General features: G+C 35.5%; 2 pseudogenes; one reads left to right on the plus strand and one right to left on the minus strand.

Annotated features, from left to right (window-relative positions):
• Nucleotides 1-107,949: 107,949 nt before the first annotated feature.
• LOC130684584 (60S ribosomal protein L17-like) lies at nt 107,950-108,447 on the minus strand (annotated as a pseudogene).
• A 90,215-nt stretch (nt 108,448-198,662) lies between these two features.
• On the plus strand, nt 198,663-202,586 carry LOC118933547 (60S ribosomal protein L32-like; annotated as a pseudogene).
• Nucleotides 202,587-288,358: the final 85,772 nt, after the last annotated feature.

A 288,358-nucleotide genomic window follows, 5' to 3' on the forward strand; every position in this document is an offset into this window, starting at 1 on the left:
AAACATCTTAATTCAAATCATTTATTTGGAATAAGAACGTAAATCTTTTTTAGCACTTAAGAAAGTCTGATAACTATCAGCTTTCTAGAAATTCTTATTAGATGGAAAGAAATAAGTTGTGAATTACTGTAAAACAAATTTATTTTGGCAGCTCTATTAAATTAAACAGGGTTTTTTTATACTCATATCATTGGTTTGAATTTCATCTCATGGAGAAATAATATTTAACATATATTTATGAGTTGAACTAAGGAGAAAATTAAACTTTGTTGTTTTTTTCCCCTAACTTTAATACTTTGAATATTTTCCCTTATTGAAATTTTTTCTACATCCTGTTTTTTGCCTGTATCTATCTAGATTTAGAGATAACTTTACAATTCAGAGTGTGTTGTTTATCCTAAGGAAAGTGTCTATCAAATATTTTCCTAGAAAAATACTGATATGAAACTAACTTCGACATACAGGGGCAAAAGGCTGATTTATAGATGCTTATCTAAAGATTGAATCAGACTCTAATTTCTGTGATTTCTCTCTTGTATCTTTACCCTTCTATCTCCAGAAGCTAAAAAAGCAATTTGTGCCTACTCATTAAATTTTTATTAAATTAGCAAAAGAATAAGGTTGTTAACATAATTGTTATGGATCTTTTCATTCATTCAAGGAATAGCTATTGGGCATTGTGTTAGACACTGTGGCCATTCTTAAATCTGCTCTGCTAGAAGTTTCATAGACAATCTCAGATTGGATTTTTAGAAGTTTCTTAATTCTAGGAAGTCAAAACAAGACGTCAAAACAGATTTCATTTGCAGTCTCTATAAATTTGGATAAATTTCCCTGTTCTCAAAGTTCCCAAAAGATCATGAGCTTTCTAGGCCTGTGTAGGTGTGACCTCCTTCACTCATCTCTAAGGCTAAGAACTCCGTATGCCGTTATCTGACCACTTCTCAGTAGAGGGCTTTGTAATCATTGTCTCGGTAAAGACAGCTGTAGGACCTTAAACTTGTCTAGTTATATATGATTCAATGAGTATCATTTTCAAATATGACATTGCAGGCAGAGCCTTGATTGCATAACCACAGTTCCCAATATGTGCTGTTAATAAGGAAGACAAACTCTTACTGAACCTATGCAATAATGATATTGCCATGAAAATAAGAATACACATAGCATTTCTGAATTCTGGAGGGATCAGGCAAGGAGATAAAGGTAAGTGTTTCATTTCTGTTTATAAAAGCAGTATACTAAATTATTAGGAGTTCTAGATATAGATGAATAGAGCTAGAGATAGAAGAAACAGAGAAAAGATAATGGAGTTTCTTACTTCAAGAAAATAGAATACTAAAACATTAACAATATTGTAAAAAAAAACCCACAGTCATCCCCCATCAGTTCATTTAATCCTATGTAATTAATTATTGTTCCACTTGATCATGCATTAGCAGTCTTATGAAACGATCTGCTTTTCAAAGTGGTTTAAGCAATGCCACCAGAAATCTGTATCCAAGAGTACTTCACATAGTTCTTTCTCATGGGTCTCTGAGACAGTCCTTTGTTAAAGTCAAAGCTTGTAGATGAATTCAAGTGCTTTCAGGGAAGCATCAGAATAAGACAAAAAACCATATATGGATGACAAAAGATTTGAAATGGCTATGGTTAACTTATTAATGATAATTTTCAAAGGGCAAAGATGATGGAGTTCATTACAAAAATAATGTAATTAATAAGAAATGTGGTTTCTGTGGCAGACCAAACAAAATAAAATTAACCCAGAAATTTTTAGATAAAATATCTATAAACATAGTGATTAACTTTGTTTTCAAAGAAGAGTGAAAAATACATCTAATTTATACAAATTGATAACACAATCCTTACAAAGAAAAAAATTTTCAGGCATAACCTATACTAAGTACAAGACACAATATACCATGAATACATCATGCATCTAGTTAGAATGTACTAAGAATATATCAAAGTGATCAAGTAAAGAGATGTAGTAACTCTGGAGTAGGTCCTGAATATATATAGATAGTAATATGACTCCATCAGGAATTGATATGAATCTCTGCTTGAAAACCACTAGGGTAGAAGATGCTAGATACAAATTAAAGAGGTGAAGTTGCATCAAAGCTACCATTTAAAAAGTATCTGAAATTATGGCCAATAACATTGTACTGTTGCTGTCTGTCTACTGTCAGGCAAAGCAACACCAGTACTCTAATAAATAGAAACCTATCAGGCAACTAGGGCATTGACAAATCTCTTGGGATTCTTCATAGAGCATCTAATTTATGAAATATGTATAACACTTTATCTGTATAAATTTAATCTAGAGAAGGCTAAGCATTCTTTTCTGATTTGGCAGTACTTCCTATGTAACTCATCAATAGTAATATATCAAGTTGACCTAATTATCTAGCATCTTTCTTTTTAGAACATAAAAGAAGAAATCCTTTGTGATTTTCCAGGGGCTCTCTAGGAAATCTAAAAGGCAATTTTAGGTTTAAAAGATATAATTTAGGACTCAGTTTAGGAAGGACAGACCCAAATATACATAGTCTTAAATACATAAGACATATTTAATGCTGAAGATACAGCTGTTTTTATTAAACCAACAATATTAAACTAATCTATTTGGCAAGGATTTACCTAAATTACATGAATTGGAATTCTTAAAGAATTTGAATTAGTTAATATACAACTTTTTAACGATATTTACATTTTTGGAAGTTAATTTTCTTACTTCTTGAAAACTTTATCAATATTTAATTTATATAAGCATCTATCTTAAGCCAATCAAAATAGAGCTCCTTTAAGAGTTTTTATAATTTAATGTGTAAATCCATTCAGAGATAGAAACATATTCCACACTCATTAACATATATACAGGCACAGGTAGAGTTTATAGCTTTAATTATAAAATTTTAGTCCTGGGTCAAGAATAGACATAGAACTATAAAATTTATTGTTCCTTATCAAAGAGAATGTATGGATTCTCTTTTCAGTATGTAACTCTTTCCAGTATGTATGGATTCTAAATTGATTAGAGATCAAGACATCTAAACAAACAGAAAAGATTATCAAACTGGATTGTCTGTTATAGTTCAGCCAATAGAGACAAGATCTCTATGTACCATTAATCCAGTTACAGAGATCACCAAATGATGAGATCATGAAACTCAAAGAAGCCACTCCAAGAAATCAAGTCAGTATTCAAGGGGACTCAAAATCCTTCTGTGCTATGAAGGGACAAGAGTATAGAACACAGGACAAGAGTTATTCTCACTGTTGGATCCCTGGATCACAAGGCAGGAATGGATCACATGACCTAGGAGTAAATGAGGATTAAAGTTGGGGTCCAGTCCAACCTGAATCATAATTTCAGAATATCAAAGACAAAATGCACTGTGCAATGAAGGCAATGATTTTATTCAGGTCATTGTACTGGTGAAAGCACCACAGAACCAAAGATACGAATATATCACTAGGGTGTCTTTGCCTTGGACTTCTGAAGGGAGGGACAAACAAGTTGCAGATGTGCTGATTTATGGTTGGGGTTGTTCTGGAAGTCGGGGAAGTCTCAGTTAATCATCTAAGCACTTAATGTTTTTGTCCACGGTTAGCTAGTGTATTAGTTTAATGCTGTTATTGTAAGATAAATTGATAAATTCCAGCCGAAATAAGCAGGAGAAGAGAGGCAACAAAGGGCCAGGTAGTTTATTTGAATGTGATCCTGGGCGAAGTTCACCAGCCTGTACAAACACAGGCTAGGGAAGTCGCACTCAGCAGGGCAGGCAGCGAGTTTTTAAAGAAGGTAGGGGGAGGCAGAGCTTAGATTTATAGCGGTGTAAGGATTGGCTAGCCTAAGGCACATTTTTCAGGTTGGGAGGGGGCAGCAGCTGGGGACTTCGGCACGTCATCAGTGTGACGTGCTCACCCCTCCCCCTAGTGCCTTCAACCTTACAGTTATAACAGATTACCACAAATAGTGGCTTAAAATACTACAAATTTATTATCTGTAAAACTGTAGGAGATAATCCATTTGTTTCGCTTTTTCAGCTGCTAGTGTCCATCTACATTCCATAGAGGCCTTGCTCCTGCATATTCAAAGCAAGCAACATCAAGCCAGTCTATCACATTCTCTCTCAAGTTCTCCTTTTCTACCTCTCTCTTACACATTTAGAAACACTTGTGATTATATTGAGCCCACTCTGATAATACAGAATAATCTCACTATTTTAAGGTGACCTGATTAACAAACTTAATTGCATTTGCAACCTGAATTCCCTTTGCATGTAACCTAACATAGTCGGGTTCTAGTGAATGTGGATATCTTTAGGGGATCATTATTTTCTAGTTTCATAGGACAAACAGTTCTAATGTCAGCAAATCAATCAAAGCAGGGATACCAGAAGGTCTGTATTTGACCCTGTCACCAGGCACTAGGGGAAAGGGCTATGTTTGGTCCAGTCACAGGTAAACAAGGCAGTCATCCACAAAAAATAGAGTCCTGAGAAAGAGAGAACAGTGAGTTAACTAAATTGTATGGTGAAGCATGGTTTTCTGCAGTAAACCGTTTTTTGAAACACAAAACAGTGTTTTGATTTTTTGTTTTTAAATTGCTACTGTTTTCTGGGCATTCAGGACTCAGGTGAAGTCCAATATTGTCACTGTCATATAATAGAAAAGAGTCAAGTGCAAAAAGAAAAGTGAAGAGGCAGAGTAATACAGAGATGCTGGGGCTAAGGCTTTAATACCTAGACAAGCTGGAGTTTTGATAGTTTGATTTCCAGCTCTTCTTCTTAACAAAAACTCTGTGATCTTGGACAAGGGACTTAAATATTATAAGCCCTAATCTCCTTATCTTTGAAAATGAATGTGATACAGTATCTACTTCTTTGTGTTTTTGAGAGGATTAATGAGATTATATATGTAAAGTGCTTATTAAAGTTCTGGGAAGATAGTTAAATGCTCAATTAATGTTATCTGTTGATAATTGATTAATGAATCACCCCAGTGAAATCTCAATAGGGTAAGAAAAGATATAATGAATATTAAGTTGAATGATCTTCCAGTTCTTGTAAGTATCAAGTTTTCATGAGTTCTGGATATATGATGGAGAAATAAATTTTTGCCTTTTTCTTTCCTTCCTTTACAGTAAAGTGCTACACAGTAAAGCTCAATCACTGAGATAAACTCAGTTTGTTTTTGATACTTGAAATCTTCTGCATACATTCGAAATACTCGCAAAATTGCCAAGACTGCTAATATTAAGAACTGGTAAGGTAGAGGACTAATTATCTGATATCAGTCACAAGATAGGGCCTACAACATTGTTGAACTACATCAACTGCACAGGGGATCTGATACTGAGTTTCCCATGAGGGTCCCATGTGGGAGGTCTTAATATCTCCTGCCAAGGGTTGGAGGTAGGACTAATAATATATAATTTTTCAAAAAAACAGATAACATAACTCTTAAGTAAATATGAAATAAACATGTATCAAAGATCTAATCAACCTGTTAAAAAATGAGGAAACCATCAAAGTAAAACTTGTTGAGAATTTGTCTTACAGAGATTTATATTCTCTACTAGACAACATTCATTTTACATTGCTGTAAACAGGAATCATTTGCACTGCTGTCAATTTTCTGTAACTTCTGTCTGTACAGTTATGAAATAGCCCAGTCAATAACAACTCTTATCAACGATTCCCAACCACTTTGTTCTAAAGGTAATCCTAAACATGCTTATTTGAAAATTTTGACAGTTTAGAATCTTAAGGAAGTCATTATTTTAGCTCATGGCATATCTTGAGTTTTGGTGTGTGTGTGTGTGTGTGTGTGTGTGTAACTATTTCTTTGACATGTATTTAAGTATCAAAATGCACTGTTTTCATGTCTTGAAAAATACTTGGGACACAAGGTTTTCACCAGGATGCTAAGTCCATATTAGCAGTTATTGAAACTGATTTAGTTTCTCTTGTCCTTCCCTGTGACATTACCTATTTAGTCAAATGCTGCAGCTTCCTACTTCATTGTTTCAGTTGACTGAACAAAAGAAAAACAGATTTTTTTAAAACCTGGAATAATTTCAAAAGAGTTGACAGTAAGGAGTGAGTCAATAAAAGTGGGTCCACCACAGCTCTACCAAATTGAAATGCTTTAACAGATAGTGCTGCTTTTAATTTTAAAAATTGAAAAACAAATGATAAATAAATTGAAAACTACTGAGTTGTCTGTGAATATGCCAACACATCTAAATATAAATATGAAAGGGAAGGCTTACTTTCAAAAGTCAGAAGGATTATGTGGTGCTTTGTCTTTTTAAAAGGAAAGCACCGTTGGGTCTAGGGACTGCAAAGCAGAGATAAGAAACTCCGTAAAACTCAGAAAAGGACTCTCCTGGGTGGATAGTGGTAAAATCTATATTTATTGTATGTTCAGGTGCACATAATGGATCAAATAGTTTCTCTTTTTATTCTTTTTTTTTTTTTTAGATAATGATTTTTTATTGAAGGGTAGTTGACACACAGTATTACAATAGTTTCAGGTGTACAACACAGTGATTCAACATTTATATACATAATTCTAGGTACCAGCTATCACCATACCAAGTTGTTACAATATTTTGACTATATTCCTTATGCTATACATTACATCTCAGTTATTTATTTTACAATTGGAAGTGTGTATATATATATATATTTTTTGTTTGTTTTGTTTTGTTTTCTGAGGGCATCTCTCATATTTATTGATCAAATGGTTGTTAACAACAATAAAATTCTATATAGGGGGGTCAATGCTCAATGCACAATCATTAATCCACCCCAAGCCTAATTTTCATCAGTCTCCAATCTTCTGAGGCATAACAAACAAGTTCTTACATGGAGAACAAATTCTTACATAGTGAATAAGTTACATAATGAACAGTACAAGGGCTGTCATCAGAGAAACTTTCGGTTTTGCTCATGCATTATGAACTATAAACAGTCAGTTCAAATATGAATACTCATTTGATTTTTATACTTGATTTATATGTGGATACCACATTTCTCTCTTTATTATTATTATTTTTAATAAAATGCTGAAGTGGTAGGTAGATACAAGATAAAGGTAGAAAACATAGTTTAGTGTTGGAAGAGAGCAAATGTAGACGATCAGTTGTGTGCCTGTAGACAATGTGTTAATCCAAGCTAGACAAGGGCCATAAAACATCCACGTATGCAGAAGATTTCTCTCAGAACAGGGGGGCAGAGATTCTAAGCCTCACCTGTTGATCCCCCTTTTTCTCACCTGATGGCCCCCCTGCGACTGTGCCTGTCTTATGTTGTTCCTCCCTTGAGGAATCTTACCCGTCTCTGGCTAACCAGTCATCTTCCAGGGTCATACAGGGAAATGTTAAGTTGGTAAGTGAGAGATAAGCCTTATTGTTTGAAAAGGTTAGCTGCTTACTTTTTTGCATATTTCTGCCCTGTGGCTTCTATGCCCACCATTTGTCTTGAGGTGTCTTTACCACTTGGAAGAATTATGATACTTGGTAAATTCGATATGAGGCATGAATTCTATTTAATGGTTGTAGTTAGGTAGGAAGAAGAAAAGCTATAGAAGTAGCAGGCAGAAGAAAACATGGGAAGATTGATTATTTCTTTGACATACCTTCTTGTAGAGTAACTTCAGCATGTATAGGTTTTAAACTACCAATTAAATTGCGCACACACATTAACATAATAGGAGTACAGTTACGTAACCAAAGCATACCTGTAATTACCAGCCATCTCCAGTGAAACCAAGAAAACCAGTTAGGCACCTTAGGCATCTGTGAAAACTTATCTATGATATGGTGGATATTGTCCAACTGAACTTGAACAGTCTGAGAGAAATCAGACAAATTAAAACAGTCCATTCCTGCGGACTGTTCACATCCCATATGTTCTTTTAACAGTAAATAGTCTGTAGTTGTAAGATTTTGGAGAGCTACAATTTGCAGTTCTCCTAATTCTTGGTTGAGTTCCAACAGTATAGATCCAGTCAAATTTGTTGGTTTACTGTATGCACAGGCCAGCTTAGATATCTCCTTCTTCATTCCCATGGCAAGTCCAGGAGCTGGTGGTATGAGTGCATCTACACCTGTAGCAGTGCGTGGATCTTTGTTGGGGTTTTTGATGATCATCTTCTGGCATGAGTCTTCCAGAGATTGCTGATGTTGGAAGTTATTTTTCATATCATATCTTAGTTCATTTTTGGGGTAGCCAAATTAGGCTTCGATCCTCTGTATAAACACAAACAGACCCTTTGCCTACACTTTTAAATGTCCTTTATATCATTGTGTAGAACTCATTGGAGGTTACCACACAGGAACTGCCCTTTTTTAAATCATTAATCTACACTTACATGATGAATATATTGTTTACTAGGCTCTCCCCTATACCAGATACCCCCTATATACCCCTTTACAGTCACTGTCCATCAGCGTAGCAAAATGTTGTAGAATCACTGCTTATCTTCTGTGTGCTGTACAGCCCTCCCCTTTCTCCCACCCCCCATGCATGCTAATCTTAATACCTCCGTTTTTCTCCCCCCCTTATCCCTCCCTACCCACCCACCCTCCCCAGTCCCTTTCCCTTTGGTACCTGTTAGTCCATTCTTGAGTTCTGTGATTCTGCTGCTGTTTTGTTCCTTCAGTTTTTCCTTTGTTCTTATACTCCACAGATGAGTGAAATCATTTGGTATTTCTCTTTCTCCGCTTGGCTTGTTTCACTGAGCATAATACCCTCCAGCTCCATCCATGTTGCTGCAAATGGTAGGATTTGCCCTTTTCTTATGGCTGAGTAGTATTCCATTGTGTATATGTACCACATCTTCTTTATCCATTCATCTGTCGATGGACATTTAGGTTGCTTCCAATTCTTGGCTATTATAAATAGTGCTGCAATAAACATAGGGGTGCATTGGTCTTTCTCATGCTTGATTGCTGCATTCTTAGGGTAAATTCCTAGGAGTGGAATTCCTGGGTCAAATGGTAAGTCTGTTTTGAGCATATTGATGTACCTCCATACTGCTTTCCACAATGGTTGAACTAACTTGCATTCCCACCAGCAGTGTAGGAGGGTTCCCCTTTCTCCACAGCCTCGCCAACATTTGTTGTTGTTTGTCTTTTGGATGGCAGCCATCCTTACTGGTGTGAGGTGATACCTCATTGTAGTTTTAAATGCATTTCTCTGATAATTAGCGATGTGGAGCATCTTTTCATGTGTCTGTTCGCCATCTGTATTTCTTTTTTGGAAAACCGTCTGTTCAGTTCCACTGCCCATTTTTTAATTGGGTTATTTTTTGTTTGTTTGTTGAGGCGTCTGAGCTTTTTATATACTCTGGACGTCAAGCCTTTATCAGATGTGTCATTTTCAAATATATTCTCCCATACTGTAGGGTTCCTTTTTTTCTATTGATGGTGTCTTTTGCTGTACAGAAGCTTTTCAGCTTAATACAGTCCCACTTATTCATTTTTGCTGTTGTTTTCCTTGCCCGGGGAGATATGTTCAAGAAGAGGTCACTCATGTTTATGTCTAAGAGGTTTTTGCCTATGTTTTCTTCTAAGAGTTTAATGGTTTCATGACTTACATTCAGGTCTTTGATCCATTTTGAGTTTACTTTTGTATATGGGGTTAGACAATGGTCCAGTTTCATTCTCCTACATGTAGCTGTCCAGTTTTGCCAGCACCATCTGTTGAAGAGACTCTCATTTCGCCATTGTATGTCCATGGCTCCTTTATCAAATATTAATTGACCATATATGTCTGGGTTAATGTCTGGATTCTCTAGTCTGTTCCATTGGTCTGTGGCTCTGCTCTTGTGCCAGTACCAAATTGTCTTGATTACTATGGCTTTATAATAGAACTTGAAATTGGGGAGTGGATCCCCCCTACTTTATTCTTCTTTCTCAGGATTGCTTTGCCTGTTCGACGTCTTTGGTGGTTCCATATGAGTTTTTGAATTATTTGTTCCAGTTCATTGAAGAATGTTGCTGGTAGTTTCATAGGGATTGCATCAAATCTGTATATTGCTTTGGGCAGGATGGCCTTTTTGACTAAATTAATTCTTCCTAGCCACGAGCATGGGATGCATTTCCATCTGTTAGTGTCCCCTTTAATTTCTCTTAAGAGTGACTTGTAGTTTTCAGAGTATAGGTCTTTCACTTCTTTGGTTAGGTTTATTCCTAGGTATTTTATTTTTCTGATGCAATTGTAAATGGAGTTGTCTTCCTGATTTCTCTTTCTGTTGGTTCATTGTTAGTGTATAGGAAAGTCACAGATTTCTGTGTGTTGATTTTGTATCCTGCAACTTTGCTGTATTCCCATATCAGTTCTAGTAGTTTTGGGGTGGAGTCTTTAGGGTTTTTTATGTACAGTGTCATGTCATCTGCAAATAGTGACAGTTTAACTTCTTCTTTACCAATCTGGATTCCTTGTATTTTTTTGTTTTGTCTGATTGCCGTGGCTAGGACCTCCAGTACTATGTTAAATAACAGTGGGGAGAGTGGGCATCCCTGTCTAGTTCCCGATCTCAGAGGAAAAGCTTTCAGCTTCTCGCTGTTCAATATAATGTTGGCTGTGGATTTTTCATAGATGGCCTTTATTATGTTGAGGTACTCGCCCTCTATTCTCATTTTGCTGAGGGTTTTTATCATGAATGGATGTTGAACTTTGTCAAATGCTTTTTCAGCATCAATGGAGATGACCATGTGGTTTTTGTCTTTCTTTTTGTTGATTTCGTGAATGATGTTGATGGACTTTCAAATGTTGTGCCATCCTTGCATCCCTGAGATGAATCCCACTTGGTCATGGTGTACGATCCTTTTGATGTATTTTTGAATTCGGTTTGCTAATAATTTGTTGCGTATTTTTGCATGTAAGTTCATCAGGGATATTGGTCTGTAGTTTTCTTTTTTGGTGGGGTCTTTGCCTGGTTTTGGTATTAGGGTGATGTTAGCTTCATAGAATGAGTTTGGGAGTATCCCCTCCTCTTCTATTTTTTGGAGAACTTTAAGGAGAATGGGTATTATGTCTTCCCTGTATGTCTGATAAATTTCCCAGTAAATCCATCTGGCACGGGGGTTTTGTTCTTTGGTAGTTTTTTGATTACTGATTCAATTTCGTTGCTGGTAATTGGTCTGTTTAGATTTTCTGTTTCTTTCTGTGTCAGTCTTGGAAGGTTCTATTTTTCTAGGAAGTTGTCCATTTCTCCTAGGTTTCCCAGCAGTTTAGCATATAGGTTTTCATAGTATTCTCTAATAATTCTTTGTATTTCTGTGGGGTCCGTCGTGATTTTTCCTTTCTCGTTTCTGATACTGTTGATTTGTGTTGACTCTCTTTTCCTCTTAAGTCTGGCTAGAGGCTTATCTATTTTGTTTATTTTCTCGAAGAACCAGCTCTTGGTTTCATTGATTTTTGCTATTGTTTTATTCTTCTCAATTTTATTTATTTCTTCTCTGATCTTTATATTATGTCCCTCATTCTGCTGACCTTAGGCCTCATTTGTTCTTCTTTTTCCAATTTCGATAATTGTGACATTAGACCATTCACTTGGGATTCTTCTTCCTTTTTTAAATATGCTTGGATTGCTATATACTTTCCTCTTAAGACTGCTTTTGCTGTGTCCCACAGAAGTTGGGGCTTAGTGTTGTTATTGTCATTTGTTTCCATATATTGCTGTATCTCCATTTTGATTTGGTCATTGATACATTGATTATTTAGGATCGTGTTGCTAAGCCTCCATGTGTTTGTGAGCCTTTTTGCTTTCTTTGTACAGTTTATTTCTAGTTTTATGCCTTTATGGTCTGAAAAGTTGATTGGTAGGATTTCAATCTTTTGGAATTTACTGAGGCTCTTTTTGTGGTGTAGTATGTGGTCTATTCTGGAGAATGTTCCATGTGCACTTGAGAAGAATGTGTATCCTGTTGCTTTTGGATGTAGAGTTCTATAGATATCTATTAGGTCCATCTGTTGTAGTGTGTTGTTCTGTGCCTCTGTGTCCTTACTTATTTTCTGTCTTGTGGATCTGTCCTTTGGAGTGAGTGGTGTGTTGAAGTCTCCTAGAATGAATGCATTGCATTCTATTTCCTCCTTTAGTTTTGTTAATATTTGTTTCAGGTATTTTGGTGCTCCTGTGTTGGGTGCATATATATTTATAATAGTTATATCCTCTTGTTGGACTGAGCCCTGTATCATTATGTAATGTCCTTCTTTGTCTTTTGTTACTTTCTTTATTTTGAAGTCTGTTTTGTCTGATACCAGAATTGCAACACCTGCTTTCTTCTCTCTGTTGTTTGCATGAAATATCTTTTTCCATCCCTTGACTATATGTCTGTACATGTCTTTGGGTTTGAGGTGAGTCTCTTGTAAGCAGCATATGGATGGATCTTGCTTTTTTATCCATTCTATTACTCTGTGTCTTTTGATTGGTGCATTCAGTCCATTTACATTTAGGGTGATTATTGAAATGTATGAACTTATTGCCATTGCAGGCTTTAAGTTTGTGGTTACCAAAGGTTCAGGGTGAGCTTCTTTACTATCTTACTGTGTAGCTTAACTCACTTGTTGAGGTATTAAAAACGTGGTCTGATGATTCTTTATTTCTCTCCCTTCTTATTCCTCCTGCTCCCTTCTTCATATGTTTGGTGTTTTGTTCTGTGCTCTTTTTAGGAGTGCTCCCATCTAGAGCAGTCCCTGTAGGATGCCCTGTAGAGGTGGTTTGTGGGAGGCAAATTCCCTCAACTTTTGCTTGTCTGGGAATTGTTTAATCCCTCCTTCATATTTAAATGATATTCGTGCTGGATACAGTAGTCTTGGTTCGAGGCACTTCTGTTTCATTGCATTAAGTATATCATGCCATTCTCTTCTGGCCTGTAAGGTTTCTGTTGAGATGTCTGATGATAGCCTGATGGGTTTTCCTTTGTAGGTAACCTTTTTTTTCTCTCTGGCTGCCTTTAATACTTTGTCCTTGTCTTTGATCTTTGCCATTTTAATTATTATGTGTCTTGGTGTTGCCCTCCTTGGATCCCTTGTCATTGGAGTTCTGTGTACCTCTGTGGTCTGAGAGGCCATTTCTTCCCCTAGTTTGGGGAAGTTTTCGGCAATTATTTCTTCAAAGACACTATCTTTCCCTTTTTCTCTCTCTACTTCCTCTGGTATCCCTATAATGCATATATTGTTCCTTTTCGTTTGGTCACTCAGCTCTATTAAAATTCTTTCTTTCCTGGAGATCCTTTTATCTCTCTCTGCATCAGCTTCTCTGTGTTCCTGTTCTCTGTTTTCTAGTCCATTAATGGTCTCTTGCATCTCGTCCATTCTGTTTTGAAGTCCTTCTAGAACTTGTTTTATTTCTGTATTCTCCTTCCTTAGTTCTTGCATATTTCTCTGCAAGTCCATCAGCATGGTTATGACTTTTGTTTTGAATTCTTTTTCAGGAAGACTGGCTAAATCTATCTCCCCAGATTCCTTCTCAGGGGAAGATGTAGCAGATGCCAAAGCTGTCTGGGTTAGTCTTGTCTGGATCATATTTTTTTGCCTTTTCATGTTGACAGGTGCTATTGACTGTCAGCTGGGAGGGCCAAACTTTCACTTGCTACTGGCCTTTCTTTACTGGGACAACTGCGACCCCTAGTGGCTTGTGTTGGGTAATTGCGTGTAGGCTGGGTCTTTGTGTCTTGCTCGGCCGAAGTGTAGGAATTTTCCTTTCTGTGGGCTTTTTGCCTTAGACTGTTTTTCTGCTTTCACAGCGTCCGGAGGGGTAATGGATGGGGGGTGCTGTTTGGCTGTTTACCTCCGTGAGGGGTCTCAGAGATGTTGCCCAGGGGGTTATTGCTCCCGGTTTTCCCTTCAATTTCCAGCCACTGGGCTGTGACCTGTGTTGTTTCCGTCTAGCTGTTAATTCCCTGTCCCTCTAAGACTTTCAAAAAGCACTGGCTTTTCTTTGTCACAGGGGCATCAGCTTCGGCACCCGCTCAGAGGTCTTGCTGCCCTATTTCCCTAGTTTCCAGCCCTCCACGCATGCACTGTGTCTGTGCTCTGGTGCGGGTGGCTGGGGCTGGGTGTTTAGCAGTCCTGGGCTCCCTCTCCCTCCTGCCGGGAGCTGGGGGGAGGTGTGCTCGGATCCCACTGGGCTGGGGCTTGTATCTTACCCCTTTCACCAGGCGCTGGGCTCTTGCACGTGTGGATGTAGTAAGGCTGTTGTCCTGTGTCTTCTGGTCTCTCTTTTAGGATTAGTTGTATTTGTTGTATTTTCAAAAATATATATGTTTTTGGGAGGAGATTCCCACTGTCCTACTCACACCGCCGTGTTGGCTCTGCCCCTCTTTTTATTCTTTTACTAAATAGTATCTTTCAACAGAGAAGTAATAGGGAAACTGATTAATCGGAACATGGAAAAATGGAAGAAAATGAAAAAAACTAGCACATTAATCATTATCAGGACAGGTTACATGATTTTTAATACCTGCGTTTTTTTTTCTTTCCCTCAGCTTTGCATCTTCCTCCTTGTATTTTGGTCTCTTTAGTATTTCCATTACTTTCTCTTTTCTTTTTTGATAGTTTGTATTTTATTTTTTATTTTTTTTAATTGAAGTATCATTGATACACAATGTTTTGTGGGTTTCAAATATACAACACAGTGGTTCAACAGTTACCCATATTATTAAATCCTCACCCCCCTGTAGTGTGGTTGTTATCTATCAACATAGAAGAATGTAACAGAATCACTGACTGTATTTTCCATGCTGTACTACTGTCCCCTTGACCAATTTATATTATGATTGCAAATTATTGTGCCCTATTGTTCCCCTCCCACTCCCCCAACCTGTCCCAACACCTCCCTGTTGGTAAGCACTAGTCCCTTCTCAGTGTGAGAAGTCTGTTGGTTTTGTTCCTTACGTTTTGCTTTTATACTCCACAAATAATTGAAATCACATGGTATTTGTCTTTCTTCTGGCTTACTTCATTAAGCATAATCTCCTCTAGATCCATCCATGCTGTTGCAAATGGGAGGATTTCTTTTCTTTTTATGGCTGAATAATATTCCATTGTGTAAATATACCACCTCACCTTTATCCATTCATCTACTGACAGACGCTTGGGTTGCTTCCATATCTTAGCTATTGAAAATAGTGTGGCGATAAACATAGGGGTGCATGTATTTTTTCAAATCAGGGATTTTGTTATCTTTGGGTAAATTCCTAGGAGTAGAATTACTGGATCAACTGATATTTCTATTTTAGTATTTTGAGAAACCTCCATATTGCTTTCCACAGCGGTTGAACTAATTTACATTCTCACCAACAGTGTAGGAGGTATGTGATGTTGATGGATTTTCAACAGTGTAGAAGGGTTCCCATTTCTCCACATCATTGCCAGCATTTGATATTTTTTGTTTTTGGATAGTGGCCATTCTGACTGGTGTGAGGTGATACCTTATTGTGGCTTTAATTTGCATTTTCCCTGATGTGGAGCATATTTTCATATGCTGTCAGCCATTTGTATTTCTTCTTTGGAGAAATGTCTGTTCAGGTCCTCTGCCCATTTTCTAATTGGGTTATTTGTTTTTTGATTATTGAAGAGTATGAGTTCTTTATATATTTTGGATGTTAACCCTTTATCAGATGAGTCATTTACAGGTATATTCTCCCATACTGTAGGATGCATTTTTGTTCTGCTGTTGGTGTCCTTTGCTGTACAGAAGCTTCTTAGTTTGTTGTAGTCTTACTTGTTCACTTTTTATTTTGTTTCCCTTGGCCAAAGAGATGTGTCCAGGAAAAAAATTGCTCATGCTTATTATATTCAAGAGATTTTTGCCTATGTTTTCTTCTAAGACTTTTATGGTTTCATGACTTACATTCAGGCCTTTGATCCATTTTGAGTTTATTGTGTGTATGGAGTTAAACAGTAATCCAATTTCATTCTCTTGCATGTAGCCATTCTGTTTTCCCAACACCAGTTCTTGAAGTGGCTGTCTTTTCCCCATTGCATATTCATGGCTCCTTTATATGTGGGTTTATATCTGGGCTCTCTATTCTGTTCCATTGATCTATGGGTCTGTTCTTTATTGTTCTGATTACCAGTACCAAATTGTTCTGATTACTGTGGCCTTGTAGTAGAGCTTGAAGTTAGGGAGCATAATCCTCCAGCTTTGTTCTTTCTCAGGATCACTTTGGCTATTTAGGGTCTTCTGTAGTTTCATGTGAATTTTAGAACTATTTGTTCTAGTTCATTGAAGACCACTGTTGGTACTTTGATAGGGATTGTATTGAATTTGTAAATTGCTATGGCCATTTTGACAATATTAATTCTTCCTATCCATGAACACAGTATAGATTTCTATTTATTGGTGTCTTCTTTAATTTCTCTCATGAGTATCCTTTCAGAGTACAGGTCTTTCATTTCCTTGGTTAAGTTTATTCCTAGGGATTTTATTCTTTTTGATGCAATTGTGAATGGAGTTGTTTTCCTGATTTCTCTTTCTGCTAGTTTGTTGTTAGCATATAGGAATTTGACACATTTCTGTGTATTAATTTTGTATCCTTCAACTTTGCTGAATTCAATTATTAGTTATAATAGTTTTTTGGTGGAGTCTTTAGGGTTTTCTATGTATAATATCATTTCATCTGTAAATAGTGACAGTTTAATTTCTTTCTTACCAGTTTGGATGTTTTTTATGTCTTTGTTTTATCTAATTGCTGTGGCTAGGGCCTCCAGTACTATGTTGGATAAAAGTGGTGAGAGTGGACATCCTTGTCTTGTTCCCTATTTTAGAGGAAAACCTTTCATCTTTTCACTATTAAATACGATTTGGCTATGGGTTTGTCATATATGGCCTTTATTATGTTGAGGTATGTACGTCTAAACCCATTTTGTTGAGAGTTTTTATCATGAATGGATGTTGAATTTTGTCATATGCTTTTTCAGCATCTATGGAGATGATCATGTGGTGTTTTTGTCCTTCTTTTTGTTGATGTGGTGGATGATGTTGATGGATTTTCAAATGTTGTACCATCCTTTCATCCCTGGAATAAACCCCACTTGGTCATGATGGATGATAGTTTTGATATATTTTTGAATTTGGTTTGCTAATATTTTGTTGAGGATTTTTGCATCTATGTTCATCAGGAATATTGCTCTATAATTTTCTCTTTTTGTGGTGCCTTTGTCTCACTTTGGTATTAGAGTGATGTTGGCCTCAAAGAATGAGTTTGAAAGTGTTCCCTCCTCTTCTAATTTTGGAATACTTTAAGAAGGATGGATATTAGCTCTTCTTTAAATATTTGGTAGAATTTAGCTGTGAAGCCATCTGGATGTAGGATTTTGTTTTTTAATAGTTTTTGATTACCAATTCAATGTCATTGCTGGTAATTAGTCTGCTCAGATTTTTCTGTTTCTTCGTTGGTCAATCTCAGAAGGCTGTATTCCCTTACTTTTTTATGCACTCAATATTTATTGCATTTTCTTTAGTGCGTCTATTTGACCTTTAGTGTAAGGATTTTCAGGATTTTCCACACAGTCAGAAATAAAGGCACCTTTCAATCCTTATCTTAATCTTTACTATGCAACACTTGGTACAGTTGACTTCCTTCTAAAATAAAAGGAAAAAAAAAAGACGTCTCCAAACTTTCTTTCTGGGATAGCATGCTATCATGGTTTCTTCCCACCTACCTTATTTCTCACTTTCAGTTTTATTTACTGTCTCTATCTCCTCTTCTAGGTCCTACCATTAGCCTCCTCTTTCCTTAATCCAAATGCATTTTCTAGTTTATTTCATTTGCTAGTGGAGTTTTAAATGCCATCTAGATGTGGCTGTTCTTACATTTATTTCTTGTGTGTGTATGTGCATGTTTTACTGAAATGTAGTTGATATATATTATATTGGTTTCAAGTATGCAATATAGTGACTTGATAAGTATATTGCTAAATAGTCACTATGATAAGTGGTTACCATCTGCTAACATACAAAGATTTTATACTCCTCTGTTTATCACAGCATCATTTATAATAGTGAAGATATGGAAGCTGTTTAAGTATTCATTGGTAGATGAATGGATAGAGAAGATGTGGTACATATATATATAATGACATATTACTCAGTCATAAAAATGAATGAAATCTTGCCATTTGTGACAACATGTATGCACCTCAAAGGTATATGCTAAGTGAAATTTGATTAATAAAAGTACCATATAATTTCTTATATTTGTGGAATCTAAAAAACAAAACAAATGAATAAATAAACAAGCAAAAATAAATCATAAATACAAGAGAATGGATTAGTGGTTGCCATAGAGGAAGTAGTGGGGAAATTGGTGAAATAGGTGAAGGGGTTAAAGAGGTCATCATAGGGAATATACTTTCACATTTATTTCTATTTCTTATCTCTCCTGTCATTCCCAGATACAAAGATTAAACTACATTCTTGACATTTCATTTGATGGTGTCTAAGACATTTCTTAACCTCTTAACTTCTCTCTTATTGTTGCTTTCCAGTATTTTCTATTTCAATAATTAGCATATCTATCCACCCTGTTTTTTGTATTGTAAAGCCAGGAGAGAACACTGACACTATTCTATCTTACCTCCCATTTCAATTTATCACCATATTCTACCCACTCTACTTCTAAGATGTATTTCTCAAATCTATTCACTTCTTCCTTATATCTACTGCCATAGTTTGGAAACAATCTGTAGTGATCTTCTGGGCTGCTGGGACAGTCTTCATACAGATCTCCTGGATTCCACCCTTTTTTTTTGTTTAATATTAAAACCGTTTATATATGTATAAATTTTGTTCTGAGTAAAACATTCACATGCAAATTTTCTTATGTGTAATGATTTAAAATTGATCTTTTAAAAGTGTTTTGTCATTGCAATTTTGATTACATGTTTAAATAAGAGGCTGTTTAATAGGATTTTTAAGTCTCCAATCCCAGTTTTTAATTTTTTTACACATAACTGAATTTACATATTATACATATGTGTAGATACATAAAGTAGAGAATGAAAGTCCTAGGTTATCCCTTTCACTAAAAGACTAACATTTCTAACAAACTTTTAAAAGTGTGTTTTAATTATACACACTCTCACATATGAATTTTGTAAAAAATATAAATGGTTTTCATTAAAAAATATATAGTGGCCTTCTAAATCTTTCTTTTGAATCCTGCATATACTCTTGGTAAGAGAATGTAGTCATACTGTTTCTACTCTTTGTATACATGAAGTGTAAAGAACAGCAATAGGGAGAATAGCCATTTTTTGTTTGGGCTGGTTGGAACTGTGCTTTGTTAAGATTGATCTGATAGTGGTTCAAACTGGAATGGGAGAAAGACGGGCAGAAAACTCTGTTAGAACATTACCGCAGGAGGGACACAGTCCAGAAGAGAGAGAGGTAGCAATTGGAATAGCATGACGTGTCTGAGGTGTTTGATGCAAAGATTAGTGACTGTATGTATGAGGGTATAGAACAGATGATGGTGTGAGAGGGCAAACATGATTTCTGATGAAAGAGACATTACTGCTAACAGAACATTGAAGGACCTGCAGGAGGAAGAGAGGTGAAGCAGGAGATGATATGCCAAAAAGGCATTGTGCTCTTCCTGGCCTCTGGTTCCCAGTTGTAAAAAGAGTAAGAGTAAGAACTGAAGTAAATCTTATAATTTGTAGTGCAGTGTGTAAGTGTATAAATCATATGAGAAGGCAGTTTCTTTAATGGACATTAAAATAGAGGAGTATATAAAAGGCACACCACTTTGCAAATTCAGAATTATGTTAGGTATCTCCTTTGAAATACATTTTAGAGGAAATATGATTTCATTCGCTGTATTATCAGCATAAATGCTAAAACCCCAGTGATGAAAATCACTGTGGTTAATGTAACCAGTACCCATTTGGAGTAATAGTGTAGACTATAGTATTAGAGGTAGAATACAGTAATAGAGTAATTACTTAGAATTACTCTCAGTGAAAAGAATTTTACTTAACAGCATTCATACTGAAAATACTTAATAATATTATTTAAGCACACTTATTAATACAGTAGCTGTAGTTTATGTATGGTAACAAATGTGAAGAAGGAAAATATCAAAATTATTTTCTTCATGAAATCATTCAGCAACCTTATGAGACTTTAATAATACCAAGAAATGTACAAATATGGGGTTCCATTAATAAGTTTGGATATATTGTATTCTTTCTAGTATTTTTGCAAGCAGCAAATTTTCTACTGTTGTTTGAAGTGAAATATATGTAATTTGTATTTTATGAGTATGTAATTATAAGTAGACATACATATACATACATAACATGTAAAAAAATGAAAATGGAATTACATCAATTTTGTAATAATGATTTATGCCAGCAATTACTACTCATGAGAGAGAGTGGCACATTGCAGTAACCACTGATCTTGAGCTCATCAATATTGAGGTGATGTCCTCAGGCTTTATGAACAAGAACGGCATTCACTATTTCATGTATCCTGTCAATGACTGATACATAATTTCAGTTTCCCTTTTAGATTATTTGAGTTGATTACATTATCTCAATGTTTCTACAGTCTGTGTTGTTCTCAATACATTTACTTTATGTACTACATATTTTACATGCTCTACAAGCTAAAGATGGCAGAGTAATTCCCGTTACAGCTTGACTTTGGAATGATCACAAAACTGTAGGTATTAAGGCAATATAAACTTAAAATTAGAAGTGAGAGGAGTAAAGCCTTTAGGTAAGCAGAGATGTCTTGAGTTTTCCACCTATTCCTTATTCATTGCTCAGCCTTTGGTAGTTATCTGAATGGCAGGATCATTTAAATGTCCAGGATTGTGCATTTAGACTTTCATCTAATTCATTCAAACTTTGGCATTCAAAAGGTCATTCATAACATTGTTACTTATAAGACTGGATTTAAAAAAATCACTGTGCACAATTTAAGTGATTTTTAAAGGGTAGCTCCCTCGGTGCTCAGTTTAGAGCCCAGCCTCCCTGTAGTATGAATTCCACTATACTTCTTAACAATTTGATCACTTTTCTCTCAGCAGGTAAAGAACAAAGGACAGTCCATCTTCACCCATATTCTTTATCCTATAGGATCAATTTAAAGAAGAATTTCTCATGTTTTATTCTCAAATGTGTCCCTCTGTCTGGAAGTCAGTGGGTGTGTCCTTAGCTGCTGATATTAGGAGGTGGGATGGAAGCGCCCTGTGTGAGCACCCTGCTCTTTCTTGCTCTGGGACTGATCTTCACTCTTTTCTGCTGTTGACCCAAGTGACAAGTCGCCTGAGGCATGAGCAGCAATAAAGCCTTTATTGCTCAGGGTTGATAATAGTATGCTTCAAAGTTGTAATTAGGTGATTAAATATAAAATAACTCAAAGCACTTAAATGTGAAGTTTTGTTCTGTCAATTTTATTTTAGAAATTTCCTCCCTATCTCTGATCTCTAATAGGTATAAACCTTACTTGAAAGAAAAACAAATCTTTGATTGAACCTGTCAAGTTTCTCCAACTCCCTTCCTGTGCATCTGTCCCTTTATTTCATTCACAGCAGGACTTCTAGGGTGAGTGACGGTTTTCTGTTATGCAGAGTAAAGAGCAGGCCTATACAGGTTCTATCTGGGTTCAGTGCTCAGCTGTACTTTATTGAGACATATAATTAAATGTACCTATTTAAAAGTAGGATTTGATAGTTTTTGACATAGGTGTATATATACCTAAAGCATCACCACCTGACAGGGGCTCTCTTCCCTACAAGGTTTGTGTGATAATGAATATAAAGCTTTGAGAAGAATCTTTAAAAAATACTGAAAGTGTTAGTTATTACTGTACTCAATTTTATTCCTCAAACCTCTAAGGTTTCTCTTCAATTCTATGGGAATTTTTATCTCAAATTATATCAGTGACCATTGTGGTTGCCAAATCCAGTGACATTTCTTTATTCTTATTCTCCTGGAAATTTCTACTGTATGTGATATGACTATGACAAATTCATCATGGGATTGATATTATGAATAACTAATATTTTGTACAGTAAGGACCATGACCAATCACCCTGTTGAAAATGGCAAAATATTAAGAAGGCAAGTTCATTAGTTTCTTAAAAATGTAAGCAGCCATATTGACTAGTGGAGATAAAAAGGTAAGGAGACCTAGACCCTGCCAGCCAGGAATTCTGGAAAACAAATGAGAAAAATACCTTAAGGGAAACAATGCATTTAAAATGTAAAAATACACTAAAGGGAACAATGTATGACACTAGTGGCAGTTGGCAAACATAAAATACCAGAGAAGTTCAAAGAAGGGTTTGTACACCTTGGATAGTCAGGAAGACGTCACAGAAGAGCAGGTATTTAAGCCCGTTCATTGAGGGTGAGTAAAAGTTAATCAGATAGGTAAGAAAAGCTACTAAATTCAATTAGTAGGAAAATAATTAGCAAAGATAGAAGTGTGTTGGAGTGCTGCCGCGAGAGTGGCACCGTTTTAAAGGCTAGGACGTGTGAAGGAGCAGCGGATATGAAGGTAGAAGCCTTGGTTGTGGCCAGAATTTGATAACCATACAGACCCATTCAAAGGATTTTGAATTTTAGTCTGTGAGGAGAAGGAACTTACTAGAAGTTCTGAAGTAGGAGTATTACATGAATAGCTTTGTATTTGAAAAATATATTATTGAAGCCAAGGAAGGGATAAACTGGGAGTTGGGGAAAATAGGGTAGAGGCAGTGACTCATTAGGCTGCTTTTTTTGGCTAATTGCTCAGTTTTTTGATGAAATGAGATTGAATTAAAGCAAAGAAATTGTCAGATAATTGAAGAAAAGGTATATCAAAGACAAAGTCAGTAAGATTTTAGAGGTAAAGCATTAAGGGCATGGGAGAAGGTGAAGATGATTTAAGATTGTCACTTGGGAACTTGAGTTGATGGTGATGCTATGTGCCAACATATGAAATTCAGCACTATATTTAATACACAGAAGCAAATAATTAATTTTATGATGAAATGCCTTTATATTATTCATAACCTATGTAGCACACATTTTGAGAAATATCTGTGGAGATAAAATTTCATTGTGTGTGCTGCAAAATTTAAGAACATGACTGAAATGGATTTACTATTTAACCTAGCGTTCCATATTTTTCTTAGTTCAAGCAATTTGAATAAATTATACCTTGGAAATATCTTCTTGACTTACTTTTGAGATGAAGCATCATTACTACTAAAACACTGTCCTAGTGTTTCATATTCTGCCATCATTTTATTGGGGAGGTCCATCTGATAAAAAACACACAGTGTGCCAACTGCCCCTTGGACTTACCATATATTAAATTCAAGACAGACCTTTCAGCTTTCGTGCTTCAATTCTCTTACCACCTTTTTCAAGGCTATGCAGTTGACTCTTGCATTCTGTGATAACAATGATTCACTGATATCTTCCATCTTTGTTTCAAGCTTTATCAAGAAGAAAAGAAAGGTGTGAATGGATTCATCTTTCCTTTGATGTTGCTGTATTGACTCCATAAGGTGCAACCTAACTGATGATAATAATGAGTTGAGGGAGTGTAAATGCGAGTGTAGAATATGTACTGGAAGGAAACTTGGGCCCTAGTCTTGATTCTGCCATTAATTTAACATTTGACCTTGAGAAAACTATTTTACTCGTTTGATTCCCAATCTCATTATGCATAAAGAAGTCTCTAATCTCTCTAAAATTCTGAATCTCTAAAGGTCTGGATGGATTTAATCCCTATTAGTTTTGTTTCCAGCTGCTTCTCCACTAGTGGGTTTCAAAATTTCTCAGTTAAAAGACAGTAAGAAATTTAGGTAAGAACTAATAATTTGGCACATATAATATTCTGAACAAGTTGCTCACATATTCAACTTTTATTAGAGTTTCTGATGTAAGCAAGGCTCTTGCGTAGGAAGATGGATATTCATTAGCAGCCCAGACTGCTGAATAAAGGGCAACTAGAAGCTAAGCAATAACAGCCATATCATTTTGATAGTGTCCAATTAGGCAAGAGCTGTAGAGCTCATCTGAGGGTAATTTAAAGCAGATGCCAGCATTAAGACACAGATGTGGGACATTGTTCAATGGCAATGAAACGTGTGTGGTCTAGGATAGCTGATGGATTCATCATCATTTTTCTTTGCATGGGGTTACAATGGTAAAATTCACTAACATTCGGCTGATTTTAGGTACTTGGATTACTCCCAGGAGCAGGCTGTCCTTCAGGAAGATACACCTTCAAAGCTGAGGATCATTACCTTTTGATTTATTCAGTGCTCATGCCCTTTTCACAATCTGATATCTCACATCCCAGATGTGGAAGTCAGAATAAATTTAGTGTAACACCCAGAGTGTTACTACCCAGAGCCAGAAACAGATGGGCAACTTTGATAACCCAGGATTCTTGTCTGGCAGAACAGTGCTCTGTCATCGCTCTTGCTTAGAGTTTAAGTGGATAATTTCTGAGCATCAAATGTCAATACATTTTCTTAAAGCTGGACTTAGTAGATCCAATTCTTCACTTTTTATGAAAAATTTGTTTTCTGGTTTTCATTCCAATCAGTTTGAACAGCAAACTTAAACCTCACAATTTCTTCCCTGTGAATAGCAGCATTCTTTGGATGTCAGATATTAGAGGTATTTATAAATCTCAGAATCCAAGGCTGTACTCTATTCCACTCTTGTATTTTCAGTGTGCCAGTCTGCTGTTTACAAACCCATGTTCCAATGTATTTATAAATCTCCTTAGCTCTGTCTGTTTGTACAACCAAACAGAACTTAGGAATGCTACCTTGTGCCTAGAAGAGGGCCACACTATTAACCAATGAAGGTTAGTGTTGGTGGTAGTAAAGTACATGTAAATATGTATGCAGAACAATTGAAGATAATTTCAAAAACAGAATATCATCTATTTAAAGTTTCCAGCAAAGGTTGATGGAGAGTACTGGGAAAGTTGGCTGCGTGGAGACAGGTTTTCCAGACTAGGTACATCATAGCAAAGGTGTGTAGGTAGGATTCACCATAATTTGTCAGAAATTTGAATTCAGAGGTAAGTAATGGTTGAGAATCTGAAGAAAAGGGTGAAGAGAAAGAAAATGGCTTCCTCGTTAATGGAGGACCTTGGATTTCAGGCAGAGGAGCATGGACATGGGTTTGTAAATAGCAGATTGGCACCCTGAAAATGCAAGAGTGGAATAGAGTACAATCTTGGATTCCAGGAGGCCAGGGTACTAATCATGGTTTTGTCAGTTTGTTGCTATAAGGCCATATTCAACTTCCCTAATGTCTCTGAGCCTTAGTTTCCTTATCTGCAAAATGGATACAATGTCAAATAGCAATCACATGGATCTGTTAAGGGGATTAATTATGATAGTGCTCTTAAAGCATTTTGCAGGACCTGGGCCAAAGTAAGCGCTCAGTATACACTAGCAATAACTCTTCTTTTTGTTATCTGGCAGCCAGAGGCTGATAGCTTGGGATGGGGCAGAATGACCTTCTTTCTGAGACCTTTCAAGGTTTTCTGAATTAAATGGGCTGTTTCATTTCATGATGTTTATTGCTTTTTCCTTAAATTTTGAGGTGTTCTTTATGGAAGGTGCTCCAATCATAGGCACTAGAATCAAAATGATTCCTAAAGTTTCTGAAGGCACTTTTTCTCCTTTGTGTGTGTGTGTGTGTGTGTGTTTCAAATGATCCATTATGTTCATCCTCCTGGGAAGGCAACTGGCTGTTTAGCAACTGCATTACAAAGTGAGCTCATATACAAGTTCTTATCCACTATAACCGGAATTTAAAAAGAATATTATTTATTTCCAAAGGGAGAATGGGTTTGCATTTTATATCCCAGCAGTTGATTTTTCCCCAGGTAAATTATCTTGCAGTATTCATGTTAAATCTCATCTCATTTTATCTGCCAATCTCCCTAAGTTTGTCATTCAGCAATTCAGTCATTTCTCCTGTTTACTTTTTTTCTTGTTTAGAATTATCTGCACATTTCATTAATGTTGGGTTTAAATCACCCACTACTTCACAGGGACAGTTTGTGTGGAACCTACTCCTCCACACATTCTAAGGCTATGCAGTTGACAATTCATCAGACTTTGTTTTAATGAATACAGTTTTTCCCATGCATGGAAGGCTTTCCAAATAAAACTTCTATGTAATTATTGTGTTTCTGAAAACAAAATGTACTCATTCATTTATTCATCATTTATTCATTAATCATTATGAAGCAGGCACTTTGCTAGGCCCTGGAGACCAAGTTTCTCTGCCTAAACACTAATATTTTAGTGAGAGACCTGTGACAAATAATTATAATAAGGCATGATAAGTACTACAAGGAGGCATGAATAATTGCAGTACAAACCCAGAGAAAGCAGAGATTTTTTGAGTTAAATTTTGAGTTGGGCTTTAAAAGATCAAAGAGAAAGGAAGACTTATTTTTATAAGATAAATTCTAGCCGAAATAAGCAGGCGAAGAGAGGCAACAAAGGGCCAGGTAGTTTATTTGAACGCAAAAACCTGGGCGAGATTTCCCCAGTCTACAGAAATCGAGGCTGGGGAATTCGCGCACGTAAGCAGACAGGCAGCCAGTTTTTAAAGAAGGCAGGGGGAGGCAGAGCTTAGATTTATAGTGGTGCGAGGATTGGCTAACGTAAGGCACATTTTTCAGGTTGGGAGGGGGCAGCAGCCAGGGGTTTTGACACGTCATCAGGGTCCGACGTGCTTGCTCCTCCCGTCAGTGCTCTCAGCCTTACAATTTTCTTTTTCTTTCTTTTTTTATTGAAATATCATTGATATACAATCTTATGAAGGTTTCACGTGAATAACATTGTGGTTTCAACATTCACCCATATTATCAAGTTCCCCCCGACTCCATTGTAATCACTATAAGCATAGTAACTTAAGATGGTATAGAGTCATTACTTGGAAGAAGAAACTTATTTTCTTAGTCTGTAATTATGTATACCTAATATTGCACACTGGCAATATTTTTTGCATTCCTAATGCACACAAATACATATCCAAACCAGTATGTGTCAGCTGCATGTGCACATGCAAGCGCGCGCGCGCACACACACACACACACACACACACACACACACACACACTGTAGCTGAGTGAATTTTCTTTTCTTGGTATATCTGGATTTATATATAGCTTGTTTCAGGATATGTAGAAGCTAAATGACAAATTATACTTTCTGTAGCAGTAGTCTCCATCGAAAACTCACACTCTGTTTTCAGTAGACTATCTTGATGAAAGACTCCCCTTCCCATATTTGCAACACTGTGTTCATATAGACACACTGGGCAAAGCCACTGCTCATTGTAGCTTCCCTTCTTGGCTCAAGAGCAGATATATTTTGAACCTTCATCCTTTGCCTTTTGTCCCTTGGTTACCTTTTCAGGATCCTCTCTGCCTCCCTCCAGCTTTTCTATTTAGACAATCTTCTTAGGTTATCTCATAAAGCAACCTTTAAACCTTGTGAAGGAAGTAGAAACAAAGGTTCTCCATTTATACTTTTTGTAAGATGCAAAGGGAGTTTTGACTCCCCACCCCCAACCTACCTCCTCACCCTCAATCTCCTGAGACTCTGTTGGTGGCTTAGTTCTCTCTGGTCTTCATTTAAGCTTAGTTCATAGATTCTGGAGTAATACATAGCACACATATGAATAGATGTCTCAATTTTGTGGCATTAAGTTACTAATTGAAAAATCAGGTTGTCTTTAAGTGACATTAGCATGTATTTTTTATTGAGACATACCTGACATACATCATGCAAGCTTAAGGTATACAAAGTGTTGATTTGATACATTTACATGTTGCAGTATGATTACCTCTGTAGTGTTAGCTAACACCTTCATCACATCACATATTTATCATTTCATTTTGTGGTAAGAACATTGAAGATCAAGTCTCTTAGCACTTTCAAGTATATAATGCAGTATTGTTGACTATAATCATAAAACTGTACATTAGATCTCCAGAACTTGTTCATTTTCTAAATAGAAGTTTGTATCCTGTGACCAACATCTCCCCAATTCACCCACTTCCCAGCCCATTAACCACCATTCTACTCTCTGTTTATAAGAGTTCATCTTTTTTAGATTCCACATGTAATGATATCGTACAGCATGTATCTTTCTCTGTCTGATTTATCTCACTTAGCATAATACCCTCAAGGTCCATCCACATTGTCACAGATGGCAGGATTTCCTTCTTAAAGCTGAGTAATACTCATTATATATATATAATTCGAGAGAGAGAGAGAGAGAGAGAGAGAGAGAGAGAGAGAGAGAGAGAGAGAGACCACATCTTTATCTCTTTATCTATTATGTGGACACTTAGGTTGTTTTCATATCTTAGCTATTGTGAATAATGCAAAAAATATGGGAGTACAGATATCTTTTTGATATCCAGTTTTTTACTTCTTTTGGGTATATACCCAGAAGTGGGATTGGTGGATCATATGGTAGTTATACTTATGATTTTTTTAAAGAACCTCCATGTTATTTTTCATAGTGGCTGTACCATTTCCATTCCCACCAGCAGTGTATAAGGGCTCCCTTTTCTTCACATTCTCGCCAGCACTTGTTATTTCTTGTCTTCTTGATGATAGTCATTCTTACTGGTGTGAGGTTATATCTGTTGTGGTTTTAATTTGCATTTCCCTAATGCTTAGTGATGTTGAGCATCTTTTCAGGCACCTGTTGGCCATTTGTATGTCTTCTTTGGATAAATGTCCATTCAGTTCCTTTGCCTGTTTTTTAATCAGTTTGTTTGTTTGCCATTGGGTTGTATGAGTTCTTTATATATTTTGAATATTAACCTCTATCAGACATATGGTGTGCCAATATTTTCTCCCATTCTGTACATTGCCTTTTTGTTTTATTGATTCTTTTGCTGTGCCGAGTTTAATGTACTCTCACTTGGTGATTTTTGCTTTTGTTTCTTGTACTTTAGGGTCACACCCAAAAGTTTATTGCCAAGACCAGTGTCAAGGAGCTTTTTCCCTATGTTTTTTTTCCCACTGTAAAGAAGTGCAAAGAGCAGCAAAAGTCAGGAAAAAGAACTAATAAAACCTAGCTAAACCCTAGAGCAAAAGCCACCCAGTTTTCGTAGAAACTGCCTGAAGCTAACATGCCTGCCCTAAGTTAGATAACCAGAGGTGGGCAGTAGCCTCGGGACATAACCGTGATAAGTCACGTAGACACGCTTGTGTGAGCTAGAGATTACGGGAAGCGGTTAGGTAACCGGGGCGTTCTCGTGTCAACTCCATTGGTTAAAATATAGAATATATAGAATGTGTTTTAAAATTATTGTAGAAATGCATGGGCTTCAGTGCAACGGCTGTGAAAACCCTATATAATCCCTACCTAAAGTTGCCTGGGGGTCGGCAGCTCGGACTCGGCCTGCGTGTCAGGGGAGGTGCTGTCGGCCCCAGCTAGCTGGCTGAATAAAGACTTTGCTTGGATTTACATCTCCGTGTCCGTGTGGTTTGCTCTCTGGGGAAACCCCGGAGTCCTGGACCCTAACACCACAACTTTTACAGTTTCATGTCTTGAAATCTTTAATTCATTTTGAGTTAATTTTTGTAAGTGGTATAAGTTGGGGGGTCCAGTTTAATTTTTCTGCATACGATTATCCCATTTCCCAACTTCATTTGTTGAACAGATTTTCTCCCTGTTGAGTATTCTTGGGTTCCCTTGTTAAGTATTAGTACAGTTTTAAAAATAATCATATGTATAACAGAATTGAGAACTATCCAAGACATTATGAAGATCTGAAAGTGAAGCTGACAAAGTTCATTGATGGAATCAATGGGAAGTATGTGAAGAAAAGAATCAGTGTCAGTCCCGTGGTTATTGACCTGGCCAGTTGGGTGATAGTTACTAATGTTAACAGAGGTGGTAAAGATAGAGCACAGAAAGGGCTTTTAGGTGGGAAAAAAAAAAGATGGCCTTTAGAATTGTTTCAGATATGCTAATGTGAGGTGCTTAATAGAGATTCAAGAAATGATGTCAGACTTCTTTCTCTCTTATTTATAATTCCTGGACAAATCAAGGCATTGTCACAATATACTTTCAAGAGCATTGGCTTTTTAGATTAAATCTCTAGTTGTGTGATCTAGTTAATCTTTCACAGTTTCAGTTTTCTAGATACTGGAATTAGGAATAATAACACATTATGTAGAGGAGTGTTTATGAGGATTGACAATCAGGTGAATTAAATTAGATAAAGTACCTGGTGTATGGCTATGTTTAATAGTGCCCTCCTGGTCACCATCTTCATTCTCCTTTGTCTCTTTGCATAAAGACAAATGGTATTTGGGCATAATTTCAGGTATTCTGTGGTTTTATTCCAGTGCAAATTGGTGCTTTCTTGAAATACTCAGGTTTAGAAGAAGAAAGTATAATAGTCATTGACACTGTACAGCAACCCATTTTGGAGACATCATTGTGTAATAAATTTTGTATTTTCCTCCAAAATAAGAATGGTGACTTAAAGTACAAAGACATATAAACCCTAGAGAAACAATTTCAGCTTGCTGAGTATCTAGACTGAGTAAGTAATGAATTAAAAAATAGACTAATTCGTGGTAATAAAATAAATATTTACCTTCAGGAAAGGAATTCTAGAATTATGAACAAATTAACACATATTTCCACAGAGTCCTTTTATCAAGGTCTATTTCATGACTATAAAGTACACGCATTATTATTATCTAATACTAGATCACAATTTACTGATAATAATAAGCATCAAAGAAAGTGAAAGATGAATAGCATAATTCATAATAAAAACCTAAGAAATGTTATTTTTTACCATGTATTTTATTTAATTTATCATTTACACAATAAGATTTCATTTTATGAGCTTGTTAAACATTTTTTTTTAAATAGTAGTTATTTTCACAGCTTTATGGTTGAAACATAGTTTCTAACTTGTGCCTGGTTTAATGAGGAAAAAGCAGTGAACTATTCCTATCTAAAACAAAATATCCTCTAAAGAGATTAAGTTTAAATTCTCTTTTCTGAGAGTAATATTGATGTGGTGGGATAGTGGTTAGGTGGCTTGAGTACCAGATAATTAAGAAAGTGTTTGGGTTTATAACCACAACTATATGAGAAAGTCCTCAAATTATATCCAAAATAAGCAAGGGAATATGGTGAGAGGTTTTTAATATGTGGACAATTGAATATGTAATTTAGTTGGGCCCATAGCCAGAGATTTTATGAAGGAAGAAATACTGGGACTGGAATTAATAGGTGAGCCAATTTTTAAAAATAGTGATTTTCAAATTATAAAAAAAGTGCTAAGTACTAGGTTGTGGTAGAAAATTAAAAAAAAAATACCCTACTGGACAGAATTAAAAAGTCATCTATAATACTATCACCCAGAAAAACTCCCTATTTATATTTAAACATTTATTTCAGACAAACTTACACACATACACACACACACACACACTTCTTTAATATATATATATATATATACACACTGAAATGTTCCTAGAATATGTTATTTTAAAAATTGAATAATATTCTATCATATTGATGTCCCATGATTTATTTAAATATCTATCAACAATTTAGTGTCCTGAATATAAATACTAATATGTATAATTTCAGATTTTAGAAATGGGCTTGGGAGTAGAAACAGTGAATGTAACTACATGAAGAAAACTGTGGAAATGAGAAAGTTCAGGAAATATTCAGGAAACAAATATATGTGTAGGCAACAATTAGGCATATGTAAGCTGTTGTTCCAATTGTCGCAACTGGGTTGGGGCAGATCCAAATGAACTATAAAGGTTAGGTGCAAACGTTTAGCGTCTGGGGTACTGCAGGTCTGTGCACAGCACTGAGACATTGTCGGAGCAGTGCTTCAGGAAAATTCTGCAAGAAGAGTGTGGGAGTGAAATGGAAAACGAAAATAGTGAGGGGGGAAGAGACAAGAGAGCAGGTTATTTTAATAGTAAAATGCAAGATAATGAGGAACCTGGGTGATGGTGGTAGGAAGGGAAAGATGTTGGAGAGAGGTTTCAAAGCATTGACTATAGTGTTCTTTGCTTAATGCAAATTAAATACATTTTGGGGATACTTAGCATGGATATTACCAGTCATTTTCTTTATGAGTACTGCTAAAACTAGTAAGGGAAATATAATGACACTGCTAAAATAAAACTGTTTTTCTCTTAATAATGCTGCAGTCTCGTTATACGCAATAAGAGTCACAATTTTCAATAGTTTAGAATGACCTGTTGAAGTTTTTTAAAAAACATTGCAAACACTGTTTTGATAGACTGAGGTTTTTTGTTTGTTTGTTTTTTAATTCTCTGTAGTGTTGTTTATGTGTAAATAATAAATCTATTGTTTGCAGTTGATGTTTTGTTAGGTCTGTTTTCCTATGTAATGACTGCCTGATGATTTCAGGAATGTGGTCATTTAAATTGTTAAAAGGGTTAACATCACTGAATGTTCTTCTGTTTGTTTTGGTAACAATACTCAAACAATGTTTATAGAAATGCGATCTTTTTGGAGAAGAAAGGTAGCATAGTATTATGGGAAGAGGACTGGAGTCAGATTCAAGAGTGTCATGTTTTAGGCTAAGTCTGTCACCATTCAACTTTATGCCAGGCACTGAACCTCCAGGCCCTCAGTTTCTCTACTTCAGTTTCTCTACTACAGTGGTTCAGTACCACAACTGTTACTATTATTGCTATAGAATTACCAGAGAACTATTATTGCTGTACACCTGCTACTATTCTTACTATTACTGCTAATGACATGCCTTTCACCATTCCACCCACCACCACCTTTTTTTGTGGCTACACATATTCAGAAGACGGGCTTTCCACTCATTACATAAAACCTCCATGTCAAGGCTGTGATAGGCATAATTATTTTTGTTCTATTGAGGAGGAGAATGAAGTGCAGGGAGATTAACTTGCTCAAGGAAAGTAGCTGTTCTAGCTGTTAAACCCAGATCTGTCCACACTGCCTCTGTAAAGCTCTATGAGAAGTGGAGTACACCTGATCTGCTGTTGAGTACTGAAAGGATTTAAAACCTTATGACTTCCAGAGCAGAGGAGCAGAGGAGCAGAGGAGCAGAAACCCTATTTCCTTTTTTATGCTGCTAGTGGTGAAAGACAGCCTCATCTTCAGTCTTTGGGCTTCAGTGTTACTCATATTTATACCAAGTCTATGGTACTTTTTGATCAAATTCTGTACATTTTTTTTATTTCTAGCCATACTTAAAGATGAGCATGAGAATTTGGGCCTTCATAAATACTAATAAACCCCACAAATTCTGAACTTTGTTCCGTCCTCTGGTACCATTTTTAACATAAGTAGTCTCTTAATTTGAGCACCAGGCTAGGTTGTATATTTCCTTAAAGTAGGAATTATATCTTTCTTGATTCCTATTTTATACCTTAATAAATATTTGCTGAATAAATAACTTAATGAATGACAAAACAAACTATTGAGATCATTTTATTAAAATGTTTTGTTAAACATAAATGATTTTACTGTCAAATTGCTGTTTTTGAAACTGGAATTGAAATGCATTAAAATCTATTATGATTGTTTTATAGAAATGGGCTTAAAATAGTGTCAGGAAAATTTATCTTGCACACAATTGACAAGCAATCTAGTTTCTGATTCTTAATGTTTAAATACCTAAACACATCTGTAGGTGTAGCTGTGGGGACATTTTTATAAGATAAGGAAATCTTGTCAGTAAAATTAAACATTCTTTTAAAGAACTATTTTCTGTGTATTAGAATAGGTATAATTTTATAACTTCTGTGATATCTGAATAACTACCTTTGGTAAGTAAATACTCCCCTGCCCCCCACCCTGGTTTAGAGTACAGTTGAAAGTAATTAATTTTGGTGCAATCCAAGTTACTGCTTCAATAAATATATTATACATCCAGCAAATCTTGAAGCCAGAGTATCAATAAGAATATCTCTGAACATTTAAGGCATAAAATTTTGTGGCAGTTATTCAGATACTTAAGGTTATAGGAAACCCTAAGTAATTTTGTAGGATTAATTTATTTTAAAAAATCTCTTTGCTAGAATGTCAAGTAGTTTATTACTTATTCAAGTAATTTCAGGTAAAATAATGCTACTCCAGATAGATGGCAGGTTAAATATTTTCGCAATACATGTCTATTGAATAAATGAGGAATTTGAGTCTGATTGGAAACTTTCAATCTTAGAGGTATTTTCCATTGTCTTTAGGTATAATCTCTTTGGCTAACCAAGTCTAAGTTAACTCATTTTCCTTCTGATCCTAGTTTAGCTGAAAATCATGACTGTGATGCTGTTCACACAAAGCTGCCCTTGTTCCTCTGTGAGACGCAGTGAGCTCCCTCCAGAAGGACAGAGGGCAGCACTGTTCCTCCAGGGGGGAGGATTAACTGATTTGCCTGCTCTGTCCTGGTCCTGTCTGCCTTTGTCTGTCATTTGCCACATAATTTTAACTGCCTGCCTTTTGGATGGCTAACAACACCTATATGGAAGGAGATTTTTCTTCACAAAAGCAGGTGGACTAGGCTTTACTGTGCATCTCAGCTGCATTCACTGAGAGATTATAATTTATTGGGTTAGTGGCAAAGTCATTTGAACTTTTAAAAAATTCTATTTTCAAGGAGACTAGATTGATATACCTGATGTATACATAAGCACAATCAATTATGGCTGCCTGGCTGGTTGCTGAGCTCTGTTCTCTGAACTACCCACCCATCCTTTGCATTTAATTTCAGACAATGCTGAGTCTAGTAGGTTCTCAAAAGCAGATTGGTTGAAAGACTATGGCCAGAGTATAAGTAACACTTGGAAGTCAAATTTGTGAGTTTGTCAGAAGAGGAAGGATGTAGATAGGGTAAAATCTCACTTCTTTTTAGCTTAGTCAAATAAAATACAGTATGATGGTTTCAGTATATTTTGGCTGACTTGCCTAAAATGTTTGAATCTGAAACTCATCTTATTTCATTATTTAAAATCATGGATATAGTCAATGAATAAAATATTTCATTTACCTTTCCTGTTTGTATCATACCAGATCATCCATTTCTTGCATTACTTCTTACAAGGCCACTGTTCTGGGCATCTGTTTGCTCTTTCAGATCACAGTCCAACTTTCTCTATTCTGGTAGGTACCTGTTAGACACCTGACCTCTGTGGACTGCTTCAGTGGGCTCTCTTGCCTCTAGATGGATTTGACAGTGGGAAGCACAGGCTTGAAAATAAAGGGTAAGACGAGAATAAAGTCAGGTTATTTATTACTTCTGTTTCTCTTACACACCAAGATTTGGATGTGGCTGTTTTCCTCTACTGAAAGTTGTAGCTTCTGTTGGCAGCTGTCTCCATAACAGCTTTCTCCAGGTACTGCTCTCAACAGTTGAGTTCATAGAGGTAAAACCTGAGAAGAAAAAAAAAATCAGCATTAGTTGTGCCAGGTGTAAGCTTCTCATGGTGTGACAGTGCTAGGCCAGTCTTCGGGGAAAACTGCTTTCTTGGGAATCCTTATTACTGGATTCAGACTAGCCTGAGAAAGAGAGGGCCATTTATTATCAAGACAAATTATGTAGGGCACTATAACCTAGCCTGCAAACAGGGAAGATGGAGAAGTGAGCATGGGAGCCAATCCTGGGTCAGAGTTACCTCTGTTCTTGGCTATAGTGATTGGCTAAAATAGATTCACAATGCAGTGTGCCAATATGAGGCTACCCTCAAACTATTTTTCCACTGTTATCACAAAAGTATACCTTTGCCATTAGGGTTATATATTCATTTCCGGGGTCTGCCATAATGAACTGCCACAAACTTGGTGGCTTAAAACAACAAAGATGTCTTCTTTCACAGTTCCGGAGGCAAAGTCCAAAATCAATTTGTCAGCAGGGCTATTCTCTCTTGGAAGGCTCTAGGGAAGAATCCTTCCTCTTTCTCACTTTTTGGTGGCTTCTAGAAATCCTTGGCATCCTTTGGCTTGTAGCTGCATCATCCGCATCACTCACCTTGCCTTCATACGGCCTTCTCTAGGTATCTGGATGTTCCTCTTCTTTTCTTATAAGGACACCAGTCATTGATTTGGGGTCTACTCTAATCCAGTAAGACTTCATCTTAACTAATTATATCTGCAAACACCCTGATTCCAGTAAGTCACATTGTGAGGTTCCAGGTAGATATAAATTATTTGTACCTCAAGTTAGGTTTACCAGATCTGTCCAATCAGTTGCATCAGTCAGCACTTTGCCTTTTTCCCCTCAGGTGAGTTTGAGCCAGGTTTTCTTCACATATATCTTTATGCCTCCAATATAGTTTCTAATCTGGTAATAAGTTTTGACAATTAACAGTATGTTTGGAATGCAATATCTTTTATTATTACTTGAACCATGTGTTGTGACATAGTGAGGCATGAAACAGATCTATAATGGTGAAAAGAATGAAAAGATTATTGGGCAGGACTAGTTGGGGTAGGGTCTCATAATGGATCATAACATAATGGTTCTCCATGACTAGAATCATGATACTGTTATTCAGTCAGGGTCTAGGCTTCAGTATTATTTTTATCCTCCCTACGTGATTCTAATGTGTAGGCAGGATTTAGAATCTGGAAAAATAAAAAATACTCTTCTATCCTAAAGATTCTTGACTTTGCCCCATAAGCAGAGTGCTATCAAAACAGATGGCCATGAAAGACTAATGACTGCATTTTGGTCATGGCACTAAGTATATTATATGCATTATCTTATTTAATTCTCACAGCAATAAGATGATTTACTATTCCCATTTTATAGATAAGACTACTGAACTCAGATTCAGAAGGGTTAACTAACTGGAAGTCACATAGCTAAAAAGTGGCAGAGTTGAGATAAGAACATAGGCTTTTTTGATAATAAGGCCTCAGGTCATAACTGTGCAGCAGGTTTATTAAGATGATAAAATCAGTAATTAAAAAAGGCAAATGTGTTTATGGTATTCAAGATGAATTAGAGGTGGATGATACTTGGCAGGAAGACCAGTGAGTTGGTATTTTTGTCATTATACTTTTGGTCTCAAAGCAGTGAATCAGATCACTGAACTGTTAATTTGCTCTGTGGGCCTGCAATCAGTTAAGAAAAGCAGAAAAGACTTAGTATTGTTGAATAAGATATGCATATAGCATCTAAGTGTGCGTATTCTTCAGTGGGGGTGTGGCTCCTGTGCTAACTAATCTCGTTCAGTATGCTCTGTGTAAAAGTGTGGCACGTAGATCATTTTTATATAAAAATGTGTATATATACATAATGATAGAAAATCATTGTAGCAAAGAATCTCAAACAGCAAATTTATTGTGTTACTTCTCAGAGTTATTTAGGTAAGTACTCTTTCATACTATAGTCTTTAATAAATTGAAGTTTATTTGCAATCTACAAGTTTATTTATGTTTCTTGAATTGTTATTTTTTCTTTCCATCATTAATCTTTACCTGCTTGTGCCAATCTTTGGAGCCCTAAAAATAATTATTAATTTTTCTAATACTATGGTTATGTGCTTGGATTTAGCTTTTTTTTTTTTATTGAAGGGTAGTTGACACACAGTATTACATTACATTAGTTTCAGGTGTACAACATAGTGATTCAACATTTATATACATGACAATTCTAGGTACCAGCTATCACCATACCAAGCTGTTACAATATCTTGACTATATTCAATACATCCCGGTTACTTATTATTTTACCAATGGAAGTGTATACTTATTTTTTTTTTTTTGTGAGGGCATCTCTCATATTTATTGATCAAATGGTTGTTAACAACAATAAAATTCTGTATAGGAGAGTCAATGCTCAATGCACAATCATTAATCCACCCCAAGCCTAATTTTCATCAGTCTCCAATCTTCTGAGGCATAACAAACAAGTTCTTACATGGTGAACAGTACAAGGGCAGCCATCACAGAAACCTTCGGTTTTGCTCATGCATTGTGAACTATAAACAGTCAGTTCAAATATGAATACTCATTTGATTTTTATACTTGATTTATATGTGGATACCACATTTCTCTCTTTATTATTATTATTTTTAATAAAATGCTGAAGTGGTAGGTAGATACAAGATAAAGGTAGAAAACATAGTTTAGTGTTGTAAGAGAGCAAATGTCGATGATCAGGTGTGTGCCTGTAGAGTGTTAATCCAAGCTATACAAGGGCAATAAAACATTCACGTATGCAGAAGATTTCTCTCAGAACAGGGGGGGTGAGGTTCTAAGCCTCACCTCTGTTGATCCCCAATTTCTCACCTGATGACCCCCCTGCGACTGTGCCTGTCTTAGGTTGTTCCTCCCTTGAGGAATCTTACCCGTCTCTGGCTAACCAGTCATCTTCCGGGGCCATACAGGGAAATGTAAAGTTGGTAAGTGAGAGAGAAGCCTTATTGTTTGAAATGGTTAGCTTTTTATTTCTTTGCATATTTATGCCCTGTAGCTTCTATGCCCAGCATTTGTCTTGAGGTATCTTTACCACTTGGAAGAATTATGATACTCGGTAAATTTGATATGAGGCAAGAATTCTATTTAAGGGTTGTAATTAGGAAGGAAGAAGAAAAGCTATAGAAGTAGCAGGCGGCAGAAAACATGGGAAGATTGATTATTTCTTTGACATATCTTCTTGTAGAGTAACTTCAGCATGTATAGGTTTTAAGCTACTACTTAAATTGCGCACACACATTAACATAATAGGAGTATAGTTACATAACCAAAGCATACCTGTAATTACCAGCCATCTCCAGTGAAACCAAGAAAACCAGTTAGGCACCTTAGGCATTTGTGAAAACTTATCTATGATATGGTGGATATTGTCCAACTGAACTTGAACAGTCTGAGAGAAATCAGACAAATTAAAACAACCCATTCCTGGGGAATGTTCACATCCCTTATGTTCTTTTAACAGTAAATAGTCTGTAGTTGTAAGATTTTGGAGCACTACAATTTGCACATCTCCTAATTCATGATTGAGTTCCAACAGATCCAGTAAAATTTGTTATTTTACTGTATGCACAGGCCAGCTTAGATATCTCCTTCCTCATTCCCATGGCAAGTCCAGGAACTGGTGGGATGAGTGCATCTACAGCTGTAGCAGTGCGTGGATCTTTGTTGGGGTTTTTTGATGATCATCTTCTGGCATGAGTCTTACAGAGAGTGCTGATGTTGGAAGTTCTTTTTCATATCGTATCTTAGTTCATTTTCGGGGTAGCCCAATTAGGCTTTGATCCTCTGTATAAACACAAACAGACCCTTTGCCTACACTTTTATATGCCCTTTATACTCTTGTGTAGAACTCATTGGAGGTTACTACACAGGAAATGCCCTTTTTTTTTTTTTGGTATCACTAATCTACACTTACATGACGAATATTATGTTTACTAGGCTCTCCCTTATACCAGATACCCCCTATATACCCCTTTACAGTCACTGTCCATCAGCGTAGCAAAATGTTGTAGAATCACTGCTTATCTTCTGTGTGCTGTACAGCCCTCCCCTTTCTCCCACCCCCCATGCATGCTAATCTTAATACCTCCTTTTTTCTCCCCCCCTTATCCCTCCCTACCCACCCATCCTCCCCAGTCCCTTTCCCTTTGGTACCTGTTAGTCCATTCTTGAGTTCTGTGATTCTGCTGCTGTTTTGTTCCTTCAGTTTTTCCTTTGTTCTTATACTCCACAGATGAGTGAAATCATTTGGTATTTCTCTTTCTCCGCTTGGCTTGTTTCACTGAGCATAATACCCTCCAGCTCCATCCATGTTGCTGCAAATGGTAGGATTTGCCCTTTTCTTATGGCTGAGTAGTATTCCATTGTGTATATGTACCACATCTTCTTTATCCATTCATCTATCGATGGACATTTAGGTTGCTTCCAATTCTTGGCTATTGTAAATAGTGCTGCGATTAACATAGGGGTGCACTGATCTTTCTCATACTTGATTGCTGCATTCTTAGGGTAAATTCCTAGGAGTGGAATTCCTGGGTCAAATGGTAGGTCTGTTTTGAGCATTTTGATGTACCTCCATACTGCTTTCCACAATGGTTGAACTAACTTACATTCCCACCAGCAGTGTAGGAGGGTTCCCCTTCCTCCACAGCCTCGCCAACATTTGTTGTTGTTTGTCTTTTGGATGGCAGCCATCCTTACTGGTGTGAGGTGATACCTCATTGTAGTTTTAATTTGCATTTCTCTGATAATTAGCGATGTGGAGCATCTTTTCATGGGTCTGTTGGCCATCTGTATTTCTTTTTTGGAGAACTGTCTGTTCAGTTCCTCTGCCCATTTTTTAATTGGGTTATTTGTTTTTTGTTTGTTGAGGCGTGTGAGCTCTTCATATATTCTGGATGTCAAGCCTTTATCAGATGTGTCATTTTCAAATATATTCTCCCATACTGTAGGGTTCCTTTTTTTTCTATTTATGGTGTCTTTTGCTGTACAGAAGCTTTTCAGCTTAATATAGTCCCACTTATTCATTTTTGCTGTTGTTTTCCTTGCCCGGGGAGATATGTTCAAGAAGAGGTCACTCATGTTTATGTCTAAGAGGTTTTTGCCTAAGTTTTCTTCCAAGAGTTTAATGGTTTCATGGCTTACATTTAGGTCTTTGATCCATTTTGAGTTTACTTTTGTATATGGGGTTAGACAATGGTCCAGTTTCATTCTCCTTCATGTAGCTGTCCAGTTTTGCCAGCACCATCTGTTGAAGAGACTGTCATTTCGCCATTGTATGTCCATGGCTCCTTTATCAAATATTAATTGACCATATATGTCTGGGTTAATGTCTGGATTCTCTAGTCTGTTCCATTGGTCTGTGGCTCTGCTCTTGTGCCAGTACCAAATTGTCTTGATTACTATGGCTTTATAGTAGAGCTTGAAGTTGGGGAGTGAGATCTCCCCAACTTTATTCTTCTTTCTCAGGATTGCTTTGGCTATTCGGGGTCTTTGGTGTTTCCATATGAAGTTTTGAATTATTTGTTCCAGTTCATTGAAGAATGTTGCTGGTAGTTTCATAGGGATTGCATCAAATCTGTATATTGCTTTGGGCAGATGGCCATTTTGACGATATTAATTCTTCCTAGCCACGAGCATGGGATGAGTTTCCATCTGTTAGTGTCCCCTTTAATTTCTCTTAAGAGTGACTTGTAGTTTTCATAGTATAAGTCTTTTACTTCCTTGGTTAGGTTTATTCCTAGGTATTTTATTTTTTTTGATGCAATTGTGAATGGAGTTGTTTTCCTGATTTCTCTTTCTGTTGGTTCATTGTTAGTGTATAGGAAAGCCACAGATTTCTGTGTGTTGATTTTGTATCCTGCAAATTTGCTGTATTCCGATATCAGTTCTAGTAGTTTTGGGGTGGAGTCTTTAGGGTTTTTTATGTACAGTATCATGTCATCTGCAAATAGTGACAGTTTAACTTCTTCCTTACCAATCTGGATTCCTTGTATTTCTTTGTTTTGTCTGATTGCCATGGCTAGGACCTCCAGTACTATGTTAAATAACAGTGGAGAGAGTGGGCATCCCTGTCTAGTTCCCGATCTCAGAGGAAATGCTTTCAGCTTCTCGCTGTTCAGTATAATGTTGGCTGTGGGTTTATCATATATGGCCTTTATTATGTTGAGTACTTGCCTTCTATTCCCATTTTGCTGAGAGTTTTTATCATGAATGGATGTTGAACTTTGTCAAATGCTTTTTCAGCATCTATGGAGATGATCATGTGGTTTTTGTCTTTCTTTTTGTTGATGTGGTGGATGATGTTGATGGACTTTCGAATGTTGTACCATCCTTGCATCCCTGGGATGAATCCCACTTGGTCATGGTGTACGATCCTTTTGATGTATTTTTGAATTCGGTTTGCTATTATTTTGTTGAGTATTTTTGCATCTACGTTCATCAGGGATATTGGTCTGTAGTTTTCTTTTTTGGTGGGGTCTTTGCCTGGTTTTGGTATTAGGGTGATGTTAGCTTTATAGAATGAGTTTGGGAGTATTCCCTCCTACTCTATTTTTTAGAAAACTCTAAGGAGAATGGGTATTATGTCTTCCCTGTATGTCTGATAAAATTCTGAGATAAATCCATCTGGCCCGGGGGTTTTGTTCTTTGGTAGTTTTTTGATTACCGCTTCAATTTCATTGCTGGTAATTGGTCTGTTTAGATTTTCTGTTTCTTTCTGAGTTAGTCATGGAAGGTTGTATTTTTCTAGGAAGTTGTCCATTTCTCCTAGGTTTCCTAGCTTGTTAACATATAGGTTTTCATAGTATTCTCTAATAATTCTTTGTCTTTCTATGGGGTCTGTCATGATTTTTCCTTTCTCATTTCTGATACTGTTGATTTGTGTTGACTCTCTTTTCTTTTTAATAAGTCTGGCTAGAGGCTTATCTATTTTGTTTATATTCTCGAAGAATCAGCTCTTGGTTTCATTGATTTTTGCTATTGTTTTATTCTTCTCAATTTTATTTATTTCTTCTCTGATCTTTATTATGTCCCTCCTTCTGCTGATCTTAGGCCTCATTTGTTCTTCTTTTTCCAATTTCGATAATTGTGACATCAGACAATTCATTTGGGATTATTCTTCCTTTTTTAAATATGCTTGGATTGCTATATACTTTCTTCTTAAGACTGCTTTTGCTGCGTTCCATAGAAGTTGGGGCTTAGTGTTGTTGTTGTCATTTGTTTCCATATATTCCATATTGCTGGATCTCCATTTTGATTTGGTCATTTATCCATTGATTATTTAGGTGCGTGTTGTTAAGCCTCAGTGTGTTTGTGAGCCTCTTTGCTTTCTTTGTACAGTTTATTTCTAGTTTTATGCCTTTGTGGTCTGAAACATTGGTTGCTAGGATTTCAATGTTTTGGAATTTTCTGAGGCTCTCTTTGTGGCCTAGTATGTGGTCTATTCTGGAGAATGTTCCATGTGCACTTGAGAAGAATGTATATCCTGTTGCTTTTGGATGTAGAGTTCTATAGATGTCTATTTGGTCCATCTGCTCTACTGTGTTGTTCAGTGCTTCCGTGTCCTTACTTATTTTCTGCCCGGTGGATCTATCCTTTGGGGTGAGTGGTGTGTTGAAGTCTCCTAGAATGAATGCATTGCAGTCTATTTCCCCCTTTAGTTCTGTTAGTATTTGTTTCACATATGCTGGTGCTCCTTTGTTGGGTGCATATATATTTAGAATGGTTATATCCTCTTGTTGGACTGAGCCCTTTATCATTATGTAGTGTCCTTCTTTATCTCTTGTTACTTTCTTTGTTTTGAAGTCTATTTTGTCTGATATTAGTACTGCAACCCCTGCTTTCTTCTCACTGTTGTTTGCTTGAAGTATGTTTTTCCATCCCTTGACTTTTAGTCTGTACATGTCTTTGGGTTTGAGGTGAGTTTCTTGTAAGCAGCATATAGATGGGTCTTGCTTTTTTATCCATTCTATTACTCTATGTCTTTTGATTGGTGCGTTCAGCCCATTAACATTTAGGGTGACTATTGAAAGATATGTACTTATTGCCATTGCAGGCGTTAAATTCGTGGTTACCAAAGGTTCAAGGTTAGCCTCTTTAGTATCTTACTGCCTAACTTAGCTCGCTTATTGAGCTGTTATATACACTGTCTGGAGATTCTTTTCTTCTCTCCCTTCTTATTCCTCCTCCTCGATTCTTCATATGTTGGGTGTTTTGTGCTGTGCTCTTTCTAGGAGTGCTTCCATCTAGAGCAGTCCCTGTAAGATGTTCTGTAGAGGTGGTTTGTGGGAAGCATATTCCCTCAGCTTTTGTTTGTCTGGGAATTGTTTATTCCCACCGTCATATTTGAATGATAGTCGTGCTGGATACAGTATCCTTGGTTCAAGGCCCTTCTGTTTCGTTGTATTAAATATATCATGCCATTCTCTTCTGGCCTGTAGGGTTTCTGTCGAGAAGTCTGATGTTAGCCTGATGGGTTTTCCTTTATAGGTGACCTTTTTCTCTCTAGCTGCCTTTAAAACTCTTTCCTTGTCCTTGATCTTTGCCATTTTAATTATTATGTGTCTTGGTCTTGTCCTCCTTGGGTCCTTTCTTTTGGGGGTTCTGTGTATTTCCGTGGTCTGTTTGATTATTTCCTCCCCCAGTTTGGGGAAGTTTTCAGCAATTATTTCTTCTAAGATACTTTCCATCTCTTTTCCTCTCTCTTCTTCTGGAACTCCTATAATACTGATATTGTTCCTTTTGGATTGGTCACACATTTCTCTTAATATTGTTTCATTCCTGGAGATCCTTTTGTCTCTATGTCAGCTTCTATGTATTCCTGTTCTCTGGTTTCAATTCCATCAATGGCCTCTTCCATCCTATCCATTCTGCTTATAAACCCTTCCAGAGTTAGTTTCATTTCTGCAATCTCCTTTCTGGCATCTGTGATCTCTCTCCGGACTTCATCCCATTTCTCTTGCGTATTTCTCTGCATCTCTGTCAGCATGTTTATGATTCTTATTTTGAATTCTTTTTCAGGAAGACTGGTTATGTCTTTCTCCTTCTCTGGTGTTGTCTCTGTGATCTTTGTCTGCCTGTAGCTTTGCCTTTTCATGGTGATAGGAATAATTTGCAGAGCTGGGACGAGTGACGGCTGGAAGAACTTCCCTTCTTGTTGGTTTGTGGCCTTCCTCTCCTGGGAGAACAGCGACCTCTAGTGGCTTGTGCTGGGCAGCTGTGCGCAGACAAGGTTTCTCCTTCCTGCCTGGCTGCTATGGAGTTAATCTCCGCTGTTGCTGTGGGCGTGGCCTGGTTCGGGCCTCTGCTCCAAATTGGTGGAGTCGCGTTGGAGGGGGAGCGGCAGGGAGGTTATTTATCTCCATAAGGGGCCTCCCTGCTCCCTGCAGCCCAGGGGTTAGGGTGCCCAGAGATCCCCAGATTCTCTACCTCTGGATTAAGTGTCCTGCCCTGCCCCTTTAAGACTTCCAAAAAGCACCCGCCAAAACCAAAGAACGACCACAAAAAAAAAAAAAATTTAAATTAAAAAAAAAAAGGTGTCCGCTGGTTTTTCTTTATTCTCTGGCGCCAGCCTCAGGCATCTGCTCACCGGTCTTGCTTCCCTGTTTCCCTAATATTGGGGTCCCTATCCCTTTAAGACTTCCAAAAAGCGCTCGCCAAAACAAAACAGAAAAAAAAAAAAATTGTCGCTCGCTTTTCTTATGTCCTCCGGCGCCCAGCCTCCGGTGCCCGCTCACTGTTCTTGCTGCCCTGTTTTCCTAGTATCCAGGGCCCTGCACTCTGGCCCGGATGGCGGGGGCTTGGTGTTCGGCAGTCCTGGGCTCCGTCTCCCTCCCGCTCTGCCTGCTCTTCTCCCGCCGGGAGCTGGGGGGAGGGGCGCTCGGCTCCCGCCGGGCCGGGGCTTGTATCTTACCCCCTTCGCGAGGCGCTGGGTTCTCTCAGGTGCAGATGTGGTCTGGATATTGTCCTGTGTCCTCTGGTCTTTATTCTAGGAAGGGTTGTCTTTGTTATATTTTCAAAGATATATGTGGTTTTTGGAGGAGATTTCTGCTGCTCTACTCATGCCGCCATCTTCCGCCCCCTTCCGGATTTAGCTTTTAGGGGAAAACTCTTATTCAGTGGAGGTCTAAAGATAGGCAACTTTTTTTTTTAACTCATTTATTTCTGAGTATATATATAGATCATTTTCTTGGCTAATGCTGTTAGTTTTGGTAATAAAATAATTAAAAGCTCAATTGCATATTTTACATTTATTTTAATCAAATATTTTAACTGCTCTATTGCAAATATGTACTGATGTGAAAAACTAAATCATATTTACAGTTCTACTGCATAGTGCTTGGTGGTATTAACATGCAAAAAGAAAAGTAAAAATAAACAGTACAAAATGAACATCAAAATATCACTACATAATGCTTAAACACAGCGGGCAGCAGCCCAAGAGAAAATACTACTTCTTAATTGCATTTCTTTCTCTCCTTTCCTACAGTCAGTCCATCTTCTTTCTTCCCTAAGACTCCACATAAAGCATTTTCATTAGAGACAGTGATATTCAGTCAACATAATAACGCCATCAGTTTGGCCAGAAACCAAAATCAGTGCCCTAGCTATTTGTCCAACATCTGTGCTGCTGAAGACAAGGCTTTCTGTTGGTTCCATAATTAAAAATCAAGTAGTCCAAGAGGAAGGCTGGAGAAGCCGACTCCTGGAGAAGAAGTAGGCTCCCCCACCGTCCTTCTGTTGTAGGAGTGAAGGGTTTCTGAAGAACTGTCACTCATTTCCTTTTTGCTGCTGCAGCATCAGGTCCATTTAAAGCAGCTGCTTCAATGACCAAGTATAGTTGCCTGTTACTAAATAAATAGCCAGTCTATTCTAAATTCCTCTTATACCAGGTCTGATTGCACAGGGTTAATGCCACTTCTTTTTCATGTTAGCTTCTGTGACAGTATTCTTACTGGATATGATCCATGCTGAATACCACATGACATCACAATTTCATGAACATGTGTTGATTTCCTGTTGTGTGCCAGGAGCTCATTTAGTGTTATTTAATTTAATCATTGCCATAACCATAAATATTAATTTATATATATATATATTTGCATTAAGGTAGCTGAAGCTCAGAGAGCTAAGTCACTTGGTCAAGGTAACCCATCTAGTAAGTAGAGAAGTGGGTGTCAAACTGAGGTATTTTTGGCCTGAAACCTATGGCTTTCTTGTTCCACTGCAATGCGCCTGATATACTGTTGTACTTTTTGTTTTATGTATTAATACAAATTAGTTTTATTCTTTTCAGTGCTTACTAGTGAACAAGGAACCACATATGCTATGTCATGGAGATAATTGCTTGGGTATGATTATCTAATGCTTTGTTTCTACAGCTCCAGGGCCACCAGAGAGTTTAGGGACACATTTGCTGTTTGGAAACTCACTAGTCATTCTCCTTCACTTTTCCTTTAGTTTGGAAATCCTAGGAATAAATTTTTTAAACTTTGGGTTTCTTGTTGGCAGAAATTTGAGTTTTATTTATTGTGGTGTTCAGAGTCTTACGCAGTGACAAAAACACTGAAATTCAATAAATACTTGTAATTGAATAATTGAACAACTCAGGATTACAGGCCTCTTGGCTTTCACATACCTACACTGGTTCACTTTGACTGTGAAGACCCCGCCTCAGCACTGTGAAGGTGGAGAGGAGGGATATTATTGTGGAAGGATTACCCTAAGCCATGTTGTATCTTACGGACAAATTGAGGGGAGTAGTAGTGGCTTCCTGAGGATTCTGAATTTACACCATGTTTTTAGAGAAATACTGTAGTGATTGATTAGTAAATTCTACTCTAGTGGAATCACTGTTGATTGCAAGAATTAATTTATCATCTCTGCTTTGCATCTGTGGACAGGATAAGACTTGGATGTTTAAAAAATTCTGTAGATGCGTGTCTGGTAACTTTGTAGCATGTGAATTATTATGATATATTTTACTGTTTTGAAAAAGGAAATGAATAATGCCAGGAGAATATATTCAGTACTAACATTTGTACCTGGTGGCAAAAGAGTCCAGAAGAGTTTGTTCATTGCCCTGGCTCCTTTCAGTCCTTTAATTATGTGGAATTTGCTTCCAGGCCCTTTGCAGTCCCCGGGTGCTCCTGGCTGTTGAGTACTAATGCATCATTAGCATGCTATGGTCAGTTTGCTTGATGCGCTCCTTGAAACATCCAGGGAAGAGCAGCTCCACAAGCAAAGAGGCTTTAATTATTAGAGGGAAAAGTACACTAGTGCCAAGGTGTTCCTGTTGGCACCAACATTGATTTTTTTTACAAAGTTATTATTTTCATCCTTAATTTTGGTTCTTTTATTCAGTTCAGCATTTGGCAATGCCCCTGCTGCTTAACATGTATTCTCTTTGGGAGAATCTTAATATTTATAGTCATCATAAATCTTTTTCTCTACCTTCCCATCTCCCTTGATATTTTTCTTCTGTTACACAATAAATGCAATACAAGTTCTGTCCATCCTTGGAAACTACCTGTTTTTCAGAAGTTAGTTCCTTCTTCTGTGCTACAGTGTAAAAGTGCAAAATGTAGCAAAGAGAAATTATCTTTGGCATTCCTTACAAAGTATTGTTACTAATGCCATTTGTTCTTATTTTAGTTTTGAATTAAATGACATTTACATAAGAAAAATTCCCTCATCTAAAGATTTCATCAGAACAGGGAACACAATTTCTTTTATACATTGCTTGTATAAAAGAAATTGAAGAAAAATTGGAATTGCAAAGACCTAAAACACCATGAAATTCAAGTAAAACTTTACTGAATGACTATAGCAGTAAAATCAAAGCATGAAAATTACCCAACTACAAGAGTATTTTCATTAATTACCATCATATTTAATTCCTCCATTCCTATATTTGTTTTCAAGCAGGATTATTATGGCAAGTCTTGACATGTATTTACAAACACAGTCAGGACAGGAAAAACAGCTAGAGGAAGCAGGGGAGGGGAAGGGAGGAAATTTGTTTCTGCAATATGCTTTTACAATGGCTGCATACATACTTTCTCCATCAATATCCAAATTTATTGTATAATGTGATTCTGAGGACAGCTTGCAACATGGAAGAAAGACTCCATTTATTACTGTTACACTGAGCAGCTAGACATGGCCACATTACTTGAAGGTAATTTTAATACCTTTTCCTCACACATTTTAGGCAGAGAGATATTAATCAGAGTACTTAGAAGGGAAAGCACTACATAAATTGAAGATTTTTAAAAATGGAGTATTTTGTTTTTAAAATGTGGAGGTGTTATTTTGTTCTTCATGCAAATGTTAATGAGCTGTTTTATATTTTATGTGATAAACTCAGCATCTCTTTGTGGTATTTAAAATGACATCTTCATGGAAAATTTTAGAAATGCTTAATTATAGGATGCTGAGTATAGTGCATGCTCTGCCAGTGGAATATTGTTTATTGCAGGCATACAAAATGTATGTCAGTTGAAGGAATTTTCAAACTAGAAAATAAACCTCAACTTTCATTCTGGCAGGTGAGAGAGTTTGTATTTGAGCATTTTTCCCTAATGTTATTTTTAGCCACTTCTACATAATTCAGTTCTGGGGGTTAAGCAAGAAGTCAAATGTCCTTACCTTTTTTAAAAATAATGACTTTACTCAAAGACATATAAAATAAATACCCCCAAAAATTATGTGTGAGGGGGTAGGGTAGAGAGGGTGGATTATAGAAGAAGAAAAATATATATCTTCAGATACTTCTTTTCCATAGAACAACACAGCATTTCAGTGACTCCATAGGGATCCCACTGAGAAGATCTGGGTAGTCGGAGGAGGAAGGGCCCTGCTTATTTAACAAGGCTGCCTCTCAGACTGAACAAGTAGGGCTAATCAATCAAGATGGAGCTCACGTTTCCACACAGAACTTGTTTTAAAGGTCATTTGGATACTAGAAGCAAGCAAAGAGGTGGATGCTTCCGAGTCAGGGGAAGAGAGAAGTTTCTGCAGTCCTTGGAGAGAATTTAAGAAGAGCTGCTCTTTTTGACTGGTTCTTTTGTAAGGCAAAGAGGAAGCAGTGTATTGATCGTTGACACATAGCCCCAGCTCACTTAAAACAAACTTTTTGCCACTTCAGGAAATTCTAGCTCTTTAGTAAGTTTCAGAGCAACCTCCCCACTGACTTCCTATTGCAATGTGGATAGGAGACCAACTTCTCAGGTGCTCCTCTCAACCATTTATCACGCGTGCCTTTCAGTTCTTTTGTCTTTTGTGGATTGTTTTGTTTAATTCAACAAGTCTTTGCTGAGGCTCTGCTGTGTGCCTGGGCCCCAGTGGTGAACACCCCCCTTCTAGAGCTCACAGGCTTCACTATTATTTTCTGCCTCTGGGATCCCTCTTTTCTTTCTTCCCTCTGTGCTACCAGTTTGTTGAAGTCAGTCATGCTCTTCATAATACTCACTTCCTCCTTTTTTATCCTTTCCCTCCATCACATGTTTCTTGCTTCCCTCATGCCTGTGGTTTTTCTCTGGGGTTTACTTTACTTCACAGCCACATATCGCTATGTTAGTGTCCCTGGAGATCCCTCAGGTCTGTGTGCTCTAATAGCTGCTTCTCAAGTTTCTTGAGGCTCAGATTCCTGCCTGCAGTTCCCACTGCTTATGCCATCAGCATCCATATGGTACTCAGTTTTCAGGGAGCTAACAGAAGTGTCTGATGGACTTTATCAGGGACGACCTAAACCTAAACAGTCTTCTGTGTCAGTGGTTCTCAATCCCAACGGTAAACTGTAATCAATCGAGGAGCTTTTAAAATCCCTAAAGCCCTGACCACAACCCAGATCATTACATTAGTATCTATGAGGATGGAGTTTGGCCACTCCAATGTACAATAAAGGTGGAGAATCACTGTTCTAAGCAGCCCCTGTGCACTAAATGCTAGTGATGTCTGACTCGGATGCTAGTGATGTTGCCAGCATGATTTCAGGTTCTATAAACCTGATCATGCTATCCCCTTTCTTTAGACCTTTTAATGGCTCCCCACTGCCTTCAGGTGAAAACTAACTTCCTTAGCATACCATTAGTGTTCTTTATATCTCATTAAATGATTTATTAATTTTAATAGATATTACTTGCCCATGATAAATAAGTAAAAAAGTAAAAAAAAAAAAAAAAAAAAGAATATACTTTGAAAAAAAATTTTTTTTACCAACTTCTCAACCAACAGATCCTTACTCCACCTCCAGAGGCAACCATTGCTCCCAGTACCTTTCATGAAATAGTCAATGTGCATTATTTTTCCTTTTTTAAAATGAGAGTGATAGGACAATATAACACTCTTTTGCTTCATGTTCACTTAACAATATATCTGGGAAAGATGTATCATATTTAAAAATATAGTTGTATAATGTTACATTATATACATGTAAAATAATTCATTTAGTGAAAACCTGATTGAAGTTTCCTAATCTTTTGTTATTGCAAGCATGGTAACAACAGTCTTGCACATGGCACTTTGTATGTGTGCCAAAAATATACATGCATTTTGTATTTTGATAGTAATTGCCCTATTAGCCCTATTATCTTCTCCTAAGGCTGTGCCTAGATTTCTACTAGCAATATCTGTTCCCCACACAGTCTTCAAAATAGCATGTTAACTTTTTCATATTTGTCGTTGTGTGTTTATTTCAACATGTATGAGAATTAGTATCTTTTGAGGTGGTGAAATGCCATGTGAATTTCTTTCTCTTTGAATGGTCTATTATTTTCTTTGAGATCTTTTTTATTTTACAGTTTCCTCACGTATTAACTAAAATTCTTTAAAAACAAAAGATAGTTAGCTTGATCAGAGAAAGTATGAGGTGGGGTGGAAGGGAAAATCTGAGTGTATATTTGCAAAGCTAACAAGGACGGATGGATAGGAGAGGGGAAAATGTCCCAACAGACATTTGACCAAAAGTGGCTTTCTTCTGCTAAAAGCCTGGAATGTCACAAGTGGCAGAGAGAGAAGACACTGAACAAATTCTTTCTTGGTTGAAGAGCTACTCTGACCTGTAAATAGCCACTCTCAAATGAATACCTCTAGGAACAATACATACTTAAATTGCTATCTGAATACCAAAGGGATTGTAGTTATTTTTTGAGCTAGGCTTTCTTCACTTGACTATACAGTAGTAGAAACCGAAAGGAAATTTTTAAATAAAGGAGATTTTGGATAGAAAGTGCTGTTGTTTCCATGTTCCCATATGAATTCAAGGCCTGGGGGAATAACAGCAAAGTGGTTGAATTAACTTTCCTATGAATCTATAATAAACTACAATTATGTCTTGTTCCATAGGACTAACAATATAAATAGTTATGAAAATAAAGTACATTAGTAGTGAGAAAATATTTTTAGCTGTTAATAACATTATATACTTATGTGCAGAAATGATTGCTTAGAGATTTTTTTAAGAACAAGATTAGACCTACTTAATGTTTTATCAAATTTCACTTGTCACTCTGTGTGATAATGTGTCCTATCTGTTAAACTTACATGAGTAAAGAATCTCTAAGGATGGATTTCTCAGGTTTGATCACAAATACACCTTTTTTGCAAAACTGCCTAAAAATGAGAATGAGAGATTTTAGGAGTTAGCATAAAATAGGGGCTAAAAAGGCAAATTTGATGCATTAGCTGTATCTTCTGAGACTGAGATTATGGAATTAGTCATTGAATTCTTAGTTGAGGCCATTATTATTTCTCTTTAGGCTTAACTACTTTTCTACTCAATGTAATGACTAGTTTATACTTTTTGTGGATAGAAACTCATACCATTAAGTTCATAATGCTATGGAAATGATAAAAAAATTTCTTCATGAAGATTTCAGTCTCCTTATGTTACACAGGGCATAATAGTAATTTTTTTTCATTCTTAAACTAATTTTGTTTGGAAGACAAAAATATGTTTGCTATTAGCTACTTGTTCTTTTATTCTTCCCCTACCTATTTCTTAAAGGTATGCCCTTCTTTGTTTAGTTCACAGTTTTCCTCTCACTATATATACTTTATTCATGTTGCAGGGTCATAAAACTCAACTCATGTTATACCTAGATGTGCAGGGAAATTATAGTTCCCCAGACTCCCATCTGCTGGTTAGAGGGAAATTATATTTTAGTTATATTTGCTTTAAAATTTAGTATGACTGAGAAGTGTTAATAGTCTCTAAGGTATCATTTATTCTAAGAATTAAAACAAAACAAAACAATCGAATCTCCCAGATGTCTTTGTCCTTTACAACTTATTTTACTAGACAGGGACAAGGATGTGGCTCATGAGACCTCTTAGTAGAGGAGGTGGGTCCTGGTTGTGAGACACGCTGTGCCCTGGCCCTCCCTGTTTCCTGCTCATTCTTTTATCACAGACACGCCAAGGCTCACTTGTTTTCACACTGGGATTCACTGGCACTGCAGACTCCTCTAAGGGTTGTCTGTGACCCCCTTTGGCTCTGTCCCAGTGATATGTCCTTTGGTCCAAACTATTGTTTCAGGACATTTTGGAATGTCCCTTGATTCTTTCTTTGAGCTACACAAATTATCTCTGAGATGCCCCTTTTCTAGGCCCCCATGGTTGTCTGAGGTCTAGAACCTCTGTTGCTTTTATTCTGCTTAATGGGCATTAGAGGTATTTTCAAGAGCTGAGAGGCATTGAAACTGGGGTCCAGCTTCCTTAAGACAAAAAGTGTCCATTACTCCACACTCCAAACACATTACTGGTGTGCTTCAAAGGTGTGGGGCTGGGTCTCAGGTCCTCGCTATTTGCAGGTCTTGCAGAACTATGTTTCCTCCCTGGACTTGGAGTAATCTATTCCTCTTTCTAGTGACTCCAACCCCTCTTTCCTCAGTTACACCTCTTCTCTCATCATTCATCATGTAGGCCGTCTGTCAGGTCTCTTAGTGACATCCATATGCAGACTACTTCTTTGACATTTCTGTGTTTATTAGGCTCTTGAATCTAATTTGGGCAAAATAACACTTTTTATTAATTCTCCCTCATTTCCAATTTTTCCTCAGACGTCCTGCCATCTTCCCACTACCCTCCCAACCCCAAGTCCTAAACTGTTGATGCCCAAACCTAGGAAATTGTGTTTCTTTTTGCCCTAACTCTTCAAACCTGGATAAGATCCAGTATGTCAGCAAGATTTGTCAACTTTACCTCTAAAATCTAAACCTAAACCACCCATTTCCCCAGTCTCGTCTCTTGACAACTCTAATCACCCCTTTTTCCTGACTGGCCAACTATACAGCATCCAGAATGGCATAAATCAGACCGTATCTCTCCCTTGCTTAAAATCCTTCAGGCCTAGCATTTTTAGGAGAAAAATCCCAGGTGCATTATGTTGGCCTGCTTGATCCTCCATGATCTGGTCCTTTCCTCCTTTTGTGTCTTCATCTTAAGTCACTCTACCTCTTAGCCATTATGCTTCAGAGGTACTGAACCTTCCTGTTCTTCAAACACAGTAGTTCATTCCTGGCCCAGGAACTTTGTACTAGTGATTCCCACCCCCAGGAAGGCTATCTCCCCACTCTTGGCATGGAAGAGTTGCCTCCATCCTGTTACTTAAATACCAGCTTGAATGTCATCACCTCCTAAAGACCTCCTCCAGTCATCTAAGCTAATGGACCATGACTGTGACTTGTCTCATTTTCCTTCTCTGCATGGCGTTCAGCAGTACCTTATCTTCTCAGTATTGGTTTGCTTGCCCCTTTTTTTTCAATCTCGCTCTGTTCCATTCTAGAACAGACCTTGGCTCATAGCAGGTTGAGAGGGTATAGCCATTTCCTACACACATGCACACACACACACACATATATACTTATAAAACAATATTATACACAGCAGTAATAGTAGTAGAACTCCATTCGTATTCCCGGACCACATTCCAATGTGTTTAAGTATGTAGGAGGAGGTCTTCCCACACAGAATACCAAGAAATTCTCAAACACCAGCAGGGTGTTAGAGAACTCAACTCAGTTCTGATAGTATCTGCCTAGAGACAGTACCAGATTCCCCCAATTAAGGAGTCTGTTGTATAAGACTGCCCTCCACCTCCCATGTTTTTTTCTTCAAATGAAGCCTAATTATGAAGACTACTTTCAAGAGATGTGAAGAATTAAACCCCAGCACCTGGGATTAAACAACTAAGAGTAAAGGAAAAGAAACAGTTTCCAAATCAGCAAATTAAAACCATGTGAATACTTTCATAAGAGTTACTAATTAGGCTGTTTTTATTTTAATTGAAAAAACAGAAATGTAGCTGTGTAACTTCTGGCAAGATTCTCCCTCAGTCTGCCTGTTATTTAAGGGGACATTGGTCTACTGACTGACTCAGATCAGAGACTTTGATGAAGGTCTGTTGTGGTGCTCCTGCTGCCCAGTTCTGGATGTATGAGAATTTAACCTGCCATTTCAGTCCTTCGGACTCCACAGCCAATCCACCATAGCCAAAGAACCCTGGAGCTCAGATCATTCTTTTTCCATGCTGGCTCTAATGGTTATTATGGTAATCATGCTCATTTTATCCCTGGCAGTTGAGTGCATCTTCTCGATCTCTGACACCTTTGTACCTTCTCATTCCCAGTGAAATAAGGAAACCCTTTCAAAATCAGCATCTCCTCTAATATTCCTAGCTCACAGAGTGCCAGCACTTAAGTGCTTTTAAGAGGTGCTGTGAATGATTTTCTTTGGTGGAGAATGGGCTGGCTGAACAGGGTACACAGTGGGTTTTTGGGAGGTGCTGGAATGTTCCGCGCCTTTTCTTACATGGTGATTATATAGATATGTTTCATTTGTGTTCACTTAGTACTCATTGCTTCCACAGATCTCTGATGCCTTTAAAGGCATGCATTTTGAAATCTGTTCAGCATTTTTTTAGCTGTTCAATGGAACATATTTTGGTACAAAGCAAAAACAGATACAGCTGTCCACTAAAAATATACACTTTGCTCTTAGCTCTGTAGAAAGTTATCCAAAACAATTCATCTTTGTAACTGAAAGAAGTGCTTCCTTTTACTGAGTAGCAATGCTTTAAATTTATAAGAGGCCTTCTGGTGCACTCTCCACTATGCTCATCACTCTCCATGTCCTTCCCTTGTTTTATTTATTTATTTTTCAATAGTACTTTCACTATCTTAAAAAATATTATTTTGTTTATCTTTTCTCTATTTCTCCTTTCTAGATTATATAAGTTCTTGAGAACAGAAATATATTTTATTTTGCTTAGTACTTTATTCCCCAAACATAGACCACTCTCTGGATTTTAGTAGGCACTCAATAAATATTGAATAAATGGTGCAGTGTTATTACTTGTGTATGTATTAACTAAAATGTCCTGTCACCAACAGGAAAAAATAATAATATTTGCTAGATATTTATATTTTAATATTTGTTAAAAGATAAGTATTTATATCTCTGCTTTTTAAATTAATCTTTATTAGTAAATTAAAGTGTTACATTTCTTGAGTTTCTCCTATCATGCATTTGTTGTATTGACATTTGTTAAATTGCAACACTTAATATTAACTAACACAATCTTTGTCCTAGTTGTAAGTTGTTAGCCAGCATGTTGCCACAAATGGTATGAACTGGGTCTTGTCAGTATAACCTGTCTCCTCAGGAAAGCTGTTGTGTTATTTTCCTCATGTACTACTCATTTGCCTCATATCAAATATTATCTGATGATTTCTTTTATTGTCTTGTACAGTCAGTTCTCCTAAAACATTTGTTTTGAAAACATGCATTTATTCCAATGTGATATATTAGGGACCAATTTAAGCATAACATAAATGTTGTCTTTTCTTTTTCATGATGTCTTTGAAGGCAGAAAACTGCACGCAGTTGAACAAAGCCATGTAGGAAAACAGAAAATACACACAGAGCTGGAAAACACCTACCCGCTGCCTCAGTTTGCTGTGTATGTCATGTGGTGTTCTAGCTTTCCATGTGATCGCAGATAGCCTTCATCCACCATTCCACAGTAACTCACAAGTGGCAACCCATTTCATGCCCACTTCCGCAAGTAAACTTCAGATCTTTTTCTGGTCAGGTTCCTTATTTATCATAGTATTTGTATATTTTTTAATTACTTAACGTGTATAAATGGTGATACCATTTCCATTTGGTATTTATCCTTTTTTAATGTACCCACGACACCTTATGTTTTGTAAGCACTGTGCCTTAACCCTGTTTTCCCCATTAGCCCTGTAGATTTTACTGTGCAAATTTTGCATAACATGATGCTTTTTAGGAATGTATATATAGCATAACCAACTGTATTATAACTGCTCTATCATTTCAGAATCCTCCAACACAACATTAGTGGTTCTCCAGAAGCAGACATTGAGGTGTAATTGGGCTGCAGAGTGTTTTTAGGGATCAACCCCTGGGAGCAGAAGGAAGAGAAAGCAGGAATGGGTCAAGGAGGAAGACAAACTTTGATGCAGGCTTACTGAAGCATCCAGAAGGAATTCTGGAAAGAGTATTGCTAGTCAGTGTCCTCTGCTGAATCGAAACCGCTAGGCCTTTATACTCCTGCTCTACTCAGTTATCAGGTATGTTTGTGGTTGGAAGGGTGAGGCGCAGGGGAAGTGGCTGAGGCATGTCATAAAGAAGCTGACATCTGGGGATTGTCTGCTGACCACAGTCCCTGTAGTTGAGCACTAAGACCTTTCTTGAAGAGGATTAGTGCTTAAATATGCCATGATATGGGTATATCTCATGGAATATTTTACATTACTTTAAAGAACTTTTAATTTTGAAGTGATGTTAGATTTACAAAAGGCTGCAAACATAGTATAGACAGGTCATATGTATCTTTCAGTCTTCTTCCTTGAATCTTAAAAACATCTTATATAACTTAAGCACAATGATCTCAAGCAAAAAATTAACACAGACAAGTGATTAACTAATCTATAGGCCTTTTCTAAATTTTACCATTTGTTCCATTAGTCTCCTTTTTCTGGACAGAATCCAATCCAGAATCCTACGTTGCATTTACTTGTTATAAACTATGAATTATATCAACTTATTTTTAATATATACATCCATCTGTATAAGATCCTTAAAGGCAAATGCTCCATAGATAATATCCAAAATACCTAACAAAGTGTTCGGCTATTAGTTATTAGATTAGTAATTATGGAATGAGTAAACCTGCCAGCTTTTAAAGGGAAGATTTTTGTTTCATCCTAATTCTTAATATTGTAACCACAGTTGATCTTCAGTTTGCTTAATAATTTGTTTAGCAATGAATGGAATTGAAATATATAAATTAGGTAATTCTCATGGCATAAATGATACAAATCAAGCAGAAAAGGAAGCCAGTTCCTTTTTCTCACTTTTAAAAAATACATTACTTTTGAAATGGGGAGAGAATATAAATATAAGAGAAGACAAAACAATGCATCAGAATTACCTTAGGGAGGTGGCTTTTAATCTCATTTTGAAATACATGATTGCCATGGGTTAATAGAGAGTAGAAGGAGGTGATTTATTCAGAGAACTGTGATGTATAAAGCTCCAGAAGTGTAAGACTTTCACGTGGGCAAAAAAGATGGTAGGACAGCAAGAAGGGTATTTCTTTCTTTTTTGAAGTCAGAAGGCAGAGAGAATTTATTGGAGACCCCTATCCATTTTCTGAGTACTGTACTAAATAAATAGAGCTTTAGAGTTATGAAATTGGCCTTATATAGATTTTGCATGAAAGAAGCTTGGTGCTTCTTGCTTTCATCCATTCATACTTTGAATGGCTAAGGAGACCATAATCATGTAAACTAATTGCTTAACTGGGGAGAGGGAAGTGGATTTGGAAATAATAATTAAGAATGAAATATAGATTTTCTTTATCATGTGGCTACTATAGGATAATATACAGTAATTTTAAATATCTGCAATCTAAAGGACAATTTGCTTGGTTAATTCACGAGAAGTGTATTAATTGCATTCTTCATCTGTTGATATAGACCATTCTTCTGTTATTGATTTATTGGATATTTACATAATACCAGTCATTTTTGTGTGTGTGTTGGGGGGCTCACTTGTCAATTACTCTCCTTTTATTTTTCCAAGTGCTTAGTAGTATTTTTATTTTTACATTGAAATCCACAGTTTCTTACCTGGCTAAGAACTTACTTTTCCGATTACTCTTACAGTTTTGGATTTTGTTTCTAAGTGTCTGGAAAGCTCTGTTTAGAGTGTAATGGATCTAAATGGGGTGAGATTTTAACTTAAGCTTGGTGTGTTATCTTGGGTTAAAGAGATTAGTACCCAGTGCAGAAAGGAGCTGGGTACTTAACTGCAGCTACTCCCCTTCTCCTGAGACTTTTATTCTCCTTCAGGTGATCATTTGAGAAGGCAGCTGCCAACGACTAACTGACATAATATTTAGTGTTTCTCCCTCCTGATTTTGAAAGCCAGAACCACAGCTAGTAAAAACAGCCAGATGATGTTAGAATGTTTGTTGCATTTAAAATATTAGATCAATATTTCTTCATCTTTTAATAAAATGAAAACATTTTTGGTACTAGAAGTCCCCTTGAAAGGTATATATTTTTAAATATAGCATTTTTGAAGATAATTTAGATTCACATGAGCTTGTATTACAGTTGTCATTGCTTGTACTAAAATATTTTCAAATGTCCTTGATTTGGGAAGAAATATTCTTAGTCACAACCATCAGTTGTGTGGAATTTTAACTTAATCTTCCATATTTCGTCTTCTTATGCCTTAAAATATATAAACCAAGCTCCTCATTATCTCTTCTAAAACAGACTCCCCCTTCCTTCGTTTTTTGTATTAATGGCATCATAATCAGCAGTTGCTCAGGCCAAATCCACAGTGCTGGTTATCTCCATGTTGGGCTGCAATAGACAACCTGATATATTATTGCACTGTGTCTGTATAGCAATGATCATTTTACACTTTAATGCTCTGCTTATAAGCATTAAACAGTTTCTGTTTCCCATTCAAGACTGCGTGTTTGTCTCATGATGCTGGATCTTAGATCATTGTCTGGCATGAAATAGACAAAAAATGCCTGAGGAATAACAGAGTTAAATGAATGAATGATTTCTTTTTATCTCATATGTTAATTCTCCTCTAAGGCCTGTCGATTTACTTTTGAAACACTTCTCTCATCCATGGTAACTCTTTTCATTCCCAAGCCACAAAGCTAGTTTAGGTCTTCATAAGCAAACACGTGGACATTTGCATGAGACTTCTAATCTCATTTTATATCTCTCACCCATTCCTTCTCTATTACATCTCTTCTATTGCTATCAAAGCACTCTTCCTAAGAAACATCTCTGAATTTCCCATTTCCTTGCCAATATGTGTTTTACTGAAAACATGTTAATCCACATAGATAATACTTCAGACAGCTAAAGTTGCTTATACGCTATGCAGTTCCAGTTTGAAGATGTAGAACCTCTGTAAGGTGGCCATGGATTTGTGCCACTCAGATATCCTTCACAACAGTGTACTGTGACAAACGCAGTTAGCAAATGGTCTTCAGATGAAGACTGAAGGATATGTTTGGATTCTCCAGAATTCATAGACATGCTTTCTGTGGGCTGCTCCAAACCAAGGCCTGAGCATGGTGGAGGTGTTAGAGGCATGCCGCTGGGCTCAATGGGGGCTCTTCCAAAGGACAGCCACGGCTTGGGAGCTTTCTCTTGGCTATGTGGAGACTTTCCCGTAACTGCATTGCCTTCTGAAGTGCTAAATTTTTCCCTCTCTCTTTTCTTTCAACGTTTCAGACATGTATCTTGGTCTGGAGTCTTTCCCTGCTTACTTCTGCTCCCCACCCATCTCCTTTATCTTTCATTAAGTGTGTCCTTCAATAAATAGCTGAGACTTCTGATACTCTTGTGGTATCTATTTCTCAATGGCACTGAATTAACATATATATGAATTCAGAAACTTTTTTGAACCAGGAATTCCACTTTTGTATATACTATCCTATCTTTTGTATATACTATCCTAGTGCCAGGTAATGCAAACAGAATTCTAACAAGCATATTTGAATGTGTAAGTTTGTTGAATAGGCATTCATGGGGACATAACTTCCTTTATCCCTCTATTTCAAGACAGTGAAAGGTCATATGTACAAAGAAAAAAGTGCCTTTAGACAAGTTTTCTTTTTTTACTTCTTTTTGACACCAAGCCTTTACCCAAGAATAAAGTCATCAAAATTATAAGTATTACATTTTTAAACAGCAGCTTTCTCTAGAGTACAATGTACATTTAATCTTTTTTTTTGCATACTTATTTTATTCATTTTAATTTTTTATTTTTTTTGTTAAGGGATCATTGATATACATGCTTATGAGAGTATGATATACATCCTTATGAAGGTTTCACATGAAAAACAATGTGGTTGCTGCAATCACCCATATTATTGAGTCCACCCCCATACCCAATTGTAGTCACTGTCCATCAGTGTAGTAAGATGCAACAGAGTTCCTACTTGTCTTCTCTGTGCTACACTGTCTTCCCTGTGACTGCTCACAGCATGTGTACTAATCATAATGCCCCTCAATCCACTTTTCCTTCAGTTCCCACCCACCCTCCCCCACTACTCCCCTTTAGTACCCGCTAGTCTGTTTTTGGAATTTGTGCGTCTGCTACTGTTTTGTTCCTTCAGTTTTGCTTCGTTGTTATACTCCACAAATCAGGGAAATCATTTGGTACTTACCTTTTTATGCCTAACTTACTTCACTGGGCATAATATCCTCTAGTTCCATCCATGTTGTTGCAAATGGTAGGATTTGTTTCTTTCTTATAGCTGAATAGTATTCCATTGTGTATATGTACCACCTCTTCTTTATCCACTCATCTACTTATGGACACTTAGGTTGCTTCCATATCTTGGCTATTGTAAATAATGCTGCAATAAACATAGGGTTGCATATGTCTTTTTGAATCTGAAAACTTGTTTTCTTTGGGGAAATTCCTAGGGGTGGAATTACAGGGTCAAATGGTATTTCTATTTTAAGTTTTTTGAGGAACCTCCATATTGTTTCCACAATGGCTGAACTAGTTTATATTCCTACCAGCAGTGTAGGAGGGTTCTCCTTTCTCCACATCCTCAGCAGCATTTGTTGCTCCTTGTCTTCTGGATGTTGGCCATCTGAACTGGTATGAGTTGATATCTCACTGTGTTTTTAATTTGTATTCCCCTGATAATTTGCAATGTGGAGCATCTTTTCATGTGCCTGTTGGCCATCTGAATTTCTTCCTTGGAGAATTGTCTGTTCATATCCTCTGCCCATTTTTTAATTGAGTTATTTGCCTTTTGGGTGTTGAGGTGTGTTCTTTATATGTTTTGGATGTTAACTCCTTGTAAGATATGTCATTTACAAATATATTCTCCCATACTGTAGGATGCCTTTTTGTTCTGCTGATGGTGTCCTTTGCTATACAGAAGCTTTTTAGCTAGATGTAGTCCCATTTGTTCATTTTTGCTTTTGTTTCTGTTGCCCAAGGAGATGTGTTCAGGAAAAAGTTGCTCATGTTTATGTCCAAGAGATTTTTGCTTATGTTGTCTTCTAAGAGTTTTATGGTTTCATGACTTACATTCAGGTCTTTGATCCATTTCAAGTTTACTTTTGTGTATGGGGTTAAACAATAATCAGTTTCATTCCCTTGCATGTAGCTGTCCAGTTTTGCCAACAACAGATGTTCTAGAAGCTGTCATTTCCCGATTATATGTCCATGGGTCCTTTATTGTATATTAATTGACCTTATATGCTTGGGTTTATATCTGGGCTCTCTAGTCTGTTCCATTGGTCTATGGGTCTGTTCTTGTGTCAGTACCAAATTGTCTTGATGACTGTGGCTTTGTACTAGAGCTTGAAGTTGGGAAGTGTAACCCCCCACCTGCATTATTCTTCCTTTTCAGGATTGCTGTGGCTATTCGGGGTCTTTTGTGGTTCCATATAGATTTTAGAACTATTTGCTGTAGGTTGTTGAAGAATGCTGTTGGTATTTTGATAGGGATTGCATTGAATCTGTAGATGGCTTTAGGCAGGATGGCCATTTTGACAATATTAATTCTTCCTATACATGAGCATGGGATGTGTTTCCATTTATTGGTATCTTCTTTAATTTCTCTCATGAGTGTCTTATAGATTTCAGGTTATAGGTGTTTCACTTCCTTCATTAGGTTTATTCCTAGGTATTTTATTCTTTTTGATGCAATTGTGAATGGAATTGTTTTCCTGATTTCTCTTTCTGCTAGTTCATCATTAGTGTATAGGAATGAAACAGATTTCTGTGTATTAATTTTGTATCCTGCAACTTTGCTGAATTCAGATAACAGATCTAGTAGTTTTGCAGTGTATTCTTTAGGGTTGTTTCTGTACAATATCATGTCATCTGCAAACAGTGACAGCTTAACTGCTTCTTTACCAATTTGGATGCCTCTTATTTCTTTCTGTTGTCTGATTGCCATGGCTAGGACTTCCAGAAATGTGTTGAATAAAGGTGGGGAGAGTGGGCACCCTTGTCTTGTTCCCGATCTTAAAGGAAAAGCTTTCAGCTTCTTTCTGTTAAGTATGATGTTAGCTGTGGGTTTGTCATATATGGCCTTTATTATGTTGAAGTCCTTGCTCTCTATACCCATTTTTTTTAGCGTTTTTTATTATGAATGGATGTTGAATTTTGATGAATGCTTTTACAGCATCTATGGAGATGATCATGTGGCTTTTGTCCTTCTTTTTCTTGATGTGGTGGATGATGTTGATGGATTGTATAATATTGTATCATTCTTGCATCCATGGAATAAATCCTACTTGATCACGATGGATTTTCATTTTTATGTTTTTTTGAATTCAGGTTCCTAATATTTTTTTGAGTATTTTTGAATCTATGTTCATCAGAGAATTGGTCTGTAATTTTTTTGTGTGTGATGTCTTTGCCTGGTTTTTGTATTAGAGTGATGCTGGCCTCATAGAATGAGTTTGGACATATTCTCTTCTCTTCTACTTTTTTTAAAACTTTAAGGAGGATGGATATTAAGACTTCACTAATGTTTGGTAAAATTCTGCAATGAAACCATCTGGTCCAGGAATTTTGTTCTTAGGAAGTTTTTTGATTACCAATTCAATTTCATTCCTGGTAATTGATCTGTTTGGATTTTCTGTTTCTTCCTGGGTCAGCCTTGGAAGGTTGTATTTTTCTAGAAAGTTGTCCATTTCTTTTAGGCTATCCAGTTTGTTAGCATATAATTTTTCATAGTATTTTCTAATAATTTATATTTCTGTGGTATCTGTAGTGATTTTTCCTTTCTCACTAATTCTCTTTATGTTTGTAGACTCTTTTTTTTTTATTTTAGATAACTCTGGCTATGGGTTTATCTGTTTTGTTTATTTTCTTGAAGAATCTGCTCCTGCTTTCATTAATTCTTTCTGTTGTTTTAGTCCTCTTGATTTTATTTATTTCTGCTCTAATCTTTATTATGTTCCTCCTTCTACTGGCTTTGGTCCTTATTTGTTCTGATTTTCCTAGTTTTGTTAATTGTGAGTTTAGAATGTTTATATGGGATTGTTTTTCTTTCCTGAGGTAAGCCTGTATTGCAATATACTTTCCTCTCAGCACGGCCTTCACTGCATCCCACAGATTTGGTGGTGCTGAATTATTGTTGTCATTTGTCTCCGTATATTGCTTGATCTTTGAGTTATTTGGTCATTGAGCCATTGATTATTTAGGAGCATTTTGTTTGTGACCTTTTTCATTTTCTATGTGTAATTTATTTCTAGTTTCATACCTTTGTGGTCTGAGAGATGGTCGGTACAATTTCCATATTTTTCTATTTACTAAGGCTTTTTTTGTGGCCTAATATATGATCCATTCTTGAAAAGTGTTCCAAGTGCACTTGAGAAGAATATGTATCCTGCTGCTTTTGCATGGAGTGTTCTGTAAAGGTATGTTAGGTCCATCTGTTTTAATGTGTTGTGCAGTGCCTCTGTGTCCTACTTAATTTCTGTCTGGTTCATCTGTCCTTTGGAGTGAATGGTGTGTTGAAGTCTCCTAGAATGAATGTATTACATTCTGTTTCCCCCTTTAATTCTGTTAGTATTTGTTTCACATATGTAGGTGCTTCTCTGTTGGGTACAAAGATATTTATAATAGTTATATCACTTTGTTGGACTGAACCCTCTATCATTATGTAATGTCCTTCTTTGTCTCTTGTGACTTTCTTTGTTTTGAAGTCTATTTTTTCTGATACAAGCACTGCAACTCCTGCTTTTTTATCCCTATTAGTTGCATGAAATATCTTTTTCCATCCCTTTACTTTCATTTTGTGTATGTTTTTGTGTTAATGTGAGTCTCTTGTAGGCAGTATATAGATGGGTCTTGCTTTTGTATCCATTCCGTACCTCTGTGTCTTTTGATTGGTGCATTTAGGTCATTTACATTTAGGGTAATTATCGATAGATATGTACTTATTTCCATTGCAGTCTTTGGATTTGTGGTTAACATATGTTCAAAGGCAGCTTCTTTCTATCTAATAGTCTAACTTAACTCACTTATTATGCTATTATAAACACAGTCTGATGATTCTTTTTTCTCTCCCTTATTTTTCTTCCACCTCCACTCTTTATATCTTAGGTGTCATATTCTGTACTCTTTTTGTATCCTTTACTGACTTTGTGTGTAGCAGATTTAATTTTGCTCTTGGTTAGTATTTGGTTGTTCTAGTTCCTTTGCTGTGTTTTTATTTTCTCTGGTGAGAGCTATTTAGCCTTAGGAACACTTCCATCTATAGCAGTCCCTCCAAAATACACTGTAGAGATGGTTTGTGGGTGGTAAATTCTCTCAGCTTTTGCTTATCTGGAAACTGTTTAATATCTCCTTCAAATTTAAATGATAATCTTTCTGGGTACAGCATTCTTGGTCTGAGGCCCTTCTGCTTCATTGCAATGAATATATCATGCTACTCCCTTCTGACCTGTAAGGTTTCTGTTGAGAAGTCTGATGATAGACTGATGATTTTTCTTTGTATGTCATTTTTTTTCTCTTTCTGGCTTCTTTTAATAGTCTGTCCTTGTCCTTGATCATTGTCATCATAATTATTATATGTCTTGGTGTTGTCTTTGTTGGGTCCCTTGTGCTGGGATATCTGTGCACCTCCATAGCCTGATAGACTATATCCTTCCCCAGATTCAGTAGGTTTTCAGCAATTACCTCATTAATTATACTTTCTATCCCTTTTTCTCTCTCTTCTTTTTCTAGTACGATTATAATGTGAAAATTGTTCTGTTTGTATTGGTCACACAGTTCTCTCAATATTCTTTCATTCCTAGAGATCCTTTTTTTCTCTCTGTGCTTCAGATTCTTTGTATTCCTCTTCTCTGATTTCTATTCCATTTACTGTCTCCTCTACTACATCTTATCTGCTTTTAAGTCCTTCCATTGTATGTTTCATTTCAGATATTGAATTCCTTAATGATTTATTCTCAGTCCTGAATTCATCCCAGAGGTCTTGAATGTTTTTCTGTATCTCCATGAGTATGCCTATGATTTTTATTTTGAAATCTCTTTCAGGAATTTTGATGAGTTCAGTTTCACTTGACCCTTTTTCTGGTGGTGTGGGATTTTGGTTTGAACCAGGTTCCTTTGACATTGCATATTTGTATGTGGAGCCCTCTAGTGCCCATAAGCTGTTTTATCTGGAGCTGCTCAGCCCCTGAGTGATGTAGGGGGTTTCAGGGGAGCAGTGCTGGTTCCTGGGGGGAGAAAAAATCTGTGTCCTGCTTCCAGGCCTCTGTGCCTGTCCCCACTGCCACAGCCAGTTGGCCAAGCTTCTCTGTATGCCTCTATGCTTTGCGTTTGTAGCTGCCATAAGTGGGGCCTTCTTCTGGCTGACCCGACACCAGGACAGAGGCCGCCATTTTGCAAGCTTCTGTCAGCTGGCTGGGAGGAAGGCTGCATATCTCCGTGGGGGGCTTAGGAGCTGAATATTCAGCCAGAAGGACTGAGTGCTTGAAGTTCCTGAAAAGTCCCAATCTGCTGGGTCTAGTGTGCTCAGAAAATTTGTCTTCATATCCTTTCTCCTGAGCACCAAGCTATGTGCAATTCTTGCCCCATTAGCAGCCCTCTCACTGTTATGAAGTCTCTCAGACTGCTGGCCTTTCTTTTGTCCCAGAGCAGTTTGATATTGCTCCCTGTTTTCCACAAGTGGTTGGAGCCTCAGTCTCTCCAGGTTTTCCTGCTATCCTAGCTTTCCTACCCATGAATCTCCAGAGCACCATGCAGTGTAGGTTCATGCTCCTAAAACAAATCTCCAGGGCTGGGTGTTCTGCCGTCCTAGGCCTCCATGCCCTCCATACTCCATTTTTCTTCCTCCTACCAATGAGATTGGGTGGGAAAAGGGCTTGGGTCCCTCCGGGTCATGCATTTGGTACTTTACCCTGTTCTGTGAGGTCTGTTCTTTTGTCTAGGTGTATGCTGTCTGGCACAGCCTTCTTTCCTATTGCTCCTCAGGATTAGTTGTATTAATTATATTTTTGTATTATATGTGGTTTTGGGAGGAGTCTTCTGTGTCACCTCTCATGCCACCATCTTAGGGGGAGGAGTCTATCAACTCCTTATCAACTAGTATTTAATCTTAATACTAAGTGTTAGAATGATAAAAACTGTAGCACAGCAAATTAGAGAACTACTTGTTGGTGATTACAAAGTTCTGTTCCTTCACTGTTTCTTCTTACAAAAACCCTTAATCACCCTCAGTATTTCCTGTTTATGTTCCTCACCCATTATCTATTTAATATCTGATTAAAAAGCACACCTGCATAAGTTTGCCATGGTTCTGTAGCTCTTAACCCTCTTCTTCACCAGTTTTATTGTCAAGTCCAAACACGCAACTCTTGTTAGCTTACAAATAAAAATAGCAGTAATATTCACTTTTAAAAATAAGCTTTATGAAATTATATTTTTTAATAAGCAAGAGGTTTTTCAGGGAATGCTCAGTGGTCATCTATGTTTAAGCAGCAGACATAACATGGAACAGACCACATTCTTTTAATTTCCTACTTTATCCTACTAACAAATCATACAATGTTTCACCAAGTCTCTACCTAGTCTGAGCCCTCATCTCTTGTGGTTTTCCTACCAGTATTGCTCTCTCCTGTAACTATAACTTTTATAAATCCAGGTGTAAGAAAGTCAGCAGTCACAGCTTGATTGCTTGTTTGTTTTCAGAATCTTACAGGATTTTGCTGATCATAATGTTCAGAATGCCATGGTAGCGAGAGACATAGAGAAGGAGTTCAAACCTGATCCATTGGAAAAGTCTTAATCAGAAAGACTTTATAAGCTCCACATTTATACTAACTTCCTAAGCCTCCTCACCAGTATAATACCACAGTCACCCATGTCTGTAATAATGTGAGAAACTAATGGAGGAGAGTGGAAGAGGTTATTCAAAGAGAAATCCACTGATAAGAAGTCCAATTGTGGTCAGTTATCTTATTGTTTTCACAGTCCATGTCATCATTTCATTTTTACAGACCTCAAGTTATTTAATTTTTACATGCCAGAGGAGCATAAAAACCAACAGGTGAGAAGGATACATAGAATAAATGATGAAATTATTGACAGAGCTAGACTATTAGAAGAATCAAAACCAATCTACAATTCTTTTCAAACTAGTCCAAAAAACAGAAGAGGAAGGAATGCTTCCAAATTTGTTCTGGAATGCCAAATCACTATGATATCAAAATCAGACAGACATTACAGAAAAAAGAACATCATAGCCCAATAGCCCTGATGAACACAGATGCAAAAATCCTCAACAAATTGTTAACAAACTGAATTTAAAAATACACCAAAGAGATAATTCACCACGATCAAGTGGGATTTACCCCAGGGATACAAGCATGAATCAATACCTATAAATTAATCAGTGTGGTACACCACATTAACAAAAAGAAGATGAAAATCCATAGCTAAATGCATTAACAAATTATGTTTTATTCATGTAATGAAAAGATCAGTTATGTGCTTGCATTGTCCATGGCATAGAGGAGTGACTACAGGAGGTATAAGGGCACTTTCTGGGGTGATGGCAATGTTCTCCATCATGATTGAGATGATGATCATATAAGTATATATTTATTAAAATTCATTAAACTTAATATGTAAACTCAAAATGTGTAAATTTTACTGTTTATAAGTTATACCTCATTAGAATGATTAAAATAACAAAAAATAAGAATTGCTTTCCATATGTAGAGAACATATTGCTTCTATGAAATAAAGAAGTCTATGTAAAGGGAAGATATAGAAAATTTTGAAGAACTTTAAAAATAGAAAGTTTTTCATAAAAGTGTGGATGTGTTGTGTGAGGTGGGAGAGACAAAAAGGGAGTGTGGAAGAGAAAATGAATTGAAAGGTTGAAAAATAAAATAATGAAATTTGTTTAATAATTAAAATAATTTTTAAAAGATTGAGTGAAATAGTAATAACTTTAGAAAATCAACTCAAAATATAAATCAACCTGTTGATAATAGTTCTAGAGAAAAAAACAGAGAAATGGGAGGGGAGAATATTCAAAGAAATTAACCCAAAGGACTCCTGATCTCATGACAGACAAGTAACTCTACCACCATTCCTCCTGAGGAAAACTGTAAAATCTGGATAAAATTTTAAAGATGAAGTAAAATAACATCTGCTTAAACAGAGAGGCAATAGGATAAAGAAAATTCTGTCAAACTATAGAAGCTTTCATATACAGTTCAGCTTATTTTGGTAAAAGTGAAAGTTCATTTTACTCAAATTTGTAATCATAATGCTGAGCCACCTGTTATTTCAATAAAATTATGGTTATATTGCTATCAACTATTATTTATTATATTGTTATTCAACAAAATTATGGTCTTTGATCTGAAATGTAAAGTTATTGAGATGAGCTTAGAAACATAATGTGCACAAGTTTCTACCTGGGACTTATATTCAGAGGGAACAGAATGAATGCTATGTGTGTGTGTATGTATATCCATATGTGTATATGTACTTAGAAGAAAGCTCTTTGCTCCATCTGAAAGTTATTTGATGACAAGTGGTGGGAAAAGTATTTTTGAATACCATATATATGTATATACACTTGTAGTAATGTTTTTTAAAGTATTGCTAAGATAATATAGTAGTGCCAACTTTGGATTAAGGTGTATTTTCTCATGTCTCAGAAATAAATTCTGATCAGGATTTTTAAAGGAATATTTTATTTAAAATAAATTGTGCATTTACTGAAACTATTTCTGTCTCCAAGCCAAAGCAATTTTAAAGTCTTTTGATAAGTGTCTTCAGTGGAAGAACCCAATTTCCTGGTTATGTTGGCTGTCAGTGAATCAAAAAGTCTCAAAGAAGGATAATATATTTCTAAAATAGAATAAAAGTAACAAAGAAAAGTTGAATCAATTACTGTAGAAAGACTTAGCAAATTTTCTAAAGGGAAATTCTTTATAATTAAGTTTTCAACATTGATGTAACATACACACTTTACAATTTATCCTCTTCCTTTCAAGAGCATATGCTCTATTCTCAAATCTAGTATAAATTTAAATGATGGGTGATCCATTTCATTAACCTGAGCTAACATAGTCACATTTTCAAATTTTCTGTAAAGTTCCAACCTGCCCATACTTAAAAGATTCCTGTCTCCCTTTTTATATCTACGCCAAGTCAGAAATTAAGAAATGTTCAAGAATCAAGGAAGTTTACTCAGTCTGTCTATCTAACAAATTGCTAATTTAATGGGAGTGATATTGCCAAGTACTATAAGCTTTCAGAGGAAGATGGTGATATTTCCCACAGTGACTATTGGTAGTATCTAAGTCTCTTATAAAGGAAAATACAGTTTAACCAATGTGATTATGAATATATATTTATAATGAATGGAATTTATTTGCTGAACTTTTTTTTCTAAAAATTTCCCATGGCAGAGAGAACTTCATTCATTTTCTTTGTTTTTTTTTTTTTTCAGGTCATAGATGTAGCCTTTGAGTTAACAGGTATCAAATGTCTTTTGACTAGGAACTTAGTTTTGTAATATGGTACTTACAAATTCAAATGATCCTAAAATGTACAAATGTACACCATAAAAATATATCAACTTGGTAGGGATTGGTAAGAATTGCCATTATTGGTGCAGACAGTTTCTTTGAAATAGAAAATTGTCTATCTTACGAATGCATTCTCATGTTTCTTTTTCTTTATTTACCTATTTCTTTTTTGTAGACTTTGATCTTTCTTTTAATAAATGTAGGAAAATAGAGCAGCTCATTTATGGCAGATCAAGTTTTCTTCTTTTTTTTAATTTTATAAATTCTCTAAGTATACATTCCTAAAATAAATACCTTCCTTAGTAAACAGTGTTCTGAACAGCTAAAAGGAAGCTCCTTAGTTAATGCAGCTGTCAGCTCAGCTGAAATTTGGCAAGCCAAATAAATATTAAAAATGTTTTCTATCAGTCAGGAATATTCAGTCCATAAGAATAGTATTTAGCTGTAGGGCTTTAAAACTAGGAGTTCTTTCTCTGATAATAGAAATATGAAAATGTATAAGTTCTATAAAATTGATTTTATTTAAATGAATATTTTTGCAACTTAAATATTGGTATTTAATGAGACATGGGTTATAAAATTGAAAACACTTTAAAATCTCTTCTTAGAATTCATTCAGCCTGTTGAAAAATTAAAGATTCCTGAAGGAATAGTTATTAGGCTATTGTGTTTCAGCTCCAAACACACCTTTTATATGCTTTATGATGCTGGGGCTGGGACTCTGAAAACTGTATTTCTCTTTTGCCAGAGACTGTTAAATTATGCCAGTAGGGTGCACTGAAAGGAGACCAGAAGGCAGGAGTTAAGGGAAGAAATTGCTGTTTTTAGTTTGTTTTTTTCTTATTGGAGTCATCTCAGTAAAGGACCTTTCTGTGAACAACAGCAATTGGTTCTAATCTTTATCTTTTCTCCCTGCCAATTCCAAACTCAGCCCATCATACCCTCTGAGTGTGCCAGCAGTGGTCTGGCAGTGAGCTCATCAGATTGTTGAGCCCTAGAGCCAGATTCTCAATTCCATGTTACTCAGTTCTGATAACCCCAAACTCCTCCTTCATTCCCTCATCTGGGGGTGGCGGGAACTGATTCTTGAAGTTCTTATTTATGTATGCTTCAGGTTTCTTTTTTTGTTTTTTTAGTCTTTTAATGTCTGTTCAAAAATTATTTATGATTATCTTTACCTATTACATATTGTATATTTACATGATTATATATAATATATAATCTGTTCAAATAGCTAGTGTAGTTTGTTTTTTTCTGGCTGTACCCTATGGATATATCTACCACGCTATACTGAGTGAACAAATGGATTTTATATTCATTTTTTACTGTGTAAGTGTTTTGACATAAACTTTCCACTTAGGTGTAGAAAGCTAGAAATATCGTTGCTCCCACAATTAAAAAAATAACAACAATGACAAGAGCTCTGGACAGTATGAAAATTCACAATTTTAAAAAATCCATCAGGGAGCTGAAGACACAGGGCAACCAACTAATTTACAATCTAGGGATAAACATACACCTTCAAGGATGGATGGGAGTGAAGGCTCCTGCTTACCTCAGTACATCCACTGGGCAGTGGCAAAGAGGGTTCAGCTAAAACATTTAAGAAATACTGAAGGCCAAGTGTGGATAACATTGAAACTCTGGAGGCCATGGGCAGAAGGGTGTTTCATGCTTATTCCCAGGACGTTATCCGTCTTGGTAGTATCTAGGATACTCACTGGTTGTATCACAAAAAAGGACTGAAGCAAGGTGAAAGACCTGAGGACATAGGTCTGGTAGAGCAGACATGAAGAAAGGGCCAGTCACCACCCTGCAAAAAGTTCAAAGCCCCATTTGGATCATTCTTTCCTATTTTCCCCAGAAACAAATCCTAAACCACTGGAAAAGGAGGAATAAATACTGTAACTCAGACATTGGTGGAAATCTTTGCAGTTAGGAATAAGTAAACATAAAAAAACCCTCTACCTATCATTGAGGAGTCAGGAGTACATAATTGGCTCTGACCTACAGATGGTGATTGGAAAGGACTACTGAGAAGGCCCCATCCCTGAGACATGGACACAGTGCCTGTCTAAGACTGAGATTTAATGAGAACAAAAAGCATGGTCTCCTTAGCCCCTCACCATTACCTGACAAACTGACAAGTGTTGAATAACAAGTAACAGAAGCTTATTGCTAGGAAAAAGGCAGAAGCATGGAGAGCAATTCTCAGTGAGGCTCAAACCAAAAGGAAGACCTGAAGTTGAGGGTGAAGCAGGCATTAGGTGAATTATCTAGTAAATTGTCACTACCTCAAGCGCAAGGTGACATTAGAAGGATTTGTAGCCCATGGTAACCAGAGCAATAACAAATTTCAAATACGGCTCAGCTCTTGACAAGACTTAGTCATTTACCCACACTGAAGATTTAGCAGAAGTGTGTAATGGTGTGCTCAGTTTCAGACATAATACTTTTCATCTTAGTTTCCATGATTGTGTATAAAATGTCTAGCTGTCAATGAAAAATTACAAGACGTGCCAAAAGGAAGAAAAAATTCAAGAGACAAAATAATCAGCAAGAACTATATTCAAATATGAAAGAGAGGTTAAAACTATCTAACAAGGACTTTAACAATAATCATGATGGATATTTTAAGTGCTTTAAATAGAAAAAATGGACAGGATGCATAATCAGATCAGATGGATAACTGCACAAAAATATGGCAGCTATAATAGTAATTAAATGGAAATGATAAAAATGAAAAATATTAATAGAGATAAAACCTTCAATCAGTTCATCAATAAACTCACAGGGAAGAAAGAGTCAATGAACTCAAGGCTATGTCAAAAGGAGTTACTCAAACTGAAACACAACATAGTAACGAAGTTAAAATGGTAACAACAAATCAGAACAAAGCTTCCAAGAGGTGTGTTAACACAATCAAACATGGGTAATTAGAATCCCAGAAGGAAAACTGGGCAAGAGAAATCTTTGAAGAATTGATGGTGAAGAATTATCCAAAATTAATGACACATACCAGAACACATATCTAAGAGACTTAGACAATGCCAAGCCAGGAGAAATAATAACCACACCAACCATCTAACCATATCATATTCAAAGTGCTGGAAATCAAAGATAAACTGTTGAAGGCAAACAGAGAAAAAAGGTAACATAAGAGGAAAAAAGATAAGGATTAGAGTAGGCTACAGCTTATTAATGAAATAACCTCTTAAGATGCTGAAAGAAAATTGTCATTTCAGAATTCTCTGCCTGACAAAATGTCTTTCAAAAATGAAGGAGAAATAAAGACTTTTTACAGACAAAATGGAGAGAACTCTTAGCTAGCAGATCTGTAATACTAAAAATGGTAGTTTTCCCAGTAGAAGGAATATAGTATTAGACAGAAACTTATCTCTACACAAAGTAATCAAGTTTTGAAAATGAATGAATACATTTAGACATATAATTCATTTTCCTTATTTTTATTTGCTCAAAAAAAGATAACATTATCTAAAGCAGAAATAATAGCTATGTGTTGTTTTTCACAGTTTATGTTAAAAGTGAATTATACAACAGCACAAGGGACCGGAGGAGGTAATTAGGATTAGACTGTTAGAAAATCCTTATATTACCCATGATGCATTAAAATATTACTTCAAAGAAGACTGATGATTAAAGATGTATAGTGTAAACCTTAGGAAACTACTAAAATGAAATAAACTAATAAGGAAGATAAAAGATACTCATGAAATATACTCAATTAATTTAAAAAAATCAGAGAGAGAGAGAAGAAGCAAAGAACATTCAGGTCGATTGTTAGGGTTTTCCAGAGAAACAGAGCTAGTAAGATATACGCACGCGCGCGCGCGCACACACACACACACACACACACACACACACACACACATATATCCTATTGGGAGGAGGAGACAGAGAGAGAGAAAGAGATTTATTTTAAAGAATTCACTCACACAATTACTATGAATGCTGAGAAATTCAGATTCCTCAGGGTGTTCCAGCAGGCTGAGGTAAAGGAAGGCCGGTGTTAGGGTTCATGCCTGGAGGCCATCTACTACTAGAATTGTGTCTTGCTTGAGGAACGTCAGCCTTTGTTCAAGCCTTCAGCTGATGGGATGTGAGGTCCACCCACATTAGAGAAGTGTAATCTACTTTACTGAAAGTCCACAGATTTAAATGTTAATCCTATCCAAAAGCTCCCTCACAGAAAGTAGAATAATATTTGGTCAAAAAAATACCTAGGCATAATGGCCTAGCCAAATTGATACATAAAATTAAACATCACAGGTAGCAAAGATGTTAGTTATGAGACTAAAAGCATGATATACAAAAGTAAAAAAGAAAAAAGAAAAGATAAACAGGTTTCACAAAACTTAAGAACTTGTGCCCTTCAAAATGATACTGTTAAAAGAATGAGAAGACAAGCCATATATATCATCTGAGAGACAATATTCCTAAACTATATATCTGAGAAAGGGATTGTAGCCAGAACTCTCCAAATTTAATAGGGCACAAACAAATATTCCGATTTCAAATTATGTAAATATCCCAATTAAAAAAAAAGATGAAGATAATTAAACAGACACTCCAATAAAGAAGCACAGATGGTAAATAATATATGTAAAAATAATTATTGAGTAAATGAAAATTCAATCTGTAGTGATATAACCCTACATACTTATTAGAATGGCTAAAATTAAAGAAAAAACTTCTATTACCATGTACCAGTAATAATGTAGAACAACTGAAACTATCATAAATAGCTGGTTTGAATGAAAAATGTTGCAGTCACTTTGGAAAACGATTTTGGCAGTTTACTATAAAATTAAATGCATACTTACCCCATGACAGAGTAAACCCATTCCCAAGTGTACCCCAAAGTGAAATTAAACTAATGTTGATACAAAAACATGTTAGGATGAATATTTTAGTGACTTTATTCATAAAAACCAAAGGTTTGGGAAAACCCTAAAGTCCATTAATTATGGAATATATAACAAATTGTAGTGTATCTATAAAACGGAATACTGCTACTCAAATAAAAAGGAATGGACTACCAACATATGTAGATAATATCGATGAAACTGAAATGTGTTATACATAGTGGAAAAAACTTGAATCAAAAGTCTATATAATGTGTAGTTCTGTTTATATGACATTCTTTCAAAGGCAAAAATATAGGACGAAACACAGATTACCAGTTGCCAGATGTTGGGAGTTGGCAGAGTTGACAAAAGGCCATAGGAGAATTTTGGGAGTGATGAAATCACTTTAAATTTGGAAATAAATGTTTTATATACTTTATGTGATAGTGTCATATAGTTCAATGTAGCCCCTTCAGGGTGAAGGTTAATTTATATTAAATCAGAATGAAAATTTCATAATTAAAATATATTACTTCATTAAGATTTTTAAAGCTCTAGAGAGATAGTTTTACCCTTAACTTACTCCATAAATAACCATACTCACCAGAGGATCATGATGTTGGAATGTCAAGTACTTCTAAAATTTTTCAAATAGGTTTTAGAATTTTGATTATGTTGAAAAATAAAGATTATATTGTGACCTATTTTACCTAAAGTTTTAGAATTCAAAACAAATTATCTTAGAACTGCTTTTAGATTAAGACTTTTATTTGAAAAAATAGATAAACCTGGACATTGAAAAAGAAGTCTATAAAAATCTTCTAGAGAATGTTTCCAGTCATTCTGAAATAGCAGTTTAGTATTTATATCTGATGATTATATTTATCATTCATATTTATCAATATACTGTGGTGTTTAATTAAAATGATTATGGATGAAGAGTACTTTTCTGTCATGAGTGGGAATTGCCATTTATTCTTATGTAACTTACTCGGTATTACTACCAGGTACTTTTTGACAATACAGTGAAATGAAAAGCTGATGTTTCAGGGTGTAGTTAAGCCAAAAGGTTCCTAGTTTAACAGAAGAGTGTCTTAAACATAGGTCTTAAAAGACATCTTCTGAACATTATCATTCATTATATTAAATCCTTTCCCAGCCTATTTAATTATTTTTGCATATCAAGTACATTACTAATTAATTGTTTATTGTCCCATTTTATCACGATATAAGCTTTGTTACTGCAAGACCTAGTTTCTTTCGTTCATTTTTTGCTGGCACAGTACCTAACACATTTTCAAGACTCATGAACAAGTTTTGTTTCCTTTTCTTTAGATTAGTAGAGAAAATTTATGATTATATTTTATCTCCATAACTAGATTATTAGTTTGCCTTTTATGGTTTATAGAATGAATGTTTATCTCAGTCTAACTTTAAATATTACAGCAATTGACACATAGCCCAAGGAATTTCAATAGTATACTCCTATCTTCTCACTTCTAGCCTTTGCTTTATTGCTGTCACACATTTTAATTTTACATATGTTAAGAAAACTCTTAATATGTTATTATATTTGCTTTAACAGTTACATTTTAAATGAAATATGAACAAGAAAAATTTTTTTATATAACTGTTGTTTTTGCTATTTCTGGGGCTCTTTATTTCTTTGTGTTCATCCAAACTTTCATCTGGATCATTTTTTTTTCAGCTGTAAAACTTTTTACCATTTACAGTGCTTCTGGTCTGCTGGCAATGAATTTTCTCTGTTTTTGTTGGTCTTTCATTTTTCAAAGACTCTTACTAGGTATACAATTCAGGGTGACATTTTTTTTTCTCTCAATATCTTGAAATATTGTTACATTGTCTTGTGGCTTACATATTTTCTAACAAAAAGTCCATTTTAATTTTTTTCCTTTTTTTCTCTATCTGCCTTAAGAGGTACATCTTTTTTTTTTTCCACAAACAGTTATGCTGTGTTTTGGTCTTTGTTTTTGTTGTTCTTTTTATTGTTTATTGTGCTTGGGGTCCTTTGAACTTCTTTGATCTGCAGTTTGTTTTCTTTCATTAGTTTTGCCAAATTCTCAGCCATCATCTCTTCAAATATGTCTGCAGTGCATTTCTTTTTAATCTCCTTCTGGGACACCCATAGAGCATCTTAGATTGTTTGATTGTCCCTCAGGTCTTGAATATTTGTCCTTCCTTTCTCCTTCCCTCCCTCCCTCATCTCTTCTTTTCTTCTGTTCTCTTCTTTCTCCCATCCTTCATTCTTCCTTTTCCTTCTTCTCCTCTCCTTCCCTCCCTCCCTTTCTTCCTTGCCTCTTTCTGTCTTTTTCTCTTTCACTGGGTTTTCAATTTAGTTAATTTCAATTGGCTTATCTTCTAGTTCAGTGATTCTATTATCAGCTAAGTCCACTTTGCTAATATGTCCATTAAGAAAATTCTTCATTGTTAATATGACATGTGTGTGTGTGTCTCTAGCATTATTGTTTCATTTTTAAAAATCCTTGACTAGTAGTGCCAACACCTGGGGAATTTCTGAAACAGGTGTATCCACTGCATTATCTCTTGGAAAAAAAACTGCCCCTTGGTTTGGTGTGTGCCTTGCAATTTTATATTGCATGCCAGACATCAGGTGTTGAATAATAGTAATGACTGAGGTAAATTTTTATAGCCAGACATGGGTAGGCATCTTCTTCAGGGCAGTTAGTTGAGGAAACTGAGTCAATCTTCTCAGGCTTGGGTTTTGTTCTTGCTACCATTACAGATGATATGTATTTATTCTGTGTATTACAGACTTTAAATTTTCTAGGGGTGGGATATTGGGTCTTATATTTTATGGGGTGATTTTGTATAGTGGGTGACTGTATGGAGCTTTCTGTAGTAGCTGATTATCATTATTCATGCTTAACCTTCAGATTTCAACATGCATTTTCCACAGATAGGGTCTCTATGCTTTTGCACCTTTCTAGGTAGTGGTAGATATTGTTGCTTGGTACTCTGTGCTAGATTAATGGTGGTGCAAAGTGAGGGCTTTTGTTTCTCTAGGTCCATCATGAAATCCTGACCACTAGAGCTCTGTATTTGAACCCTGCTCAAAGTTATTCTTGATCTTCCCCATGGTACTTATTGCTATGTTGTTATTTCTATGTTAGTGTGGCTGTGGTTAAAAAAACCATATTGCAGGAAGTAATACATAACATTGACAAGGGAAACAGGACTTTGTTACTCATGATAAGGTGGTTTGCTTTATGAACAGGGACATGAAAAAAGTAAGAACTTTTAAAAAGAGTTAGATATTTAAAGGATACTTTTGAATTTAGGTAGTGCTTGTAATTGTGTACTTTTGAAGCATTAATATTTTGTTGTCTCATAAAATGTTTTAATAGTTTCAGAAGAACGAGATGTTTCAAGGAGAAAAGTATTAGTTTAATGCCATATAATCTCCTTTGAACTTCTGAAAACAGTTGAATTCCAAGAGAACTCTCTAGGTTGGAGAGAATTTTTAAGATTGTGGATGGCTGCAGCCCTAAGAGAGTCATGGGTCAGTAATGTCTCTGAACTGTAGCATTAGAGGGAAACATTTGGGTAGTTCCTTTGAGGAAGGAGACTTTTTGAATAACTTTAAATCCTAGGTAAATCTGCTGGAGCATGAACAGAGAGGAAATCTTAATAAATTAATTGGAATATCAGAGGGCTATTGGATATACTAGCAAGTTCTAGTATTAGAGTGAGGTTCACTGTTCTTTTAACTTAGCCTTCCCATTGATTTGTTTTGTCCACATCTGGGCCTTGATGTGTGTTTTGTGTTCCAAATTCTTTGACCTTACTCATTCCATGAGCTAAAAGCATGCCTAACTTGATTGAAGGCAGAGAGATAAAACACTGGAATACCATTATCATAATTATTGGCTTCTCCACCATAGATGTTTGTTTGTGATTTATTGTTGAGTAAAACATTGCCCCAGAACTTATTTGCTTAAAATTTTTATTTATTATTTCTCAAGATCTTAATTCTGGAATTCAGGACCATCTTCTGCTGCACATGACATTGGCTGAGATCACTTGATCACCTACATTTACCTTGTGGCTGTTCTGAAAAGTCTAATAAAGCTTTATTGACATTTTTGGCAGCTCATTTCCTCTCCACTTTGGCTCTCTCTCTTTGTTTTACTTTTAGTTTTTGTTCTCTCTTCATTCAGTAGTACAACACAATTTTCTTCACAGTGTGATGGCTGGCTTCTCTGGAGACAGAAGAGACTCTGCCAGCCCTTTTAAAGTCTGGACCTGGGAGTGGCACTTCATCACTTCCACTCTAGACTGACAACATCAAATTACAAGCCAGCACAGATTCAAGGGGAGGGGAAGTAGACTCTGCTTCTTGATTGGTAGAACAGCATGTGTGTGTCTGGGAGGGAAGGAAATACGACAAGCCATCTTTTAAGATTATACACTGTAAAGTAAAAGTGATTTTAGAATCAAATATAAAATTGGCTCACCCCACTAGTGAGAGGGTCCTTGGAAGAGCCTCAATCACTACTGTCCAAATTGCTTCAAAGAACATTTTAGAGTTATCCTTAATTGAAAAGTGATGAACAAAGGAATCAATGAGTTTTAACTGTGACAGAAAAATAGACATTGTCATATTCTGTAGTTTTATCTAGAACATAATCATCGAGGACCGTTTCAGCAGTCTAAGAATCTGAAGAAGCCTATTTGTAAGTAATTGATAGTCTGCTATGATTGTTAATTTTATGTATCAACTTGACTGGGCCAAGGTTGCCCAGGTAGCATGGTTTCTGGATGTGTCTTGTGATGGTGTTTCAGGAAGAGATTAGCCTTCAGTTGATATACTTAGTAAATCAGTTGGCCCTCCCCAGTGTGGATAGGCATCATCCAATCCATTGAGGGCCTGAATAGAAAAGGGGGAAAAAAAGAGGAAGGGTGAAATCACTCTCAGTTTAATCTGGGATATACATCTTCCCTTGGTTTTGGGCATTGGTAATCCTGATTCTAGGGCTTTGGGAATCAGACTGAATTGCACCACTGACTTCACTGGTTATCTAGCTTGCAGGCAGCAGATAGTAGGACTTCTGGGCCTTCAGAATTGCAGGAGAGAATACCACCCCCACCCCATGCCAACAACTCTTTCTCTCTCTCTGCACATGCACACACACACAGACACACACACACAGTCCACTGATTCTGTTTCTCTGGAGAAATCTAATGAAGATACCTTTCCTAAGAACCAGCTCATTTTTTATTAAGGACTGATTGAGGAGCTCTTATGATATTGTATAGTGCTTTTAAGTCTATTCTGGACATTTGATTTCAAGTTTAACACTTAAATTTGATTTTTTTCTCCTTAATTTTTATACATCCTCTGTATATGTTGCCTCTCTTGACATATGAATAAATGTGAAGAGAAACAATCCCCAAATGCTGATTTATGCAATATGGCTTGGCCTATCTACATATGTGTCAGAATTGATCATAATCTAGATATATCTTGTTTTGTTTGTTTTTCCACTTTTTCCAAAACAGATGCTATCCATTTGCTCTCAGATGGATGTAGACCATTGCAATAATGTTAGGTAATGTGGCAGATGTTTCAGGAAGAATTCTTAAAACTAGAAATTCACTTAAATTGGAGTATGTGGTGATGATATGGACATATGATTTTACATGAAGTGGGACTAAAACTTTAAGATATATGAGGTGATGTAAGCAAAATGTTTGAATTGAAGGAACCAAGTGTAATTTCTCTTATAAGATAATTATTCTCTAAATCTCTCTATTGACCTTTAGCAATTGCATAGGTTATCATGATAAATTTCCAGATTATTCTGGAAGTACTCTAAAATTTGTTTCATTTAATTTTTATTAATTTTTTTGAAGCTTCCATCATCAAAATTTGATCAAATTGGTTTAAATCATCCTTTCACTAGAAAGGATAATTGAATAAAACTCTATGCTACCTGGTGGATGTTGACAGTTTAAAAGTACATGAAATTATTCCTGTCTGAAAACTGAGTACATGACCTAAGAGTATTCTCTTTGATTATATATGCTTTTTTATTTATTTTTGTAAAGAGCCTGTTTTGGTATTTAACAGTGTCTTGAACATAATACGTACTCATTGAATGTCTATGAAGTGATTGTTTAAGAATACCAATTTTGCTGTGTAGCATGTTACATTAAAAAATGAGGTAATAATGCCTCTGGGGAAGAGTTATATAAATTTTCTTTTTTTAAATTTTGGTATCATTAATCTACAATTACAGAAAGAACATTATGTTTACTAGGTTCCCTCCTTCACCAAGTCCCCCAAACATACCCCTTCACAGTCACTGTCCATCTGCGTGGTAAGATGCTGTAAAATCACTACTTGTCTTCTCTGTGTTGCGCAGCCCTCCCCATGCCCCCCCCACACTATACATGCTAATAATAATGCCCTCTTTCTTTTTCTCCACCCTTATTCCTCCCTTCCCACCCATTGTTCCCAGTCCCTTTCCCTTTGGTAACTATTAGTCCATTCTTGGGTTCTGTGATTCTGCTGCTGTTTTGTTCCTTCAGTTTTCCTTTGTTCTTATACTCCACATATGAGTGAAACCATTTGGTACTTGTCTTTCTCCGCTTGGCTTATTTCACTGAGCATAATACCCTCTAGCTCCATCCATGTTGTTGCAAATGGTAGGATCTGTTTTTTTCTTATGGCTGCATTATATTCCACTGTGTATGTGTACCACCTCTTCTTTATCCATTCATCTACTGATGGACATTTAGGTTGCTTCCATATTTTGGCTATTGTAAATAGTGCAGCGATAAACATAGGGGTGCATCTGTCTTTTTCAAACTGGGCTGCTGCATTCTTAGGGTAAATTCCTAGAAGTGGAATTCCTGGGTCAAATGGTATTTATATTTTGAGCATTCTGAGGAACCTCCATACGGCTTTCCACAAAGGTTGAACTAGTTTACATTCCCACCAGCAGTGTAGGAGGGTTCTCCTTTCTCCACAACCTCGCCAACATTTGTTGTTGTTTGTCTTTTTGATGATGGCCATCCTTACTGGTGTGAGGTGATATCTCATTGTGGTTTTAATTTGCATTTCTTTGATGATTAGTGATGTGGAGCATCTTTTCATGTGCCTGTTGGCCATCTGGATTTCTTCTTTAGAGAACTGTCTGTTCAGCAACTCTGCCCATTTTTTAATTGGATTATTTGCTTTTTGTTTGTTGAGGCGTGTGAGCTCTTTATATATTTTGGATGTCAATCCTTTATTGGATCTGTCATTTATGAATATGTTCTCCCATACTGTAGGATACCTTTTTGTTCTACTGATGGTGTGCTTTGCTGTACAGAAGCTTTTTAGCTTGATATAGTCCCACTTGTTCATTTTCGCCTTAGTTTCCCTTGCCCGGGGAGATATGTTCATGAAGAAGTCACTCATGTTTATGTCCATGAGATTTTTGCCTATGTTCTTTTCTATGATTTTTATGGTTTCATGACTTACATTCAGGTATTTGATCCATTTGGAGTTTACTTTTGTGTATGGGGTTAGACAGTGATCCAGTTTCATTCTTTTACATGTAGTTGTCCAGTTTTACCAGCACCATCTGTTGAAGAGATTGTCATTTCCCCATTGTATGTCCATGGCTCCTTTATCAAATATTAATTGACCATATATGTTTGGGTTAATGTCTGGAGTCTCTATTCTGTTCCACTGGTCTGTGGCTCTGTTCTTGTGCCAGTACCAAATTGTCTTGATTACTGTGGCTTTGTAGTAGAGCTTGAAGTGGGGAAGCAAGATCCCCCCCACTTTACTCTTTCTTCACAGGATTGCATTGCCTATTTGGGGTCTTTGATGGTTCCATATGAATTTTTGAACTATTTGTTCCAGTTCATTGAAGAATGTTGTTGGTAATTTGATAGGGATTGCATCGAATCTGTATATTGCTTTGGGCAGGATGGCCATTTTGATGATATTAATTCTTCCTAGCCAGGAGCATGGGATGAGTTTCCATTTGTTAGTGACCTCTTTAATTTCTCTTAAGAGTGTCTTGTAGTTTTCAGGGTATAGGTCTTACACTTCCTTGGTTAGGTTTATTCCTAGGTATTTTATTCTTTTTAATGCAATTGTGTATGGAATTGTTTTCCTGATTTCTCTTTCTATTAGTTCATTGTTAGTGTATAGGAAAGCTACAGATTTCTTTGTGTTAATTTTGTATCCTGCAACTTTGCTGAACTCCGATATTAGTTCTAGTAGTTTTGCAGTGGAGTCTTTAGGGTTTTTATGCACAATATAATGTAATCTGCAAATAGTGACAGTTTTACTTCTTCTTTACCAATCTGGATTCCTTGTATTTCTTTGTTTTGTCTGATTGCCATGGCTAGGACCTCCAGTACCATGTTGAATAGCAGTGGGGAGAGTGGGCATCCCTGTCTTGTTACCGATCTCAGAGGAAAAGCTTTCAGCTTCTTGCTGTTCAGTATGATGTTGGCTGTGGGTTTATCATATATGGCCTTTATTATGTTGAGGTACTTGCCCTCTATGCCCATTTTGTTGAGAGTTTTTATCATGAATGGATGTTGAATTTTGTCGAATGCTTTTTCAGCATCTATGGAGATGATCATGTGGTTTTTGTCTTTCTTTTTGTTGATGTGGTGGATGATGTTGATGGATTTTCGAATGTTGTACCATCCTTGCATCCCTGGGATGAATCCCACTTGGTTATGGTGTATGATCCTCTTGATGTATTTTTGAATTTGGTTTGCTAATATTTTGTTTATTATTTTTGCATCTATGTTCATCAAGGTTATTGGTCTGTAGTTTTCTTTTTTGGTGGGGTCTTTGCCTGGTTTTGGTATTAGGGTGATGTTGGCTTCATAGAATGAGTTTGGGAGTATTCCCTCCTCTTCTATTTTTTGGAAAACTTTAAGGAGAATGGGGATTATGTCTTCCCTGTATGTCTGATAAAATTCCGAGGTAAATCCATCTGGCCCGGGGTTTTTTTTCTTGGATAGTTTTTTGATTACTGATTCAATTTCTTTGCTGGTAATTGGTCTGTTTAGATTTTCTGTTTCTTTCTGGTCAGTCTTGGAAGGTTGTATTTTTCTAGGAAGTTGTCCATTTCTCCTAGGTTTCCCAGCTTGTTAGCATATAGGTTTTTGTCTCTAATAATTCTTTGTATTTCTGTGGTGTCTGTCGTGATTGTTCCTTTCTCGTTTGTAATTCTGCTGATGTGTGTTGACTCTCTTTTTCTCTTAATAAGTCTGGCTAGAGGCTTATCTATTTTGTTTATTTTCTCGAAGAACCAGCTCTTGGTTTCATTGATTTTTTCTATTGTTTTATTCTTCTCAATTTTATTTATTTCTTCTCTGAACTTTACTATGTCCCTCCGTCTGCTGACCTTAGGCCTCATTTGTTCTTCTTTTTCCAATTTCGATAATTGTGACATTAGACTATTCATCTGGGATTGTTCTTCCTTCTTTAAATATGCCTGGATTGCTGTATACTTTCCTCGTAAGACTGCTTTTGCTGCATCCCACAAAAGTTGAGACTTTGTGTTATTGTTGTCATTTGTTTCCATATATTGCTGGATCTCCATTTTAATTTGGTCATTGATCCATTGATTATTTAAGAGCATGTTGTTAGGCCTCCATGTGTTTGTGAGACTTTTTGCTTTCTTTGTACAATTTATTTCTAGTTTTATACCTTTGTGGTCTGAAAAGTTGGCTGGTAGGATTTCAATCTTTTGGAATTTACTGAGGCTCTTTTTGTGGCCTAGTATGTGGTCTATTCTGGAGAATGTTGCATGTGCACTTGAGAAGAATGTGTATCCTGTTGCTTTTGGATGTAGAGTTCTATAGATGTCTATTAGGTCCACCTGTTCTAGCATGTGGTTCAGTGCCTCTGTGTCCTTACTTATTTTCTGTCTGGTGGATCTGTCCTTTGGAGTGAGTGGTGTGTTAAAGTCTCCCAAAATGAATGCATTGCATTGTACTTCCTCCTTTAATTCTGTTAGTATTTTTTTCACATATGTTGGTGCTCCTGTATTGGGTGCATATATGTTTATAATGGTTATATCCTCTTGTTGGACTGAGCCCTTTATCATTGTGTAATGTTCTTCTTTATCTCTTGTTACTTTCTTGATTTTGAAGTCTATTTTGTCTGATACTAGTATTGCAACACCTGCTTTTTTCTCTCTGTTGTTTGCATGAAATATCTTTCTCCAACTCTTGAGTTTTAATCTGTGCATGTCTTTGGGTTTGAGGTGAGTCTCTTGTAAGCAGCATATAGATGGGTCTTGCTTTTTTATCCATTATATTACTCTTTTGATTGGTGCATTCAGTCCATTTACATTTAGGGTGATTATTGAAAGATATGTACTTATTGCCATTGCAGGCTTTAAGTTTGTGGTTATCAAAGGTTCACGGTTAGCTTCTTTACTGTCTTACTGTCTGACCTCACTTGCTTATTGAGCTGGTATAAACACAGTCTGATGATTATTTCTTTCCTTTCTTTGTCCTCCTCTTCCATTCTTCATATGTTGGGTGTTTTGTTCTGTGCTCTTTTTAGGAGTGCTCCCATCTAGAGCAGTCCTTCTAAGATACCCTGTAGAAGTGGTTTGTGGGTAGCAAATTCCCTCAACTTTTGCTTGTCTGGGAATTGTTCAATATTTAATGATAATCGTGCTGGATACAGTATCCTTGGTTCAAGGCCCTTCTGTTTCATTGCATTAAATATATCATGCCATTCTCTTCTGGCCTGTAAGGTTTCTGTTGAGAAGTCTGATGATGGCCTGATGGGTTTTCCTTTGTAGGTGACCTTTTTACTCTCTCTGGCTGCCTTTAATACTCTGTCCCTGTCCTTGATATTTGCCATTTTAGTTATTAAGTGTCTTTGTGTTGTCCTCTTTGGGTCCTTTCTGTTGGGAGTTCTCTGTTCTTCTGTAGTCTGAGCAACTATTTCCTCCCCAAGTTTGGGGAAGTTCTCAGCAATTATTTCTTCAAAGACACTTTCTATCCCTTTTTCTCTCTCTTCTTCCTCTGGTACCCCTATAATGTGGATATTGTTCCTTTTGGGTTGGTCACACAGTTCTCTTAATATTGTTTCATTCCTGGAGATCCTTTTATCTCTCTCTGCATCAGCTTCTATGCGTTCCTGTTCTCTGGTTTCTATTCCATAAATGGCCTCTTGCATCTTATCCATTCTGCTTATAAATCCTTCCAGAGTTTGTTTCACTTCTGTAATCTTCCCTCCAGACTTCATCCCTTAGCTCTTGCTTATTTCTCTCAGCTCTGTCGGCATGTTTATGATTTTTATTTTGAATTCTTTTTCAGGGAGACGGGTTAGGTCTGCCTCTGGAGATCCTTTCTCAGGTGTAACTGTCTTGAACTGGACCAGATTTTTTTGCCTTTTCATGGTGATAGCAATGGCTGTAGGCAGGTTGCGGGTGTGTCAGCTGGGAGAAGAAAGTCCTTTCCTGCTTGCTGTATGCCTTGCCCTTCTCCGCTGCCTGTGATAGCTACCTGCACTCCTGGAGCAGCCACCGGTTAATATCTAAAGCTGCTGTGGGCGGGGTGTCTGTCAGAGCAGCGGGGAGCCCTGTGGGGAGTGGCAGGCACATCAGGTGCACTCCTGTATGCTAGCAGCAACCCTGCTGGGCAGCTGTGTGGCAGCAGCGGCCTCTAGGTCTGGCCCAGGTGGCTGTGCGTTGGGCTGGGATTCCGTTCGGCTCCCTCTGGCTCCACTGCAGGTGCGCACGGGGCTCTTCAGTGCCGGCTTCTACCGCGCTCTGGGTTCACTGTTGCCGGTGCACGCGAGCCGCACCTGGGCTGCTCGGTCGCGCCTCTACAGGCTAGCACAAGCCTCTCCTGTGGCTCATGGATCTGCTCTCGGTTCCTTCCGGTGCTGCTGTCCCCAGCGTGCGCTGCCACTCTCCTGCTACTCCGTGTATTGGGGTCCGTGCCAGTTGGAGGAATGACTGGCAGGCTGCCTAGTGCTGTGAGGGGCTTCAGAGCTGCACTGCCTTCGTTTACAGTGCCTAAGTTTCCCCGGTATTCCCAGCTGCCGGGACAACTTCGTCCAGCTATGGGGTCCCTGTCTCTTTAAGACTTGCAGAAAGCACTCGCTTTTCTTTTGTCTCAGGGGCGCTGGTTGCGGGGCCTGCCCACAGGTTTTGCTTTTCCATTTCTCTAATATCCAACACCCTTGTGTCTGCATTCCCGGTGTGAATTCTAGAGCTGTTTGTTTAGCAGTCCTGGGCTTTCACTCCCTCCCCGTTCCGACTCTTTTCTTCCCGCTGGGTTTGGGGTGGGGGAGCGTTCGGGTCCCGCCTGGCCACGGCTTGTGTCTTACCCCCTTCATGTGATGCTGAGTTCTCGCAGATGTAGATGTATCCTGGCTGTTGTACTGCATCCACTGGTGTCTCTTTTAGGAATAGTTGTATTTATTGTATTCTCATAAATATATATGTTTTGGGAAGGAGATTTCCTCTGAGCTACTCACGTCGTCATCTTCCCATGATGCAGGGTTATATAAATTTATTGGAAAATAACCACCTCATTCATGTAAGGGAATTTTTTAGATTTGCCTTCAAGGCAACTTCACAATCACTGTTACAAAGAATTCTTGAAAACTTTTTCACAGTTGCATAACCAAAGGTAACCTCTTTTCCTGACCATCTCACCTTTTGGCAGAGATTGGAAACATGATGTAGGGCAACAATAGTAAGGAAAAGGATATTGCCAATTATTGAGAAATTATTTTAGAGATTCTAAAGAAATGTCAACTGGTGTCTCAGATGAGTATTATTATATCAGCTGACTATATGTTATTTGTTTGCATCTTTAAATAAGACATTGTAAGTTATTCCTCAACGTATAAGGTTATGTTTCTTAAAGTTGCCATATTTTATTATTTTTTCGAGGTTTGATGTTGGATTTCAATTCAAGAGAAATGTGTATGTACTATATATTACTTTAAAAACTGAGTCATAATTGAATATATGGAAAAGAGATGGTGAGTTCATTTTGCCGCTAACATCTAGTTGCTTACATTTAGGTATTTTCCAAAACATCTTTTTTCCCCCCTAAAATGTTAGGAGATAGAAATAAGGTTAGTCATATTTTATCTAGAAATACTGGAAGAAGGAAACTGGTTGATCTGTGAAAAAATTGTTTGTCACTAGGTTGTTTTATTGAAATGCCACTTCAGAGTGCAGATTCTTGATCTTTACTCCTGTCTTTACCCACACATATATATATGTAAATGAAGAGACATAAAATCATTTTTCTCTCTGTTTTTCAGCATCTAAATGCAAACTGTTACTTTGACTCCATTCACATTTCTTTTTCAGCTGCCTTAATCTTTTGTGAAATTTAAATGGAAAAGCTTTGGCTTGAATACTAGAGTGTGAGTTTGCATTATTCAAAATTAATTTATATTTCAAAAATTCCTATACACAATCTGGTGCCTGAATTTTTCATAGAATGTTCACTTTTAAAAAGTAAAAAGTGGACTTAATTTAAACCACCAGATTTTGGGAACAAGTTTAAGTGCTAGAGATGTACAGTTAAAATGACTCCTATTACTCTATCTCATTTTGAAAATAACAGTTTTCTATCTAAGTCAGGTGGCACTGAATTTATAAACAGCATTGAGGAATATGCAGAGAATGCCAGGCTATTGCTGTGGATGTAATTAGGGACATGAAGGGTATTATCACAATGGTCACAAATGCATACATGTCTATTTCTGACTTGGCAGTCCCCAAAACTGTTCTCTCAAAGCAGTGTGGTTTGTAGGCTAGTTCTCTGAGATTCAATATGGTATCTGCAGTTTTCTTGCTCTCTTGACCTGGATGAAAAGACTGCTCTCTGCAGTCTGAAAAAGTTACCAGTGCTGGAAACCACTGATCTCTGGCTTATTGGCTGCTGGTGCCTGATGTAGGGCATACTAATATACAGGGCAAGGTGCTACATGGTGCCCTAACTGTTGAAATCAACAGCTCTGCCTGGTGTTGAGAGATTTTTGTCTCATTGCTGAAGCCATTGGTGCTTGCTTGATAACAGCTGTCACCTTGGCTTTTCAAATTCCCAAAATTCCCAATTTATTTAACATGGAGATGCTCTTTCATCATAGGCCCCTTGCCTGAGGACTCCGGCATGAGTCCACACAGACTAGATCAGGGGAAAGAATAAATGAGAGAAGCTCTGAGTGCTCAATAATTTCTTTCTCTTTTGACACAGGCTAGTTTTATTTTGCACCAACTTCCACCTTATGATTCTCTTTTCTCATGGGGTGAGCTGTATTTTTAGTGGACTCCTATGATAACTTAGATAATTCTATTCTCAGTCTTCTTGAATTAATAAGGCACACCTAAATTTTAGTGGCAGAAATAAGGCACTCATTTTAATTAATGTCATACAAATGATAAATGTAAGGACAAAACTTGTAAAACAATTTTACATTTTTTTTTTTTAGTTGGGAGGAATATTGGGTAAAAGAGAGGAAGATAGTAGCTTACTATATCAATGGTATTAATCATTTGGCCAAAAATCATTTAAACTCTGGAGATAGTTAAAAATTTAGTATAAGACTTTCTCTAGAGATATGAATAAGTAGTGTCTGTTGCTGATAGAGATATATTCTGACCTACTATATAGTACATTTGCTAGAAAATGAAAAAAATGGTGAATGTATTAGGATTCTCCTGCAACAGAGTGTTTGGAGGTTTTATATATATGTATGTGTGTGTGTGTGTGTGTGTGTGTGTGTATATATATATATAGAATAAACACATGCACATTTATATATGTACTTATATACACATATATAAATTATAATTATGTATATTATAATAATTGTTATACCTTGTAATATTTGCATTATATAATATATAATTATGGAGGCTGGAAAAGTTCTGCAGTCAGCAAGCTGGAAACCCAAGACAGCCAGTAGTGTAGTTCCAGTCTGAGTCCAAAGGCATGAGAACTGGGATTGCTGATCTAGTAAGTTTAATTCCAAGCACAGAAGACCAGTGTCCCAGCTTAACAGTCAGGCAAGCAAAGTTCACTTTTACTGTTTTTTGTTCTATTCAGATCTTCAATTGACTGGATAAGGCCTACCCATGTGAGGGAAGATAATCTGCTTTACTCAGTGTACCTACTTAAATTTAAATATCATCCAGAAACATTCTCACAGACACATCCAAAATAATGTTTGACTGATACTGTCTGGCCACCCTGTGCCAGTCAAGTAGACAGATCATATTAACCATCACAGCAGGAATCCCTATCAGTTTGTATAAATATTGGAGATAATAATAATTGGGTGACTACAGAATGTAGTACTTGCAAGAAGGCTATGCTTTCTGTTTGAGAAAAGTAATGCCCTGATCTTGCTCGGCAACAAAGAGATTGAAATGCTTTTAAAGTTTTCATCCTAATTGGAAGGGTGAGACTTCTACAGAGATGCTGACTAAGGAAGATTTCTTTCTTTATGCAAAGCACTGAGTTGGATGGATGAATTTTGAAAGTACTATGCTAAGTAAAAGACACATAAAGCACACACTGTATAATCCCATTTGTATGAAGTATCTAGAATTTTCTAGACACTATTGTCAAATCCATAGCTAGAGAAAGAAAATTAAGAGTTTTTAGGAGCTGGGAGAAATGAGGTTTCCTTTGGGGGTATGGAAATATTCTGGAACTAGATAGTAGTGATTATCATACACATCTGTGACTATTATATGTGTCACTGAATTCAGTTCATATTAAAATGGGTAAAATGGTAAATTTTGCATATTTCCCATTTAAAGTGGTCAAATGATAAGTATGTGTATTTTGTCACAATAAAAGCTAAACAGAAATAACAATGAGTCAAGAATCTAGGCTCCTAGGAGTGAGTTAAGAATCAAGAGAATTCATTCTTCTCCACAGAAAATAAGGTGGCTTCTGTAACCTTGTGGAGGCAAGTCGGCAGGAGAAATCAAGCAAGTGACTCCCTGTGAAGGGACATGGCAGTATCAGAAGTGATATTAAAGAACATGTGATTCTCTATTCTTTCACTAACAAGTTCTCCAAAACTTAATAGTTTAAAAAAATGAGTTGTCATTTCTCATGATTCTATAGGTCGGTTCTTCTACTGCAGAAGGTCTCCCTATAGTCAGCTGTGCAGCTCTGCTTCCCTGGGAGAAGCACGGGACTGAAGGCCAGGAGGGTCTCATTCACAGTCGGAGGTCCTGGTGCTATCTGCTGGTTGGCGCTCCTCAGCTTTCCTTCACATAACCTCTCTTTCCTTATGGGGATTGCTTCCAGGGCTTCTCCAAGTGATCTCACTTTGTAGCAGGATAGTCTGGATTTTATGACAATTAAGTAGCTGAGTTCCAAGCAACTAGAAGCTAAACATCTCTTAAAGGCTAGGTCCAGCCCTGAAACCATTGTCACTTCCATCTCATGATGTTTGTCAAAGCACTTTTATATTCAGTTCATATTCAAAGGGAAGGCAAATTGACTCCATCTATCCTTAGGAAGAATTGAGTTCTTAAACAATGAGAAGGTGTGCATTTAGTGGTCATTTTTTGGAGAATATCTACCTCAAATACCTTGTTTTATATTTTCCTTCTTAGCCTTGCAATTTCACCCCCAAATGTTCAGAATAAAGTTAACATTCTGCAGACTTTTGTTAGCCATGTTTTGATGAATTATGAAGCATCATTGTTCATTCTGGAATGAAGGAGAAAGGGGAAAATGGCCACAGTCATAGTTACAGTTAGCAAGAGAGGACCTCAAGAAACAGAAATTTTATCTGGGGAAAATGGCTGGTAAAGATAATAAGTGCAAAGCATCATTGGTTTATGGAGCAAGTATTTTATAGGGATTCTCAGAAAAACTGAGAACATAAGAAATAGAAGATTTTCCTCAATTCAGAATTGAAGCCTGTACTAGGGTAGGAGTTATTAAATAAGAAGAATAACTCCTTAAGACTAGAGAATGTAGAATCACACATTGCACAAAGGCGTGTGTGAGGAAGTAAGCAACTATCAAAAGGGCAGAAGTCTCCATTGGAATAATCATGGTATCTCTCAGTCCTATTCAGAGGATGTTATATGTTGAATGAACAGCACTTGCCTCTGTGATTCCATTGAGAAGATACAGCTAAGTTTTTATTTTGAATGCTGTAATGGTAGTAGAGGCAGAGTATCATGAATAGAATGTTTATCCCAGAGAGACAATATGAATGGATCTTAGAGATTCAGAATTCAGAACAAAAATTATTTATTTTTATTTTTTCTTGGATACTCTTCCTAGCTAGGACAAAGGACATATAACACTTATCCCTTATTTCTACCTTAATTCACATTTTTTTAATTGAGGTACATACAATAAAATACTCTATAGCTCAATAAATTTTGACATGTGTAAACAATTATGTAACTATCACCCAGATCAAGATATCAAACATTCTCACTTTTTTTCTGCTTCATTTATTTCATCCATTCTCCCACCCTACACCCCTATGACAACCACCAAACTCCTCTCTGTGTTTATGAATCTATTTGCTTTGTTTATTTGTTTTGTTTTAGATTCCACATATAAATGAAACAATATGGCATTTGTCTTTTTCTGTCTGACTTCACTGAGCATGATTCTCTAGGTCTATTCATGTCACAAATGGCAAGATTTTATTCTTTTTTTGTGACTGAGTAATAGTCCATTATGTCACATCTTCTTTATCCACTCATCTACCAATGAACACTTATGTTGTTTCCATATGCTAGCTGTTGTAAATAATGCTGTGATAAACAGATGAGAGCATATTTTGTTTGCAGTTAGTGATTTTGTTTTCTTCAGGTAATTTATATTGAACCACCAAACAGACTATATTTTTCTCTTTATTTTACTTGTTAAAATTCTCCCTGTCCTGAATATCTCAGCTTAAGATTTTGCTTTCTAGGAAGTTTTCCTTAAAACATACAACCCTCATGTCATACAAAGAAGTTACTCCTGAAAAACATTGGAGAAAACAACCCAAATATAAAATATAGTGATAATATTTTAAAAGAGAATTATCATCAAGAACAGATTTTAGGTTAAGTATTTGGTTCATAATAGATTATTGTTCTTCATTCATAGCATGTTCAGTAGTAAAAAATATGCCTTCAAATTCTTCTGATTGCATGTTTCTAGATTAATTACTTAGAAAAGTATTTTCACATTTGCTCTGAGAAGCTTTCACTGTGGTTATTGAAAACAAGAGGGGCATATTATTGGAGCAAAGGTAAATTAATACAATGACATGATATTTTAGACATATCTGAACCCAATATGCAAACACAATATAAGATTAATGGTAAATTAATAATTTATGTAACATAATTTGACTTTGTATGTAGTCACTTAGTTGTCATTAATTTCTGGGAGGCAGTAAAAAGTTCAAGTCATTGGTGTTAAAAGTAGCAGTGTCATCAATAAAATTGCAATGCTTATTTTCAAAAGGGAATATATGTTAAAAGCTAGAAAATAGTATGAGCTCATATATTCAAAGCATACATTTTTCTTATTGGGAAAGAATTATATGGAATATTTTGCTTTCAGAATGAAAATTCTGAAATGGTCTTTACAGAAGGAAAAAAAAATTATCTCCTAGATTCGAGTTGCATAATATATTATTAAGTGGTAAAATGCATCATTGTAGATGGTCAAAACCCATCAGAACAGAAAATAGTCATGAGGCTAGGACAGAGAGCTGGAAGCTCCCATCTGTATCTCATGTTACACCTTTATGGATTGAGGGGAGACCTTCCAGGGTGATAGGGGAGAACTTGGAGGGGAGGGTAGAGGCAATGGGAATGGAGATTTTACATATTTTAATAATCAATATGCTTATATGATAGATATTTGAATTTCAGTCTTGATCTTATTTTTTCCTTCGACTTAACAAACTCTTTTCTTTGAGCACTTACTTTGTAGTTTAACAGTAAAGAGGAATATCTTTTGTTTCTGAGAAAACTAATATTTACCTGGAGGAAAGGGGTTCAAATGTCTAGAGAGCCAAATAAATTGTATATTTAGGTATAAAATATTTAGAGCAGATAATAAATGTTAAGTAAATAAGAGAAGTGCCTGGAGTAATTGGGGGATAGGGAAGTCACCATGAAGATGAAGACTGAGCTTGAATTTGAGAGATGACCAGGGTAGGAAATCTTAGGCACAGAAAAGAATGGAGTTAGAACATTCCTGAAGTAAGGAGAACAGATCAGTAATAGAACAACGATGCTCATGTGGCCATCAGTACAGGCACAATCTATGGAAAGGTCTGTGTAGAATATTAGCAACTTATGTGTCTACTGTGTTGGCTCATTATTTTCATGTCAGGAACGTTTTGACAACTCTGGAGAGCAAATCAATTTACTTTAAGTTTTATTCTTTTAAAGTTACTATCAACGAACACGTATGACTGATTTGGTCATTCTCACTCAAAATCCAAGCCACATGTCTTTCAGATCCCAATCCCCATAAGAGAATATCTTCTCAAAATAGACTCCTCAAAATGGCCACCAGCACACAACTCAAAATGTGGCCCCTGTAACTGGACTGAAATGCATGAAAAGCTTGATATGCTTGAAAGCCTAAAGTTGCTGAATCAGGTCTAGAGTTAATTTTTGAAATCCTTTCATGGGTCAACTGCAGTACCTATTAGGGAAGACAGCAAAAGAAGAAGCTAGCTATTTGTACTCCTATTTGTGTTCTTTTAGGGGAAATAGAAAATATAGAGGTTTTGTGAAGCAAAATCAAGCAGGCAACCAGAAGTAACCCATTCTTAATTTTCCTGTCTAAGCTTCTAAACTGAAATTATAGACAATTGAGGAATGTTCCTCTGAAAAAGCAATAGCTCAATGGGTTATAATATATTTTTGAAGGTAAAAATATTCCTAAATATAGGAGATGGATAAAAACACATGAAAATATGTAAATTTGCCTTCAGTATCTAATAACATCATATCTATGATAATCAAGATTAAAACAGAGGTGCTATGTTCTTAAGATTCTTATGTGCATCCTTTCCACATCTTTAATTTGATTTAAGTCATGAGTCAATCTCATGACTGAAGGCTATGTATTGAAACTTAGGAAAAGACTTTTCCAAAATGCAGGCATGCACTATCAGAAATGTTAAAATGTGAACTAAGACATACTTAGGTTATTCCTCATGCACAATAAAAAAACTACAGTGCTGACTCTCTTTGCTATTATGTCTTAGTTTCAAGGATGATAAGCAAATATTTAACATATCTTGGGTACCCAACCAATCAGAAGAGATCCAGCTTAAAAAAGAGTGTGACTGCGCTGCTGCAAATCAGCTAATTATCAGTTTTTATATTTTCTCTCTCATATGACAAGAGTTACACTGAATAAACTATTCACTGACAACCTATCTTTATCCAGATTAATGATATCATGTATAATCCTTAAGACATAATTATCATTGGTGATTAATGATATCAATCCTAAAGAAAATATTTATTATCATTGAGGATTAATTTATAAAATCAAAGAAATGAGAAATTTCCCTTTATTCACACCCTCCTTTTCTTCCTTTCTATTTCCTCCCTTTTGCCTTATTTCTTTTATTTTAAAGGTCTAGAAATAATTTATATAATCATTCCGTACTGTAATTTTCACACTGTTTTTTCAGTCTCAGAAATTTTGTTTAAATGAATGGTGAAATATAAAACTGTTTGCTATAACTGAGGCCAAACTTATCAATCATGCCCAGGATACAGATGGCTTTATTTGTCAAAACAAAGATAATAATTTTCAGATTGGCTCACAAAACAGAATCTCATAATATGACATATAATAGACCCACATATAATAGAAAAAGTGATTCAGAAAAAAAAAGGAGGGACCTGGTTATACTAGACAGAAAGTAAGAAGAAAGATATGCAATCTGTATTCCAGATGACTGACAAAATTTGAGTTAAATAGAAAAGAAGAAAGGGAAGCAGTGAATAACAATTTACATTGCCAAAGGCCTAGATAATGAATATACAACATAGAGATGACTTTCACAGAGTAGGAACTGTAGGTGGTACAAGGAGAAATAGAAACTGTCTCAGAATGATGGTGCTCAGAAACAGATGGTGGCATGAGAAGTGAGGTAGAAACTTCCTCCCAAAACCACATAAAATGAAAATACAGCAAATACAACTAATCCAGAAAAAGCAACCTGAAAAGACCGTAGAACAGACTGCCTACATCTGGGGAAAAGAGAACTCACAGAAAAGGGTAAAGTAAGAAAGCTGCGATCTGGCAGGACCCAAGCCCTCCCCCTATGCCAGCTCACAGGCAGAAGGAAGAGAAACAGAGCAGGGAGGGGGTAGGAACCCAGGGCTGCTAAACACCCACCCCTGGAGATCTTCTCTGGGAGCATGAACCCACATTACATGGTGCTCTGGAGATTAGAGGGTTTGGAAAGCAAACACAGGCAGAATACAGGGAGAGACTGAGATTCTGGAGAACAGGTACCTACTGGCTGCTCTGGGACAAAAAATGGTGGCCAAAGGGGCAAAGATTACACAGAGCTTGCTGCTCAGGAGAAAGGATGGTAGACAAAATCATCCCAGCACACTCAGCCCAGCACATTGGGAACTTCAGGAGCTTCAGGAATTCCATTTTCTGGGCTGGAAATGCAGCCACATGGCCCCCCACTGAGATATGTAGTCTGGGGCACTTTCCTCCCAGAAGGCACCAATCCACACACCTGCTGCCCCCTCCATCATGCCAGGCCAGATGGAGGGTGACCCTGCCTATGGCAGCTTCAGATGCATAATGCAGAGGCTCCTCCAAGTGGCTTGGCCTGGTGGACCTGGTAGTGGAGGTAGGCACTGCAGCCAGGAAGCAGGAAAGAGCTCTTTCCTCCCAGTGGGCACTGGTGCTACTCGCCTGTGACCACTGCCATTGCTCCAGGTGCTGGGCAGCTCCAGAGAGGTAGAGCTTCAGGGCACTAGAAGGCATCACCTACACAAAGGAATTATTCCATAATAATTTGTAGAAATAAGACACAGCAAAATAATTTTATACAAACAAGAAAAATATTCAAGATCTCATGGAGGACTTCAAGAAATATATAAAAACTTTGAAAAATACAGTATCTGAAATGAAACATACAATGGAGGGATTTAAAGGCAGATGAGATGAAGTAGAGGAGATGGTAAATGAAATAGAAATTAGAGAACAGGAAAGCAAAGAAGCTGAGGCATAGAGAAAGAAAAAAATGAACTTTAGGAAAGAAAGAATATTAAGGGAATTATGAGACAAATCCAAATGGAACAATATTTGCATTATAATGGTACCAGAAGAAGAGAGAAAAAGGTATAGAATGTCTCTTTGAGGAAATAATTGCTGAAAACTTCCCCAATCTTGGGAAGGAAATAGTCTCTCAGGTGATGGAAGTCTAGATATCTCCCAACACACAGGGCCCTAGGAAGACAACATGAAAACATATAATAATTAATATGGCAAAAATCAACAACAAGGAGAGCGTGTTAAAAGCAGCATGAGAGAGAAAAATATCACCTACAAAAGAAAGCCCATCAGGCTATCATCTGACTTCTCAGCAGAAACCTTACAGGCCAGAAGAGAATGGCAATGTATATTTAATGCAATGAAACAGCAGAGCCTATACCAGGAATACTCTACCTGGAAATATTATCATGTAAATTTGAAGCAGGGATAAAACAATTTCCAGATAAGCAAAAGTAGAGGCAATTTACCTCCCACAAGTCATCTCTACAGTTTATTTTAAAGGGACTGTTCTAAATGGAGATGCTCCTAAGGTTAAATAGCTGTAACCAGAGAAAAATAAAACCACAGTAAAAGAAGTAGAACAATAAATTACTAAACGAATGCAAAATTAAATCAACTACCCACAAAATCAGTCAAGGGATACACAGAGAGTAAAGAATATGCTGCTTAACATATAAAAAGTGGAGGAGGAAGAAAAAGAATGGAAAAAATAAAAACCTTTAGATTGTGTTTGAAATATGTAATAAGTGAGTTAAGTTAGACTGTTAGATAATAAGGAAGCAGCCTTTGAGCTTTTGGTAACCACAAATCAAAGCCCGCAATGGCAAAAAGTACATATCAATCGATAACGTTAAATGTAAATGGACTGAATGCACCAATCAAAAGACATAGAGTTACAGAATGGATAAAAAAACAAGACCCATCTAACATTGCCTATGAGAGACTCTCTTCAAACCCAATGACATAAGCAGACTAAAGGTGAAGGGATAGAAAAAGATATTTCATGCAACCAATAGGGAGAAAAAAGTAGGAGCTGCAGTACTTGAATCAGACAAAATAGACTTCAAAACAAAGAAAGTAAGAGACAAAGAAGGACATTACATAATGATAAAGCAGTCAGTCCAACAAGAGGATATAACCATTATAAATATCTGTGCACTCCATATAGGCACACCAAAATATGTGAACAAATATTAACAAAATTAAAGGGGAAACAGAATGTGATGAATTCATTTTAGGAGACATCAACACACCACTCACTCCAAAGTACAGATCAGCCAGACAGAAAATAAGAAGACTGAGGCACTGAACAACTCATTAATTGGATGGACCTAACAGACATCTACAGAACACTCCACCCAAAAGCAGCAGGGTACACATTCTTCTCAAGTGCACATGGAACATTTTCCAGAATAGATCACATACAAGACCACAATACAATCCTCAGTAAATTCAGAAGGATTGAAATTGTGCCAACCAATTCTCAGACCACAAAGATATGAAACTGGAAATAAGTTATACAAAGAAAACTAAAACACCCAGAAACCCAGAGGCTTACGAACATGCTCCTAAATAATCAGAGGATCGATAACCAGATGAAATCAGAGATCAAGCAATATATGGAGACAAATGAAAACTACTCAACACCCCAAAACCTGTGGGATACAGTGAAGGCAGTTCTAAGAGGAAAGTGTATTTTGATATAGGCTTACTACAAGAAAGTAGAACAATCCTAAATGGACCATCTAAACTCACAATGGAAAAAGGAAAAGAAGAACAAATGAGACCCAAAGTCAGTAGAGCAAGGGACATAATAAAGATCAGAGCAGAAATAAATAAATTGAGAAAAATAAAATAATAGAAAGAATCAATGAAACCATGAACTGTTTCTTAGAGAAAATAAAATAGATAAACCTCTAGGCAGACTTATTAAAAAATAAAAATATAAAAGAGAGTCTACATACAAAACAGAATCAGAGATTAGAAAAGAAAAACCACTATAGACACCACAGAAATACAAAGAATTATTAGAAAATACTATGAAATATATGCTGACAATAGATAACATAGAAGAAATGGAAAACTTTGTAGAAAAATACAACCTTCCAAGGCTTACCCAGAAAGAAACAGAAAATCTGAACAGACCAATCACCAGCAATGAAATTTTACTGGTCATCAAAAACTACCTAAGAACAAATACCTGGACCAGATGGCTTCACAGTTGAATTTTATCAGACATTTATAGAAGACTGAATACCCATCCTCCTTAAAAATTTTCAAAAAGTGGAAAAGGCAGCAATACTTCAAACTCATTCTATGAGGCCAGCATCACTTTAATACTGAAACCAAGGACAGCACAAAAAAATAAAATTAAAGACCCATATCCCACATTAACATTGATGCAAAAATCCTCAAAAAAATATTAGCAAACTAAATTCAAAAATACATAAAAAAGATCACCCATCATGATCTAGTGGGATTTATTCCAGGGATGCAAGAATGGTACAATATTTGAAAATTCATCAACATCATCCACCACATCAAGAAAAAGAAGGACAAAAACCACATGATCATCTCCATAGATGCTGAAAAATCATTTGACAAAATTCAACATCCATCATGATAAAAACTCTCCACTAAATGGGTATAGAGGGCCAGTTCCTCAACATAATAAAGAACATATATGACAAATCCACAGCCAACATCATGCTTAACAGCCAATAGCTGAAAGCTTTTCCTCTATTATCAGGAACAAGACAAGAATGCCCACACTCTTACTTTTATTCAACATAGTACTGAAGGTCCTAGCCATGGCAGTAAGACAACACAAAGTAATAAAAGGCACCCAGTTTGGTAAGGAAGAAGTTAAACTGTCACTGTTTGCAGATGACATGATATTATACATGAGAAATCCTAAAGAATCCACTCAAAAACTACTAGAACTAATAACTGAATTCAGAAAATTTGCAGGATCCAAAATTAATAGATAAATCTGTTGCATTCCTATATACTAATGATGAACTAGCAGAAATACAAATCAGGAAAACAGCTCCATTTACAATTGAATCAAAAAGAATAAAATACGTAGAAAAAAACAATAAATGGAAATACATCCGGTGCTTATGGATAGGAACGATATTGTCAAAATGGCCTTTCTGCCTAACGCAATCTACAGATTCAATGCAATCCCTATCAAATTACCAACAACATTTTTTAATGAACTAGAACAAAGTTTTAAAATTCATATGGAACTACAAAGACCCCAAATATCCAAAGCAATCCTGAGAAGGAAGAACACAGCTGGGTTGTTAAATCTCTACTACAAAGCCACAGTAATCAAAACAATTTGGTACTGGCACAAGAACAGACCCATAGTCTAATGTAACAGAATAGATAGCCCAGGTATAAACCCATACATATGTGGTCAGTTAATATATTATAAAGGACCATGGATATACAATGGGGAAATGATAGCCTCTTTAACAACTGGTGTTGGAAAATAGGACATCTACATGTAAGAGAATGAAACTGAATTATTGTCTAACTCCATACACAAAAGCAAACTTGAAATGGATCAAAGACCTGAATGTAAGTCATGAAACCATAAAACTCATAGAAGAAACCATAGGCAAAAATCTCTTGAATATAAACATGAATGACTTTTTTCTGAACACATCTCCTTGGGCAAGGGAAACAAAAGCAAAAGTGAACAAATCCTACATGAAACTAAAAAGCTTCTGTACAGGAAAGGACACCATCAGCATAACAAAAAGGTATCATACAGTACCTGATAATATATTTGTAAATTATATATTGATAAGGGGTTTATATCCAAAATATATAAGGAGCCTACATGCATCACCACCCCAAAAACAAAAAACCCAATTAAAAAATGGGTGGATAATTTGAACAGACACTTCTCAAAAGAAATTCAAATGGCCAACAGATATATGAAAAGATCCTCCACATCACTAATCATCAAGGAAATGCAAATTAAAACCACAATGAGATATCACCTCACACCAGTTAGGATGGCCAACATCCAAAAGACAAGGAACAATAAACACTGGTGTGCTTGCAGAGAAAGGGAACCCTCTTACACTGTTGGTGGATATGTAAATTAGTTCAACCATTGTGGAAAGCAAAATGGAGGTTCCTCATAAAGCTAAAAATAGAAATACCATTTGACTCAGTAATTCCATTGCTAGGAAAGAAACAAGATCCCATATTCAAAAAGACATATGCACCCCTATGTTTATAGCAGCAATATTTACAGTAGCCAAGACATGGAAGCAACCTAAGTGTCCATCAGTAGATGAATGGATAAAGAAGAGGTGATACACTTACACAATGGTATATTATTTAGCCATAAGAAGAAAATAAATCCTACCTTTTACAGCAATATGGATGGAGCTAGAGGGTATTATGCTCAGTGAAATAAGCCAGGCAGAGAAGGACAGATAACAAATAATTTCACTCATTTGTGGAGTTTAACAACAAAGCAAAAACTGAAGGAACAAAATAGCAGCAGACTCACAGGCTCCAAGAAGGGACAAGCGCTTACCAAAGGGAAAGGAGGTGGGAAGGCTGGGTTGGAAGGGAGCTAGAAGAGGGTTAAGGGGTATTATGATTAGTACACACAATGTAGCGGGGGCATGGGGAAGGCAGTTATAGCACAGAGAGACAAGTAGTGACTGTATAGCATCTTACTACACTGATGGACTGTGACTGTAATAGTGTGTGTTGGGGGAACTTGATAATAGGTGGGAATATAGTAACCAAGGTGTTGCACATGTGAAATCTTCATAAGATTATATATCATTGATACTTTAATAAAAATATGTCAGTCTTAAAATATATGGGTAGGTGTGTTAACAAACAGAGCCCCATGAACTAGTGTTAGAATATAGACAAATATGTCTGTGAAAAGAAGATTCCAGTAAGTTTGAGAATTTAGAGCTTAACTGATTTATCTATGGACATTTGATAATATATGTATAATGATTTTAAAGTTTACATATGAGACAAGCATTTCAATTCAATTGAACAGGTTTGTTTATTTAATATATGTGTCTGGCACAACTTAATCTACAAGAAGATAAAAATTCCATCTCTCTGCGTATATGTTTCCTATGGCTACCATAACAAATACCACAAACTAGCAGTCTTAAGCAACTGAAATTTATTGTCACAATTCTGAAGGCTACAAGTCTGAGATCCATGTCAGTAGCATTGATTTCTAATGAGGGCTGTGGGAAGATTCTGTGCCGGCCACTCTCCTAGTTTCTGCTTGTTTGCTGGCAATCTCTGGTGTTCCTCGGCTTGTAGATGCATCATGCTGATCTCTGTCTTCATGCTTACATGATATTCTCAGTTTGTGCCTATCTGTCTCTTTATACATGCCATTCTTTTATAAGGATACTAGGACCTGAATTAGGGGTCCATCCACTCTACTCAAATATGATATCATAGTAACTAAGTACATCCACAGCCACCCTGTTTACAAATAAATTCAAGTCCTGAGGTACTGGGGGCTAGGTCTTGAATGTACAAATTTTGGAGGGATATAATTTAACCCATAACACTGCATATACAAAATAAATTTTAAGTGTATTAGATGCAAATAACTCAATAGAAAACAAACATTTTGAAAAGAAAATATTAGAAGAGCAAATCCAAATTACCAATAAATACATGAAAAGGCTTATCCTTCCTATCAGGAAAAGGGTCATTAAAGTAACTTTTTTGACATTTACATTGTGCTCATTTGTTGAGTAAAATGGAAAGGTATCATTGACAATTTTGTCAAGGATGTAGGAAAAGGAGTCCTCTCAAACACAGTGCAACATAGATTTTTATACCATTTAAAAATTCACCTAGTGATTTCCATCATATTTTAAGTGCAATCCTTCTAACTATGCCATCTGTGGGAATCTATTCCTAGAAATGAAAACACCAGCATGCAGCAACATATGCAGATGGATGTTGGTGTCTTTATACTGCTTGTAGTGAAAAAAGTAAGTAAAGTGACTATTTTGTTGTAAAAGTATTTGAATATTTTGTAGTGTATTCATACCATGGTATATTGAGGCCATTACAATGAATGATACAGATCAGTATTAGCTGGCTTGGATACAGTGTTTAGGGGAGAACAGCATGATGCAGAGAACTATAGTATAAAAGAGTTACATTTTTATGAAACAAAAAATATATAACTTTTATAATTATACAAACATTTATATATTATGTGTAGATACTATATTTTACACTTCAACCTAAATTTCTTTAAGAGAATGCAGAGAACATATAAACTAAAGCATACAAAGTTACAAATATTTTATACCTAAAGTAGATAAAGGATAGATGAGGCATGGCTAAGGGTGACAGAGAGAGAGAGATAAGAGGTAATAGAAATAAGAGATAGATGTGAAGAGGAAGAGGTAAAGAAAAACATTTATGAATATAGATGAAACTTTAAACAAGTGCTTGACTGTAAAACTATGAATTCAGCAATAAAGGCCTTGCAGCTAGAAACAGACACCCAAGTAGAGTTTGAGCTAAAACTACAAGAACTTCTAGCTGCATTCCCTAAGAATTGTTTACCCAATACTTTAGAAAAGAACAACTGAAAATATATATGGAGATAGCTTGTGTGTAATTTATTTTAAATTATTGTTTTGGACCTTGCTATGAGCTCAGCACCACCCCACAACACTGATCTAAGGCTGCAAACTACTTTTGCCAGATTTCCTTTTCGTACAAGGGGTTTAAATTCATCAACGAGAGATTTGTATGAGAGTTGAAGCAGGAAGAAGTAGATCCATCTTTCTCAGCAGGCCGCGTGAATCAGACACAGTGGCTTCATCAGTCACTGCGGCCTCCCGGCAGATCCCTCCCTCATTCTCATTGTTCAGTCATGTGCACCTTTGCAGACTGTCTCTGAGCTCGGGCTCCTCTGCACATTCAGGTCTTCGGGTTGACATCTGCATTGTCGACTCTCTGACCTCATTGTCAGCTCTCTTGACTTTCCATGGTAACCTCTCTAACTCCTTCAATTCTTCCTATAGTTGTGCAAGCCTCTAATTTTGTATTAAACCAGGTATACCCCAAATGCATAAAGTGACTTTTCCTCACAGGAACCTGGCTGACAGAGTTACATAAGAACAGTATGGTAAAATAGGGAGGGTTTTCATAAAGAAAAGAGAAAAATTGAAGTAGTAATCATAAATTCAGCCTGTGGAGTAGTAAGGTCAGGGTGATGGGAGAGCAGCCATCACAGAGTGAGGCACTAAGAGTATAGTGTGTTGTCTGTACAGAGTTGAAAAACAATTGTAAAACCAGCTAAACTTCATTCTACTTTTTATTATTATCACATGAGGCCCATGATTCTAAACTGTGGCAGCGATAAAATTTAAAAAGCCCCTTTTCCATTTTGGGTGGGCCTTTCCCAATTCTCTACCCTCTTGGCTCATCACTGGAGTCAAAAAAATCATGAATCAAAGTGCATATATACAATTTATTCCAAATATGTAAGCTCCTTGGCGATTAGTAGTTGACTATAAGATGTTTAAGTGAATTATGATACCTACATAAAATGAATCAATTTGAAGTAGTTATTGAAAGATGTTAGCAATGGAACTTGGAAAAAGACTAGGCATAAAGATAAACAATATTTATGTTTGGGAGAATCCTAGTTGTTGGACTGCTATTATTTTGCTAACAAGGTCAAACTTAGTGAGGGAGTAAATTCATAGGATTTTAGTAAATACAGTGATGCATTTCATCTCGAATGACAAGACTCTCCAGACTGTGAGAGGAATGATGAGATGATCTTAGCATAATGCCAATGTGTATTCCATTCATCTAACTCTCCTTATTTTATGCTCAGCAAGAAACCTACTGATTATAATTTATCTACCCAAGTAAATTTGCCTGACTTAGAATATTCTGACTCAAGCAAGTAATTTTTCATTGTAAATATTAAAAATTGCATTCTTCATTTTATTTTAGTTAGCAATAATCACTCACTTTGACCTGGTTATTCCTGGAAATTTTAAGAGCAAAAGTGTGGAAATTCAGCAATGTATGCTTACTTTTAAAAATTATTCTTCTACTTTTTACAGAAAATGCTATCCAAGCTAGAATCTGGATTTGCCAGCTACTAATTCTGTGCACTTTCTATTACATTGGATTGCTATATATTATACTGACATGTTCTGAGGAAAAAGGGTCATATTATTAATTTATATCTTCAAATGTGGCTAATCATTTGCCAAATAATGTGAAAAATGACCTGGTATGTATTTTGAGGGGAGAAAAAATGTGCTTGATTAAATTCACTCATTATTTTAGATTCTTTTAAATCAAAGGTCATATCTGCTTTATTTAGAAAATTTAGCCAAATCTTTTGAGCCAAGCACACTACATTAGCTTCTGGCCCCAAAGAAGAAGGAAATATTAGTGTTAAGGAGAATAAAATGTTTTTGTGTCTTTCATCACTTATGAATGTGAAGACTTCCTGTAGACTAACCAGATTTTAAAATCTAAACAGGATCTTTCCTTTTCAAGGAAGATTTTTCATCAGGCTTTTTTTGGTCTAGATTTTCTATTACTTTGTATGCTTCTCAACAGGGTTATTCTCCCCACCCCCCTCACTTTGTTTCTCTCTCTTTCCCTCTCTCTCACTCTCTCTTTCTTCTTACTCCTGTTCTCTGGCACATGAAATATCCTACTCTTAATGGATTAGGTATTCTGGAAGCAACCCTAATATCTGTTTCAGCACTACTTGTGATCTTTCCTATTTATTTTTATTTATTTGTGGCACAGAAAAGAAACCATCTAAATCAGCTAACAAAGCGGGTTTTTCATAAGACTGCAGGAGAAAAAGCAAACATAAGGAGACTCTAAAGTAGAGAGAAAATGTAGACTGGCTAGGGACTTTATGACCCAAGGAATGACATGGAGGTGAGTTCCCCGGCTTTTCTTTTTGCATCTAAATATATACCAGACTGAGAGCTGACAATATATGTCTACAGATACAGACAAAAAATAAAAACAAAAACTGTTCTTTGTACATGTGGAACCAAGTCAGAGGCAGGCTAGTAAGACAGAAAAATTTTAGTCAATAATCACTATACTCCAATGACATACCATAGAAAACAAAGCAGTAACTCCCCACCTCCAATAGCAAAGGATAAAGGAGTGTAGACATCCACTCTTGCCAGACTTCAACAAGGCAGACAAATCACTCTGCCGGGATAATGTCAGAGAAATTCTAGATGGGAGCTAGGACATTTATCCCCACTAGATGGTACGGAGCTTCCCTTCCCTCATCATGTTGTCTACATGAGAAGACTGGGATTCCATGCCCACCCTGCAGTAGTGGGGTGTCCCTCGCCCTCTGCATGAGGTTGGTATCAGAGGGGCAGGCCTAGTAGAGACTCAGGACTTTCACTATTATTCAGTGGTGATAATGCCCCACAGTCCCAGCCCCCACCCGGGAATTCATTGACCCAATATTACTGATGCGACCCTCTCTCAAGGTGGTATGAATACAGGTCTGGTGAATAACCTAAACCAAATAGAGAACTGAAAAATACAATAACTGAAATTAAAACACAATCTTCAATGTGTGGAATCAGTAGAAAAATGAAGAAGAAAGAAGACAGAATAGTGAACTTGAGGATACAACAATATCGGAAATATCCGTTCTGAACTACTTAGGGAGAATGGACTAAGAAAATAAACAGTTGGAAACATGTGGAACTCCAAAAAAATCTAAAATTCATAATACCAGAGTTCCAGGAGGAGAGAATGAGGCTAAAAAAATATATGAAAACTTCCCACATTTGGCAAAAATCATAAATTTACAGATTCAAGAAGCTGAGCCATAACCCAAAGAGCATAAACCCAAAGACGTGCACACCAAGACACATTATAGTTAATCTCTGAAAAATAAAAAGAAAGAAGAATCTTAAGAGCAGCCAGAGAGAAAGATCACCTTACGTATAAGGAAAAAAAAAATTCAAATAACAATGGATTTCTCACAATAAGGCCAGAAGGTAATGGCACAATGGTTTTGTAGGATTTTGTTGTTGTTTTTGCTCTTATTTTTATTTCTATTTATTTAATGCTGAACTTATTCCCAGACCATGAGTTTTTGTTTCTTCAGTTGCTTCTGGGATATCATTTTTCCTCTGTGCACTTTCTCTCCTAGTTTAGGAATAACTGTTCATTTTCAGTGAAGAACATTTTCTGTACCAAGGAGAGCTCATGTATGGGGTGATCCTACAGTGAAGTCCATAGTATGCAGGCACATCTTCAGGGCCTTGTTCAGGGGATGTGCTCAATTACCAGAGCATCTATATCTGAATGCTTATGCTCAGCATTACTCTCTTCATTTTTTAAGTACATGCAGCAAGAATTCAGCTACCTTTTCAAGATACTCACCCTATGTCCAGCCCCACTGTTTGGCCTGAGCATACTTGCCAACTCCACAGTTGGAACAACAGAATGGCACACATTGGTCCTATAAAGTGACATCTTTCAGATATGGGCTGGCTTTTCATATTTGCATACCTTTGATGACCTGAGCAGTTTCACAGTTGTTTTTCAAGTGAACATGGAGATTTGAACATCTTGATGTTCATGATAATGATCTAGGTCTAGTGAGTAGCAAGCCATTTGCAGGACCACCTCAGGTCACTTATGAGCAGAGGGCACAGTATTTTTCAAGGAAAAGAAAAAAACAAAGAACTGTAAATCCAGAATTCTGCATCTGAAGAAAGTATCCTTCAGGAAGGAAGAGGAAGTACAGACATTCACAGATGAAGGAATACCTAGAGAATGTATTGCTAGCAACTCTATCCTAAAAGAAAAAAACCTAACAGAAGTCCTTTAAACAGAAAGGAAATGATAGTAGAAGGAATCGTGGGGTATCAGAAAAAGAACAGGGGAGGAGAAAAATATGGTTAATACTGTAAACCTTTTCTTCTTGAGTTTTCTGAATTACATTTGATTGTTTAATGAAAATTATGACACTGTCTTATGTGGTTTTAATGTACACAGAAGGAATATTTAACACAGTTCTATTATAAAGGGGAGAGGGTAAAAAGGTGTAAATGGGAGCAATGTTTCCGTGCTTTACTCCAGCTGGTAATATTGAAACAACAATAGACTTTGATAAATTATATATGGTGGTAAGTAGAATAATGGCCCCAAAGATGTTTATGTCCTAATCTCCAAAATCTGTGAACTGTAAAGTAATATGGCTGAGGAATAGCGGTAGCAGGTCTGCAACTGATAATTAACTCACTTTAAAACAGGGAGATTATGTTGGATTATTCAGGTGGGCCCTCTATAATCACAAGGGTCTTTAAAAATGTAGGAGTCAGAATGGAAGATCAGGTTGGTGTTCTGTGAGAATTCCACCCGCTGTTGCTGATTTTGAAGATGGATGACTTCAGGAAGGCTTTAGAATCAAGTAATGCAGGAGGGCTTTAGAAACTGGAAAAGGCAAGGAAACAGATTCTTCTCTAGGGGCTCCAGAAGAGTACAGGCCTGCCAACACTTTAATTTTAACCCCATGAGACCTATTACAAAGTTCTGATTTACAAAACTGTAAGATAATAAATTTGTATTGCTTTAAGCCACATAATAGTAGTTTGTTATTGTATCAATAGAAGACTGTTACACCTGTCAATCTAGATTTCTGTATTTAGTAAAAATATATTTTGAAAATAATCACCCACCCTTTTAAAAACAAATTAAAAAACATCAGAAACAATGGAGGGCAGAAATCAATATATGACATTTCTAACCATAAAGAAAGAACATTATAATTCAGATTTTTATATCCAGGAAAAATATACTTCACAAGTAAAGGCAAAGCAGGCATATTTACAGATAATTCAAAGATGAATTGCATTGAGAAAATTTGTATTCAATACTCGCCCTATAAAAAAATGCTGATTGAAGATTTTGGGCCTGAAAGAAAATGCTACCAGATCTATAGGAAAAAATGAAGAGCACAAAAAGTGATACTTACATATAATATATAAGCCATTTGCATAAATGATAAATATATAAAACCATTTGTTTCTTCTCTTAATTTCTTGAAAAGGCAATTGACTAAATAAAATGCAATGTCATTGTATTATTGAGTTTATCACATATGTTCATATAAAATATTTAAAACAATAGCGCAAGAAAAGAATAGGGAAATAGAGTATTACTGCTGTAAATTCCTTACATTTTATCTATAGTAGTAAAATATTTATTTAGTAGACTGTAATTAAAGTTACAGCATTATGGACATTTCACTCTGATATGCCAACAGTTGTTACAGACATTAAAATATTTTATGAATAATTTATACCAATATATTTGACAACTTGTGTGAAATGGAAAAATATTTTTATTTTTTGTTTTATTGTAAAAGAAGAAATAGGAAATCTGAATAATCTGGTGCTGAATTAATTATAAGAGATTTTCCCTAGATGAGTTTTTACTCCTAAATTCTATTAAACATTTAATGATGACTAATACCAAAATTGCACACCTCTTTCAGAAAAGAAGGGAAGGAACATTTCCCAACATACTTGATTAGGCAGGCTACTAAAACCCTGATACCAAAATCCTCATACCATAACTGATATAAAAAATATGGTTAAAAATATTTTTAAAAATACAGACACAAGGGCAGAAATCCTCAACAATAACAAATTGATTCCAGCAACACAAGAAAGGGTAATGTATCATGTTCAAGTGGAATCTATCTCAGAAACCCAAAGTTAATCAGTGAAAACATTCAGTGCAATTGAACACATTCACAGAATAAAAGAGAAAAATTTGGGCATCCCAATAGAGGCAGAAAAAGCAATGCTCAACATCAATTCATGATATACATTTCAGCAAAATTGGAATAGATGGGAATTTCCTCAACCTGATAGCGGACATATGCAAAAATAATACCATATTAAATGGTGAGATATTAAATACTTTCCCCTAATCACAGGAAGAAGACAAAAATGCTTATTTTTATTACTTATATTGAATATTGTTCTGGAGTTCCTAGTAATGAGCCAAAATAACAATACAAGAAAAAGAAAGGAATGGCATAAAGATTTAAAATATCATTATTTATAGATGATGTGGTTGTATAAGTGAAAACTCCTAAGGAATCTACCAAAGATTCTAAAACTAGTAAGTGTAATTAGCAACATCACAGAATACCAGGTGCATAAAGGTGTTTTAAATTGTAGCAAATAAAAATGTAATGTCTTTATGAAAATATACAAAACAATAAAAGTTAACAAAGAGCCTTTCATAATGCCAAAACATTGGCCAAGAAAAATTAAGTAAAACTTAAATGGAGAAATATGTTTTAATGAGTTGGTAGACTCAATGTTGTCTTGTTTACATTTCTTCCAAATTGACTCATATATTAAAAATAATGCTAATCAGTATCTTAACCAAACATTTTTGGGTAAAAAAAAATCTTGTATCAAAATTTTAAAATTAACAATGTAATCATAAAATGAACAAAGTTGGAGAACATATGTATGCACTATCAGAATTAAAAACAAAGCTGGAATAATAAGCAAGCCAGGGTGATTGGTGTAAGAATATAGAACCATAGGATGGGATAGAGAATGTAGAAACAGACCCTCATATATATGGTCAACTGATTTTTGACAATGGCTAAATAGAAATTCAATGGAGAAAGAAAATATTTTCAACATGTGGTATTAAGTCAATGGGATAAATATATGGAGAGTAAAATGAAACCCACACTATACCTCACACTACATGCAAAAATTCATTCAAAATGAATCATCACTAATCAGAAAAATCTATAAGGAATCTAGAAGGAAATATATAATAATATCTTTGTGAATCAGGTAGGCAAAGATTTCTTATCAAGGACGCAAAAAGCACTAGCAATAACAGAAAACATCGATTACAAATTTGACTTTATAAAATTTAAACACTACTGCTCACCAAAAGTAATGTTCCAAAGATGAAAAGATAAAAATCTGGGTAAAAATATTCCTAGTGCATGTATTTGACTCAGGACTTGAATCTAGAATATCTAGAGAACCCTTATAAATCAGTAATGACAAATATACAGTAAAGGAGGGCAAACTTCTTCAACACTTACTTCACAGAAAAACATCATATAAGAAGGACGAAAGTATGTGAAATATTACTAGATATCATTAGTTATCAGGGAAGTGAAAATTACAACTACAGTGAGATATCCTTCAGCGATAATGACTTATTTTGCAGAAGCTTTACAACATTAACTATTGGCAAGAATAAGAAATTGGAACTCTAGTACAAGTTGGTGAAAGTGTAAAATTGTACAATACAACCACTTCTGAAAATTATTTGGTAGATTTTCATAGAGTTAAATATAAATCTATTCTGTGACCCAGTAATTCCACACTTAAATAGTAACGTAAGAATAATGAAGACGAATGTCTACGGATAGACTTGTGTAAGAATTTTTTTTAGCAGCTTTATTCATCATGACCCCAAACTGGAAACAACCCAAATGTCTCCAATAGGAAAATGGGCTAAAAATGCCAAAAAACAAACAACTGTGGTATATTTATACAGTGGAAAAACTACACATAAGTTTTTTAAAAAAGAACAAACTACTGATTCATGCAACAATTTGCATTAATTTCAAAAACATAATGTAATTTATATGGAGGGAACAAAGACAAAAGCCACAGAATACATGCTGTTTGATTCTATTTACACGAAGTTCAGAAAAAGTAAAACTGGTCTGTAGTGATAAAAATCAGAGCAAGGCTTGCATGTGATTGGTGTGACTAGAAGGAATCAGGAGCTTTCTGGGTGATGGAAATGTTTTATGTCTTGATTTTGATGTTGACTTCACTAGTTCATATCTTTATACTTTAATTAGAGCTCATTGAATATTAAGACTTAACATTTGTGCTTTGTACTGTATGAAAAATTTACTTAGATAAAAATATAATGAAAACCATGTTATATACATAGCACAACTTCAGATTTACACATATTTTAGAAATTGGAAAGATTTTAGAAATTGGAAAGATTTTAGAAATTGTTAATTCTACTCATGAATCTCTCAATCAAATACACACATACATGTAAGTACAAATATCACACATACACACACAAACACATTTTTACATACTCAAATTTGGACACACAGGGAAATTTTCCCAGCTCACTTATCTAGTCGTAGAATTAGGATGATTCAGGCTTTCCGATCCCTCCCTGTTCTACCATACCAGGTTTTCTTCTTATACCAAATACCAGATATAAAACACTCTACAGTTTTTTTCACACATTGCAAATTGTGAAACAAAACAAAACAAAAAACTATTAATGAGTGTTATATACTCATATAACTTGGGTTATATAACTATTTTACCCTTGAGAATGTATTTAAAAAAAAAATCTAAAACAAGATTTTTTTTTTATCCCGGGTTCCATGGATCTGTAGGTCATTGTAAATTACTTTAGAAAGCCTACAGTCTTTTGAAATTGTATGCAAAACTTTGTGTTCATATACTATGTACCTTTCTCTGATAAGTAACTCTCACAGATTGTCATGGATATTGTTGTGATGCGTTCTCTTCCCACTCAAAAATCACAGAAAAATGAAGGCTCGCTTTCCACTTACAAAGGAAATATGAATGAAACTTTGGGTAAGCATGCCCCAAACAAGATTCCAAAAGATGAAACTACAAAAGAAAATATTGATATAGTTGATTATATGAAACTTTTAAAAGCTCTGAATGTTCAGAAAAACTTGAAAAAAAAGTAAAACAAACTAAACAGCAATCAATGAGTTGATAATTATTAGAATAGTGCCCATTACATAGTACAAACTATATTTTTATTTTATCTATGTAATATAAAATTATTTCAAAGATTATTAATGATATGGAAAATTTTTACCATATATTGGGTTAAAAGCTAACCCTAGAATTAAGAAAAAGTCATTTGGAGAAAATACACCAAAAATGCTAATGAATCTTAATTAGCTCACTGAATCAAAAATGCTCACTGAATCTTAAAAATCACTAATTATTTTTGTTTTCATTTTTATCCATTTCTGTATTTGCTATTTATCATAGAAAGTCTTATGACTCAAGAAAAGTAAAACACATCCAAACAGAAAAATTAGCAAATTATATGAACATACATTTGAAGAGCAGGAAATGCAAGTTATAAAACATATGAATGTGTCATCAACCTCTCAAGTAATCAGAATGATGGAAATTTAAACCATAGTGAAATACTGATTTTCAACTCTCAGATATCTACATTAAGCATGTACCTTTTAGTTATACATTAAGAATTTTTGTGTTACACAGTGTTAAAGATGCAAAAACTATTGCCACCTGAAATCATTTTATATTTGAAATAATTTAAATGCAACCCCCCAACCCTACTCAATACCACCCATCTCTCTCATCTGAAGACTGTGGCATTGTTTTACTCAGATGCAAATTTATTTCAATAGAAATGGATGATAGTGTCCATTCTTTAATCTTATATGCCATATATATAATATTTTCTTCTGTATCTATTTTGAGAAATAAGTTACTTGGAGTACAAAGTAAGCATTAAGGCATGCAAGCACAAACATGGCTGCCCAGAAGAAGCATAGTAAATGAAAATTCTGTCTGGCATGAGACTTGTAGGATTAGCACTCTTCTTTTTTATAAGCAACAAATCAAGCCAAAAGTAAGCCTGAGAAACAAAATAAAAATAGTGAGGCCTTTCAGAGAATAGCTGCAGCTGTCAAGAATTATGTTAGGTTTCTTCCCCTATGTTCTTTTAATTCTCAAAATATCTGTGAATTAAAGAAATTAATATCCTGTTTTACAAATAATTTAACTGAATATTACAAAAGAAAAATAGTACTCAAATTCGTTTAGGGGCAGAATTTCTCATAAATTCAGTTCTTACCATTTTCCTATGAAGAGGTAAGAAATTCTGTATCTCCAAAAGTATCTTTAGCAATAGCTAGATATAAAACTACTATAATGGGAATTGCAGCATGTTATAAAATGGATTATATTATATTTTCACATGAAATATATATGCCCAGCTTCCCAAACCTTGACACCTAGTGGGAATGGATGATGTGCAAGAACCAACCATTGAACTGTACTTAGAAATTCAAGATTTGTTCAACTTTCTGTGAATACCTCCCTATTAAATTCTTGCTGCTTCTTGTGGTTTCTCTGTAAGAGCCTTGAAAACGGGTGTTCATTTAGGGTTCTCACAGCCTTTTAGAAAAGACTAGAGTTATCTATCGCAAATGTAGACAAAGTTCAACTTCCCATCGCCAGACCCCTTCCCTGGAGCTTTTTCTGCTAGGTAAGTAGGCTGACTGAAATATAAATTCTGGAAAAGCATGGGTATTTTTCTAGTGCCTCCTACCAGGTGATCTGTATTTACATGCATAATGAAAAGCTACAGCATATTGTTATAAATGTAATGAGCCTGCATTCTTGGTGACTCACATCAAAATAGACATATTTTTGTTTTATTTTGCACATTGTGTTTATAAATTGAAGAACACTGACCTTGAGGAAATGGAATAACTCTAACAGTAAATTTAAATTGTTGGAGGAGTACAGATGCCAGTTGGTCATTATATAACCCCAATTTAACCAGATCATGACTTTTGCGTAGAACTGTAGATTATCCTCATTAAGTAGACAAAGGTCAGCCCTTGAATAGTTTTTCTTTCTAAATGTATTTTTGAGTTTTTTAGTCTATGGTTAGGACCTATGAAATATAGTAAATAAATAACTCTTAATGATGAATTAGATGGCCTCTATTATAGCTTATTCTGTGTCTTGCTAGTTTAATTTTAGGCAGGTCACTTGTTTAATGACCTTCAGTTTTCTCAGTTGCAAAGGTCTTAGAACCAAGCACTGCTTACTTTTCCAATATCGTCTCCAGTCTAACTTTCAGTCAAATAGAAATATTTTCAGTTTCAAAAGCATCTTAATCTTCTTGCCTAAAGCTTTTTTACCCTTTGTTTATATGTATGTTCAGAATGCTTTGTCTTGAGTTCTTTACATAGCTATTGCCTCTTTTTTATAATAACGTGATTAAATGTAATCTCTTCAAATAGTTCTTATGGTAAACTCATTTGTGTAGGTCCCTTCCCTACTCTGTCCCTAGAATTACCTATCACAAGATCTTGCAGGATGTTTCTCTGTTTTTTATTATGCATTTATTTGTTAATCCCATTATTTACTTTATCTTCCAACTAATCTCCTCAAGGACAGGATCTAGGGTCTTACATGTGTTGACTTACCTATTCTGCTGTTTAGAATTTTATTTTCATGGAGCAGTGGCTTCAGAGAGAGCCACTCAGGCAATATGAATGCAGACTTCAGTCCAACTCTCATGGGATCACATCTTTGGTTACCATTCAACATTTGTCTCCAGAGTTAACACCCTTTGTATTAAAATTACATGACTCTGAATACTAATTATTTCTATAAGGTATATTTTTTTACTATAATTTATTGTAATTATAGTAGAAAGTCTGGATCAGAGTAAATAAGAAGGGCACTTGAACATTTGAATTTTAGCTATATTCTCTGCTCCATTTGCTTGAACTTCAAAAATAGTATTTGCTTATTCCATAACTATTATAATCAGAAGGTAAATGTGTTTTATTTCCCTGTAGTTTATTTATTAATTACTTGTTTACTTGCTCATATACTTACTTATTTTGCTTTTCCAACTATTTTGCTGACTTAAACAGCTTTACCTGAATTCATTGAGTTTACTAGTTTTATTGCTACTAAAAACCCCTGATTTGTTATTGTTTCCAGTACAATAGTTTGCCCTTAGGATCAGCACTATCTGAACTATTGTTCATCACTAGAAAGTATTTGTTGAATGAATACCTAAATTAATTCTTGGGAGAATAGAACAAGATACTTCCTGTCATCCAATTCTAACTTCCAATAACCTTTGTTTATTGCCATGCACACTAGGAATACTTGTCTCCTTAATTACCTGTCTTTTACATAAATAAGACGTACATTAACCTACCAGTTTTATTAGTATTTATTAACTCATCTTTTTGCATTTAACTGTACGATACTTATTTTTTCTTCAACTTGGAACTGTGAAGACTTGACATTCAATTGCATTATTTATAGTGTATGATATTAAATTCTCCACTTCATGGTTATTTTGAGTATTAAATAAAAGGATACAGGTAAAGGAACCTAACACAGTGTAATTCCAGAGGAAATTCACCTCCCCAGCCCAGGGAAAAATACCTTTGAAACTGAAACCAGTCAAAGGGAGAAATAAAGTGGGAGAAACTTGTTTATTGCCTACAAACAGTTGTCCACTTCTGCTCCCCTGTGTCTCTCATGATCCAGTTGCAATAAGGGACCCCACTCAACCTCTCTGGTCCAATATACCTGTTGATATGGAGATGGACTACTTCTCTCCGCCTTGGAAACACCTACTGATATGGAGATGGACTAAGGCCTGGCGATTCTGGGAATGTTGCACTTCTACCCACGTGCACTGTTTCACATGAAGTGTTATATTCACTATTTTTTTTCTAAATTTTTTCTCTTTCATGGACAATATTTTCCTAGATCTTTAGGCTTTACCTCTAAAGTTTATTTTTCATTCCTATGTACACCATCTTTAAATATTTCTTTCCTCTGATTTTCTCCATCTCTTGTATGTTTTCCTTCATATTCTTGTGCTAGTGGAGATAAAATTATGTAAAGTCACCTATGAAATATATCTCTAAAACCATTTGCATATATCTTTTTCTTCATCATCTGGGTGATACTAAAGTAGAAAACATTATTTCCCTCTATCCTCTTTGGCGTATGGGGAAAATTCTCCCCAAATCTATGCACAAAAATAACAGACAAACAATAGAACATGTGCTCACCACAGAACTATTTTGAGTCCTACTGAATCAGCAAGAGCTATGCACTTCAAAATAGAATCTCCCTGTGTTCTCATTCCTTAGCAAACAATTTCTTGACAAGCTAAACCACTCTATGATAACCTTCATTTAAATCTAATGCTACTTCTTTCAGTACATTTGACCTGCAAACACCAGTAAATCATGAACGAAGCTTATCCTGTATCAGAATGTATATTGTTATTCCTAACATTAACCTGTTGGTTATAAAGTTTATTCTTCAACTATTCATGGACAATATGCCAATCTGAATTTTCGAATGTGTGAAACAACAATTCTATACTTTAAAAAAAGCATGATTTTATTTGCCAAATTGATGACATTAATCATGGAAGTTTCTTTCTAACAACCTGCTGCATTTCTCCATGTTGCCATAGGTAGTTATTTTTAGGATTCAGAAAAAGGAGCAAATTCTAAGATCAACTGCTCAAGAAATAACACCTTCCACTGTGTGCAAAGTAAAACCAAATGAGGACTGAAAATAAAGGAATTGTTTATCTTTTACTTCAGCAAATTCCACTGTTTTTAATATAATCCTCAGTATTAGATTCCTTTACAGATTTGTTCTTCTAAAACAGTTTGAGAAATGGAAGTTCACTTTCACAGTTACAAGGATGCTATTTTTTAGCAAAGCCAAGAAATTCCTACTAATGCTAATGGAGGTTGTAATCAGGGCAGCAGAACTTCATATTTACCTAAGATGATAGATAAAAATGAATATTTAGGCACTAACTTCAGAGAAAACAGATGAAATTCATTTGTGATCCACAATGTAATCTTTATATAAAATGAGTTCTCTGTTTAGATCCAGCCTAATGTTCAGATTCTACAATATTTGATTTATAAATTAAAACTCTTTCTAAAAAATGATTCTGCAGCTACATATAAGAAATAGTAAATCATTTTATTCCCTTCTGGCCATTGTTATTTGCATGCATTTTCTTTAAAAACTGTGCTGGAATTTTTACCATACATACTTGAATAATGTAACTTATTTTCATTTTTCTTTCAACAGTTGTGCATGTTTAAGAAATAGGGAAATTGTAAAACTGGCTTAGACTAAAATAATGTGTATTTATTATAAATAATGGATATTTTTTATATATAAAGGGAAGTTATGTTGAATTTATTTTTTAGCTAAGATTTTTAATTTGTCCAGGTTAACTATAGCCAGGAAACAGAAATAAAGTTATTTGGTTACATATTAATATACTCCAATGTACTGTATGGTTAGATCAATTTTTACTGATACTTAATTTTTAAAATATTTGAGGAAATAACTCCATTAAACCATTTGTAATTATTTTTTAAAACTATTATTATAAATTTTTATGATAAAGGAAATGTTCTTAAGACAGTTGAAAAGGGGTAAGGGTTATAGTTTTAATTAAAGAGTAATCTTTAGCATGTAGATAAAACAACTTTTGGAGTGACATTGAAGTTGGGAAAAAATCAGGGCACTAAATATGAGCCAGTAATTTGGTTGTCACAGTAACTCTCCAGACTGGAAAAAAGGACACAGTATTTTAACATATAGAAACACAGTGATTGCTCAGGGACTGGACGTAGAGCTTGTAGGTGATCAAACTCTTCCAATAATTAGGATTTATGATTTAGAATGAAGCTGTATATCTGTAAATTTAAAGTAAATCTTTACTTTTTAAATTTTAATCCTTGAGAAGTATCAGGTTTTACTGCTCAAATCAAGTGCAAAAAACCTCATTTATGCATGTAAGTTTTTTTTTTTCGGAGATCCAAGCATAAATGAAGAAGTAAAATTTTCCTTAAATATAATTCCTGAAGTCCATCAATCCATAAAGCAGTAAAGGACAAATGTTGAAATTTAGTATGTGTGTGTGTACATATATGTGTGTACATAGCATGTATGTATTTGTGTATATATGTATGGTATATAATATATATATATATATGATACCAGGGTTCTTGTTCATGGAGCTGAAGTATGAACTTTGCAAACCCTCAAGGAAGGAGAGCAAGGTAGATAGAGGCTTTTATTTATAGATAAAGTGAGAGGACAGAGCTCCTGGCTCACACCAGTAAGGGACAAGAGATCCCATGGTGGTGCCTTGTCTAGGGGATTTATGCGTGGTTGAGGATTTTCAGGAATTGGGGTAAAGGGCAAGGAGTGCAGACTTGTTGTCTGCCCTGTCCCCAGAGTGGGTTGGGTTGTTGTCTGTTTGCTAGAGAAGGTGTTAAGAATCTTACTTCTTGACTTCTTGGGCTGTTTACAGTAGGAGTTGTTTACCAAATCAGTCTTTTGCCTAGGTTGCAGATTACTTGATTAGGATTAGAGAAGGAAAAACAGTACATAAATACAGTTAAAACTAAGCTGGGCCTTTTAGCAGGCTAAGGCAAATTTTACAGTGCCATGATCTAATTGATGCAGTGAAGTCACGGGCTATGCTGAGATACTTTTTATTTGCCAAACACTCAAACATTCCAGGCCAAGTTGCTCCTGGCCTTTTGTGCTTTAACTGATCTTACTAAAGATGTCTACATTCCTAGTCGGGTATCTTTACCCTAGAGAATTAGTCAACTCTGTCTTTACATAATGCTTAACACAGAGTTTCCATAGGGACTTCTTTGCACATTGTTACATTGTTTTGATTGTAATTATCTTCCTTTGCTTTTTTTCCAGAGACCTTCACCCTACTCTAAATGTTGAGGTCAAATAAAAGTAACACAGTCCCTGTCTCATATACATACATATATTTAACAGTAGGGCCTCTGTTTTTAATGTCAAAGTAATTTATTAAAGGAATAAAGAATAATACAATGAATACCTGAATATCTTTCATTGCTCTAAGAATAGGGTGATTGAAACCCACTGTGTGCCATCCCTTTCTCCCTCATGCTATTTTTTAGTAAAGCCATGAAATTCCTACTATTGTTAGTAGAAGTTGTAATCAAGGGATTACTTCAAGACTGCTGCCACATTGAGGGAGGGGTTGAAGAAAGCTTTCATACAAACTAAAGCTTCCCTGTCATTTTCAAGTGGCCTTTTTCTTCATTCAATGTAAACTTAGTTGCTGTTAATCTTTGTTTCTTACACAGTGTTGACAAAGTCCATCTAACATTTTCTGCTTGCTTTTCAGTTTTTCTGTGGGGAAACAAGAGCTTGAAGCTGCCCACTCTGTCATTTTGTTGGTGTCTCTCCCAACTTCCTTCTTTAACTTGAGACATTTATGACTCCCTTTCTTCATCCAGGATGAATTAATTACTTTGCTTTTTCTGTTACCTTGGTATATTTTTTGTACATCTACACATTATATATTGAGACTTTATCATGTGTTGAATTTCCTTATAAGGTGGTGAACTTGGGGACCAAAGATTATTATATTTCACTCTTCTTTTACACTTATTTGAAACTTGCTTAATTGAATTATAGTTTTTATTTAACTTATGAAAGACTACATTGAAGTAAAATATAATTCTCTTTGGCTAATTTCCTAAGTGTAGTCCTAGGGGAAGAAAAGTATTTCAAATTAAGGAAGTCGTATTTGAGGTATGACTTTAGAGTATTAATAAATACTTGCAAATGAGAGGCAGCTCATTTGTTATGAAAAGGAAACTGAATTTGCTGGTTGGAAACCTGGTTCTTCTTTTATCTCTAAGAGTCTGTGACCTCTGGCCCTCTGTCTCTTTATTTTGACCTCAACATTTAGAAATTGTAGTAGAAATTTCTTGGTTACATTGCATAAAAAGATATTTGAGAAAAATAAGAACCATTTTAAAAGTTCTGTTGTAAGATGAAAGTTTTATCCTTTGCACATAGTATCTTTAAAAACATGAACAACATGTATATCCCATAGAAGACTTTCTAAAGATCACAGGCAAACTTGTACTTAATGGGCACCTATAGAACTGTGCCACAGAGACATTGAAAATAGTATCCCCTCAATTATCAAGGATTCTTTCTTTTTCTAAGTTTGTAGATTTTATTTTCACTTGCTGCTCATTTCCCCAAAATTTCCCTTCACCTCAGAAACAGCCAATTATTATTTCTGTCATTTGCTGTGAAAATAGCTATGGAATTATTTAAAGTTTCAGAAAATTATGAATCAGTGCTTTGATTTTTCCAGGTCAGGTAGCTTCCCTACAGCAGTGCCAAGACACAAGTTTCAAAAATTGATTTGACAAAGAAGCAAGCAAACCCACTTCAAGCTATGCCTTTTGAGGGGATTTTTCTAGCCACCCTGAGGAAAAATGATAACAGTTTTTCTCATCAAATGATTCTATTTGTTAACATAGCTTCGATATTCCTTATTCAGTGCATAAAATATGCTTTATTATTCCCTTATTAAAACATGAAATTATCTTGGGCTAGAATTTTCTCTCTTGGGAATTGATTGGTTGGTTATGTCATTTATCCTCAATGTATTATAATTATCATTTAAAATTTGTTATTTTTCCATTTTACTTTATTATTATTTATAACATATCTGACAAATTTAGAGATGTTTAATGAGACCATTTATATAAAATCAGTTTGGCTAACTATAGTAAGAAGGCAAAATGTATAAAACTTTCTATTTTAAGGGGTTTGAAAGATAGTAAAACACAAGATTTTACTTGATATATCCATGTTTCCTTTCACTTTAAAGCAAAAGTAGTGAACTTGGATCAGGTGGGCCATGTGTATATTTGGTCTTTGCGATGTTTAAACCTTTGGGGATTTTTCACAAATGCATAGATAAAAAAAAAAAATAGGTGGCAGCTTTGATCTCACCTTCCTATATGGCAAAAAATCAGCTGGAGCTGGGGAACAACTGCTTTTCTGTGGAACTCTCACAAATTCTCTATTATTTGCATCATTCCCTATTGAAACTTATAGCCGCTCTATCAGGTATCTTGTCCTCTGCAGAATTCTAGGCTTGCAAACCTTGTTTTGAAGGCAAGAAACTGGATTGGAGTAATAAAATGGATAGCTTGCAGTGTCACATTCCCTTCACATATGTAGGACAGAAAAGACAAAATATTTCAAAACTACCTTTTATATATCTAAAAAGGAAAGAACATGTTCTTTTAGATACTGATTAATTTCATATTAATAAGTGTTGGTATTGTGTGTAAGGCACTGGGAAGGAAATTTCAAAGAAGAGATACAAGCTCGTGTTTTCACGGAGTCTTGCCTCCTAAAAAGAAAAGAAACATCCATAGGTTCAAAATGTGTTTCTTAGAGAATGTTTTGTGCTTTGTATTTATGCATGGAAGGATAATCTTACATGTACTTAAACTATGAATAAGTATTAATATTTAGAATGTTTTTAAATATATAAAAATAAGAAATGATCTAATATTTGATTTCTGTACTTACTATCAATGTTGTCCTGAAACATCAATATGAACATACACGACAAATGAAATAGAAGTTCTTTGGGAGCTGATTACATGATTTGGAATGACTTAAAATTACTTTCCAAAATGAGACATTTGCCAAACCTTATGTGATATTTATGGTTCCTCATGGGAATACTTGAAAAGAATCATAGAGTTAATAATCACATTTCATATTCACAGCCTATTTAGTATAAATTTTTAACAAAAAAGCCATCTTTAATTAAAAGCTAAAAGAGTAGGCAGAACTAAAATGCACTGAACTTCAGTGACACTACTGGAAAATATTTCAAAAACAGTTTATCTGTTGAAAGCTGGTACATACCAGGACCTTGATTGCTGTAAACAATTTTATAACAGCTTTAAGCAGATAAATTGAAAAAAGGTAAATTGACTTCAGTCACACAGTAAGACATCTCTCTAAATGGATATCTCGTGCAGTATAATTTTTGTACATTGTGTTAGTAATAGGAATTTGTGAGCAAATACTGAATTCCTATTTTGAAAAGTTCAACATGAGATTTGAACTGATATCATGTTAGGATTCTATTCTTTTAGATGTCTTGCTTTTGTAGGTGGAGATTTTTTTTGAGTCCGTTTAATGTATTTCCATTTCAAATAGCAAACTGAGAAAATATAACCAACTTGTATGCCAAAGAGTAAATATACCAAATATATTGAGAGACTTCATATGAATCAATTAAATAAAAAGTAGAAGTAGAGTAATAGACATGATGAGACAGACCATACAAGGAGAAACATAAATATGTCATGTCTCTCTGGGGTGACCTTCTAGTTCGGCATGTGTGAAGCTTTTTATCACTTATAAGATTTTATCAATCTTGCCCTTGGGAACATAGATTGCTACAACATTAAAGTCTGAACTTAAATGGCAAAATAAAATAACTGCTGTTCATGAAATTCTCAGGGTAACCTCCATCTCTTTGCCAGCTAATTGTATAAATATCTGGTTTGAGAAAAGTAATATTTTGTGGGGTTTTCTGAATGATAAGCATTTTTGTCTATTGATAGCCTCTTGTTCTTTAATTAAGCAATAAATTCATACCTTCCATCCATTCAACAAAATTTATTACTAAATATGTATTAAATAACTCTATTAAATACAAATTAATACCATGTAAACAAAGCAGGTTAATCAACCTAAATATTGTGGGACATTCAATGTACTGTAATGGAACAAGTTTAGGGTTTTATGGAAAAATATGTTCTTAATTCAACTAAATGAAAAAGTATTTTCAATTAAAATAATGGATTTCTGGTAAAGCTTTGCTGGAAATTTGTAACCTGAAAGAGTAAATCACCAGGGGACAATAGTTAAAAGGACTCTAGAAAAGAGAATATTAACAAAGTACTGGAGGTGAATAAGCACATTGCATATTTGATAAACTGAAAATACTGTGGTAATACTTTCCTCTTATTTTCTCTGTAGTTAGAAATAATTTATTACATGAGTATTATATGCTCACTGTTCAAAAGTCAGAAAACACATAGATACAAAAATCAAATAATTAATTCAAGTACAAAGAGTTACTGTTCTGGTGAATAAATATCTGATACCTGGATTATGCATAGAGGTTGGCATATATGTTTACACTCAGATAATTAATATATTTTGTGTAAATTAACATTCATCTGCACAAACATGTAAATGTTAGGTGCATAAATTTTCATTTATTCCAGTTTTATCATACAGTTAGCTAGTCTTTTAGGGCACAAAGAATGTATTATTTCATTTAAAGATGGCATCAGTAACCACTTCCAACTATGATGGCGTAGCTGCTCATAACAGTGGAAAAAGAGATGTAAAATTAACCAGCAAAACAGAAAAAAACCATCGGTTTGATGGCCCAAAAGAACTGATGAGACAGCTTGTCTTGGAGGGCCAGCCTCTAGAAAGAAGGGATATACACTTGAGATTAGGGTTGACAGATTTAGCTAATGAAAATATTGGATGCCCTTTAAATTTGTGTTTCACATAAGCAATGAACAATTCTTAAGGATAAGTATGAGGCAAATGTTGCATGCATTCTGAGTTTCATCTGGTAGTCCAAAACAAGGTAAATTTAATGTTCTGAATGTGTTATTTTCTCAGGGCATTTGCCAATTCATTGCAAATGTCAAAAGACTGCAAAAATGGATAGAGGTAAGAAGCTAAGGAGCAGGAAAGTCAAAAGAGGTTTAGACAGTATCATGGAGAAAGAGAGTAAATATTAATATCTGGGATTGCTAAAGGATCCAAGACTTAAGAGGCCAACATTTTGGAGAGATGGCAGGTATAGAGAGAGCCAACATATGCCACTGTAAAACTTCCCTTTTATAAATTTGCTGATTAAGCAAGGCAAGGCAAGGGACTTGCTGATTCAGCAAGGCAAGACATAGTTTTATGTACTCTTCAAAGAGCTCAGAAACAAATACTGAAGTACAGGAATGCCAAGGTCTCCAGAATACACTCAGTTGGGAAACATTGTGGATTACATACAAAATGGGGGGCAATTTGTTTCCCAAATTATACAATTATTTAAGGAACATATTTAGAATTTAGTAAATACTTATCACACATACCAAAAAAAAAAAACCAAAAGAAAGTAAAACAGTGGATAGAAATAGATCCACAAAATATCTAGATATTAAAATTTTTAGATACAAATTTTAAAATAATTATGATTAATATATCCAAGAGGATAGATAAAAGATTGGTAGTTTCATCAGAGAACTGGAGTCCACAAAAGGAATAAAATGAAAATTCTAGAACAGAAAATGCATTAATTGAAAATAAGTATTCAATAGATGAATTTTCGGAGTTGGCACATAGATTAGTAGAATACATGTTGGCAAGGAAAGAAGGGGATATACTCAAATTGGAATAAATATTAAGAAGAATGTGAAAGAACACTCTTCAAAAGTAAGAAATAGCATTACTTAATTTAATGTTAGTCCAAATAGATGGAGATGTATGCCATGTTTTTTGTATTGGATGACTGATGACTTGATATTGTAAAGGTGATTCTCCTCAAGTTGTGCTACTAATTCAATGTAACCCTATTTAAAATCCCAGTAGTTCCTGCTGCTGTGTGTGTATGGAAGTTGGCAGGCTGATTTTAGAGTTTGTATGAAAATGCAAAAGTCCAAGAATAATTAAAACAGTTCTGAAGAAAAGGACCAAGCTTTGAGAATTTACACAACCACATATCAAAAATGAAAATAAAGCTCAGTACTTAATACAATGTTCAGAGCAATGGAACAGAACAGAGAATTAAGACACAGCCTGTATCTGTCTGTATCTCTGTCTCTTCTTCGTTCCCCTCCCTTCCTTCATTCCTTCCTTCCTTCTGTCCATCCATCCATCCTTGATTTTAAAAAGATGTCACAAAGTGAAGTGGGAAAGGATAGTCTTTTCAAAGATGCTTCTGGGACAATTAGATGGTCGTATAGAAAAGTAGATATCTTGACCCTCATCTCACACCAATTTTATATAGGTTCAAATCCAAATATACAAGCCATTTCAAAAGCTTTTAGAAGAATATTTAGGCAAATTATTTCAGTGTAGGCAAAGATATCTTAAACATTACATAAAAAGCAGAATATATGTATATTTTATTATTAAGCAACTGAACTCCTAGGTTTATACCAACAGAAATGTATACATATGTTACCAATCCATAGGTAAAGTTCATAACAGCACTATTCATAATAGCCTGAAACTGGAAACAGTATAAATGTTTAGGAACAGAAGAGTTAGTGAATATATTTTGTCATAATCTCATAATTGAATACTATACAGCAGTAGAGAACATGAAACAATTCATGAAGCAAAACACAAGAGTGCATTTTAAGTATGAGTACATACTTAAGATTTAAAATGAATAGCAATAGAAGCAATGACAGTGGCTAACATTTGTAATGGGGGTGGTGGATGGGCAGTGATTTGGAGAGGTAACAAAATATGGGATTATGGTAACTGAAAATATTCTGTTTTTAAACTTTTTTATTTTTAGGTAAAGCATACAAATAAAGCTATACAAGGCAAACATATGGCAAGTATTCTTTTGCAATGGCTGCACAGCTTTGGATAACTGAAGGGTTTCACAAGACTCCACATATAAAGGGTGGAGGAGGAGGAAGAAGAAGGAGAGGGAAAAAAAAATCCTTTAGATTGTGTTTGAAATAGCATAGTAAGCAAGTTAAGACAGAATGTTAGATAGTAAGGAAGCTGCCTTTGAACATTTGGTAACCACAAATCTAAAGGTACAATGGCAATAACCACATATCTATCGATAATCACCCTAAGTGTAAATGAACTGACTGTACCAATCAAAAGACATAGAGTTACAGAATGGATAAAAGGATAAGACCATCTATATGCTACCTGCAAGAGACTCACTTCAAATGGAAAGATATACAAAGACTAAATGTGAGAGGATGGAAAAAGATATTTCATGGAAATAGGGAGAAAAAAGCAGGAGTAGCAGTACTTACATGGGACAAAATAGATTTAAAAACAAAGCAACAAGAGAAAAGAAGGACATTACATAATGATAAAGGGGTCAGTCCAACAAAAGAATATAACAATTATAAATATCTATCCAATATAGGAACACCTAAATATGTGAAAGAAATACTAACAGAATTAAAGGGGGAAATAAAATGCAATGCATTCACTTTAGGAGACTTTAACACACCACTCACTCCAAAGGACAGATCAACCAGACAGAAAATAAGTAAGAAGAGAAAGGCACTGAACAACACATTAGGAACAGATGGACCTAACAGACATCTACAGAACACTCCACCCAAAAGCAGCAGAATACACATTCTTCTCAAGTGCACATGGAACATTTTTCAGAGTAGATCACATACAAGACCACAATAAGATCCTCAGAATTCACAAGGATTGAAATTGTGCAAACTAATTCTCAAACCACAAAGATATGAAACTAGAAATAAATCATGCAAAGAAAACAAAAAATACCAGAGACACATGGAGGCTTACCAGCATGCTAAATAAACAGTGGAACAATGACCAAATAAAATCAGAGATCAAACACTTTATGGAGACAAATAAAAACAACAGCTCAACACTTCAAAACCTGTGGGATACAACAAAGAAAGTTCTAAGAGAAAAGTATATAGCTTACCTCAAAAAAGAAAAACAATCCCAAATGAACAGTCTAACCTCAAAATTAATGAAACTAGAAAAAGAAAAACAAATGAGGCCCAAAGTCAGTAGAAGGAGGGATATAATAAACATCAGAGTAGAAATAAATAAAATTGAGAAGAATAAAACAATAGAAAGAATCAATGAAAACAAGAGCTAGTTCTTTGAGAAAATAAAGTAGATAAAGCCCTAGCCAGACTTATCAAGTTAAAAGAGATTCTACACACATAAACAAAATCAGGGATAAGAAACAAAAAATCACTTTTGACAGCATAGAAATACAAAGAATTATTAGAGAATACTATGAAAATTTATATGCTAACAAATTAGATTACTGAGCAGAAATGGACAACTTTCTAGAAAAATAAAACCTTCTAAGACTGACCCAGGAAGAAACAGAAAATCTGAACAGACCGATTACCAGGAAGGAAATTGAATTGGTCATCAAAAACTACCTAAGAACAAAATCCCTGGACAAAATGACTTCACAGCTGAATTTTAACAAACATTTAAATAAGACCTAATAACCATCCTCCTTAAATTATTCCAAAAAGTAGAAGAGGACAGAATACTTCCAAACTCATTCTGTGAGGCCAGCATCACTCTAATACCAAAAGAAGACAAAGACACCACAAAAAAATAGGTTAGGGACCAATATCCCTAATGAACAAAGATGTAAAAATACGCAACAAAATATTAGCAAACAGAATTCAAAAATACATCAAAAAGAGTGTCCATCATGATCAAGTGGGATTTATTTCCAGGATGCAAGGATGTTACAATATATTCAAACATCCATCAACATCATACACCACATCAACAAAAAGGACAAAAACCACATGATCATCTCCATAGATGCTGAAAAAGCATTTGACAAAATTCAACATCCAACTATGATAAAAGCTCTCCACAAAGTGGGTATATAAAGCAAGTATCTCAACATAATAAAGACCATATATGATAAATCTACAGCCCACATCATACTTAACAGCGAAAAGCTGAACAATTTTCCTCTAACATTGAAAATAAGACAAGTATGCCTATTCTCACCACTTTCATTGAACATAGTACTGGAAGTCCTAGACACAGAAATCAGTCAACTCAAAGAAATAAAAGGCATCCAGATTAGTAAGGAAGAAGTTAAACTGTCCCTCTTTACAGATGACATGATATTGTTCATAAGAAATCCTAAAGAATCCACTCAAAAACTACTAGAGCTAATAACTGAATTCAGCAAAGTTGCAGTGTACAAAATCAATACACAGAAATCTGTTGCATTGCTATATACTAATGATGAACTAGCAGATAAATCAGGAAAACAACTCCATTTACAATTGAATCAAAAGAATAAAACACCTTGGAATAAACCTACCAAGGAGGTGAAAGACCCTGAAAACTACATGACACTCATGAGAGAAATTAAACAAGACATCAATAAATGGAAACACATCCCATGCTCATGAATAGGAAGAATTTATATTGTCAAAATGGTCATCCTGACTAAAGCAATCTACAGATTCAAAGCAATTCCTATCAAATTACCAAAAGTATTCTTCAACAAAAAGAACAAATAGTTCTAAAATTCTGATGGAACCCCAAAAGACCCTGAATAGCCAAAGCAATCCTGAGAAGTAAGAACAAACCTGCGGGAATTTATTACACTTTCCAACTTCAAGCTCTACTACAAAGCCACAGTAATCAGTACAATTTGGTGCTGGCACAAGAACAGACCCATAGAGCAATGGAATGGACTAGAGAGCCCATATATAAACCCACATATATATGGCCAATTAATATCTGATAAAGGAGCCCTGGATATACAATGGAGAAATGACAGCCTCTCCAACAGCTGGTGTTGCAAAACCGGACAGCTACATGTAAGAAAATGAAACTGGATTATTGTCTAACTTCACCCACAAAAGTAAACTCAAAATAGATCAAAGACCTGAATGTAAGTCATGAAAGCATAAAACTCTCAGAAAAAAACATAGGCAAAACTCTCTTGAATATAAACATGTGCAACTTTTTCTTGAACACATCTCCTCGGTCAAGGGAAAGAAAATTGAAAATGAGCAAATTGGACTACATCAAACTAAAAAGCTCCTATACAGCAAAAGACACCATCAGCAGAACAAAAAGGCATCCTATAGTGTGGAAGAATATATTCATAAATGACTTACCCGACAAGCAGTTAACATCCAAAATATATAAAGAACTCATAAGCCTCAACATCCAAAAAATAAATTCCCAATTTAAAAATGGGTGGAGATTCTAAATAGACTCTTCTTCAAAGAATAAATTTGAATGGACAACAGGCACATGAAAAGATGCTCCACATCGCTAATCATCAGGGATATGCAAATAAAACCACATTGACATATCACCTCACACCAGTTAGGATAGCCAACATCCAAAAGACAAGAAACAACAAATACTTGTGAGGATGCAGAGAAAGGGGAACCTCCTCCACTGTTGGGGGGGAATGTAAATTAGTTCAACCATTATGGAAAGCAATATGGTGGTTCCTCAAAAAACTAAAAATAGAAATACCATTTGACCCAGTAATTCCACTCCTAGAAATTTACCCAAAGTAAACAAGATCCCTGATTCAAAAAGACGTATATATCCCTATGTTTATTGCATCACTATTTAAAATATCCAAGATATGGAAGCAACCAAATGTCCATCAGTAAATGAATGGATAAAGAAGAGGTGGTACATATACACAATGGAATATTATTCAGCCATAATAAGAAAAACAATCCTACCATTTGCAACAACATGGATGGAGCTAGAAAGTATTATGCTCATTGATATAAGCGGGATGGGAAAAGACAAATACCAAATGCTTTCACTCATTTGTGGAGTGTAACCATAAAGCAAACTTGACAGAACAAAATAGCAGCAGACTCACAAACTCTAAGAAGGGACTAGTGGTTATGAAAGGGAAGGGGTTGGGGTGGATGGCAGAGGATGGAGGGAGAATGGGATTGAGGGACACTATATTTAGCACGCACACTATAGGTAGGTCACAGGGAAGGTATTACAGCATTTGAAGACTATAACATCTTACTGTGCTGATAGTCGGTGACTGTAATGGTGTAGGGGGAACTTGATAATACGGGTGAATGTTGATTCCAAAATGTTGTTCATGTGAATCCTTCATAAGATTGTATATCAATGATACTTTAATTTATAAAAAAGGTGAATTGGACATAATCCTTTTCACTGGTGGTTCACTATGAAGGAGACAGAAATGAACATTGGGCTTTCAGATCACAGCTGAGGAATTGATTAATTCTGTTGAATAGGATGTTTTTTGAGAGGAAGTGCTCTTTGGGCTTACATAAATAATGCACATTGATTCTATGCATTATTTCCAAATATCCTGAAAAATTCATACAGCTTTTATTAATACTGAAATATTTTACAACATCCAATTCTTTAAACGTTCATAGGAATCTTTGCAAAAGAGAAGCTCCTTCAGGTATTAGGTATTCATTTTTTTGACAGATGTTTCATTGATCCCCTAATATGTGCCAGGCACTATCATAAGATCGTGCTGAGAGATAGAGCTGGGAACATGATAAATATTCTTTTCTCATGAAACTTACGTTATAGTGGGAGAGACATATAATGAAAAAGAAAACATCACAATATAATTTCAGATTCTGATAAATAGTATGACTAAGAAAAGGCAGGGTAAAGAGTTGGGGTCTGTTTTGGCTAGAATGACCAGGGAAGCCCCTATGAAGAGAAGGCATCTATGAATATACTTGAATGATGAGGAGACAGGCGTAGGAGGATGTAGGGAAGAATATTCCAAGGGTGCACTTGCACTGCCTTACTTTATACTTTTGTGCTGAGAGTTTTGAACTTTTAACTTTGGAATCAATTAACCTTAAAACTTTAGATACTTATCAAAAAAAGTTTTCTCCTACATCTTTTTCTGGACTGGCAGCTCCTATACAAACAAAGGCAATTCTCTTTTGTACTAATTATTTTCTGTCTCTTAATCACTGACTAATTACCTCTATTTGAGACAGAGTTTTTCAGTGTTCATGTAGAAGTCAGTAGGAGTACCATCTGAATTATAGGTGCTGTTTTTTTTTTTTTTAGTGCATGATGTGCAACAGAAGAATTAAAGAAATGTCTGCATTTCTTTTGTCCAAATTCAAGTATTTTGACAATTTTGCATTTTATTCATTTGACTGATTCCATATTGAAGCCACTAGGATAATTACATTGAAAAATTACATACTTAAAACTAATGGTGACAATTGGTGATTTTCACAAGTTAGAAAGCCATCTATCTGGGAATTGGGAAATATGAACTATTGTATAAGAAAGTAGAAAAATAAACAGCAGTATGTAAAGGTATATTTTTCTTTTTAGAGGAAGTAGAGGTTGAGAGTGATGTGATTTAAAATATATGTGTATGTGTGTGTGTGTGTATATATATATATTTATATATTTATATTTAATCATAGTTTTTTCATTTCCAATTTAAATATATGAATGCTCTGGAAAAATAGATATTTTATATGTAAATAATATGTATTAGAGGCATACCCCAGATATATTGGTAGTTCAGTTACATATCACCACAATAAAGTGCATATTGCTATAAAGTGAGTCAAATTAATCTTTTGATATTCCAGTGTCTATAAAAGTTATGTTTACACTCCAGTCTAAGCATGCAATAGCATTATGTCTAAAAAAATGTACATACAGTAATTTAGAAAAAAACACTTCATTGCTGAAAAGTAATGCTAACCATCATCTGAGCTTTCAGTGAGTCATAATCCTTTTAGCTGGTGGAGGGCTTCACCTTGATGTTAATAGCTGCTGATCAATTAGGGTGGGGGTTACCGAAGGTGGTGGCTATGGCAATTTCTTTAAGATAACAGGAAGTTTGCCACATTGATTATTCCTGTCATGAACGATTTATCTGTAGCACGTGATGCTACTTGATAGCATTTTGCCCCAGTAGAACTTTCAAAATTGGAGTCAATTCTCTCAAATCCTGCCACTGCTTTATCAACTAAGTTTGTCTAGTATTCAAAAGCCTTTGTTCACATTTCAACAATCTTCATAGCATCTTCACCAGTAGATTCCATCACAAAAAACCACTTTCTTTGCTCATCTATAAGCAACTTCTCATCCATTCAAGTTTTATCATTGCAGCAATTCAGTCACATCTTCAGATTTGTGTTCTAATTCTGGTTCTCTTGCTATTTTTACCACATCTGCAGTTACTTCATCCACTGAAGTATTGAAATCCCTCAAAGTCATCTATGAGGGATGGAATCAACTTCTTACAAACTCCTGTCAATACTGATATTTGGCCTCTTCCCATGAATCACAAATGCCCTCAATGACATCTAGAATGGTGAATCAATTCCAGAAGGTTTTCTGTTCACTTGGCCCAGAACAAGAGGAATCGCTATCTATGGAACTATAGCCTCACATAATATATTTCTTCAATAATAATACTTGAAAGCCAAAGTGGCTCTGTGACCCATGAGCTGCAGAATGGATGCTGTGTTAGCAGGCATGAAAACAGCATGAATTTCATTGTACATCACCATCAGAGCTTTTGCATTGTCAATGAGCTGTAATATTTTGAAAGGAATCTTATTTTTTTCTGAGCAGTAAGTCTCAACAGTGGGCTTAAAATGTTCATAAATTTAAGGCATGTTGTAAAATAAACAGATGTGCTGTCATCCAGGCTTTGTTGTTCCATTTATAGAGCATAAGCAGAGTAGATCTAGCATAATTCTTAAGGATCCTGGGATTTTTGGAATGGTGTGCACTGGCTTCAACTTAAAGTCACCAGCTGCATAATCTTCTATCAAGAGAGTCAGCCTGTCCTTTTAAGCTTTGAAACCAGGCATTGATTTCTTGCTAACTGAAAAGTCCAGATGATGTTTTTTTCCAATAGAAGGCCATTTCATCTATGTTGAAAATCTGTTGTTTAGTGCAGCCACCTTCATTACTGACCTTAGTTAGACTTCCTAAATAACTTGCTGCAGCTTCTACATCAGCACTTGCTGCTTCACCTTGTACTTTATGTTACAGAGATGGCTTCTTCCTTTAAACCTCATGCACCAATATCTGTTAGGTTCAAACTGTTTTTCCGCAGCTTCCTCACCTCTCTCAGACTTCATAGAATTAAAGAAAGGGACTTCCTTTGTATTAGTTTTTGGATTAAAGAAATACTATGGCTGGTTTGATCTGCTATTTTTTTTTTTTTTGACCACTCAGACTTTCTCCATATCAGCAATAAGGCTTTTGCTTTCTTATCATTCATGTGTACCTGGAGTACCTCTTTTAATTTCCTTCAAGAACTTTCCCTTTGCATTCACAACTTTCCTAACTGGCACAAGAAGCATAACTTTTGGTCTATTTTGTCACTCAACATGCCTTCCTCACTAAGCATAATCATTTATAGCTTTTGGGTTAAAGTGAAAGATGTGTGATTCTTCCTTTCACTTGAACACTTGGAGGCCATTGTATGGTCATTCATTGACCTAATTTGAATATTGTGTATCAGAAAATAGGGAGGCCTGAGGAGAGGAAGAGAGATGGGGAAATGGCCAGTCAAGGGAGCAGTGAGATCACAAATGCTTATGGGTTAAGTTCCCCATTTTATATGGGTGAGGTTTGTGGTCCCCCAAAACAATTACAATAGTAACATCAAAGATCACTGATCACAGATCACCACCACAAATATAACAATAAAAAAGTTTGAAATATTGCAAGTATTACCACAATGTGACACAGAGACATGAAGCAAGCAAGGTCTTGGAAAAATGGCATTGATAGACTTGCTCAATGCAGGGTTCCCACAGGCCTTCAATTTGTCAAAAATGCAGTTTGTGCGAAGTGCAATAAAGTGAAGAGCAATAAAACAAGGTATGCCTGAACTTAAAATGTAGATATATAATTTTGCTATTCTAATAGGGTATTAAATGGAATCAAATATAAGCAAAGCACATAGCAATAGCCATTATAAAAAATATGCAGTAATGATAATCTATGAATTGAGTAATGGGTAGAATCATACAATAAAAACATATTTCTAATAATGACTTTATCTTCTATGTCTCCATCTTACCAGTCCTAGAAGTCCTTATTGGCTTTGCAGTAGCATTAGACCAGATCAAGACTGAAATTCTGAAGTGCTGATTTATAGGTTTATTTAAAACTATGTCTAAATAAATATTTTGTGTTTTCTAAGATACAAGCCAACAATATTACTTTAGGTATTTTGAAAACTGTTTAAATAAGACAGAAGTGTCAGGAGTCCTTCAAACAGCTACCCCATTAATTTCCAGGTATATCATATGATACTTTCTGAACCTTGCTTTTATAGTGATTCATTTATAAAAGTTTGTTTCTGAAGGAAGGGAGATCCAAGCACAGAGCATTAATTAGAGGGGAAATTGGAATTTAGAAGGAAATTACCTCAAGTAATTAAAACAGTATGGCAGATCAGGTCAGGCTCAGTATCATGGCCTGAAAGGTTCCCTGGAAATAAACTGGTAAGTTGTGCTTAACTATATGTTGGTCACTCCTGTGGCCACATGATTTAATAAACTCCCAAATAAGCTATAGCCCACTTCTATTTTTGAGAAAGCAGAAGTTCCTGGTATAAAGGAATATATCTTGTCATTAAAGTCTCTGCCTGTTAAAAGTATTCTTGGCAGCTGGCAACATAAAAATCTGACAAAGAAAGAGATTATTGGTCCTACACAATGAGTAGTCTAGGGTTATAGAGACCAAGACTGAAACAGTGGCTCATTGATGTATTTAGGGATCCAGGATCTTCTAGAGGTAGGGCCAGGATAAGCTTCATGATTAACTTCTCCTGCCTGTGATGAAAAGTAGTAATATTTATACAACATAGTAAGAACAGGAGGGACTTCATCTTAAGTTGAAGATTCCATTTTAAAAAGTAGAGAATTGAGAAGTAAAATTCCTAATGTAACTGGTACTCAGGCAATAACCAACAGCCTACCTTAAGTCAGGGCAAGCAGTCTTAACTGATATATCCCAAATGCTTGAGGATAACCAATATCTTGGAGAACAGGATAAATAAATCCCTTGTGTTGGGTGTATTTACCAGAATTAGCTAGAGGACTGGTAATAAAAGAAAGGAGACCTGGTGTCTCTAATTGGAGATAAGCCCTTTGAGAACATGAGTCAAACCTACACCCAACAACTCTACCTCTGCCCTTTTGCCCCATTCTTGAAAGCCTTAAAAGACAGAATCCCCAAACTCTCAGCGCACCTCCTCCCTGAGGATGCCCACACGTTCCTTTCTTTAAGTGCATACTTTCAAATAAAGCTTTACCACTGCTCAGATTATTGCCATTTGTCTCTTTGCTATTTCATTTTATTACCAAGCCTTGGCTCTATCTCCACTTTACTCCTAATAAGTAGGAAGGGGCTGTTAAGAGCTCAGATTTGGGCCTGCATGTTTCCATCACCTGGATAACCTGGATGGAACTGCCACTATGTGATCTGGTCTTAGTAGCCTGCCTGAAAATCTCCTTTCCTTGGGAAGTTCTCAGAACATAATCTCACTCCATCCTGTGCTCCATGGTCCCCCAAAATCCTGGAGTGGTAGGGGCTAGTGTCCATGCCATGCATATCCAAGCAGACACAGGATGCCCAGTGACCCTGGCTTCAGGAGTTGGCAAGGAAATCTGCCCTAGGTGGAGAACTTGCCCTCTTTCCCTCTTCACTTCCCTGGTCTCTGCTGCCTTCAAGGCAGCTGCCATTCCCTGCTGCTCTTGCTTTAATGAATTCCTTCCTTACCTACATTCATCTGACCGGTTGGAGAATTCTTTCTCGTACAGAGTCAAGAACCCTCCCTCGTCCAGGCTGAGGTTCCTCCCACTGCTTCACCTAGTGAGTGGGGAGAGACTTCCCCAGACACAGCTACCCGGCAACATTCTCATCTTTCTGCTTCTCCCTCCTAGAGGGAAAAGCATGCTAACTTATGATTCAGAAACTTGTGGATTTTGGAGTGAACATTCTTGGGATTTTTCAGAATATCATAAAATAGAAGGAAGAGATTCTGGGAAAACACTTGTTTTTCTGTTAATTGAGCTAAAGGTGGCTTGTTTTCCACAATGGTTGAGCTAATTACATTCCCACCAATACTGTAGGAGGATTTCCCTTTCTCCACATCCACAACAGCATTACTTCTTTCTTGTATTTTGGATGGTGGCCATCCTAACTGGTGTGAGGTGGTATCTCATTATGGTTTTAATTTGCATTTCCCTGATAATTAGCACTGTGGAGCATCTTTTTCTGTGCTTGCTGGCCATTTGGATTTCTTCTTTGGAGAAGTGTCTGTTAAGATCATCCACCCATTTTTTAATTGGGTTATTTGTTTATTGGATCTTGAGGCTGCTGAGCTCTTTATATATTTTGGATGTCAACCCCTTATGGGATAAGTCATTTATGAATATGTTCTCCCATACTGTAGGATGCCTTTTTGTTCTGCTGATGGTGTCCTTTACTGTGCAGAAGCTTTTTAGTTTGATGCAGTCCCATTTGTTCATTTTTGCTTTTGTTTCCATTGCCTGAGGAGATGTGTTCAGGAAAAAGTTGCTCACGTTTATTTTCAAGAGATTTGCCTGTGTTTTCTTTTATGAGTTTATGGTTTCATGACTTACATTTAGATCTTTGACCCATTTTGGGTTATTCTTGTGTATGGAGTTTGACAGTAATCCAGTTTCATTTTCCTGCATGTAGCTGTCCAGTTCTGCCAACACCAGTTGTTGAAGAGGCTGTCATTTTCCCATTGTATACCCATGACTCCTTTATCAAATATTAATTGGCCATATATGTGTGGGTTTATATCTAGGCTCTCTTTTCTGTTCTACTTATCTGTGGGTCTGTTCTTGAGTCAGTACCAAATTGTTTTTTTGATTTTGGGGTGTTGTAGTAGAGCTTGAAGTTAGGGAGTGTAATCCCCCAGCTTTATTCTTTCTTCTAAAGATTGCTTTGGCCATTCAAGTTCTTTTGTGGTTCCATAAGTATTTTAGAATTATTTGTCCTGGTTTGTTGAAGAATGCTGTTGGTAGGATTGCATTGAATCTGCAGATTTCTGTAGGCAGGATGGCCATTTTGACAATATTAATTCTACCTATCCATTAGCATGGGATGTATTTCCATTTAGTGGTCTCCTCTTTAATATCTCCTGAGACACTATCTCCTTCCCCAGATTGGGGAATTTTTCAGCAATTACCTCCTCAAAGACCCTTTCTATCCCTTTTTCTCTTTCTTCTTCTGGTACCCCTAAAATACAAATATTGTTCCACTTGGATTGGTCACACAGTTCTCTCAATATCCTTTCATTCTTAGAGATCCTTTTTTCTCTCTGTGCCTCAGCTTCTTTGTATTCCTCTTCTCTAGTTTCTATTTCACTTATTGTCTCCTCCACTGTATCTAATCTGCTTTTAATACCCTCCATTGTGCTCTTCAATGATTCAATCTCTGAGTGGAATTCATTCCTGAGTTTTTAAATATTTTTCTGTACCTCCATGAGCATGTTAATGATTTTTATTGTGAAATCCCTTTCAGGAAGATTGATGAAGAAGTCAATTTCATTTGAAACTTTCTCAGGTGTTGTTTCATAATTTTATTTTGAACCAGGTTCCTTTTGCATTTCATATTTGTATATGCCTCCATCTAGTGCCCAGAAGCTCTACTCTCTGGAGCTGCTCAACCCTTGAAGCTATGTCAGGGGTAGCAGGGCAGTGGTATTAGTGCCTGTGGGGAGGAAAGAGCTGTTTCCTGCTTCCCAGCTGCTATGCCTGTCTCCACTGCCAGAATCAGTGGGCCTAGCACACAGGTATACACCTCTATGCTTTGTGTTTGTAGTTGCTGTAGATGGGGCTTTTCTCTGGCTGACCTATCACCAGGGTAGGGTTTGCCTATTTGCATGCCAGGTGTGGCTGACCAGGGAAAAGGTACAGTAGCCTGCATGTCATGGAGGGGGTCCTTGGAGCTGTGTAGCCATCCAGAGAGCTGGAGTGCCTGAAGATCGTGAAGCTCCCAACCTGCTGGACAGAGTGCACCCAGACAATTTTGTCTACCTGTCCTTTCTTCTGAGCAGTAAGCTGTGTGCAATCCTTGCCCCTTCAGGAAGTCTCTCAGACTGCCCACCTTTCTTTTGTCCTAGAGCAGTCATATATGGATCCCTGCTTTCCACAATTGGCTGGAATCTCAGTCTCTCCAAGCATTTTGCCTGTCTTAGCTTTCCAACCCCCTAATCATGAGAGTACCATGAAAGCACTGTGAAATGTAGGTTTGTGCTCCCAGAACAGATCTCCAGAGTTAGGTATTCAGCAGTCCCAGGCCTCCACTCCCTCCCTGCTCCATTTCTATTCCTCCTACCTGTGATCTGGGTTGGGGGAAGGGCTTGGATCCTGCCAGGCCACAGCTTTGGATGTTACCCTGTTCTGTGAGGTCTGCTCTTTTATCCAGATGTATGCAGTTTGACACAGTCCTCTTTCCTGTTGCTCTTTCAGGATTAAAATATTAATTATATTTTCTTTTATATGTGGTTTTCAGAGGAGGCCTCTGTCTCACCTCTCAGGCAGCCATCTTTAATCTAGTCCAGACTCACAGGTAATGTATTCATTTGGTAAAGTTGTAGGATGCAAAGTCAATATACAAAAACCTGTTGCATTTTTATACAGTAATCACAAATTTGCAGAAAGAGAAGTTAAGAAAAACCATTTACAGTTATATACAAAAGAATAATTTAAATAAATTAGGAATAAATTTAACCAAGTAAATGAAAGACCTGTACACTGAAAGCTATTAGACAATGATGAAAGAAACTGAAGAAGACACAAATAAATGGAAAGATATTCTGTGCTCATGGATTGGAAAAACTAATATTGTTGAAATATCCATGTTGCCCAAAGCAATCTACAGATTCAATGCAATCCATATCAAATTTCCAAAGGCATTTTTCTAAGGGCTAGAAAAAAATGAAGAAAATTTCATTTATACTTCTCCCTTTCAAGCTAAATGACTTTTATTGCTTTTTCTTGGTTTATTGCTTTGGTGAGGACCTTCTGTTCCATGGTACATAGAAATAATGAGCCTGGTGCTTGACTACAGAGAGACGAATTTGATCATTCACCATTAAATATGGTATTACCTAAACGTTTTTCTTAATTGTCTTGAGTTGGATTGAGTAAGTTCTCTTCTATTCACAGTTTGCTAAAAGATTTTTATCATGAATTTCATTGAGTTTGTCACAGGGTTTTATGTACATACTGAGATAATCATATGATTCTTTAGTCTATTAACATAATTACTATCTTGATTGATTTTCAAATGTTGAACCAACCTTTTATTTCTGGGATAAACTCCACTCTGTCACTAGGTATTATACTTTTAGATACTTTTGGATTTCATTTACTATTTTATTGAGAATTTTGCATCTAATTATGAGATATATGTTGTTTTCTTTCCTCTCAGAGTCTTTTTCCAGTTTTAATCTTAGGTTAATTGTGGCCATATGAAGTGAATAGAGAAGTGTTTCTTTCACTTCAGTGTTCTGTACTCAGTTGTCTAGAATTGGTATTGGTTCCTCCTTAAGGAATGTTTGATAGAATTTGTTAGTGAGGTTATTTGTCCTGAAGTTTTTATAGTTGAAAGGTTTCAGCTTATAAATTCCATTTCTCTCCATTTCACCTAGTACTCTGGATGCTTTTAAGATTCTTCTTCATTCTAAGAATTTTTCACTCATTGTAAGAAATGCCTTTATGATGTATCTTGTATGATATTTCTTCATATTTCTTATACTTGGAGTTCATCAAATTGCTTGGCTCTGTGGGTTTAGAGTTTTCATCTAATTTGGAAGATTTTAGGCCATTATTATTTCAAAGGTTATTTCTCTTAATTTTCTTCTTTCTTCCTCTCCATTGAGGACTTTAATTATTCATTTATTACATTATATAGGTTGCAAAAATTATACCACAGTAAACTAATGAGCTGCACAATTTCTAAAGTCTTTTCTCTGTTTCATTTTTGGATAGTTTATTTTGCTCTGTCTTCTGACACCAAGGAACTTTGATAGATGTATTATATTCTTTGCTAAGATGAATAACATAAAGAACTCAGTCTACTGTGTTCCTAACTGCTTCAGTGTCTTCAAGAGTGAATGACTCAAGTTTTACTTTGCTAGAGTCAATGTTATCAGTTCATTTAAATTTAATGCATCAGAGAGGAGGTTATCACAGGAAGAGTTCATTCATTCAACCAATATTTATTGACTATTGTTTGTGAACATTAGGGCAGGTGATTTGTGATACACAAAAATGTATAATGCATCATGTTTGCTCTCCAGGAACTTATATTTAAAAAGATACAGAATAAATATATGTCTCAGTAGAATAAATAACAGGATGCTAAGATGTCCCTTAAAATTTCCCAGCCCTTTGTGTATAGTTCACCCTAGAACAACATGAATTTGAATTGCATGGGTCCACTTATGTGAGGATTTTTTTGAATAAATATATTGAAAATTTTGTGGAGATTTGCCACAATTTGAAGAAAGAACATTTTATTTTCTGTAGTTTACTTTGTTGTAATAATACAGTCTATAATACATATAACTATAAAATAGTTGTTAATGGACAGTTTGTGTTATCAGTAAAGCTTCTAGTCCACATTAGGCTGTTGCTAAGTTTTGGAGGAGTCAAAAATTACACTTGTATTTTTGACTGCATGGTGGTGGTTGGCATCTTTACCCTGTGTTGTTCAAGGGTCAACTATATATTATGTCTTGCATAGTCACTGGAATTGTTAATTTAATGGAATTTGTTCCCATGATTATCTTTTATTATGTGGTCAAGTTGACTTTAAGATAGGGATATTATTCGGTAGCCTTGGCATAATCACACGAACCCTTTAGAAGCAGATTGTTTTCTCCAACTGGTAAAAGAGGAGGAGGTCACAGATGTTAGAAAAGTGAGATGGATTTAACATAAAGAAGATTATTTTAAAAAAATTTTTTATTGTGGTATCATTAATATATAAAAACATGAGCAACATTGTGGTTACTAGATTCCCCCCATTATCAAGTCCCCACCACATACCCCATTACAGTCACTGTCCATCACCATAGTAAGATGCTATAGAATCATTACTTGTCTTCTCTGTGCTATACTGCCTTCCCCTTGCACACCCCTACATTATGTATGCTAATCATAATGCCCCTTATTCTCCTTCTCCCTCCCTTCTCACCCACCCTACCCAGTCCCTTTCCCTTTAGCAACTGTTAGTCCATTCTTGGGTTCTGTAACTCTGCTGCTATTTTGTTCCTTCAGTTTTTGCTTGGTCCTTATGCTCCACAGATGAGTGAAATCATTTGATACTTGTCTTTTTTCACCTGGCTTATTTCCTGAGCATAACCCTCTAGCTCCATCAACATTGTTGCAAATGGTAGGATTTGTTTTCTTCTTATGGCTGAATAATATTCCATCATGTATGTGTACCACATTTTCTTTATCCTTCTATCTATTGATGGGCACTTAGGTTGCTTCCATTTCTTGGCTATTGTAAATAGTGCTGCAATAAACATAGGGGTGCATATGTCTTTTTCAAACTGGCTTCTGCATTCTTAGGGTAAATTCCTAGGAGTGGAATTCCTGGGTCAAATGTTATTTCTATGTTTAGTTTTATGAGGAACCTCCATACTGCTTTCCACAATGGTTGAACTATTTTATATTCCCATCAGCAGTGTGGGAAGGTTTCCCTTTCTCCACATCCTTGCCAGCATTTGTTGTTCCTAATCTTTTCTATGTTGGCCATCATACTGGTGTGAAATGATATCTCATTGTGGTTTTAATTTGCATTTCCTTGATAATTAGCAATGTGGAGCATCTTTTCATGTGCCCATTGGCCATCTGAACTTCTTCTTTGGAGAAATGTCTGTTCATATACTCTGCCCATTTTTTAATAGGGTTATTTGCTTTTTGGGTGTTGAGGCATGTGAGTTCTTTACATATTTTGGATGTTATCCCCTTAAAAAACATTCTTTATTGCTGAAGTGGATGAAGATATGCCCATGGACCTGAGTGCAGCCTCTAGGATCTGAGAGTGTTCCTGGCTCACAGCCAGAAAGGAAATGGGGAGTTTTGTGCCAAAGATGCAAGGAACTGAATTCTAGAAATAACAAGAATGAACTTTGAAGTGGACCCCAAGCTCCTGCAGACATCTTGACTGCAGCCTGAGCAGAGAACCCAGTCACAGTGCTGGACTTCTGACCATTAGTGCTGTGATTTACAAGTGGGTGTTTTGAGCTTCTAACTTTGTGATGATACATTATGTAGTAATAGAAAACCATGCAGGTAGTATATAATGAATATCATAAGAAACTAAAACTACAGTTGTATATTAGAGAGCAGTTACTTTTGGCTGAGGAGTATCAGGGAAGTCTTTAAAGTGTATATGAATATAAGTGGTTTTGATATTGGCAAGGGATTAGGGAATGTGGGAAGTAAAATGTAGGCAAATGGAGTAGCATAAAAGCAGAGTCAGAAAAATGAAAATACATTTTTATTAGCTATAGCAGATTTTTCACGAAACTTAACAGTGAGAAGACTTATAATTAAGTTTCTCAGTATAGTCTAGGACCAACAGTGTTAGAACCACTTAAAATACTTACTTAAGGGTAGATTCTCAGGATTCTCACCAGACCATTATTTTATAAATCTCTTAAAATTACTTGGTTATTTTTATGGTAATGTATAATTTTTATTCTTCAATGCTGTATCAAAATCCATCCTCTTTTTAAAATCCTTTCCCCAGCCCCTTATCAAAATCACTCTCATGTTTTGTCAGTTTTTATATGTAAATATTTCTTCCTAGTCTTGGTTACCTTTATTTTCTTCCTGGACTACTGTACTAACTTCCAACACATTCACTCTTGACTGCTTTCTATCAGTTCTCCATATGACAGAGTGTTTTCTTAAAACAAAAATTAGAGCATGTCAACCCCTCTGGTTGACGTTTTAATAAATTACATTGCTGTGTGATAAAGAGAAAAAATACTGTATTTTCTTACAAGGAAGTTCTTGACATCTTCTGAACACTGTTGTTGCATGTTATATCAAATTAACCCTCCCCACCCATTCTTGGACCAGGTAAGCATTGCTTGGAAGCCGTATGCTTCCTCCTGCTCTGTGATCTTACATGCGTGCCATATGGTCCAGAATCTTGGAGATATTTCTTTCTGGCTCCAACTCATCTCCCCAAACATACATTTGCCCATACACATCTAGTTTAACACTATACTATATACCTGTTTTGGGAATGAGGTAAAATGCCCCTATCACAAGTTACCTTCACCAGTTTTTCTATATTAGGTCATGCCCCTCTGATCCATGTATTTGTAGTATCCCATCTTCTGAGTCTTCCCAGTTTTTAATTATACATTTACTTGTCTGGTTATTTGACTTTGCTCTTCCATTAGTGTATTCCGTGATGATGCAGAATATGCCAGCTTTTTCTCAATATTTTATTAGCAGCATGTAACACAGGCTCTGGTACAATTAAAAGTTGACAGATGAATGGATAAATAAATCTGGCAATGGATTACTTTTCAATGATGTAAATAAACAATAAAATAAAATGTATACTATTTTAAATCAATGATAAATATGTATATAATATTCTACATTTTAGTGATTTTGTCTTTACCTGTCTGTGAAGTAATTATTTGTGTACTTCTTCACTCCAAAATGAAATGGAGTAGCTATATTTCAGTTTTAAAGTTTCCTACTTGTATCATAATACACTAGATTTATTCAACTCTCTATAAGGAAGGTGAGGGCATGAATTTTACAGTTTTTGATGTAGCCCCAATACATTTGGGAGTAGATGTTCTACAAAAGGATGAGGAAGAAAATATAATTATAGAAATAGAAAAAAGAAAAAAAAGTCAGTAACTGGAATGGAAATAGTGTTCTTCATTGTATTTCCTAGGAGTATAGGTGGTAGCAGCATTTACGGAACCTCAGAAATAGTCTAGAGCAACTGCCTCATTTTACAGATGTCATTTTGGAGTAAGAATGTTGATTGATGAGTTTACAGAGTGATGTAGTGCTGAAACTAACTTTGAGGTTTAATATTTTTTCCACTATACCAATTTAACAAACTGAAAATAAAATGGTAACAATACAAAGCTAACAAAGATCTAATCTATTTATGAATTTCTTTGTGGCAATAAAATAGTAATGAATTCCTAAGGAATTGCCAGGTTCACATCTTACCATTAGAAAGGCATTGGTTTGGTGGGCTAAGTAACAATATTACTTAATGAAGAGTTAGTAATAAACTAAAAATAGTATAAACATAATAAAAGAGTAATGAGGAGTTACTAATCATAGCATATAGGATTTCGTCTTTCTTTTCAAACATCTTGAAGTTAATTAGTGTTAATAAACTAACATTCTGTTCACTACTGATCTGATTTAAAAAGAAAAAACGCCTGAAGCCTTCTCACCACACTATAAAGGACATGAAATTAGAATGGTTGGTTTGGGAATTAGCAGAGCCCTTCCTCATGCCTTGCTTTTAAATAAAGATTAAGAAAGAAGATATGCACACAATTTTCTACTAAGACTATTAACAAGTAACACGGAGCAAGAAGTTGAGTTCATGAAATGCAGGAGGAATGTCAAGTCACTTCTCAGATAGAAGCTTTGGCTTCAGCAATCATATGTATTACTGTTCCTATAAGGATCTTCTTATATGTGATTGACAGTCTTCATAACTCCAGATACATTTTAAATATCAAGCATTTCCAGTTTGTGCTCATCCCTGGTATAGCAAAACTCATCTGGCATAATTAAGGTAAAATGTCTCCTATAATCAGTAAATACTAATAAGACTTATAAAAACAAAAACTGCTCTGTGATAGGTTAAGTTTTACATGTGTTCAGCCATTAACATTAATTTAGCTGATTATGCCAAAAATTGGTGCCCAGAGATATAATTAAAATGAAGCATAGATTGCCCATAAGTTATTGCAAACCTTTTTTTAAATTATGGTATCATTAATATACAATTACATGAGAAACATTGCAGTTATTAGATTTCCCCCCATTATCAAGTCCCCACCACATACTCCATTACAGTCACTGTCCATCACCATAGTAAGATGCTAGAGTCACTACTTGTCTTCTCTGTGCTATACTGCCTTCCCCATTCCCCCCCACCAATACGTTATGTGTGCTAATTGTAATGTCCCTTATTCCCCTTCTCCTTCCCTTCCCACACACCCTCCCCAGTCCCTTTCCCTTTGGCAACTGTTAGTCCATTCTTGGGTTCTGTAAGTCTGCTGCTGTTTTGTTCCTTCAGTTTTTGCTTGGTTCTTTTTTTTTTAATTTATTTATTTTTATCTTTCTGAAGAACATTATGTTTACTAGGCTCTCCCTACCCCAAGTCCCCCCCACAAATCCCATTTGCTTTGTTCTTATGCTCCACAGATGAGTGAAATTATTTGATACTTGTCTTTTTCCACTTGGTTTATTTCACTGAGCATAATATCCTCTAGCTCCATCCACACTGTTGCAAATGGTAAGAATTTTTTTCTTTTTATGGCTGAATAATATTCCATTATGTATGTGTACCACATCTTCTTTATCCATTTATCTACTGATGGACACTTAGGTTGCTTCCATTTCTTGACTATTGTAAATAGTGCTGCGATAAACATACAGCTGCATATGTCCTTTTGAAACAGGGCTCCTGCATTCTTAGGGTAAATTACTAGGAGTGGAATTCCTGGGTAATATGGTATACCTATTTTGAGTTTTTTGAGGAACCCCCATACTGCTTTCCACAATGGTTGAACTATTTTACATTCCCACCAGTAGTGTAGAAGGGTTCCCCTTTCTCTGCATCCTCACCAGCATTTGTTGTTCCTAGTCTTTTCTATGATGGCCATCATAACTGGTGTGAGGTGATATCTCATTGTAGTTTTAATTTTCAGTTCCCTGATAATTAGGGATGTGGAGCACCTTTTCATGTGCCTAGTGGCCATCCGAATTTCTTCTTTGGAGAATTGTCTGTTCATATCCTCTGACCATTTTTAAATAGGCTTATTTGCTTTTTGAATGTTGAGGCATGTGAGTTCTTTATATATTTTGGATGTTAACCCCTTGTCAGATATGTCATTTACAAATATATTCTCCCATACTGTAGGATGCCTTTTTGTTCCACTGATGGTGGCCTTTGCTGTACAGATACTTTTTACCATGATGTAGTTCCACTTCTTCATTTATGATTTTGTTTCCCTTGCCTGAAGAGATGCATTCAGGAAAAAGTAACTCATGTTTATAGTCAAGAGATTTTTGCCTATGTTTTCTTCTAAGAGTTTTATGCTTCCATGACTTACATTCATGTCTTTCATCCATTTTGAGTTTACTTTTGTGTATATGGGGTTAGACAATAATCCAATTTTATTCTCTTGCATGTAGCTGTTCAGTTGGCCAACACCAGTTGTTGTAGTGACTGTCATTACCCCTCTGTATATCCGTGGCTCCTTTATCATATATTAATTGACCATATATGGTTGGGTTTATATCTTGGCTCTTTAGTCTCTTCCATTTGTCTTTGGGTCTATTCTTGTGCCAGTATCAAATTATCTTGATTACTGTGGCATTGTAATAGAGCTTGAAGTCAGAGAACATAATCCCCCCACTTCATTCTTCCTTCTCAGGATTGCTTTGGCTATTTGGGGTCTTCTGTGGTTTCATATGAGTTTTGGAACTATTTTCTCTAGTTCTTTGGAAAATGCTGTTGGTATTTGTTAGAAATTGCATTGAATCTGTAGATTGTTTTAGGCAGGATGGCCATTTTGACAATATTAATTCTTCCTATCCATGAGCATGGGATGTGTTTCCATTTATTGGTATCTTCATTAATTTCTCTCATGAGTGTCTTGTTGATTTCAGAGTATAGGTCTTTCACTTCCTTGGTTAGGTTTATTCCTAGGTATTTTATTCTTTTTGATACAATTGTGAATGGAATTGTTTTCCTGATTTCTCTTTCTCCTAGTTCATCATTAGTGTTTGGAATGCAACAGATTTCTGTGTATTAATTTTGTATACTTCAACTTTGCTACATTCAGATAATTAGTCCTAGTAGTTTTGGAGTAGATTCTTTAGGGTTTTTTACGTACAATATCATGTCATCTGCATACTGGGACAGTTTAACTTCTTTCTTGCCCATCTGGATGCCTTTTATTTCTTTCTGGTGTCTAATTGCCGTGGCTAGGACCTCAGGTACTATGTTGAATAATGGCGGGGAGAGTGGGCATCCTTATCTTGTTCCTGATCTTAAAGGAAAAGCTTTCAGCTTCTCACTGTTAAGTATAATGTTGGCTATGATTTTGCTACATGTGGCCTTTATTATGTTGAGGTACTTGACCTCTGTACCCATTTTGCTGAGAGTTTTTATAATGAATTGATGTTGAATTTTGTTGAATGCTTTTAAGCATCTATGGAGATGATCATGTGGTTTTTGTCCTTTTTTTGTTGATGTGGTGGATGATGTTGATAGATTTTCGAATGTTGTGCCATCCTTGCATCCCTGGAATAAATCCTATTTGATCCTGATGGATGATCTTTTTGATGTATTTTTGAATTTCATTTGCTAATATTTTGTTGAGTATTTTTGCATCTATGTTCATGAGGGTTATTGGTCTGTAATTTTCCTTTTTTGTGGTGTCTTTGCCTGGTTTTGGTATTAGAGTGATGCTGCCCTCATAGAATGAGTTTGGGAATATTTTCTCCTCTTCTACTTTTTGGGAACCTTTAGCAGGATGGGTATTTGGTCTTCACAAAATGTCTAATAGAATTCAGCAGGGAAACCATCTGTTCCAGAGGTTTTGTTCTTAGGTAGTTTGGCATTCCTTGCTAGTAATTGGTCTATTCAAATTTTATGTTTCTTCCTGGCTCAGCCTTGGATGTTTGTATTTTTCTAGAAAGTTATCCTTTTCTTCTAGGTTATCCAGTTTCTTAGCATATAATTTTTCTTAATATTCTCTCATAATTCTTTGTATTAATATGGTATCCATAGTGATATTTTCTTTCTCATTTCTGATTCTGTTTATCTGTGTAGACTCTCTTTTTTTCTTGATAAGTCTGACTAGGGTTTTATCTATTATGTTTATTTTCTTGAAGAACCATCTCTTGCCTTGGTTTTTTCTATTGTTTTGTTCTTGATTTTATTTATTTCTGCTCTAATCTTTATTATGTGCCTCCTTCTGCTGACTTTGGGCCTCATTTGTTCTTCTTTTCTAGTTCCATTAATTGTGAGTTTAGACTGTTCATTTGAGATTGTTCTTCTTTCCTGAGTTAGGCCTGTATTACAATATACTTACCTCTTAGCATGGCCTTCACTTCATCCACAGATTTTGCAGTGTTGGATTGTTGTTGTCATTTGTCTCCATATATTGTTTGATCTCTGTTTTTATTTGATTTTTGATCCATTGATTATTTAGGAGCATATTATTAAGCCTCCATGTGTTTATGGCCCTTTTAATTTTCTTTTTGTAATTAATTTCTAGTTGCATAACTTTGTGATCTGAGAAGCTGGTTGGTACAATTCAATCTTTTTAAATTTATTGAGACTCTTTTTGTGGCCTAGTATATGATCTATTGTTGAAAATGTTCCATGTATGCCTGAGAAGAAGAATGTGTATCTTGTTGCTTTTGGATGGAGTGTTCTGTAGATATCCATTAAATCCGTCTCTTCTAATATGTTGTACAGTGCCTCTTTCTCCTTACTTATTTTCTGTCTTGCTGATCTGTCCTTTGGAATGAGTCATGTGTTGAAGTCTTCTAAAATGAAGGCATTGCATTCTATTTCCCCTTTTATTTATTTTAATATTTGTTTCACATATGTAGGTGATTCTGTGTTTGGTGCATAGATATTTATAATAGTTATATCCGTTGTTGGACTGATCCCTTTATCATTATGTAATGTCTGTCTTTTTCTCTTGTTACATTCTTTGTTTTGATGTATTTTTTGATACATGCAACTCCTGCTTTTTTCTCCCTACTAGTTGCTGGAAATATCTTTCTCCATCCCTTTACTTTCAGTCTATGTATGTCTTTAGGTTTGAAGTGAGTCACTTCTATGCAGCTTATAGATAGGTATAGTTTTTTTATTCATTCAGTGACTGTATGTCTTTTTATTAGTGCATTCAGAACATTTACATTTAGGTTTTTATTGATAGTATGTACTTACTGCCATTGCAGGCTTTAGATTTGTGGTTACCAAAGGTTCAAGGGTAATTCCCTTACTATCTTAACAGTCTAATTTAACTCACTTAGTATGCTATTAGAAACACAACCTAAAGTTACTTTTTTTTCCTTCTTTTTCTTCCTCCTCCAATCTTTATATATAAGATATCATATTCTGTACTTTGTCTATTCCTTGGTTGACTTTGGGGGTATTTGATTTGATTTTGCATCTGCTAAATAATTAATTCTTTTATTTTGCTGTTTTATTTCCTCTGGTAACAGCTATTTAGCCTTAGGAATACTTCCATCTATAGCAGTCCCTCCAAAATGAACTGTAGGGGTGTTTTGTGGGATGTAAATCCTCTCAGCTTTTGCTTATCATAAAATTGTTTAATCTCTCCTTCAAATTAAGTGATAACCTTGCCAGTTAGAGTAGTCCTGGTTTGAGGCCTTTCTTTTCATTGCATTAAGTATATCATGCCACTCCTTTCTGGCCTGTAAGGTTTCTGTTGAGAAATGTGATGATAGCCTCATGTGTTTCCTTTTTGTGATCTTTTTTCTCTCTTTAGCTGCTTTTTAAAGTCTGTCCCTATCCTTGATCTTTGCCATTTTAATTATTATACGTCTTGGTATTGTCTTCCTTGAGTCCCTTGTGTTGGGAGGTCTGTGCACCTCCATGGCTTGAGAGACTCTCTCCTTCCCCAGACTGGGAGTTTTTAGCAATTGCCTCCTTAATGACACTTTCTACCCCTTTTTCTCTCTCTTCTTCTTCTGGTACTGGTATAATGCAAATATTGTTCTGTTTGGATTGGTCACACAGTTCTCTCAATATTCTTTCATTCTTAGAGATCTTTTTTTCTCTCTGTGCCTCAGCTTCTTTGTATTCTCTTGTCTAATTTCTGTTCCATTTACTGTCTCCTCTACTACATCTAATCTGCTTTTAAATCCCTCCATTGTATGTTTCATTTCAGATATGGAATTTCTTAATGATTGAATCTCCATCCTAAATTCAACCCTAAGTTCTTGAATATTTTTCCATACCTCCATGAGCATGTTAATGATTTTTATTTTGAACTCTCTTTCAGGAAGATTGGTGAGTTCAGTTTCATTTGGCCCTTTTTCTGGTGTTTGTAAGATTTTGGTCTGAACCAGGTTCCTTTGACATTTAATATTTCTATGTGGCACCCTCTAGTCCCCAGAAGGTCTAGTCTCTGGAGGTGCTCAGCCCCTGGAGTGAGCTTAGGGCTCACAGGGGAGCAGTGTTGGTTCCTGGGTGGAGGATAGAGCTGTTTCTTGCTTCCCAGCTGCAGTGCCTGTCTCCATTGTCAGAGCTAGTGGGCTGAGCACACAGGTGTAAGCCTCTGTGCTTTGTGTCTGTAGCTGTCTTAGGTGGGTCCTCCCTCTGGCTGGCCTGACATGAGTGCAGTGACTGCCGGTTTGTGTGCCATTGTTGGCAGGCCAGGAGGAAGACACAGCAGGCTGCGTATCACAGTGGGGTGCTTTGGAGCTGTGTAGCCAGCCAGGGGGATGGAGCGCCTGAAGCTCCTGAAAGTTCCCAATCTACTGGGCAGAGCATGGCCAACCTTGTCCATCTATCCTTTCTTCCACACAGCAAGCTCTGTGCAAACCCTGCCCCTTCAGCAGCCCTCTTGCTGCTAGGAAGCCTCTCAGACCACCCGCCTTTCCTTTGTCCCAGAGCAGCTGGATATGGATCCCTGTCCTCCACAAAGGGCTAGAATCTCTCTCTCAAGTATTCCTCCTGTTTTAGCTTTCCAACACCACTAATCTCCACAGCACCATGCAATGTAGGTTTGTGCTCCAAAGTAGATCTCAAGGACTGGGTGTTCAGTAGTCATAGGCTTCCACCCCCTCCCCCGCTCCATTTCTCTTCCTCCTGCCAGTGAGCTGGGGTGAGGGAAGGGCTTGGGTCTCATCAGATTAAGGCTTTGGAAGGCTTTGTTACTTTACCCTGTTTTGTGAGTTCTAAACTGTTCACCAGGTATATGCAGTCTGGTGCAGCCTTCTTTCCTGTTGCTCTTTTAGGAATAGTTGTATTAACTATATTTTCTTATTATATGTTGTTTTGGGAGGAGTTCTCTGTCTCACCTCTCCTGCTGCCATCTTGAATTGATCCCTTTGCAAACTTATTTTTATATTTGGAAAAATATGAAGTTAACATCTTCAAATATGAGAAACAAGGTAATGCTGTTTTACTTTGTGGGTTAGGACACTTAGTTTTAATACAATAATTAAAACAGAAATAAGATTACAATAGCAAAGGCTTTAAAGGCAACAAATTTTTTATCACTATGGAATTCAGCTAGGTGTTAGCTGCCCAAGTCAGCTTTAATTATTTTACCCTCTAGTCGAAATATAAGTTTATTTAATTAATTTCATTGAGACAATATTTTGAACTCAATATTCTATGCACCCATATGTATGCTGAGACTATTACTTCTGTGGATCTGACATCTTAAATTAGCATTTCTTTACCAAAGCCTTAGTTGAATTAAATCTGTCCAGAGAGATTGTTCTCCTGTGGATTATTTCTCTAGAAAAGTATTTTTTTCTAATAGCACATCTAGACACACTTATAGTACCATCAAGTATAAAACAGTGGCATCAATGGTATTATGGCCATACTACAGAATTTAATGAATATCCAGAAACATGGATAGTTTTGACCATGTGCATATATACAGAGAGAGAACAAATGAGAACCATTAGGTATCTAATTAAACGTAAGGTGAAGCCTCCTTTAGTGCTCTTAAAAAATGTTCTTTAATAATTCTAAATGATAACATACCAGTTTTATTTTGAGAAATCATGTTATAATTTTGTATCAGAAGGTAGAGTTAATAGGAAGCACCAACATCACTTACTTCTCATTTACTTTCATCTTTGAATAAAGTATTTTGTACTATGTTGAAAGTTATAGTTTCCATATCATTTTAGCTATTGGCATAAAATACATTTAAATTGGTGAAATTAAGATATTAAGTTATCTGGGGTGTAATGAAAAGTTTTCTGATTCTATATGTAAACTGTTCTCTGAAGAACCTTTAAATTCTATCTCGATCATTTCAGGAAAGAAAGGGTTTTTTCATTATATCTCACCAAGGCTTATTATCTGTCCTAATAAATGTCTCATGTTTGGGCAAATGTGAACCATGCTGTTTAGGGTTTCTGGCTTTAGAAAGAATACCAGGAAGCAAAGAGAAACAAGCAAGTGAAAACAAACGCCTAAGGTCTATTAACAGTCTCAACTAGGTTAACAAGTCAGAGTATAAAATGGACACAGAAAAGGCAGCTACGAAACCAGTCAGCATAGATTTAGCACCTGGTCTCAACTGTTTAGTTGCCTGTATTTTGCAGAAAGTAACGACTCTCTTAATAGATACTTCTGTGTTAGCTCTTATGCTAGAGACTTTGCTAAATTAATTAAAACAGAATCTAAAGTACATCCCAAAAGCATTAAAAGACTTAATTCATGCTTTTTGGGTCAATGGTGTTTATATAAATTAAGACTGAGAAAGAAAGAGAAACTCTTCTAAGTATTGATGGATTAATATACCATCCTTGACATGTTTACAAATAATAATAACTATTATTGCATGTTTACTACCAGACACCTTAGAAGGCAGCCCATTAATCCTTACCATAACATTACAGGATAACAAATACTCTCATTTTTCTTCTTTATAATGAGGGAACAATAAATGGCACAGTTCTCAGGTGGACCTCACTATACCTGCCCCATGGCATATTTGCTTGGACTTTGGGTATGAGGAATTTTACTCCTGTGGTTAGGTTATATTATGTGACACAATGACTTTAAAAAGAGAGATTATCTAAGTTCCTTTAAGTATTGTATTCATGAAAACTTTAAAGCTATTCACCTTACCATTATTTGAAACATTTAGATTATTTTGTCTCCTTTTATTGAGAACCCGCTTGTTGTTAGGCATTGCCACATATGCAGTAGGACAAACACAAGAGGCTACCCAGTGCAGAGCTGTAGTAATAGTGCCCTGTGATGTTTGGCACAAACAAATAATCAAATGTGCTGAGACTTTCAGGGAAGTTCAAATAATTTTAATGTATCTCACCTTTTCCTTTCTGAACTTGGTTGTCCTTCCCTTCTTTGAAATGTAACAATTGTAGTAGAGATATTTTTAATGATGAAGTCCTCTGGTGTGATTGCTACTCTATACATTTTGATAGGATAGAAATGTCTCCCTAGGGGCAATTAGATTGATGGTGTTGCCTTGTATTATTGGTGGAATTACTTGTGAAGAGTTGATAGTGATCTCACTTGGATGTGGGAAATCTAAGCAGAATGACATATAATATTTGTGTATCTATGAATTTTCTCTGTCAAAAGGTAAGGAGAACAAAATAAGGTAAAATTGAATAGATAAGACTAATTAACAACTTCGAAATTTTTACTTTGCAGAACAGAGAAATAACCTGGCTTCTGAGTGAGGAGATTCATGAACATAATGACAATATTAAAATGAAGCATTTTTTAACTTTTCACATCTTTTCTGGACAAGAACATGAAGAAGAGAAATCTATATAATTAAAATATAATAAAAGTCTTACCGGCTGTCTATTGTAAAAATAGGTTAAAGAATGCTTGGAATATTTAACATGTGCAAATTTGAAAGACAGGATAATCATAGGAAGGAAATCACAATGAACTGACTTAATCATTTCTAAATGATTTTGAAAGATTGTGTAGGACTGAAGAGCTAGTACAAACTTGATAAAAAGGGTATGTTGCAGATAACATGAAAGGTAAAATATAAGCAAAATTACCCTATTTTTTTCATAGCGAAGTGATAATTGAAAAAAAATTATGAAAGGATGTGTTTAAAAATATAGTAAGAAACTTTTTAGACATTATAGGGTTAAAGTGTATATTCATTTTATAAATAAAGCCCTTCTGATTTTATTTTTAACTATACCCAATTAGGACATAATTTGGCTTATGATATAGCTGATAAATTTATTGAATTAAATTATATGGGATTATCATAATGTTTGTAAGGGCTATTTTAATCACTTCTTAATTTTCTCATTTAAATTTTTGCTAAACAATTTAAAATACTTTAATTTCTTATGCTCATTTAGTAATTGTTTCATCATTAAAAGATTATTAATGGAAAATAAAACAAATGTCTTTTTTTGACTTTATATGGTATTTAGATCTCAGGTAGTGACTCAGTATATTTGGGTTTGGCTAGTTAAATACACTTATTCAAATATTTTAATAAGCACTGACCATGAAAAGCAAATCGGTTTATGTCTTTAAACACTGGTTTCCCAGCATCTGGGATCTTCCTTGGGTTTGACATGGTTTCTTCCAGGAAAAAATTTGCATAGGCTGTTGGTACCAGGTAGCATATGTCCTCCTTTCTTCTCTCCCTTCCTCCCTTCCTTCCTCACTTAGATTAAAGAACAATCACTGACTTAAGTTGGTGGGAAAGAACATTATCTGTAAGGCTAAAGGAGACTTACCCTTCACTTACATAACTAAAATGGATGAATTCTATGCATTCTTAGTAAGACAACTTGACTAGGACTTCTGCTCTGACATGTTTTCTAAGAGGGATGTAAAAGAAATGTAAGGGAAACATTTTTGAGAGGAATTTCCAGATAATGATTTGGACATAAGTGCTAATAAAAAATGTTTTAGTCAAACTTTTAGTGACTTTTAAATTTTGAACCACAATATGGGCTAATAAATGCATATCCTTTGCCATTTCTTATTGTCTTTCTAAAAATTCTGAATATCACATCTATAATAATATTATACTAAATTTTACAAACAAGTATAAAGACTTTAGCACTATAATAGTGAAAACAGAAAAGAACCATAGTTCCAACAAGAGAAGATTGATCTAATAAACAATGTTGTAGTCAACAAAAAGAAGATGCAATCATTAAAAATTATTTTATAGAAATCTTGGAAATATATTCATAATTTATTGCTTTAAGAAAAGCATATCACAAAATAAATGTAGTATCACTATTATATAAGCATATACAACTATAACTATATATGTGTGTTGCTAAATGATAAACATAAAATTTAACAAAGGCACATCTACATTTTTTAAAAACACTTATTCATAAGGACAAAAACTCTTAGCAGTAATTATTACCTCCTGTGGGGAAATGGAAGTTCCGATGGTCAGGATCCTCACCTGACCCTAAATTACTGATGATGTAACTCCCTGCTGCTAGGCTACTGCTTCACACCCATAGGCAATAAGGTATTATTGACTGACTGACTGTATAAACAGCTCTGCCCAGGGCTCTGGGTGGAAGCCCAGATGGAGGTGGGGTACGGACCTGCAGACTGCGAGCTGCAGATGTGGTTCTAGTACTTGACCTACCACCATGAGAATAAAGCCAGTATAAACCTTTTTACCCAGGAACTTTCCGTTGTCATTTCTTGGTCTCAACAAATCCACGGTGAACTTTCTTGGGGCTGAAACCCTCAGGCAAGACACCTCCAAGAATGCAATAAAATGACTATCCAGTTAGTGAATACTTGTAGCTTCAGAGAAGCGTAACATTCATGACTGAAGTCCCTTTGTCTTCCTCACCATGTTTTTCCATTTGACCTTCATTTTGTTTCTTTGCTATATTATATTAGAAGATCTAAGGGTGATGAGGCCCCCCAAGAAGTTTCCCCTCCTCTGTTCACTTTAGACAGAAGGAATATTAAGACATTGGATAAAATTTTTATTTGAAGGGAAATTGCCAGATTCTGACGTGAAAATTTTGGGGGGAGGAAAATTGACAGAATCTGAGTTGGTAGGTATGATAAATGATATATAATGCTGTCTCATGCACAATTCACTCTTTTAGTCAGAAATCTGATTTCAGAAAATCTACTGGGAATATGATAGAGTAAATATGGGGTAAAATTCTATTGTGTGAAGAGTTGGAAAGAAAAGACAAGACAGTTACTTAAATTGAGTATAATTAAAACAAATATAAATTCCTTCTACAAGACTAGAAATAAACCTTTAAAATGTTGCTCTTATTTTTATGTTATTAGCCTCCCAAGTACTATTTTGGTATATTTCATGGTATTTTAATGGTACAGTAATTGTTCTCCTTAACCATTTAGAACACAATTGAGCAATTATTTTATTTATATTTGTAAACTTATTTTTAAAAAGATAATAGTGAATTGAAGAATGATTTTAAAAACTCACAAATATGCCTCAGGAAAGGGAAATACATTATATCTTGGAGGGAAAAATTCAAAGGAAAAATTTTGATGTTTTTATTTCAGATATCCACATTACAGATATCATAAAATTATTTTAATAATGGTTTTAGGTTATTTATTTGCCTCCAGATATCATCAATTGTTAATCTGCTCTTTCTCAAATAGTGCTGCATTGAAAAATATTTTATTAAGAAAATTTGAAAGCATTAACTGATAAAACTAATCATGTGCTTGAGGAGACTCCATGAGACTAAAACAATACCACTTCAATTGATTGGTAAAGGAAAATAAAACCACTGAATATTTTCTCTTTTTTGTAGATCAGACATCAAAACTGTCAACAGCAAAATGTTTATTCAAAGAAGATGTTATCTGACAAACTTTCAAAAGGTGTCTTTGCTGGTATTTATTTTCACGATTTTTGTATGTTGGAACAAATGTATGCTCGTGAATCGATGTTGCAAAGTCATTTCTATAAGGGAACAGCTTATGAGTGAAAGATAATAGCTGTCATAAAATTGGGCTTTGGGTGAGAACTGAAATCTAAATTTGTCATAGCATCACTAGTTTGAGTCTAAGGGTAAATTGTATAACCTCCCCAAGCCTAGTTGTCCTTAAATGGCACAGCATTGTGAGAATTGCTTTGGGTAATGTATTAAAGCACTTAGCACAGTATTTTACAAATAGCATTAGATTAATGAGGTAATAGCATATTAGAATTAGCTGTTTTCATTAGACAATTATGTTTTTTATGATGGAAGAAAATATCTTTCTGGACAAAATAATATATTTTGATGGGCAGAAAAGACATTTGAAATAGTGCCTTAAAAGTTTTCCTCAAAGAGTTAGTCATACAGAGAGTGGAGGTACAAAATCCGGGAGTTGGAGGAGCGTCAGTGCATGTCTCTTTCTCCAACCCCCACCGCTCTTCCCACCTTCCTTCCTTTTGCCATTGCCATTGGTGCCTTCTCATCTCAGTATGGGAAGAACAAAAATACAGGAGGCCTACCTGGCTTATATTTATACTTCCCAACATAACATGAATATAACCACTTCTGCCTTCTTGTAAAGGTAAATTCAAAAACTTGTTCTAAGTCAGTGGCTGTTGAGTTAGCTTATGAGTGAAAGATAATGGCTGTCAGAAACGTGGGCTTTGGGTGAGAACTGAAATCTAAATTTGTCACAGCATCACTAGTTTGAGTATATATAGGTATATATTAGGGTTGGAGGGATTGTAAAATTTATCATTCAATCTGGGTCTCTTTTGAATATGAAAGAGTGAAGTATTAAAATTTACACCAGAGTCACCCAGGGTAAAGCATATGGAAATACCAGTTAACTTTCAGTTTTAGTATAAACTGCTAACTATATAGTTGAACCACAAATACGTATCTTCTTCTTTAATAACATCTACCAGATATGTTTATCCCAGAGTTTATAGGAAATTATTATTAACAGTCTACTAGGTACCTAAAGATTTCTACCACCAAAACTAAACTCTTCATTTGCCTCATTCCTACCCCTATACTAAACTGTCTCTTCTCATGTTATTTCCTATTTCATTAAATAATCCCACTATTCATCTAGTCATCAAAATAAATTTTCTGAAAGTACTCCTCTATTATTTATTCCCTTACTCTTGGACCTCCACTTGGTATTCATATTCTGTTAATTCTACATTCTTAAAGTTTTTAACTTTCTCTTCCCAAAGATCCTGTCATGGCCTTTATACAAAGTCCTTATAATCTGTTTGGACACCTGATGTGGTCTCAATTGATATCTCAGTCTCCAATATGTAATCTTTTTGTTAATTTTCTATTCTTCTGTTAAAGTAGTCTTTCTCAAATATAAATCTGATCACATTAATTCTATGCTTACATCTCTCTCTTAAATGGCTTTCCATTACCTACTAAAGAGTGTTTATGTTCCTGGCTCAGCAAACATGACTGGACTCCACTTTGTTGTCTTCATTGTCATTTTCTCCCTGTGATGCCTTGGATCCAACATATCTATAATGAAACACTTTCTTCATCATTTGCTACCTTTCTGTGGAATACACTATCCTCACTCTTCAAATACTCTTCTACCTTCTTATATTTGTAGACCTAGTTCAAGCAGTTTCTTCTCTGAAGTTTTTCTTGACTCGACTTGTTCCAATGCAGCCACCTCCCAAAGTGTGTTGTTAGCAATCCTCCCCTTTTCAAAACCCCAAGCCATGCAGACTTCTATCTTATTACCTACATATTATTTTAATACTTTTTCCTCTTACTATAACGCTTCTAAGGATAGGGTCTATATATTACTCGTATTTGTATTACCACAAATTACATATTTTATCTAACATATATGTTGAATTTGATATATTTGCTGATTTCACATGTTTGTTTAAAATGTAGAGAAGGTTCCTAAATTTATTTAAAACACCCAAATTGAGATATTTCAGGTTTATGATTCTAATTTAGTAGGTATAAGATTATATATTTCTCTTCATTAGTGAACTAGCCATCATTCTGGGCATTTATTCATCAAATATTTACTAAACATTTACTGTTGTTTTTTTTTTGAGAGGGCATCTCTCATTGATCAAATGGTTAACAACAATAAAATTCAGTATAGGGGACTCAATGCACAATCATTAATCAACCCCAAGTCTATCCATCACATCACTGATAAGTTTTCACAAATGCCTAGGGTACCTAACTGGTTTTCTTGGTTTCACAGGATATGGCTGGTAATTGTAGGTCTGTTTTTGTTATATAGCTGTATTCCTATTATGTTAACATTTACTGTTTTATTTTGTAGGAGCCACAGTATGTTTTGGGGATAAATTAAAAATTATATAGTCTTCACTCTTAAAAAGCATCTAACATTGGAGACGAGTAACTTAATGATTCTATTTTATTTATTGTCATATGTGATAGAGTGAAGCATAGGGCATTTCAAATATGTATTGGGTGAATTATCAAAATTAAACTAGGCTGAATCTTGAATTGAATTTTGAAGGGGTCAGATGAAGAAGGGAAGATATAGAAATATCTTATGAATGTGTGTGCAGGAAATATAGTCTCTATCTACTAAGCCTATGTACCAAATATACCTATATACCTATGTATGTATTAAGTGAAAGCAAATGGCAGTTTCACATAACAGCATTTTTAGCTCATGTCACCTTATGAGAGTTAATAGCATGACCACATAATCCACTGAAATATGAAATAATGTCAACTTAAAAAACACCACCCATTCTGCTTACAAGACAATTAGCGAGAAGTAAATTACTTTTCAGTATAGTCAGCACTGGGTAGTTAGTTGAAAATATGGATTCCTCTCAAATTTGACTAGTATTTGCAGGAAGAAGGACTTGTAAAAGTAGTACATGAAAGCCAAATATGCCTGCCATATAGAACAGAAATAAAACTAAAAAGAAACTCCACACATTGAAATATCATGTTTAGCCTTTCTTTAAACAGAAAATGGCAGAAGAAGCAAGAAAGTCCTTCTACCTTTCCTGGGCATTGCATCTTCCATATGTTGGAAGTAATTTGAACTACTTGGGGGTGAAACAGAGTTTTACATCTGGGATAAGATTCTTCTTATAAAAATTGGTTCAAAATCTAGTCTATATAGTGTTCAAAAAATGTTACAACTCCATGAGACCATAGCAATCATCCACGGTAGCATTTCTCAATCATGCCTAATCATAAAAAATTACCTGCATCACTGATTAAAATCATGTCTACAAGGCATCACCTCCAGAAGCTGAGCTGGTCAGTGCCCAGAACTTTTTATTTAAAACAACCTATGGTAATGTTCCCTAAATTTCTGTGGTGATACAGTCATTTGGGATTCTTTTTAACCATGCCAACTTGATGAGCCTGAGACTCATTACATCAGACTGTCCAGGGAAGGGGCCCGTGAAGCTGATGTTTTAATAGATTCCTAAGTATTTCTTATCATCAGGGAAATTTGGGAAACATTAATATGCTTAATCAATTTATTTTATAATCCGAGTAAATTGACAATTTTTTGGTAACATGATAAGGAAAAAATCAGCTTTTTGAGGGAGATATTTTGATTCTTATTGTTTCTTAAGATTAAGAAAATCATGCTTAGAAAGTTAACTGGCTTGCCAGTGTAATGGAAACCCAAAAATAATGGAGTAAGGATTTGTACCCAGCTTTTCTGATTCTGTATTGCTTATTATTTCATACTATATCACCCTGTGATGGACTTATTAGGCATCTATTACAAAAATTTTGTTACTATTAATGCAATACTGAATTATAACCATTAGATTACTCACTATAAGCCAAAGACATGGCTCTTGAGTGGAAAAAAGCATGTAAGATATGAACTATTAGACTAGAAATTGTGCGTAAGAATATTATTAAATGGGTGAGGAGGGGAGGGGAGTATGTTCCCTTATGTTTCTACCTTCTTCTTTAAGGAAGAGGTAACTTCTTCCTCTGTTTTCATCATTCTCCATTCTGCATTCAGCACTTACTAGTTCCTTTTAAAGATAGGAGATGTGACCAGTATAAATGGTCAGAGTCTGAGACATTCTATGAGCCACTTTTTACAATTTAATTGTATTTGTGCAAGGAAAGGAACTGCAAATATGGGAGCCTGACCTGTGTTCCAGCATTCTTGACCTACTGCTCATTGGTCAGGTAGACTTGATATTCTGTCCCAGAGACCTGGCCTTTTTAGTCCAAATGGAAAGACTAAGTGGACTGTCTTAGTGCATTTAGTGCTATAACAAAAACACCATAGACTGAGTGGCTTAAACAACAAATACTTATTTCTCACAGTTCTGGAGGTTGGGAAATCCAAGAACATGACACTACCAGATTAGGTGTCTGCTTAGAGCCAGATTCTTGGTTCATAGAGTCTATTTTCTTACTGTGTCCTGCTATGGTGAAAGGGTTGAGAAAGATCTCTAGAGTCCCTTTTATAAGTTCACAGATCCCATTGCTGAGAACTTATGACCTAATCACCTCCCAAAGGCCTCATCACATTGTGGGGGTAGGACTTCAACATATGAATTTTGGGAAACAAAAACATTCTGTTCATAATAATGACTCCCTAAATAGTGTTATTTATGCTAAAACCATTTGACTGGGTTGCATATATGCCATATACGACTTTATCTGTGGTGGTCCTCAGCATGGTATGCAAATAATATAATTTTCTGCATGCTTTATAGGAGAAAATTTGTGTTTGAAAATAACCAGTGACAGAGAAGCTATTGCTTCATGAAGCTGTAATTCATTTTTCAGAGAGGTTAGATTGTTAAAAAAGTCTTTCCTTATGAGGTCTGGAATCTATCTTGGCTGACTTGGACTCCAGTTTTGTTTTCTAGAACTTTGTCAAGTACAGTCAACTACAGTAAAGCTAATGTTATTAAATTTTTGTCATAGGTCAACATTATGCTAAGAAAATAAATGCTTCCATATCACTAATCTTCATAATATCCATCAACACATGATTTATATTTTTTACAGATAGAAACAGAAAGATAAAGAAAATTTCCCACTATCATATATTTATTAAGTGGCATATTTAGTTCTGAAATCTATGCCAATATAAAGTAAAGCTGTGTCCACCAAAATAGTAATTTCATATGGTTAAACTTATTTTTATATGGACTTTTGTCTTGGGGTTAAAAAAATGCTTCATTAAAAGGTAAAATAAAGATACATATGTTAAAGTGTTAAATATTCTGTCTCAACTATCAAAGCTATATACAGTGCATACACATACACAACACAGACATATAGTGTGTGTGTGTGTATATATATATATATATATATATATATATAGCATAGTATATGGCATATTTAATATATATAGTATAGTATGTTGCATAATATATGATACTTCTATGTGTATATATATATATGCAAACAAATATATGTGTGCATATATATATTTATACAATTCTATACTATATATACTATATATTATACTGTACATACAATATAGTATAGATACTGTGTTATATACACACCACATACACAAAATTAAAAATGGGAAAAGTAGTTTTGTTACCATATGGCTCTGATAGCCAAGTTAAAATTGTAAATACTTAAACATATATATCTTTATGATTTTATAAAAGCAATATATAGCAATAAGAAATGTATTCAGTTGATAGTTATCCTTCTCATTTGTTTTCTTCCTCTTAATTTTATGTATTTCTGCTCTGATCTTTATTATGTCCCTCCTTCTTCTGACTTTGGACCTCATTTGTTCTTTTTTTTATAGTTTCTATAATTGTTAGTTTTGACTGTTCACTTATCATTGGTCTTCTTTCTTGATATAAGCCTGTATTGCAATATACTTTCCTTTTAGAACTGCCTTCACTGTATCCCCCAGGTTTTTGACATGAGTTGTTTTCATTTGTCTCCATATATTGCATGATCTCTGTTTTTATTTGGTCATTGATCCATTGATTTTTTAGGAGCATGTTGTTAAGGCTCCATGTGTTTATGGGCTTTTTTGTTTCTTTCAATAATTTATTTCCAGTTTCATACCTTTGTGGTCTGAGAAACTGGTTGATACAATACTTCTGAATTTACTGAGGCTCTTTTTGTGGCCTAATATGTGATCTATTCTGGAAAACGTTCTATGTGCACTTGAGAAGAATGTGTATCCTGCTGCTTTTTGGTGGAATGTTCTCTAGGTGTCTGTTAGGTACATTTGTTCTAATGTGTTGCTCAGTACCTCTGTCTCCTTACTTATTTTCTGTATGGTTGATCTTTCCTTTGGAGTGAGTGGTGTGTTGAAGTCTGCTAAAGTGAAATGTGTTGCATTTTATTTCCTCCTTTAATTCTGTTAGCATTTGTTTTACATATTTAGGTGTTCCTATATTGGGTGCATAGATATTTACAATGGCTCTATCCTTTTGTTGGACTGACCCCTTTATCATTATGTAATGTCCTTCTTTGTCTCTTGTTACTTTCTTTCTTTTGAAATCTATTTTGTGTGATACAAGTACTGCTGATTTCTCCCTACTGTTTTCATGAAATATTTTTTTCCATCCCTTCACTTTTAGTCTGTGTGTGTCTTTGGGTTTGAAGTGAGTCTCTAGGCAGCATATAGATGGGTCTTGATTTTTTGGACATTCTGACACTCTGTGTCTCTTGATTGGTACATTCAGTCCATTTACATTTAGGGTGATTATCAATAGATATGTACTTATTGCCACTGCAGGATTTGGATTCTGGTTACCAAAGGTTCAAGGATAGTTTTCTTACTATCTAACAGTATGTATTAACATGCTTATTACTCTATTTCAAACATAATCTACAACTTTTTTCTCCCTTTCTTTTTCTTCTTCCCCCTGTACTATTCATATATTAGGTGTCATATTCTATACTCTTTATGTATCTTTTGACTAAGTTTGTTAGTAGTTGATTTAATTTTGCATTTGCTTAGTAATTTATTGGTCTACTTCCTTTACTGTGGTTTTATGTTCTCTGGTGACTGTTATGTAGCCTTAGGAACACTTCCATCTAGAGTACTCCCTCCAAAATACACTGTAGAGATGGTTTGTGGGAGGTAAATTCCCTCAACTTTTGCCTATTTGGAAATTGTTTAATCTCTGCTTCAAGTTTAAATGATAATCTTGCCTGGTAGAATATTCTTGGTTGGAGGTCCTTCTGTTTCATTGCATTAAATATATCATGCCACTGCCTTCTGGCCTATAATATTTTTGCTGAGAAATCTGCTGCTAGCCTGTTGGGTTTTCCTTTGTATGTGATCTTTTTTTTCCTCTCTGGATGCTTTTAATACTCTCTTGTTGTCCTTGATCTTTGCCATTTTAATTATTATGTCTTGATGTGGTCTTCCTAGAGTTCCTTGTGTTGGGAAATCTCTGCAGTTCTGTGACCTGAGAGACTATTTCTTTCTCCAGATTTAGGAAGTTTTCAGCAATTATTTCCTCAAAGAGACTTTCTATCCCTTTTTCTTACTTTTCTTCTTCTGGTACCCCTATAATGTGAATGTTGTCCCATTTGGATTTGTCTTGCAGCTCTCTTACTATTCTTTCATTTGTAGAGAACCTTTTTTCTCTCTGTGCCTCAGCTTTTTTGTTTCTTATTCTCTAATTTCTGTTTTATTAGTATCTCCTGTACCTCATCTAATCTGCTTTTAAATCCATCCATTGTATATTTCATTTCTGGTGCTATATTTTTCAAAGATTCTATCTCTTTCTTGAATTCCTCCCTGAGATCTTGAATGTTTTTTCTGTAAGTCCATGTGATTATTTATGACTTTTATTTTGAAATTTTATCAAGAAGACTGGTGATTTCAGTTTCACTTAGCCCTTTCTGGAGTTTTTTCCTATAATTTTGTTTGGATAAAATTTCTTTTGCTATTTCACTTTTTTAGTGATTCCTATGGGGTAATGACTTTTTGTACATGGTACCCTCTAGTGCCCAGAAGGTTTATTCTCTGAAGCTGCTGAGCACCTGTAGCAATGTTGGGGGTCACAGCCAAGAGTAACCTGTGTCTGCCAGGAGGATAGAGTCCTTTCCTACCTTCCCTGCTGTAGCACCTGGCTCCACTGCCTGATCCAGTGGGACAAGTACACAGGGAGGAGTCTCTGTGCTATGCCCCTGTATCTGCTGTAAATGGGGCCACTGTCTGGCTGGCCTGGTGCAATGGTGGGGGCAGCAAGAGAGTGGAACTAGTATCTGCAGGGATAAAAGGAGAAGCAAGCTACCTATTGCAGTGGGGGGCCTTGGGTCTGCCTTGGAAGTCTGGGGGACAGAGCATCTGAAGCTCCTGAGAGTTCCCAACCTGCTCCACTGAATGTGCTGGGATGATTTTGTCTACCTGCCTTTTCTCCTGAGCATTGAGCTCTGTGTAATCTTTGCCCCTTTAGAGCTCCTCTCATTGTTGGGAAGTCTTTCAATGTGTCTGCCTTTCTTTTATCACAGGGGGCCAGTTGTGTGTACCTGTTCTCCACAAGTGGCTGGAATCTCAGTGTATCCCAGTATTTCACCTGTCTTTGCTTTTCACCCCACTAATCTTCAGAGCACTGTGTAATGTGGGTCATTCTCCAGGAGCAGATCTCCAGGGCTGGGTGTTAAGCAGTCCTGGGCTTCTACTCCCTCCCTGATCCATTTTTTTCCCTCCTTCCTATGGGCTGGGGTGGGAGGAGGGCTTGGGTACCACCAGATTGCTGCTTTGCTGCTTTACCCTTTTTTCATGAGGTTTTCTCTTTTCCCCTGATGTAGGCAGTCTGTTCTGCAGTCTTCAGGTCACTCTTTCTGGATTAGTTTTATTTGCTGGATTTTCATGTTTGTGTGGTTTTGGGAGGAGGTTTCTGTCTCACTTCCCATACTACCATCTTTTTCCCAAGGTGAGGTGGGCATAGATTTATATAACATTTGATGGATATTTTTATTACTATCCTAGGTTGGAAAGTAACCCCAAAAATTCATGTGGATTTTTTTTTCATATTACCAGGTTTTGTTATTTTCTCTAACCTTGGACATGGCAATTTTCTTTTGAATAATTGAAGTTTTCTATTGTCTGTATTTGAAATTATCCCCAAAGAACTGATAGGCTCTGATATCCATTTCCAGAAGTGTCTCCTAAAGACAAAGATACAATAATGATGTGCATTAAAAAAAAAATGTTGTTCCTTCTGTTGAATTACTATTATTTAGGAAATCAATACTAATTTATGATTTCCTAACATAGTCAAGACTGAGTTTTCTGTTACTTAATTTTAAGGTATTTCTTAACTGGAATCACAAATAGAAATGCCAATGGCAAAAATTTATAGCAGAGAAAAAATTGGAATATCTAAAAAATTGCAAATGCACATGTGAACACATGTATATACCATCTACTGTTGGATGTTAGTGTGTCTTTTACTTTGGAAGGAATTATTTCAAAATAATTTTATTGTGTTTTGCTATTACTATAAAGATGTGTGTGTATGTGTGTGTGTTTGCCACTGTTATTAAAAAATATTTCAAACACTTATTAAACAATAAGAAAATGATATTTTGATATCACAAAAGACATTAAAGGTATTTTCCTTTTCATACTTTTTGTCAATTAGACATGTTTCTGTAGAGCTTAATCTCAAAATTATTCTATTTTCTAGAAAAAGTGAAATACTCTTGCACATGCTGTACCTGGGTAAGTGATAATTCATGAGATTGAGGTTGGGGCTTATACTATATAAGCTCATGGAAGTTTAGGACTAAGAGATATCAAATTCAATCCCTTTATTTTAAATTAAAATATTCTGAGTGTTAGAGACCTGAAGAGATCATTCACTTATTATCAAGGTTAGACAGTTATTAAAGCTTAATTGGGTCTCAGAGAAGGACAGGATTTAATGACTTTGTGTAAGAAAATAACATTTTGGAGACATGGAAACTTGTGAGCAAAGGACAGTGAATATAATATTTTTACTGGTGCCAGCAAGAATAGCTATAAGTAAATGTTACAGGCAAGAAGAGACTTGGAAAGTAAACCAGAGAACATAATAATTACTGAACATGCAACAAATAGTACAAATTGGTATAGTGTGGACACATCATTTGGTTTCCCTTTCCCTTTGAGATCAAGAAAAAATTGACTTCAAACGCTCTTCCATTTATGGTCATAAGGAAGCCCAAAGTGTACACTAATATTTCTGCATATTCCTTGAAGGCTTAACTTCATGTAATTATCCTTGTCTCTATACTCTGGATTTCCTGAATGAATCCTTTGAATGAGTTTGGGTTTTGGATTGTCTTGTCATCTCAGTGTACTGTTTCTGTGTGTTGTTTCCTCAATTTCAACATACCTATGTATATGCACATATACGCATAACAGCACATCAATTCTCTTTATCCCGTCTCTTTCTCCATTTTGCCACATCTTACTATTTCCTCAAGGACAAAAATTTTCATGTGTACTTCATTTAGATTGTATTTTATTATTATGTGCTCAATAGGGATCAGATTCTAGATCCTGCAGTTTCCTCTTTATAACATGCAAGGAAATTTTTTATTACCAATATATACCATGTCACTAATTTTAAAAATATTTTGCGACAGGCACAGTTGCAGGGGGGCCATCAGGTGAGAAATTGGGGATCAACAGAGGTGAGGCTTAGAACTCCCCCCCCTGTTTTGAGAGAAATCTTCTGCATCTGTGGATGTTTTGTTGCCCTTATCTGGCTTGGATTAATACTTAGTCTACAGGCACAGACCTGTTCATCTACATTTGCCCTCTTACAGCACTAAATTATGTTTTCTACCTTTATCTTGCATCTACCTACCACTTCAGCATTTTATTAAAAATAATAATAATAATAATAATAATAATAAGGGAGAAATGTGTGATTCACATATAAATCAAGTATAAAAATCAAACAAATAATCATATCTAACTTGATTGTTTATAGTTCATGATGTGTGATCAAAACCAAAAGTTTCTGTGATATGACTGCCCTTGCACTGTTCACCATGTAAGAACTTATTCACTATGTAAGAACTTGTTCACCATGTAAGAACTTGTTCATTATGCTTCAGAAGCTTGGAGACTGTTGAGAATTAGGCTTGGGGTTAATTAATGATTGTGCATTGAGTCCCCTATACAGAATTTTATTGTTGTTAACAACCATTTGATCAATAAATATGAGAGATGCCCTCTAAAAAAAAAAAAATATTTTGCATATTCATCTTATGTGTATAGCTCAATTACTATCATTATATTGTTGGGAAGGAGCTTTCTTTTGTGCTTATACATATGAATCCAAGTAACCTCACATTTTTTTCTTAGCAGATTTTTGTTATTGTATGTTATGGTGGATACTTAGTTCTGCAATGCTTGTTCAAAGAGTTCCATATATTTTGACAGACACTGTCACTAGTTATTGAAAATTTGCACTAATTATTTGACTCTACCAAATATATATGAGAGTAAGCTTACATACTTCATTGATGGAATGAAGTGTAATCTAACTCTTAAGTGAAAAATAATATTCTGCTGTTTTTGAATTTTGAATTCAAAAATAATATTTAATTGTTTATGAATGTTTTGAATTGTTTGGCCAGGTGTATTATTTTTTTATACAGTCTCTCTTATTCCTGCCCCTTTGCCTGTTTCTTAATTTGTTTATATTTTTTGAATTCATCTGTATACACTTATAAATTAGGATGTAACCTTATTTCTGTCATATCTTTTAAAAATATTTTCCCAATCTAGCTCTTACATTTAGATATCAGATTCATCTTGAGTTAATTTTTGTGTTTGGGGTGATCCTTATTTATTCTTCATATACTTATTTCTTATGAGCTGACAGTTACAATGTACATTTTCTTATTATTTGTTTTCTGTCCTATTCCATTTTTCTTGTGTTTCTGATTTATGTTTTATGAATTTTATTGATTAAATATTACGATGTTTATGCGTTTATGACAGTTATGCCTATATGGACTGAATTCTTTATTGATATACAGTGAATCTTTTTTGTGTCTTTTAAATCTTACACAACTTAAAGTTTAATATTGATGTTACAACTGTCTCAAATCTGGTAATATTTATCTGGCAAGTCTCCTTCTGGTATTTTCCTGTTTATTTTCTCTTAGTCACCTGCTTTGTATATCTCTTTTATATGAAATAGATATCCTTTTCCTTTCTTTCCTTCTTCTTTTCTTGTAGGGATATCTGTCACCTTTTAACTAGATGAGAACATTTAATAATTATTTATTTTTACAATAGTAAATCAAAGTTCTCCAGAGAAACAGAACCAATAGCATCTATCTATCATCTGTCTATCTACCTATCTATCTATCTATGTAGATATCATATATATGGTGATTTATCATAGGAATTGACTCACATGATTGTGGAAACCAGTTCCCACAATCTGCTTTCTGCAAGTTGGAGAAGTAGGAAAGCTAGTGGTGTAATTCAGTCTTAGTCTGAATGCCTGAAAACCAGGGGAGCAGATAGTGTAAGTCCTAGATTGAGTTCAAAAGTCTGAGAACCAGGAGTGCAGATGCCCAAGCATAGAAGATGGATGTCTCAATTCAAGCAGAGAACAAATTTGCCCTTCTTTGCCTTTTGTTCTATTCAGGCCCTCAAAGGATTGGATGATGCCTACCCAAATTGGTGAGGGTGATCTTTACTTAGTCTATCAACTCAAATGTTAATTTTTTCTGGAAGTCTCTCACAGATACACCCAGAAATAATGTTTAACCAGCTATCTGGGCATTCCTTAATCATGTTGACACATAAAATTAACTATTACATTTAATTCTGTCACCATATATATTTTTTAATTGAAATATTTTTGATATACAGTATTATATTGGTTTCAGTTGTACAACACACTGATCTGACAATTATATTCATTACAAAATATATATAATATTCATAACTATATAATATACATAAAAATATGTATTATCTATATATATTATGCAAACTGATATTGTTTAATGCTGATGTTCAAGAGTTTACTGCCTATTTTCTTTTAGTTCTATTATTTCAGGTCTTTAATCCATTTTGAGTTTATTTTTTGTGTATAAGACAGTGATTCAGTTTTAATTCTTTTATCACAACCCCATTTATTGAAGAGACTGTCTTTTATCCATTGTATATTCTTGCCTCTTTTGTCATGTATTAATTGACCATAGAAGTGTGAATTTATTTCTGGGCTCTCTATTCTGCTGCATTGGTGTGCGTATCTGTGTTTTTTCCAGGACCATTCTGTTTTGATTACTACAGCTTTGTAGTATAGTTTGGAACGAGGGCATGTGATGCTTCCAGCTTTGTTCTCCTTCTTTTTCAAGATTTCTTTGGCTATTAGAGGACTTTTATGGTTCCCTACAAATTTTAGGAATATTTGCTCTAGTTCTGTGAAAAATGCCACTGATATTTCAAAAGGGTTTACACTGAATCTGTAGTTTTTGTGGGGTAGTACAGACATTTCAACAATATTAATTGTTCCTATCCATGGGCATGGAATACCTTTCCATTTATTTGTGTCATTTTCTATTTCTTTCATCGGTGGCTTATAGCTTTCAGTGTACAGGTCTTTCACTTCCTTAGTTAAATGTATTCCTAGGTATTTTACTCTTTTTGATCACCATGTACCTTACCCTTCCTAAGTTTCTTTTATATTTCTTTATATTTTCATTTTTATTGTGCTTTTGAGTCCTTGATTCATGTATTTATCTTCTGGTGGTATAGATTGGTCTTTTAATTATTTTAATTGTTTCCTTTTCAATCTTATAAAAATTAACATTATATTTAACTTAACCCAATTGATTGAACATTTTTAATTGTATTCATTTGCAACTTTGAAAAATGAAAATGTTAAAACACCAATATTTCCTATTTCTTCCATTCTTTCCTCAACCTCCCATTTTTGTTGGTATTTTCTTTCTTACTGAAAATTATTATTTGTTTTGTATATTTTTATCTTTAAATCATATACTGAAATCTATTTCTTGGTTTATCCTTATGCCAATCAGCAAAATGTCTTTTCTTTTGATGTTGTTATTGTTATTAGTTGTTATGTCACCCCAGTTTCATTGAACAAAAAGATTAATGTTTCATGGTTGTGAGAGGGCTATGCTCTGACTCTCTGTGGTGAGATATGAGGGGTGGGAGGAAGGTGCATAATTTGGATTACCCCTAGAAGCTTAATTACAGTAATAAATAGGAGCCTTGAAATTAAGCTAATGTTGATGATAATAAAACAGACAAAAAAATCACATTATGAAGGTGCTAATTGTACCTGTTTGAAGGTTTCACTTACTGTAGAATTCTAGGCATGGAGACAATATCCTCATTTTTTAAGTCAATTTAGATGAGACTTGGCAAAAGTCAATACAAGTATATTAGGATAAAAGTATATTTATTCATATTCTTTTTCATGTTTACCTCTCAATTTATACATTTTAATTTTTACATTATAAATATAACTTTATGTCTATCATCACATTTCTCATTACTCACAGTTACCTAGCTTTAGATTTTCTTACACATGGCTGCTTACTACCTGACTGCCTGTTGAGATTATTTTCATTTGGCTGAAGGAATTCCTTCCTTGAGTAGTGTTTTTTGCTTTGTTTTGTTTTTTTTATATATATTTTTTTAATATAAAAGAATGCTCATAGTTGCTGTACTCCTAAGAATTTATTCTACCTTTATATTTGAATAAAATATGTGCTGGAAAATTCTTTTTAGCACTATACAGTTATAGTTTTATGTCATCTGGAACACTCTTGGGCTTCAAATGGTTCCTCAAACACAATGATGCCCGTCAAAGAGACTCCACCTAACTTTAATCACCATCCTCTTTCCTCTGTCCCAATGGCAGCTTCTGCTTTCTACAAGAAAAACAAGGAAATGTGCCTGAAAGGTCATTTTGTCGCTTGTGTTAAAAGCTAAAAGTTCGGGAGAGAATGTCCATCAGGAGCTCACAGTGTGCCTGTCTTTGTGCCTCAATTATTCTCTCATTTGTTTTCTCATTTGTGTGTCTACATCTTTATTTAACATTAGAGATAGTGAGCTCTGGACGTTAATGGTCCCTCTGTTTTTCATCTCTTGTTTTCCTCTAAGCAGGGGACTCCTAATACATCTATCACTAGCATTTTTCTGTTTGTTTTTATAGTGGAGCTTCTTCCCTTAACATTTGAATACGTTTTTGTAGGATTGCTCTTTGTATGATTTTTCAGGAAAGAAATTACTGGTTAATTTTTAAGGATTTGTTAATTCTAATTTTTAGTGTTCTTGTGAAGAATGCATCTAGTGCTGTGTGGCACAATATAAAGTTGAACCTTGTCAAGCTACACAAAATCTCAGACAACACTCATTTATTTACTTATTGACCAGTTACCTTTTACTGTTGATTCTTGGTGTTTATTTCTTAATCGTATCAGTTTTTAGGTTTAGAAGAGGGTTACTGGTGCTACTCTGCCTTCTCAAATATCATCAGGATTTTGCAGAGACCAAAATGCTTTGTTGAATGACTATTTTAATTCTGTGGAAAGAGAGAGAAAGATATGCTAGTACGTGCAATTGTGCTAAAGAGTGTGCATTGGATTCTAATAGAATTGTGTTGCTAATTTTCTCTAAGAAATTTGTGAGGGTACTCAGCTGACATGCCTGAGAAAATTAGCTCATGTAGATTTTTTTTCTTTTTATGTTGTTCTAGAAAGAAGAAATCTTAAATAGATCATGTATCCCTTTTCCATGCTGGCTTTGTAGGATTATCTACTTCCTTCTTTTTCTATTTTTATCTTTAATATCACAGTAAATTTGAAATAGAAATAAAGAAACCAAGCACCCTGTTGTGAAGTATATTTTTAAATCACAACCCTAATAACTAGCTTTTGGAGTGCTTAACATTGATCAGATATTATGTTTATAAATTATATTTATAATAAATTTTATCCATTATTTTTCACAAAAATTATGATTTACAGTCATTGGTGTTTCTATTCCTACCATGCAGACCATGATTTAGCCAGTTGGGACCTTGCCCAAAGTAAGCAAAAGTAGTTTAATGGAAGAGTCTTGATTTGACTTTAACAACAGGGGAAGGAATAAGCTTCTGACACTAATGAAATTAGTGTGAGTATAGGAGCAGATGGGAATTACCTTGTGCAGTGGAGTTCTAAGAAACCTTGGAGATTGTATGGAAAAATGAATACATCCCCAAAATTCACAAGCATGCTCCCAAAGAATAAACACTTCTGTATTTGAGTGGTGCTAATGGATTATGCAGCTCAGGCTTCTGCCTCACTATGCATTCTATCCCACAACATTTAATATTTGTGTTAATAATTCTTTTAGGTTCATTAAATTTCTACATGTAATTTTATAGTTTTTTCTTTAAATCCAATATTTAAAATAATACTACTTTGTAAGTGATGTGGTGGAAATATACTACACATTATTAATCCACAAAACCAATTACCTGGACAAATCCATGTAAATGAATGCATTCAGGCTAGTGTAATGTAACTATTAGAAAAGGTATTAAAATTTTGCCTCTGCAAACCCCGAATGTCCACCTGAAATACAGAAATAACCAATCCATATTAAAGGAGTCTACCTCCTTCTTAATAGGTTGGCACATGTTGGCTGCCTGTATTGCTTAGGCTTCCAGGAAAGCTTATGCCTCTATTCTCAGACATTCATTAAACATGTTTCAAGCTTCTGTAAATTTGATGTTCTAATATTGCCTTGAATGTGTATGCTGGACACTCCTTGTTGTAGACAACCCCATACTAGAATTGAGTCACCTTGCCTTGGCCTCTCACTTCCCTCATCACCCCTGCTCCCCAGAGGTATGGTTTTCAAATAGAAGCCAGTCGATCCAGAGCCCACCTACCAACCACTTCCATAACTGGGCTCTTACTGGGCTGCTCTCCACCTGCCCTAATCACCCCAGGGCCATGAACCAGACAACTAAGGACAGCTGCTGTAGCCTCAGATCTTGCTGAAATTATTCAAACCAGCCAATCCTAAACCTGCTTAACCTGCCTTGCCCATTCTTTCCCAAGGAAACTATAATAAAGACTCTTCCCAGGTTTCCCCTTTCTCCCTCTCCTCCTGATGGACCTGGAACTTGCTCGTGTGTCCCCCTCTGTTCCCCACCCATGGCATGGGGTGGGTGCTCCTTTTTGAGAACTGAATAATAGCTTTTTCAATGGAAATGTTTCCTGATTGATTGTCCTTACCATCTCTTGAATTTTCTATTAATACTTTATACTTTAAAACAGACATGTAGCAGCATTTTCCTCTAGACTCTCAAACATTTTTTACTTTCTCTGCATTCTTTGCTCCATTAGCATTTTCTCGGATACACTGGGGTGAAAGGTGGTAGGACATGTGAACTCCATTTTCAGAGAAAACTAGTATTTTTAATTGAAATTTTCATTAAGATAGTTGCAGGTTTACATGAGACTGTAAAGAATAATAGAGAGTTCCCTTTACCATTATCCAGTTTTCTCCCATAGTAACAATTTGCCAAGCTACAGCACAATATTACAAACAATATTTGACACTGATGCGATCCTTTGATCATTCTTTTCTTAAAAATGTACTTTTTGAACACTGTCCCAGATAAAAGCAGATTTCCCAACATGGATGACATAGCACGTTTTGTGAAAGTGCCCAACATAACTTCATCTCTCCTCACCACTGCTTTTGCAACTGATGAAAAATAGTTGTATTTAACATTTGGGTGTTAATGTTTTGGCCAAATGCATTTCTCTAATTATGACTGATTCACTATGGTCACTACCATGTAGAAGGACTAAAATTTTCAAAACTGTATTCATACATGGTTTACATTTATAAGTTGAGATTTTGTTCCCACCATTTCAAGCCTTCAATCTTCAGAAAAGTGTTTTGAGACCTTGATTGTGTATCTCATTTAGCTTAAAACTTACTGTTGCCATAGTTCCTTACAACCACCATGGTGCTTATAATTCCAAGAAGAGAGGGAGATGAAAACTGCTCTTTAGTAAAAAAAAAAAAAATAGAAGAAAACTCCATTTAGTGCTCTTATCCAAACTATACTCAGATTTCAATGCTAAAAATAAATCTCTCCTTCCTTGGGGTCTTATTTTCAGTATTGCACCCTTACACTTTGCTGCTGCTTTTCCGTTTGGGTTACTTACTCACTCACACTACAGTTGGCATATTTGGCTTCACAAATTTAGGAGAATGGAAATAATCTCCATTTTAAATTGTTTTTCCTTCGGCTTGATGTAAGATGTTACAGTATAAATAAAAATGCAAATCTACAAGATGTTATTCCTTCATGTTATCAGTTTTAAAGACTATTTATTGAAATGATTTTTTCTTTTCTTTAAATGAAACTAACACAGGATGATCACCACCAACAATACTTTACTTCCAAAAACTTTGATAACTGCCTTTTATTCTATACTAAATGAAAAGCTATGTAATTTCCTTTCCAGTTACAGATTTCTGAGCATCTGCTTTCAAATGTACCAAGAATATAAATTAAATATATATGATTTTTGGGAGCTGACCACACACATATGCATTTTGGTAGTCTGATGTATTTCTTTTCAAAAGATAGATCAAAGGTTTCTTTTGTTCAATACTACCTTTGAACAGAATTTTAATACTACCTATCAGCATCGTTTGATGAAAAGAAAACAGTATCTTTGAGAGAAACAAGTCAAGACAAGCAGCTTACATTATTTATCCTTCAAAGTAAATAAATATCTTGGGAAATACGCTCTTCCTGAAAAGCTTTAAAAGCAGAAAGAGGCATGTTTTAGGGGGTTCCTCCTCTGAATCCAATCTGTAACCCTATTGCAGTTCCCAAGTTGTGTTATCTATGTTTTACCCTTTTTTTGAATTGATAGAAACAATATCAGTGGAACCTACACAGACAAAGCCACACCCACTTGTAACATGCCTTATGGAAATTACTCCTTACCAACACCCCCATACACCCTAGAGTATGTTTAATACCCCACAGCAATTCAATTGAAATGCTGTCTTAGAGACGTTAAATTTGTGGAAAGGTTTCATTCTACATCTGTGGTGAAACTTTTTACAGTTCAGTTCTGTTTTCTAAACTATCTTTATTGCAATAAAATTACTTTTCAATTAGATGCTTAATGTGTTCTATTCATTTTCATTTAAATTTTAAAAAAGAAAAGAATATCTACTAACTACTCAGAAATTTCCAAGCTGCTGCACCAGACTTCTATATGCAGTTCGTATCTTTTGAAGTTAATGAGCTCCTACATATTAGTAGTTAGCTGAATTTTTTTCATGGTTAGAATATTTTGTTTAGGACTGAAAATGCCTTTAAGCCATTTAATGTTTCAAATAGAGTCATCTTAATGAATGCCTTTCAAAATATTAAAACAATTTCCCCACTTACAAAAGCCAGGTTTGGGGAACACACTTGAATTGAGTTGTTTGAATCATTTTAAAAGTCATTAAACATGGATCATTTTGCAGACAGGACAGCTTCAACTGATGCATAATAAGTCCCTATTTCTTGAAGACAAGGTATTTGGTAAATATAAGAGAAATCCTTTGTCCTAGATAAAAGGAAAACTATATCCACCATTGAAAGTATTCGTTCCATTTAGTTCCTTTCAAAAAGGGCTAAATGGATTTAAATATCCCAAAGTATTGAATACTTTTGGAGAAGACTGCAGAGATCATGCTGCTTTAATTAGCAAATTGCATGCTTTTTATATGCCATTTTCCTTTTTATTAGTCAATTGGAAATAATATATTATCAAAGGGAAACACACTTTTCTTTTTTATGTACTACTCTTGCCCTGTGTTCACTAGCTCTGCTGCTATGATTCTATTTGAAGCTTTTTAATATGGAAGAGCCTTTAATTCCTTAATTTTTTGCTCAAGTTCACTTTGCTGGATAAGGGAGACAGCACCCCACCCTACTATTCAGTAAATTACTACTATGAGGCACTGAATGCCACCCAGAACATTAAACCTTAAAGACTTAATGCACTTTCATTGAACTGAGAGTTATGTGTACACTGGAACTTTCAGGAAAGCTGAGAAAAAGATAGTTAATGAAAGTATTCATAAAACACTTATATTGTAAAAAGCGAGGATACTTTTATGCAACACTGAGTGATAACACTCAAAATGTTTTGGGTAATTCTCCTTAAACAGAAAATTTCTAAACAGTTAATCTGAAATAGTTTCATTTTGACCCTTTGTTTTGGGACACTACTTAGCACTATTGATGAGCCATCTGTATAATGAACTCTCTGCAACCACTACAATGGTTAGCTGCTCCCTTGTGCCCACTGGCATTTTTTTTTTTGTCTCCAGACAAATCCACTTGAAAATGTTCATATTGACTATACTAACATTCCCCTTACTCTCTTCCTAAATCAAATGTATCAGAAAATATGCTTACAGGTGCATTATTGAGTTTAGAGGACCAGTGATACCCTATTTTAGTATCCGCTCCTTTTTTTAAAAAAACTTTTTGTAGATCTTCACACATCCTTTCTTACTTTCTTCATCTCTTTAAAAAAGTTTCCTGACTTCTTTCAAAGAGTAACTCTTATGCCAAAGAAAAACAACTCCTCCTCTTCTTGGTAATGCCCTCTCTGTTCTTACTAGATCCATCCAATATCCACTTTAAACACATTTTGATATTCTTCACAAAAGCTCTCCTATGGATTTTTCTCTTTGTATGTAACATTCTTACCAAAACATTCTTGAAGAATATTTTTTCATTCTGACTATCTTCCTCACTGCACTGTCAGAGTTACTGCCTTTTATATGTTACCAATAAACAGACAAATAACCATAATCAATATGGATATTGAGTATCAAGTTTGGGCACATACACAATTGTTTTTTTATTAAGGTATTATAGATATACACTATTATGAAGGTTTCACATGAAAAACAAAGTGGTTATACATTCACCCTTATTATTGAGTGCCCCCCTCATACCCCATTGCAGTCACTGTCCATGAGTGTAATAAGATGCCACAGTCACTACTTGTCTTCTCTGTGCTACACTGTCTTCCTCATGACCCAACCCCACAGACCATGTGAACTAATCATAGGACCCCTCAACTCCTTCTCCCTCCCTCCCCACCTGCCCTCCCTCACCTCTCCCCTTTGGGAATCACTAGTCCCTTCTTGGAGTCTGTGAGTCTGCTGCTGTTTGGTTCCTTCCGTTTTGCTTCGTTGTTATACTCCACAAATGAGGGAAATCACGTGGTACTTGTCTTTCTCTGCCTGGCTTATTTCACTGAGCATAATGTCCTCCAGCTCCATCCATGTTGTTGCAAATGGTAGGATTTGTTTCTTTCTTATGGCCGAAGAGTATTCCGTTGTGTATATGTACCTCTTCTTTATCCATTCATCTACTGATGGACATTTAGGTTGCTTCCATATCTTGGCTATTGTAAATAGTGCTGAAATAAACATAGGGGTGCATATATCTTCTTCAATCTGATAACTTGTATTCTTTGGGTAAATTCCTAGGAGTGGAATTCTCAGGTCAAATGGTATTTCTATTTTTAGTTTTTTGAGTAACCTCCATATTGTTTTCCACAATGGTTGAACTATTTTACATTCCCACAAGCAGTGTAGCAGGGTTTTTCTTTCTTCACATCCTCACCAGCATTTGTTGTTCATAGTCTTTTCGATGCTGGCCATCCTAGCTGGTGTGAGGTGATACTGGGCACACATATAATTTTAATAGTGACTTAGCCTGATTCAGAAATGTCACCCGTCTCATTTAGATGACATAAAGCTAGGGCAGTTTCCCTTTGATGAATACTATTAGCCAGGTATTATTGAATAAAGTAAAGTAATATGACTTAGTGTCATAAGATTTGGTCTTGTCTTGTGACCACCCCAAAGGAGAAACTTTTAGCAGATGTTCAAAGTCAGAGGAAGCTGGATGCAGGGAGTTATTTTTGCTTATCACATTTTGGTATATAACTTGCTGATAATGATGTAGCAGAGAAGTTGGGTGGCTTTATTTCTCTGTCATTTCAAAATCTCTAAGTATTACTCTAGAGGTACCCCCTACAGAGCTTATTTTGGTATAAGGTGCCACTCACAGAAGTACTTGGGATCATGTATCTAGGAGGCCATATTTCAGATCAGCTTTACCTCAAATTTACTAATTTTAGATAAACTTTGCCTGAAATGCCATATCAGCCCCTGAAATTCTTTTTTCTGCCTCTGTTTATTTTAGCCCCACAGAGCAACAAAGCTGGGAAGGGAATCTTTGAGACTCACTCACTTTGTTTTGGTAGACTGATTTTTAAAATGTCTCCAAATCTTCACCTATTCCTTTATCTAGACCCTTTCCAACGTGACTGCAGATTCTCCCATCAAGAGGTAGAATCTGTTACCCGACTGTGTGAATTGGGTGGGTTTACTGTCTTCTCTGACCAATAAAGTCTGGTAGGAGTGACAGTGTGCTAGCTTGGGAGTAGCCACAAGCATTCTCACATTTTTTTTCCTCATTCTCTTAAAATCCTGTCACTATCATGTGAACAATCCCAGCTGATCTGGGCCATCCAAGATGAGCCTGTGGAGTGATGGATTTGGTGGATGATTCTTCCCTTCAATGAATAATTATGAAGTTCAGTTTTATTTCTAAAATTGTTGATATTAATCTTAAAGGATTTCTCTGATGATTAAAAAAAGAAAAAATATAAGCATCAGTCACCTAGAAGGCATTTATTACTATGATTTTAAAACTTCCAAATATTTAAAGTAAGGGGTAAACAAATATGATTAATGTATTTGACAAATTCTATTTAGATAAATATTTAGTTTGGTTTTGATGAGGTGGTTTTTATTAGGCATTGACTAGAATGAGCCTTAATGTTCCCTTCAACTTGACTAAGTTTTAGGCAGGCTTCTTCCTGATTATACATCATTGACCTCCCTGTTTTTAGAGCATTTATTTTAGAAAACTTGCAATTATAAATTCTTTTTCTGCTGCCTTGAGATTTAAATCTTCCTCCAACCTCTTGCCAAGATTACAACCCAGAAATGTCTTTTTCTAGGATCTTGGGCTGTCTTTTTGAAATGTAATCATTAAGAAAAACAGGGCTTCAATCTCCCAGTATCTTTGGGAGGGTAGAAAATTAACTTCAGTAAATGCCAATTAGAGACACAGATGGCCTAATCACTTTGACCAACCTTCTCTAGTACATTTCCACTGGCTCACTCCAGTGTTTAAAAACTCTCCTGCCTTCTGTTTCAGTGAAATTGAGTTTTATCTCTCTGCACTATATAATATTTTTGACTACTTATTGTTATATTTTTGAATTAAAGTGTTCTACCTCTTTAACTTGTCTAGTCCCGTTTTTCTTTGATAGCATTTTCTGTACATTATAAGAAAGGTAATTTTATATCTCTATTTCACAAAGTGGTTGTATTAATTTCTTACTGTTGCTGTAGCAAATTACCACAAGTTTACTGGCTTCAAACAACACAAATTTATTCTGTTATTTCTGAAAGGTCAGAAAACTAAAATCAATTTCACTGGGCTAAAGTCAGGTTTTGGCAGAGATGCTTTCTTGTAGAGGATCTGTGAAGAGTATCATTTTCATTTTCTTTTTCAGCTTCTGGAGCTGCTTTTCCTACATTTCTTGGCTTGGGGCCCCTTCCACCATCTTCACATCCAGCATTAGTATCTGCAAATCTCATTTTGTTTCCATCATTACATTGCCTCTCTTCTCTGATCTCCTTCCAGGACACACCTAAAAAATCCAGCATAATCTTCCCATCTCAAGATCATTAATTCAATCACACTTGTAAAAATTCCTTTTTCACATAGCTGATATTAATTCAAATATTAGGATATATCTATCTGGGAGGGGCCATTATTCATATTAGCACAGTGGGCTAAAAAGTCCTTATCCCTATAGACAAAATCAATCTGGGAACTATTTCATGCCTAATTTTACCAAAGCAATAAAATTTTAGTTACATGTTTTATGAGTATTTCTGGGAAAATTCAAATATAAAGGCCAATGAGTAACATTAAGAATTCAAACTTTCCTTTGGTTTGTATCCTAATCAAACATTTGCCTCTGTTCCTAGAAGACAAAGGCACAGATGAAAATCTCATTTGTGTTACTTAGTATTTTATAATTTAGAAAATAAACTTCTATGCTGTTTATCTTTTGGGCTTTGAGATCTCTAGGATATGATTACATTGTTTGAAAATATTGATTAGAATGGTGACAGAATTACAGAATTATAGTAATATTTTTAATTGTTCCCACTTTAATACTTGACAACTGCTCACTGTTGTAATGGAGGTTGGGCTTGATAGAACTCAGCATTTAATTGTAACCAGATTTACAACTTCTTGTTTAATTTTATATACCAAAGTAAAAGGCACCATTCTAAATGAAGTAAGGCTTTATAAATCAATCTTTTATAAGTGCATTAATGTGAGTCCTATATTAAAACTTTGCAGAGGGTCCCAATGAAACTCAAAAGATGAAGTCCTAAAAATAGCTTACAATGGCCTGCATGACTCATGCACTAGCTGTTCTAAGGTCACACCAGTCTCCTTGTTCTTCCTCCCACATGTGAGGCAAGTTCCTGCCTTGAGATATTTGTTCTTGCTCTCTCTACCAGAACAGTTTTTCCATATGACTTCATGGCTCACTAATTCTCCCCCAGTAAGTCTTTGTCAAAAGTCACTTTCCTAGTCAGTCAATGAGATGGAAATTACAGAATAGGGACACAACAAAGCTGAGGAACAGAGAGAAAAAAGTATCTCTAAGAAGGAAAGAATGATAAAAGAGAGCTGTGTGATCAATCCAAAAGGAACATTATTTGCATAATAGGTGTACCAGAAGGAGAAGAGAGAGACAGAGGGATAGAAAGTCTCTTTAGGAAATAGTTATTGAAAATTTCCCTGGGGAAGGAAACAGACACTCAGGTTATGGAAGTGCAGAGAGCTCCTAACAAAAGGAACCACAGGAAGCAATACCAAGACATACAATAATTAAAATGACTTGAAATAGAGCAATTGGGAACTTAATATAGACTGTTCTATAGTAAGGAAGCTGTCCTTGAACCTTTGGTAATCACAAAACTAAAGCCTACAATAAAGACACAAAAAAATTAAAAGAGAAAAATCCAGTCACAACATTAGATAAAAAAATCAAATAACAAGAGATGTCTAAGGGAGAAAGGAATAGAGAGGAGATATAAACAACCAGAAGACATTTATTAAAATAGCAGTAAATACATACCTATCAAAAATTACCTTAAATGTAAATGGACTAAATGCACCAATAAAAAGACATAGGGTGGCAGAGTAGACAAAGGAACAAGACCTATCCACATGCTGCCTTCAAGAGACTCATTTCAGACGCAAAGACATAGACAGACTAAAAGGGAATGGATGGACAAAGGTAGTTTATACAAATAATAGGGAGAAAAAAGCAGTAGTAGTTCTATCAGACAAAACAGATTTCAAAGCAAACAAAGTAACAAGAGACAAAGAAGAACATTACATAATGATAAAGGGGCCAGTACAACAAGAGGGTATAACTATTCTAAATATCTGTGCATACAACACAGAAGCACCTAAATATGTAAAACAAATACTAACAGAATTAAAGGGGGAAATAGATTGCAACACAGTCATTCTAGGAGACTTTAACACACCACACATATCAATAGACAGATCAACCAGAGAGAATATAAATAAATAAATAAATAAATAAGTAAAATAAATAAATAAAGGCATCGAACAATATATTAAATCAAATGGACTTAAGAGATATGTACAGAGGGGCGGAAGATGGCGGCGTGAGTAGAGCAGCGGAAATCTCCTCCCAAAACAACATATATCTATGAAAATATAACAAGGACAACCCTTCCTAGAATAAAGACCAGAGGACACAGGACAATATCCAGACCACATCCGCACCTGAGAGAACCCAGCGCCTCGCGAAGGGGCTAAGATACAAGCCCCGGCCCCGCGGGAGCCGAGCGCCCCTCCCCTAGCTCCCGGCGGTAGAAGAATAGGCAGAGCGGGAGGGAGACGGAGCCCAGGACTGCTGAACACCCAGCCCCCGCCATCCGGGCCAGAGTGCAGGGCCCTCGATACTAGGAAAACAGGGTAGCAAGAACAGTGAGCGGGCACTGGAGGCTGGGAGCCAGAGGACATAAGAAAAGCGCGCGACCATTTTTCTTTTGCTTTTTTGCTGTTTTGTTTTGGCGAGCGCTTTTTGGAAGTCTTAAAGGGATAGGGACCCCAATACTAGGGAAACAGGGCAGAAAGACCGGTGAGCAGAGGCCTGAGGCTGGCACCGGAGAATAAAGAAAAACGAACAAGCACCTTTTTTTTTTTTTTTAATTAAAAACTTTTTTTTTTTTTTTTAATTAAAAAAATTTTTTTTTCTTTTTTTTTTTTTGGTGGTCGTTGTTTGTTTTGGCGGGTGCTTTTTGGAAGTCTTAAAGGGGCAGGGCGGGTCACTTAATCCAGAGGTAGGGAATCTGGGATCTCTGGGCACACTAAACCATGGGCTGCAGGGAGCAGGGAGGCCCCTTACGGAGATAAATAGCCTCCCAGCAGCTCCTGCTCCAACGCGACTCCACCATTTTGGAGTAGCTGCCAGAGCCAGGCCACGCCCACAGCAACAGCGGAGATTAACTCCATAGCAGCTGGGCAGGAAGAAGAAACCCTGTCTGCGCGCAGCTGCGCAGCACAAGCCACTAGAGGTCGCTGTTCTCCCAGGAGAGGAGTGAAACAAACCAACAAGAAAGGAAGTCCTTCCAGCTGTCACTCGTCCCAGTTCTGCAGACTATTCCTATCACCATGAAAAGGCAAAGCTACAGGCAGACAAAGATCACAGAGACAACACCAGAGAAGGAGACAGACCTAACCAGTCTTCCTGAAAAAGAATTCAAAATAAGAATCATAAACATGCTGACAGAGATGCAGAGAAATACGCAAGAGAAATGGGATGAAGTCCAGAAGGAGATCACAGATGCCAGAAAGGAGATCGCAGAAATGAAACAAACTCTGGAAGGGTTTATAAGCAGAATGGATAGAATGCAAGAGGCCATTGATGGAATTGAAATCAGAGAACAGGAACGCATAGAAGCTGACATAGAGAGAGACAAAAGGATCTCCAGGAATGAAACAATATTAAGAGAACTGTGTGACCAAACCAAAAGGAACAATATCCGTATTATAGGGGTCCCAGAAGAAGAAGAGAGAGGAAAAGAGATGGAAAGTATCTTAGAAGAAATAATTGCTGAAAACTTCCCCACACTGGGGGAGGAAGTAATCGAACAGACCACAGAAATACACAGAACTCCCAACAGAAAGGATCCAAGAAGGGCAACACCAAGACACATAATAATTAAAATGGTAAAGATCAAGGACAAAGAAAGAGTGTTAAAGGCAGCTAGAGAGAAAAAGGTCACCTATAAAGGGAAACCCATCAGGCTAACATCAGATTTCTCAACAGAAACCCTACAGGCCAGAAGAGAATGGCATGATATATTTAATACAATGAAACAGAAGGGCCTTGAACCAAGGATACTGTATCCAGCACGACTATCATTCAAATATGACGGTGGGATTAAACAATTCCCAGACAAACAAAAGCTGAGGGAATTTGCTTTCCACAAACCACCTCTACAGAACATCTTACAGGGACTGCTCTAGATGGGAGCACTCCTAGAAAGAGCACAGCACAAAACACCCAACATATGAAGAATCGAGGAGGAGGAACAAGAAGGGAGAGAAGAAAAGAATCTCCAGACAGTGTATATAACAGCTCAATAAGCGAGCTAAGTTAGGCAGTAAGATACTAAAAAGGCTAACCTTGAACCTTTGGTAACCACGAATTTAAAGCCTGCAATGGCAATAAGTACATATCTTTCAATAGTCACCCTAAATGTTAATGGGTTGAATGCACCAATCAAAAGACACAGAGTAACAGAATGGATAAAAAAGCAAGACCCATCTATATGCTGCTTACAAGAAACTCACCTCAAACCCAAAGACATGTACAGACTAAAAGTCAAGGGATGGAAAAACATATTTCAAGCAAACAACAGTGAGAAGAAAGCAGGGGTTGCAGTACTAATATCAGACAAAATAGACTTCAAAACAAAGAAAGTAACAAGAGATAAAGAAGGACACTACATAATGATAAAGGGCTCAGTCCAACAAGAGGATATAACCATTCTAAATATATATGCACCCAACACAGAGGCACCAGCATATGTGAAACAAATACTAACAGAACTAAAGGGGGATATAGACTGCAATGCATTCATTCTAGGAGACTTCAACACACCACTCACCCCAAAGGATAGATCCACTGGGCAGAAAATAAGTAAGGACACGGAAGCACTGAAAAACACAGTAGAGCAGATGGACCAAATAGACATCTATAGAACTCTACATCCAAAAGCAGCGGGATATACATTCTTCTCAAGTGCACATGGAACATTCTCCAGAATAGACCACATACTAGGCCACAAAAAGAGCCTCAGAAAATTCCAAAATATTGAAATCCTACCAATCAACTTTTCAGACCACAAAGGCATAAAACTAGAAATAAACTGTACAAACAAAGCAAAGAGGCTCACAAACACATGGAGGCTTAACAACACACTCCTAAATAATCAATGGATCAATGACCAAATCAAAATGGAGATCCAGCAATATATGGAAACAAATGACAACAACAACACTAAGCCCCAACTTCTGTGGGACACAGCAAAAGCAGTCTTAAGAGGACAGTATATAGCAATCCAAGCATATTTAAAAAAGGAAGAGCAATCCCAAATGAATGGTCTAATGTCACATTTATCGAAATTGGAAAAAGAAGAACAGATGAGGCCTAAGGTCAGCAGAAGGAGGGACATAATAAAGATCAGAGAAGAAATAAATACAATTGAGAAGAATAAAACAATAGCAAAAATCAATGAAACCAAGAGCTGGTTCTTCGAGAAAATAAACAAAATAGATAAGCCTCTAGCCAGACTTATTAAGAAGAAAAGAGAGTCAACACAAATCAACAGTACCAGAAACGAGAAAGGAAAAATCACGACGGACCCCACGGAAATGCAAAGAATTATTGGAGAATACTATGAAAACCTATATATGCTAACAAGCTGGGAAACCTACGAGAAATGGACAACTTCCTAGAAAAATACAACCTTCCAAGACTGACCCAGGAAGAAACAGAAAATCTAAACAGACCAATTACCAGCAACGAAATTGAAGCGGTAATCAAAAAACTACAAAAGAACAAAACCCCCGGGCCAGATGGATTTACCTCGGAATTTTATCAGACATACAGGGAAGACATAATACCCATTATCCTTAAAGTTTTCCAAAAAATAGAGGAGGAGGGGATACTCGCAAACTCATTCTATGAAGCTAACATCACCCTAATACCAAAACCAGGCAAAGACCCCACCAAAAAAGAAAACTACAGACCAATATCCCTGATGAACATAGATGCAAAAATACTCAACAAAATATTAGCAAACCGAATTCAAAGATACATCAAAAGGATCATACACCATGACCAAGTGGGATTCATCCCAGGGATGCAAGGATGGTACAACATTCGAAAGTCCATCAACATCATCCACCACATCAAAAAAAGAAAGACAAAAACCACATGATCATCTCCATAGATGCTGAAAAAGCATTTGACAAAGTTCAACATCCATTCATGTTAAAAACTCTCAGCAAAATGGGAATAGAGGGCAAGTACCTCAACATAATAAAGGCCATCTATGATAAACCCACAGCCAACATTATATTGAACAGCGAGAAGCTGAAAGCATTTCCTCTGAGATCGGGAACTAGACAGGGATGCCCACTCTCTCCACTGTTATTTAACATAGTACTGGAGGTCCTAGCCACGGCAATCAGACAAAATAAAGAAATACAAGGAATCCAGATTGGTAAAGAAGAAGTTAAACTGTCACTATTTGCAGATGACATGATACTGTACATAAAAAACCCTAAAGACTCTACCCCAAAACTACTAGAAATGATATCGGAATACAGCAAAGTTGCAGGATACAAAATCAACACACAGAAATCTGTGGCTTTCCTATATACTAAGAATGAAGCAACAGAAAGAGAAATCAGGAAAACAACTCCATTCACAATTGCATCAAAATAATAAAATACCTAGGAATAAACCTAACCAAAGAAGTGAAAGACTTATACTCTGAAAACTACAAGTCACTCTTAAGAGAAATTAAAGGGGACACTAACAGATGGAAACTCATCCCATGCTCGTGGCTAGGAAGAATTAATATCGTCAAAATGGCCATCCTGCCCAAAGCAATATACAGATTTGATGCAATCCCTATGAAACTACCAGCAACATTCTTCAACGAACTGGAACAAATAATTCAAAAATTCATATGGAAACACCAAAGACCCCGAATAGCCAAAGCAATCCTGAGAAAGAAGAATAAAGTAGGGGGGATCTCACTCCCCAACTTCAAGCTCTACTATAAAGCCATAGTAATCAAGACAATTTGGTACTGGCACAAGAGCAGAGCCACAGACCAATGGAACAGACTAGAGAATCCAGACATTAACCCAGACATATATGGTCAATTAATATTTGATAAAGGAGCCATGGACATACAATGGCGAAATGACAGTCTCTTCAACAGGTGGTGATGGCAAACCTGGACAGCTACATGTAGGAGAATGAAACTGGACCATTGTCTAACCCCATATACAAAAGTAAACTCAAAATGGATCAAAGACCTGAATGAAAGCCATTTAACCATTAAACTCTTGGAAGAAAACATAGGCGAAAACCTCTTAGACATAAACATGAGTGACCTCTTCTTGAACATATCTCCCCGGGCAAGGAAAACAACAGCAAAAATGAGTAAGTGGGACTATATTAAGCTGAAAAGCTTCTGTACAGCAAAAGACACCATCAATAGAACAAGAAGGATCCCTACAGTATAGGAGAATATATTTGAAAATGAAAAATCCGATAAGGGCTTGACGTCCAGAATATATAAGGAGCTCACACGCCTCAACAAACAAAAAACAAATAACCCTATTAAAAAATGGGCAGAGGAACTGAACAGACAGTTCTCCAAAAAAGAAATACAGATGGCCAACAGACACATGAAAAGATGCTCCACATCGCTAATTATCAGAGAAATGCAAATTAAAACTACAATGAGGTATCACCTCACACCAGTAAGGATGGCTGCCATCCAAAAGACAAACAACAACAAATGTTGGCGAGGCTGTGGAGAAAGGGGAACCCTCCTACACTGCTGGTGGGAATGTAAGTTAGATCAACCATTGTGGAAAGCAGTATGGAGGTACATCAAAATGCTCAAAACAGACCTACCATTTGACCCAGGAATTCCACTCCTAGGAATTTACCCTAAGAATGCAGCAATCAAGTTTGAGAAAGACAGATGCACCATATGTTTATTGCAGCACTATTTACAATAGCCAAGAATTGGAAGCAACCTAAATGTCCATCAATAGATGAATGGATAAAGAAAATGTGGTACATATACACAATGGAATACTACTCAGCCATAAGAAATGGGCAAATCCAATCATTTGCAGCAACATGGATGGAGCTGGAGGGTATTATGCTCGGTGAAACAAGCCAAGCGGAGAAAGAGAAATACCAAATGATTTCACTTATCTGTGGAATATAAGAACAAAGGAAAAACTGAAGGAACAAAACAGCAGCAGAATCACAGAACTCTAGAATGGACTAACAGGTACCAAAGGGAAAGGGACTGGGGAGGATGGGTGGGTAGGGAGGGATAAGGGGGGGCAGAAGTGGAGGGGTATTAAGATTAGCATGTATGGGGGGGTAGGAGAAAAGGGAGGGCTGTACAACACAGAGAATGCAAGTAGTGATTCTACAACATTTTGCTATGCTGATGGACAGTGACTGTAAAGGGGTTTATAGGGGAGACCTGGTATAGGGGAGAGCCTAGTAAACATAATATTCGTCATGTAAGTGTAGATTAGTGATACCAAAAACAAAGCACAAAAAAAAAAAGGGCAGTTCCTGTGTGGTAACCTCCAATGAGTTCTACACAAGGGTATAAAAGGCATATAAAAGTGTAGGCAAAGGTTCTGTTTGCGTCTATACAGAAGATCAAAGCCTAATTGGGCTATCCCGAAAATGAACTAAGATACGATATGAAAGAGAACTTCCAACATCAGCACTCTCTGGAAGACTCATGCCAGAAGATGATCATCAAAAAACCCCAACAAAGATCCACGCACTGCTACAGCTGTAGATGCACTCATCCCACCAGTTCCTGGACTTCCCATGGGAATGAGGAAGGAGATAACTAAGCTGGCCTGTGCATACAGTAAAACAACAAATTTGACTGGATCTATACTGTTGGAACTCAACCAAGAATTAGGAGAAGTGCAAATTGTAGTGCTCCAAAATCTTACAACTACAGACTATTTACTGTTAAAAGAACATAAGGGATGTGAACATTCCCCAGGAATGGGTTGTTTTAATTTGTCTGATTTCTCTCAGACTGTTCAAGTTCAGTTGGACAATATCCACCATATCATAGATAAGTTTTCACAAATGCCTAAGGTGCCTAACTGGTTTTCTTGGTTTCACTGGAGATGGCTGGTAATTACAGATATGCTTTGGTTATGTAACAATACTCCTATTATGTTAATGTGTGTGCGCAATTTAAGTAGTAGCTTAAAACCTATACATGCTGAAGTTACTCTACAAGAAGATATGTCAAAGAAATAATCAATCTTCCCAGGTTTTCTGCCGCCTGCTACTTCTATAGCTTTTCTTCTTCCTTCCTAATTACAACCCTTAAATAGAATTCGTGCCTCATATCAAATTTACCGAGTATCATAATTCTTCCAAGTGGTAAAGATACCTCAAAACAAATGCTGGGCATAGAAGCCACAGGGCATAAATATGCAATGAAGTATAAAGCTTATCTTTTCAAACAATAAGACTTCCCTCTCACTTACCAACTTCACATTTCCCTGTATGGCCCCGGAAGATGACTGGTTAGCCAGAGACGGGTAAGATTCCTCAAGGGAGGAACAACCTAAGACAGGCACAGTCGCAGGGGGGCCATCAGGTGAGAAATTGGGGATCAACAGAGGCGAGGCTTAGAACCTCACCCCCCCTGTTCTGAGAGAAATCTTCTGCATACGTGGATGTTTTATTGCCCTTGTCTAGCTTGGATTAACACATAGTCTACAGGCACACACGTGATCATCTACATTTGCTCTCTTACAACACTAAACTATGTTTTCTACCTTTATCTTGTATCTACCTACCACTTCAGCATTTTATTAAAAATAATAATAATAAAGAGAGAAATGTGGTATCCACATATAAATCAAGTATAAAAACCAAATGAGTATCCATATTTGAACTGACTCTTTATAGTTCATAATGCATGAGCAAAACCGAAAGTTTCTGTGATGACTGCCCTTGTACTGTTCACTATGTAACTTATTCATTATGTAAGAATTTGTTCTCCATGTAAGAACTTGTTTGTTATGCCTCAGAAGATTGGAGACTGACGAAAATTAGGCTTGGGGTGGATTAATGATTGTGCATTGAGCATTGACCCCCTATACAGAATTTTATTGTCGTTAACAACCATTTGATCAATAAATATGAGAGATGCCCTCACAAAAAAAAAAAAAAAAAAAGGACAGACTTCCAATGGTAAAATAAATAAGTAACCGGGATGTAATGTATAGCATAAGGAATATAGTCAAGATATTGTAACAGCTTGGTAGGGTGATAGCTGGAACCTAGAATTATGTATATAAATGTTTTACCACTGTGTTGTACACTTGAAACTAATGTAATGTAATACTGTGCGTCAACTACCCTTCAATAAAAAATAATTATTTAAAAAAAATAAAAAATAAAAAAATAAAATAATATAAAATAAAATAAAATAAAAAAAAAAGAGATATGTACAGAAAATGCCACCCAAAGCAACAAGATACACATTTTTCGCAAGTGTACATGGAACCTTCTCCAGAATAGATCACATATAAGGCCACAAAATGAGCCTCCATAAATGCAAAAAGATTGATAATCTATCAGTCAACTTCTCAGACCACAAAGGTATGAAACTAGAAATAAATTACACACAAAATACCAAAAAAGCCTACAAACACATGGAGGCTTAATGAAATGCTAAATAAAAGATAACAACATGCTAAACAACTAAATAATCAGTGGAGCAATGACTAAATTAAAACAGAGACCAAGCAATATACAAATGAAAATTAACTCAGCAGCTCAAAATATGTGGGATGCTTTGAAGGCAGTTCTAAGAGGGAAGTACATAATGATGCAGGCCTACTTCAAGAAACAGCAATCCCAAGTCAACAGACTCAACTCACAATTAAAGAAACTATAAGAAGAACAAAAGAGGCCCAAAGTCATTAAAAGGAGGGACATAATAAAGATCAGAGCAGAAATAAATAAAATAGAGAAGAATAAAACAATAGAAAAAATCAATGAAAGCAGAAGCTGCTTATTTAAGAAAATAAACAAAATAGATAAACCCCTAGTCAGACATATCAAGAACAGAAGAGAGAGTACGCACATAAACAAAATCAGAAAAAAGGGAATAATCAAAAAGGATACCACAGAAATACAAAGAATTATTAGAGAATACTATGACAAATTATATGCCAATAAATAGGAAAAACATTGTGTAAATGGACAACTTTGTAGAAAAATACAACCTTCCAATACTGACCCAGGAAGAATCAGAAAATCTGTACAGATGATTAGTAGCAGCGAAACTGAATAGCTAAGCAAAAAACTCCTCCAAAACAAAAGTTTAGGACCAGATGGTTTTATAGCTGAACTCTGCCAAATGTTTAAATAAGAGTTAATACCCATCCCCCTTAAAGTATTCCAAAAAATAGAAGAGGAGGGAATACTTCCAAACTCATTCTATCAGGCCAGCATCACTCTAATACTAAAACCAGACAAAGACACCACACAAAAAAATTATAGAACAGTATCCCTGATGAACATAGATGGAAAAATACTCAACAAAATATTAGCAAACTAAACTCAAATATACATCAAAAGATCATCCATTATGACCAAATGGGATTCATTCTAGGGATTCAAGGGTGGTACAGTATTTGTAAATCAATCAATATCATACACCACATTAACAAAAAAGAAGAATAAAAACCACATGATCCTCTCAATAGATGTTGAAGAAGCATTTAACAAAATTTAACAACTTCAAATGATAAAACTCTCAAAAAAATGGGTTTAGAGGGTACAACCTCAACAAAATAAGGGCCATATACAACAAACCCATGGCCTACATCAAACTTAATTGCAAAAACTTAAAACTTTTCCTCTAAGATTAGGAACAAGACAAGGATGTCCACTCTCATCAATTTTATTCAACATAGTACTGGAGGCCCAAGCCACGGCAATCACACAAGGTAAAGAGAAAAAAGGTATCCATTTTGGTAACAAAACAATAACTGTCACTACTTGCAGATGACTGTAGGGTATATAGAAAACCCTAAAGAGTCTACAAAAAACTATTAGAACTAATAACTGAATTCTGTAAAGTTGCAGGATACAAAATTAATACAAAGAAATGTTGTGTATATATATGTATATATATATATACATATATATACTAACAATGAACTAGCAGAAAGAGAAATAAGGAAAACAATTCCATTTACAAATTGCATCAAAAAGAATAAAATATCTAGGAATAAACCTAACCAAGGAGGTGAAAGACCTATACACCAAAAAGTAGAAGACACTCGTGAGAGAAATTTAAGAAGACATCAATAAATGGAAATATATCTTGTGCTCATGGAAAGGAATAATTAATATTGTCAAAATGGCTATCATGCCCAAAGCATACAGATTCAATGCAATCACTATCAAAATACCAACAGCATTCGTTGGTGAACTAGACCAAATAGCTCTAAAATTCATATGGAACCACAACAGAACCCAAATAGCCAAAGATATCCTGAGAAAGAAGAACAAAGCCTCTACTTTTGTAAAGTAGAGACTTCAATCTCTACTATAAAACTACAGTAATCAAACAATTTGATATTGGCACAAGAACAGACCCATAGATCAATGGAACATAATAGAGAGCCCAGATGTAAATCAACATACATGTGGCCAATTAGTGTTTGATAAAGGAGCCATGGATATACAATGGGAAAAATACAGCCTCTTCAACAACTGGTGTTGGGAAAACTGAACAGTTACATATAACATAATGAAACTGGATTATTGTCTAACTCCATACACAAAAGTAAACCTGAAATCAATCAAAGACCCAAATGTAAGTCATGAAACCATAAAAGTCTTAAAAGAAAACATAGGCAAAAATCTTTTAGACATAAGTCTGAACAATTTTTTCCTGGACACAACTCCTTGGGCAAGGGAATCAAAAGCAAAAATGGACAAGTGGAACTACATCAAACTAAAAAGCTTCTCTGTACAGCAAGGACACCTTCAGCAGAACAAAACAGCAACCTAGAGTATGGGAAAATATATTAATAAACAACTCATCTCATAAGGAGTTAACATCCAAAATATATAAAGAACTCATATGCTTCAACACTCAAAAAACAAACAAACTGATTATGAAGTGGGTGGAGGATCTGAACAGACATCTCTCCAAAGAAGAAATTCAGATGGTTAGCAGGCTCATGAAAAGATGCTGCACATTGCTAATCATCAGGTAAATGCAAATCAAAGCCACATGAGATATCACTTCACATCTGTTAGAATGGCCACTATCCGAAAGACAAGAAGTAACAAATCTTGGTGAAAATGGGGTGAAATGGGAACCCTCCTACACTGTTGGTGGGAATGTAAATTGGTGTAGCCACTGTGGAAAGCTGTATGGATGTTCCTCAAAAAAACTAAAAATAGAAATACCATTAAACCCAATAACTCCACCTCTAGAAATTTACCCTACCCAAAGAAAACAAAATCCCTGATTCGAAAAGATGTATGCGCCCCTTTGTTTATCACCACACTATTTGCAATAGCCAAGATATGAAAGCAACCGAAGTGTCCATCAGTAGATGAATGGATAAAGAGGATGTGGTATGTGTGCCCAATAGAATATTACTCAGCCATAAAAAGGAAAATCCTCCTGCCATTTGCAACATGGATAGATCTAGAGGGTATTATGTTCAGTGAAATACGCCAGGTGGAGAAAGATAAATACCATATGATTTCACTTATTTGTGGAATGTAAAAACCAAGCAAAGAGAATGAACAAAATAGCAGTAGACTCATAGATACTTAGAAGTGGCCAGTGGTTACCATGTGGGAGAGATTTGGGTAGGTAGGGGAGGAGTGTGAGGGGGCTAAAGGGGCACAGTAATTCCCAATTGCAATATAAGCTGCTCACAGTGACGGTAGTACAGAATGGAGAATATAGTCAATGATTCTGTAACATCTCTCTTGTTGATAAATAGTAACCACACTAGAGGAGGGTGAGGATTTAATAGTATGGGTAACGGTTGAACCACCATGTTGTATATTTGAAACCAATATAAGGTTGTGTAGAGTTTTTTTAAAAAGTCACTTTTCTAATTAGGTATTTTCAGACCAGACCATATTATTTAAAATTCCATCCTGTTCCCATTTAAATTTTTTTATTTACTTACATCTTTATTTGATTACTGCAATGAAGTACAGGTTTATACTGTTAAATGCACAAATCTTATATATTCTGCAACGAAGTTATAGAATATTTCCATTATCCAGAAATTCCCTTATACTTCCTACCAATCCATTGCACCTCTTCCCTTCCCCCATAGATAACTACTGTTCTCATTTCAATCACTGTAAGTTAATTTTCCCTGTTCTTGAACTTCATGAAACTTCATATACACTTTTGTATCTGGATTCTTTTATTCAGTGCCATATTTTTTAATTCATCCATGAAGTTTCATATATATGAACTTAGTTCCTATTATTGCTAAAAGTATTGCATTGCATAATCATACTAGACTTTTAATTATCCATTCTCTTGTTGATGAAGTTATAAGTAGTTTCCAGTTTAATAGAGCTTTGGATTTTTTTCAGTTTGGGGCTATTTTTAATAAAGCTGCTAAAAACAATTTTGTGTAGTCTTTTTGTAGACCTAGATTTTCATTTCTCTTGTGTAAATACCTGTATTAGCCACAATTCTCTGGAGAAACAGAACAAGATGTGTATTTATATACAGTAACAAACATTTGTTTTAAGGAATTGGGTCACATGGTTATAGAAGTTGGCTAGTTCAAAGTCTGATGAGGCAAGCCAGAAACTCAGGGAAAGGCTGTATTTCAAGTCCCTAATCCTTTTTGCTCAGGATAATTCCTTTTTGCTCAGGAGAGGTCAGTCTTTGTTTGCTTTATCAAGGCCTTCAGCTGATTAGATGAGACCCACCAGGTATAAAGGGCAATTTACTTCACTCAAAGTCCACCAATTTAATTGTTAATCTTACCCTAAAACAACTTCATAGAAATATCCAGAATAATACTTGACTAAGTATCTGAGAACCATGGCCCCACCATACTGAAACATAAAATAATCCATCATGAGTAGTAGTTTTATTTCTTTCTTTCTGATCTTTGTAATATTTTTGTTATTATCTGATTTGTTTTGATAGGGCCATCAGCCTAATATTGAATGAAAGAAGTGAGTTCAGACATCGAAGCTCCATTCTCTATCTTATAGGGAAAATAGTCAATATTTTGCCATTATATATTACATTAACAATATGTTTTTCATAAGTACCCTTTATTATATTCCTAATGTGCTGAGACTTTGAAAAACAATCACTGAGTATTAAATTTTCCAAATGTTTTTTCCCCCATCTATTGAGATAATTTGTTTATTTTTTCTTTATTGTTAATGTAATGAATTGAACTGATTGGTTCCAGATGTTAAAACAACTTTGTATTTCTGAGATAGACCCCAACTGGACATAATGCATTGTCTTTTTTTATATATTTCTGGACCTAAATTTGTTGATGCTTTATTTTGGAATTTAGGTTAATTAGAGACATTGCACTTTAATTTGTTTTTGTTTTTTGTAATAACTTTGAGTTAGTATTTTCCTCCTTTTATTTTTTTTCATGGTTGAGCCCTTTGTGATCCTTTGTACCCCTCCGAATCTCCTCCCCTTGGTTAAGGAGTTGAACCAATGTAGGAAAATACAGTCTTTTCTTTAGGAATATAAAACTGGGCCTCAGAGAATAGAGAATACTGTCAGTCTTCTCTGTAAGTGCTGGGAACAAAAAAATCTGGGTTGGTACCATTGGGGAACCCACCAATCAGAAATGTAGGTAGAATTGGAGTAAATGACCCCGAAGCAGAGAAAAAGAGAGAGAGAGAGAGAAATCCAGATACTTTTTAATTTTCAAGGTCCTGTTCCTCCTGAGAAACTGTACTTTCTCTCCTTGAATTTTATAAAATTCTCCTGAAGCTTATAATAAACTCTTTTATGGGAGGCTAGATGGGGGGAAACACTTCCAAAATGATCTTCAGTTGCCCTTTATATAATTATTTATATTTCTTTTTAAAAATTGGGTTTTGACTTGGAAGATATTATTTGATGAGTGTGAAAAGTTCTGAGAGGATAGGACAGAAGTAGAAATAGTGAAGCTGATGACCATTTTGGCACCTTTCAGTAATTTATTAATATTCCATTTTTTTAAACAAATAGCTGATTGATTTGAAATTATTGGGAAATCGTGGTTAAATTTTATTCATATCACTGTATTATGTGCAGAGTGTGCCTTATTATATGACATATACAAAGTCAATATGTAACCTTTGTGTTTCATAAGAATATTTGTGTCCCTAATGGAATAATATAACAAAATGCTTCAAGGAGCTCTGAGACTCCTGGATACTTAAACAGCTTCAAGTTTAAATTAACTTAGGAATTGATTTCCACTTCAAGCAGTGTTTTACTAAATGCAAAAGTATAGATTGGACCACTTCTTCAAGAAGGAATCTTCAAATTGATAGGTCTGAATTTTACCCTTGAACACTGTTTCAACTTACACTGTTTATACATGAAAAGCTCCACAACACCTAATTTAGTAGCAAATGAAATTACTTAGATCTCTAAGGAAATATCCTCTCCAGCTAGCAAGCAAATAGTGAAAACTGCCTCTTACTCTGGTGGCTGTTTTCTACCCTTACCTGCAATGGGCAAGGATTTGGTAAAAGAAGAAATATTTTCTTTTTTATGTCCCAGGAGAGAACTCTGAGAGGAGAATTTGAAGATAACTGAATTTGGGGTATTTATATCTTTGAATAATGGTGAGTCTGTTCACTGTTCATTTATAATAATAATGGCATTTCAGCATTGATTCAGCAGAAAATTTTTCTAAGTCAGATTCCTTACTGTTTTAAATACTCCTTCTAGATAATTTTATGTCTTCCCAGGGCCTTAATTGCCTCTGTCATCCTAGGACTGTTGGACTGATTAGTTGTGGATTTTTAAAAAGATATCTATTTTGAGATTTTCTTGTGAATGCTCTTTGGAAACTAATACATTTTTTAATTGTTGTATTCTTGATATTCAATCATATATTGGTTTCAAATATACAACACAGTAGTTCAACAGTTACCCATATTATTAAATCCTCACACCCTCTAATGCAGTTACTACCTGTCAACATAGAAAGATGTTACAGAATCATTGACCGTATTCTCCATGCTGAACTATTATTATTATCCCCTTGGCCAGCTTATATTATGATTGAGAATTTTTGTGCACCTGTATTCCCCTCACAAACCCTACTCACTCAACCCAACCACTGATCACTTCTCAGTAACTATGAGTCTACTACTGTTCTGTTCATTCTGTTTTGCTTTGTTTTATATTCCAGAAGTAAGTAAAATCATATGGTAATCATCTTTCTCGACCTGGCTCACTGAGCATAGTACCTTCTAGATCCATCCATGTTGTTGCAAATGGCAGGAGGATTTCTTTTCTTTATATGGCTGAGTAATATGCCATTAGGTACATGTACCACCTCTTCTTTCTCCATTCATCTATTGAAGGACACTTAGATTGCTTCTGTATCTTTGGCTATTACAAATAGTGCAGCAATAAACAAAGGGGTGTGTATATCTTTTCTTATTGGGGATTTTGTTTTCTTTGGGTAAATTCCTAGAAGTGCAGTTACTGTGTCTAATGGTATTTCTATTTTTCATTAATTATGAGGGACCTCCATACTGCTTTCCACAGCAGTTGTACCAATTTACATTCCCACCAACAGTGTAGGATGGTCCCATTTCTCCACACCTTCTGCCAACACTTGTTTTTTCTTGTCTATTGGCCATCCTAACGGGTGTGAGGGGATAGCTCATTATGGTTTTAATTTGCATTTCCCTGAAGATTAGTGGTATAGAGCATCTTTCCATGTGTCTTTTGGCCATTTGTACTTCTTTGGAGAAATGTATGTTCAGGTCCTCCACCCATCTTTTGGGTGTTGCATATGAGTTCTTTAGATATTTTAAATGCTAACCCCTTATGAGATGAGTCATTTATGAATATATTCTCCCATGCTGTAGGTTGCCTTTTTGTTCTGCTGGTGGTATCCTTTAGTGTACAGAAGATTTTTAGTTTGATGTAGGCCCATTTGTTCAGTTTTTATTTTGGGAAACTAGTACTTTTTATATATAATGGTTAAAAAAATTCCATATTGGTATAAAAATATGTAGAAAATAGTTGTCAACTTACTTTCTAGTATTTACTTTTTAGAAAAATGGTTCCAAATAGATATTCCCTAAAGGAATAATGTTCAGTCTGCTTTCACTACTGAATTTAGACATACACTGGATATTATTTTATAAAAATTTTTGGCTTTTCCTTAAAATTATACTCCATTTTGAGCTTTTTTTTCTTCAAAGAGGTTCTGGTTACTGAGAGTTTGGATAGAAGGGTAATGAGGTTTCAGGACTCCAATCTTTCCTTCCATTTAAACCTCAAGCAGAAAGTCCATTCTCTTATTCTCTCTTTTAAGAATGAGAATGAAAGATGGGAGGTTGCATGTACTTCTCAGAGCCTCAGACATGAGAGTGTGTTTCACACATATTAAAGGAAAAGTCCCCAACTTCTTTTCAGTTTATAAAAAAGCCAGTTAGGCCAAGATTGGGAATTTTTCAGGCTGTTGTCTCTCTGGGAAGTTTAGATGCAGATAAGGTATAGCTTGTGACAGGGACGTTTGATAATAGGCAAGCACAACAGAACTTAGCAGAGGGTCACAATTGCAGGAAGCTATATGACCAGTTCTTATTTGAACTCTTCACCGTTTTTAAGCCTGAAGGAATTAAGATACTGTCCAACTTTCTTCTTCATCCTCCATCATGAAATGAAAAACGTGAGCCCTCTAAGGGGTCAGATATATACATAATATATATAGCAATTTGTAATTATTGAGTCAGATAATTTTATCCCTAAAACAATTCCAAGAAATTTAACATTTAAAAATTGTAGATTTTAGTTCTTCACACAAATCTTTCATAATAGTTTGTACCTTTTTTTGGAAAACTTTTATTTTGAAGTAATTTTAAAGTTACTGAAAACTTACAAACAGTGTAAAGGTTTCAATTTACTGCTCACCCAGCATCTACTAATATTAACATCTTACATAACATAATTTTGTCAAAACAGGAAATTAACATTCCTTTTTAAAATTTCACCCCTTTCTCCACTAATGTCCTTTTCTCTTCCAGGAGCCTGTCTAGAATACTATGTTGCATTTAACTTTTTGTTTTAAATTAATAAACTATGTTTTAGAGCAGTTTTAGATTCACAGCAGGTATGGCAAGTACAGTTTCTATATAACCACATCCCTACATATGCACGCCCTCCCCCATTATCAGCAGCCCTCATCAGAGTGGCACAGAGCGGTTCAACCCATGAACCTACATTCACGTGTCATTATCGCCCAGTCCGTGGTTTACGTTACGGGTCACTCTTGGTGTAGTATGTTCTGTGGGCTTTGACAAATGTAAAATGACATGTATTATACACAATAGTTTCACTGCCCTAAAATTCCTCTATATCTGGACAAATGGGCAGAATTTGTCTATATTTGAATCCTCTATATTCTGCCCATTTATCCTTCTTTCCTACTTAACCCCTGGAAAACACTAATCTTTTTGCTGTCTTCATAGTTTTGCCTTTCCATAATGTCATACTGTGGAGTTTGTATTCCCATCAGCAATGAATCAGACTTCTTATTTCTTCACATCCTTGAAAGCATTTGGTGGTTCCAGTATTCCAGATTTTTGCTATTCTAATATGTGAGTAGTGTTGCATTTAGTTTTTATTTCTCCTTTGGGTTCTCCAATTTTCAATTGTTCCACAATCTTTCCTTTTCTTTCATGATCCTGAAACTTTTGGAGAATTATCAGTTATTTTGTAGAATGCCCCTGAATTCGGATTTGTCTGATGTTTTCTCATGGTTAAAAAGTGATGAATTTATGCTGTTTTGACAAGGATATCACACAAAAAATTTGCATCCTTTTTAGCGCATCTTATGAAGTAGTGCGTGAGGTCGATATGATAATCTTGTTACTTAGGATATTACACTTGATTCATTGCTTTGGTAGTGTCTGCAGAGTTTCTCAACTATAAATTACTAAAATGGGCAGCCATCTCCTACCTGGTATGATGGCTGCCCTAGATGCCTTGTAAAGCCTAAGATCTTCAAAAAGACCAAGAAGTTCATCTGGCACCAGTCAGACCAATATGTCAAAATTAAGGATAACTGGTGGAAACCCAGAGGCATTGGCAGTAGGGTGTGAAGAAGATTCAAGGGCCAGATCTTGATGCCCAGCATTGATTATGGGAGCAACAAGAAAACAGAGCACATGCTACCCAATGGCTTCTGGAAGTTCCTGGTCCACATTGTCAAAGAGCTTGAAGGACTGCTGATGTGCGACAAAGCTTACTGCGTTGAGATTGCTCACATCGTCTCTTCTAGAACCCCAGTCATTGTGGAAAGAGCAGCCCAGGGTCCATCAGAGTCACCAACCCCAATGCCAGGCTGCACAGCGAAGAAAATGAAGAGACAGCTTGTGTACACATTGTATTTGTGTTAATAAAACCATAAAACTGCAAAAAGTTACTAAATTAATCCTTGTTATAAAGAAATATATTTTAGGGGAAATACTTTGAGTCTGTTCAAACCATGTTTCTCTTTTATCATCTATAAATGAATCTGTGAGTTAAAACCCAGTATTATCAGTATTTACTTTGTTGATCACATTTTTCAAGCTTTGGGCCATGATGAACTCCTTCAGATTGACTCCTATGTTCTTTCAACAAACCCTCATCACTTTTTTCTTTTTTTCCCTTAATCACACATTTACTTTTTGCCAGCACAACTTGTTCTGGGCTTGCCTTATTTTAATCTTCTACCTTTCATTATTGGTAAGGATATGGAAGACAGATTGTAATCAGGAATGACAACTGTGCTTCTGTCCTGAGCTACTGTGTGAATCAGTGTGGCCTTTTAATTTTACTATCCCCCTTGAGAAGATGTGGGTCTAGAAAAGGTTGAGAATTGGGAATTCGTTTTTGAACACTGGGCATGCTTAATTTTAGCTGACTATTGGATAGTTGAGTTTTTAAGCAGGGAGTACATTATTAATCAAATTCCCAGGGAGATATTCGGGCTACAGATAACTCTTGAAGTTATTAGCTCATAAATGGTACTAATTGTAGGGCTAGATGACATCACTTAGGCAGGGGGAATATTGATAGGCAGTGGAAAGGAACTGTGGAGTAGGCATGTGGCAATCCAATACTTAGGAACTAGGGAAGGAAGGGGAGGGGATAGGAAAGGATACTCAGAAGGAGTTACAGGTGGAGTGTGGTTAAAATTAAGAATATTTGATGTACCAGGGCAAAAGGAAGAAAGGGTTGAAACAGGAAATGATTAGTCTGCTTTGTCAAATGCAGTTGAAATGCCCACCAAAATGGAGATCAAAAACCAACCATTGGATTTAGCAAGATGGTATTCATATATAACTAAGATAATATATTGCAAAACTGACTCCAAGTTACTTTTTCCCCTTTATGCTATCACTCTGATGGCCTGCTTCTTGAAAAGATAGCATATTATTGAATCCTCACTTTTTAGCACATTTTCTCTCATCTGAGGTTTCAGGTTGTTTCAGGTACATACTGACAAGAAACCTACACCCGTACCTCCTGGGGTGATAGGTGTTTTCCCTTGTGAAAGTACCATCTACTTTTGACGAATGTATTTCCTGAAACCTTGAAAGGCATAGATTTTCTCTTGAATATTGAGGCAAACCAGGACATAAATTAAAAAACTAAAAGAATTAAGATTTGTCCTGCATTCACAGCCCTTTCTCATAAATTTTGATTTATGCTTACTTCTATTTCCTCTTTTCATTGAACATTCAGTTGTTCTAATAAACTTTTCTGTTTATTTTTCTTTTCTCCCTCTTTAAGTAGGTTTCAAAGAGAGTGGCAGCAACATCTTGTACTCATTGTGCCTCCCATATGAAATAAAATTATATTAAAACAAAGCCATGTACTGTTTTCTTCCCATTTACAACAGGTTATCTGAAACAGGACTGAACCTTAGAAGTAGGAGCTCAATAAATATTTGTCAAATAAGTGGAAGGATACTTTACTATAAATTCAATTAATTTTAAATCACATTTAAAAATTCCATGATCCGTAGTTACCTTTTAAAAAATCTGATGTTCTCTCGAGTATATGAAATTATATTTTTCTAATTTTAAATTCTATTTGCTGTATTAAATACTTTTCTTGAGCGGCGTTGCTCTTTTGATTTGGAACCTTTCTTTCAAAGAACTGATTTTCTTCAAAGATGTTTCATGATTCAAAGCTGTCTGCTAATCTCTACTTCTGAGTTTTCCTAATCATCTCTCTTTTTTGGATTTTGTACCCTATCTGGGATTATGGGATAGAGGAAGGTAATGCTATCTGAATAGACTGTTTTTGGTTGCTTTTCTCCAGGAATTTGTGTGGCCTTCTATAAGTCTTCCTTATCTTTTCAGTTACTGAGCCAATTATTTAATCTAAAGACAAATACCTCTGTTTCCAGTTTTTTAGTCCAAATGAGGAATGTGGCAATAGTCAATACTTGTCACTGCTCTGACTTGTTGATTAATTAATCACTTCAATGAACACCCTCAGGCCTTTAAATCTGGGCTTGGAGCTTCACTGAACTTCTCTTAATTTTCTGTTCTGTTCAACTGAAATTTCTAGACTCATTTTGCTTTATCTATTTTCCAGATTTTTAAGATACATTTTCTTGTGGCAATATAAGTAGAAATAATGTTTCACAGCTAGTGACAGACACTGGAAACAACAGTGGCCTATACAAGGTTGAAATTGGGTACCTTTCACAGAGTTCAGTGTCTAGGAGTCCAGAATACACCATGGTGATTTCACAGTATTTTCAGAATCTCAGAGCGCTCCTATCTTCCTGGCCCACCATATTTAGCTTCTCTCTACAAGGTACAATGGTACAGTGGAACTCCAGCCATTATGCCTATTTTGGAGGTAGCAAGTGGGAAAGGGAGAGATCCAAAATTTCATTAAATTGTAGGAATTCAACATTTAGTCACATATTAGTCATGTTCTTATCAATCCTGACCCCAAGAATGATGTAGGGGAAACATAATACCAGAACCTATTCATAAAAATTGAACAATCCCAAGTCATTTTTCAATTTTCTTGTGTTATTTTTTAATTGTGTATTTCACTTTAGTCACTGCCTATGATTTGTTATAAAACACTCACTATTCTGAAATACCAGAGTAAACTTGCTTGAACCTTGTCAATTACATAGATTTGTACTCATATTCTATTTCTCGAAGTGGATTTCAGTATTCAAAGAGTAATTATACTTAATTTTGAAGGCAAGGAACCTATATGCATAGCGCAGTACATTTCATGTGACACACAATTAGTCCCTAATGTACTAGTGTCTAAGTAAATGATTTATATGTGCATATGTAAACAGCATTGAAGGAATGTGAAATTCAAATATTCAGGTCCAGGAAATGTGGACAGCCTATCACAGCAGGTAAAATGGCAATTATATTGTAGTACTGGAAAAATACAATGGACAAAGAAGATGAGTTCTGATGACATAAAGCATAGCCTTTTGACATCCTGAATTCACTGGTGACAAAAGTAGACATCAGAATAGATATTTCTATAATGTAGCCTAGGGCATGATAAAGGAAACATAAAACCTTTTCATGTTCATTGTCTACTGATATTTTCCAGTTCCATACTATTTATAGCCACCTAATATACTACCAGATGTGACAGATCAGATCATTTGGTAATAATGCACTTTATTTACAGAAGCTTGATGATATGTCTTAATATCTGATAGGGAAAAGCACCCATACTCTACTTTATGTTTTATTTTCCTCAAATTTAGTTGCTTTTTGGTCAATATATTTATTTTTCCAGAAGAATGTTAAAATAAAATTTTCAGCCTTCAAGTAAAAGATATTAGGAAGTATTGCACTTTGCTGAAGCTCCATAAGTATTATCACTAATACAGAAAACACATTAGGCAAATAAAGTTAAAGTATCACCTTTATTACAGGTAAAGTCTAGATGGAAAGACATGCCTAGATGTTATAAAATAATGGTTTTCCTAAATCTAGGTCCCAGAATTGGACCTACCTATCCAGTCATTGAGTGCAAGAAAATTATGTGTGCCCCAACGCACAGCAAATATACTATTTAGCTTATTGCAGATAACACATTAGATAGCATACTCTATAAGCAAACAAGTTTCAAAGAAAGAGAAGGGGAATGTGTTGAGGCTATTCATCCCTATCTACTTAGCCTAAACTCACTTAACAGGTAATATACTCCTCTGTACATGGGTAAGTTAGGTGGAGAATTGATTGCAATCATGTTAAAATATTGAATGTTCCTTAACAGTGAAGGAAAAAGGAGCAGGCGCTATGGTTTCTCTTCCAGACATTGGAATAAAAAACAGATATATGTTGTATTCATGTGTTAATTGGGGAATGACTTAAATATTTCTATCCTGTTTTTCTATCAAATAAAATTTTGTCTCTCAATTTAGTCAAGCCCATGTCCTTAAAAATGAGCTAGAACAGGTTAAACCATTTGGGCCAGACATCACCACTGAGTTTTACTTTTTGACAAATTTTAATTACCTTCAGATTAATGACTGTTCAGTTTTTTTTGTTCCTCTTGAATCATTTATAATACATGTTTTCCTAAATGTATCCATTCCATCTGGACAGCAAAATCTATTGACATAGAGTCATACATAATATTTTCCATAATTCCTTTAATCTCTTCTGTATCTAGATGCTGTTTACTTCCTTCTAATTTGAATTCCCAATGCTTAGACCCTGGCACATGGCAGGAACTTAATAAATATGTATTGATTATATTTGCTTGCAGAACCATATTTCAGCATCAGTTAAAAGAACTGACACAAATTTGATCTATATGCTTTGGTACTTGCAGAGTTCTCATAAAGGAAATGCACTTTCACACTGATTATTTTTCTTACTTTGTATTCCTGCCAAGTACTGTTGTTAAAGGCAAAAATAATTTTATCAACAGGGATATTATATGAGAAAATGGGGTTTAATCATAAAATATTTATGAAATCAATACAGTTGTGAAAATACAAATAATTTATTTTGCTATCTACTTCATGTGTTGGGGGGAAGTAGTGAGGATAGGCCCTACATACATTCTGAACATTTTTCTCTCTACCCTCCATTAAGAAAGTTAAAATAAAAGTCACCTAATATTTTATATCAAATATACAAGTTGCTTTGTGAAATCATGAAGCCTGAACTTACTAGGTATGAGAATATTTTTTCACATTTGCCACCACCTTTTTTACTTTTTGAATCTTTGTTTTATTATCCACTCCTTAGAAATCATAATTTAGTATTCCAGGTGATAAAAGATCAGTATGGGAAGGGATTGTAGTTAAGGTATTTGAGGGATAAAAAGTAGAGATAAAGGAAGTAAAAAAGGAAAATTTAGTTTAAAAGAAATCCCAGATCACACAAATTTAACCTTCTCCCATAAACACATGGATGTATGAAGGGCTGATCCTAAATTCCATAATTAACTTTAACACAGTGCCAGTTATTAAGTTATATTTCAGCTCCAAACTCACCTTCTATTATATGTTTTCTGAGGTTGGAGCTGGGTCTTTTCAATCCACATTTCTGCATTCCTTGTTGCTATAGGCAAGGCTCTGCTAAAAAGGACCCTCAGGCACCTGTAAGTCTGGAGGAGGGAAAAGGGACTTGCCTCTGCTTGTCTTCTGTGCTTCATCATTGCAGCAACCGCAGAAACTTCCCAAAGTTTGCAGTTTTTCCAACATTCTCAAAACCAGCTTCACTCTTTCCCACTCCATAAAATCACCACCAGCCAAGCAAAAGGCTTCTTTTCAGAGTTCTGAGTTTCAACTGTGTGGGGTCCCCATTCCACATTTTAGTACTTCCAGTCCCTTTGGTCCTTCCTTTTGTTCTCCCCACCATAGGCATGATTACCTCTTCCTATATTTGCTACTTCTGTGATAGCCTACTTTTCTCTTTTTATTCAGTTATGTAAGCAACAACTTTATATACTGTAATAATTATTTATCTTCAGTTCTCCCTGTTTGTATGACTGATATCATTTCTATTTTCTTACTAGACCCTGACTGATAGAAACACTGATCTAGCTGTCAAGGGAATTTGTGTCTTAATATTTGCCTTAGTCATAAAATGAGCTCTGCTGCTGTGAAGGGTATGTGAATTTCAGAGTAAGATAAACCAGGGTTCCAGCCAGACTCTACCATCTTCAGGTGACAGATTGGAAATCGATGACTTTTAGGATTTGGGGAGAGTTACTTTAACCTTTCTGAACTTCAGTCTCCTCAACTAAAAACAACATCTACTCATAAATTTTTGAGAATTAAATGAAATACTGTTTGTAAATCATGTGTAAAGAATGTATTCAATAAATAATATGGATGATAATTATGATAAAGACTGTGATAAAGGCAGTGGTAAGTTTCAATTATTTATAAATAAAGGTTTTGTATTTCATTTACGTGCCTTATTTTAAGGCCTAAATTTCTAAAATTTAGACTTTGAGTGATATATCAAACTTATGAAATTAGTGACAAATACAGGAGTCATGATTATCCCTAGAGACTTTGAACATGTTTATCCACTAGAATCTCCAAAATAACGTCATTTCAGGTAAGTTTATCTATCATTCCATTGTCGAATCCTGACAGATAAGACTGTTAAATCAAACACTGACTGACAATATCAGGGGTTGTGATACTCTATAGGAAAGTAAAGGTTCAGGAAGAAATTTATAAAAAAAAAATACTTTAATAGCCAAGGGGAAATATTTCATTCATCTACAGTGTGCAGATATTTCCTTCTTAAGATAAGCAGAAGGGTCTGTTGTTTAAATAATGGTCCTGTTCATCAGACCCTCTGGGTTCAAATCTAGACAAAACCTTTGCTAGCTTTGTGAGCTTGGAAAACTGACTTCACTGTCTCTCAGTTTCCTAAGTTATAAAATGAGGATAATAACTCCTAATACATAGGTTTAAATGAACTATTAAAAATAAAAGCACTTGGAACATTGTTTTTCATGTTGAAAAAAGTGCATTTTTATCAAGTTTAATATTGACATAGATTAGGTCAATAGAAGAATTTCAAGTTCTTGCCTTTCTTGTGATATAAAAATGAAGCTTCAGTCTGAGAGAAATCAGACAAATTAAAACAACCCATTCCTGGGGACTGTTCACATGCCATATGTTTTTTTAACAATAAATAGTTTGTAGTTGTAAGACTTTGGAGCGCTACAATTTGCACTTCTCCAAATTCTTGGTTGAGTTCCAACAGTATAGATCCAGTCCAATTTTGTTGTTTTACTGTATGTACAGGCCAGCTTAGATATCTCCTTCATTCCCATGGCAAGTCCAGGAACTGGTGGGATGAGTGCATCTACAGCTGTAGCAGTGCGTGGATCTTTGTTGGGGTTTTTTGATGATCATCTTCTGGCATGAGTCTTCCAGAGAGTGCAGATGTTGGAAGTTCTTTTCCATATCGTATCTTAGTTCATTTTCGGGGTAGCCCAATTAGGCTTTGATCCTCTGTATAAACACAAACAGACCCTTTGCCTACACTTTTATATGCCCTTTATACCCTTGTGTAGAACTCGTTGGAGGTTACCACACAGGAACTGCCCTTTTTTTTTTATTTTTATTTATTTTTTTTATTTTTGCTATCACTAATCTACACTTACTTGACGAATATTAAGATTCCTCAAGGGAGGAACAACCTAAGACAGGCACAGTCGCAGGGGGGCCATCAGGTGAGAAATTGGGGATCAACAGAGGTGAGGCTTAGAACCTCACCCCCCCGTTCTGAGAGAAATCTTCTGCATACGTGGATGTTTTATTGCCCTGGTCTGGCTTGGATTAACACATAGTCTACAGGCACACACCTGATCATCTACATGTGCTCTCTTACAACACTAAACTATGTTTTCTACCTTTATCTTGTATCTACCTACCACTTCAGCATTTTATTAAAAATAATAATAATAAAGAGAGAAATGTGGTATCCACATATAAATCAAGTATAAAAACCAAATGAGTATCCATATTTGAACTGACTCTTTATAGTTCATAATGCATGAGCAAAACCGAAAGTTTCTGTGATGACTGCCCTTGTACTGTTCACTATGTAACTTATTCATTATGTAAGAATTTGTTCTACATGTAAAAACTTGTTTGTTATGCCTCAGAAGATTGGAGACTGACAAAAATTAGGCTTGGGGTGGAATAATGATTGTGCATTGAGCATTGACTCCCCTATACAGAATTTTATTGTCGTTAACAACCATTTGATCAATAAATGTGAGAGATGCCCTCACAAAAAAAAAAAAAAAAGGACAGAGTTCCAATGGTAAAATAAATTAGTAACCGGGATGTAAGGTATAGCACAAGGAATATAGTCAAGATATTGTAACAGCTTGGTAGGGTGATAGCTGGAACCTAGAATTATGTATATAAATGTTCTACCACTGTGTTGTACACTTGAAACTCATGTAATGTAATACTGTGTGTCAACTACCCTTCAATAAAAAATAATTATTATAAAAAAAAAAAAAAAAAAAAAAAAAAAATGAAGCTTCAGTTTACAAGGAACTTTAACTTTTTTTTTTTTTTTAAATAATTATTTTTTATTGAAGGGTAGTTGATGCACAGTATTACATTACATTAGTTTCAAGTGTACAACACAGTGGTAGAACATTTATATACATAATTCTAGGTTCCAGCTATCACCCTACCAAGCTGTTACAATATCTTGACTATATTCCTTATGCTATACATTACATCCCGGTTACTTATTTATTTTACCATTGGAAGTCTGTCCTTTTTTTTTTTTTTTTTTTTTTTTTTTTTTGTGAGGGCATCTCTCATATTTACTGATCAAATGGTTGTTAACGACAATAAAATTCTGTATAGGGGAGTCAATGCTCAATGCACAATCATTAATCCACCCCAAGCCTAATTTTCGTCAGTCTCCAATCTTCTGAGGCATAACAAACAAGTTCTTACATGGAGAACAAATTCTTACATAATGAATAAGTTACATAGTGAACAGTACAAGGGCAGTCATTACAGAAACTTTCGGTTTTGCTCATGCATTATGAACTATAAACAGTCAGTTCAAATATGAATACTCATTTGGTTTTTATACTTGATTTATATGTGGATACCACATTTCTCTCTTTATTATTATTATTTTTAATAAAATGCTGAAGTGGTAGGTAGATACAAGATAAAGGTAGAAAACATAGTTTAGTGTTGTAAGAGAGCAAATGTAGATGATCAGGTGTGTGCCTGTAGACTATGTGTTAATCCAAGCTAGACAAGGGCAATAAAACATCCAAGTATGCAGAAGATTTCTCTCTGAACAGGGGGGGTGAGGTTCTAAGCCTCACCTCTGTTAATCCCCAATTTCTCACCTGATGGCCCCCCTGCGACTGTGCCTGTCTTAGGTTGTTCCTCCCTTGAGGAATCTTACCCGTCTCTGGCTAACCAGTCATCTTCCGGGGCCATACAGGGAAATGTGAAGTTGGTAAGTGAGAGGGAAGCCTTATTGTTTGAAAAGGTTAGCTTTTTACTTCTTTGCATATTTATGCCCTGTGGCTTCTATGCCCAGCATTTGTCTTGAGGTGTCTTTACCACTTGGAAGAATTATGATACTCGGTAAATTTGATATGAGGCACGAATTCTATTTAAGGGTTGTAATTAGGAAAGAAGAAGAAAAGCTAAAGAAGTAGCAGGCGGAAGAAAACATGGGAAGATTGATTATTTCTTTGACATATCTTCTTGTAGAGTACTTCAGCATGTATAGGTTTTAAACTACTACTTAAATTGCGCACACACATTAACATAATAGGAGTTTAGTTACATAACAAAGGCATATCTGTAATTACCAGCCATCTCCAGTGAAACCAAGAAAACCAGTTAGGCACCTTAGGCATTTGTGAAAACTTATCTATGATATGGTGGATATTGTCCAACAGAACTTGAACAGTCTGAGAGAAATCAGACAAATTAAAACAACCCATTCCTGGGGACTGTTCACATGCCATATGTTCTTTTAACAGTAAATAGTCTGTAGTTGTAAGACTTTAGAGCGCTACAATTTGCACTTCTCCAAATTCTTGGGTGGGTTCCAACAGTATAGATCCAGTCAAATTTGTTGTTTTACTGTATGCACAGGCCCGCTTAGATATCTCCTTCCTCATTCCCATGGCAAGTCCAGGAACTGGTGGGATGAGTGCATCTACAGCTGTAGCAGTGCGTGGATCTTTGTTGGGGTTCTTTGATGATCAACTTCTGGCATGAGTCTTCCAGAGAGTGCAGATGTTGGAAGTTCTTTTTCATATCGTATCTTAGTTCATTTTCGGGGTAGCCCAATTAGGCTTTGATCCTCTGTATAAACACAAACAGACCCTTTGCCTACACTTTTATATGCCCTTTATACCCTTGTGTAGAACTCGTTGGAGGTTACCACACAGGAACTGCCCTTTTTTTTTTTTTTTGCTTTGTTTTTGGTAACACTAATCTACACTTACATGACGAATATTATGTTTACTAGGCTCTCCCCTATACCAGGTCTCCCCTATAAACCCCTTTACAGTCACTGTCCATCAGCATAGCAAAATGTTGTAGAATCACTACTTGCCTTCTCTGTGTTGTACAGCCCTCCCTTTTCTCCTACCCCCCCATGCATATTAATCATTATACCCCCCTACTTCTCCCCCCCTTATCCCTCCCTACCCACCCATCCTCCCCAGTCCCTTTCCCTTAGGTACCTGTTCTGTGATTCTGCTGCTGTTTTGTTCCTTCAGTTTTTCCTTTGTTCTTATATTCCACAGATAAGTGAAATCATTTGGTATTTCTCTTTCTCCGCTTGGCTTGTTTCACTGAGCATAATACCCTCCAGCTCCATCCATGTTGCTGCAAATGATTGGATTTGCCCTTTTCTTATGGCTGAGTAGTATTCCATTGTGTATATGTACCACATCTTCTTTATCCATTCATCTATGGATGGACATTTAGGTTGCTTCCAAATCTTGGCTATTGTAAATAGTGCTGCAATAAACATAGGGGTGTATCTGTCTTTCTCAAACTTGATTGCTGCGTTCTTAGGGTAAATTCCTAGGAGTGGAATTCCTGGGTCAAATTGTAAGTCTGTTTTGAGCATTTTGATGTACCTCCATACTGCGTTCCACAATGGTTGAACAACTTTACATTCCCACCAGCAGTGTAGGAGGGTTCCCCTTTCTCCACAGCCTCGCCAACATTTGTTGTTGTTTGTCTTTTGGATGGCAGCCATCCTTACTGGTGTGAGGTGATACCTCATTGTAGTTTTAATTTGCATTTCTCTGATAATTAGCGATATGGAGCATCTTTTCATGTGTCTGTTGGCCATCTGTATTTCTTTTTTGGAGAACTGTCTGTTCAGTTCCTCTGCCCATTTTTTAATTGGGTTATTTGTTTTTTGTTTGTTGAGGCGTGTGAGCTCCTTATATATTCTGGACGTCAAGCCTTTATCGGATGTGTCATTTTCAAATATATTCTCCCATACTGTAGGGATCCTTCTTGTTCTATTGATGGTGTCTTTTGCTGTACCGAAGCTTTCCAGCTTAATATAGTCCCACTTACTCATTTTTGCTGTTGTTTTCCTTGCCCGGGGAGATATGTTCAAGAAGAGGTCACTCATGTTTATGTCTAAGAGGTTTTCGCCTATGTTTTCTTCCAAGAGTTTAATGGTTTCATGGCTTACATTCAGTTCTTTGATCCATTTTGAGTTTACTTTTGTATATGGGGTTAGACAATGGTCCAGTTTCATTCTCCTACATGTAGCTGTCCAGTTTTGCCAGCACCACCTGTTGAAGAGACTGTCATTTCGCCATTGTATGTCCATGGCTCCTTTATCAAATATTAATTGACCATATATGTCTGGGTTAATGTCTGGATTCTCTAGTCTGTTCCATTGGTCTGTGGCTCTGCTCTTGTGCCAGTACCAAATTGTCTTGATTACTATGGCTTTATAGTAGAGCTTGAAGTTGGGGAGTGAGATCCCCCCTACTTTATTCTTCTTTCTCAGGATTGCTTTGGCTATTCGGGGTCTTTGGTGTTTCCATATGAATTTTTGAATTATTTGTTCCAGTTCATTGAAGAATGTTGCTGGTAGTTTCATAGGGATTGCATCAAATCTGTATATTGCTTTGGGCAGGATGGCCATTTTGACGATATTAATTCTTCCTAGCCACGAGCATGGGATGAGTTTCCATCTGTTAGTGTCCCCTTTAATTTCTCTTAAGAGTGACTTGTAGTTTTCAGAGTATAAGTCTTTCACTTCTTTGGTTAGGTTTATTCCTAGGTATTTTATTTTTTTTGATGCAATTGTGAATGGAGTTGTTTTCCTGATTTCTCTTTCTGTTGGTTCATTGTTAGTATATAGGAAAGCCACAGATTTCTGTGTGTTGATTTTGTATCCTGCAAATTTGCTTTATTCCGATATCAGTTCTAGTAGTTTTGGGGTGGAGTCTTTAGGGTTTTTTATGTACAGTATCATGTCATCTGCAAATAGTGACAGTTTAACTTCTTCTTTACCAATCTGGATTCCTTGTATTTGTTTATTTTGTCTGATTGCCGTGGCTAGAACCTCCAGTACTATGTTAAACAACAGTGGAGAGAGTGGGCATCCCTGTCTAGTTCCCGATCTCAGAGGAAATGCTTTCAGCTTCTCGCTGTTCAATATAATGTTGGCTGTGGCTTTATCATAGATGGCCTTTATTATGTTGAGGTACTTGCCCTCTATTCCCATTTTGCTGAGAGTTTTTAACATGAATGGATGTTGAACTTTGTCAAATGCTTTTTCAGCATCTATGGAGATGATCATGTGGTTTTTGTCTTTCTTTTTGTTGATGTGGTGGATGATGTTGATGGACTTTCGAATGTTGTACCATCCTTGCATCCCTGGGATGAATCCCACTTGGTCATGGTGTATGATCCTTTTGATGTATTTTTGAATTCGGTTTGCTAATATTTTGTTGAGTGTTTTTGCATCTACGTTCATCAGGGATATTGGTCTGTAGTTTTCTTTTTTGGTGGGGTCTTTGCCTGGTTTTGGTATTAGGGTGATGTTAGCTTCATAGAATGAGTTTGGGAGTATCCCCTCCTCCTCTATTTTTTGGAAAACTTTAAGGAGAATGGGTATTATGTCTTCCCTGTATGTCTGATAAAATTCCGAGGTAAATCCACCTGACCCGGGGGTTTTGTTCTTTGGTAGTTTTTTGATTACTGCTTCAATTTCGTTGCTGGTAATTGGTCTGTTTAGATTTTCTGTTTCTTCCTGGGTCAATCTTGGAAAGTTATATTTTTCTAGGAAGTTGTCCATTTCTCCTAGGTTTCCCAGCTTGTTAGCATATAGGTTTTCATAGTATTCTCCAATAATTCTTTGCATTTCCGTGGGGTCCGTCGTGATATTTCCTTTCTCGTTTCTGATACTGTTGATTTGTGTTAACTCTCTTTTCTTCTTAATAAGTCTGGCTAAAGGCTTATCTATTTTGTTTATTTTCTCGAAGAAGCAGCTCTTGGTTTCATTGATTTTTGCTATTGTTTTATTCTTCTCAATTTTATTTATTTCTTCTCTGATCTTTATTATGTCCCTCCTTCTGCTGACCTTAGGCCTCATCTGTTCTTCTTTTTCCAATTTCGATAATTGTGACATTAGACCATTCATTTGGGATTGCTGTTCCTTTCTTAAATATGCTTGGATTGCTATATACTTTCCTCTTAAGACTGCTTTTGCTGTGTCCCACAGAAGTTGGGGCTTAGTGTTGTTGTTGTCATTTGTTTCCATATATTGCTGTATCTCCATTTTGATTTGGTCATTGATCCATTGATTATTTACGAGCATGTTGTTAAGCCTCCATGTGTTTGTGAGCCTCTTTGCTTTCTTTGTACAGTTTATTTCTAGTTTTATGCCTTTGTGGTCTGAAAAGTTGGTTGGTAGGATTTCAATCTTTTGGAATTTTCTGAGGTTCTTTTTGTGGCCTAGTATGTGGTCTATTCTGGAGAATTTTCCATGTGCACTTGAGAAGAATGTATATCCTGCTGCTTTTGGATGTAGAGTTCTATAGATGTCTATTAGGTCCATCTGCTCTACTGTGTTGTTCAGTGCTTCCGTGTCCTTACTTATTTTCTGCCCAGTGGATCTATCCTTTGGGGTGAGTGGTGTGTTGAAGTCTCCTAGAATTAATGCATTGCGGTCCATATCCCCCTTTAGTTCTGTTAGTATTTGTTTCACATATGCTGGTGCTCCTGTGTTGGGTGCATATATATTTAGAATGGTTATATCCTCTTGTTTGACTGAGCCCTTTATCATTATGTAGTGTCCTTCTTTATCTCTTTTACTTTCTTTGTTTTGAAGTCTATTTTGTCTGATATTAGTACTGCAACCCCTGCTTTCTTCTCACTGTTGTTTGCTTGAAATGTTTTTCCATCCCTTGACTTTTAGTCTGTACATGTCTTTGGGTTTGAGGTGAGTTTCTTGTAAGCAGCATATAGATGGGTCTTGCTTTTTTATCCATTCTGTTACTCTGTGTCTTTTGATTGGTGCATTCAACCCATTAACATTTAGGGTGACTATTGAAAGATATGTACTTATTGCCATTGCAGGCTTTAAATTCGTGGTTACCAAAGGTTCAAGGTTAGCCTCTTTAGTATCTTACTGCCTAAATTAGCTCACTTATTGAGCTTTTATATACACTGTCAGGAGATTCTTTTCTTCTCTCCCTTCTTGTTCCTCCTCCTCGATTCTTCATATGTTCGGTGTTTCGTGCTGTGCTCTTTCTAGGAGTGCTCCCATCTAGAGCAGTCCCTGTAAGATGTTCTGTAGAGGTGGTTTGTGGAAAGCAAATTCCCTCAGCTTTTGTTTGTCTGGGAATTGTTTAATCCCACCGTCATATTTGAATGATAGTCGTGCTGGATACAGTATCCTTGGTTCCAGGCCCTTCTGTTTCATTGTATTAAATATATCATGCCATTCTCTTCTGGCCTGTAGGGTTTCTGTTGAGAAATCTGACGTTAGCCTGATGGGTTTCCCTTTATAGGTGACCTTTTTCTCTCTAGCTGCCTTTAACACTCTTTCCTTGTCCTTGATCTTTGCCATTTTAATTATTATGTGTCTTGGTGTTGCCCTTCTTGGATCCTTTCTGTTGGGGGTTCTGTGTATTTCCGTGGTCTGCTCGATTACTTCCTCCCCCAGTGTGGGGAAGTTTTCAGCAATTATTTCTTCTAAGATACTTTCCATCTCTTTTCCTCTCTCTTCTTCTTCTGGGACCTGTATAATATGGATATTGTTCCTTTTGGATTGGTCACACAGTTCTCTTAATATTGTTTCATTCCTGGAGATCCTTTTGTCTCTCTCTATGTCAGCTTCTATGCGTTCCTGTTCTCTGATTTCAATTCCATCAATGGCCTCTTGCATTCTATCCATTCTGCTTATAAACCCTTCCAGAGTTTGTTTCATTTCTGCGATCTCTTTTCTGGCATCTGTGATCTCCTTCCGGACTTCATCCCATTTCTCTTGCGTATTTCTCTGCATCTCTGTCAGCATGTTTATGATTCTTATTTTGAGTTCTTTTTCAGGGAGACTGGTTAGGTCTGTCTCCTTCTCTGGTGTTGTCTCTGTGATCTTTGTCTGCCTGTAGCTTTGCCTTTTCATGGTGATAGGAATAGTCTGCAGAACTGGGACGAGTGACAGCTGGAAGGACTTCCTTTCTTGTTGGTTTGTGGCCCTCCTCTCCTGGGAGAACAGCGACCTCTAGTGGCTTGTGCTGTGCAGCTGCGCAGAGACAGGGTTTCTGCTTCCTGCCCGGCTGTTATGGAGTTAATCTCCGCTGTTGCTGTGGGCGTGGCCTGGCTCGGGCAGCTACTCCAAAATGGTGGAGTCGCGTTGGAGCAGGAGCTGCTGGGAGGCTATTTATCTCTGTAAGGGGCCTCCCTGCTCCCTGCAGCCCAGGGGTTAGGGTGCCCAGAGATCCCGGATTCCCTACCTCTGGATTAAGTGACCCGCCTTGCCCCTTTAAGACTTCCAAAAAGCACCCGCCAAAACAAAATAACGCCCACCAAAAAAAAAAAGAAAAAAAAAATTTTTTTTAATCAAAAAAAAAAAAATGATGGTCGTTCGTTTTTCTTTATTCTCCGGTGCCAGCCTCAGGCCTCTGCTCACCGGTCTTTCTGCCCTGTTTCCCTAGTATTGGGGTCCCTATCCCTTTAAGACTTCCAAAAAGCGCTCGCCAAAACAAAACAGCAAAAAAGCAAAAAAAAATTGGTCGTGCGCTTTTCTTATGTCCTCTGTCGCCCAGCCTCCAGTGCCTGCTCACTGTTCTTGCTGCCCTGTTTTCCTAGTATCGAGCACCCTGCACTCTGGCCCGGATGGCGGGGGCTGGGTGTTCGGCAGTCCTGGGCTCCGTCTCCCTCCCGCTCTCCCTATTCTTCTCCCGCCGGGAGCTGGGGGGGAGGGGCGCTCGGCTCCCGCGGTGCCGGGGCTTGTATCTTACCCCCTTCGCGAGGCGCTGGGTTCTCTCAGGTGCGGATGTGGTCTGGATATTGTCCTGTGTCCTCTGGTCTTTATTCTAGGAAGGGTTGTCTTTGTTATATTTTCATAGATATATGTTGTTTTGGGAGGAGATTTCCACTGCTCTACTCACGCCGCCATCTTCTGCCCCTCACAAGGAACTTTAACTTTGACTACATGTCATTTATAAGGCACAAGGCTACTACATGAAAGGCAATTGACAGTTTCCTACCATCTCCTCACATCACACTACAGTAACTCTGAATTATGTGGGATTGTAATTATATGAGAAGTTTCCATCAATAACTAAATTTCGTGCTATAATTAAAACAGATATTCAGGCTGAAAAAGAATGTGAGGAATTGGTTGGTCCATGAAACTTCCTGGTGCAAACTATTTTTTTTATCCCTTTTCCTTGACATTTTCTCTGTGGTGCTCCTTGGCTAAGAAGTAGTCACCCCTCGTAAAGAGCATATTGATCACACATATGTACCAATTGTGAGGAAAACAGTGAAAACCTAGTAAATGGTCAGCTACATCACCGGGCAAACGTATCCGATTGTTTTGCCTCCAAAACTGAACTTGAACTGAACACTGGCTTTTCTTTGGAAAGATGATTGATCTTAGTTTAATCTCAGGAAGGAAGACAGTGATAAAAGAGGGAGGGGGAAAGAGCTGAGATGAGTCTTACCAGAGCAAGCAGTAGGTAAAGGTGATTGATAGCTTGTGTTATCCTCAGTGTAAGGCTCCATCAATATAATTAAATTAAAGGTGAAGAGTTGGTTTAGAATTTTCTCATCACTCCTCAAAATTACATGGGAGTCTGTTAACAAAGCTGCTTTCTTACACACAAGAAAGTTCAAGGGAATTGAAACAAATGAGGTCAGAATCATGAGACTATCTGGCTCTTTTGTCTTCATTAAATTTCATCAAGTCTCTGATATAAAGCATGTGAGTAACAATAGAAAGGCCACATTTCATGTGAATAAGAACTCTCAGGGTTTTTATTTGAGTTCATATTGAACTAAAGAAAATGACATGTCAGTTAGAAATGAAACTCCCTGGATTCATTCAGAAAACATGGATTGAGTACCTACTATGTTCTAGGCTAGGTGCTATTCATAGAGCCTAAACAAGATCTTTAGAAAATTTGTACATTTTTAAATAAGGCCAGTTGGAATTTCTTGGAAATATGGGAGTTTCTGACCTTAAGTATAATAAAACTATCTGTAGAAGAACAGAACAAGGAATAAAGAAAAATAGGAATACATGAGAAAAAGTTAAGAATATTCATTTCACTAGTGTTTGTCAATCGTGAGGTGAAAGTTTAAAAAAAGTACTGTGATTTTAGGATGAGTTAAAATATTAAAAGCATATGAATAATAGTCATCTCACTGTATGCTAGGCACTGAGCACACATGCATGTTATCCATTCAATTCTATGTTTCATACTTTAAGAGAAACCATGCCAGTATACAATGCATACAGTTGTAACCAGCATAAATGAGAAAAAATGAGGACACTTGTGAATGGTAAAAATGTGTGCTCTAATAAGATTCCTGGACTTTGTGAAAGAGGAATTGAACTTCACTGGCTCTCAGAGGCAGACAAGGAACAATGCAGGAAGTTATAGGTAGTAATGAATACTAAGCTTAGATACTCTTCAGAATTAAGGCAATACTTCAGCTCCTGGCAGCGGTAGCTTCTTGATAATTTCCCTTACCTGAAGGGAGTCTTCAGCCCAAATCTAATGGCTAGTTATTGATGCCTATCAGGTAAAGGAGGATAAAAGAGGAAGTAGGACTCTCCTTACTTCCTTTACTCAAAGGCAAGGCAACATGAAAGGGCCAGCTGCAGACCTCCACAAGGGATCCACTGAGGCCTCTTGTAACAAGTTAAACATCTCCGTCCACCCAATCCTACTTTTCTTCACTTTCCCAGAGGTGTTGATTTAGGAAGCATCTTGCCATAAACCTGTACTCAAATCTGCGTTAATTTTGAATCCAACCTAAGACATATGTTTTTGTTCAACATTAGGGAGAGCTTCCTCAAAAGGAGAATTGCTAAAAAATAGTGTGGAATACCTTAAGAGGTTGTGAGTTCTCCATTTTTGGAGATAGTCAAGCAGAGGCAAGGTGACCATGAGCTAGAGTTGGTGAAAAGGAAGTATTTTTTCATTAGGAATTGTAATGAGTACCTTTAAAAACTGCCTTTTACTTATTATATAATATGATTTTAAAATAATAGAGCCACTCTCTTTATAATATCTATGCCAATTGTATTTCTTTTACTTAGGCTCAGGTTACCTATGAGGGAAGATGATTCTTTACATACCTCGGGTTCTCAGTTGACTCCTGGAAAAATATATAATGAGTAGTCTGGCTCAAGTTTTCACAGTACAATGCTACTAAAAGGAAAAAAATTAATGTAAAATGTAATGGAAGAAATGCAACAATAAGAAAATGAACAGACTAATTAAAAATTGGGCTAAAGACTGTAACTGTTACCTCACTAGAGAAAATAGACAAATGACAATTGAGCATATGAAAAGATGTTCTACATCAAATATCATCAGAGAACTACAAATTAAAAACTACTAAATACCTATTAGAATGGCCAAAATTCTGACAACACCAAAAGCTGACTAGTAGGTGGAGCAACAGAAACTCTGATACACTCCTGATGAGAATGCAAATGAGTATGGCCACTTTGAAAGACAGACTGGCAGTTCCTTGCAAAACTAAACAAATCCTTACCGTATGATTCAGCAATCATGTTCCTCACTATCTACGCAGAGAAGTTGAAAACTTATGTCCACATAAAATACTGCACTTACTCAAAATTACTAAAACTTAAAAACAACCAAGATGTCCTTCAGTAGGTAAATAAACTGTGGTACATCTAGAAAATGGGATATTACTTAGCACTAAAAATAAATGAGCTATTAGGCCATAAAAACACATTGCAGAACCTTACATGCACATTACTGAATGAAAGAAGCCAATGTTAAAGGGCCACATTTTGTGTGATTCCACCAAAAGACATTTGGAAAGGCAAAACCGTGGAGACAAAAATATCAGTGATTGCCAGGGGTTGAAGGAGGGGTAATGGATGAATAGGCTAAGCACAGAGGACTTTTAGGGCAGGAAATTACTCTATATGTTACACTGAATGGTGTCATTAGGCATCTGTCCAAGCTCAGAATGTACACCACCAAGAGTGAATCCTAGTGTAAGGGGGGCAATAATGATATGCCAGTAACCCCAACAAGCCTACCACTCACAGGGAGATACTGGTAATGGGGGTGGCTCTCAATGTATGGGGAGGGGTGCATGGGAAATCTCTGTTTCTTCTGCTTAATATAGCTGTAATTCAAAATTGCTAAAAAAAAATCTATGTATTTAAATATATTAACAATATATTAGGGACAAACATTTGGTTATCCTAATATTTTGAATTATATCCCAGGTTGTAAATAGTCAACAATCTTTGACAGCCCATAAGACCTCTTGTGTTGACTCTAGGCCAAGTTTACTGTTTCAAACTCACCCATAATGTCTCTAGGCAACATCTAATTTCCTTTTGCTCCGCAGAATCTGACCCCCTTTCTCATAGATAGGAATGCTCAATTTACAAAGCAGAGGCTGATTCCCACTTTCAAATATAAAAATGCCGGATCACTTTCTCAATCTCTGTTGCAGTGAGAGAATGATCACTTGGTCCAGGCATCACCAGTCAGAGTCATCAACGCCAAAGTTTGATATAAACTGTGATATAATATATATCAGGAATAGCCAGACAACATGTCTTTGAAAACCAGTACCATGGAAAAGATGTCCCTTGTTCCACCCAAGACCTCTGTAACTAGAAATCAGTCCAAAGTCCAAGTACCTCTCAAGAAACCACTCTCAAAAGCATGTCTAGAAAGAAAAGATCTCCAGTCCCAGTTATAAGGTTTCACTAATTTAAGATGTGGGAAATCTTTGGGGATACTGGTCTGAATGGATTTTGGTATATTAGACCAAGGAAGTAGAAGAGTTCAAGGAGAGTGCATTTACCTGAAATTTTGGATTCAGTTGGCTCGTATTATTTTCTCAGTTGTTTTTTCTAAAATATGGACATGATGGTGCCCATGAAAAGTAAATTTGAAACAAAAAAATACTACTATGGTGTTGAAAGCCCATCCTTCATTGGTCATATTAACTGGCAGTGTCATTTAAAGCTTCTCATCAAGGTGGGGATTCAGGTACCTAAGAATATAAATGCATTACATTAAACCAGAAGTAGATTTTCAGAGATTCTGAAGTATGTTGCCTTCATGAGGACTATAGAGTTCATATGAATGTTAAATGTCTTATCCAAAGCAAAATTTAAGTTGCTCTATGTTGTATCTATTAACAATATGGAACCATCTACATTAGTGTCCTCCTTGAATCTCACAGACACCGTGTATCACATTCACGTCTTTGGCATGTCATCATTTGACCTGAATGCCTGAGTAGGGCATAGCAGAGGAAGGCTCCACCAGTGCTCTGATCTGTAGGACAAGCTTCTCTGCTTCTCATCCTTTAGGAAACAACTGATCCAATGGTAGTCTCAATATTTGTGGTAGATCTGGGTGCTGCTATATGGAGTCTTGTTGCAGAATCCTATCAGTAGCATCTAGAAATGTGGGATAATGTCACAGTTATACTCCTTCTGCTCAGCTTTATTTTTGGTATTGTTGCTATTGCCTCGATCAGAGATTAAAGACTTGCTATGGGACACAGTTAGAGGATGTGGGCATTTTCTATTTGCTCCACTAATCCCTGAAGTCGAGCATGACCAGGCAGGACCACTATCAAAGGCCACGGGTCTTCAGGAGACAAACCCCCTGTGTGTCCTGAAAGCGCAGAAACAAGTGGCTTGTACTCCTGCCGTGTTTACATCTGATCTACACTGGAAACCCTGGGAGTTCCTCTCACAGAGGAGAAAAATGTCGAAACCTAATGGCTCCTTACACACGGCTCTGCACATTGTGTCATTAGCCCAGGAGCTGAAGAGAGAAACACTCATCACACACTGTGCTGATCCTACATTTCTCCCTCCCAAACTATAGTCATATTTGTAGCTTTTTTTTTTCTATCTTTGTCCACCAGAATGCACAATATATGAGGGTAGAAATCTTATCTGTGGTACATTCAGTGTCTAAAGCAAGGTCTTACACAGAGTAGATATGAAATACATAGCTATTGAGTAAATGAAAAGATGAATGTGTATTTGAATGAATACATTTTTATCAAATTAAAATATATAAAAAACTATGAGGATGAGACTAATGATGGGATGAATTAAAAAATGATGAGAAAAATATAGCAGGAAAAAAATATAGTAGGAACACTCTTGAAAGTAGCAGATATTATGGGAGATGATGATATGAACTTCATATTCTCTACTCCAGCATCTGTCTGCTCTTAAAATAGCTTTTAGTCTTGCACTGAATGGATGGGAAGAGTAGTTCATTGCTTTCTGCAAGTAGTGAATTGGTTTCATATCTAACTCATAATGAAAAAAGATATAATGGATTTATGCAAAAATAGATATATTTGTTTATGAAATTACATGTTATCTTGTAATTACTCCATCCAGTGGATGGACTGCTTATAAGAAATGTAATTGCAATGAGACACAGTGAGTGATAATACTTCTTTCTCATTCAGCATTGCCTTTGAAGATATGTATGAATTGCTAACAATTGACAGACTTTGGACTTGGAACAATGAAAGACAGAGAATGAATGACATACCCAAGCAAATCATGCTGATCAGATACAGTTATTCCATTTTCTCTTCATCACTCTACTGTGTAATTAATTGATAGGGCTCCAAAAGCATGGAGCATAAAAACAGAAAATATTTTACATGTATCCTAGCTTTACTTGATCTCTCCATTTTTAGACAAACAAGACAAAACAAAAAAAATACCCCATGAAATTTAACATATTTAAAGTAAAAGAATTGATGTTTTTTCAGAAAAACCTCACTTTCTTCCATAATAGATTATTATTTGGCAAATAAGTAAAGTTTTCACATTTCTCAAATAATCATTAAAAATGGAGCTATGGCTGCCATACTAATTATGGTGTAATGAAAGAGACAAACCCAAGAATGGTGATGGGAACAATTACTGTAATATTATCTGGGACTTTTCTTCTAAACTCTTCATCCAGAGTGCTTCCTGGGGTTAGAAACTCAAATCCAAGGCAGGTATTTATAGAACATCTTATGTGATATTTTTAAGCTGTTGAAAATGATATCTTCCATGCTACCCACTCAGTAACCTTAGTATGGTTGATAAGTGCACAAGGCTGACCCTGCATGGGATGTTTCCAGCTGGGAGAAGTCTTTGTCACATTTCCGCATTCAGTGCCGTATTTGAAATACCAAGCCTCCAAATAACTAGAGATAATTAGAGGAAAAGTCACTGATATTTAAGATCATCACTAGATAAAACATATTTATATATTCTTCAATTTAGAGAAAATAAAATAACATTTGTATTTCTCAGAAAAAAATCTTAACGTTATTTCTGTAGTTGCTTTTAGTTCTTAGGCAGGCTAAAGACCCTGTGCTTTTTAACTTGAACAGGCCAACTCTATGAGGACTTGCCCTTTCTCTATTTAGAGGCAATGTTTACAGTACTATATGGAAATTAAATCATGTGTGTCGATTTATATTTGAAGATAATGCTTGAAATGCAAGAAGAAGTAGAAGCTTTGTTCTGTTTCTTAAGGAGAAGATGCCTTATGAACTTGCCCTTTTTATGTTGTCTGATTTAGTGACTTTGTAATTTTAGTTACTGAATTTGAGTGATGTCTTTCAATTTGTACACATTTAATTGGTAGAAGTTGTTTTTCTCTAAAAAGTACTATTAATTCAATAGTGCATTTTATAATCAAGTGTTAGAATCAAGGAAATGTGGTATATGATGACAGCCAAAAAATACTTCATATAATGGATAATTATCCCAAAATGTCCTTTCACACCTATAACTACTTTTAAGTTCTGTGTTAAAGATCAATAATTAATATGGAAATTATAGAGGGGAGTTAGTCTGAGAATTTCATGGTCTGTTCTGCTTGTGGCTGATCCTGATGGGGGGCAAAATAGCACATGAATTAATGTTAGTACCACTTGTCCAAAGCCAGACTCCCTCCTTTTCCTGCTCTATCCATATTAAATCGTGACTTTATTCCTGATATTCTTATGAACTTGCCCTTTTTTATGTTGTCTGATTTAGTGACTTTGTAATATTAGTCTTAAACAAATACCTCTGTTTTCAGAATTACTGATACGTGTGATCTCACTGGCAACTATCTCAGCATCAGCTTTTCCAAAGAATGATCACTGACATATCTATAAACTTTTAAAATCTGCAATTGCACTGGGTAGCAAAAGCTCCCTCCAGGCTTCAGTCTTACAGTGCAATCTTTGCCCTGCCCTTTTAAGTCTGGCCCCAGTCCTCCTTGTAAATGTTTAAGTAAGAGTTTGATAATAAACATTTGAAAGTCCACTGTCTTTTTCACATACTAGCCTCCCAAAGGCTGGTAGCCAAATGCATACCTCTCTCTACCTGCCCCTCCAAGCAGAAGGTTGGAGAAATCTCCTTTTGGGAACCTGATCAATCCTCTCAAAAAGATTAAGGATTGTGATGTTGGGGGTTTCTTAATGAGATGGGCCAGTCAGGTCCTGTTAGAATGAAAGTCATAAGCATGAAAGGGGCCTATTCAAACTTAAATATCAATGAATAGCTAATGACTGCTGAGTTGAGGAAATCATTAAAATAAAAATCAGAGACCCAGAGAAAAAAAATGGTGAAAGAAAAAGAGACTATAAAGGAAGAAGAATATTTAAAACACATCATCAGTAACATCAGAAATATAGAGGATAGTTTTAATCAATGAAATTAACAAGATGCTATGAAAAAAAGACTACCCTAGAAACAAAGAAGAAGCTCTTGGAAATTTAATACACAATAACAGAAAATGAAAGCTCAATATTAAAAAGAAAGGTGAAGGCACACCTCAGATCAAAAAATAATTAGGGATATGAAACAGAAGATAAAAGTATAAAAATTAGAGGACCTTTAGGGGAACTCAGCTTTCACATAATAATTCTAGAAAAAGTTATGGAATACAAATATTATCCAATTTTTAACTAAAAGAAATTTCCTAAGAAGTAACAATTTCCAAATTGATAGGGCCCACCTCAGTGTTCTGAAAAATGGATTAATACAGATGTACAACAGGCTTTTGTTCATAAATTTCAAAACACTGAAGAAAGAATTGCCTAAAATTTATGAAAAGGGAAAGCATAACATTCAAGAAAAAGAGAGACATCAGATTTCTCATCGGCAGACCTGGAAACCAGAAGTCAATTGAAGTGTTTTCAAATTTTTTAAAGGAACCTCATTTCCAGTTAAAATGCTTTACCTAGTCACTTTTAAAAAGTCAATTAAACATGAGACAGAATGAAGATAATTTCCAGACATACAATTTCTCAACAAATTTACTGCTTACACACCTTCCTCAAGAAGCAAATGAGGAATATTCCTCATCAAATTTGAAATAACCCAGATAAAGAGACTCAAGCAATTCAGGAGCTAGAATTTAACACTAAAATGAGGTAAGTTGACATATATATAGCTCAAGGTGAAATGTTATCTGTCTGCCTCCAGAGAATCCTGGACAGATTGGAGCAAGTCAGAAAGCTCCACTGGAAATTTCTTTAAAAAATGTGGAATTGATTGAAAAGAATGAGTTTGACAATGTTAAGAGAAATTTTATAACACTGAGGGGACAATAGTATATATCTGATACTAAGTACATGGAAAAAAAATGAATATATAAAATAAGAAAATCATCTCTAAGGAAAACAGAAGCAATCATAACATAAGGAATTACTACATGGTTTGGATTTGACAGCATTGACATAGCCATGTTAATGTGCACATTGAATACTGAGCTAACCAAATTCAGTATACAAACAAATTAGGTGGATGAAATATGTCTTCTTAATTTTACGGAGCAGAAAGGTGAAAGAGAGCCAAAATTTTCATCTTCCAAAATGGAAGATCAAAAGATGAGACCTAACTAAGAGGAGAGAAAAAGATAGATAGATGGATAGATAAATAGAGAGAATGACAGAATATATGCATACTGTTTAGGCATATTTGATTAAAAAGCAAAATAATTTACTGGAAAGCATTGAAAATTGTTGCCTCAAAAAAGCAGATACTGGAGAAGGAGTTGTGAAATGCCTTTTTTCCTCCCTCCCCCCATTATAATAAACTTTGTAGAATGACTAGACTTTATAAATTTATGATAGTAAATATAAAACTAAATAGTAATTAAGTCTATAATAAACATTTTAATAGTATATGTATTTATCTTTTTGTTGTTGTTAAGACTCCTCTCTACCCCTCCTATTTCCATCTAGTGAACATAGTTTTGTACACTTTTTTGAATTTATGCAGCTGAGGTTAGTTTCACCTACAGGCATACCTTAAAAATATTGAGGTTTCAGTTCTAGACCACTGAAATAAAGTGAATATTGAAATAAAGCAAGTCAAATAAAGTTTTTGGTTTCCCAGTACATCTAAAACTTAATTTATACCATAGTAAGGTCTATTAAGTGTGCAATAGCATTTTCACTTATGTGCATATATTAATTTAAAAAATATTTTCTTGCTAAAAAATGCTAACCATCATCTGGGCTTTCAGAGAATAGTAATCTTTTTGCTGGTGGAAGGTCTTGCCTTGATACTGATGGTTGCTGACTGATCAGGGTGGTTGCTGCTGATCATCATGTTGACTGTAGCAATTTCTTAAAATAAGACAAGGAAGTTTGCTGCATAGATTGACTATTTCATGAACTATTTCTCTGTAGCCTGCGATGATGTTTTCACCCACAGCATTTCTTTCAAAATTGGTGTCAATCCTCTCAAATCCTTTTGCTGCTTTATTAACTAAGTTTATGTGATGTTTTAAATCCTTTGCTCTCATTTCAACAAATTTAGCAGTGTCTTCAACAGGAGTAGACTCCACCTCAAGAAAACATGTTCTTTGCTCACCCATAAGAAGCAGTTCCTCATCAGTTTAAGTTTTATCCTGAGATTGGAGCAATTCAGTCACAACTTTAGGCTTCACGTCTAATTCTAGTTGTCTTGTTATTTCCACCACATCTGTAGTTACTTCCTCCACTGAAATCTTGAACTACTCCAAGTAATCTTTGAGGGTTTGACTCAACTTCTTCCAAACCCTTGTCGGCGTTAATATTTTGACCTCTTCCCATGAATTACAGATGCTCTTAATAGCATCTAGAATGGTGAATTCCTTCCAGAACATTTTCAGTTTGTTTTGCTCAGATCTATCAGAGGAATCACTATCTATGGCAGCGATATCCTTATGAAATGTATGTCTACAATAATAAGACTTGAAAGTCAGTATTGTTGCCAGGCAGCTGCATCTGGGAGGTCTCTCCCTGCTCATTAGGTGAAGCACTAGGAGAAAGCTCAACCTGGACGGGGGAGGGTCTTGACTCTGAACGAGAAAGAATTCTCCAATAGGTCAGATGAGTATAGGTAAGGAAGGAATTCATTAAAACGAGATAGTAGGGAATGGTAGCATCCCTCTAGGCAGCTGAGAACAGGGAGAGATCCCGGACAAGCACCCAAAAGATGATATCGGGGTTCTTGCTTACAGAGCCGAAGAATGAACTTTGCAAACACTCAAAGTAGGCAAACAAGAAAGAGGTTTTTTATTGATAGAAATATACAGAACTCCCAGGCATATACTCGGAGGGGTAAGGCTGCCATTTATGGCTCAGGTCTAGGGGTTTTATGCCTGTTGCACTGACTAGGGAGAGAAGCTGTTTGTTTTCTATAGGTTCCTGACAGAAGGCCAGTTACATTTTAGCCAGTCATACTAAAGGTCATTTCTGTTTTAAACTAATATGCCTTGATCAAGCTATGTGAGCTGTGTGGCTTAATAGTCAGTAAAAATGTTTCTGTATCAGGATGTTTAGTGCAAACCTTCTCATACATCATTGAATTGTTTCTGCTCCAAGTCTCCTGTTTTCACATTCCCAAGGTCCTTAGTAAGCATCCCATTTGTCCTTCCCAGGGCTCTACCTGGACAGGGGCTGCACCCGGTCCTTCCCTGTCTCAGTACGACTCCTTGACCCATGGGCTACAGAAAGAATGTTGCTCACTTTATGAGCAAATGCTGTAAAAAAAAATGGTGCAAATAGTTTTCTCAATACAGGATTGCCACGTATCTTCAATTTGTAAAAAATGCAGTATCTTCAAAGCACAATAAAGTAAAATGCAATCACACATGGTATGCATGTTTTTAAAATAAGGAAATTGAGGCTTAAATCTAAAGTCTCACTGTTCTTGAGCAGCAAGACCATAGCTAGAGAGCAGGCTTTTTACAAGTACACTCAATTCTTTAATTCACTTGTTTTTTAGATTTTAACTGGAAGGCATAGTATAGTTTGCAGAGCAAATATTTAGATAAAATATATACAACTTTCTAAGTAGAAATGGGCCATCTCCTAAATGTGTAGACTTGTTTATTTTCATTTAAAAATCCTGTCAAGTTCTTAATAACATGACTGAACAAAATAAAACAAAATCACCTGTAGGGACAAGTAGAAAATCAAAACATTAATTAAAGAGAAAACACAATGTAAGTATTAATTGAAAATACCTTTTTCTATCCCACAAAGCATTTGTTAGCTCTGGAGTATTTTGTTTCTACTGTCAGTAAGGAAAGGCAGAACTTGGTATATGAAATAGATCTGAACCACTATTACTACAGATTTTTAGATTTCCTGGAAAGGTAATTTTTAAAAGAGGTAATTAAATTGAATGCCTGTTAATTGATATATGCTAAATGAAGATGTAATAACACACACACACACATATATATATATAATGTAATATAATATATATGTAATAATAAATCTGTCTTCTACCACCACAATTTTTTAAAGAAAAGGCACCTCTACCAAACAAAAGTCTCAATGTGTAAGCAGATACATCTAATTTGATCAAATATAATTGTATTAAAATGTATCTATATTGTCCTTATTTTTCATATTTATTTGTTTAGTTGGTTATCTATTTATTTTTAGGTTAATGGAACTTCATCACAGGCTGTGTTTAGCCTGAGCAGGTAACTTCATTTCTTTCCCAAACTACTCAAGTTCCTTTTCACTGATTTCCTTGCCGTCACTCTTGATCCCTATTCTGAGCTATCCATTAAGACACCGATTTAAAAAACAAACAATAAACAAACCAGATTATCTATTTCTAATCTGTAATATTAAGAAAAAAGAGACTAACAAAATATTTTGGGAATGTGTAATGGAAAGGTAAACCATTCCATTTCAGCAGAAAGGGATAGTGAGAAATACACTAACAGATAGCAGCCAGGATAAGGATTTGTGCAGAGTCAATGGGAGATCTCATAAATTTTGGGACGTAATATGTAGCAAGAGGAACCAAGGAGCATAATGGGATATAGGAAAAAGGAAGGCTGAGATAAACATTTTGTTGTTTCTGACTGTCTAAAATCTAAATCCCTTCTACTCTATTTTGTGGGAATATTCCTCCTTTTATGGTGAAGTTGAAGAGACTGTCAGTCTTACTGCTCTAACAGCTATTTCTCAGTCACATGACATAACGTTGGCATATCCCAGCCAGCACTTCCACTCCTGAATAAGCAACTCAAAGAAAAAGGGCCTGTTATTATGCATTCCTCAGTAGAAAACTTTGTAAGGTGTAACCACAGAATCACATGGAGTTATGCAAAATATGTCAATGCAAATGTCTTTATTGCTAGGAAGAGAGTCAAATATATACAAAAATAACTGAAATAATGAAAAATTAAGGATAGTTTTACATAGTTTGTAGATATATATAATGTGAACCCATGGATATCAATTCAGTGCTTACCCCCCGTCTTGCCAATGGGTTTCAGCCCCTGGGCAAGTTCACTATGGATTCAATGTGATCAAAGAAATGACAGTAGAATGTTCTTGGGGTGCAAGGGTTATACCCAACTTTATTTCCATGGTGGCAGGTCAATCACTCAGATCCCCTTCACTCAGAGGGAGTCTGCATGCAGCAAGCCAGGGCATTCTGCCTCTGGGCCCCTCTGCCCACACAGCCATCCTCTGGGCCTCTCTGCCTGCACAGTTGTCCCACACAGCTGTCCTCTGGGCCTCTGTCCTCAGTGCTGTCACCACTCCAGCCTCTGCTCTGCTCTCCTGCAGCCTTGCAGCCATGTCACCATGTTGCCCAGAGCACTGGGCAGAACTCTTTATATAGAGTCAGTGGCAATGTATTGCCCACACGTGTGTAGTGAGCTAGCCAACCAGGACCAGGTGAGAATCCTGGCTACAGGAACTTTCATATTATCCACACCCCCCTTTGAAAAACTGAAATTTCTTTTTTATGATGTTTATGGTAAGATTTAGTGTGCTCGTACTTGGTGAGGGAATTATCTAGATAATGCCCCAGCTGGAGGTGTTTCTAATTGTTAGGAAACCAATGTAATGGATGGAAACATCAACTTGCTTAATATGCAAAGACAATATTTAATTTTTTCCTAGTTGATAACTATTTTTTAGCCACAAGGAATATAAAATCACTGTTAGAATGGTGATATAAATCTAAATTATAGCATTATTTATTGTGTTAAGGGATAATCTGTGTATATTTGACATTTTCAATACTTCTAATTGATTACTAAAACTTAACAATACTGAAATGTTTCTGAAAATACATCTCTGATTTCAACTTAAAATCAATAACTCAGTGATTTAGACTTGTAGTTTTATATTTAAATTGTTCTAAATTTATAAACCATGTTTCAACATCTACTCAGCTTATTTATAAATGTAATATATCCTGTTGATAAGATTTACTTAAGTGCTGGGGAAGTTTAATTTGGTAGTCAAACAATTTAAATAATTAAAAAGGAACTGAGTATATTAAGTTTATAAATGCACTTTAAACGTTATTTGGGTTTAGTTAATAAAGTTTCACAATGGGACCAAAAATTAATCAGTCTCCTTAAAGTCAGATACTAATATTCCCTTTATTTATAAGTAGTTAAAATTTTAAGTTAAACTTCAGGGTTTTACAAAAAAAATTGCTTAAAATTTCAACTGAATAGTGTTTTAAAAGATGTGTCTAACTTCTCTTCTCTGTACACAAAACCCACGTCGGACATCACACATTGACCTCATTCACAGGGGCTGTGGTAGCAGTGTCCTTGTCCCACCTTGTCTCAAACCAAGATACATCACTTTTTTCTATTCAATATTTTCCATAAGAAATCCAATAAATTTGGCAACTAGAGATTTCTTTTAACAGGAGTGGCGGGGTCATATTGTCCATTGTGTGACCTTTCACCTTTCTGGTTCTCTTTGTGACCTTTCACCTTTCTGGTTCTCTTCCCTTTACTTATACGGACTTTGTTTTACATTGTGGCCTTTCCCATAGCCCACCCTCTGCTGTATCTTCTTGTTATGCACATGAAGGCTGACACTACCTCTGTGATGTTAAAATGATTGCTTACTTATATTCCACAGTGAATATTTTCATACTGGCATTGTTTGTGTTGGCTCACTACATGGATCGCTAAGATGCTAGTAACTTGATGACTCAGAATATTTCACTTTGTTTTGGGAGCACAGGGACAAATTTGAGTTAATTGTATTTTTTACTTCAAGGCAAATTGTCATCATTGGTCCATGCATGGGCCCTTCTTGGTTTGGTTTGTTTGTTTGGTTATCTTTTATTCACTCATTCTCTTTTATTCCTATATTCTATTCTTTTTCTCCCATCCTAGCTATAAACAACTACTGTATATTCTAAAGTGTCTTGTGTTGTTTGTTATGCTATGCAAAATTCATATTGCTGTTATGAATGCATATGACATATATATGTATAATTACAGTGTCCCACTATAGTATCTCATTATTATATATAGTGAAATGTTGTTATATATACACGTGCATGTGTATATATATATATATATGTGTGTGTGTATTTGTGTATCAATATATTTCTTACTTTTTGTTACTAAGCCTTAAGTTTTAAAGATCCAACCAAATTATGATGTGTTGTTATGTGTAAATGTGCATAATTTCCACTTCTAATATTTGCATAATATTCCAGTTAGAATCCCATTTTTCCTAATTCTTCCTCTTATGATGGACAGCCAAGTTGCCTCCAACTTCCCATTCCCATAAATAGTGCAATAAGGACCACCTTCATATATGTCCTCTGTGAACTTTATTGAGAAAATTGGGGGGAACTAGCTACCTTGGAGCAGAAATGCAGGACTGAATTGCAGAAATACATATAACTAACTTGACTACCAAGTATGCCAAATTGCTGTCCAGAATGGTTCAACCAGTCCACACTCCCCAAAACAGTGCCAGAGCATGAGGGTTCCTATACTATTAAATATCCACCAACATCTGGAATTATCCAGTTTTCTATTTATTTTTTCTGGACAAATAGGTATAAAATGATATTTCAGTAATTTAATTTGCATTTTCCTGCTTACTAATTACTTTGAGCATCTCTTTATAAAATAAAAATATTTTTGCTTCCTCTTTTGGAAATTACCTGTTTTTAAAAGTTCACATACTTTTCCAATCTGTCATTTATCTTTAAACTTCCTTAAGGGCACCTTTCATTGAACAGAAAACATTTTTATGTCATCAAATTCATTACCATTATTTGGAATTCATTCTTTTAATCTTTTGCTTAATAATCTCTTTTCTGCATGTGGATAAAAAATGTTCTTTTATTTGTTTTCCACTAACTGTTAGATTCATCTTTTATATTTTTACCTTTAACTAGGTTTTAAACTGTTTTTGATGTCAAGAAAAAAATTCTACTCTTATTTATTAAATGAAGCAGTTTTCCTAACACTATAATATACACAATCTATCACTCTGATAACTTGCTAAACATTTTTTTCATATGTTGAATTCTGTGTATACTTGGTCCTATCTCTAATCTCTCAATTTTGTTGGCCCAATTTTTTATCTTCTTATGGAAATTCCAAATTATTTTTATTGCTCCATTTTTTAAATTGAAGTATCATTGATATACACTCTTATGAAGATTTGACAAGAAAAACAATGTGGTTACTACATTCACCCTTATTATTGAGTCCCCCCTCCAAATACCCCATTGTAGTCACTCTCATCAGTGTAGTAAGATGCCACAGAGTCACTACTTGTCTTCTCTCTGCTACACTTTCTTCCCCGTGACCCCCCACACACACCATGTGCACCAATCATGATACCCCACAATCCCCTTCTCTCTCCCTCCCCGCCCTCCCCTTTGTTAACTGTTAGTCCCTTCTTGGAGTCTGAGTCTGCTGCTGTTTTGTTCCTTCAGTTTTGCTTCATTGTTATACTCCACAAATGAGGGAAATCATTTGGTATTTGTCTTTCTCTGCCTGACTTATTCACTGAGCATAATACCCTCTAGCTCCATCCATGTTGTTGCAAATGGTAGGATTTGTTTCTTTCTTATGGCTGAGTAATATTCCATTGTGTATGTACCACATCTTCTTTATCCACTCATCTACTGTTGACATATTGCTACTTTTTTTTGTAGCATGTCTTAATAGTCAAAATAGTCATGTCCCCTCTTACTCTTCTAGGGATGACATAGCTGTTATGAAATTTTTATATATATAAATTTAGAATATGTTTGAATTCCTCAAAAAATTCAAACTAGAATATAATTTTTGAAGCATTCATAGGTAGAAAATTCTAGACATGTGAATGGTCATAAAATATAGATTCAAAGATTAATATTCACCAAATACTTTATAATATTGGATTTATGGTTGGTCTATGTGTTTCAATTCTGCTCTGTCCTCCCAAAGTCTTAAAACATCTTCAACTAACTCTAATGTAAGCTTGTCTTTATAGTGCAAAATTCACATTTGATTATTGCTCAGCATCAAAATTACATGCCAGTTGAATCTGTAAGGTTGGTGCTGTAACTTCCTAGCCAAAAGAATCTGATCATAGCTTGAAAAGCCTCCAAGTATTTATAAGACTTTGAAAGAGTTATTAGAAACCCAAACATTTATAAAATTTAGAAAATATCAGGCAATGTAAATGTTACTGATTTCAGCCAAATTGCAATTTGAATTTTTAATGTTGTAAGGTAATTCAATCTCATTGAAATAACTTGGCTATTCTCTTCATTCTTATGGCTGAGATTTCCTTAATGTTATTAAATAATTAAAATGCATCTATGTGTGTAAACATTCCAAATATACATAGTATGTTATACTTGTAATATTTGTTAAGGCCATTAGTTGGCCATCACTATATCATATAATTATACTTAGTGTACTGTGGGTAAAATAAAGACAGAAATTGAAAATGATAGGGTCCTATTCCATCTTTGCACATTATGAATGCATTTTAGAGTGGAGAAAGAAATTTAAAAACATGAACACCTCTTCTGATTTGTCTTATGGATCTTCTGATTTCATCTCCTTAGACTGCTATCAGTATAGTACTAGAATCAGCAAACCACTGATACTGGTGTTTATAAGGAAGTAGTACACTGAAAAATCTTATCATATTATTTCATCAGAAATATGCACAGCTAAAGAAACTGATAGAATGTATTTTTAATTTTTCTTCCCTGAGATAAACTTTTATGTGTTACTAATATTTAATATTACTAATACATTGAATGTTAATTAGGTGTGTATAAGTGAATTTTTATGCATGGAATTAATCAGGGGGATTTATTTTGAGGGCATTTATTACTTTTTCTTTACTAAACTGATCATTTAGATATTAGACAGTTTCGCCATCTAGATCAGCTGATGCTTTTTACTTTAATATTTGCCACCAAAATCTTATTATTTTTACCAGTAATACTTCAGTCTTACTATGTTCATGAGAGTTACCTCTCCATTTCCATCTTATAAATGAAGGCTTAATTGCAAGGTTTTAGAAGATTGAGCTTAATGTGAACAAATAGCTCTATATCTCTTAAAAGTGCATAGGTCCAGTCTCAGGTTATTTAAATCTGTGTAATACTAGCTTAATGACTTTATTGTTCCCATTGGGGTGTGTCCACATTCCGTTATCCCCTATTTTCCTACCTTAGTGTACAAAATGGGACACATTTATTGTTTTTCAGTATCAGGTTTGATAAATAAGCATTTATAATAATTGTGTTTTTTTAAAAGCTACAGAATATACTTCTGAAATAATAATTATGAAAAATAGAATTATGGTAAGATAATGATTAGCATTTATAAATTACAGTTTTCAAAACACTTTACTTATAATATGCTAACAAATACTTTAATCAACCATATATATTACAAATGTGAAATAGATTCCCAGTGCAATTAACAGAAACCCAACTTGTATACAAGCATAGATTAAAAGGGGAATTTTTGGAAGGATACTGGACTACCTACCAGAAATGAAGGAAAAGCTTCAGAAACTAAGGCATTTTGGGGGGTCATGGGACCAGGAACTAACTACTAATGATTGTTAGAACTGTCTTTCTATGAAAAGCCCTGAATGCAGTAAATTTATATATCCCCATGGTTACTGTTGCTCAGAGTTCTTTATTTGCTACATCATTCGTCTCTTCCCATTGGTTTTCAGAGTCTCTCTCATAGATGGAAAACTCAGTGATTTGATCTATAGTTGGGTCAAACAGTCTACCCTGTATAATCCTCAGTTTTGATTTCTCTATTTTGCTTTTCCTATTAGGCTAGGCACAATAATAGCACAAGAAGCCTCAAAATGTAAAAATTTTATAATTTTGGTGATAGTAACTTCAGACCTGTAAACTGATTAATTGGTTGCCTTTTAGAGGCAGGTCAAGTAGTACTTAGCTGAAAGTCATCATTACCAGATACGCAAGTATGTGCAGACTAGGGTATGAAGTCAGGCATTTCTCTTCCTGAGGTCATCCTAACACCATTTGTATACTCTTTGTACAAGATCCTTTTTTTTGCTGCCTCAATATCTGTTCTGAAACATTTCCATGAAAGAACATGTGTTAATGAAACACTATTTGGTTCATAAGTATACACTGAGTATTACATATGCTAAGTTAAAGGGGTTTTTTCACCTCATATTCAATTTCTCATATTTTCTTTTCACATATGATTCACAGTTTATTAAGGTGATAAATATTTGTATTGGTGCTACAAGGGACGATGTGCTTTTTTTACCCTGAGGAAGTTTACAGAAGGTGAGGAGATAACATAAGTTGAGTTAACATAAACTGAGAAGATATGTATTTTATTTCTTTCCATTTTGGTCTTCCTGAAATCTCATCACTACAGAAAGAAGATAAAAATGAAAAAAAATTAAGAAATCATCTTTAGTTTAAAACTAAAAAGGGGGGGACACAGATTTGGAGGGGAGTTACACAAAATGTGGTGATAACCATGGTAATCAGTGTAAGAGAAATTCCAGGACAATGGAGAAACTTCAGGAATTTGAAACCTTATTTTCCTGTTTTCCTCTTATCTTTTGTTCTGATGAAGGCTCTTTGCTGGTCTAGAATATTTTGTTCTTTTTTTTGCAGTTAATTGGTACCCTTACATAGGTAGGTATTGGCAATTCTTAGATATTTCATAATACTGATTATTATATTCACATTTTTGTTTGCCATCTTTCTCTGCCACATTTAATATCAGTTACCCACGGGTCCTTCAGGTTTTGCAATTGGAAAATACTCTGATTTTTGAAGGATTCTTTTCCTCTATTCCATTTTCTGTGGACTGTTACGTTGTTTATCTGGTTGGAGAGTGGGAATTCTGTGAGGATCCAAGAGATGGCTGAGTCACAAACACATTCTTTACAATGATTCAAACTGCTTTACTATGTATTACTAAATCTTTGATTAATTGTTAAGGAGAGATTGGAGATTTGGATTAAAAATATGTAATACTTGAGGGGAACTTTGGAAATTAGATGAAGTCCATCTAGGTTACGAAACAGATGATAAGTTTGAGGCTCAAAGAGGCTCAACATGTTGACAAAATTTAAACAGTAACATAAGAAGATAACAGGGATTATCCAGGATTAATTTTCAGATCTGGAATTTGGTTCCTGAAAGCAGCAAGAAACTTGAGCAGAAGCAGATCAGAGAGAATAGGAATTCTGAGACAGGTTTTTTTGTTTGAAATTATCCCTACCTTTTATTGAGTAGATTCTCAGATTTTTCCCAAAGACACATAACTTAAAACAAAAAGGAGCAGTACTGTTCAAATAAACTTTGCTCATTGCATGGTGATGGCAGTAACTTACCCCAAATTTCATTTTTACATCCATGTCAGGTATTTAGAAATGAGAAGAGGCATTTGAAGAGTATTGGAAACAAGTGAATTGGGTTCATTTTATTGTTGCTGTTTTTCTGATAATTTTCAAATATAATCTACCCTTGCCTCTCCTAAGGGCCTTATTTTGAGAATAGGCCATATTGTTTTGAGTGTACTGGGAGAAAAAGGTAAGCAAAAGATCGTGCAAAAATCAATAGTTCTTTTCTGTGTCATCTTATTTATGAGAGAGATGCCCACGAGGGATCAACCAAAGCAGAAATAGGATCAATAGGTTTGCAAATTTTAATTGGGTCTTTTTTGGCTACTGCCAAAGAATCCTGTGTATCCAGTTCTTTTAAAGTTAACTGAATAAACTGCACATTTTTAGGAGGGTAGCAAACTTTCTTAGAATTGTTTTTCTACAAACACTTTTTTTTACCCACTGACTTTAATAGTGTGATAATGTGGAATTATTTCAGCCTGGATTAACTTTCTATGCATTTGGTTAGTCCTCGTTTCTCTTTAGAAATAAAGGAAATGAGCAGATTCCTTTATTAAAGATAGGTAATCCAATCTCACTGATATTTTCTATATTTTGTGCTAATCCATGTCAGTACTACTCTGTGACTATAAATATGTTTATTTCATTTACTGAGATCTTGCCACTTTGACCCTTAACCAATTCCAAAATGATGATTTAGGAAGAGTTTAGGAGGTTTTGGTTGGGCAATTCTGAAGCCATGTAAGGAATAAACATTGTATAAAAGCAACTTTATTGACCAGGATTTCCGTAGATTCTTTATATACATTATTTTATCTGATTTAAAAACAAAAACAAAAACACCTCCCTGGGAGGGAGCTATTTTCATTTCTAGGTTTTTTATAAATGATAAGTCATTGATAGCAAGAGGCTCTGCTGACATTTGAATATACATGTGTGAGAAAACACAACCCTATATTCTTTTCATTTTAGTAGAATTGTCTAAAGTTTGTTACATAATATGTCATAAGTTTAACATGAAAAATGGTTTCCATGTTCCTTTAATAATGGGTTAGAATAATCAAAGTTACAGCAGTCTCTTCACTCTTTACCTTCTCAGATCATTTACTGTGCTCACGGTCAAAGAAAGTACATTGTCAGGGTCTAAGTGAACCCTGGTTTGAAAGTTGCCTGACCTCCTGAATTCTAAAGGGAATTTTTTTTGAAGTTGTCCTTTCTACTCTACTTTGGAATAGGGAAACTATACAAGGGAGCCTGTTGTGACCATGATTGTGGTCTTCCAGTCACGATAAATGGTCTCAATAGACACTGAAGCAGTGAAAGTTTTCTGAGTTATCATTATCCATCTGCAAATCTCATGTACCGTGTGCATAAATGAATATAATCTTATGTTAGGAATACTCCACTTAAGACTTGTCTACATGCTACAAGGAAAAGTTGTGTTCTGCCTCCTTGTTTGCTGTTTAGATATTATGACCTGTATTTGACAGAATTAGCCAAAGAAGGAGGTAATAATCCTGAAATTATTGATGGAGTCATGATATTATGTTTTAATTTAAAGTAGGGTAAGGAAGTCTAATCAAATGTCATATATATCATTAATAGTTGCTGCATAATAAACCCATAATTTTAAAATCTAAATTATAGAAGTGCCAACCCCAACAAGAAATAATCATTTAAAAAAGTCTCCACTCAGTGTGCTCCATGGTGTTGCTGCATATGAGCCCAGAAATGTTTCTTTCATGTTCTTCTTCTAAAATCAGCTTATGCTGCAATTACAGTATGACCACTGCTGCTGATTTCTCAGGATGCTGCTTCTCCACCGAGCCAGGTGTTCTCTGGTTATCACTGATGCTCCATTCTTCCTCAGATTCCTCTATGAGCCCCTCTCTGGATAACTCTCAGATGAGCTCTGTGGTACAGGACAGCTGAATTCTAACCAATCAAATCACTTCCACATGTAAAAACCAGGACGAATAAAGACCCAGAGAGAGTGATGTGTCCTCTTTTTGCTAAATTAATGTTGCCTCAGTCCTTATTTTCAGCCTTCATTGTCCTCTTCCCAGGATGATTGATAGTAAAAACAGCTCTTCATTTAAGATGTGTGATGTGTCTGTGACTCACCAAGGCAATCAAAGCAGGCTAGTTTCTGAACTTCTCTGACATTCAGGGTATTTAGTCTTCTCATCATCTGTAGGACATTAATGGTGTGGGTCAGATAAGTAAACACCAACACCACTGCAGAGTAGTTTTATTTTTTAAATAGTTTTGAAGAGAAACCATTGTGAATAGAAGTTACCTGTTTTGCATTACTTTCTTGCAGTTTTAAAGGTATTTGTTCATAAACTCCTGTGTGTAAAAGCTTAAGCTTCTTAATAACACATACATGTGGAAGCAAGTTTCTTACCTAGTATAGGGATATCTTAAACTGTACACAGAAAAAAGGAACAAAGAAAAAAAACTTACCTAAGGCTGACTTTGAATACATATGCTCATGTCCTTACACATATCCTCCTTATTAAAAAGGAGTGAATTCAATGATTTTTATTTATTAAGCATGAAGTCAATTTTAGGAATCTGCATTTTTCAAGTGTTACCAAGAGACTTTGAAACTGGGGATCTAGAAATTAAATTGTAGAAAATGTGGTCTTAAAAAATAAAATCAATGTGTGGAGTGCTGAAATACGTACTCAAGTAAAAGTAACATTAAAGAGATCATTTTACTTTTTTAATCTGAAGCAGCCCTGTTCAGATGACTTCACTACCTATAAACATTCTTCACCAATAATTGTTTTGCATGAGCATAATCTGAAGTGTCTATTCTGCTACTTCTATGGCTTTTACACTTTCAAAAATTAATTAATGGATGAAACAAATACTCTCCTTTCAAACAAACAGAAAGCATTTTTAGGAAAACTAATACAGTGTTATAATTAGACTACTGCTATGCTGTCTTATTGCTATGCCAACCTCACGTTTCTTTCTCATCCAATTCATATTAAACACATTGGTGCCAGTTACCCACTTCAGTCTCTTATTTGGTATTCTGCATCTAGAATATTCTTAGTGAAGGACTGCTGAAACATTAAAACACTCTTCAATGTAGCTTCTACTACTACATGCAACATTACGTCTCTTACATGAACAATTAACTTTAGCCAACCTGTTCTACTAAATTACCCTTTAACGTTTCATATATATTTCTAACTATATGTCGTTTCTCTTGCAACTTTTTGCCTGACTCTCCTGCTTTTATATAAATCCAAATCATTGTTCAAAAGCCATTAAAAGTCTCAATATTTCTGTATGACTACTCCATCTTTCACTGTTGTTTCTGTTATAAATTTCTAGAAGAATTGTTTATATGAGCCAGATTTAGAATGTAGCTGATGACTTTTTATGCCGGCATTTATCAGATATAAGCACAAGTATGTATCATGCATTCTAATACATGTATTCTCATTCATATTTAGTCTATTTATTGGAGCGGAGAGCCATACCAAAGTTTTTACCTCTTTTTCTTATTCATTTTTGTATCCCAAGTACCTTTTTCAAAATAGACAACCACTATGTATATTTTAAAAAATGAATAACTTATTTATATGATTATAATGGTTATATAAAGGGATATATTTTCTCTTCAATTTAATCCTTAGATAATATAACGCCCTCTATGGAAAAATAACATATTTTTACTTGGATGAGGCATGAATGGTGATCGTTACTAAAATCAACAGAATTGTCAATGTCTTCACAGCCCAGTTGGAGATTTATAAGGAACTATTTGTTTCAACAGCAACTGTTTTCCACTTGAGAAGTGTTAGCAGATCCTGAGGCATAAACATACACATTGGAGCATGAAAGAAGTTTGTCTGAGGTTTGTGTGTGACAATTGTGGAAGTTGTTATGGCAGATGAGACTTTTGCTTAACAAAAGCTGTTAAATTTGCTTGGATTCACTGCAAAATTTGGATGTGTATGCAGTTCACTTTTTTCATATGGGGCTATTTGGTACATTTTTGATACAGACCTTGTCTGTGTGTACCACTGTAACTCACAACCAGCCAGATGCATGAACTTTTAAAATTCCTTGAAACATAACGAATCTGTTCCAAAATAGATCTGAGACTTTCATTGAGCAATAGTCATCTGAAGGAAGTCTGAAGACTGTAGTTCTTTTAGGAAAAGTACCAACAGGTTACTCAGAGAGTAGTTACATGTAGTGACATGAACACTGGTGGTAAAGTAAGAAAAAGTTTGCTTTCAGTTGGAACAAAATTGTCTACAAATAGATCTATCATTCGCAAGAATGTGTTATATGCTGTAGGAGGCAACAAAGAATGAAGATTATTCTTTAATTGGGACAATTTATTAGCAATGTTGAGGAAAAATATATTTTATAGTACAAGGTACATTTTAAATGGTTAGCGTGTATGTGTGTATACAAAACTATTGAAAATTTTGATACTGTAATAACTTTTTTGTGGAAAAGGAGAACTTCTTTCTAAATTCCAAAGCGATAAAAGACCAAAAAATAAAAGTAAGAAATTTGAGCAAGTTAAAATAACTTCTGAAAGTCACAAAATAATAAATGCAAGAAACAAGTATGTGTAGTATACATTTATATTTATTGCATATGAGGTTTATTCAAGTCCTTAAGTCCTTAAGACCTTGATATTTAAATGAATATAAAACCATATGGCTTCTCCTTAAGAATAATTTAAAAAATCATAACATATTTCATTTTGTCCTCAGAAAAAGGAATCACAGTATATTAAAGGAAAAGTGTGAAGCAAACCCCTTGGGCCTAAAAACACATCAAGATTTGTTTTTACACTGTGTTGTAAAGTAATTATTTTTTGCTACTAAGGCATGCCAGATATATAGAGTCCAGGATATTAAACAAATAAGATTTTTTTTAACTAATCAAGTTAAATAAGTCCTAAAATAAAACCAGAAATATTTTAATATCATGGTATATAACCTTTTAGAAATTTTAATGCATTAATGCATATAATGTGTGTGGTTGCATTAAAAAGAAAACATAACAGTTCCTAAACCATAAGGTTTATTGTTCGTTTCACATACCCTCCATATTTTCTTTCCTTTCCTAATCTTTAGTGAAGGAGTTTGCATGATAAAAATTTTTTTTTTTTAATTTTAGTTCAGTGTTTCACCCCAACTATAAAATCCAGATTATAATTTTCAGTATTTGGAATAATAGCTTGTCTTGAGTTAACTTGTGCAGAAATTTTAAATATCTTGATTATATCTGATAGTTTCTAATCCAAGTTGTTACTTGGATTTTCATTTACATATTGACATGAACAAGTGTTTATAAACTGGAATTCACTAAAGAGAAATTATATCTAGTATAAATGTGGAAAATGATGTATTATATTTGTTACTTGAAAAATCCAAATTAATATAAATTTGCTAAATAGCAAAAAAAATTTTAAACTAGTAACAGAGTTCAGTTAAGTGGAGTTGAGCATTTCCTGTATTTTCATAAAATAATCCTTTTTAGAAAATTTAGAAAACACGCACAAGGAGGAAACATCATTTAATGGCAATCTTATTACTCAGATATAAACACAATTCACATGCTAGTTTAAAGCTTTCTAAAATGATACATAGTTGTATAATTGGGGTATATGTATGTTGATATGTGGTATAAATTGGTTTACAAGAGAAAAATACAACAAAAAAGAGCTAAAACATAAAAAAGTATATTGTTTACTTAAATAGTCTGTAGATAGATAGTTTTGATTAAGCAGATTTATGAAATCAGGTTTTGGGTCAGTGTCTACAATTCTCATGAACTTTTTGTGATTTCACATTGTTTGATTCAACTTCTTTGAATCCTTTGGATTTCAACTAAAGGTTGGAAGCTAGCAGATAGGCAATGTCATGAGTGAGCTTTCATTTTTTACTCTTAAGAGACTGTAAAATACCTTCTCAGAGGCCCCAATTATACTTCTCAAGACTCCATGCTAGAACTAAATCACACAGACACTGTTTTTACAGGAAAGTCAGAGAAACTAAATATTTGAACCTTTCAACCTTTATAAGGTAGGAAGGAAGGAGATTAAAAAAAAGCTTTTAGGAATAGCTTTGGGGAAACCAAATGACAGTATCTGCCACAGTGGGCATGTGTGTATGAACCTAGACCTATTCTTCATATCTGAGTATTTACATACATGTTTTACTGAAAACTAGGTGAAGATCATTCTAAGTAATTCTTATTTTCCAACATAAATAATTACTATTGGCTCTCTTCTCTATGTTGCACTTTTCATCTCCTTGACTCATTTATTTAATAACTGGAAATTTTTTATCTCTTTATCCCCTTCACATATTTTGCTGAAGCCCCAGCCCCATCTCCTATAGCAGCCACTGAATCTCTTTATGGCTTATTAGGTTGTATGTTTGTTCATTTGTTTTATTTTTTAGATTCCACAAAGGAGTGAAATCATATGGTATTTATCCTTCTCTGTCTTACTTATCTCAGTTAGCATTATACCCTGTAAGTCCACCCATGTTGTCACAAATGGCAAGATTTCATTGTTTTTTTTATAGCTAAGGAATATTCCATTGTACATATGTATATACTACACCTTTATCCTTTCATCTATAAGTAAACACAGAGGTTGCTTCCATGTCTTGGCTATTGTAAATAATGTGGCAATAAACATATAGAGGTGCGTGTACCTTTTACAATTAGTGTTTTTATTTTCTTTGAGTAAATACCCAGAAGTGGAATTATTAGGTCATATGGTATTTGTTTTTAATTTTTTTTTTTAGCAACCTCCATACTACTTTCCACAGTGGTTGTACCAATTTACATTCCCACCAACAATGAAGGTTCCCTTTGCTCCACATCCTCGTGGACACTTGTTATTTCTTGTCTTTTTGATACTAGCTACTCTGGTGTGAAGTAATATCTCATTGTGACTTGCATTTCTCTAATGATTAGTGATGTTGAACATTTTTTTCATGTGTCAGTTGGTCAACTGGATGTTTTTTTTGGAAAAAGAAAGGACCTAATTAGGTCCTATGCCCATTTTTTTATTGGATTTTTGTTTGTTTTGGTGTTGACTTATATGAATTATTTGTGTATTTTGGGTATTAGCCATTTGCAAATATATTGTCCCATTCAGTAGATCTTTTCATTTTGTTAATGTTTTCCTTCATCATGTGTCTTAGAAACATTATGGAAGTAAATCTTGATACATATCCATAGACATCCTTAATTACTCAAGGGTGATTTATTATGAATTACATCATTGAATAAAATAGTATGAGTAATAATTTTCATTTTAGAATGCTGTGCAAGATGAATAAAGTCATAGCAGAAATTTTTGAAACTACAAATGCACAAAATCAGGAAATAAAATCTACACAGTTCTAGTTGTGGTGATAATTCACTACAGTTTATCACTCCCATTGATTAAAAGTATTAACAATAGAAAACAAGGCAAAACAGCACAGACTGCAGCCACCACCCAAAAACACTAGAAATAAAAAGAAGTGCACTATTGGAAAAGAGTAAAAATTTGAAGAGGTGACCCTCACAGAGGTGAGTTTTCTGGTGTTGTTTGAATATTTTGTTCTGATTTTGTCCTGCAGCTTTACTTCAAGCATAGGCTTTTTACACAATGTGTGATGCAGTGGCAAATTTGGCTAAAATCCAAGAGGGTCCCATATTTCTGGCCAGAGGAATTAGGTAGGCCTCCTGTGTGCTGGAGAGCATGTGGAAGAATTCCAGAGAGGAGAAAGCATACTTTGTATATTTGAATGTTCTCAATTCTCAGTCTAACCCATGATCTACCCATGTGCAGCTCAAATCCAAACCAGCATAATAAAGCCTTAGGAAACAAAATGATATTTTTAACATCCACACAAGTCTCAGTTTAATTTCTGAACTACACATGCTGAAAACAGAGACAAACTAGTCCCGTACTTTTGAACCACTCCTTGTAGAGGCAAGAGAGAGCACATAGTCTGATGTAACCAAGTGATTGCCCACAAAAACAAAAACATTGATATTTTCCAGATAAGAATAACAGGATGCAGAGTCAACACAATATAACACTCACAATGTTCAGGATACAATCCAAAATTTTCAACATACAAAGAACCAGGAAAATGTGACCAATTTTCAAAGTAAAATTAACCAGCAAATACCAACCACAGATGACTCAGATGCTGAAGTTTTCACAGAGAGATTTTGAAACAGACATTGTAACTGTGCTCCCTGAGGTAAAGGAAGTATACTTGCAATACATAAATGTGTAGTATTATCTGCAGAAAAGTGGAAACTGTAAAAAGAGGCAAATAAGACATCTTTTAGAACTAAAAAAATGCAGTATCTGAAATTACAAAAAAGAAATATGGAGACATAGCAGAATAGAGACAGTATTGAAGAGAGTCTTTAAATTTAAAATAGTTTACAATTGTCCAGCATGAAGAGCATAAGGAAAAACATTAAAAAAATAACAGAGGCTCTGGCAGGCATCTATGAGACAAAAACCAAAGATATAACTTGCATGTAATTGAAGCCCCCAAAACATAGGAGGGAATAATTAGGACCAAAAGAAAATTCAAAAAAATAATGGCAGAATATTTTCCAAATTTGGTGACAGAAAATAAATTTATAGAATCAAAAAGCCCCGTGAATCTCAGGATAAACTCAGTCAAACCCATTCCTATACACACTGAAATCAACTGTAGATATCTGAAGGTAAAAAGAAAAAATATTCAAGGCAAATAGAGAAAAAATGATACAATAAATATTTGGAAAGAATAATTTGAGGGCAGTTTCACTGGAGATCATGAAGGCCAGAATAAAGTGGAACAAATCTGCAACTAACCTAACATAATTGAAAGTGATGTCTCAAAGGAAATAAACTTAACTACCTGCCAAAGCAAAATACATATTCTATAAAGCAAGGAAAAGAAATCCACCTTATCAACAATATAACATCCACCCTGTACAGCATGTAAGGAAAACAATCATTTGGCATTCAGAAGAGTAAGAGAAATTCACACAGACACAAGAAATAAAAGTCAATAGAAACTGACTAATATACCTCAGATATTGAATTAGAAGATAAATTATTTTCACCATATTAATGAACATAAAACAAGATAACTATTATACATGAAAAGGTTGGTGATTTTGGCAGAGGTTTTTAAATTATAAAAAAGAACCACATGGAAAATTTAGAAATATAATTATGACAACTATTATTTTTTAAAAAGAGAAACCTTACTGGGAGCGGAGCCAAGAGGGCGGTGTGAGTAGAGCAGCAGAAATCTCCTCCCAAAACCACATATATTTATGAAAATATAACAAAGACAACTCTTCCTAGAATAGAGACCAGAAGAAACAGGACAACATCCAAACCACATCCGCACCTGCAAGAACACAGCGCCTTGCGAAGGGGGTAAGATACAAGCCCCAGCCTGGCGGGACCTGAGTGCCCCTCACCCCAGCTCCTGGCAGGAGGAGAGGAGTCGGAGCGGGGAGGGAGAGGGAGCCCAGGACTACTAAACACCCAGCCGTAGCCATCCGCACGAGAGCGCAGACACAGTGCATGCGTGGGGTCCTGGATACTAGGGAAACAGGACAGCAAGACCTGTGAGTGGGTCCCTGAGGACGGCGCCCAGGGACAAAGAAAAGCGAGCGGCTCTTTTTTTTTTTAATTATTTATTTAATTATTTTTCATTTTTTTTTGAGAGTACTTTTTGGAAGTCTTAAAGGGAAAGGGACCCCATAACCAGACGGAAGCCTCCCGGGACTCTTAGTCCAGCAGCAGGGTATCTGGGGATCTCTGGGCACTCTAACCCCCTGGGCAGCAGGTAGCACGGAGGCCCCTCACGGAGATAAAGAGCCTCCCTGCCACTCCCCCTCTAAAGTGTCTCCACCATATTGGAGCAGCAGCCTGAGGCAAGCCACGCCCACAGCAACAGCGGAGATAAACTCCATAGCAGCCGGGCAGGAAGCAGAAACCCTGTCTGCATGCAGCTGCCCAGCACAAGCCACTAGAGGTCGCTGTTCTCCCAGGAGAGGAAGGCCACAAACCAACAAGAAGGGAAGTTCTTCCAGCCGTCATTCGTCCCAGCTCTGCAAACTATTTCTATCACCATGAAAAGGCAAAATTACAGGCAAACCAAGATCACAGAGTTAACAACTGAGAAGGAGACAGACCTAACCAGTCTTCCTGAAAAAGAATTCAAAATAAAAATCATAAACATGCTGATGGAGATGCAGAGAAATATATAAGAGCTAAGGGATGAAGTCCAAATGGAGAATACAGATGCCCGGAAAGAGATTACAGAAGTGAAACAAACTCTGGAAGGATTTATGAGCAGAATGGATAAGATGCAAGAGGCCATTGATGGAATAGAAAGCAGAGGACAGGAATGCATAGAAGCTGATATAGAGAGAGATAAAAGGATCACCAGGAATAAAATAATATTAAGAGAACTGTGTGACCAATCCAAAAGGAACAATATCCGTATTATAGGGGTTCCAGAAGAAGAAGAGAGAGGAAAAGAGATGGAAAGTATCTTAGAAGAAATAATTGCTGAAAACTTCCGCAACCTTGGGGAGGAAATAATCGAACAGACCACGGAAATACACAGAACTCCCAACAGAAAGGACCCAAGGAGGACAACACCAAGACACATAATAATTAAAATGGCAAAGATCAAGGACAAGGAAAGAGTTTTAAAGGCAGCTAGAGAGAAAAAGGTCACCTATAAAGGAAAATCAATCAGGCTATCATCAGATATCTTGAGAGAAATCTTACAGGCCAGAAGAGAATGGCATGATATATTTAATGTGATGAAACAGAAGGATCTTGAACCAAGGATACTGTATCCAGCACGATTATCATTTAAATATTATGGAAGGATTAAAAAATTCCCAGACAAGCAAAAGTTGAGGGAATTTGCCTCCCACAAACCACCTCTACAGGGTATTTTAGAGGGACTGTTCTAGACAGGAGTACTCCTAAAACTAAACAGATGTCACCAGAGAAAATAAAATCACAGCAAAGAAAGCAGACCAATCAAATACTAACTAAAGGCAAAAAAATAAAATCAACTACCCACTAAAAGCAGTTAAAGGAAAAACGAAAGAGCACAGAATAAAACAACCAACATATAATGAATGGAGGAGGAGGAATAAGAAGGGAGAGAAGAAAAGAATCTCCAGACAGTGTATATAACAGCTCAATAAGCGAACTAAGTTAGGCAGTAAGATACTAAAGAGGCTAACATTGAACCTTTGGTAACCATGAATCTAAAGCCTGCAATGGCAATAAGTACATATCTTTCAATAGTCACCCTAAATGTAAATGGACTGAATGCACCAATCAAAAGACACAGAGTAATAGAATGTATAAAAAAGCAAGACCTATCTATATGCTGCTTACCAGAAACTCACCTCAAACCCAAAGACATGCACAGACTAAAAGTCAAGGGATGGAAAAACATATTTCAGGCAAACAACAGAGTGAAGAAAGCAGGGGTTGCAGTACTAATATCAGACAAAATAGATTTCAAAACAAAGAAAGTAACAAGAGATAAAGAAGGACATTACATAATGATAAAGGGCTCAGTCCAACAAGACGATATAACCATTCTAAATATATATGCACCCAACACAGGAGCCCCAGCATATGTGAAACAAATACTAACAGAACTAAAGGGGGAAATAGACTGCAATGCATTCATTCTAGGAGACTTCAACACACCACTCACCCCAAAGGATAGATCCACTGGGCAGAAAATAAGTAAGGACACGGAAGCACTGAACAACACAGTAGAGCAGATGGACCTAATAGACATCTATAGAACTCTACATCCAAAAGCAACAGGATATACATTCTTCTCAAGTGCACATGGAACATTCCCCAGAATAGACCACATACTAGCTCACTAAAAGAGTCTCAGTAAATTCCAAAATATTGAAATTCTACCAAACAAATTTTCAGACCACAAAGGTATAAAACTAGGAAAAATTCTACAAAGAAAACAAAAAGGCTCACAAACACAAGGAGGCTTAACAACATGCTTCTAAATAATCAATGGATCAATGAACAAATTAAAATAGAGATCAAGGAATATAAGGAAACAAATGACAACAACAACACAAAGCCCCAACTTTTGTGGGACGCAGCAAAAGCAGTCTTAAGAAGAAAGTATATAGTGATCCAGGCAGACTTGAAGAAGGAAGAACAATCCCAAATGAATAATCTAACATCACAATTATCGAAACATGAAAAAGAAGAACAAATGAGGGCTAAAGTAAGCATAAGGAGGGACATAATAAAGATCAGAGAAGAAATAAACAAAATTGAGAAGAATAAAACAATAGCAAAAATAAATGAAACCAAGAGCTGCTTCTCTGAGAAAATAAAAAAAATAGGTAAGCCTCTAGCAAAACTTATTAAGAGAAAAAGAGAATCAACACAAATCAACAGAATCAGAAATGAGAACAGAAAAATCACAACAGACTCCACAGAAATACAAAGAATTTTTAACAACTACTAGGAAAACCTATATGCCAACAAGCTGGAAAACCTAGAAAAAATGGAAAACTTCCTAGAAAAATACAACCTTCCAAGACTGACCAAGGAAGAAACACAAAAGTTAAACCAATTACGAGCAAAGAAATTGAAATGGTAAACAAAAAACTACCCAAGAACAAAACCCCCGGGCCTGACGGATTTACCTCGGAATTTTATCAGACACACAGAGAAGACATAATACCCATTCTCCTTAAAGTTTTCCAAAAAATAGAAGAGGAGGGAATACTCCCAAACTCATTCTATGAAGCCAACATCACCCTAATACTAAAACCAGGCAAAGACCCCACCAAAAAAGAAAATTACAGACCAATATCCCTGATGAATGTAGATGCAAAAATACTTAATAAAATATTAGCATACCGAATACAAAAATATATCAAAAGTATCATACACCACGACCAAGTGGAATTCATCACAGGCATGCAAGGATGATACAACATTCGAAAATCCATCAACATCATCCACCACATCAACAAAAAGAAAGACAAAAACCACATGATCCTCTCCATAGATGCTGAAAAAGCATTTGACAAAATTCAACATCCATTCATGATAAAAACTCTCAACAAAATAGAGGGCAAGTACCTCAACATAATAAAGGCCATATATCATAAACCCACAGCCAACATTACACTGAACGGCGAGAAGCTAAAAGCTTTTCCTCTGAGATCGGGAACAAGACAGGGATGCCCACTCTCCCCACTGTTATTTAACATAGTACTGGAGGTCCTTGCCAGGGCAATCAGACAAAACAAAGAAATACAAGGAATCCAGATTGGTAAAGAAGAACTTAAACTGTCACTATTTGCAGATGACATGATGTTGTACATAAAAAACCCTAAAGACTCCACTCCAAAACTACTAGAACAGATATTGCAATACAGCAAAGTTGGAGGATACAAAATTAACACACAGAAATCTGTGGCTTTCCTATACACTAACAATGAACCAATAGAAAGAGAAATGAGGAAAATAACTCCATTCACAATTGCATCAAAAAGAATAAAATACCAGGAATAAACCTAACCAAAGAAATGAAAGACTTACACCCTGAAAACTACAAGTCACTCTAAAGAGAAATTAAAGGGGACACTAACAAACGGAAACTCATCCCATGCTCATGGCTAGGAAGAATTAATATCTTCAAAATGGCCATCCTGCCCAAAGCAATATAGAGATTTGATGCAATCCCTACCAAATTACCAGCAACATTCTTCAACGAACTGGAACAAATAGTTCAAAAATTTATATGGAAACACCAAAGACCCTGAATAGCCAAAGCAATCCTGAGAAAAAAGAATAAATTTAGGGGGGATCTCACTCCATAACTTCAAGCTCTACTACAAAGCCATAGTAATCAAGACAATTTGGTACTGGCACAAGAACAGAGCCACAGACCAGTGGAACAGATTAGAGACTCCGGACATTAACCCAAACATATATGGTCAATTAATATTTGATAAAGGAGCCATGGACATACAATGGCAAAATGACAGTCTCTTCAACAGATGGTGCTGGCAAAACTGGACAGCTACATGTAGGAGAATGAAACTGGACCATTGTCTAACCCCATACACAAAAGTAAATTCAAAATGGATCAAAGACCTAAATGTAAGTCATGAAACCATAAAACTCTTAGAAAAAAACATAGGCAAAAACCTCTTAGACATAAACATGAGTGACCTCTTCTTGAATATATCTCCCCGGGCAAGGAAAACAACAGCAAAAATGAACAAGTGGGACTATATTAAACTGAAAATCTTCTGTACAGCAAAAGACACCATCAACAGAACAAAAAGGTACCCTACAGTATGGGAGAATGTATTTGTAAATGACAGATCCGATAAAGGCTTGACATCCAAAATATATAAAGAGCTCACCCACCTCAACAAACAAAAAACAAATAATCCAATTAAAAAATGGGCAGAGGAACTGAACAGACAGTTCTCCAAAACAGAAATACAGATGGCCAAAAGACACATGAAAAGATGCTCCACATCGCTAATTATCAGAGAAATTCAAATTGAAACCACAATGAGGTATCACTTCACACCAGTAAGGGTGGCTACCATCCAAAAGACAAACAACAACAAATGTTGGCGAGGTTGTGGAGAAAGGGGAACCCTCCTACACTGCTGGTGGGAATGTAAATCAGTTCAACCATTGTGGAAAGCAGTATGGAGGTTCCTCAAAATGCTCAAAATAGACTTACCATTTGTCCCAAGAATTCCACTGCTAGGAATTTACCCTAAGAATGCAGCACTCAAGTTTGAAAAAGAGATGCACCCCTATGTTTATCACAGCACTATTTACAATAGCCAAGATTTGGAGGCAACCTAAGTGTCCATCAGTAGATGAATGGATAAAGAAGAGGTGGTACATATACACAATGGAATATTACTCAGCCATAATAAGAAAACAAATCCTACCATTTGCAACAACATAGATGGAGCTAGAGGGTATTATGCTCAGTGAAATAAGCCAAGCGGAGAAAGAAATAACCAAATGATTTCACTCATATATGGAGTATAAGAACAAAGGAAAAACTGAAGGAACAAAACAGTAGCAGAATCACAGAACCCAAGAATGGACTAACAGGTACCAAAGGGAAAGGGACTGGGGAGGATGGGTGGGTAGGAAGGGATAAGGGAGGAGAAGAAGAAAAGGGGTATTATGATTAGCATGCATAATGGGGGGGTGGGAGAAAGGGGAGGGCTGTACGACCCAGAGAAGACAAGTAGCGATTCTACAACATTTTGCTATGGTGACGGACAGTGACTGTAAAGGGGTTTGTGGGGGGGACCTGGTATAGGGGAGAGCCTAGTAAACATAATATTCTTTATGTAATTGTAGATTAAAGATAACAAAAAAAAAAAAAGAAAGAAATGGGGGATTACTCCCTGATAGGATAAAACTAACTACAAATCACCGATTAATGCATGCTTTAAATATCCTTAATTTTGATCATTTACAGGGTGTCAGATGATCAGCTATGGAAGTACATTTTTCTGATAATATTCCTTTCTCTTAAAAAAAAAAACAGAGGCTGTTCCTGTGTGGTGATCTCCAGTAAGTTCTTCACAATGGTATAAAGGGCATATCAAAGAGTGAGCAAAGGGTTTGTTTGTGTTTATACAGAGGATCAAAGCCTAATTTGGCTACCCAGAAAATGAATTAAGATATGATATGAAGAAGAACTTCCAATATCAACATTCCCTGGAAGAGTCATTCCAGAAGATGATCGTCAAAAAACGTCAACAAAGATCCTGGCGCTGTTGCTGTTGTAACTGCATTCATCCCACTGGTTCCTGGACTTGCCATTGGAATGAAGAAGGACATATCTAAGCTGACCTGTGCATACAGTAAAACAACAAATTTGACTGGATCTATACTGTTGGAACTCAACCAAGAATTAGGAGAAGTGCAAGTTGCAGTGTTCCAAAATCTTGCGGCTAAAGACTATCTACTGTTAAAAGAAAATATGGAATATGAACATTTCCCAGGAATGTGTTGTTTGAATATATCTGATTTTTCTCAAACTATTCAATTCAGTTAGACAATATCCATCATATCATTGATAAGTTTTCACAAATGCCTAGGGTGCCTAACTGGTTTTCTTGGTTTCACTGGATATGGCTGGTAATTGTAGGTCTGCTTTGGTTATGTAGCTGTATTCCTATTATGTTAATGTGTGCACGCAATTTAATTAGTAGTTTAAAACCTATACATGCTTATGTTACACTACAAGAAGATATGTCAAAGAAATAATCAATCTTCCCATGTTTTCTTCCTACTGCTACTTCTATAGCTTTTCTTCTTCCTTCCTAATTACAACCCTTTAGTAGAATTTGTGCCTCATATTGAAAATTACCGAGTATCATAATTCTTCCAAGTGGTAAAGATACCTCAAGACAAATGCCAGGCATAGAAGCCACAGGGCATAAATCTGCAAAGAAGTAAAAAGCTAACCTTTTCAAACAATATTGCTTCTCTCTCACTTACCAACTTTACATTTCCCTGTATGGCCCCGGAAGATGATTGGTTAGCCAGAGACGGGTAAGATTCCTCAAAGGAGGAACAAACTGAAACAGGCACAGTCGCAGGGGGGCCATCAGGTGAGAAATTGGGGATCAACAGAGGTGAGGCTTAGAACCTCACCTCCCCCTGTTTTGAGAGAAATCTTCTGCATCCATGGATGTTTTGTTGCCCTTGTCTAGCTTGGATTAATACTTAGTCTATAGGCACACACCTGATCATCTACATTAGCCCTCTTACAGCACTAAACTATGTTTTCTACTTTTATCTTGCATCTATCTACGACTTCAGCATTTTATTAATAATAATAATAATAATAATAAGGGAGAAATATAGGATTCACATATAAATCAAGTATAAAAATCAAGCGAATAATCATATTTGACCTGATTGTTTATAGTTCATGATGCGTGATCAAAACCGAAAGTTTCTGTAATATGACTGCCCTTGTACTGTTCACCATGTAAGAACTTATTCACTACGTAAGAACTTGTTCACCGTGTAAGAACTTGTTCGTTATGCTTCAGAAGATTGGAGACTGTTGAGAATTAGGCTTGGGGTTGAGTAATGATTGTGCATTGAGTCCCCTATACAGAATTTTATTGTTGTTAACAACCATTTGATCAATAAATATGAGAGATGCCCTCTCAAAAAAAAAGAAACCTTACTGAATATATTTAATGGAAGAATGTAGATGGGGAGAGTCAGAGAGCTTGACAGGTGAATAGAATTACCTGATATGAAGAACATTAAAAAGAAGTATGTAAAAGGAGTGAACTCTGTGACAATATCAAGCCCCCTAATGGAGAAACAATTTGTATTCCAGAAGAAAGATAATAGGATTTAAAAAAAGTTATAATGATTAAAATTTTCCCACATTTGTAGAGAAACATCGACATCCAAGAAGCCTAGAGGATACTGAATACATACAAAATCATACATAAGTGCAACATAGTCAAAACAGTTGAAAAACAAATAAAAATTTTTTTGAATTATTAACATAAAAATCAACAGGGGACCATTTTCATGTACTGAAGTGTTTTCTTACCATCATTTATAAATGATTGCACTAGCTCAAGCACAACTATTTTTTAAATAAATTGTATAAAAAGTAACATATTCCCCAATTTTCTGTTATTATAACATGTAGTGATACGATATGCATCTTTCTTTCTGTATTAGTGTATATAGTTTTATTTTTCCTTTGGGTAAATTACTGAAAGAGAAGGCACTGATTTACAGACCCAGATGCATATTGTCAAATTGCTAGTGAAAGATTATGACTGTTTAAACTTGTGTTAACATTGTACAATCAAGCTTAATATTAACTTTTTTATTGTTTAAAAAACCCTAGCCAACTTGAAAAAATTGATAGTCCATTGAATTTAATCTTGCTATTTTTTGTTTATAAAGCATTTAAAACAGACATAATATGACCATCATAGAAACACTATAATATAGATAAATAATATATTTTTAAAATAATAATCTTCCTACTACTGTCCACCATTAGCATTTTGGTGTAGGAATTTCCAGATATTTTGTAATAAAATTGGCAGCTACATTTGTATAATTTAAACTGCTTGAGATTAATTTCCTCCTCACTCCTCTCCTACCCTGAAACTAGACAAGGGTGAAGATCTAAATCAAGTTGTGACAATACTATTCTCTCTCCCAACAATTCAAAATTAGTGCTTAGCAATGAAATTTGAAACTGGGCAGCAGTGGGGGTGTAACTTTTCCATTATGTGCATCAGGAAAAAAAGAAAATTAGTTTATAAAGAATGATAAGGCAGAGGTGAAGAGGTACAGAGATGAGTAAACTAGTGGTCAAAGGAGAATGCTGGAATCAACTTTGTTGTAAGGTCTATGTAGACCCCACAATTAATCTTACATAAAGGCAAGTGTGTTATTGGAGCTTATATTAATCAGTCTTCCTAGTTAGCATTACAGCCATGATAATTTAAGAATAGCCTGGTGCTTGGCATTAACTTGGTGAAGATAGTTAGTTATATGACCACCCACCATTTCTACAGGGTAACAGTTCACCTGCACATAGTAATTGATTCTATAATTAGTTTCACCAATTGTCCCTAGGGAGGAATTGTTCTAGTATTACATCTAGCTCAAATTATCTAGTTAAACTGAATTTCCTGTCAGCATTAAAGAATTCATTTTTTTAAAGAACAAATTTGATCAATATTTTTATCTTTGACCACATTTAAAAATGTGTAGATTATAAAAGTGCTTTTGTTAAAGCATAAATTAAAAAATACCTAAAGTTACAGTGTTTGGATCATGATGTCTACAGAAGAAATAATATGATTTGGTACAGAATTATTGAACACATTTCTATCAAAGAGCTTTTACTCAAGTTAGTTGTAATTTTCTATAGTTCATGTTTAGAGATGTACATATGCTTTTATATCACAAAAATGACATAGAAACAGATAAGTAATTTATAACAAAAAAGTCAACTTATAACAGGTTAATGTCTCAGTAAGCCATATTAAAATGTAATTATGTAAATGATTAATGTGTTTAGATTTAATTTTCTCAAGTTTGACAATGAACCTCTTGTTCAAGTAATTTAGAAGGGAAATATATACAACTATATTCATAATATATTTTTTTCATGTTGGAGTTTTCAAAGAAAACATTAGATTTGAGAGTCATGTGGCAAATCAAAACATTGATCAGTTTTAATGTGGTAAGTCTGAATTGGAGAATCTGATGGAAAATATTAGAAGGAGTCATTCCATGTTGCCATGTATGCTCACCCAAGTGCAGAGTTTGGGATCTGCCTAGGAGGGAGATTGCATTTATAGAGTGGACACTTACTTGATTTTATCCAATGGGACCTATTGCTTCTCTCTTATGAGGACACATTTAAAGAGAGAGAAAGGGATGAGTCTTACTGATGTGTTTCTAAGAAGACAAGTCTTCAGTTTGGCCCGGGGATGCTTATTTCTTAGAATTGGACTTGTTAAGGTACCCAGTTTTCCTCTACCCATAAAAAAGAAAAGAACAGGGAACCTGAGAATAGTAATATTGAAAAGTTTATTAAACAGGGAAGCATGGACCAATGCACTTTAGATTAGTACCATTCCACCAGTGAATGAACTTACACACGGGAAAAAAGTATTTATTGGATGAAAAGAAGAATCAGGGATGTTTCTCACATAAGAATCACCATGAAACTAGGGAAACAGTTGAAGAGGGAATCCACAAACAAAAATTAACTGGGTTAACAAAAATGTTTCCACTTCTTCAATAGCAGCTTATTTAAATTCAAGGAAAAGCAACATCAAAAGATAACTCACTAGATGGAGCTGTTAATTCTAATCAGAGTTAAATCATGGCTTTCATAGCATAATTATTAGGATCAACAAATGACTAATTTTCATTAAGGACTAACATAATACTGCTTTTTAAAGAACATGTCATATCAAATGGACCTAATAACCAAGGATGAGATGAAAACCTTGTAAATCTATGGAATTAATAAAAATAATAGTTTTAATGTTCATCTGAATCAAATTTGTGTGCACAGTCACATGCATATATCTGTTATGTATGCATAAACTAAGACCCAGAAACTGTATCAGTAAATTAGTGTCAGAATCAGATTGTAACCCGTGATCTAGGGCTCAGCTCAGAGGTTCTTTTAAAATGCACTACATTATATCACACTGTGTTCCTAAGTAAGAATTGTTATCACTTCAATGCATTCAGAGGTAGGTCAGTCTGAAAAAGTTAATTATTTTTGAAAGTTGTCTCTTTAACTCTGCCTAGATAATATGAGAAACTGGGTCCTTATAAATAAAATATTATGCTTACTTAGGTGGCACTATAGGGAATTTATTCCGTGTTAGAGATGTGAAGATATCTTGAGGCTTTTTTTCACCAATTGTTTTGAAGACAACACAAGTATTTTTGAAGATGCCTGATTTAATTAAAGTTCAGAGTGAAGGTTGATGTCAATCTGAGGGACTCAGATGTTAAAATGAGTCCCTTTTATTGTATTTGTAGAACTTTGTTATAACATACCACCTCTAATAATGAATGAGTATGAGATCTGTATAACAATGTTTTATTTTAGAATTCTTTCTCTTCTTTTTCTCATCCAGACTTGCAGAAAAAGTTAAAACTTTCCATCCTTATGTTGGAGGAAAAAATTAAAATTAATAGAGTGTGTTGTGTACCTCTTAATGTTTAATTCCTTGGGAGATCTTTCTTTATCATTATTTAGAAATGGATTCAATTTTTGTTTTTGTATAGAAACTTTATTTCAAGGCTTATCATAAAGTTTATTATAACTCACAGTGAATGTCAGTAAAAATAAGGGTCTCTGTTAAACAAATAAAAATTCCTCTTTATATTGCTCATTTAGTTCCCAGATTGGCCTTCATAAACTATGTTGGTGATGATAATAGGTTTTGGTGTGAAAGATATCATCATAGTACCATATAATCTCCAGTGGGTCATTTTAGCCTATATCATAGGTTATAATTGTTTAAAATGATTGTTATTTTCATTGCTTTATGTCACAAAAAACCAAAGTATAAAACTTATTTTAAAACAATATGTCTTTTCTTTGTTGGATAATGACTAAATTCTTTATTCTCATGTTATGCTTGTGTTCATTAGTTATTAATCCATTTATCATTTTTCCAGGTAGTAATTTCATCAAACTTCTACAATGAACAAACAAAGGAAAAGTGCAAATAAAGGAAAGACAGAAAGTGTAGGACATATAGACAGAGAAATTATACTTTGATTCCTTGAGAATGTACCTATTATGCTAAACATGTAAAAAAAATGTAATAATGAAAAATTCAGTGGGAGTATCCAAATGATGGAGAAGCAGAGGAAAAATTTAAGAAGATAACTGATTTATTTAATGAAAAAACAGAGATTCCAGTTTCACCTTCAGCATGGAAATAACTTAGAGTTGTCATTCCTGTTCTTACAATATGAAAAATTTAAACAAACTATCAATCAATGGCATGTCTTGTATTAAACAGAGAACTGAAGTTTGATGGCAAACTGCTGCTCTGAAATCTGGAGCAGAAGTCCACTAGGGCCATAAACTGATTGGAACACTTAAATGGTAATTTTGGCCAATTCTTAGAGGCTGAGTGTAGATGAATATGAAAGTGAGAAACTCAAAGGAGTTACAGTCTTGGGGGGCGGGGGTGCTCACACTTTCTTCAGTTTTACCTATAGAAGCCCTACCAAATTCTCAGGGTAAATATCTAAGAAAGATCCCCTATGACTCTGGCATAGGGAGAAGAAAAATCATTGTGAAATATACCCACAGACTTCTCCATAACAAAGAACTATTCTCCATGGAAAATGTGTTACCAGACTACATACTACATTATTCCAGTTATAAGACATACTGTAAGAACAAAAGTTGAACAATTATAATAAGATCAGTGGTTGCCAGGTTTTGAAGGTGATAAAAGGATTGAACAGATGAAGTATAGGAAAATTTCTTTTGGGTGATATTATTTTTTATGGCTACAATAACTGTGGGTCCATGATACTATGGATTTGTCAAAACACACAGAACTTTGCAGCATTAAGAGAGAATCTCTTATCAAATTTAAACAAATCATTTAGGAAGTCAGAGGATCCCAGTATAGAATGTAGAGGGTAAGAAGAAAGTGTAACTGTTTTACAAGTGTATGTAATAAACTCACTAAAGGGGAGTGGAGGAAAATGTAGGTCTAGGTACCTTTAGAAATGAGCAGAGTTTGTGAGAATAAGGCAAGAGACACTGTGCTTATGTAATGTACTCTAGCTGATGATGTTATTTCCCAAAAGTGTACAGGGTAACAATTCTGATACCATTATACATGTTTATGGGAACTGAGCAATTAAGTAAATGAATGGCAAATTATGGAATCCAGATTTCTCACTGTTAGAGTGGGAGGCTACATGTAAGGAAGAGGAGGAGGCTAGAATTGTCCATGTAATAATGGATTGCAGTTGGAGACATCAGTATGAAACCAGATTTAGCTGTATATTGATATAGGTGGTTACATATATAAATCTTTATAAGTATTGTATATATATACATATTTTATTAATATATGCACATATATTTCTTTATTCTATCTGCTGAGAGAGCCTAAAAGCAAGAGCACCCTAGTTAAAAGGACCCCACTGAATGTCAGATCTTCGTTTCTTACACCATTCAGAAATAAAAGGATCCAGGGATTCTTGCATAAATGGTTGATTATAGGACTGGAAAAGGAAAAGGAAATATACCAAATGACCATGAAGCATCTGTGGTGCTTGAAAGTCAGGAAATTCCTTCTAAAAAAAAAAAGGCTCATAAAGATGGGATGTATGAAAGGAATAAAGAACAAACAGAAATAGTGCCTAATGGCTAAATATGGAATAATTTAAGCAACAGAATAAAGTAGTATTGGATAATAACTCAAAGTATAAAATAAATATCCATGAATCCATACTAATATAAACAAATGAATGAATAAAGAAGTGGGGAGAAAAGACAAGTCTCCACGTAGAACAATTCCAAGTAATTTATGTAGATGGTTCTCCTTTAGTGAGGTGGAGTTTTGCTCCTCACTCTGTATGTGTGGGGTGTACACAATGACTTTTCTCCATAAGGTACAGAATGCGAAGTAGGGCGGGAAGTAACATTACTGTGGAGAATCTTGAATAAGCACAACCACAGCCAGATGACCAAGGTCAGCATCAATTGTGATGAGTCATGATGGTATAAGGTGATGAAAATGGCACTTTACCTTTATACTCTTCCTCTCTAAACTGTTTATTTCTAGTCTAACCATGAGAAAAAAACATAAGGAAAATACATATTGATAGACATTTTATAAAATAACTAACCAGTACTCAAAACTGGCAAGGTCTTCAAAATCAAGGAAAGTCTAAAATACTGTCATAGTCAAGAAGAGACATGATAACTAAATGAGATGTGGTGACCTGGCTGAGACACTGAACAGAAAAAAGACTTCAGGTAAAACTAAGGAAATCTGAATAAAGCATGGATTTAGTTAGTAATAATGTATCATTATTGGTTCATTAATTGTGACATATATACCATACAAATGTTAGATCTTAATAACAGGATAAATGGGGTATAGGCTGAATAAGAACTCTGTACTATTTTAAAAATTTTTTTAGTAAATTTAAACTATTCTAACATAACATTTATTTAAAAAATTATCTAGGGCATTGGGATGATCCCTAAAATGCAGACATTTGGAAAGATATAGACAAGACAATAGCTTATGTAATGTTTCTTAAATTGTTTGTTTTCATCCCAGATATTTATTTCAGTTTTTATCATATAGAGGCATCCTTTGTTACATCCTCAGTGACTAAGCAATGTGAATTCACTCTTCTAATATGTGTGTGCTTCTCACCAGTCATTGCCAGGCCTTTTCAGTGGGTCAGTTTATTACTTCAAACATAATCAAAGTTACCAAAGGTTATTATGCTTGCTTTTAAAAGGAAGATAAATCCTATACATGAGGTAGTTACTCTTTTTCTAATCTTATACCTCTCCATTTTCACTATAATCTAGTAGTGTTGAATTCTTTCTCTAAAACATGCTAAGTTTTTTTTGTTTCTTGGAGCATTTCCATGGCTGCTTCTCTTGTTCTGAATGCTTTTCCCACAGATCTTGCTTGTCTCACACTTTCTAATAAACCAGATCTCAGCTCAGTTGTTAACTCTACAGAAAGCGTTTTTATTAGATCAACTATTCAAAATAGCAACTTCCTCTAGTCACTTGCCAAATTCTATCATTGTGTTTAATTTTTCATAACATTTGCCACTACCTGCAATTATTTTGTTTGTTTCTTTGTGTATATTGTGTCTTCTGTTAAGATGTTAGCTCTGTAAATAGAGGCATTGTGTTTTCTAGCTCACCAAAGTTGTTCAATAATGTTTGTCAAATGTCTGAAGGGATGTCATTGTCCTGTGGGATAAGGACATATCTGTAAACTTCAGTATCCTCTTTGGAGAGAATATAACTTAAAAAATGTACACAAGGGGCACCTGGTTTGCTGTGTATTTAGAAATTATCTAATTGTCAGAATGACTTAGTATGAGACAGATGAGATAGCCAATATTATTCCCACTCAAGTATCTCCCATATTAGAATCTCAGGATAACATAAGAAAGGTGGAAAGACCCTCTTTTCTCAAGAGCAAAACAGTACACTGATGAAGAGAAAAAAATTCAACAAGTTTAAGTCCATCAGATGGGTTATCTCCCAGGAGGGGTATCTGTAACATCTGTGCTTAGGTGACTTCAGTGGTTTGGGTGAAAGCTCTGCCGTTCTTCCCCAAAAATTTCACACGCTAATTATCTCACCAATTCTGGGCCTTTGGATCCTTCACAAGCTTCTAAAGTCCATTCACACACTTGGTCCATATCTGGTGAAAGCAGGATATTTGGAGAGAAGATCTCCACACAAATCAAGGAGGAGCTAGAAGTGCTAAAGGACAAATGGAGATTTTTTTTTTGCTCTTATTCTATTTGTGTGCACTGCTGAGAAAACAGGACTGTTGAGCACTTCTGAGACTCAACATATGCAGATTCTCATAAAAATTGCCTATCTGCTCAATAAAAGGTAAACACTGCCATTTTAGTGTGTCTGGCAAATGGGTTTTATAAAGTAAGAATGCTCAAGATTTCTGTGTTTATATTCTGTGCATGTATTTAATAGTTGATATATATGTGAGGTATAATTATCTGTTAATTAAGCCACTTAACATACTCTGGCAGTAAGAACTTTTGCTCTAAATTTAATATATTCCCAGGAGTGATATATAAAGGGAGTTAGTGGCAGATTTTTTTTCTCTCTCATGGCATTCTATTTAAATAGCTAGGTGGAGGCAATCAGAAAAGATTACACAGAGCATGATGCTACTGATACAACAGAGTTCCGAGTCTTGGTATTTTCCTCATCTCCAGAGCTCAGTTCTAACTTATGCAGACCAAATCAAGAAAACATTTTTATTTTCCTGATATTACCTGTGGATGCAGGCTTGTTTGAGAAACAAAAATATCAGTTATAACGTGAACTATAATGGGACATAGTACATAATTATACCATTTTGAAATGCAAGAATTAAAACTTTTACTCAACATTTCTATCCCAAGTCGTACCATTTTTTCCCTTCCCATTTATGTATAAATTTCTCAAAAGAGTTTGCATTGATGGTTTCTGCATTTTCCTCCCATTCTTTAATCCATCCTAATCAGGAGTTTGTTCCAAACACTCCTCTCAAACAGCACTAGCAAAACAACCACATTATTTCACACAGCCTAGTCCAACCTTGAATTATCCAGCTGTTGCCAAATTAATGCTGCGTAACAGATGACTTCAGACTTTGAATAGTTTACCAAAAAAATCCAGAATCATTACCACTCTCCTGTGCTGCAGGCTGACTGTAGTTGGACTAATCTGGATGCGCATGGATGAGGGGCTTTGCTTTAGGTTGTTGTTTGTTTGAATTACTTTCAAGCTTGTTCACTACATTTCTCTCATCCTCCAGCTGTTATCCAGAATTTAGATTTCTCGTGAATGCTTTTGTCAGGGTGAGTAGCAGAAACACGAGATCAAGCCACATCATGCAAACTTTATGGCAATTTGAAATTGCTATTTTGTATCTCTAAGCTTTCCAGAACTATTAGTTTCAGTCCTATCACTCCACAGTGGTTGTTTTTCATGTTCTGCATGTTCTCTTACAGTAGTGGCAAATCCCTCCCAGCCATCCTCAGAGTTTGGTCTTCGCAGATCATTATAGATAATTTTATTAACTGTTTCACCTTTTAAAGTCACAGAATGCCAAATCAGTTATATTAATAATAACTACACTTTACTTTCCATTTTCACCTGAACCAGTAACTATTATTAGACTACTGGTCTGTGACCTGCAACCACCCTGGCATAATGTTTTCAAGTGCTTGGTTTTTAAAACAAAGAGGAAAAACCAACTCGGCTTAATTTAAACAGATAAAGAATATATTTTGAAAACATTTTATTTCTCAAAAATATTTGGGGAGATTTCTGCCACAAGGCTCAGATAAAAAGGGGGACAATAGAGACCACGAGGCCATAATTACAATTAAGATCATGCTTTGGATCCAAATAGCAGGTTTCCCAAACAATAATTTTTGTATTCAGGACATACAAAATGTGAAATGTTTACTATTTAGATTTTTTTCTCTTGCCTGTCCTTCCTAAATAATTAGATATGCATATTTCAAAGCTATGTTAGTGTCAGTTTTTTGCTTGTTTATATCAGGCAAAGTTGAGTGAACTGTTGTTATTTAAATTATTTGAATGTTCTCAGAAGTTAGTACAATATCAGTAGTCTTGAAATATATTTTGAGATATCTCCCAGCCTGCACAAAAGATAAGAAATCTCCTGAAACTTAAACCACAGCTTAGTAAACTTCCTAACCATTTTGTTCATTTTCAATTGCATGTCTCTTTTTGAAAGATTCAATGTCTTAGCATACACACCCTGCAAAATAAAGTTTACAAGTTTTTTAAATCAAATAGTAAATTAACATTAGTCTTTCCCAAACACTGCAATATCTTTGCTGTAATCTTGATATGTATTGCTCCGTTTTTCCCCTTCAATTAAAAAAATACAAGTCTGACCTGAAATATCCGTCTTAAATTTCATAAATGGCACTGACATTTTGCAGTGAGAATAGCATTTTGTTTCTGGGTCAAAGTTAAATACTACTAACATTTCTTTTATTTATAGGGGAAAGAAGAGACAGCACTGCCATATGCTTCAATCATTTACGTGAGTTGCTTATAACAAAAATTTGAAAGGCCTTCAGGCTCAAGCAGTATGTGCTGCTGAGCATTCAATTGCAATTGCATGCTTCCTAACTGAGCTGAATACAGGCCACATATAAATTTCCATTTCAATTTCCTAAGCTTGATAACTTAGAGTTAAATTTTGAGTAGTTTTAAAGCAGGGCAAAGGAGACAGATACTCTTAGAATACTAATAATTTGATTTGAAATATACTTAATGATATGTGAGAAACATTTTTCACCTAGAAATATCATGCTTGATATAACTAAAACATTGAGTATATTTTCTTTTCAGACTGTGTGTATGTGGACAAGTATGCTCCTAATTCAATATTAGTCATATTTAATAAGAATTTTTGCTTGATTTGGACCATTGGAATATTATGTTTTAGTTTTAAATATAATTGTAATTCCCTGTTTCTTTATTTTTGAATAATTTTTTACCAAGAGACCATATAAACCTTAATAGACCATCCACTGTGCTTTGTAACCTATTAATAAACAAGCCAAAGCCAATGACATTGAATTGAAATAAATGGTAGCTCAAGTATAAAATTGATTTCATATATTCTGCTTTTAGTTTAGATTTTTAAATGAATTTTATTAAAGACTCAGGATATAGTTATTATTATTTTTTATTTCCACCAACATTTATTACAGTGAAGCTTTTAAATGCTACAGAACATAGAAGGATTTTGTTTTATTCAAAGTACTATTTTTTTTTTTTGTGAGGGCATCTCTCATATTTATTGATCAAATGGTTGTTAACAACAATAAAATTCTGTATAGGGGAGTCAATGCTCAATGCACAATCATTAATCCACCCCAAGCCTAATTTTCGTCAGTCTCCAATCTTCTGAGGCATAACAAACAAGTTCTTACATGGAGAACAAATTCTTACATAGTGAATAAGTTACATAATGAACAGTACAAGGTCAGTCATCACAGAAACTTTCGGTTTTGTTCATGCATTATGAACTATAAACAGTTCAAATATGAATACTCATTTGATTTTTATACTTGATTTATATGTGGATACCACATTTCTCTCTTTATTATTATTATTTTTAATAAAATGCTGAAGTGGTAGGTAGATACAAGATAAAGGTAGAAAACATAGTTTAGTGTTGTAAGAGAGCAAATGTAGATGATCAGGTGTGTGCCTGTAGACTATGTGTTAATCCAAGCTAGACCAGGGCAATAAAACATCCACGTATGCAGAAGATTTCTCTCAGAACAGAGGGGGTGAGGTTCTAAGCCTCACCTCTGTTGATCCCCAATTTCTCACCTGATGACCCCCCTGCGACTGTGCCTGTCTTAGGTTGTTCCTCCCTTGAGGAATCTTACCCGTCTCTGGCTAACCAGTCATCTTCCGGGGCCATACAGGGAAATGTAAAGTTGGTAAGTGAGAGAGAAGCCTTATTGTTTGAAATGGTTAGCTTTTTATTTCTTTGCTTATTTATGCCCTGTAGCTTCTATGCCCAGCATTTGTCTTGAGGTATCTTTACCACTTGGAAGAATTATGATACTCGGTAAATTTGATATGAGGCATGAATTCTATTTAAGGGTTGTAATTAGAAAAGGATATAGTTATTTTAATGAGTGTTATTGTATGTCAAATTTAATACATAAAGATATATATACTTTCTCCTTTAAAATATTATTCAGGAAGTCAACCACTCTAACTCAGAATTTACACCTTTTTTACAAATACACACATGCAATTGTCTGTATATAAAATACATAGTACCAATAATATACCCTAGCATTTTTACTCAGTGTTATTTATATGTTAAGTATTTTCTATATTTGAGCAACATCCTCATAATAACTATTTTAATGGCTACCTAATTACTTTAGTGTTAAATTATCATTTTTTGTTTTGTTCTGTTTTGTTTTGTTTTTTATTTTGGTATCATTAATAAAAAATCACATGAGCAACATTGTGATTACTAGATACCCCCCATTATCAAGTCCCCACCACATACCCCATTACATTCACTGTCCATCATCATAGTAAGATGCTATAGAATCACTACTTGTCTTTTCTGTGTTATACTGCCTTCCCCGTGCCCCTCCTACATTATGTGTGCTAATCAAAATGCCCCTTATTCTCTTCTCCCTCCCTTCCCACCCACCATCCCCAGTCCCTTTCCCTTTTCCCAGGAATATTAGCAATCTTCCTGATGAAGATCTAGGAGGAACAGTACTAAAGATGCTCAGTAACTGGGCAAAGAATTGATGGCCTCAGAACTTCAAAAAAGAGATAGAAAATTTGAAAAAGAGCTACTCAGAGCTGAAGAATACAATAACTGAAATGAAAAATACAATAAAGGGAATGAATAGCAGACTGTTGGAAGCAGAGGAAAGAATCAGTATGATGGAAGATAGAGAACTGCAGAATAAACAAGCCGAGGAACAGAGGAAAAAAAAGAAGTCTAAAAATGAGAAGATGCTAAGACAGCTGTGTGACAACTCCAAACAAAATGATATATGCATAATAGGGTTCCAAAAGTAGAAGACAGAGACAAAGGAGTAGAAAATTTCTTTGAAGAAATAATAGCTGAAAACTTCCCCAATCTGAGGAAGGAGATTGACATTCAGGTCCTCGAAGTGCAGTGAGCTCCTAACAAGATGAACCCACAAAGACAACACCAAGACATATAATAATTAAAATGGCAAAAATAGAGAATTTTAAAAGCAGCAATAGAGTGGCAGAGATTTATCTACATGGGAAACTCTGGAGGACTATCATCAGATTTCTCAGGAGAAACTTTACAGGCCAGAAGGGAGTGGCATGAAATATTCAAAGTTTTGAGAGAAGAAATTACAATGAAGAACTCTCTGCCCAACAAGGTTATCATTCAGAATTGAAAGAGATATTAAAAGTTTCTTAGAATAAAAAAAGGTAAAATAATTCACCACCAAGCTGGCCTTGCAGGAAATGTTAAAGGGACTTCTGTAGATGGAAATGTCCTTAAGCCTAAATATTTTTCACCAGTGAAAATAAACCTACAGTAAAGGTGGTAGACCAGTCACTTAAAAAGCAAGTATGAAGTTAAAACAACAAAAGTAGTAAAGTCAACTGCATGCAGTGTGATTCAAGGATACACAAAAGATGTATATTATGACATACATAAAGTGTAGAAAGGAAGAAGAATAAAAAAGTAGTACTTTTCAAATGTGTTTGAAATCAAGTGAGGATCAACTTAATATAGACTTATATTTTGAGGAAACTATCTATGAACCTTATGATAACCCAAACTTAAAGCTTATAATAGATACAAAAGAAAATTGAAAAAAGGTATCCAAGCATAACATTAAAAATAAAAATTAAATAACAAGAGAAGCTATAAGAGAGGAAGAAAGGAACAGAGAGGAACTAAAAAAATAAGCAGAAAATGATAAAATGAAAAAAAGTGCATATCTATCAATAATTACCTTAAATATAAATGGGTTGAATGCCAATCAAAAGACAAAGGGTGGCAGAATGGCAGAATGGAAAAAGAAACAAGACTCATCTATATGCTGCCTATGAGAGATTCATTTCAGACCTAAAGACATGCATTGACTGAAAGCAAAGAGATGCATAATGATATTTTGTGCAAATAAAAGGGAGAAACAAGCAAGAATACCAATACTTATATGAGGCAAGACAGACTTCTAACCAAAGAAAGTAACAAGAGACAAAGAAGGACATTACATAATAAAAAGATATCAGTCCAATAAGAGGATATAACAATTGTAAATATCTATGTATTCAACATAGTAACAACAAAAATATAAAACAAATACTAACACTCCTGAAAGGAGAAGTTGACAGCAACAATCATGTTAGGGGATTATAGCACCTCATTTACATCAATGGATAGATCATCCAGACAGAAAATAAATAAGGAAACAGAGACATTGAATGACATACTAGACCAGATGGACTAAACAGATATATAAAGAACATCCCACCAAAAACAGCAGGGTACACATTTTCTCTCTCCTGAACATGGAATAGAAAAACACCTAACCAAACTTATAAAGAAAAAAAATAGAGAGGAGACACAAATATCCCAAAATCAGGAAAAAAGGATGTTACAAAGAACACCATAGAAATTCTAAGAATTATATGAAAAACTGTATGCCAATAAATCAGACAACCTAGAAGAAATGGACAAATTCCTAGAAACTTATATACTTCTAAGACTGACCCAGAAAGAAACAGGAAATCTGAACAGACCAATTACCAGTAATGAAATTCAACTGGTAATCAAAAACTCCCAACCAACTCCCAAAAAGTCCAGAACAGATGGCTTCACAGCTGAATTCTAACAAACATCTAAAGAGCTAATAAGCATCTTTTAAAAGTATTCCAAAAAGCAGAAGAGAAGGGAATACTTCCAAATGCATTCTATGAGGCCAGCATCACTCTAATACCAAAACCAGATGGAGACACTACAAAAAGAGAAAATTGCAGACCAATATCCTTGATGAACATAGATACAAAAGTCCTCAACAAAATATCAGCAAACTGCATTCCAAATTACATCAAAAGGAACATCCAATATGACCAAGTAAAATTTATTCCAGGGCTACAAGAATAGTATAATATATGCAAATCAATCAGTATGAGCCACCACATTAAATAAAAGAAGGATAAAATTCATATGATCATCTCAATCGGTGCTACAATAGCATTTGACAAAATTCAACATCCATTCATAATAAAAAAAATCTCAACAAAGTGGGTATAGAGAGAAAATATCTCAACATAATAAAGGCCATATAGGATGAACCCCAGCTAACATCATGCCGAATGACAAAATGTTGAAAGCTTTTCCTGTAAGATCAGGTACAAACCAAGGATGTCCACTCTAATCACTTTTATTCAGCATAGTACTGAAAGTTCTAACCTTAGCAATAAGATAAGATAAAGAGATAAAAAGGCATCCAAATTGGTAAGGAAGGAGTAAAACTGTCACTATTTGCCAATGACATGATACTATACATAGAAAACCCTAAAGACTCCACACACACACACAAAAATATATTAGAAATAATAACTGGATTCAGCAAAGTTGCAGGATAAACAATTAATGCACCAAAATCTGTTGCATTGCTATATACTAAAAAAATGAACTAGCAGATAATCAGGAAAACAGTTCCATGTACAATTGTATCAAAAAGAATAAAATACCTAGGAATAAACCTAATTAAGAAGATTTAAGACCTGTACTATGAAAACTATAAGACACTGATAGAAGAAATGTAAGAAGACAGAAATAAATGGAAATCCATCACATGTTCATAGATAGGAAGAATTAATATTGTCAAAATGTCCATCCTTCCCAAAGCAATTTATAGATTCAGTGCAATCCCCATCAAAATAATAATGGTGTTTTTCAATCAGCTAAAGCAAATAATCCTAAAGTTTATATGGAACCACAAAAGACCCCGAATAGCCAAAGCAATCTTGAGAGAAAGAACAAAATAGAGTATCATGCTCCCTGACATCAAGCTATACTACAAAGCTACAGTAATCAAAACAATATTGTACTGACAGAAGAGCAGACCCATATAGATCAATGGAACAGAATAGATAGCCCAGAAGTAAACTCACACATATTGGTCAATTAACATATGACAATGGATGCTCTCTTCAATAAAGGTGTTGGGAAAACTGGATAGCTAGATGCAAGATAATGAAACTATATTACTCCCTAACACCATACAAAAAGTAAACTCAAAATGGATTGAACACCTAAATGTAAGACATGAAACATAAAACACTTAGAAGAAAACATAGACAACAATCTCTTGAACATAAGTATGAGTAATTTTTTCCTGGGCACATCTCCCTAAGCAAGGGAAACACAAGGAAAAATAAACAAGTGGGACTACATCAAACTAAAAAGGAAACCATCAACAAAACAAAAAGGCAACCTACAGTATGGGAGAATATATTCATAAATTATATATCCAATAAGGGGTTAACATACGAAGTATATAAAGAACCTATATGACTCAACACTAGAAAAACAAATAACCCAATTAAAAAATGGTTGCAGGACCTAAACAGACATTTTCCTAAAGAAGACATACAGATGGCCAACAGACACATGAAAAGATGCTCCACATCGCTAATCATCAGGAAAATGCGAATCAAAATCACAATGAGGTATTGCCTCACACCAGTCAGAATGGCCACGACCCAAAACACAAGAAATAACAAGTGTTGGTGAGGATGAGGAGAAAAGGGAACCCTCCTACCTGTTGGTGGGAATGTAAATTAATACAACTGCTGTGGAAAGCAGTATGGAGGTTCCTCAAAAAACTCAAAACAGAAATATATGACCCAGTAATTCCACTTCTAGGAATTTACCTGAAGAAAACAAATCTCTGATTTAAAAAGATATATGCCACCTTATGTTTATTGCCACATTATTTGCAATACCAAGATAAGGGAGCGACCAAAGTGCCCATCAATAGATGAATGATAAAGAAAATGTGTGCATATACACAGTGAAATATCATTCAGTCATAAAAAAGAAATCCTGCCATTTGCAACAACATGGATTGATCTAGAGGGTATTATGCTCAGCGAAATAAGTCAGGCAGAGAAAGACAAATAACATATGATTTCACTTATTTTTGGAATCTAAAAACAAAACAAAATGAACAAAATAGAAATAGACCCATAGACACTGAGAAGTGACTTGTGGTTTCCATGGGGAAGGGGTTATGAAGCATGGGTGAAATAGGTGAAGAGGATAAAGGCACAAAATCGCAATCATAAGTCACAGAGATGAAGGTAAGCGTAAAGAATATAGTCAATAGGTCTATAACATCTTTCTATGTTGACAGTAACTACACTAGTTCAGATGAACATTTAATAATTGTCAAATCACTATGGTGTATACTTAAAACCAATATAATACTAACATTAATAAAAAATATGTAAAGTAATCACTTTCAGTTTCTCAAAATAGTTTATTATTAATAGAGAACACTGTGTTGAATCATTTCCTTAGGATAATTTCTTAAGTGTAAAATTGTTGGTATATAGTGACCAAAAATCCTTTCCTAATCCTTTCTGTGTATATCATTACTTAATTTTGTGCATTTTTACCATTTTACTTAGGATATATATAAACATTACATTTCATTATTTTTAAATTACATTAGTTATGAAATTATTTCTCAAGTGGAATTTTTCATCATTCTTTCAGACCTAGTCCCACTTTATCTAACCTCTTCTGCTCACCTTTTCATTTGAAGAGAACTTTCTAATTGAATAGGGGCCTAACTAATAGTGTATAGGTTTATTGTGTATTCAAGTTAAGGTGCCATATTCTGTTCTACCTCTTACAATTATTTCTGTTCTAATTTCATATAGCTGTTATTGTGTGTGGACTCAGAGGGCTACTTGAGGACCAGTCATTTTTTCTCTCTCTATGGTATACCTAAGCATTCAGATGCAAATAATTTAATTGGTATGGAGAAAAATAGAATAGAAAGCTAGCTTGTATTGGTATTTAATTCTAAATCATGTGTTTCAGTTCTGCTTTTTACCATGAATTTAATGAATCAATATTTGAGTACATTAAAGGGTGGATAAAGAAAAATGCATGCATTAACTAATGTATTAATTTGGTTAAATTAGGGCAATGTTAAGTTCTGATTTGTTTGTGTTTCATTAGGAAGCCATTATCCCCAGGCTTATGGACTGTAATAGTAATAGCTCTGGGGTTATTCATAACTATCCAAAACGATGTTCTTGGAAAGACTAAAGTCCACTTCATGGTAACTGGGACCTCCTTAAGGTTAATAAGTACAGACTAGCCTGCTAGTCATAACCAGATGATAGCTAGCACTAACATCAGACCTGTGAGTTAATTCTCTATAGACTAACTTAGATTCTAGTTGACTGATGGTAAGTGTGTAAGCCCAAGCAATATCAGTGGAAAACAACCATCTGGTTCAAGCCTATACTTAAACCCACACAATTGTGAGCTATTATTTTCAGCTGTTAACTTCTGGGATAGTTTGTTATACAGCAAAATCTAACAGTAACATACAGATCTAAGTTATTTATTATCATAATACCACAGTATCAATAGTGCTGGGTAACCAACTGTTATAAAATAAGTATTCAGTGGTGGTTAAAGGTACTAGGTTTCAGCCTCCATATTTTTGCTTTTTATAATCCTGCTTTTAAGGAAGTCTTGGAAAAAATTCCCCAAATCACTGTCTTCAATAAGACACTTTTGTATGAGAAATGTATTTGATATTGTCTCATAGGTTCTGTTATCATTAGTGAATCAATATATTAGCTAAATAAAAGAATAAAAAATTTATTAAAGTAGGTGAGTCCTCTACACATTAGATATATCAGCAGGATGTTATTCTATGCAGGTATTTCTGTGATTGTGATAAATTAGGGAAACCTACAATATTTAATTGATCTGAAGCTTGAATTTCCTTTTATGTTTATGTAGATTTCATGTCAGAATGTAGCAATGATCAGTATTTGATCCAAAGTATATAAAATTTACTCCTAGATTGCTTGCCATTTTTTCATAATTCTAGTTAAAGTTTTAAAGTACTTAATAATTTTTGTAATTAATTATTGAAATTAAATCATTTATAGAAGCATTTCTTAGGTATACACAACTACATAAAGTAGTCATCCACAGAACTCCCTCATAGTCTATAACTCTCTAACACAATCAAGTAAAATAAGGCCAGGTAAAAATCATTGATATGAAGAAGTGTTTTCTTAGGGAATTGTTGCAACTGTGATTTTTAAACAGCTGAACATAACATTTAGTCTTAACTAGAAACAAATGTAGACTTAGAGATAAATTCTCAATCTGACATGCTAAATGAATTCCAAAGTTTTGAAGTTTGTTTCCGGTCTGTCAACAGCTTTTACTCTTTGCCTGTTCTACTTGGAGCACAACACCAGGTTTCGTGAATGATAACATCTATCACATGATTTCATGATAGAGGGTGTTAGAATATAACTATTTCCCATGGTGATTTTACATTTCTTTCATTTCTCCTTATCACTCCCAGTGCTTCATGTTCTATCTTATCCTCCTAGACTTCCCTTTTCTGTTTCTAAGTACCCCAAGAAGAAACTAAACATTTCTTCTAATGAATGGTAGCTAAATTACAGACATACCTAACCCGTTCTTCTATGTCCTGTTTTCTCAATGTGTTAAATCAAATGGAATAAAATAGACTGTGCCTATGAAGATCAAAGCAATCCAGAAGATAACAGGAGGGCTGAAATTCTTTATAATACATGGTATGGAAGTGAAATTCACACCATTATAGTTCTCCATGTCACCCAGGAAATAATTTCCTAATCATTTTATGGACATTTATTGATTTCCCCATTAATTATAATTTATGACTACACTCCCCCACTCCCACATTGGAGGTGTTCTTTGACCACAGAGAAACTCAAAAAGTTAACATCTTAGTCCCCAGTCCACAATCCTGCACACTCCTACTGGTCAGGAGCATTTCCACTGAGTAGTCTTAAAAGAGAATGCTTTGTCTTTCCATTCCAACTTTTTCTTATGGAATCAGAATAGTGTTCTTATTACCATTAATTTTCCTTTCTAGCAACTTGTATCGTTTTATAACAAATGATATTTATCAGATATTTTACTGATTTTTAAGACCATCAAATATTTTCAAATATATTTCATAAAAAGAACACAATAGAATTATTACACCTTTCCCTTTTTCAAAGTAGTGCTATCTGGCTCACATCTCAGTTATTCTTTGTTTGAAGATCAAAGCTTGTTTGTCTAAACAAAATATTATTTCTTCTGCCTGAAAGAGTAACATGTTTTCTTAAACTTGTTTAATTTTCATGTGTATTTGGTGACTAGAAATACTCCTTATTTTATTTTATTTGGACAATACTGTGTTATTATATTTGTGGTCAAATATTTTCATATTGTGATTAATTCACATTTCTAATCCAAATGTTTTTCAGGGTTTAAATAATGTAAATAAAACCCTGGGTCAAAAAAATTCAGTTAGTTCTCTCTTAGTCTCCTTTTATCAAAAGTATATTAATAATCATTTTAATTACTTTGTCTCACCTGCTGCTTTTAGGACAACAACATAATTCTTGGATTTTAGGTGTTTATACATGTAGCTACTGGAACTTACTTTGAAAAATAAATTTATTCACTCATTTAATAAATATTTTTCAGAATCTACTACAAACCCAATCTTTCACTTCATAAATGCTATTTATTTCTCTTTTTCTATCAGAAAAATATATTCTTAGCCATGAGAATTCAAACCACATGCAACTGCATTTTTTAAAGTTGATTATTTGTGGAACACAAATTCAGGGAATTTTTGCCAAAATGAGCTGACTTAAGCTGTTATAAAATTCCGTTTAGAAGGCATATGCATTTTATTAGAAATAGACACTTTTATCTTTTTCAGGCCAATACACTGGAGTGAAGATAAAGACATATAGCTTAGAGTTTGATTTGGTTTGGCTGTGGTAGGTAATATTCACATAATCATAATAGGGTAAATATTGCTAAAGGGCGGCAATTTTGGAATTTCTAGATGAATCATGGTTGCAGTAAACAAAGTAATGCAAAATACTTTAACAACTTAAAATGTGAATGAAAGAAATGATAAGTGGGAAAGGAAGATAAAGAGCAGGAAGAATTGGTATAGAAGTACTAGAACTCTTATTTTCCAGTATCAGGATATGGTAAATTAAGTGATGCTGTCATAATTTAATGGAATAATTAATAAGATATAATGAAATGGTTTATATTATTACATGTTATATATTGTATTAATTACATATTATGGAATATATTTTTCTCAAGGTGGAATCATAACCTACATCAAACTAACCAAACATTGTGTATGTATTGACTTTAAGAAGATCTCAGGGGAAATTAGAGGTCAATTTGACTCAGGTTTTTCTTTGTCTTTAACTTTTGGGAGTCAATAGATTTTTGTTAAGGTAGATAAATTAAGAAATGGAGATGCTAACATGTGATGTAAAATTCAGTAGGAATCACCATAAATATTAAAGTTAACAAGTATTGGAAGTTGCTACTGCATAATGGAATTGGAGGTACTTTGAGGTAGGCCAGGATATTTGATTTGACACCATCTGCATTTATTACTTTTTGTATCAGATATTATATTTAAGGCAAAACAACCCCCAAAACAATGAATATTAGCCTTAAAGTATACTTGCATAATTCTACTTCTCTTAAGCCCTTTGTTTCCTCAGATTTTCCCAGCAACACAACTATGCAGTACAAACCTGTCACATGATTGTTAGTTAGAAAGATTAATATCAACCAAATTCTGAGGCATCATTCAAATTCTCAATTATTCTAAGTAAATACTTACTTAGATTTATTTGAAATAGTTATAATAATCATTCTAGGAAAGGAGACAATGATCTACCTCAATTATTTCCATAGAGGATAGCATTTAAAAAAATACTTATAATACTCTCTAAAAGGTAGTAGACAATATTTCCAAAGCACTAAGAATAAACTGTTTTTCACTGCATTTCTATATGGCATGCTTACTAATAGAACATTGTTTATTGGAGTTAACTTAAAATCAACTACAATGTGCACTAGGAAAGATTAAGGATGAAAAACCTACAGGCACTACAGAGGAGGGAGGGAGATGAAGAAGAAGAGGGGGTAGAAAGGAGAGACAGGGGGAATGAGAGAGAAGAGAGATCAGCAGCTGTTTTGAATGGTTTAGTCCTGGGGGCAGAAGTTACAAAGAATCATGAATTTTCCTTCCTTGACTTCTTCAGTCCTCAAAGTCTCAGCAGTTCAAGCAGGATAGCTGGCTTCTTATAATAAGGATATTCCAGAAAAAGGCATCAGAGGAAGGGTTTTATGGCTTTAAAATTGGAGTAAAAGGGATACTGCTGTCAGTTTTCTACCCAACACTATTTCTAACTTCTTATTCAATAACTTGTTACCTTCGTCATTAATCTCTCATGTGTAACATGGCTATTTGCCTGGAGAAAAATACAAAGGTAGTAAATCATTGAATTTCTATCATCTATTATGAATGTGATATTTTCAGATAATTCCAGAAGGCTAGTTAAACATGAACCAGCAGTGAATATTTGTCATGATATTTCCTTTCCCAGTATGGATTTTCCACAGCTTCTCTTTAAAAGCCTCCATTCATTCCCCTACTTCACAAATTAAATTAATACATATTTTTAAAATAAAATTAATTGGCAGAGGTTGATGAAGGAAAATGATGAAAAAAGATGCAGATAGAAAGAAAATGAGATGTGGGCGGAATTTTCAAGCCCTTTTGATACTGAATTAAAAATGCATGCAGAAAATTGCATAAAATAAAAGCAAGGCTAAGGAAATTATTAGTGATAACTCCTATAACCATTTTCAAGGTTGAGACATGAAATGTTGTAATTACCCTGAAATTCCCATGTCATTCACAAACTGCTTTTTTTTCTGAGGGCAGCCACTATCCTCAGTTTAATGACAATCACCCCTTCTCTTTCTTTGTAGTGTTACTACATAGGAATACATACCTAAATGGAATGGATTGGTTGCCTCTGTTTTTGAGCCTTATGTGAATGGAATGACATTATATATTAATTTACACCTGGCTTCTCTTGCTCAATATTATATTTAATAGATTAATCCACATTATTGTGTGTAGCTGTAATTCCATTTTCTTGTGATCATTGTAAAGTATTTCAGAATATGAATATACCACAATTTACATGCGCATTTTCCTTCTAATGAGCAGTTGGGTAGTTTTCTGTATGGGGATTTTATGATCAATGTTGCCACAAATATTCTTGTATATGTCTCTGAGTTCTCATATAAATTCATTTTTCTTTTATGTATACCTAGGCAGAGAAATGCTGAGTTTTGCATGTGTTTAAATTGCTAGATAATATTAATCTGCTTTCCAAAGCAGTTTTATGAATTTACATTCCCTCAAAGCAATGGTATGAGTTTCTCTATATTCACACAAACACCTAAAATTTGATTCTATTCCTTCCTTTTGATGCAGTTCATTGGACCTCTAAGGTGCTTTTCCTTGATGACTAAAGAAATTGAGAACTTTTCGATTGCTGATTATTTTAATATCCTCTTTATTGCATTTTTAGGGATATGTTCATAGTTTTCTTACTGATTTGTAGTTCTTTGTATTTTCTGGTTGTAAGTCTTTATTTGTTATAAATTTCAACTATGGTTTCTAACTTTAACTTTTATGACCAAGAATTAATTTTAATGAACTTTATGGTTAGTACTTTTTTGATGGACTTTCAAGTCATAAATATATTAATCCATATTTACATGAAGATCCTGTAGTGTCTTGCTTTTCATATTTTGTTCTACGTTCACATGGAAATTCTTTTTGAGTCATGTGGATTGAGCTTCAGTTTCCCTTTTTTTCAGACAATACCCTTCACTAAAAAGATTGCACTTTTCCACTTCTTAGCAGTACTCCTGTTGTTTTGAATTAGATGTTCATATATGCACGGTCTCTTTTTTGCTATCTGATTATGATTCCATTGGCTTGATATTGTGTCTTTCTAATAATACCATACTCTACTAAATATTGTAACTTTATATTAAAGACTTTGTATATGTAGAACAAGTCTTATCATGATTGTTCCTCCTCAAGGGAATCTTGGCTAATTTTATATTCAGTTTTCATAAGTAAATTAAATACCATTGACAGGGATTTAAAAACTTCTTATAGAATTTGGAAAAGATGGTGGAGTGAGAGGTAAGACAGAATCCTCCTCCCAAAACAACATATAATACAAAAAATATAGCTAATACAACTAATCCTAAAAGAGAAACAGGAAAGAAGGCTGCACCATAGTGCATATACCTGGAGAAAAGAGCAGACCTCAGAGAAAAGGGTAAAAGACCAAAGCAGTGACCTGGCGGGAAGCAAGTCCTTCCCACAGCCCAGCTCAGGAGAAGGAGGAAGAGAAATGGAGTGCGAAGGGGGTGGAATTCTAGCACTGCTGTACACCCAGCCCTGGAGATCTGCTCTGGGAGCATGAACCTACATTACATGGTGCTCTGGACATTAGTGGGGTTGGCAAACTAAGAAAGGTGGAATGCTCGGAGAGACTGAGATTCAAGCCACTTGTGGAAAAAAAGGATCCACATCTGGCTGCTCTGGAACAAAGGGAAGTCGAGCAGTCTGAGAGACTTCTTGTCAGCAAGAGGACTGCTAAAGGGCAAGGATTGCACAGAGCTTGCTGCTCAGGAGAAAGGACAGGTGGAAAAAATTGTCCAACACACTTTGCACAGCAGGCTGGGAACTTTCAGGAGGTTCAGGCACTCCATTCCCCTGGCTGGCTACACAGCTCTGAGGCCCACAAATAGTGATACGCAACTTGTGCACCTTCCTCCCCACCGTCAGGCACAAGCTCACAAAGCAGCAGTCCCTGCCCTGGCATCGGCCAGCCAGAGGGAAGCTCCACCTACAGCAGCTACAAATGCAAGGCATAGAGGCTTAAATCTGTGTCCTCGGCCCACTGATTCTGACAGTGGAGACAGGCATAGCAGCCGGGAGGCAGGAAAGAGATCTTTCCTCCCCCTACGCACCAGTGCCACTCCTGTGTGACCTCCAACATCACTCCAGGGGCTGAGCTTCTCCAGAGAGTGGAGCTTCTGGGCATTAGAGGGCACCAAATACAAATATGAAATGTCAAAAGAACCTGGTTCAACCCAAAATCCAACAAACACCAAAAAAAGACCCAAGTGAAATTGAACTAATCAATCTTCCTGAAAGAGATTTCAAAATAACAATCATAAGCATGCTCATGGAGATGCAGACAAATATTCAAGAATTCAGGGAAGAATTCAGGATGGAGATTCAAACATTAAGGGATATAATATCTGAAATGAAACATAAAATGGAGGGATTTAAAAGTAGATTATAGTAGAAGAGACCGTAAATGGAACAGAAATTAGAGAAGAGGAATACAAAGAACCTGAGGCACAGAGAGAAAAGAAGGATCTCTAAGAATGAAAGAATATGGAGAGAACAGGGTGACCAATCTAAACAGAACAGTATTTGCATTATAGGGATACCAGAAGAAGAAGAGAGAGAAAAAAGAGATAGAAAGTGTGTTTGAGGAGGTAATTGCTGAAAAGTTCTCCAATCTGGGGAAAGAGATAGTCTCTCAGGCCTTAGAGATGCACAGATCTCGCAACACAAGGGACCCAGGGAAGACAACACCAAGACATATAGTAATTAAAATGGCAAAAATCAAGGATAAGCACAGACCATTGAAAGCAGCCAGAGAGAGAAATACGATCACATACAATGGAAAGCCCATCAGGCTATCATAAGACTTCTCAGCAGAAACCTTATAGGCCAGAAGGGAGTGGCAAGATGTATTAAATGCAGTGAAGCAGAAGGGCCTTGAACCAAGACAGATTAAACAGTTTCTAGATAAGCAAAAGCTGAGAGAATTTACCTCCCACAGTCTTTACAGTGTATTTTGGAGAGACTGCTATAGATGGAAGTGTTCCTAAGACTAAATACCTGTCACCAGAGGAAGTAAAACAACAGTAAAGAAAGTAGAACAATTAATTATTAAGCAGATGCAAATAAAATCAAATACCACCAAAGTCAGTCAAGTGATAGACAAACTACAGAACATGAAACCTAATATATAAAAAATAGAGGAGAAAGATAAAGGAACCAAAAAAGAATCTTTAGATTGCATTTTTAATACCATACTGAGTTAAATTAGACTGTTGATAGTAAGGCAATTACCCTTGAATCTTTCATAACCACAGATCTAAAGCCTGCAATGGCAATAAGTACATACCTATTGATAATCACCCTAAATGTAAATGGTCAGAATGCACCTATCAAAAGACATAGAGTCACTGAGTGGATAAAAAACAGACTAGTCTGTATGTTGCCTACAAGAGACTCACTTCAAACAAAAGACATACACAGACTGAAAGTGAAGGCATGCAAAAAGATATTTCATACAACTAATATGGAGAAAAAAGCAGGAGTTGCAGTACTTATTAGACAAAATAGACATCAAAACAAAGTAACAAGAGACAAAGAAGGACATTACGTAATGATAAAGGGGACAGTCCAAGAAGAGGATTTAACCATTACAAAGATCTATGCACCTAACACAGGAGCACCTACATATGTGAAAAAATACTAACAGAATTAAAGGGGGAAATAAAATGCAATGCATTCACTTTAGGACACTTTGACACACCACTCACTCCAAAGGACAGATCATCCAGACAGAAAATAATTAAAGAGAGAAAGGCACTGAATAACATATTAGAACAGATGGACCTAACAGAAATCGACAGAACTCTACACCCAAAAGCAGCAGGATACACAGTCCTCTCAAGTGCACATGGAACATTTTCAAGAACAGATAATATACTATGTCACAAAAAGAGCCTCAGTAAATTAAAAAAGATTGAAAGTGTACCAAAAAGCTTCTCAGATTACAAAGGTATGAAACTAGAAATAAATTACACAAAGAAAATAGAAATACTCGCAAACACATGGAGGCTTAACAACATGCCTCTAAATAATCAAAGAATCAATGACCAAATAAAAACAGATATAAAACAGTATCTGGAAACAAATGACACCAATAATTCAACACTGCAAAATCTGTGGGATGCAGCAAAGGCTGTGCTAAAGAGGGAAGTATATTGTAGCACAGGCCTACCTCAGGAAGGAAGAGCAATCCCATATGAGCAGTCTAAATTCACAATTAATGAAACTAGGAAAAGAACAACTGCCCAAAGTCAGTAGAAAGAGGGACATAATAAAGATTATAGCAGAAATACATAAAATTGAGATGAATAAAACAGTAGAAAGAATCAATGAAAGCAGGAGTTGGTTCTTTGATAAAATAAACAAAATAGATAAACCTCTAGCCAGACTTACCAAAAAAGTCTACACACATAAACAGAATCAGAAATGAGAAAGGAAAAATCACTACAGATACCACAGAAATACAAAGAATTATGAGATAACACTATGAAAAATTTTATGCTAACAAACTGGGTAACCCAGAAGAAATGGAAAACTTGAGAAATAAAACCTTCCAATGCTGAAACAGGAAGAAACATAAAATCTAAACAGACCAAGTACTAGCAACAAAATTGAATTGGAAATAAAAAAAACTACGTAAAAGCAAAATTCCTAAACCAGATGGCTTCACCACTGAATTTTACCAAATGTTTAGTGAAGATCTAATACCCATCGTCCTAAAAGTTTTCCAAAAAGTAGAAGACAAGGGAATACTTCCAAACTCATTCAATGAGGCCAGCATCACAATAATATGAAAACCAAGCAAAGACACTACAAAGAAAGAAAATTACAGACCAATATTCCTGATGAATATAGATGCAAAAATCCTTGGAAAAATATTAGTAAACAGAATTCAAAAATATATCAAAAGGATCAACAATCATGATCAAGTATGATATATTCCAGGAATGCAAGGATGGTACAATATTAGAAAATCCGTCAACATCATCCACCACATGAAGAAAAAGAAGGACAAAAACCACATGATGAACTCCATAGATGCTGAAAAAGAATTCAACAAATTTCAACATCCATTCATGATAAACACTCCCAATAAAATGGGTATACAGGGCAAGTACCTCAACATAATAAAGGTTATATATTACAAACCCACAGCCAGCATCATACTTAACAGCGAGAAGCTAAAACCTTTTCCTTTAAGATCAGGAACAAGACAAGGATGCTCCCTCTCCCCACTTTTATTCAACATAGGTCTTTAGGTGCTAACTATGGTGATCAGACAACACAAAGAAATAAAAGGCATCCAGATAGGCAGGGAACAAATTTAACTGTCACTGTTTGGAGATGACATCATACTACACATAAAAAATCCCTAAAGAATCCACTCCAGAATTACTAAGTCTAATATCTGAATTCAGCCAAGTTGCCAGATACAAAATTAATACACAGAAATCTGTTAAATTCCTATACACTATTGAAGAACTAGGAGAAAGAGAAGTCAGGAAAATAATTCCATTCACAATTGCACCAAAAAAACACAAAATTCCTAAGAATAAACCTAACCAAGGAAGAGAAAGACCTATACCCTGAAAACTACAAGACACTCATGAGAGAAATTAAAGAAGATACCAATATACAGAAATATATCCTGTGCTTATTAATAGGAAGAATTAATATTGTCAAAATGGCTATCCTGCCTAAAGAAATCTACAGATTCTGTGCAATCCCTTTTAAAATACCAACAGCATTCTTCAACAAACTAAAGCAAATAGTTCTAAAATTCATATTGAACCATAAAATACCCTGAATTGGCAAAGCAATACTGAGGAGGAATAAAGCTGGGGGGATTACACTCCCCCACTTCAAGCTCTAATATAAAGCCTCAGTAATCAATACAATTTGGTACTGGCACAAGAACAGAATCATAGGCCAATGGAACAGACTAGAGAGCCCAGATTAAAAACCTAAGCGTATATGGTCAATTAATGTACAATAAAGAAGCCATGGATATACAATGAGGAAAGGACAGCCTCTTCAACAACTGGTGTTGGCAAAACTGGACAGCTACTTTAAGAGAATGAAACTGAATTATTGTCTAATCCCATACATAAAAGTAAACTTGAAATGGATCAAAGACCTTAATGTAACTCATGAAACCATAAAACTCTTAGAAGAAAACATAGGCAGCAATCTCTTGAATATAAACATGAGCAATGAGCAACTTTTTCCTGAACACATCTCCTCTGTTATGGGAAACAAAAGTAAAAATAAACAAATGTGACTACATCATGGTACAAAGTTTCTGTACAGCAAAGGATACCATCAACAAAACAAAAAGATATCCTACAGTATGGGAGAATATATTTGTAAACAACATATCTGACAATGGGTTAACATCCAAAAAATACAAAGAACTGACATGCCTCAACACCCAAAAAGCGAATAACCTGATTAAAAAATGGGTGGAGGATATGAACAGACACTTCTCCAAAGAAGGAATTAGATGGCCCACAGGCACATGAAAAGATGCTCCACATCACTAATTATCAGGGAAATGCAAATTAAAATCACAATGAGATATCACCTTACACCACTTAGGATGGCCAACATTGAAAAGACTGGGAACAACGAATGCTGGTGAGGATTTGGAGAAAAGGGAACCCTCCTCCACTGCTGGTGGGAATATAAACTATTTCATCCATATTGTGGAAAGCAGTATGGAGGTTCCTCAAAAAACTAAAAATAGAAATACCATTTGACCCAGGAATTCCACTCCTAGGAATGTATCCAAAGAAAACAAGTTCTCAGATTAAAAAAGACATATGCATCTCTATGTTCATTGCAACACTATGCCAAGATATGGAAGGAAGCTAAGTGTCTATCAGTAGACGAATGGATGAAGAGGTGGTGCATATACACAATGGAATACTATTCAGTCATAAGAAAGAAACAAAGCCTACCATTTGCAACAACATTGATGTAGCTAGAGCGTTTTATGCTCAGTGAAATATGTCAGGCAGAGAAAGCCAAGTGCCAAATAATTTCCCTTATTTATGGAGTATAACAATGAAGCAAAATGGAAGGAACAAAATAACAGCAGACTCACAGACTCTAAGAAGAAGGGTCTATTCATTACCAAAGGGGAGGGGTGAGGGTAGAATGGTGGGGAGGGAGGTACAAGGATATTGAGGGGCATTATGATTAGTTCACATGGCCTGAGGAAGGTCACGGGGAAGATAGTATAGCACAGTGAAGACAAGTAGTGACTCTGTGGGATCTTACTACACTGATGGACAGTGACTGCAGTGGGGGATGGGCACAACTCGATAATGTGGGTGAATATAGAAACCACATTGTTATTTTTTGTGAAACCTTCAGAAGACTGTATGTCAATTATACCTTAATAATAATAAAACTATTATAAATTATATTTGGTTGAAACTGAGAATTTTTACAAATGAGACTTCCAAACATGACTATCCACTAATTTAGATACTTTAAAATATCTCTTAATAGTATTACTTTTTCCAAATAGCTGGTATGTTTCTTTTGATTATTTCCTAGATAGTTTACATGTGGTAATATTTTAAATGCTATTTTTAATGTTTAATTTTCAACTGTTTTGCAGTAGATAATGCAGTGTACATTGGCTTACTTTTGCCCAATATCTTGTAAAAAGTCATATTAATTTGAAAATTATTATAATATTCTTTAACATTATGTACCAACTAAATATTCTATTTTTCAAAGTGAAATTTTGTTTCTTCTTTTTTAATATCTGTAGCTTTTTTGCCCTGAATTACTTCACTATCTTGTACCTCCAACATTATATGGTAAATGTAAAACTAACAATTTCATACAGTGGTGAAGGCTCTGTCTGTAAGCACAGGTTTAGAATTGAATATTTACATTAGCCTCAGTTTACATGTTATTGCATTTCTTTAATTCACTTGAATTTCCAGGTGAAAGAGCAAAGGGAAATATGTGTCTGATGCCAAGTTGAGGATTTGCAGAAAGGGGCTGATGAGTTAAAGATGCTGTTGTAAGGGAGTACTTTGGATGGTCACCTTTGGAATACTGGCTCCAAAGGAAAGCAAGTGTTCTCATTCTGAAGACCATCAGCTGACTAAGAGGAAGGGAAGATGCAGAGGAGGCTTTGATGTTAGTGCATGGCTTGATGTTAATTCTTGATTGAGAAAATTTCAAGGATGTGGTTTGTATTTAGAGAACAGTGCTGTTGAAAAAATATGGTTTAAGTAATCACTTCTGGGTAATTTGGTTAAGATAAAATTTTAATTTGATTTGAATTCAAATATGAGTTAAATTTTAGTTCTCTGTGATGAAATAATAATAATGATTTTATAATCCAGTCCCTATAACTTAATGTAAAGAATAATTTTGCTTCTTCTCAAAAAAAGAGTAGCTTACCATTGGCTAATGTTCCCACCAAGAACAACTAGGAAGCCAGATAAAATTTAAAACAAAACAGAACAAAACAAAATTATTTAAAGGTAATAAATAATATAGGAAGTATGGCTCTAGAGAGCAGTATTCTGAAGTGGGACATTCTTGGAAAGGTAAACCAGCATTCAGCTACATTTTTTTCCCCCCTCCGGGTATTTGTCAATGTTAGTTACAAGGTAATGGACTTAGATTTTAGGTAAGTAGCATAGATGGAAGGCCACCAATATTGATAGGAAGTCGAAAAATTAACGGAATGAAAAGACAAAAGTGGTAGGAACAGAAGACAGAAGACAATCACTGTCCTGATTGCTATTTCTGCATAATGAATATCCCCAAAATTTAATACCTTCAAGCAATGAACCATTTTATTTTGTTCATGATGTTACATATTTAAAGTCCAAGAAGGCTTCGCCTGGGCAACTCCTGCTTAGAATAATTAATGTGCTTGCTATCAATTTTTTATTAAGCTACAGTTATCCACTATTTGGAGCAGACCAGGCATTTAGCACGGCTCATTCTTATGCCTTTACTGCTATCTAGTTCCTGAGAACTCAGTTGTATCTGGTGACCAAAGAACCTACACAAGCCTCCAGCATTGCAGTCTCAGGATGGGCAGATGTCTTCTCAGGAAAACCAAAGTCGCAACGTGTTATATGACCTAAGGTCAAAATCGCTTAACATAACTTCTGCCATACACTATTGATTGACGTTGTCACAGCTCACCCAGATTCAAGACTACAGG

This window comes from Manis pentadactyla, chromosome 8 (assembly GCF_030020395.1).
Source record: "Manis pentadactyla isolate mManPen7 chromosome 8, mManPen7.hap1, whole genome shotgun sequence".
Classification (NCBI taxonomy): Eukaryota; Metazoa; Chordata; class Mammalia; order Pholidota; family Manidae; genus Manis; species Manis pentadactyla.